At 41.4% G+C, this 280,771-nt stretch overlaps 2 protein-coding genes and 2 long non-coding RNA genes across 11 annotated transcripts; 2 read left to right on the top strand and 2 right to left on the bottom strand.

Annotated features, from left to right (window-relative positions):
• The first annotated feature begins 22,597 nt into the window (after nucleotides 1–22,597).
• Nucleotides 22,598–238,480, top strand: cadpsa (Ca2+-dependent activator protein for secretion a). Of its 7 annotated transcripts, XM_071493187.1 has the most exons (30): nucleotides 22,598–23,269; nucleotides 65,455–65,568; nucleotides 71,240–71,572; nucleotides 100,011–100,091; nucleotides 100,347–100,583; nucleotides 102,487–102,608; nucleotides 122,440–122,551; nucleotides 122,650–122,789; nucleotides 135,440–135,506; nucleotides 147,796–147,904; nucleotides 149,013–149,225; nucleotides 161,762–161,898; nucleotides 164,634–164,883; nucleotides 165,172–165,397; nucleotides 171,567–171,668; nucleotides 171,752–171,815; nucleotides 171,979–172,102; nucleotides 182,641–182,709; nucleotides 186,514–186,620; nucleotides 193,119–193,275; nucleotides 196,860–197,001; nucleotides 198,710–198,829; nucleotides 201,208–201,363; nucleotides 202,116–202,263; nucleotides 203,649–203,723; nucleotides 205,330–205,413; nucleotides 206,038–206,070; nucleotides 212,478–212,585; nucleotides 231,190–231,294; nucleotides 234,999–238,480. In XM_071493187.1, exons 1-30 carry the CDS (start codon nucleotides 22,919–22,921, stop codon nucleotides 235,170–235,172), a joined length of 4,260 nt encoding a protein of 1,419 aa, XP_071349288.1. In that variant the 5' UTR covers nucleotides 22,598–22,918; the 3' UTR covers nucleotides 235,173–238,480. The 7 variants fall into 7 exon arrangements, with proteins under 7 accessions (XP_071349288.1, XP_071349289.1, XP_071349290.1 ...); XM_071493188.1 differs by lacking the exon at nucleotides 165,172–165,397 and having other exon boundaries at nucleotides 22,601–23,269; nucleotides 164,634–164,821; XM_071493189.1 differs by lacking the exons at nucleotides 165,172–165,397; nucleotides 198,710–198,829 and having other exon boundaries at nucleotides 22,603–23,269; nucleotides 164,634–164,821.
• Nucleotides 71,500–77,810, bottom strand: LOC139630088 (uncharacterized). The gene is made up of 3 exons (XR_011693111.1): nucleotides 77,698–77,810; nucleotides 73,349–76,159; nucleotides 71,500–71,586 (listed from the first exon to the last, which is right to left on the bottom strand). It is a non-coding gene; the product is annotated as an uncharacterized lncRNA (long non-coding RNA).
• Nucleotides 144,258–146,313, bottom strand: LOC139630086 (uncharacterized). 2 transcript variants are annotated; one of them, XR_011693108.1, is made up of 3 exons: nucleotides 145,924–146,313; nucleotides 145,312–145,375; nucleotides 144,258–145,141 (listed from the first exon to the last, which is right to left on the bottom strand). It is a non-coding gene; the product is annotated as an uncharacterized lncRNA (long non-coding RNA). The 2 variants fall into 2 exon arrangements; XR_011693107.1 differs by having other exon boundaries at nucleotides 144,266–145,119; nucleotides 145,924–146,026.
• A 15,565-nt stretch (nucleotides 238,481–254,045) lies between the features above and the next one.
• On the top strand, nucleotides 254,046–260,690 carry fezf2 (FEZ family zinc finger 2). The gene is made up of 5 exons (XM_071495082.1): nucleotides 254,046–255,273; nucleotides 255,554–256,403; nucleotides 256,814–256,948; nucleotides 257,061–257,193; nucleotides 258,958–260,690. The coding sequence occupies exons 2-5, from the start codon at nucleotides 255,645–255,647 to the stop codon at nucleotides 259,206–259,208; spliced, it is 1,278 nt and encodes a 425-aa protein (XP_071351183.1). The 5' UTR covers nucleotides 254,046–255,273; nucleotides 255,554–255,644; the 3' UTR covers nucleotides 259,209–260,690.
• The last annotated feature ends 20,081 nt before the right edge of the window (nucleotides 260,691–280,771 follow it).

Genomic DNA, 280,771 nt, shown 5'->3' on the forward strand with positions numbered 1-280,771 from the left:
ACTTGGAAGACTTGGATTTTGGTTACTGAACAACACAACTTAAAACTAACAAAATATCATGGTCAGCTGTAGTCAGTATTCTACGTCACATTAATGTTGGCATTAGACGTTGTCCTGACATTGAATTTTGGTCACCTGATGTCAAAACCTACATCACAAAAACTGTTAATGACGTACCCTAGGTGTTTGTTTGCTCTACTTAATGAAGGCACTAGTGTTAAATTGTAGGTAGACAGCAACAGCTGAGGCTCAGCTCAGGAGCTTGGAGCTATAGGATTATTTGTTTAACCACCACTATATAGGGTATAATAATTGTCACATTAGGACAGCACTACAAAATGGTGAACTCACTGTGTAGTGGAATATATAGGGAGTAGTGAGTGTTCGAACACAGCCATGGAGCAGTCAGTGTAAGAGTGAGGGAGTGATGGAGCCATAGACAGGAAGTCTGGAGAGAGAGACAGCCAATGGGTGTGTGTGAGAGAGAGAGCTATGACATTATCTCTGCTGAGACACTCATACAGTTTTTCTCAGTCGCTTTGATGCACTTCACTCATCAGAAACATCTTTCTCTCAACTCTTAATGCAGTTCTCAGAACAGTTCATGTATTTCTCACAACACTAACTCACCTGTGCAAAGCCACTGATACAATCAAAACTTTGTTCACGTGTTGAAACCTGTAAAGTGAGTCACGTCAACATCACGTCAACATTGTCACCAATGAATAAACCCTCTCACCAGTGCTCCTCAACTTACACATCGTATGGTTTAATATTTTGATAGAAAACTGACTGACTTTGGAAAAAAAGAAGACAACTACAAAAAATATGAGGTAGAGTAAAAAAAGAAATGTTCAGATACAAAGTAAATGACTGACCGTAACAAAGAGAGAGGCTGGAGTCCAACCCAACGTAAGTCAGTTTACATTGGCATCCAAATTCAAACCTTCAGTATTACTCTATGTATTACTGCATTGTATTACATAAATATTTGTAGGTCAATTGCAAATAATTATTTGTGTGCTATACTGCACACACCCATTGTTTTACTGTAATCTTCTACAGAGTTGAAAGGCAAAGACATCATGGAGGATGAGGTCACATGTTTACAGAGGAGAGGTGGTTAAAGTAAATGTGGTTTTTACATATGTGTGGTTTTGTACAAATTTCCATGTGGTACACTGTGGTACACACAACACTATACTACAGTTACAACAGTAAGATTTTGGAAAAATAAATATATTCTGTTTCAAACAAGTTTTTACATTGGTGTTGACAGTGAACATCTCAGCCCCTCTCAGCTGAGGACTGTACTGTACAGTCACTGTGGAACACTGTATGGAGATGTAGATACAAGCCTATGGACCGAAGAGCTTTAGATTTAGAACATGGTGTATCCAGAAAAAGGATTATAATGAAAAAAATGTTTGGCTTTTGATGCAAACATTTGATTTTAAAATGTTTATATTTTCAATGCAGTGTTTTTTAGTTTGTAGCAGATTTTTGTCACTTTGCATTTTGTGTGTGGAATTTTTGGATTGGTGTGTACAATTTGACAAAATGAGACTAAGAGGGAATGGACGCAGATCCTGACAGATAGTTTGAATATTTATTACAACAAAACGAATAAGCTGAAGAAACAAATACAAATATGGGGGTATCAATCAGTAATATCAGTGATGTAAATGTGCATGTGAGCATATGAATTGTGAAGTGTTGTGAAGCAAAAATAAAAACAAAAGAAAAAATGCAGACACTGGCAGAGATGAGTCCAGATGAGAGAGAGAGGGGAGAACGATGTGGGTCTTTGATTCTAAGCCGTGGGAGTGTAGGTGCTCCAAATCTGGCTGCCAAGATCAAATCCCTCTGTTACCTTCAAGAACACACAAGCACAGTAACTTGTCCACAACAACTGCATGGCCAGTTAGGCAAGGACCGTCACAGTAGAAACAATGGCAGTGGCACACCATCATGATGCTAGTTAGTTTCACTCAAGTTATTAACACAATATACATTAATTACATCCATCCAATGTCAGATAAACTTTCAGTGAAAGTTGAAATACTTTTCTTTCAATTCAGTTTGTGTAAAACATTAAAATGCCTGTTAAAATGAGGAATGAGGTATATTTTTACTTTCATTGTAATCTTAGAGGAGGCCAGTAATATTTGCATATACAAATCAATTGACCCTGTGTCAGTTTTCTTCACTGGCATAGACAGATATGAAAAGCCTGCATCAATCAAAGCTCAGCTTAGTGAAGAGATACAAGACCAGATGAGGAGCCATAGAGAAAAAGAAAGAGAGATGGTGATGGAGATGAGAGAGTTGGAGCAGGTTCACAGGAAAAACCTAAATCACACACTGATAAAATATCTTCAATCGAGACAATGACTGCTTGTTTTTTGTCTGTTAATACTAATTAATACTTCCCTTGTTTTTAAGAGCTATGTTTCTGCAGCGTCCAGGTAAGAATTAGCATAATATCTGTGTGCTGTTCAACACAAACTAAAACTAATGGGCCTGATTGCATTCAAACAATGTAGGCCAAATTATTACAGAGATATGTGTTCTTTGGTAATTATGTTCATCATCAGTTTTTTCTTTGATGACCCCTGACTTACAGACTCCTAGGCCCAGCCCACTCAGGTGTGCTGCACCTTGAAGAAGCTCTCAGCTCAACTCTCTGACTACCTGAAACAAAACAGAAGAGATTTTGTGCCTTTATTCAATAGGACAGTGAAGACTGACAGGAAAGGGGCAGAGAGCGGGGAATGACATGCAGGAAAGAGTCGGGCTGGTCAGGAGTTGAACCAGCAGCTCGACTTGTGTTTTCTTTGGTTAATTCAAATTTGATTTACTTGATACATAGAAAGAGGTAAGTGCAGCATGGATAAAATCAATATTGTGATGACACCTGCATTGTTGCCCTTTGTCTCATACTCTCTGATGGTTTCAGAAAAGAGAATTAAATTTGGTCCACTCCTAATATCTGCACTCCTGGACTCATTCACTGAGGGCTAAAGATTGTCTCACAATAAAATGGAAATCTTGAGGGACCAGATGTGCTTTTTGAAAGCCCGTTAAGAAGACTTGCTTGAAGCTGTTCTGCAGATTTAGTTCTCTCTTTAAATTCTGATGGCTTTGCTTGAGGGACTAAACCTCAACTCATGCTCTAATTATTGAATGTAAATGAATGATACTGTGTTTGTGATGACACTTTGCACCTTTATGTTGTCCAATGTGGCACTGTGGGTTTTTTGATGATTCTGAGTCGTGGACATGTACTGTTGTACGCCTAAGTGCTCTTTAGCTTTGATTATTCACTTGCCCTCAGGATGTGAAGATTTGCATCAATTTTCAGCCAGTTGAAGTTGAAGTTGGAAATGTTTAAAAGTTTAAGAAATTACACTGGATAAAATAGTTGAGAGAGATTACCCCACATATTCTAGGTAGACAGAGTGGACTGAACTATCAGTGTTGTAGTTGTTGTTAATCGTGCTGAAGGTTCATGGTTAATATTAATCCAACATAGTTGGTCCCTCATCAAGAAAAAGATGCTTTGATATCCTTATTTTTTCAAATTGATTGACAAAACTATTTCTAAAAAAGTTGTTTTATATTTTCCAATTTTCATTTCAGAATAAGAAAATTAATTGAGACAAAGGTACAGTGAGCATTTGTTTCTTTTGACCAATGTTCCCCCGTCCTTCACTAAATACAGTTTTTTACAACCGCTATGACCCGTTTGTCAGAACCTTAAACACTTTTTCAAAACTGTTAATGCACATCACACCTGAAACACACAATTCCCCAAACAGTTAATTTCATGCTCAAAATCACGCAGTGTAACTAAACACAGACACACACTTCCAAAATACAATAATACACTAACACAGTTCACCAAATCTATCAAAGCACTGACACACGTTGTCTTCCAACAGAAACATTTAGTCAGTCACAGCACAGTGTCATAAAAAACACTGACAACTGATGGAATAACACAAACTGAATCACTTTGCATGTGTCAAATCTACTTTTTTTCCTTTTTCTTTTCCAATCAACAGATTATTGTATTGATCATACATGTAAATTAATGTTTGTGATTATGTTCTTCATTTTTCATTTGTTGGGCATGAATTTTGTTCCTTTTTTTAGTACAACACTCAGTACAAAAAGTGAACGACCCATGTCAGAGCAGCTTTGCAGAATTGAAAGAAGAAGACAGTAAATGACAGGATTTGCAGTAAACACTTTACTGTATTGCAAATGAAAATGACTTGCAGTAGAGTAAAGAGGGAAAAAATCAGCATTTAGCTGTCATTCATTACTGTATTGTAAAATACACAAAAAGAAAAAGGAGCAGAAGAAATCACTGTAAAAGAGGAAGAAAAAAAAGCTAATCTGCTCGGTCGTCAGCATTGGGCCACATATTTTCATTGACATCACACCTGATGGCTTCTCTGGCCAGGCATCTTGGGAAGTATCTTTTTGCATGCCTTATCCAGCCCTGGCAGTTGTCAGCTGTGATGTCCTGGCATGCAGCAGCCATTGCATTCAGGAGGGACATTTGGTCATGTGGCTGGTGATCGAATACTTTCCACCTTCAGGCTGAAAAAAACTCCTCTATTGGGTTGAGGAAAGGGGAGTAAGGGGCAAGGAAAAGGGACATCATCCTGGGATGGGCATCAAACCAAGCTGTGACTGCATGTGCATGGTGGAATGCCACATTGTCCCAGGTGATCACATATGTTAGCAAGTTACCCCCCAACTCACCCTGTCCCCTCTCCCCCTCAGGTACCAGTCTATCATACAGCTCTTCTAAAAACTGGAGAAGGCGTTCGGTGTTGTAGGGGCCAATTTGACTTTTATGCAGGAGCACACCATTGTTAGATATTGCTGCACACATGGTGATGTTGGCTCCTCTCTGGCCTGGCACAGCAACCGTGGCTCTTTTACCAATGATGTTTCTGCCCAAGCCTACGATTTTTGGCCAAGTTGAAGCCAGCCTCATCAATGTATATTATGTTATGTGGGACTTGATTGGTCTCCAACTCCATGACTCTCTGTAAGCAATCAAACAAAATGTATGTAAATGATTTAGAGTACTTTATGTATATAGGGTCATAGTAGTTTACTGCAAAACACACAATTAGTACAGTGTATTTTGGATTTACAGTAATAACCTTACCTGGACATATTGGTGACAGAGTTCCTTGATGCGAACACTGTTCCTTTCAAAAGGGACTTTATAAAGTTGCTTCATCAGGACTCTGTGTTTAGCCGGAGTCCGAGAAATAGATGTAAGGCTGATTGCTCCGATGTTTTCAAAGACAAGGTTGTCTTGTAAAATATTGGGCCCGAATTTCTTTCAGTTTTATTTCATTGTTAGCAATCACCATGTTGACAATGGCAAGCTCCTGTTCTTCATGTAGAAGCCTGCCCCTGCCCCCTGAAGGACGTAAACGTTGAACCCTTAGAGGGACAAGGTTATATATTACTGTAGGGGCCAGAAGAATACAGTTACTGTAATTCATGTTACACTGTTCAGTAGGAAAGGCCCTTATACAATACAGTGAATACTGTAATCTACCTGTTGGTTGCTCGAAAAATCCGGACAATGGATGCCACTGTGCTCCGGCTGAGATTTGGCTGCACACGTTCTCCAGCCTCTCCATGTGACAACCCATGGTTGATGACATGGTCGATGATGGTAGCTCGTATTTCATCTGTCACCCCATCTCTGGCCCTTCTTTGAGCCCCACCACGCATTCTAACTCTCCCTCTACCTCTACCTCTAGGCATTTTTCTCACTTGTTTTTTGCAAGTCCTCCACCTTGTCCCTTGTCTTATCTATTGTTCTTTTCCCTCACAAGATCCGCCTATAAATATAGGTGATGTGATTGGTGATGTGATTGGAAAAAGCCCAGCACCTGAGCTGGGTGAGACGGGAATCAGCTGTGATCAATGTAATCTTCAATCCATTAGTTTTGAACATGAGATTTTCTGTTTTGACAAACCGTGTGAAAGCAATTGAAAATTCACCAGTTAACATCTACTGTTTTGGTCTTGATTGCGCTTGTGTGTAAAAGGAGTTAAAACTAATTTTAAACGTGTAAAATGTGTGTATTTTGTGTCAAAAGAAGAAGAATTGTGTTAATTGTATAGCCCACACAGGCTGATGTTGTGGTAACTGTGTGAAGAGTTTTGAAAAAGCGTTAAAAGTATTGAACAATGGGTCATAGCAGTTGTAAAAAACTGTAGGTAAATCTTATATGTCTGTAGAATTTACTGTTGTGAAGTAAGTAGATTTTATTGTTTTTTTTTTTTGTTTGACACTTTAAATTACTTAGTTGCATTAAGTTACATTATTCAGAATCACAATCAGAATCAGAATCAGTTTTATTTCCAAATATGTTTCCACATACAAGGAATTTGTGCTGGTGGTTGGTGCAAACAGTAACATAAATAGACTTAGGGAAAAATAAGAGTAGAATTTACAAGTTAAAAATTAAAATAAGATTAAAGTAAAATTAAGATAAAAAATTTACAACAAAGATGTGGGATATTTGCAATAATGATAAAGACATGAGGAATGTAGTGCAAAAAGCATAGACAATGTAAAAAATATATAAATATAATCTATATAGATATTTACACTGTGCATGTAACGGGAATGAACAGTAGTTCTATGGGGGGCAGGGGGGATCAGGGGGATTGGGGGGATCAGTGACAGTGGGGCTCTCTAGCCTTGTTGATAAGGCTAATAGCAGACGGGAAGAAGCTGTTTTTGTGGCGAGAGGTTTTGGTCCTGAAGGACCGCAGCCTCCTGCCAGAGGGGAGTGTCTCAAAGAGTTTGTGTCCAGGGTGGGAGGAGTCAGCTACAATCTTCCCCGCACGCCTCAGGGTCCTTGAGGCGTACAGGTCCTGGAGGGACGGAAGATTGCAGCCAATCACCATCTCAGCAGAATGGATGATAGGCTGCAGTCTGTTATTGTCCCTCTCCGTGGCAGCAGCGTACCAGATGGTGATGGAGGAGGTGAGGATGGACTCAATGATGGAGGTGTAGAAGTTCACCATCATAGTCCTTGGCAGGTTGAACTTCTTCAATTGCCTCAGGAAATACATCCTCTGCTGGGCTTTCTTGATGGGGGAGCTGATGTTCAGCTCCCAATTGAGATCCTCTGTGATGGTGGTTCCCAAGAAGCGGAAATGCTCCACGGTAGCCACGGGGGAGTCACACAGGGAGATGGGGGTGGGTGGGGCTGGGTTTTTCCTGAAGTCCACTATCATCTCCACTGTCTTCAGAGTGTTAAGCTCTAGGTTGTTCTGCCTGCACCAGGTCACCAGACGCTCAGTCTCCCACCTGTAGGCAGACTCATCGCCATCAGAGATGAGTCCAATGAGAGTGGTGTCGTCTGCAAACTTCAGGAGCTTGACAGACTGATGGCTGGAGGTGCAGGTGTTGGTGTACAGGGAGAAGAGCAGAGGAGAAAGAACGCAGCCTTGCGGGGATCCAGTGCTGATGGTCTGGGAGTCAGACACATGCTTTCCTAGCTTCACATGCTGCCTCCTGTCAGACAGGAAGTCGGTGATCCACCTGCAGGTGGAGTCAGGCACGCTCAGCTGGGAGAGCTTGTCCTGCAGCAGAGCCGGGATGATGGTGTTGAAGGCAGAGCTGAAGTCCACAAACAGGATCCTGGCATAGGTCCCTGAGGAGTCCAGGTGCTGGAGGATGAAGTGGAGAGCCATGTTGATGGCGTCATCTACAGACCTGTTGGCTCTGTAGGCGAACTGCAGGTGGTCCAGGAGTGGGTCAGTGATGGATTTGAGGTGGGACAGGACAAGGCGCTCAAATGTCTTCATGACCACAGAGGTCAGGGCAATGGGTCTGTAGTCATTTAGTCCTGTGGGACTTGGTTTTTTGGGGACAGGGATGATGGTGGAGGATTTGAAGCAGGCTGGCACGTGGCAGGTCTCCAGTGAGGTGTTGAAGATGTCCGTGAACACCGGAGACAGCTGATCAGCACAGTGCTTCAGGGATGATGGAGAGACAGAGTCAGGACCGGCTGCTTTGTGGGGGTTCTGCTTCTTAAAAAGCCTGTTGACATCTCTCTCCAGGATAGAGAGAGACGTTCCTTTGGTAGGGGAGGAGGGGGGTTCTGATGTGGCTCTGATGTGGAGGTTAGTGTCAGGCTTGTCCCATTGTCTTTCAAAGCGGCAGTAGAACTCATTCAGATCGTTGGCCAGGTGGAAGTCATTAATGGAGTGGGGGGGTTTAGGTTTGTAGTTTGTGATCTTTCTGAGCCCTTTCCAGACAGAAGCAGAGTCATTGGCTGAGAACTGGAGCTGAAGTTTCTCAGAGTACAGTCGTTTAGCTTCTCTCACCGCCTTGCTAAACCTGTACTTGGACTCTTTAAACCTGTCCCTGTCCCCACTCCTGAAAGCTTCCTCCTTTTGCCTCCTGAGCTGACTGAGCTTAGCTGTGAACCAGGGTTTGTCATTGTTATAACTCACCCTTGTATGTGATGGGATACAGCAGTCCTCACAGAAGCTGATGTATGACGTCACAGCCTCTGTGAACTCGTCCAGACTGTTGGAAGCAGTCCTGAATGCTTCCCAGTTAGTGCAGTCCAAACATGCCCGCAGATCCTCTATGGCTTCACTGCTGCACTGCTTCCATGTCCTCACAACAGGTTTACACAGTTTTAGTTTCTGCCTGTATGTGGGAATCAGGTGGACCATGACATGGTCAGAGTGGCCCAGTGCAGCCCGGGGGACGGCGTGATAAGCACCACTGATTGTGGTGTAACAGTGGTCCAGAGTGTTCCCCTCTCTGGTCGGGCAATTAACAAACTGTCTGTATTTGGGCAGTTCGTGGCTGAGGTTACCTTTGTTAAAGTCACCAAGGACAATAACTAAGGAGTCCGGTTGGTCCGCTCCACACACAGTATCTGGTCGGCCTGTGGTGGGATGTAAACACCGACCAGAATGTGTTGAGTTTACTGTCCTTTCTCGTTGCAAGTAAACTTGTGCGTTAGGTTGCAGCTGTGTCAGTTCATGAAGTCTGACTTCCTAACTTCCCCTTGCCGGGTGATTTTATTAGTTACACATAGAAAATAGAGAATGTAGGTTGAGCTCTTCTTCATTGGCTGTTGCCCGTCCTGCCCTCGCACCTTCGCGGTTATCTGACTCCCTTTGACCTCCTTCACTTGTGCCTGAAACAGAGACAAGAAGACAGACAGAGACACAACACCCCCACATCCCCAGGGCTGTCTCCCCTCTATCAGTTCACCGTGCCCTTGCACACTTCTATCCTCGTCTTTACCTACGCAGTCTGGCTGTGGCACGTCCGCACTGCACCTAGAGAAAAACCCCATCCCACATCCTTAACTTCACTATCTGGAACACCCTGCTCCCGGTTGAGACTTCAGCAACTCCCCAGCATATAGTTATCAAAATATATAAGCAAGCATCCTGTCCCAACATGTTCCTCATAGCCTTGCAATACTCACACACACACAATGCTATTGTATAAACATATTCTTCATGACATTGACATTGACATTTGTAGCCTTTTGGTGAAAAACCACAGTTTAATGTGAGTCTTGCAGCCCCGAGTCTTTGTATTTTTTTCTCTCCCGTAGTTTGTGCTTCTCCTCTCTCTCCCTCTCTCTGTCCTCATTCTGCAGGTCTCTCTGCCTCTGGAGCAGCAGGATCCAGATCCACCACTACTCATCATTACTATTAACCACTGTTATCTGTCATCATTATTGATAACACCATTACCTACACAGCTGTTCCTGGTCTTTTTCTCTCTCTTTTCTCCTCTCTCCTCCCCCCACCCCCTCTTTTTTAATCTCCTCCTAAACCCAACCGGTTGAGGCAGACCCCCCCACCCTGAGCCCGGTTCTGTTGGAGGTTTCTTCCTGTTAAAGGGAGTTTTTCCTCCCCCCTGTCACCAAGCGCTGCTCTTTGTGGGAACTGTTGGGTTTTTCTCTGTAACAAAGTAAGGTCTTGACCTGACCCTGTAAAGTGCCTTGAGATAATGTATATTATGATTTGGCGCTATACAAATAAAAGTGAATTGAATTGAATTCTTTGTGTCTGTGAACAGATTAATTTTGTGTCATACACAATGAACTGTTAAGCGAGAACACATGAACATATGTGCAATGGGAGGGTATTCAAACAAACTGAACAAGAACCGTGTGTAAAGAGATGAAGCATGCAGGGGCACTGAAGCTATCTAGTGTGAGGATTTGACCTCTTCATATGTATGCATGGGGCAGTGTGTGTGTGAGAGAAACAGTGGGTCAGTTTGCCTGCAAAAAGTATGAACAAGCACAACAATCATACCTGACTCAGTTTGTCCAGGTACGGCCTCAGTTTGGTCCCCACGACGCCTCCTTTGGCCTTCGTCAGGGTAATAAGTTTTGATGTGTAGTGGTCAAGTTTGAACATGAATGTCTGTTCCAGGGAAACTGTAGTTATTCTCCTGAATTCCCCCTTGACCTGAAATGACAAAAGTTTCACAAATACAACATCAAGAACTGGGCAAAATAGTCTGATACAAAGTGAAGGGAGATTAAATTCTGTATTAGGCATTTAAAACCCTCTAGATATTTATGGTGAAATGAACAAGCTAGCACTTTTTTTAAATCATCAACTCAAAAAGAGGATCACTGATTTGTCTTCCAATTTTAACTTTGAGAGAACTGAGTCTCAAGTGTATTTATGTTCATGTGTTCAATTAGTAACAGCACTAAATAATACATCTTATAAAAGAAATCACTGTTACTGCCCAATGAAGCGGATAATATTTACAAGGGTTTATAGATTCACCTATAAATGAAGAAATACAATTAATGATATGATATTTATTACAACAATGATCTAAAACATTTAGACACACTTTTTGTATTACTTTACAATGATTTATAAATTTCAGTGATGGACAGAAAAAAAATAATATCAGCAATATTGTATCATACATAGATAGATTTCTACTTAGCCCTTGATTTCAACTGCACTAGCTTATGCCACCTGACATGTGATGTCACAACTCACTGATGCACTGCTCTGCTTTCTGTTGAAGGAAACATATGCTTATTATTCTCCTCTGCTCTTCTCCCTGTACACCAACACCTGCACCTCCAGCCATCAGTCTGTCAAGCTCCTGAAGTTTGCAGACGACACCACTCTCATTGGACTCATCTCTGATGGCGATGAGTCTGCCTACAGGTGGGAGACTGACCGTCTGGTGACCTGGTGCAGGCAGAACAACCTAGAGCTAAACGCTCTGAAGACAGTGGAAATGATAGTGGACTTCAGGAAGAGCCCAGCCCCACCCACCCCCATCACCCTGTGCAACTCCCCCGTGGCTACCGTGGAGCATTTCCGCTTCTTGGGAACCACCATCACACAGGATCTCAAATGGGAGCTAAACATCAGCTCCCTCATCAAAAAAGCTCAGCAGAGGATGTATTTCCTGAGGCAGTTGAAGAAGTTCAACCTGCCAAGGACTATGATGGTGAACTTCTACACCTCCATCATTGAGTCCATCCTCACCTCCTCCATCACCATCTGTTACGCTGCTGCCACGGAGAGGGACAATAACAGACTGCAGCGTATCATCCACTCTGCTGAGAAGGTGATTGGCTGCAATCTTCCATCCCTCCAGGACCTGTACGCCTCAAGGACTCTGAGGCGTGCAGGGAAGATTGTAGCTGACTCCTCCCACCCTGGACACAAACTCTTTGTGACACTCCCCTCTGGCAGGAGGCTGCGGTCCTTCAGGACCAAAACCTCTCGCCACAAAAATAGCTTCTTCCCGTCTGCTATTAGCCTTATCAACAAGGCTAGAGAGCCCCACTGTTGCTGATCAATTGCACCAATCACCAGAAAAAATTCCTTGTATGTGAAAACATACTTGGCAATAAAACTGATTCTGATTCTGATTCTGATTCTGATAAGACTTTTACATTTTTAACTAATTTTAACAAATTACAAATAAACTTCATTAACTAACATGTCCATGAAATTACACTTGTTTAAGAGAGAGAACTCTTAAAATGACAACATTGGCCTTGAATGAGAGGCTTATCACTTGCTCAGTATATATACTGATAAAAAGCGTTGAAGGGTTGAGGGTTGAGATCCATGTCACATTTTAACGTTGGGAAGTTTACTTTTTTCATGAGACCTTGGCCATGACCATGGCACTAATCTGAAAATGTAGGAGGAATGACGCAAAAAACATGTCTTGTTTCTACCTGGCAGGCTTGCCCTGTTTAATCAGAGAATAATCACATTTTAGAGAGGGCATTACTAAGTTTCGCCTCATCTCAAGCTTTGTTTATTTCAGCTGTTACAGCAACAGATGCATGTGATATTTGGTGCATGAAAGTAAGCAAGTTATCATGAAGAATTTATTTTTTCTGCCTAAGTTGCGCTCATGAGAAAATAATTTCACATTGTTCACAAGTAAATGCTGATTCTCGTCATGTTCTTTCAATGGTTGAATGATCATCCTACCCACAGTAACGGACTTCTCCTGATTAATCTTGATAGGATTTTGTTAACCCGGTATAGCACTGCAGTCAAGGCAATCGTCTCTCGTTTTTGCTTGGTCAGGCCAGCCTCTACTAAAGTGTGTAGAGGGTGGAAAAAAGAGCCTCTCATTAGTAGGATGTCATACATACACACCTCTTATTTTTTTTATTCTCTTCTTTCTCTTTATTTTCATTTATTTCACTACATCCTAAGTTAGACTCCCATACATGTCTTTTGTTGTCATTCCACTTTGTGACCATAGATGGCACTGTGATACCAGGTTCAGTGAGAGACGCCTGACTTAAGCCCATCCTACTCCTATAGGAGGCAGAATTAAATGGTGCTTGAGACAGTCGCACGCTGCTGAAACCGTGTTTGTGTCTTACTGTTCCACAGGTATGTAAAACGTGGAAAACAACATAAAAATTGGTCGGCATACTGCCTAGACATTGGAAAAACATTTGGTCACGTTCATGAGGTTTAAAAGTGCTCGAAAACTGAGTTTGAACCTAATTCGTGTGTATGTTTATGTTATGTAGCAAGCTAGCTTTTTAGCTATTGTTTTCACTGCAGACAGTGTGAATGGCAGGTATTTGGTTTGGATGTGTTGGACATGATTCTAATATGTTTGTGGTGGTTTGTGGCGCTGTTGTGTAGTAGCCGCCACCACATAATACCGGTTCACATAAATGGATATATTGTTCCAGGGATGAATGAAATAGCTTACATGTACTCATGTTGTGATTTTTGAGGTCACGTTCATGTGTTTAGAATGGTTTGATGATTTTAGTGTATCTATCAATGCAGCCACAGTATACTCTTGTTTTTTTGTGTTATTATTTATATGTATTGAAGAGATACGCAATTATAGTTAAACTCAAACATTTGCCTGATATTAACGCTGGAAATTCACCAGTTGAATGTGAATTGAGATGTTTCACATGTTATATAGGAGGCAGAATAAAATGGTGCTTGAGACAGTCGCACGCTGCTGAAACCGTGTTTGTGTCTTACTGTTCCACAGTCATCCATTGCTGTGTAACAAAATCGTTACTGGCCCGAGTACCCCTAGGCTTGAGGCCGGTAACAAGTGCACCCGTAATTCGACCTTTACGGTAAATGTACAGAAACAGCTCAGGTTGAGCTAACCGTCAGTGAGCGACATTCAAGTGTAATCTTTTCTCAAGTTCAACCATGGATGTATTATAAGACCTGAATGCCGAATCTAAAAATGGCGTCCATTCAGTTCAATACGAGTTACTCGCCTGGTGCATACACCGAAAAAGTTTCTGGCTTCTAGGTTACTTCCATGCCCATAGAGACTGCGCAGTAGTGTCTCTCCCATCATCCCTTTGGGCAATGAGAACAAGCGAAAAACGTTCTCAATCTGGCGCTGCGTGTTCACGAGTGCTCTGCTAGCGGACTTTTTGATGTTTAACAGACTTCTACAGGACCGGCCCGGGGCTTTACACCAGGAATTTATACAAACAGCAACAACATTCAGTTTGAAGCTTTAGAGCCTAAAGTCACATTGGAATCAACATTTAAAAAAATCATAACCAGGCAAAAATATTATGTTTAAATTGTCTTTTAGGCAATTTTAAGATATTGATGCTGCATGTGACAGATAACTACAACTCATCAGATAAAGTTATTACGTTTACTTTCTGTCATTGAGAAGCAGATTTATACGGCATTTCTTCTTTAAAAAAACAAAACAACCAAAACTGTGCAGGGCTGTAGTTGTGCTTTATGTCCCGTCATTGCTTTTCTATTTTTCACTGTTCTGTTTCACAGATATTTGATTTGAAAATGAAAAATATATAAAAATTATTTTTTATAAAGATTTAATTTAAATGATGAATGCCTCTGAACAGTTACTGTATACTGAGCACACACTGAGGACGTGGGGAGTTAGAGAGACGATGATGAGGACGTCCAGGACGGTTCCTCCCCTCAGGGACAGAGAGGGGGAGCGGGCTGCAGCAGCTCAGGCCACCGCTGCTGACCCAGAGGACGCTGCATCCAGGCCGGACTCAGTTATAGTTTAACCCGCTGACACAGTGAAGGTCATTAAATAATCTATGAAATAATAAGGCGGTTGTTGTGAGCGGATGACAGGCTGGTGACCTGCAGTCAGGATGAGACACTGCTGCTCACACATCACAGAAACTATCACATATAAAGTAAATGACTCATAAAATTAAAATACCTGAAGAAAACTTTTATGGAGGTAGTTAAGAAAAATCATATCGGCGTCTTAGTGAATCCAGTTATGCGGCTAATATATCGATTAAAAACAATTACATTCCTGAAAAAAAGTGTAAGAAGTGACGAATAAATGCGACAAAAAAAAAAACACAAAATCAATGAACCTTGATGTGTGTAGAAGAAAACTCGCCTTTGTGCCGTTTATTCACTTTTCACACTAACTTTTTCTCATCGTGACGTCACTAGCAGTAACCTAGCAACCATGCTCGTTCCTGAGACACAGCGTGACCGCGGATAGAGTGCACGTACACAGTGGTGACGTCACTCAGAGAAAAAAGACTTTTCTGGGCTTTGAAAAACTTTTACAAAGATTAAACCCACATGGATTAAAAATGTAGAATAGAAAGATTGATATTTGGCTGAAGTTTTACAGGCCTCTCTTTTACTATTGCGCTCTATGGGAAAAATGCTTCTTGGGCCGCAGGGGGATTTTTCGCTGCAATACCACAAATGGCTACTGGAAAAAGTTGGCTGCAAGGCTGAGCGGCGGCGCAGTGTCCAGGTCTTATAATACATCCATGAGTTCAACAGACAAGCGTTATTGTAAGGAAGTCTGACCTGAATGGAATAAGACTTATTATTGTACACCACGCAAGCAACCCGCATACCGTAAAGTACCAACTGCGTTGGACTTTTAGCACTAGGATACTACAATGTGTTCAAAGTCCGGTTCTCAAAATTAAATGCGGAGTAATAAAATGCAGTGTCGTAAATATAGAAGCGGCTGGCTTGACCACGTAAAAACAAGAGGTGGCTGGCTTGACCACAGTCAAATTTGAAAGCTAGCTAACTTACCCGACAACTGTGCCAATGTGGCTAAACGCAAAGAAAAACCGTTGAAAATGACTCATTGATATTGGTTGTGAGATATAACTTTTAAGAGTATTGTGCCTTTATCCAGAAGAACGGAAGCTCTCCGGACAACAGGACACTCTGGCCTGTAGTCGTTAGGTTAGCTTATATGGCGTTCAAAGTAGCTAACAGTTAACTATGATAGTTTTGCTAACAATAAAGTTATAGCAATTACGAACAGTAAAATAGCCAAGCAATCAAGAATCGAACTCAAAATCAAAATACACACCCACCTATATGTTGTCACAAATGTGAAACAGAAAGATAATAACTACTTACATTTGAGTTGACTCAGCCATGCAGCATCTCCACAAGAGGAAACACCAACCGTCTTCTCTGTTTTTTGGCGGCTCATGCTTCCTCAAACGCCCATGCGCGAAATCTCAGAGGCATTTCAATTAAAATGTACTTAGTATTTCTGGGTCTATGAGCGGCAGCTATAAAACCATTAAATAGTATTTGTAAATCTATAGTAGAACTTACTCATCACATACAGTTCACTGATTACATGAATAAAATGTATATAATTTTTGCATAGTTACTAAAGAAATTCTAGTTCTCACTGAATCTTTACAATATAGAATTTATCAGTTAATTTAATATATTTTACTGCCCCCCAAAGTTCATTTTTTCATTGTACATTACACTTGTAGGGACAAAAAGAATATGATCTATCAAATACAATGAACAGAAAAGAAACATTTCGGCTGCATCTCGCTACCTCACTGAGTCTGGCCACACTATCACATCACCATCACAGGTTTTATCTTCCCTGGCTAGACAGAGAGGGAAGAAGCACTGGGAGTGTCATATATATCCGGGGACAGCACATCACATCCATATCAGCACACTCCACTTCCATTGCCTGCAGAAGAGCCATGGACACACAGGGCTGAGGGTCAAACACCTTCCTCCACCATGCTGAAATAAACTGTTCATTAAGAAATGGAGAGTAGGGTTGGGGTCCTGAACAAGAAATTGTGGGTGGTCAACAGACCAGTTTTGGATCAGGGCTGCATGATGGAAGCTGGCATTGTCCCATACTAACATATAGCTGTGCTGCTCTGCATCATTCATATGGTCCACAGGTATCACAGTGTTGTGTAGTCTTTCCAAAAATGTGAGAATGTGGTCTGTGTTATATGGACCAAGGATGGCACGGCAATGGAGGGCACCATTATTTGTGATAGTGGCACACAATGTAATGTTGCTGACATGTTGACCAGAAACATCTACAATGGCTCTGTTACCATGTGACCAAGAACTGATGGGCACAGTATGATTGGTGGAATACTGAGTTATACAGAGTGAATGGAGTTTTGGTTACATAGCTGTGCTGAAGCCTACTTGTCTGGATGACAGAGGCAACAATAAATCAGCTCATGTTGGGCTGCACCCTCGTTCCAGCCTCTCTCATTGTCAACACACGGTTGATAACATAGTCAAATAATGTTGCCTGGATTTTATCTAAAAGCTGTGCTCATCCTCAACCTCGTCCTCCCCCTTCAGCTCTGTCACTACCTCTCACCTCCCTCCACTTCTCCCCCTCACTGCTGCTTCCAGTGTTTAGTGTTAGTGTCTTTTTGTACTGCTTACATGCCGATTGATGAGTCAACACTGAAGCAGTCAGGTGTTTGGCCTGGTGGCATGCATATTAGTTAACTAGTTATTGGGTGTGCCACTTTGAATATCAGTGTTTCAAAATGGCAAACTACAGACTTTAGGTCAGATTCCTGTGTCTGACATGGAGAACGGTGTGCAGTGTCTTGCAAATAGTGTCATGTTCAATTGCAAATTGGGTGTGTTTGAAAATGAAATTGAAAATGCCTTTAATTGTGCTTTATGTCTCATACAGGCCAAATGAGACAGAACACTTGAAGCTGAGCATGTGTCTATGTCAACATGAAGCTCTGCAATAAAAACCTGACAATCCTTTTGAAATTGTTCAATCATCAAGTAACACAACTCCAATTGGACCTAGACGTTGCCAGGACTGGTCAGCCAACAGCACAAATGGCTGCAGTGCCAAAAGGAGAACCCAAGCTGCAAAGACTTGGAGACTCTGATGACATTGAACATTTTAGTACCACTTTTGTGGCCGTGGCAAGAGTGGGCTGTCTCTCTGATTCCACTGTTGACAGGGAAGGCCAGAAGTGCTTGTGTTGCAATGAAAAGAACTCTGTAAAGAACCCTGTAAAGAACTCTGACTTGCTGAAGGCAGCTTTACTGGAAAAATATTAAATCAACAGAGAAACAAACAAAACTTTGAAACTTTGAAACTTAAAGACTGGGACAAGTGACTTCCATTTTTGCCTTTTGCATCCTGTGAAGTTCCCCAGAGCTCAACTGGAAGAATTGGACGTGATGAGGCAGATGGGAGTGATTGAGCCCTCGGTTAATGAGTGGAGCAGGCCCATAATTGAGGTTCCAAAGACAGACACAAGACTGAGATTTTGTTTGGATTTCAGAAAAGTCAATGGTGTGAGTAGGCTGGACTCATACCCCATGCCCAGGGTGGATGACCTTGTTGGCAGACTGGGCCGTGACAACTTCATCAGTACTCTTGTTGTAAGGGGTACTGGTAGATCACATTCACTGAGGACAGCAAAATTGATTGAAAACATTGATGCAATGCAGGACAGTTTCAAAGTGAGTGAGATATCTGTATCTCTATCTGATGAAGGTATAAACTGTTTTCATTCAGATGAGAAATGCATCAACACAATGGGAAGAGTCTTTATTAGGGAAATATGTGAATACCCAATGGCAGTTTGTGCAAACACAATGAGAAATGCTAATGTGTGTGGGGAAATGATGAAGTGTTCTGAGAACTGCATTAAGAGTTGTGAGAATGATGTACCTGATGAGTGAATTGCATTAAAATGATTGAGAAAAACTGTAAAAGCGTCTTTCCAGCAGAGATAGTTAAAGTCCTCTCTCTCTCTCTCTCTCTGTTTCTCTCTTTCACCATGAGTCCATCATTACTCCTTCACTCTTACCTATGACTTCTCCATATCTTTGTATTTTGTGTCCAGGTTTGGCTACATTTCCTCTGTGGTCTTCTCATCTTTGCCCTGCAGTTGTCCTTAATATTGAGACAAAAATATATAATATACAGTATTTCCAGTATAATAGACAGAAAAACAGTTCAGAGTAAACTACCCAAGCAGGGACCGAACGTGTTTTTCAATTCTACTAATGAGCTCACTGTATAGTCCTCTAGATAGATAGATAGATAGATAGATAAATAGAATATAATCTTTCTTTTCTGCTGTTTTGTTCCATGTGGGTGAGACTGATGTTCATTGTTACCCAGGTCCAGCTGTGAGTCAGGCCTTGAGCAGGCTGTGCTGGTATACACACTACACACTCAGATCAGCAGAGTTAAATGAGATGTGTCACTGTTAGCTATACTTGATTGATCCCAAAATAAATACATGTATTTATGTCCAGTCCTCCAGTCCTCTCTTCATCTTTCTACCATTTTTCAGTTGTTAATAGTGGTTAAACAAATAATCCTATAGTTCCAAGCTCCTGAGCTGAGCCTCAGCTGTTGCTGTCTACCTACAATTTAACACTAGTGCCTTCATTAAGTAGAGCAAACAAACACCTAGGCTATGTCATACGTGTCCACTTTAACTGGACTAACAGTTTTTGTGATCGTTTACACACTTATTGCAGAATTTGGCCCATTGTGTTCAAACTCCACACACAAGCCAGATGAGGCAGAAGCTGAACATCTCACTTCTATGTCAAAATAAAACACTTCTATCAGACCTGACAATCTTTTTCTAAATGATACACACATGCACCATTTGAATTACACTTTCAAAGTGTACAATTAAGCATGGTTTTGAAAACAGGCTCATTTTCTCAAAACTCGTCCAGCTTTTTGTGATTGTTTACACACTAAATGCAGAATTTGGCTCATTGTTTCAAAACTCCACAAACAAACCAAATAAGACAGGACAGTTGGAGCTGAACGTCTCACTTCACATTTGTCATACAGGCTTCACACAACACAAACAGAAACTATTCAGTAATCAGCTCATTCTGCTGTTGCAAGTTCTGAAAGAACAGTAAAATTTACAGAATGCACCTGCATCAAAGTCAAGGACTCTGTAACACAACAAGTTCACACTGAACTGTGAAAATGTGTAAAAAACACAGGATTGCAATCTCTACACTCTCACACAAGGACTGGGCTGGGGGTGGGTTGGGTCAGATATGCAGATGCCCCCACAGACACCACCCTCAGGATGGGGCTACCTGTGCCCTGGTGACATACTGCTTTGTCTGAATGTATGCAAGTCTACTGCCATTACTCTGTTACTCTCCAGTGACAGTCCTGACCAGGCTGCCTGTTTGCTCTGAAATCCCCTTTTGCGGTGAAGCCATGTGGGGTCAGCACTTTAATTGAACAGTCAGTGTGTAATTCCTCGCTCTGTCCCTCTCCAAAGCTGGATGCCACTCAGCACACAGCTCCAAGGGGACTGCTCATGGAAACCATAAACAGCTGATAAGTCAGTCATGGGCCAAAGAAACTGACTTGGATTCTAAAAATCTGTTGGCTATATATAATAAAGCCAAAGCTGCTGTTGTTATAGGGCATGTATGGCATCCTTTGCACCTGCTTTTATGTCAATTCATTTAATTGTAGTTTTACATATTTTACATAATTAATAATAATCAGTCATCACTACTTTAATCATCACCCTGTCTTTTATCCTTTTATGTCACTTTCCCTTTTCCTCCTATAATGAAGTATTTTGAGCCACGTTTTATTTATTAATTGTGATATGTTTTACAAATAAATATATTATCATTATCATTATTGTTAAGTGCTTATTGTGCACACATACATGAACTAGGCCCCCACAATGAACAAGGAACATAACCTCCTAAATAACCTCCTAAATAGCAATGGTATTTTAACCTTTTCAATAACATCTTCTCAGTGCTCTGCCCAACGTCCCTGTGTCAACCCACTGTGACATCACCCACTGGTTTGTGAGCTGCTGTTTTGAAGCCACAGTTTGTCATTTGTCTTTGCCATCTTGGTTTTTTGAAACCAGAAGAAACCATAGTTGGAGGAGAAGGTGGAGCTGAGGAGGAGTGAGGGGTGGATCTGACCTGCTCTGTCCTCTATCCTGATTGTCAGGTACAGTCTGTCAATCACATGGTAACCCCGCCCTAATGCATCCTCCGCTTTATGGTCTATTTTCCTCTAAATGGATCATAATGTAAAAAATGAAGATCATGTTGTATTGAAGAAGACTTGAAACTAGAGACTGAGACCATAAACTCATCAGGAAAACGTTTACTGAGGTGATAAATCAAGTGAGAAGTAGAGACATTTTCACATAGACTTCAATACAATCAGACTTCTGTTTATAACCAGTGGAGTCGTCCCCCGATGGTCATTAGATAGAATGCAGCTTTAAGGCTCTTCAGCATTGGCTTCACTTTTCAGACCCAGAGTGTATGTTTTTATATACAAGCTTTGATCAGGCCATGATTTATGACATATTCCACCAAAGTGGCCCTAATGTCATCTGAAATATATATCTATCTATTGGCAGGTCTTTTTTGTTCTGGTCCTTACCTCCGCCTCCTCTCTGTAAGCTTAGGTCTATGTGTACCACTCAGGCTCAAAGTAAAAAACAGAAAATGCTTTTGTACTTTTGGTTCCTTTGTTTAAGCCATGATTTCAAAAGTTAAAACTTTGATGCTTTGGTCTAAACATTCACCTTAAATGTGTAAGCAATCATAAAAAACTGTCAAAGTTGATCCACACCTTCCATAGGCATCCAGGTGTCATAGTTTTTTATGATCCTGTGGAGGGTTGGTGTCATTAATTAGTTTGCCATCATGGGAGTGATTAGGTATTACACCTTATCTACCTATCAAACCATCACACTAAATTCACATTGTTCTGCATTGATGTATGGGATTCCTCAAAGACTTGAGCCCATGTTAAAAATCTCAGTGTAATCATGGATGTGGATCTTAGTTTCAGTAACCACATCAAAGCTACAACTAAATCTGCATCCTGGCATCGAAAAAACATGTGTAGTTTGCTACGTAACTTTAGGTAAGAAACCATGCGTGTGTCTAACCAAGACTTACAGAAACTTATTCACACCATTATATCCTCCACAGTCAATTATCACAACACTCTCCTCACTGGTTTACCAGATAACATTAAACAGCTACAGCTTATTTGGATGCTGGTGCTCAGGTTCTGACTAAAACTAAGAACAAAGAGCACATTACTCCAGTTCTCAGGTCTTTGCACTGACTTCAGGTCAGATACAGAATTAAATTCTAAGTTTTACTTATTGTTTACAAGTCACTAAATGGCCTGGGCCCTGAATATATCTCTGAAATGTTGTATATGATGTATATGAGCCTAATAGGTCTATGCTGCCCCCTGCTGGAGCCAGTGGATCAGACACACACACACACACACACACACACACACACACACACCAGGATGGAGGAGACCAGATACAGCTATACACTGTTGTATTAAATAATTTCTAGTTGTAATTATATGGATAGAAATTAATAGTAGACCTCAGGTTAAGTCGATGGAAACATCAATAGTCAATAGATCTTGATATTTTTGTGGTTTTTAACATTTTGTCATCATTTGATTATTTGTTTGAAATCAGCCGAAGCTTTTATTGTGAAAGCCAAACCCTTTGATTCCGGTTGGTGCTGTCTGAAGCTGGCCTCTCTTGACTCATCTGGATCATCAGGTGGCCGTTCATCCATTGTGCTCACAGAATGATCAAACTGACTCCAGAGCAGCCGGGAATCGGGTTTCAGCACAGCGGTCAGCCCCGGGCCCTGCCCCCTCCTCCCCCCAGCAGCAGAGCATCAACACATCAGCGTCTGCTCCGGCTCTCTCTCCCTGCGACCCCTCCCCCCTCATATCCACTCTCATGATAAATCCTCCTGTGTACTACTGACCGGCAGAGTTTAAAGGCTTGGAAATCACGCAACTAGATTCCAACAGCTTGGGTCTTGCTGCTGAGACTGACTTGTCTGACGGCCGTTTCTCTCCTGGGAAGCAACGGTGTGAGCCGCTCATCGGTCAGGCTGCGCGTCCGTCTCCACAGCGGCTTCACTTCCCTCTGTGCTTCTCTCTGAGGCTCAGCCGCATCTTTTTTTTCTACTTTTGCAGTTTTACTCTTGCGGCAGGTGTAGTCTCCATCGCCACAGCCTCAGCAGCATGTTGGACCCGTCTTCCAGCGAGGAGGAAGGGGATGAGATACTGGAGGTGGAACGCAAAGAGGTGGCGGCCCCGAAGAGCCTCGGAGGAGCGCGACTGTCACCGGGCCGAGCCGCCGACGGCCACGGTGGCGGAGGGCTTCAGCCCCGGGGCCGCGGGAGCGGCGGTGGCCGACCCTCCAGCCCCAGCCCGTCGGTGGGCAGCGACAAGGAGAAGGAAGACCTGGAGAAGATGCAGAGGGAGGAGGAGGAGAGGAAAAAGAGACTCCAGCTGTATGTGTTTGTGATGCGCTGCATCGCTTATCCGTTCAACGCAAAGCAACCTACTGATATGGCAAGGAGGCAGCAGAAGGTAAGATCAGTGTGGACAAGGAGAAACACCCCAAAAAACCTACACTGTGATTTAACACATCTCTCACTTCCAGAAGGTTTCTCCAAGATACATGACACCAACTGTTGCTTCCGTACTCGCACCATATCGCTGAATGCTTTGTGGTCGAATATTCAACAATGAAACATATAATTCAGTTTATTCACCCTCACAGTCTTCTTCACATAGGTTTCTCCATCTATAGCTCACCACATGGAGATCATCCACACCTGAATACTTTTATTAGAAAAGGTGGATAATTGACCATGATGGATGAGGTACAGCCTGAGATGATAATTACACTGCACATTAAGTGTCTACCAGAAGGATGGCAGCAACTCCACAGGAGCAGATGCCTTTTCAGTGAAAAAAAAATCTTTTGTCCCTTAATTGAACATATGGGAATGATGATGACAAAGCTAAATTGTGTCATAATGGGTGAAAAAGGTTTGAGAAGCAACGAATTGTGTTAATCCAAACTAAACAAAAGGAAAAGGCTGAGAGATGACATGAGAGAGAGAGAGAGAGAGAGAGAGAGAGGATTCATGTTGTTCCTACGCATTGTAGTAGCTTTTGCATATGTGAATTGTCTCTGGCCATAGAAGCATCATTGCTGTTCCTCCTCCTACTAGTCTCAAGCTGAGCACTTATTAGAACAATGCAGTGCATGTGAGAAACAGCCTCTCTACACCACCCTCCAGGGTGACATCTTGCGTCTGGGAGGAATGTTCTTTGTACAGTTCATCAGCAGTGATGTGCTTCTCATGAGGACAGGGGAATATGGTGATATTGTAGACCAATGTACAGCTTCAGTTGTGCTGTCAGACATTACCTTTTAAAGATACACATTGTGACTTTGTTATAACAGTGCTCCTCAACTAGTCTGAAGACCCCTAGTGGTCTGTACTGGAACTGCAGGCAGGATGGTGTTCACTACACATGAAATGAACTAGTTTGTATGTTCTGTTTTCTGATCTCATCAGAGGGGAAAGTGTTGTCTACATTTTGTCTACACCAGGCTTAGGGCAGTGACTGCTTTGTTGTGACATCACAAAGTCCCAGAAGTCCTGACAGCTGGTTTTAAGGCTCAGTTTCTGAATACAGGCTGTGTGCATTTCTCTGTGGACTGAGGCTTTGATACTTTCACAGTATTAATATAGAACCTAGACCTGCTTTATAATCAAAAAACACATGGACATCTACCTTTAGACTGGATGGAGCTTTAACAAGTAGTTCATCTTCAAGCAGAATGAACCTCTGGGGTCTAAGGTTTTGTTAATATTTACTTGAGATTCAAATATGACTGGAAGTGAACTGCTTCTGTCTGTCTGTCTCTTCTGTCCATCTCATTATAAGCAGTAATCTCCTCTAGTGATTCCAGCCTCTAGTGGTCTCAACACTGCACTACACACTGGCTGCCCTTACACGCAGTAAAATGACTAAGCACAGCTTGAGAAGTAACCTGATTGAAGAAATGTCTCATGAAATCAGGCAACACAGTTAACCTCAAAGAGCCTGATTATAATCTCTACACATTTAGCCAGAGGAGACTGCCACCTCTAGTTGTAATACATTTTGTAGATAATGATGGAGCAGCAACATCAGATCTTAAGCTGAGGTCCTGTGCTATTTTGAGATCCTCACAGTGTGAAGTAACCATAGTGTCTGATTGTGATTGTCCATCATTTGCTTATCATCATCCAAAGGGTCTTACAAGATGTGGAAACTGGACTCCAGTATCCGCTTCAGACATCAGACACGCGTTTGTTTAATCTACGTTGGACCCCTGAACAAGAGACATTTGTATGTGTGGTTGTCACTGTAAGCAGACACTAGTCTGCTGTGTCCTTCCATACACTCACTGATAAACCACAGAATTACATCAAATTACCAACACATAAAATTTAACTTTCAGTTTCACCTCCCTGTCTGTCCACATGCATCATCAACAGTGTGCTTTCTATATTTCTTTCTCTCTCCTGCTCCTCCTTCGCTCTCTGAGTCTCTGTGTTTCGGGCAGAGGGGTGACACCCAGTCCTGGTCAGGAGAAATGTGTATGGGACCCCTGACAAAGGTGTGATCTGCATCATGGTGTTGTTCTGAAGGGTATTACATGAAAGACAAAATGAAAACTGCTCACCTGGTACATCGTCAAAAACATTTTCTTGCAGCCTTGTTTGCTTCCTTGTTCTGTGAAAATGTCAGAAAATAATGAAGAAGAGGGGTAATGATTGACAGTTGGAGGTGTCCATGCTGCTGTAACAAACTGGTAGGAAAGCTGACGATCACGCTGTGTCCACGGTTTTATCTTCACATCGCTGTGCATGTGCCAGGCAACCTGCCAGGACTGCAGGAAGTCACTACGACTGGCTGCTGTTTGCCAAGAAACTCCCAGTGCGTAAATGACTTAATTTTTCTGATGGAGAGGTACAGTGTTGTAACTGGCTCAGTTTTAGAGGTGCAGGTTGGTGAATTTTTGGACTTTGGACAGAGCTAAGCTAGCTGTCCCCCCTGCATCCAGTCTTTATGCTAAGCTAAACTAAGCTAAGGTAAAATAAGCTAAGATAAACCAAGCTTATCATCTTCTGGCTCCAGCTCCAACAAACAGAGAAAGTTGCACTGATTGTGGCAGGTAAATAAACAGATTAGTGATAAGTAGCGATAGCTAACTATCAGATGTTAATTACAGTGTATATAGAGATGTGTTCACTGACTGGTTATTGTAGATATAATCCATCCTCAGCCACCATAGACTTCACACTGGACTTGTTTGTATAATGTTCTGCAATTTCTATCAGTGTGAAGTGAAACTGAGCTTTCAGAAGCTTGAACATACCACAGAGAGCTTGTTCAGTGAGTGAGCAGCTCCTATAAATCACACAAACTGGGATGTCAGCTTGACTTGTGATTCTACCATCGATGGAGAGAACAGGCAGCAGCCATGAAGACAGATACCAGTCTGTGACTGACTGTGATTGGACTCTAATAAATGATCATATATGGAGCAGTGGAGGGAACAGTGTCTCAGACTGAAGGAGAAGTGCTCTTCTCATAGGACAGAGCAACCTGTCATCACCTGACTTCAGCTGAAAATAGGAAACACACACTAAATACCAAAAAAAATTAAAGTGTTTGTAACAACAAACACAGTTAGGCTAAGTTGTGTGATGTTGTGTTGAGTACTTGTAGTTGAGGAGGATTTACAGTGCATCTGGAAAGTATTCACAGCGCTTCACTTTTTCCACATTTTGTTATGTTATAGCTTTATTCCAAAGTGGATTAAATTCATTTTTTACCTCAAAATTTTACACACAATACCCCATAATGACGAAGTGTATATAAGGTCCCATAGTTGACAGTGCATGTCAGAGCACAAACCAAGCCATGAAGTCCAAGGAATTGTCTGTAGACCTCCGAGAAAGAATTGTATGGAGGCACAGATCTGGGGAAGGGTACAGAAACATTCCTGCAGCATTGAAGGTCCCAATGAGCACAGTGGCCTCCATCATCCGTAAATGGAAGACGTTTGGAACCACCAGGACTCTTCCTAGAGCTGGCCGCCCGGCCAATCTGAGCGATTGGGGCAGAAGGGCCTTAGTCAGGGAGGTGACTAAGAACCCGATGGTCACTCTGACAGTGCTCCAGAGTTGCTCTGTGGAGAGAGGAGAACCTTCCAGAAGGACAACCATTTCTGCAGCAATCCACCAATCAGGCCTGTTGGTAGAGTGGCCAGACGGAAGCCACTCCTCAGTAAAAGGCACATGACAGCCCACCTGGAGTTTGCCAAAAGGCACCTGAAGGACTCTCAGACCATGAGAAACAAAATTCTCTGGTCTGATGAAACAAAGCTTGAACTCTTTGGCCTGAATGCCAAGCGTCATGTCTGGAGGAAACCAGGCACCGCTCATCACCTGGCCAGTACCATCCCTACAGTGAAGCATGGTGGTGGCAGCATCATGCTGTGGGGATGTTTTTCAGCAGCAGGAACTGGGAGACTAGTCAGGGTGGAGGGAAAGATGAATGCAGCAATGTACAGAGACATCCTTGATGATAACCTGCTCCAGAGCGCTCTGGACCTCGGACTGGGGCGAAGGTCCATCTTCCAACAGGACAACGACCCTCAGCACACAGCCAAGATAACAAAGGGGTGGCTTCGGGACAACTGTGTGAATGTCCTTGAGTGGCCCAGCCAGAGCCCAGACTTGAACCCGATTGAACATCTCTGGAGAGATCTGAAATGGCTGTGCACCGACGCTCCCCATCCAACCTGATGGAGCTCGAGAGGTTCTGCAAAGAAGAATGGGGGAAACTGCCCAAAAATAGGTGTGCCAAGCTTGTAGCATAATACTCAAAAAGACTTGAGGCTGTAATTGCTGCCAAAGGTGCTTCAGCAAAGCATTGAGCAAAGGCTGTGAATACTTATGTACATGTTAGTTTCAAGCAAACTTTTTTCCCTTTGCCATTATGGGGTATTGTGTGCAGAATTTTGAGGTAAAAAATGAATTTAAGCCACTTTGGAATAAGGCTGTAACATAACAAAATGTGGAAAAGTGAAGCGCTGTGAATACTTTCCGGATGCACTGTATAGTTCATGAAGGGCTGTCAATGGGAACTACACATCATATCACATATCACATGGAGATCATGATTAATTGTGTCTCCCCCATCTGTTCTCATGGGCATTTTCAGTTGAAGTGGAAAGACTGTAAATAAAAAAACAAAAAACAAAAAAAAAATGCAAAATATCACAAAACTGTTTTTATGTTTGGCTATTGCGGAAAAGCTGGTTCATCAATAAAAACAAAATGTGACAAAGTGCAGCTGAGTTGTTCATCCCAATGTACCCAGCTCCTGATATTCACATTTTCTTTTTGCTGAAATTGATTGATGATTGATTGATGTCAGGTTTCAGTGGACCTTGAAGAAAGGCTCAGTCATCTGCTCCTCTTCAGTAACACAGTGTAGTCTCTTTATTTGGTAATGAGACAAGGCAAAACTTCCCAGTGTTGTTTTACATCAGCAACACTACATTACGACAGCTGGTAAGTCTTATTGTTTCCACTGAAGGAAATAAATCTATTCAAGAGAAGAAAGGAGTGAAACTAACTGGACGACTGCTGTTAACAACCAGCTAACTTACCCAGCTTCACAGAGCCTGTGCAGTTTTAATGCAAAAGTCAACTTTTACATTGATAAGAGGACTCAAGCGCGTACTTTAGTAGGTATTGTATTATAATCCAGGGTACACAGCTGAAGTGGATTGATTAAAAGTAACAGTTGCTTCAGCTGCACAGAAACAGAACTGATAGAGCAAAGACTTCTATTAGAAATGTTTCCATTTAAACATTGCTTCTTTTCTTACTTTAGAAGTTCAAAACTTTCTTAATGACTCAGTATTTTTATTTTTTGTGAGCCCTCTGCAGTGATGGGGACCTCTGCTGTGCCAAAGTAGAAGCAATGGTCTCACTGAAATGAATACAGGGGTTGCATTTAGTCAGTCAGGCACTACCAAGATGGTGATGGTGGAGCTGCTCACTCTGAGCTTCGAAAATCACCTGTGGATGATGTCACAAAGGCTGCGTCCATCTTTATTTATGATCTATGGATGACTACCAGGTACCAGAGAAGTGGCTAGGCTATGAAGGCCCAATAAAAGCACCAATGGTTGTGACCTGATACCTGAATAGGTTGGGTGCACACCACATGGGCTCAAATGCCCTCATTCCCCTACTGTCTACCTGAATTTCCTGTCTGTCTCTACTGCTCTTATCTAATAAAGGCATGAAATGACCAAAATAACTTTAAAAAAGCAGCTAATGTGAACTCTTGTTAGTTGTCTCAGTTGGTGTCTCTGATGACAGTTAATATACACTCTCACACAAAGCTTGTCCTGCCAACTGTCTTTAAGTCAGAGACAGTTGAGAAAGGAGAAGGCGCACTTACAATAATACCCTGTCTCTGTGTCACATGGGTTTCTCCAACCCCCCCACCCCTTTAGGAGACCAGTGGCAGGTGTGAGTCTCTTCATTCTGATGGGAAAAGTGAACGTGATCACACATTATGATTCTTTCCATTTTTACAAGCCACAGATCTTCAGAGCATTCTGACACTAAAATGTCATTTTTCAGACGACAGATCAGGAGAATATGAACTTTAATCAAGACTCTGTCTAGACAAGATCTCTCTTCTCTCTCGGTCCTTGTCTGGTTCCACTGCTGCAGAACCACAGAAGTTTAGAGGGACTTATATTTGAAACCATGAATTAAAAGTTGAAACTGAAATAAAGCTTGTATTTCTTTGCTTTATAACAGTATTATTGTTATTATCTTGCAACTGTTTTGGAGGGAAAACAGAGAGTATTATTAGACTGATGTGATCTTGTTCTGGGTTGATCAGCTGAAAACAAATGGCAAAATCAGGCGTAAATTCATATTGTATCTAATGTTGTATTGTATTGTATTGTTATGTTCTGACATGAACAATATCTACGCACACTTAGGAGACAGGAAGTGTACTGTACACCATTTCATATCATTGGTGCTGCTTGTAATGTGTAGTAGTCTGGGTTTATAATAATGATAATAATGATAATAATTTAACCCTGAGACCAGGCAGGAGGCTCAGCCAGAGGAAAGAACGACAGAAATGGGGTTAAGTTAAAGAGAAAAGGAAAACAATTAGAGATGATAGATATAGGGAAAAAAGGAATAAAAAAGACGATAAAAAGTCATCCCATGAAAGCAAGTCTATAAAAACGGGTTTAAGAAGTGATCTAAAAGAAGTCACTGATTCTGCTCCTCCTCCTACGTTGTGATGCAGAGGTTGACCAGTCTGTCCCACTGTGTCAACGCTGACACTCAGTGGGAGGTTCAGGAACTGATGGATCACAGCTGCATGTTAGGAGAAAACAGAAAGTGTGTAGGTGAAAGAGACAAAGTGTGGTGGTGAAGAACCCTTTGCTTAACCCTTTGTCTTATCCAATCACATTAAATGTCTGCAGCATATATGTCCTACATTATGTGCAACTATCAGATGCACATAATAGAACAAATATTGATGACAATGATGAAGCTTAAGTTGAATCTACTCCAGGGTGATCTTGCAGAAAGCCTTGCATGTCCCGGGGGACAGTGAGTAGGACCCTCTCCTATTGGATAGACACACAGAGGACCACAAGAGGATTCCTTGGCCGCCATGGCCATGACAATCTGGGGAACGATGCCTCAGGGAGAAGTTCCCCAATGCCATCCTGCATCGCTGACTGCACTGAGACCACCCTGCAGAAACCACATAGTCTTGCCTCCAGAGATGAGTCATACAGCCAATTATATGTCAGCAATACTCTTAAGAGTTTAGCTGCTCTTGCCCCATGAGGGCTTGTTATGTTCAACTGTTTATGGAGGCAAATGTAATGACAAGTTCCTCCTGGACCTCCTGGAATACCTTTGTCCTGGTGATGAAGAGATGGCAGACAGGGGCTTTACCATCAGAGATCTGCTGTTTGAGAGAAGGGTTGATTTGTTTTACCAGCGTTCACTCAGACAAGAGGGCAGTAGTCCGATAAGGATATTGTTATGATGGCACATGGGGGATTGGAAATATGCAAATATAGCAAACACGAGAGTCAGGCAGGCCTCAATCTAGTCTTGGCTGTTTTTCCAGTTGCCATGGCGCCGCGGATGGCTGCCTCGGTGTGTTGGTGCGCACTTTTTGGCCTTATTTTCTTTATAAGTTGAGTTTTCTGCCTTGGTTTCCGGAGCTCTTTCACCAGAGAGGAGCTCATTAACATCAGAGAAACAACTCCAGAAGATTTTTTCCACCTTTCTCGACTCACCTGTGAAATTATTGGACATTTTGGTCAGAGGTGCACTGACCGTTGCTCTCGCAGTGAAACGCCGGAGGAGAGGAAAACGTGCCAGTGCGCTTGCGCGTCTCCGCCGGCGCGGACTCCGCACACCGCTCCCAGGTATCTTTCTCTCCAACGTGCGTTCACTGCCCAACAAACTGGATGAACTTCAGCTACTGGTGCAGAAGAACAGAGACTTTTCTCCATCTTCCGTCCTGTGCTTCACGGAGACGTGGCTGTGTGAATTGATTCCAGACTCTGCGCTGGAGCTGGCCGGCTTCCAGCTCTTCAGAGCGGATCGCGACACAGAACTGTCCGGCAAAACGAAAGGTGGAGGAATCTGTTTGTATGCCAACAGTGGCTGGTGCAAAGACGTGACAGTGATCCTGCAGCACTGTTCTCCTGACCTGGAAACTTTCATCATAAACTGCAGGCCCTTCTACTCCCCCTGTGAGTTCACTTCATTTATCCTGTTCGGTGTTTACATCCCACCACAGGCCACAGCAGATACTGTGTGTGGAGCGGACCAACCCGGACTCCTTAGTTATTGTCCTTGGTGACTTTAACAAAGGGAACCTCAGCCACAAACTGCCCAAATACAGACAGTTTGTTAATTGCCCGACCAGAGAGGGGAACACTCTGGACCACTGTTACACCACAATCAGTGGTGCTTATCACGCCGTCCCCCGGGCTGCACTGGGCCACTCTGACCATGTCATGGTCCACCTGATTCCCACATACAGGCAGAAACTAAAACTGTGTAAACCTGTTGTTTACAAGAACCTCCAATTGCACCAATCACCAAAACAAATTCCTTGTATGTGGAAACATACTTGGCAATAAAACTGATTCTGATTGCGATTCTGATTCTGATATGTGCTTTTAACTATGTTATAACACAAATCCAGAATCTTATTGTGTCTGTTGGGTGTGTAGTATAGGCTACTGGTGGATGACTTGTACAATGGTTCATATCACAAAGATTGACATTAAGGGCATCAGGAGATATTGTTTGAAGCCTCTGTGCTACTTGGTGGATACATTCACAGGCATGGATGGATGTACACAAGAGTGAAGTTCCTGATGTAAGTAATGAGGACATAATGAAACTGAGAGCAGTTCACGTTCTAGTTGCAGTATCTCAATCCAGCTGAACCTAGGCATGCTGAATCTTCTCGAGTCCCAGGTCCTCGTGCAAATCTCTGTCTGACAGCCAACTCAGTCAAGGCTAAAAGGCAGGCATCAATGAATTTATGGATATGACAGGTCAATTCATCAGTTTTAAGGGACTGAGCATTGAAAAGGATGATAGAGGGTAGAGTGATGCGAGAGCGGTGCTGTCTCTTCATCTGCCTAATCTGTAACTTGTAGTGTGGTCTACCTGTAAGCCATTTGTCTGAAATGAGGTCTGAGATTTTAGGTCCACTTGGGGGTCAAGAGCTGTCTACTGTTCTGGATCCAGGTAGGGTGATTGGAAATTGGCTAACTGTAGCCCAAACTCCAGGATAGGTGAAACACAACCCACAAAAGTGGCGGGGTAAAGAGATCCATGGTCACTGCATTTAAAAAATGCTGCTGCTCAACATCTCAGTACATGAGGCCAGTTACTGGAGAACAATTGGTGCTTAAAACACAATAAACTACAAAAAAAAAACAATGATCACAGCAATGGCTCTGAACAGACACTTCATCAGCCTCCAGCATTACCCGCTGCATGGCTGCAGGACGTCCGCTTGGTCGACACGGTGTTGGTAGACACTAACCACAACAGAGCTGTGTTCAGTCAGTCGGACTGAATGAACGAACAAGTTGAGGCCAATTATTTATGCAACATTTTCCTAAAATTCTGCCCAATGTTTGCAGCATTGATAAAACTTGATATAATAAAACATACACTGGTGCTATTAGTATCATTTGGTACAATTTGGAATTAAAATATATTTTCTAGCTTGCTTTATATCAAATGTAGTGAAAAATGGGGTGGTCAAAAATGTAAGCCCCCCCCCCCCCCCCCCCCCCCCGTGAATTTTTGCTTTTAAAACACACCTAATCAATTAATCAGCTCCCTAACAGCACCTGTTCAGTCAATCAGCATAAAAGGACTCCAACAGGGCACTTGAGCACATTATTGTGAGGGACTACTCTTACTCACCATGCCAAAGACAAAGGAAATCAGTCTTGAGCTCAGAAAGAAGATAGTGGAGGCTCATAATAGTGGAGGCTATACTGCCATTTCCAAGCATTTCACAGTGTCTAGAACAGCTGTATGTTGCATCAATGCTAAGTTCAAGGAGACAGACTCTGTAAGAAACAAACCGGGATGTGGTGGAAAGTGCAAGTTTTCAAGAACTCTGGAGAGGAATCTAGTCAGAGATGTCAGCAAGAATCCCCGGACATCTACCAAGATGATTGTTGCTGACCTGGCCTCTTCTGGGGTTGTTTCAAGGAACACAGTTGTGAGGGCTCTTCATCGTGGTGGGCTTCAGGACCATCTTCCCAGAAGAACCCCTTTACTCAAAGAGCGGCATATCAGAGCCAGACTGAGGTTTGCCCGTGAACATTTTAAAGGTAAAGACGACTTTTGGAAGTCTGTGCTTTGGTCTGGTGAGACTAAACTGGAACAGTTTGGGCACATGGATGTTGCTTATGTTTGGCAAAGAAAGGGAGAGGCCTTCAACCCTAAGAACACAGTTCCCACAGTTAAACATGGTGGTGGAAGCATCATGCTGTGGGGCTGTTTTGCAGCCTCAGGCACAGGGAGCCTTGTTTGGATGCATGGGATCATGAAAAAAGAAAATTATGTTGAAATTTTGAGGGATAATATGAAGAAATCTGTTCTTAGTCTAGGTTTAGGTCGTCGCTGGGTCTTCCAACAAGACAGTGACCTAAAGCATACATCAAAATTGGTCCAACAGTTCCTAAAGGACACCAAAATTGAAGTCCTGGAGTGGCCCGCTCAGAGCCCAGATCTCAATCCTATTGAGAATCTGTGGCAAGTGCTCAAGGTGAATGTCCATGCTCGGAAACCACACAATTAGGAGAAGCTGGAACAATTTGCAATGGAAGAAAGGGCCAAAATTCCTCAGGAAACCTGTGCCAACCTGGTAAAGAACTACTCTAAGAGGTTGTTGTCAGTTGTGGCTCAGAAAGGGTACACTATTGACTATTAATGGCCAGCGGGCTAATTGTTTTGGACGTCTCATTTTTGCCGTTTCTTGTTTCAACTCAGTGTATCATTAAAATATCCTAATCAAACTTAGTGGACATTTTTTCTTTGTTATTTGGAGACAAATACACTATAAACACTTGTTCTTTTGTTTAATTTCATACGAGGACCTAATAATTTTGGCTTCAACTGTAGCTAGCTTGCTGGCTAACAAGCTTCATAGGCTATGGACCATGGACTGTAAACCTGCTGCTGAGCTCCTCCTATTTTTTTTATTGTCTTTAAAGTTGTTGTCTCCGCCATGTTTTTGACATGTGCTTCAGCTGCAGCAGATTGAAGGACCTACGCCCTGACTGGGTGAGTGTGAGTCTGTTGAAAAAAAAAAAAAAAGATAGCTTTTTCCCACACAAACATTTGTCTTTGATTTGAAAGTGTTCAATTATGGGATAGATGTTTGGAAAAATATATAGTCACATGAAAATGTCAGAATGACAAAGCTGCCTTCCTGATTCATTCATCACTAACAAGAGAGGAAATTGACTCATTGACTCATCCTGATTTAAGAAGAAAAAAAACATTTTCATTTTCAGTTCAAACAGCTGCTGTGAGAGCAGGGACGAACACTGAAGAGGCTCTTGAATGAAAGCCATTCAAAAACACATCAGCATCACAGTTCAGACACAATGTGAGTATCAGACTGTGTGTTACAAGAGGATATGAAGCAGTAGACGGAGAATGAAAGTCTAATCTGACGTTTTGTGTTTAGTTCACACTCTGGAGCTCATACTTCTTCTCAGACACATTCCCCAGTCAGCTGGGAAGTGGGTGGTACTGCACTGGACTTGAGATGCTGTGGGCTGAAAAGAGATAAAGGCATGGCTGTTTGAGAGGTTTGTGTAACGTTCAGACCTTCTTTATGAAGACTTCACTAAGTGAAGTTTAAGCTCTGGAAACATTTGTTTCAGGTAGAGCTGCTCTGAAGGTGGAAATAATCTCAGTGTTGTTTTAAACTGTAGGTGGGGCCAAAGAACTATGAACACAACACTGACAGATTATCACCTAATAAAGTTCTTATTCTGAATGTATGTGCACATCTAGCAGACACAGAGCAGCCTCTGGAGCTGTGTTTATGTGAGACTGTCCTGTAAAAAATTAGCCCACAGGTTGTCTGTCAAGAAGTTATTATGACCGATAGTTATGTTTTGTTGCTAGGCGACATCTAGTGGTTGTAGTAATGATGACAGGAGCAAAGGGAAAAGTGCAGTGACGTAGTTTATAAAATGGCAGAGTCCACGTCAGGAGACACTGAAAGCTGTGAGACTGAACCCGGGCAGTAAAGCTGTGGGACTAAAACAATGACCTGAACAAGGATAAAACACTCAGGACTGAGGGAGCTGCAGAGTCCAAAGGCGTCTGTTGGTTTGTCACTACGATCAATTGTTTATATGAAAATACAGCTTTAAACTTCATGTATCAGTTTAGTCAGATGGAGCCAGCTCAGATTTTTTGGTTGAAGAACAGAAGAAGAAAATGACTTTTCGTGCGTCTCAGATAAATTGTGCTCTTTCAGTGACCCTTAAAAGCACTTATCAGTTGAACTGCATATGATTTTAATTCTAACTCATCACTGATTTTGAAGAAGAATAAATTTACAAAGCCAAATGCCATCATTTAAAAAAATATGAGTAAATTATGCTTCCAGGAAGAGATCAGGGAAGGGGAGAAATGTGATTACAGCCCTCTTGATTTACAGTAACTAGGTTATAACAGTGGAGGTAAAAAAAAAAAAAAGTATTTTTTTCTTAGGAAGGTCCCTGAACACTCACTGAGTGAAATGGCCCCAAGTATCTGAGCAGCAAGGACAATAAGAGCTGGTCCAGTCTTATCTCATCTAGCTTAGGAAATACTGGACCTTCCTTTATGAAAGGAAAATGTCCAATGTTGCAACATTTAAAGCAATGCACCATTACAGTTTCACCACGGTAAACCCACATAAAAGTAGAAACAACAGGGCACCTCTATGTCACAGACACCTACAGAAATCCTTGTATAATTGGCTGAGCTCTAAATCCATAAATATAGATTTCTTATCTTTCAAATCTGTCCAAATTTCTAGTTAACAATATCATCATGACAAAATACTATATACATAAATGTAATTTCACTAAATCTCCTAACATCGTGTAAACATTGTGCACTAATTGTGTAAACACTGTGCACTAAAAATGTATTTTCTCTGCTCAACAAATGTATAAATGTGTCAAAAGCATCCATGCCAATAAAGTCTACATACTTATGTCTGAATAAAATTTACTCTGACCTCTTGCTCAGTTCCTTATTTTTATTTGATTATTATTTTAATGGCGCAACTTTCTCTTGTTTATTCCTTTCATGTTATCTTATTTCAACATTTCAGTCCTGTTTGTTTTGTGTTTGTGGTTAGGAAAGGAGAATCGATCGTCCATGTATTATTAATAAAGTTGATTTAAAAATAAAAAGCAAAAGCCTAGTGTAAGTGCACTCGGATTCTCTCCGCAGTGCAGCTGTCTTTTCCTAAGTCCTTATGAAGTATCTTTCATATCTTGTCTTGACCTCTTGACGTATTCCATCGAGGTCGAGGACAAGTGGTTAGGAAAGGAGAGTATTTTGACTTTTCGACTGCGGCCTGAATCTCAGAACAGCTTTCTGTCCCATACAGGATCTATTGCCTGTTTGCATTTATCATGCAATTGACTGCCCACCTGCAGAGGCAGCAGGGTATTGTCCCTGCACGCTAGCTTCATCTTCAGCTATTGTGGCTATCGTTTCTGCCAGTATGACTGTGTCAAAGGCTGGAGCTTGTCAAGCGGAGAGAATAGCAGCTCTTTTCTCAGATGGGGCATGTGCACTGAGGATAATCCTGGGATCTTTGACTGGTGATCAGCTACAGCCAAAGTATGCTAGGTAAGCTGTCCTCGACTCAACTTCTACTGTTCTGAGATCAGTTATGCATGTGCAGATGTGTGTGGACGCTTAACTTGCACATTAAGCGTTAAGAGGCAGCTGCAAGTAAATGAACAAATGACAATTATCATCTCTGTGAAAGATCTGCAGTACGTTTGAGCAGTTTGAGGCAGAATATTGTTACAGGAGGAGAGCAGCTCCTTTCAGGAACGGATCAGCACGTAGGTTGTGTGTGTAGCAGGCAAAAGAGAGAGAGAGAGGTGATGCGGACAACCCGCGCAGAGAGTTAGCTACTTAGTTAGTAAATAGTAATATAGCTGTGAACGTACAGTGCGATGCATTGGCACTTGAGGCTGTTTGTGTTACAACTACAGCAACGACTCCACAAGACTGAAGTTCCCGCGTCTCTGAGCTTCAACTACAGACAATGAGCCAGGAAGATTAACAACACTGAGGCTGGAAAATACAGGATTCTACATTGTCAATGGAGTGTTACTGGAGTGTGTCATCGTCCGTTAACGGTAAATATTTTTGATAGAAGTGATTTTTAGGTATTTTTCCTCTATACTACACATTCAGTGTGTTTAGTGTCAGTTCAGAAGATAAATCCTAAAACTTGTTCAGACAGGAAGGAGAAAGGTGTAGATGTCCAGACAGAGAGCAGCAAGATGGAGGAGAGAGACTTTGAGCACAGGAAAGACAAACAGCACAAAACCATGAGACAGGACCTGAGTTTAAGAGAGATTTGCTGCTGCTACTGTCCTGAAAAGGTTTGTTTTAGTCTGGTCTGTATTTCTGATGTTGGTGTAGTAGGGAAAAGTGCGGTGACGTAGTTTATAGAGCGACAAAGTCCAAGTCAGGAGGAGGTTGGGGTGGATGGATGGGTCAACAAAACACAGGAATATGAAACTATTATCCATGATTGTTCGTTGTTATTATTGTTACCATGACAACATCGTCTAATGTTGAGGAAGTACTTATTGTAACCCAAATCATTATCTTTTCCTAAACCTAATCAAAGCCATTTATTATAGTAACCATGGCGATGAAGGTATGCATGCCTTTACAATAAAGTGACAAATAATAAAGAGAAATAGATATTTTTGTAGATCAGTTGTACTGTATACTGTATATGTATTTATTATTCATAGATCAGTTGTTTTGCTGTTCCAGGGTTAACATGCATCTACTCTATTTTTTTTTTTTAAACAGATCGATAGATGTACATGGACTTAAGATTTAAGTAAAGCAAAGGTCATTGACGTGGACTTAATATTTAAGTCCATGTCATGATCCACTGTCTTGGTCTGAGGTGTTGAACAGTCTGCGACAGTGGAGCAGAGGATTTCCTGAACCTCTCAGCTCTGCAGCAGAGAGATGAGACATTGGCTGGTGCTGTAGCTGCTTCTCTGGTCTGAAGGATGTTGTAGAGAGGATGGCTGCATCTTACAGAGCATGTGTCTCTCCACAACAGCCCTGAGTGGGTCCAGACTCCTCCAGTCACAGACTCAGCCTTTTGAAACAGCTGGTCCAGTCTTCTTGTGTTCTGGTCTGACCTGCTGCTGCCCCAGCAGACCACAGCAGAGAAGAGGACCCTCTGCACCACTGACTGATAAAACGTGTAGCATTTCACTGTAGACGTCAAAGGACCTGAGCTTCCTGAGGAAAAAGAGCCGGCTCCGCTCCTTCTTGTAGATGGTATCTGTGTTTGGGGACCAGTCCAGTTTACTGTCCAGGTGCACACCTCAGTATTTATAACTGTGCATCTAAATGGACCTGGACCTGCGAAGGTTGATTACCATCTCCTTGGTCTTGGAGGTTCAGAAGGAAGCAATTCTTGAGGCTCCATTCACAGAGGGCCATCATCAGATCCCTGTTCTCTCCTTCCTGCCCATTCCTGATCCACGTCACAACAGCTGTGTCATCCGAGTATTTCTGGATGTGTTCCGGAGTAGGCTCATGTAAGTTCTGCAGTATTCCTGAAAGTGTCTTTTTTCGTCATTGCAGCTCAGAAAAATATCATGAGCTTTCACACTTGATGACGTGATGACAATTACAAATTAAAATGAAACCCTCCGTTACCTTTTATGAGAAAAATATTCTGCCTACTTGAATATTTCCTGTGATTATAAATGCAGCATTAACTCCTCTCTCCTCACCTCTCGCCTCAAACAAATCTACATTGTGTTGACTTTTTCTGTTTGCAATATTTTATTCATCATCCAGACAAAAAAAGCAAAAATACTCACTCTTTACTAAAGACATAGCCTATCTAATATTTCCTGCACTTATTTATAGCTGTACTTTAATATACTGAAATTATCTCTTGTGCTTGTACAGCTTCCTATTCAGTTGTAGTATAGTATATTCAATTCAATTCAATTCAATTTTATTTGTATAGTGCCAAATCATAATATACATTATCTCAAGGCTCTTTACAGGGTAAGGTCAAGACCTTACTTTGTTACAGAGAAAAACCCAACAGTTCCCACAAAGAGCAAGCGCTTGGCGACAGGGGGGAGGAAAAACTCCCTTTAACAGGAAGAAACCTCCAACAGAACCGGGCTCAGGGTGGGGGGGTCTGCCTGGACCGGTTGGGTTTAGGAGGAGAAAAAGGGGGGGGAGGTGGAGGAGGAGAAACCAGGAGCAGCTGTGTAGGTAATGGTGTTATCAATAATAATGACAGGTAACAGTGGTTAATAGTAAAGATGAGTAGTGGTGGATCTGGATCCTGCTGCTCCAGAGGCAGAGAGACCTGCAGAATGAGGACAGAGAGAGGGAGAGAGAGGAGAAGCACAAACTACGGGAGAGAAAAAAAACACAAAGTTAATGGCATGAAGTCATTGAGAGAGAGAGAGAGAGAAAGAGAGAGAGAGAGAGCGCCCAGTGAATCATGGGAATCCCCCAGCAGTCTAGCTCTATAGCAGCATAACTAAGGGATGGGTCAGGACATACCCGAGCCAGTCCTAACTATAAGCTTTACTAAACAGGACAGTTTTAAGCCTGATCTTAAAGGTAGAGAGGGGGTCTGCCTCCTGAACCCACACTGGGAGCTGGTTCCACAGGAGAGGAGCCTGATAGCTGAAGGCTCTGCCCCCCATTCTACTCTTACAAACTCTGGGAACCACAAGTTGACCTGCATTTAGAGAGCGAAGTGTCCTATTGGGAAAATAGGGAACTATAAGCTCTCCAAGGTACGATGGTGCCTGACCATTAATGGCTTTGTAGGTGAGGAGGAGGATTTTAAATTCTATCCTGGATTTTACAGGGAGCCAATGCAGAGAAGCTAACACAGGAGATAGTATAGTTAGCATAGTTGTAATAGTTCAGTTGTATGTGATTATACTGTTAATACTTCACCTTGTTGAATATCAACCGTTTGATCTCATTTCATACATGGGTTAAACTGGACCTGAAACCCAGAGTTAATTGATAACCATCTTCATGATGCCAGTCATCCAGAATGTCAGTCTCACTCTCAGCAGGTAACCCGCAGACAGCCAGACTAGGTTGGACCCTGTTTATTCCTGCATGTACACATAGTGTCAGGCACTATAAATGTGAAGAATCTGAAGACACATTGTTTGAGTTGTGGCATAACTCCATCAAGTGTCTGTGCAGGGTTTTAGTCATTTCTGTCAGGGTGCAGTCACTGGTGCAGCTGGAGAAGGGATTTAAAACTGATAAATTGAATAATCTTGTACTTGCCAAGTTAATTGCTAACACCTAGGGAACACTGCATTATCTGGAATGGAAAATAAAGGCGAGAAGTAAAATTAGTAAAAAACAAAACTCTAGGCTCTTTTTCATTGTGTTCTCAAATCCCACTAATTATTTTGGTGAGTACGATGTTATTATTACTGAGAAAAATCATTTGTAGCAAAATCTCGACAGCCAATCACCAACATCTGAATATCAGAATCCTTACAATTATTGACATGAATGAGTTAAAACAGTAGATGACATGTGAATATTTCGAGATAACATATGAAATCAGAAGTGATGACTGTTTGGGTAATGATCAACATCTTGCTTGTGTCTGCAGCAGCGCTGACACAGAGTCACGTCATCCTTGTCTGCTGTGTCCTACAGCTACTGATCATTTCTAATTCTGCTTTTATCAAGATCCATTTTCAACCACTGTGAGTGCTTTGCCCCAAACCTTCGTATCTGTGTCTGTGTCTGCAGAGAGCTAAACAACTTAAAACTGCTGATAGATAATCCTGCTGAATCACGACAGACTCGCTCCATACTGATTTCCTGTCCTGTGATCTGACGGGAAGTGATCAGAGAGGAGACTGTATTTCACAGCTTCAGTATATATTTAGACTTAATGAGCTCCACTGGTTTGAAACATTGATCTCTCCTTCGCTGGATTTCACTTGTATCTACAGAGCATTCAGGAAGTGTTCAGTTCCTTCACGTTGTTGTCTTGTGGTCTTATGCTAAAAATCATTTTCCCCTCTTCAATCTACACTGAGTTTTCCCCATAACAACAAAGTGAAGACACAATTTTAGATTTTTTTTGCAAATGTATTACAAAGCAAAAACTGAAATATCACATTTACATAAGTTTTCAGACACTTTACTGTGACTCTGTAAATTTAGCTCAGGTTCCTCTCTGGATCTCTCTGGATCATTTCTGGTTCTGATCATCAGATCAGAGCAGAATCCATGAGGAGGAAGGAGCTGCTGCAGAGCGCAGAAACAGGATTGTGTTGAGGCTCAAAAACATTTCTGCTGCACTGAAGCTTCACAGTGGCTCCATCATTCTGACACAGCTTTTGTACCTTAGTTTATAGTCTTTACTATGTATATTATATCTGGACAGACATGGATGCAAACTTGTATAGTTGACAGAGGCAGACAACCATGATTCTAGTACCACAGGTGACGTGGGGACATAGCGCTGTTTATAGATCCTGTAGATTCATGCCGTGATAATGGTAGCAGGTTTTCCAGTGTAGCATCAGTGAGCAGTGGCAGTGATCTTTGAGGAGTTTTTATTCCTGAGCTCCAGTAGAGCTGTGTCGATGCTCCTGTCTGATGAAACCATCTCCTTAATTAAACATGGCCCCAGTGAGACCTCTGTTTTCACTGTGTAATAAACTACTCCCTGCTCTGCTGATTGTCTTTACCGTACCAATTATATAAGACCTGCAGCATGATTAGACTGAAGATGAGCATAAGTCCTGTGTCCTGCAGACACACTCACACATGACAGAAAGAGATAAATAAAAGATTTAGAGTGGAAGTGATGAATTTCTGAGTGGTTGTGAATGGTGTGAAAATGATTTAAATTTTTTTTAAAATAACTTGCATTTAGATGTTTCTGTCTACAGACATCACACAGCCAGACACCTCACAACACCTATTTTCTCTCTCAGTAATCAGAGCATTAATACGAACTCTTGATTGGACAGCTAATGATCTGTAGAGTAATGCTTTCTTGTTCTCTCTTTCTTATTTACGTCGCTTTTCTCTCCTAATCAGGCTGTGGGGGATTAGTATGCCCAGGTGAGACTCTCCATGCAGTAACACAATCAGACCATCTGTTTGCTTGTTTTCTGCACCACAATGGGGCTGTGATGAGTCCTGTTCTACTCGGCTGCTCTGCTTCCTTCACTTCTCATTCTGGTTCTGTCATTTTTCAGAAAAATATCCAGGGCCTTACAGGGCTAGACAGGTGAGCACTGGCGTTAAAAAGGCTGATTCCATGTTGACAGTGTGACTGCACACGATCCAGAGCTTCATCACATCTAGTCATGTTCAGTGTGGAAGCTGCAGCTCGGAGGTTCTTTTGGTTCCCTTGGTGAAGTGGATTTTGAAAACAATAGCAGGCAGGGGAAGTGGAAAGGAAGGAGACGGCCGCCTGGAATAGGCACCCAGTGGCAGGTTTATAGACTTAATTGAGAAGCCGGTCTAAAGGGATAAAAAGATCACTAGTGTTGTCCAGTTTTATAGAGGACCTCCACATCTCCTACTTCTTCTCAACATATTTTGGTGGTGTCACGTGTCTTTTAATTGAGACAGAGAGTTTCTGTCTAAGGCCGTCCGAAGCTCTCTGAGTCAGACGGGTATTTACAGTGATCCAGACATGATGAAATAAAGGCTTGTAAGACAGTTTCAGCGTCTTTGAATCTGCAGGTCATATCTTCACAACCCCAGCTCTCAGGGTGATAAAAACAAAAGTGAACTAGTGCAGTGACTGGATTTTAATGTGAGACTGAGATTAAAGCCTCATTTGGACAGCATTGATCATATGGGGGAGGGGACATTTCCATTTGATAACTGAAAGGGTTTTCCTCTGCCCATTCTTCTGCCAATCCTAGTTCAATGTAAAAATAAATCCTATGTTCTTCAGTGGTCTGATTTAGACAAATTAACTGATTTCCTTTTTTTTTGTACAAACACCCCTCATGTAAATTTCATCTGAGCTTTAAAAAGCGTTGTGACACATCACTGGGATGTTTTAAGACAGACTTGAAAAAATGTGAACCTTCAGTTCAAATCACTGAGTTGTATAAAGAAATACCTCAATGTTGATGCCTGAACTCTTGCCTCATTCCACTCCAGTGATATATGAGACTAATATCTGCTCTCCAGAGGCAGGAGCACTGCACCACACACTGCTGTTGTGGCTCTTCTTCATCTTCATGTACTGGTGTGTTGAAATACAAATGTTATGTGTAACACAACACAGGAAGTGACAGTATATTTAATACTCTGTGTAGTGCTGTCATTTCTTTTCAGTAGACAGCACTGTCCTCCTTTCACACAGTCAAGAGCATGCTCCATGTGAATGTGAATGTTGCTCAGGTGTTGTACCTTTTCTGTCAGGTGCTTTCTGTGCCTTCAGGAAAAGGCCTCAACACACGGAGGCTCAGACTGTACACAGAGTCAGTCAGCCACAGTCAGGACAGGGACCTCCTCACAGTTTGTGACAGGGCAGAAAAGAAAGTGTGAGCTTTCTACAAAGCTTAGTTTTCAAAAACAAAAACATCATGACATTTTCCAACCAACATCTAAATCAGTGAACCTGTACCTGTCATCCATAAGAGCCCGTAACAGCTGAAGCAGCAGCTGTGCTAGTCAGGAATGTGAGCACCATCCAAGGCTCCGCCACACATTGGAAATCAAGATTTCCTCTCAGATCCCTTGATGATGGCACATAGTTCCTACACACTTTTTTGGTCTGTTCATGTTTCCATTTACAGATGGCTCCACACAAAAGACGTCACACACTGTGTTTGATCTAACACCAAACAGGTCTGAAACGTGTTTCCAGCCCGACCGGAGCTTTCATTGTCTGTGGCTGATCACCAGATTATAAAATACTTTATGTGGCATTCTGAAGTTCAGGTACATGTACCAGAGAGCTTCGACAAACCTCAGTAGGACCTCTGTCTCCCAAAAGGTGCTGCTCCACTCCATACAACTGCAGCAGAGAATAATAAGGTGATATTTAAGATAAGATAAGATAGCCTTTATTAGTCCCACAGTGGGGAAATTCACAATTTTTTGAAATTCACAGATTAACCATGGACAAAAGTCAAATATGAAAAATGCTTAAAGCCTTGACAGTCTACCTGAATACATGACAGCAACAACAGTTCCTGCAGTTACCAAGATGTGCCTTTCACATGTGAATATGCTACATTTCAACAATCGTCCATTTGTCCATCAGCAGGCGTACCAGACCTTCGTCGTCGTGGTAACAATAACAAACACACAATAACAAGGTCACTGTTTGGTTAGCATGATAACGTTAGCTAAGTCGCTGTTACCAATATAATGAATGTGTTCATCAAATGTTGCTATTGCTAGCTGGCTAACTGTTAGTATTGCTGTGGAGCGTATCACTGCAGTGCAAAAAGGGCTAATGGTTGTGTTTTAAAGCAAACAAGATTACACTTTTCTCATCATCTCTGTTAAGTGCTATCATTCACACCCATTTTATGAAAAAATGGCTCAGCTGTGCTGAAAGTGAACTAACTTGGCTTTCAAACAAGGATATTGGTTTGGTTTCACAAACCGTAAAGTCCCTTTTTCTGTTTCTACAAAAATCTAAAAGATGCCACATGTTAGTTAAAGTGGTTGTTGCACTTCTCTTTTAACTTAGCTTTGCTAACACTTTCCCCATGCCTCAAGTTAAGCTAGGCTAACCCTGGACCTATCATGGTCATGTCCTCCTGTAAAAAATGAGCCCACAGGAGCAAAGGGAAAAGTGCAGTGACGTAGTTTATAGAGTGACAAAGTCCACGTCAGGAGGAGGTTGGGTCAACAAAACACAGGAATATGAAACAGGAGAATGGTGTTTGATTCCCATGTGAAAGTAGCAGTTTATGTTCTTCCTATTATCCATGACCGTTTGTTGTTATTATTGTAACCATGACAACAAAGATCGGCTAATGCTGAGGAAATACTTATTTGAACCCAAATCACCATCTTTTCCTAAACCTAACCAAGCAATGATGGTTATTATTGTAACCATGGAGACAAAGGTAGGTACTCCGCTCTGAGTACAGTCTGTGTGTCTGTTATTGTAATCATGACAAACACGGTCCGGTATGCCTACCGCTGTAGGGGCACTATTTCAGGAGACAATGCGATGTTGTTCAGGTTGGAGGACTGGTTTGAATCTCCAGGGTGAGACAGACTCAGGGTAAGACAACACATGAGAATATTATGTATATTATGAGAACTGTCACCTGTGTCAGGTCAGGCAGAAAAGGAGGATGCCATGATGACACATCTGAAACAATAACATGAGCTCAACCTGTGAACAGACTTTATCTCCCAACACTGACAAGTTATCGCTGCTTTCAGCATCATTTTGCCTGGCAACACAAAACCAGGCAGTGGAAGGGGGGGAAACCTTTTTGAATTATGCCACCAAAGGTTCACTGTGTGTGTGTGTGTGTGTGTGTGTGTGTGTGTATTGTAGAAACAGTTCAGTAGTGTCTGCATAATTCATGAGGACAGCATGTAGGCTGCTAATGACGATGAAAGCCTTGTCAGATGACCTGTTGTGTTCATGTACAAACGCACACCCACGCACCCCCACACACACACACGAACACACACCACATGCTTCAGTGTACGGTGGTCCATTGACACATCCACTTATAGAAAGCAATGAGTGTGGTGTAATTAGGTTGGGGTGAGTCATCATCATACCAATCTAATCTATTGAGACTCTAATATCATAGTCATCATCACAGCCTGCAGGGCCATAGGGCAATTAGCATGACAAGTCTGTGGCCTTCACGATTGCCGACAGCAACTTTCTCCACTGCCTCTTCATCACCAGTGAGGTCACATCAAGAACAATGAATGAGATGATTAGCCTACCATTCATTACCTTCAGCATAAATAGGATCTCTCCTGTAAATATTCTGTAATGTCCATGTGATTCATATGCAAGTTGTACATCATTAAAATCAGCAAACTGTTCTCAGGCTCAAATAAATCCCAAGTAAACTGTACTCAAGCTGTTTGGGGTTGAGAATAAACCTAATAATAACACAATGTGTGTTATTTATCCATATGACAACATAGCTCTTTGTTGCATTTGAAACAGCTGTGTTTTGTTTTTTTTTGGGGGGGGGGGGGGGGTCCATACGTTCATACAAAACACAACAGAAGAAGTGTTTGTTGAATATGACAAAAAAGAAAACAGTGTGTGCTCAAGATGCAACCACAGCTCTGAGGAAATCTCCACCAGATGACACACTCAGTAATTCTATCATTAGTTTTAAAGGCAAATTAAAAATTAACTTAAAAGTTTCATGACTCAGTAATCACTAACTCACACACCCTCTGCTCTCATTTTTCATGTGCCTAATATACTTTACATGCTGGTACCTAGATTTAAAGTTCAGTTCATGTTTTAAGCTATGTAAAAATACTCTGCTGTTATTAATATTTTATTTAAAGAATTGATCAGGCTTGTGTCGTGCCCACCACCGCTGCCTTAGCTGGGCTGACTGGTGAAACAGCAGCACCTTTCAGTATTAGTATTCAGAGACTATCAGATGTATCAGAACAGTTAGCGTAGTTTGCATCTTTTATTTGTCTATGTTGTTTGTTAACTTGGCAGCGGCTGACACAGTGTTAGTGGCTGTGCTAATGCAAACTCTTGCTGCCTTGACTGACAAGATTTTGGTGTCCAGGTGAAAGAGCAGAGAGCATCAAGATGATTAGAGGAGGAAACATCAGAAACTCAGCCTCATGTTGGAGCCTCAGTCAGACCCAGACTCACATGAGGAGTCTGTTGAGACCAGAATCAGAGACTAGCAGACAGATCAGAACAGTTAGCATACTTAGCATCTTTTATTTATGTTGTTTGTTAGCTTAACAGTGTTAGTGGTTGTGCTGATGCTAACTCTCACTCTCTGTATTGACAAGGTTGCAGGTGTATTTAGCTTTACCCCCCGTCCCCACAAGTTGACAGTATTGGTTTTCTTAGGTATGACGTATGAATCCCTGGCTGTCTGAATCTGTTTTTATGAGACTGTCATTGGTTCACTGCAGTCCAAGGTGGAAACACTCAGTCATGGTGTTGACCGATTATTTATTATATAAAACCACCATATGGACATGTTAACAAGGTTAAACACTTGATTTTTTTTTTATTCCATCAGTGCAACACCAGAGTCTGTTATACTCACCGCTCTGCTGCTCCAAGTTTGCCTTCTGGCTGGACCACAACATCGAGGCCAGCTGGCCGAGTGTTGGAGTTTCCTAATTGGTTGTTGCTCTTTCAAAATTATATGGCATTAACAAGCAGTATTGACAAACTTGTGTTGTTAGATTTAACAACTTTTCAGACCCTTTTACCAACTTGACATTCGGTGAAAGATGAGATAAAAAAATGCACATCCGTACAGTTAAGTAAAACATATAAATAACGATGCATGGCAGCAACATATAATGTCTATACACAAGTTAAACAGGTTGTGAAAGTTGTAAACAAAGAAACAAGTGGTGGAAGGTGTGGGAGAGAGCAACGAGTGCTGAAACAACTGTGGAGTGGGTAATGAAATAGGTTACTTTATAGCACAAGGTTATGTACAGTATGTGCATGTTTACACGTCAGTGTACAATATAAACAACCTGCTTGTATTTATACTAAACAAGTGACGGATGATACAGACATGTTACTACATAATGTCAGTTTAAACAAATGGGATTTGTAGGTAAGTGGATATTATTGCGTAGGGACAGACATGACCGATTAACTGTTCATCAGAGTGATGGAGCAGGTTGTGTCCTCCTGACTCTGGAGGTGTACAGTTCCTGGATCGTGGGCAGGTTGGCACCAGCGGTCCTTGTTGTCTGTTGTAGTCTGTACTTGTCTTGTTCAGTGGGCGAGCCAAAGCAGACAGTAATGGATGTGCAGAGAACAGACTGGATGATTGCAGTGTAGAACTGGATCAGTAGTTCACAGGAAATACATTCTGGGCCGTTCTAATGATCAAGTTGACGATGGCTGCAGTCTACAGGACAGAACTCTCTCATTCAAGTTTATGAGCCTCCTATTTAATTCAGTCAGTGAACTGCATTATTTCCTCACTGGGAGGCAGGAAAATTAAAGTCTTCCCCTTCGTGGTGGAACAAATTGGCTAACTCAGTTTGGTCAGCAGAGTACCTTTTTGTCTTCAAAAGCTCCTGAAGACCTGTTCGCTTGAAATGCTCTGATTCTCAGTCTTCAATAAGGAAGAGAGAAAACCTTCTCATTTCCTACACAGCTATAACTGTGTAGTACTTGTGTCTGGTAAACTTTGAAACTTGTGTTTGTGACACTTGTTTTTGATGATCCACTTTGTGAGGATTTTACTTCATTTGTTGCTTTGGCAGATTTGACAAAGCTCCACTCACATGACACAGCTGTGTGTCGTCTCTGTGACCAGTAAACAAACGTTGACATGTAAAATAGGTGGTGTGCCCCTTTAAAAGGCTGTCATCTGTTCCCAGAACACTGACAAATGAAATCAGATCGCCTCATAGTCGGAAAAGGCCAGTCCAGGTTGCTCTTCTTGGTTTTGGATCACATTCATGTCATTTATACAGAAACAGATGCCATTAAAGCCAAGATGCTTCATGTCTGTAGAAATGCATCTAATAAAACTGCTTTGTATGAAGCAGGATGGTCAGGAGTCTAGAAAGCAAGAGACTGACTGACAGATTTCCATGTCTGTCACTTTCCTCATTACTCCTTGGACAAATCCCTGATATGTCAGTGCTAGATTAGTGAAAGCTATCTAAATGGAAAGCTGCACACACTGTCTGTGACATCAGCAGCTCAAGAAACTTATTCATTCCCTGAATAGTAGAAGAACATTTATCCTAAGTGAGATGGCTTTGGATAAATGTGGATATTAAGTTTCACACAGAGGTGTAAAAACAGACCTGGGGTTTTGCATGTTTGCTTCATTTTTAATTTGCTTATGGACCAACATTCTGGGCAGGAGGGAAAAGACCCAGGTGTGTGTGTGTGTGTGCGTGTGTGTGTGTGTGTGTGTGTTTGTGTGTGTTTGTGTGTGTGTATGGCAGCCCTAACACTGATGAGCACTTTTTTGATCCTTTCTTGCTCCGCTGCAAAGTATGTAATCTGGGATTATCCGCTGTCTGATGTTATGTCATCACCACGGAGGTCAAGCATGTTCAGGAGGGAGAAAGGGTTAACGTCTGTACTTATGTGTGTGCACTCATGCTTCATTGGAATCTGACTGTGTAGGTTTTTGTTGGTGTTGTGAGTATTTTGCCGGGTGACTTATTAAACCCAGAGCTGATTTGTTTGCTTTCCTGTGATCCAGATGTTAAAACTTTCAATACTGATGAAGTGCTGAGGCTGAAGAGCTGCAGCCTGTGAGGTTTCTTCTTCAGAGCTGGATGCTCCAGTAACAACAGCTGAATGAGCTGTTGTTACTGGAGCTCCAGAGAGAAGCCTTAGAGAAGAGATGTAAAACTACACACAAAAAAACAACACACAACCACCGTAACAATAATAATCAGACCATATGTCTCCCTGTTAATTATTTATCATTTATTAAAACATTTCTTTCATGTCAGCTGCATGGATGAATGAATGACAGAAAGAAAATGTCATGTCTTGTTGTTAATGTCTCATAGATAATTAAAAAAGGCAACAGAATTTGCTGTCTAATCCAATGTCTGAACGGGGCTTTAGGTTAGCAGATGTTAGTAGATGTAAGTAGATGTTAGTCAGAGGTGACAGTCCACAGCTCCATTACTGGAGTCACAGTCCAGATCCTCCAGGTCAAATATGACTCCGATACAAGTGGAAGTTGTTCAGTCAGATCTTCACTTGAGTTAAAGTACTGGAGTACTTGATTTTAAAAATACCTTGAGAATAAACAGACAGTAGAACATGGAGAATAAACAGACAGTAGAACATGGAGAATAAACAGACAGTAGAACATGGAGAATAAACAGACTGTAGAACCTGTAGAATAAACAGACTGTAGAACATGGAGAATAAACAGACAGTAGAACATGGAGAATAAACAGACTGTAGAACCTGTAGAATAAACAGACTGTAGAACCTGTAGAATAAACAGACTGTAGAACATGGAGAATAAACAGACTGTAGAACCTGTAGAATAAACAGACTGTAGAACATGGAGAATAAACAGACAGTAGAACATGGAGAATAAACAGACTGTAGAACCTGTAGAATAAACAGACTGTAGAACATGGAGAATAAACAGACAGTAGAACATGGAGAATAAACAGACTGTAGAACCTGTAGAATAAACAGACTGTAGAACCTGTAGAATAAACAGACTGTAGAACCTGTAGAATAAACAGACAGTAGAACATGGAGAATAAACAGACTGTAGAACCCGGAGAATAAACAGACTGAGCAAACTCAGCCAACATTTCAAACTAAAGAATCTTTCTTTATTTCTAAACCTTCAGACACAGACTTCAGATCAGGTCGTGGTCTCTGATGAAGAATCTTCTGCCTCATCTTCATCAAACTAAGCATCGTTAGGACACTGACAAGCTCAAACAGACTGAGAGTGGGTCTGCTCCTGTGATGAACACAGTGTATAGTTTATGATGGGTTTCCAAAGGGGTGTGACATGAAGCATAATTGTGAATAAAATGAAATGTAATTGAAAAAACCGTGTCGTCTTACACAGGTCTTCATTCAAAACAATGAAGTCAGGGAACTGAGGTGCATCTTGTGAAATGACTAATATTGCACCTCACTGTCGACCTGAGGGAGGATCTTTTATAGTGACAGTAAAAAGTGAATCAGACGGAGGCTGGAAATTCATTCATCCATATTTAATTCAGTCTAGAACAGGAGCCTGGTGCATAAAACTCTGTAGATTTTATGACTGAAACTGTGTGTACACATGGCCAAAACAATGTTGTGAGGTGCCACAGTCTCACCGCACATGTTGTGTGTGTTGTCTTCATAAATACCACTTCAAGTGCGGGAAATGGCGTAAGCATGGTGTTTCGGTGAACACATCATTTATGCATCTGGACCCAGGTTTCTTCCAAAGCCAAAAATAAGATGAATTGATGATGTATTGAGAGGTCGTAATCACAGGGCAGAGGATGAGAGTAAATCTGTGGAGACTGTCCAGCTTTGATTCACATCATGTTGATAATCAATTAATCCATAAAACCCTTTATCCACTATCAGCAGATCTGTTATTTTTTCTCTCATTGATCATGGGTGGGACTTTTTTCTGCTTTTATCAATACAAAAAATTAGTGCAGCCTCTGTTTTGTCCACCAGATACTGTTGTGCTGTGTTATATCCTCTAACCTAACACAAGCTCCAAGGATCTTGGACCAATGTGAAGCAGGTAAAATAAGTTTGTTCTAAATGAAAGGAGGCATTCAAGCAGGAACATCTCAAATGTGTGGGTTCACAAACATTACTTCAAAGGAAGTGAATAAATTGCCAAATATGATGATATCCGACCAAACAATTCTTATAAGATTTGAGTCGATTTAAACAGTTGTGAAAAACAGGTAAACACAGTGATACTTTTCTGCTGTACAGGGGAGTTAAATCAAGCAGTGGAGTGCACATCAGAGGTTATGCAGGGTCTTACACTCAGTTACACTGGGATTCTTATGGTGTGACATACTAACTTGGCATGACATCATCTTTAATACAACTGCTTATTAGAAACAACATTTAAAACAACATACAGTTATTACTTTTATGTAAACCATAACCAAAAATATCATTGATGTGAGTAGGAGCGAGCAAATGAACAAATGCATAACTACAACAGAATAAACAAGATTTTTTCTTTAAACTCTTGTTTTCTAACAAATAATGTTGGCTTCCTTTTTAAACATAATCACAATGTTTCTCTAACCTGTACCAGGACTTTAAATTGTGTAATGGAACAGATATTCCTGGTAAAATAATCATTTGTTGTGAGGTATTACCACCAACAGAACGACAGAAACTGGAGAATCAGAATGGATAGCTGATTAGCATCAGGAAGAGTTGAAAGGAAAGAGATGATGAGTGAAAATGATCAAAATAGTGAATTCGCAAGCGATCTCTGCCTGTCCTCCATATTTTTATCAAGATTTTGGAAAGGTTGGGAACTACGTAATTACACATTACATAAGTCTACATTAGTTGACAACATCATGTAGTATAATGTTCGTATAATACAATTCACGAAGGTAAGAAAGTATTTAAAACAATTAGGAGTGACTACAGGAGACAGCTTGGACTGGGCACTAGCTAACATGTGCCTTGAACCATCTAAACCACCTAAACAATTAACACAGAACTATCTGACTGTAGCTGTACTCAGACAACTGGATGTATGGATGTAACTACTCTCCACTGTGGTGTCTCTGGTCAAAATGGAGCATCTGCTTCTTCTTCTTCAACTTCTTCTTCTTTGGTTGAAATTTGCAGCAGACTACAGGCAGCAAAGACGTACAGTGGCCCTCCACATGTCATTTGAAGGATTCCAGCGAATGTTAAATCCTCATGCAGAGTCCAGTATGATGGAGAAAATGAATAACAGTTTTTGTTACTTCATAGTGTTGAGTGTTGATTTCACTGAATTATCTGCGGCTGAGGCTTCTGTCTAATTGCTAATGGGCGCATTCCCTCAAGGTAGGAGTTACAGTTTCTGCCTCTCCACAGATGCATTTTAAATCTGGGAGCTTAGCAGCCACTGCCAGCCCCTGATTCAGTGATCCACTCTCAGCCGAGTTATTACTCCTGCCAGGTCTTATATTTGACAAGTGTTGGCTGTCTTATCAGCCTCTTCATTCACCTGTACTCTAATGTGCCCAGAAAAAGTGTGCCCCAACTTAGATACCAAGTTTAGCACTGTCATGATATTACGTGGTCTGGCCCCACTTTTCCTGCCTTTCAGTGCCATTAGTGCTGCAGTAGAATCTGAGCACATAATTATGTTTCCTGGTCTAACTTCCACAAGTGCCCACAAACTCTGCAGTGAAGACGCATGATAATGTTCCATCTTGTTTCTGTAGCTGCAGAACGTGTATTCCTAGAACTTCCCATTTTTCCTTAAGATGGTCACGAATTGATGTCATAAGATCACCTGCAGCATCCCTCTTGATTTGGCACAGTATGGAAAAGTCTAAATTGGTTTCTGACAAAAACCTTGTTGGTCAAGTGGCCAGCACACAGCCGGGCCCATAAACAGAGATCTAAAGTCGTTTCCCCTGATACAATTAAAAGAGCATTAATAGGTGTTGTTCTAAAAAGCCTGCCACATATTGCAAGTTAAATGCTCCCCTATCAGCTTCCCAGTCAGGTCCTACCAAACATCGTAAGATATCAATGATTTTCTCACACTTGGCAACTGTACCCTCCATTTCATCACCTCCTCAAACCACACAGGTAGGAATTTGAATGTTTTAACTCTTTCAATGGGCTTGTCCTATATCAAAATTCTGTCTGGGGCCTGTTGGTGGTCGATAACTCCACCATGTTTCCAGACATTCAGGCTGAGTCATGCTTTGATGACATTTCTAAGGTGGACTTTACAGCAGGGTGTGACCTCACTGTACCCTTTTTGGAAGTACAGCCAAACCATGACATATTAAAACAAACTGTGAGACTTATTAGGCAATGGATCCACACATTTTCCATCCGCGTATTTCAAGAATTTACTTAAAAGCAATTGACTCAGACTTGAACTCCCAGTTAGACCTGAAGGAATTGCAGTGGGATTGCTGGCTTCTCGAAAAGCTGATTCTAAACTGCCTCACCGGCTACTAAAAGAATGTGATTTGTGTTTAATTGACGTATTATATATCCTTGTGAACACCTTTACTATACCAGTTTGTGTGTGTGTGTGTGTGTGTGTATGCATGTGGATGCGCATGTCACACAAATTATTCCAAGTCAACATAATGTCTTCTGAAATCTGAAGTCATCTAATCAGCTGATCTGAATCAGCTGTTTGTGTGTTATATTCATTAGCGGCGTGCAGTGAATCTTGGGATAAGCTGGGCCCAACTTGCCCAGGAAAAGAAGGACACATTTCTCAGCTGCATTTGAAGGAGGCTTCGAAATGGGAGAGTCTGGTCTCACCGCTGTGACGCGATCCATCTTTAAAAGCAGCCTCTGAAGGAGCCACCCCTTTCAATCTCAGACTTACCAATCAAAGACCGTTACCTCCTATCACCTAAAGCTTTATAATTAGAGAGGAGACCCTGCTGAATGCAGTGATATAAAGGATTTGTCTGTGGTGTGAAACGTGGTAGGTACAGTGTTTCTAAAAAAGCCTCACTTCCTGTTTTTCACCTGATTTTCTGCTCTCAGTTTACATTAGAGTCAGTGGGGCAGTTGGATTGCACTGCTGCCACTGTGAAGGGCATAGTTCAAATTCTGTGAGTCACTGTGCTTTGGTTGTCTCATTGGGTGAAGAAAGACATATTTACCTATGTTCTGGGAAAAAATGAAATGAAAAAATTTAGGAAATTATGAGACATCTCTGAGAAAAGTAATTGTGCTACTGATTAAAGTTTTGATGTGTGAGTGGAGTTTCTACAACAAACAGTGTTAAACTAGTTAGGTGCCAAAAAAGTGAGCGGAAGAAAAATAATAATAATAATAATAATAATCCCCCTCTCTCTACCCCTTCCTGCCATTTTCTACAGTCCTATCAAATAAAGGCACAAAAAGCCAAAAGAAATATCAAAATAAATAAATAAATAAAGCCCTGATTTTAAATGATAGATAAATATCAGAGTGACAGAGTGAATTTGCTCCTAAAATACCTCCCTGCTTTCAGGCTGTGATCTCAGCTGTGTGAGCACCAGATCCAGCTCCACTCCAGCAGCCACACTGGCTGGAGCAATTACTGGCGGATAGATAGCACCCACTGAGAGAGACATGTAACACACACACACACACACACACACACACACACACACAGAGTCATACTCAGCAGTGTTATCTAGGTTCTGTAGCACCCACATGGCAGCCGTAGCGACTGGTCATCCTCCACTCACACCAGACTCTCCGCTGACACACTGCTCTGCTGTCTGTTTGGAAAATTTGAATTGTAGATTTTCAGACATCTCCTGAAGGCATAACAGAGGATGGCTCTCAGCAGATGATGTAAAAGAGCTTACACAGGTTGTCTCTGATATGTTAAATAACCACGTTAAAATGCTTTTTTCAAATACTTTTAGAGCACTAGTCGATATATAAGTAACTCCTCTGTTGCGCTCTCAGACACAAAGATGCTGCTCTTTATTTTTGCATCCAAGAAAAGTTTGTAACCAGAAATAGCTGAAATTGGGACATCACCTCTGGGATAAATAAAAAAAAAAAGTAAATTAATTTGAAGGAGCAGATAATGATAATACAAAAATCAGTTTTTGACAAGATAAGAATCTGCTGCTTGTAATTTGAACATTTTGTTATAAACAACAATTAATTTGTAATCACAATTTATTTATGATTTATTAATAATAATAATATTTTTTCCTGACAACAGATGCCTCTTGTGTCTGGAAATGAGGTTTATGAGAGTTGTGAGGTTGAACAGTTGTGGGGGTTTGTCACTACAAGTCACAACACTCACATTACAAAAACTTATTTGATTCCTATAAAATATTGAAAAGTGCAGCTTTAAAAGTGTTAAAATGTCTAAAACATCTATGAAACAACGTTCAGATTTCACAGTGGGTTTTCAGCTCGTCTGTCAAGATGCTGACGTTAAACGTGCTGTAGTCCTGGGCTTCTGGGAAATTGAGTTTTTTTTATAGGCCACTGAAGACAGATACTGTACATTAGATAAACTGTCTTGCATTGTGTTTTGAAAAACATATGATCCCACTATTGACATTGACATTGATATTCACATGACACTGGTAATTGAGGTTATGTTGTAGGGCTGTTTTTTAACTAAATTATATTAGATGCATATTGTAGTCAGAGGGGCCACTTTGGCCCTTTCAGTGTTTCTCTCTCTCTTCACCCTCCATTAACCAGAGATTGCTTGTCTCTTCTCTCCCACCTCCACCCCTTCCTCTCTGGAGTGGCAGGGCTAACAAAGCGCCACATTAGAACAGATGCCTCTTAACATGCACGACTGGAGTGGAACGATATTTTCGGAGAGCAGCATTTAAGGCCCCAGAGGGGCTGCTCTCAGAGAAACATGCTTCTCGTCTATGTGTCATTACACCATTAGACATACACTCACAACCTGTATAAAACATGTAACATTCAGTCAGTCTGTAGATTGGAAGGCAGGAAAACACATTTGGCTCCTGTCAGGAAGGTTTATGTTTCAAAAATAGGGCTGCCCTGATTAATCGGCTGCCAATCATGATTGGAGGATTTTGTGGAGTATGTGATTGGTAGATTGGAATTAAATCAGCTCATCATTAAATTAATCAGCTGTGGTTAATAGTGTGGCGTCTGCGGCTGAGAGAAGCGCTGTGTGCTGTGTAGTGTAGTCCTGCCCCCCGTGTGACAGGCTGCCTTTTGAGAGTTCCTTGGGCACTCTCAAAAAAAAAAGTTATATTTTAGCGAACCGTTTTCTGTCGCTCATTTGCACATCACATCAATGACGTCATGTCACTGTGTGGGTCACAGTGGGGACTCTTTCTAGTTTGTGCAGCTTCTGCTGCTGAGAAGGTCTCCTCTCTCGCTCTCGGTAGTTTGACCACAGGTCCCCCACTGGAGCAGGGAAATCAGCATTTGTTATAAGTCATGTTTCCAGCCACCCAAACGAATGTAATGAGTCTGTTTTTTAGCTCTGTTTTGGTCTCCACTAACTCACAAGCTGCTCTCTGTGTGTGTCTGCTGTTGAGCAGCCAGGTCACAGTCTCTTCAGGGTTATTGTTGAAAAGTGCTGTCAACCAGGTTGATGGGAAATGTTAGAGTTGAACCAAATCGGTAAAGTTGTTGGGTGTTAAATCGAAAAAATGAGCTAAAATGCTCTGTAGAATGGACAGGAAGTGGAAATACTACAAGCAATCTTTCACATTACACTTATAATATAATAATATAGAATATTGATTTGAGCAGCTGTAAGCAACATCTGAAGCCCTACCACTAGCCCAAAGAGGCAAATGCAAGCCACACAGGGGACGAACACATACGCAGCGGGTTGACAGTTTTGTTGTTTTAAAAGCCTCAACAGTTTACCTGGAGACAGAGTTGGTACACTAAGGACAAATTTCTGCCCATGAATGGAAAGGCCAGTCTGAGCCTTAGTAATGTCAAAAAATATTGATAGAGCAGTGTATTAATATCAATGGATTTTGTTTGAATCCTATCATTATTTTTTGTCTTATTTTAGTCTAATTTAAGTCTTAATCATGGTCTAAACTCCAGTAATGCTTCAGGTATGTAAACAGGAAGTGCAACGTTGCCATGGATTCCGTGAGTTACATCTTTGTCCAATATTTCTTAGCTTACATTTGTTTATATTTTACATTTGATTCAGAAAGGCATTAGCAGTTCCAGTTTGGAGTGCAGTCATGGATGTGCAGACAACTATCACGGCGTTGCTATGACACTGAAGAAAACTCACAGTGTGTTGATGCTGCCTGGGTGCTTCTATAGTAAATCAACAAAACTCGACCAAATTGTACGCATGTTGTATCATGACAGTAGCAGAAATTACTAATACCAATCAAAATTCAAAACAATTACTCACAATAACAACACTAAAGGCTGTGTAGAATCAGGAATCAGGTCTGCAGGCTATCAAGCCAACAGGCTGAATCTCATACATGGATGAATCTGACGAGCCTCCTGTGGTAGTTGGTGAGTGGGTTGAACTGAATTAAAGTCTTTGAAAACATCTCCACTGCACTAAACCTGTGGGCAGGTGGACCTTGTCATTCTTGTGCTGCTACCAGGGAAAATTAAACTCTTAAAGTGTTTAGTGGAAAACAAATTCAGAATCTGCAGCTTGGTGACACGGCCACTGCTGAGTGTCAGATGTTTAACTCTGTAGTCCTCTGAGGGATGATTGTAAAAACGGAGTCAGGGCTTTAATCAGCTTCTCTTGCACTTGCCAAACAGAACAAGTGTTTTACAAAGCAAAATCACACCAGCAGGAGAAAAGAGCTTGTTTCAGGCATCTGCTGATTTTCATAATCACTGTACAGTACAGGGAGGGAATTATATTAACCTGACGATTATGTTTGTGACAAGGTTCAAGCAATCAAGGTTTCTGAAATCGGAGCTTGCAGCTTCCAACATTAGTTTTTCTTCAGTGTTACAAAAGCAGCAGGGGGTTTTATCTTACGTCCAGTGAAACATGTTTTACAGGTTCTCATTAAATGAAACAACAGTCAAGCTGCTCAGCACTGAGGAGCTTTAAATGTGTGTTTACGTCATATGGCGTCCTGTCAGAGCACTGGAGTCTCCACTGACACGTTCTCAGAAACCATGTGTGATTAGATGGAGACGGCTGAATGGTGTCCTAGGCATGAGTATATTAAAAAGCCCACAATGAGCTTAATGTAAATCTCAGATATTCACTGACATCGGTTTATTTACCTCATGGTCACAGGCTGGTGTCAGGGGGATGAGAAGTATGGAGGAGGCTCATGAATCATGACATATACAGTGTTTTACTGTCTCATGATCATGTGAGGCCATTATCCATTAAGGTGAAACCCAGGTTTACGCTGTTGTGTGGTCTTTAATGGATATTATTATATATGAAAAGGAGCTTGTTATTCTCAATTATAATGGGGACCCTTGAAGGACCCTTGAAGGACTCTTAAGACCTTCACTCTGAGATCCCGGGCTCAGTTTCACAACCAGATATGAATAAACAGTTGTACTTGTCTGTGGAGATAATGTACAAAGGACTCTCTCTCTCTCTCTAAAAAATAAGTATAGTACAATAAAATAAGGTCAAGTAGAAGGACAATGAAATTAGACAATAGAAAGAGAGTAGATGATTAAATGAAAATAAAAATCAGTAGAACCAGTAAGGATCGTAAAGTATGAGAGAATTGATTTAAAGCCAAGTTAAATAAATAGGTTTTCAGCTGGTGTTTAAAAATGTTCACAGCACATGTCCTAAAACTCTTGGCAGGTTTTTCCATGATTTTGGAGCACAGATAAAAAAATAGCTGCACTGCCTGTTTTCATGTGTGTAAAACTGTGTGTATTTAAAAGTCTGGCAGTGGAAGATCTAAGAGCTGGTGAAGGGTTATAAAAGGACAGAGTGTCTGCAATGTAAGCCGGTCCCACACTGTTAAGGACCTTAAATCTATTCTGAAAGATACTGGGAGCCAGTGGAATGAAGCTACAACGCAAGAGCAGTGCAATAATTGAATCTATTTGAGATAAAAACATGAATACTTTTTTTAAGCATCTTTATGGGACAGGAACGGCCGTACTTTGGCAACATTTCTGAAGTGATAAAAAGCTGTTCTGGTCACCTTCTTTATGTGTGAAGTCTAAAATATAATGTTTTCACAACAGGCAGCTTCTTGACGTTCTGTGACTAATTATTCTTTTCCAGAAACAAAGGCTAGAGGAGTGTGACAGTGTCGTTGTAGAGCAGCAGAACCTTGTGGGGAGGAGGTGAGGACGATGATTGAGTGAACAAAGTTTTACACGTTAACACATCCTGTCTCACCACCGTCTCTCCTGAGCTTAACCCTGGAGGTGGCAGATCAGAAAATGCTCATATGAATTGTTTATTTTTAATTATCTAATAGGGACGATGCAGTTTGATACACTTCCATGCAGATCATGAAACTGATGTTGCACAATTTATAGCTATTGGTAATTTTCAAGTCTTTACAGTGTAATTAAAATACACACACAATAGACACACTACAGATATGAAAGTAATATAATAGTAATATACTGAAATTATTGAAATGCATTGAGACAACAACAACAACAACAACAACAAAACAGTCAGACAAACAAATGATAATATCAAACAATTAGTTAAAAATGTTCAGATGTGCAGATGTAGTCACAAAGAGTCAACAACAGCAAAACAAGCAGATCATCACACAAAACAATTAACAATACGTTACAATTAGCTAGACATGGCTACAGCTCTGTTTCGCTTTTAGCAGCAATTAACTTTCGATATCAAGGAATTCATATCTGGAGTTTAAGCTGGTTGTGTGTTCAGAAGTGTCTGAGCAGATCATATGGGTAACTGCTTATTTTATTATTACGGTCACAGGTTAACCTCCGGTAATGACTCAGTGATCTCAGACATTAGTGAACATATGAACACATGAACAAAGAGATAAGAGATGTAACCTGGTGCTTAGATTAGGTCACTTTATTTGTACCTGTCAGTAAATTTGTAGTTAAAAGTCATAAATTTTACACATTTCACATACACCGCAGACAACACCACGGGCAATAAGTAAATAAAATAAACATGGCTTCAGTGCAGTGTTACTTCAATTTACTCACATGGAACAAAGCTCCCTTTTGTGGAAGAAGCTGAAATTCACTGTTCAAAGGGTGAGAGTTGATGTTTTAAATCGAGCCAGCTGTCTGGTGAACAGGGACACTGGGTTAAGCTGTGACTCACCAATCAGCTGCTGAACCATTAAACATTTTGATTCAGATAATTCCTGCTCTTTAAAGGCAGATTTCCAAACTGTGACGCCAGAGAAAAAGATCAAATCAATTAATCGATAAGATCATTATGGTCTGGTCGCCAAGTGTTTGGTGACTGGGTCTCTGCTAAAGCCATGAGTACCAAATCAATAATGCCGAAAGATACAAGAGTTAAATAAAGGAAATCATGGTGACATGTTCGGCACCACCATCTGTGCCAATACAATGCTTCGCTGTTTGCACTGTACCTTTGCGCCACAGTATGTTGGCTTGTCTGTACCAACTAAAGTCTAAAGCAGGGGTCGGCAGGTAGGTTTGGCTTCGGGCCAATTTTTTATTCTAATCCATTAACGTTGGACCAGAACATACTCAAAGGCTAATTTAAGAAACTGAAAATGTCTCTAAACCTCCAGTGTCTCCACGTGCAGCTGCTCAAATGGTTAAAACATGGTCAGATTCAGCCCAGACATAGAGACTGTGGTGGAAGGTGTCAGTTTTGTGTAGCTGTAGTTGTGTGTTGTCTGTTTTTGCTGCAAGATGTGTGCATCATGTGTGAAAAATAGGTGAGACGCTGAATCTCTAGATCATGCCATGCAGTTGCGTGTCTCATGTGGGCCAGATATTATTGCTTGTGGGCCAGTCCTGGTCCACAGACCACCAGTTGCCGACCACCGGTCTAAAGGCTTTCAGTTAAAGCAGGGAGACCACGCACGGACCTACAGTTTACTCTCCAGCTGCACACGTTCCCATCAGTCATGTGCAGATTTAGTCGTGCAAATGTATCATGGGTAAACAGCAGCACACAGCTGTCTCTGCTGTATATCATCTGAACTCTGAACTTTGACCCCATTAATGAAGGTGTAATCTCATACTGCTTTCTCCTGCAGTGGCCTTGGTAACAGTTACCAGGGCTACGGACCAGGACTGGCCAATGGACGTGGAATCTTCTGGCACGGAGGGAGACTCTCATTGGTGACAAAGGATGATTCTTGTAATCACATGTAATTGGGTAACTTAGTGTATCACAGGATGGACATGTCTGAGTCTCACTGTGTCTGTGGTTAGAGTATAACCGGGAGACCATCACACAGTGGGATCCAGACCTCTATCTGTACCTTTAATTACCAGCGAGGACTAGAGACACAGAGACACCATCTGGAAGATTTCAGTCCTGGCTGATTTGGTGACACCTGTAGTTACTGGTGGTGACAGCAGATGTGGTGTAATCAAAACAAACTGTTACTATTTGAATAAAGAAGTCAGGCAGTGATTGATCTTTTTCATCATGTCTGATTTTCTGCACACAACCTGAGTGAGAGCAGCAGCAGAGTGAGAGGAGCTGGTCACCCGGCTGAGAGGGTGCAGGTGAGGTGTGCAGCCTGTCCCCTGCAGCTCTTCATCTAACTGCTCACTGTGGCTGCTCCTGACTCTTCATCACTCCCTGACATATTTCTAACTGATGACCCCGGTCTTGTTTGGTAGACATATTTTGGATGAGTGCCATTTCCTGTGATACTTAAAAACAAAAGTCAACTCATGTTTTGCCAGTTAAATGCTTTTAATGTGAAGATGCAGCAGTGGGAAATGCTTAGCTTGCATTAGTGGCCACAAAGACCCAGTTCACAATCCTGAAAAATATATAAATATTGCAGCACTTTCTGAACCTGTGAGCTTTACACTCACACTGTAGGAAGGTGAGTTCTGACTCTGAACATAACCACACACATTGGTTGCTTTTGTCATTTGACAAAGTCATATAAAGTTTATACAAGGCTTGTTTAATACTTTCAGTTGGTCTTACAGAGAAAGAAAGCTCACTGAAACTCAACAGTAGTTTAACCTCATTATTCTTAAGACAAGATTCAACAAAATTCTGGACTGGTCCAGACCTCCTCCTGGTTTCAGGTTATTGGTTCAATCAGTTATTAAATCCAGGGTTCACTGACCGTTTCCCCTGCACTGTGAATGTTTAATGGCTGTGTTTGATCCAGTAAAGACTGAAGACTGTAACTGTGTGATGTGAGTGAGACTGGTTGTTTGTCTCTATATGTCAGCCCTGTGATAGACTATAGGTGTATGGCGCCCTCGCCCAATGTCAGCTGGGATTGGCTCCAGCCCCCCTGAGACCCAGTTTTGGATAAGCGGTATAGAAAATGGATGGATGGATTCTGTTTCTTTAGGTATACGTGTCTAAAATATAAAAATTAAAAGTTGTTGGTGGGCAACCAATCAGGGTGAAGATTGGACAGTAACTGTCAGTCATCATGGCAGTTAATGTAAATGTAATGTAAACTAGAAGGGCGCACACCTCCGCCGAGGCCAGTGCCAAACAACATACACCAGACTTCAGAGTAAAAATTTAGATTCATAGTAAATGATCCAACTCTGTGTAGTCCTGCTGATAAATTAACCTCCTGGTGGAGGCAATAATACAGCTGCTGTCAAACTACAGGAGAAAGGGAGAGCTCTCTGCAGACACCTGCCATGAGAAGAGAACTGTCCTCCCCTTAATGACTTCTTTTTCTGACACATTTGCTTTAACAGGACAGTTTGACACCCTTTTTTGACACCCTGCTGCACAGTTGCACCTCTATATCCGAAATCCTCCTCCTGCCTCACTGTTGTGGGTCTTAGAGCATCACCAGTGTGTCAGGAGGGAAACTGGGGATGTTAGCTGCTGTTAGCTGCTGCTATTCATGCACATTTTTATATGGAATAATGCACCACACTTTTTGAGGAAAAAAGTATATGAGTCAGTTTGTTCTGCAGAAGTGTTTCCAGTGGACACCAAAAAGTGATGGGGGGGGGGTGCCCTAGTGGCTCACCTGGTAGAGGGCCTACCATGAAGGAGTAGTCCTAACAGCAGCGGCCCAGGTTCGAGTCCAAACCATGGCTTTTTGCTGCACGTCATCCTCTCTCTCTCTCTCTCTCTCTCTCTCTCTCTCTCTCTCTCTCTCCCTGTCCTCTCTCTCTCACTGTTGCTGTCAGAGTAAGGACAAAACTAACTTTAAAAAAACAGTGATGAACCTGACAGGGATGCATTTGCATAGATGTATTATAATACACGTAATACATATAATACATGTGCACTTGTTCAATGCTTTTACCTTCAAAAGTCACAAAGCATTGAACAGGTTCATCACTTTTTATAGTCCCCTGGAAAAATTTCTGTTGTGTTGTCAGTATTTGCAGCACTTGTGTTGTCAGATTGATGAAGATGTTGATGCTGAATTTGTGTGTGTTTATCTATTTGCGTGTTTTCTTAAGTTGCAGTGTGTTGAGCCCTCAGAGCCAAATAAAGAAATGAAATATTAGTCATTTATAGAAAATGAGTCTGTATCTTTAAACCAGTATTACTCTCCTCAGTCCTGTGGGGCTTCTCATTGAACAGATGCTGTCAGCAGTGGTGACTGTCACCACAGCAGCTTTGTTGAAGTGTGATGCCACAGGCTGTTTCCCGTTCCTGCTACCTCTGGTTATCTTCTGTGCATCTGTGTACCCAGTGCCTTTAGAGGAATCTCTTTTTGTTTGAGATAAATGTGGATCCAATCTGCTGCTTGCCATCATCAGAATATACAGTATACCAATCACAACATATACTGGATGGTTTCAGTATGAAGGCAACACCTTGTCTTACCTTACTTAAACATGTGTTTCTTTCTCACCAGGGTCTGTGCTAAATTATTCACTGGCTCATTATAATCGAGGATTATCAGATCACTAGACCTAAACATTTCAACCAAAATCAATCTGTGTAATTAAAGACACATAAACTACTTCTCATGTTGGTCTTCCAGTTCTTGGTCTTCAGACTAATCCTACATACTGCTGCCTTGTTTGGTGACCAGTGTTTTGGTAGTTCTGGTATCAAAAGTGGACTCTCTGTGCACCAGTCACTGTAGCACTGGACAGCACTTCTAGACTGTATGCTGATTTTTTCTGAGAATAAAGAATAAATACATTTATCAGTGTCTCTATCATTGTTTTACATCTAATTTTAAAATGTACATTTTTGCTGAGTTGAAATTATTATCTATCATCTTTGAGAAATGGATGTTGTCTCCTTTTTAAGATTTTCCTTCACTCTAAAGATGCCTCTTTCTCCGGTCTGTCCTTATCCTCCTCAGATCAGCAAGCAGCAGCTGCAGACGGTCAAAGAGCGCTTCCAGGCCTTTCTCAACGGAGACACTCAGATCGTGGCTGATGAGGCCTTCATCAACGCTGTCCAGAGCTACTATGAGGTCAGTTTGTATAACCTGTTACACCTGTACACTCACAGAAGCTGTACTTGATGTAGTAATTGTCCAACTCTGGTATGAATCACTCAGATTTTTTGTATGTTTATTTATAAATCTAAAAAGCTGTTAACCCTGCCTCTTATAGCTGACCTCTGACCTCCCTGACAGTTCCTTTGTAGAATCAATAAAATACTAAATGCTAATTCTTTATCATTATCTATACATAGGAAATGTCTGCCACCTGTGTCATTTCATAAATCTAAACTACCTGTTGAAAGCTCCAGATGTCCCTTTGTGAAGCCTCCTCTTGTTTAAACTGAATCTGCCCAAGCAAGAAAACTAATAATGGGGAGAAATGTATCCAAACCTCAGCGGAGCTGACTGCTCTAGGCTCTGATGAATGATGCAGCGTGTGAGCTCAGCTCCTTGGGGCGGTGTTAATAATGTTCTCCCACGCGGCTGGGATTCAGTCAGCTTGATCCATCCAGAACAGAGGGAAATAAAATGTGATGAAAGAAGAGCTGGAGTCCTCTCTGCATCTCGGTCCGTATTACACTGTTCATTTACAACTGAACATCTGACGTTCACCACATGGAGCGACTCACAGTCAGTGGAATAAGCACAGATTGTCTCAGTAGGTGATTCATTAACATCAGACAGTTTATAAAAGCTGTTTGTTGAACTCCTTCTTCCATCATAACTTTTCATAAACAGCTCAGGTTTCGTTCTGTTTTCACTTTCTCATTACGGGCACTAAGTGTAGATTGATGTGAAAAGCTCTGCACATTCTGCACAAAGAAAATTAATATAAAACGTATAATTTCTAAATAAAATAAGACTGGTAAGAAAAACTCTCAAACTCAGTTGCCACTTTATTAGGTACACCAGCTAAAACTAATACACTAATCAGGTCAACAGGTTTTTAATGTTTTTACTGAAACTGTTGTTTGTTGTGTCCTAAAAGTAATGTTTCTGCTGTATTTTAATCAGTACAATAAGAAAATAAAGAATTTCTGTAAAATGCTATCTGCACGTCTGCAGTAGAGTCACTGCCAACCTGTTTTTATTTGTTTCTCTACAATGTCTACTTCATCTGAGGCAGCTGATTGGTTGATGAGGTTGTTGGTCAAGTGACAAGAGACCTGTGTTTACTTTCTCTATAATAAACCAAACCTTTCCCTAACTGTAACCAAGCGTTTTTGTAGCCTAAACTTAATGCAGGACATTGTGATTTGCAGCTGATGGGTAACAGGAGGGTAAAATAATATATAATGTATGAAGATACAGTGCATCTGGAAAGTATTCACAGCGCTTCACTTTTTCCACATTTTGTTATGTTACAGCCTTATTCCAAAGTGGATTAAATTCATTTTTACCTCAAAATTCTACACACAATACCCCATAATGACAAAGTGAAAAAAGTTTGCTTGAGATTTTTGCAAATAAAAAAAAAAAAAATCACATGTACATAAGTATTCACAGTCTCTGCCATGACACTCAAAATTGAGCTCAGGTGCATCCTGTTTCCACTGATCATCCTTCAGATGTTTCTACAACTTGATTTGAGTCAAACTGGAGTAAATTCAGTTGATTGGACCTGATTTGTGAAGGCACACACCTGTCTATATAAGGTCCCATAGTTGACAGTGCATGTCAGAGCACAAACCAAGCCGTGAAGTCCAAGGAATTGTCTGTAGACCTCCGGGACAGGATTGTATGGAGGCACAGATCTGGGGAAGGGTACAGAAACATTCCTGCAGCATTGAAGGTCTCAGTGAGCACAGTGGCCTCCATCATCCGTAAATGGAAGACGTTTGGAACCACCAGGACTCTTCCAGGAGCTGGCCGCCCGGCCAATCTGAGCGATCGGGGCAGAAGGGCCTTAGTCAGGGAGGTGACCAAGAACCCGATGGTCACTCTGACAGTGCTCCAGCGTTGCTCTGTGGAGAGAGGAGAACCTTCCAGAAGGACAACCATTTCTGCAGCACTCCACCAATCAGGCCTGTATGGTAGAGTGGCCAGACGGAAGCCACTCCTCAGTAAAAGGCACATGACAGCCCACCTGGAGTTTGCCAAAAGGCACCTGAAGGACTCTCAGACCATGAGAAACAAAATTCTCTGGTCTGGTGAAACAAAGCTTGAACTCTTTGGCCTGAATGCCAAGTGTCATGTCTGGAGGAAACCAGGCACCGCTCATCACCTGGCCAGTACCATCCCTACAGTGAAGCATGGTGGTGGCAGCATCATGCTGTGGGGATGTTTTTCAGCAGCAGGAACTGGGAGACTAGTCAGGGTGGAGGGAAAGATGAATGCAGCAATGTACAGAGACATCCTTGATGATAACCTGCTCCAGAGCGCTCTGGACCTCGGACTGGGGCGAAGGTCCATCTTCCAACAGGACAACGACCCTCAGCACACAGCCAAGATAACAAAGAAGTGGCTTCGGGACAACTGTGTGAATGTCCTTGAGTGGCCCAGCCAGAGCCCAGACTTGAACCCGATTGAACATCTCTGGAGAGATCTGAAAACGGCTGTGCACCGACGCTCCCCATCCAACCTGATGGAGCTTGAGAGGTTCTGCAAAGAAGAATGGGAGAAACAGCCCAAAAATAGGTGTGCCAAGCTTGTAGCATCATACTCAAAAAGACTTGAGCCTGTAATTGCTGCCAAAGGTGCTTCAACAAAGCATTGAGCAAAGGCTGTGAATACTTATGTACATGATATATTTTTGTTTTTTATTTTTAATAAATTTGCAGAAGTTTCAAGCAAACTTTTTTCACTTTGTCATTATGGGGTATTGTGTGTAGAATTTTGAGGTAAGAAATGAATTTAATCCACTTTGGAATAAGGCTGTAACATAACAAAATGTGGAAAAGTGAAGCGCTGTGAATACTTTCCATATGCATTGTATATGAATGATGTTGTACAAAGTGTAAAAATATTAAGTTTATTTTTTATCAGGCACAAATTAGACTACTGAACTTGTTTTTTTTTTTTTAATCTATTTTGGGAGGTGTCCAAAAGTTGTCATGAGCTTCTAAACTGTTTGTGTTGAGGAAGAAGCAGAGACATTCAGAACTGTAGTTTGAATAACAGAGAAATACTGTCTACAGAGCAGGTTTTTGTTGGTCGCTTCCCACTGTCTCAAGATGGTAGCATGCCTGATTAGACTACTCCTCATCTTAAGACCAACACACGAATGGACGCTAAGATAGCAACTGTATTTACTATTTAAACAATGTAGGAGCTGGACAGGGAAATGACAACTGTGTGGGTCTGAAACTCTGTGTCTGACAGGGTGTCAGAGAGTTTCTTCTACAGATAAACAGTCAAGGCCGTGCTCACTCTCCAGACTTGTGACTTCCTGTCTGATAGTTGAAGTTTCTCTGACTGGACATGAATTTCATTGTCTCAGTGGTACATGAACAACACATCCATATGTGAATGCATACACAGTTGTGTGTACTCTGTACACATAGACATGTTGTATTTATTTGGCTGTTTTAACCTGGTTTTAAAAGCATAACCAGGGACAGAGCTGCAAAGTAGCTTCAGGTAGATGCTCTATATACGTTACATCTGTTGCACTGCTTATCTTTATGTCACCATGTTAACTGTATGTTAAATAAATGAAGACTAAACTTTTGATGTGCGGCTTCCCATAGATTCCCATGTGCACAGCAGAGCTGTCAGGTCCATTACTATTACTGTAATTGAAGTTGTAAATGAACCTCACATGCAATCTCTCATGAATATATCATTGTATCATTTCTGTTGCACTGTACATGTGTGAGCTAACAGTTGCTGGAGATGTCTGGAGATTTAAGAGCGGTGTGTGGTGCAAGAACAGAACAGGGGGGTGTATCTGTGTTGGGTTGGTGGTGCTGACACATTGACTGGCTCTTCCTTATCAGTTAATGTGGCAGCACAAAGAAACCAAATGAGAACGGTCTGATATTTAACAGAAGAAGCTGGTGGCACAGGTTATCAATTTTATCATCAATTAAAACCCAAAGAGCTTAGCTTGGCTTTACCCCCAGGCTTAAACTGATGGAGGCAGAGAGAGAGAGAGAGAGAGAGAGAGAGAGAGAGAGAGAGAGAGAGAGAGAGAGAGAGAGAGAGAGAGATGGGGGGGATAGACAGAAATAGAAAGATAAAGAAAAACAGAGACAGAAGGTCAGAAAGAACTTGGCAGGAATTTACCTCTCATCAAATAACAAGCTCATTCACGGTCTCTCAGATATCCGTCAGCTATCATTAAGGCATGGTTTGTTGTTTAAATTCTTCCTCATTATTCCTAACTGGAGAAAGTTCAACACATCTGTCTCTGAGATTTCTCTATACAGAGGTGATTTTAATTTCACTGGTGCTTTTCACACCTTTGAAAAATAACATATACAAAAAAATAAAAAAAGTCAGTAGTGATGATTATTATCCTTTGGTTGATCAGTGTTAATGGTTTTCATTGGAACCACTTTCTCCTGCAGAAATAGTTCCTCTGTGTATTTTGAACAGGATCCAGAGTAACAGCAAGCACAGTTTCAGGAAACATGTTGAATTTTTCAAATGTAATTTTTCAATGCTGTGAGCACCTCAAATGAAACTCCATTCACCTCCGTCATACAGAGGTGGAAGTAGAAATCTCAGAAATGGATATGTCAAGATTAGGACAAAAAAACAAACAAACAAAAAAAAAAAAGAAAAAAAAAGAAAAAACAAGACTAGGTCAAAACCTAGTATGTGTCTGAACCTATGGTCAAATCCTGATTTTATAACCACAATGTCATCTGACAAAATCACCAAACACATAAATTAATTATTGTCTGGATCCACAACAGTTTAGTCACAGACTTTTGTTAGAAGCAGCTCTTTATGTCCAACTTTCTCTGTTTGATCTGTAGAATTGATCACAGATGGATTTTAGAACAAAGCCTTGTTTTCAGTCGCTTCTGTTTTCTGTGTTCAAGTCACTGCATTATGTGTTAATTCAAATTCAACACTTCCTGTAATAATTTCAAATTAATAGCTGTCTAACATTTCAGTGGACAGAAACCCTTTATTTCTTCACATGGCTTTTATTGCCGTGCTGTGGAAGCATATTGTCTCAGTTCCTGTTGCTGGTGTTTCTGTTAATGAAAGTAGTTCATTTGCTGTACGTATTATATATATCTCAGATTCCTTTGCATCGATAATTAAATCTCAGTAACAGATATAAACTGGTTTTGTCAAAGTGTAAAAATATGACCATGACCTGTGAACAGACACACTGTATACACAGCAGTACATGGACATATCTCCTGACAGACGATAGCTACTGATCAGCTTTTCTTTATTACATAAGGTAAAAGATTGGAATTATACATGTTACACTCAATGTATTCTGTGGTATATACATATTGTATATAATGAAATAATAGAAGTGTAGGAAAAGATAATTACATAGAATATAGAGAGATACAAGTGAGGATGCAATTGCAATGCAATGTACAAACTGAAGAGTTGCATCAAACGTCAGACAGGACGTGTGAGTTTAAGAGTAGGAATACAGAGTTTTAGGTTCAGACAATAATTCTTGTCAGCGAGAGGAGTTTTACAGATGGAACTCATTCAGTGGTGACCCCTGGTGCCCCTAAATGTAAAAAACCAAACTGATCAATCAATCCACTGATTGCAGGTCTTCCTGAAGAGTGACCGTGTGTGCCGGATGGTGCAGAGCGGCGGCTGCTCAGCCAGTGACTCTCGGGAGGTTTTTAAGAAGCACATCGAGAAGCGGGTGCGCAGCCTGCCTGAGATCGACGGCCTCAGCAAAGAGACGGTGCTCAGCTCCTGGATCGCCAAGTTTGACACCATCTACCGCGGCGAAGAGGACCCGAGGAAGCACCAGCAGAGGATGACTGCCAGCGCCGCCTCTGAGCTCATCCTCAGCAAAGACCAGCTCTACGAGATGTTCCAGCAGATCCTTGGCATCAAGAAGTTCGAGCACCAGCTCCTTTATAACGCCTGTCAGGTTAGTAAGGTCCTCTACATGAAAAAAACAATAGAAAAATTATTTCTTTGCATTTTTTGTTTACTTGGGTTAATAATAACAACAATCAATTGTTTTTATTTAAACAGACCCCACAGTTATTTAGATATAGGCCTCTACCAAACGGTTGAGAAGTCCTTTCATGGTAAAAGTATAAATGCATTTATAAATACCAAAGATATTCAGAAAAGGTCAAATAGAATGCTAACTTTTTCAAGAAATTAATTGAACTTGCTCATCTCTGGGGCAGTACAACAGCACACATTTTTTTTTGCCTGGTCATGCAACAGCACAAATGGTTTTTGGCTGGTGGTGCAACAGCACTTGCAGTAATTTTTTCTTGGCCATTTAATCTACTCTATTTCTGAGGGTATGCTACAAAGCATTCCTGCTTTGCATTCAAACATAGGAAAATATTCAATTTCTGGCATTTCCATCTTGATGCACCCTTTGTACAGAGGTTGCACCACCCTCGCTTGTCAGAGTAAAGTGGCAAATATTTGCAGTTGTCACAATGCATCTGGTTGTGGTTGTGTGGGTCTTGGGGTGTAGCATTTATTCTGAGACAACATCTGTGGTGGCGACTAGGATGATGGTTGGCCAATTTTGGATGCTGGCGTGTTGACTTGCCCCCAAACTGTGGCCAACTCCCAACCTGAACCTCATTAAAAGCACTGGTGTTTCATTCAGTAGGCCATAGTCCCTTCTGTAGACCAGCCAGGCATTTGAGATCCACAGGTCAATAATGTATCCACACAGGGGAAAGTACCACTGACTTGACTTGTTGGGGTCTTGTACCTGTTTACCAGCATGTCAGAAAGATCACTGCCTCCCATATGCTATTTGTAGGCAGAGATGAGTGATGGGCACGGGACAGCATTCTTGTGTATTGGTCTCTTTGTTCCACCATTATATTAGTACAAAAACATGTTAATTTGTTGCCATGCAATTAATAGTATTACCAGTATTAGTATTATTTCCACATATTTATTATAGATATTTGCCATATTTGCAGTACTTTGAAAACATCTCAGAAATGGTGAAAAATCATATTGATTTTTTTTTTACCCCTTTTTCATCAAATCTATAATTGAATCACATTAAATATATGATGTTAATAACAGTGGATGTTCATAATTTTTTAAAAATTGATTAATTTATTATTTAAAAATGTAAATTTCTTTTCTTAGCATCACTACCTTTATTGTTCAATAGTGAAGCATGTTTTTAGCCATTAAAAATCACTCACTTATAAAATTATTTCAACATGCATATAATGGAATATCATTAAATGTGTCATTTTAACAACAATGAGTGACCAGAAGTTATTTATTCCATAGTAAATAGTCAATTTTAATTACATTAGCTAACTTCTCTACCTTTACCATAAAATGACAATTCAACCGTTTGGTAGAGCATGTTTTTAAAAAATGTTTTGACCCTTATTAGACTTCTTTTTGTTGCATCAAGTTACATAATTCTGTTAAGTAAGATCTTAGAAGCTAGAATATGTCAAAAAAAATTTGCTTGCCTTAGAAAATTTCACCAAAATTTATCAATATGTCTCCTGTCAATTTTCTCTTATTACTTCCTGGTTTGGAGGCAAACTGAAAAGGCACATGACTTAAAGACACAGTGACATCTAATGGATTTCTTTAGCAAAACATAACTAAACCAAGTGGAAGAGATGGCTCAATCAGGTTGAGTTAAGTTCAATACAGTTTTATAGGAGATATAGTGAATCAAAATGTGCGTTACCAAATGGTTGTGCAGAACATTACATGACTCTTTGTCTGGTCATCGCTCCTCTTCAGTTGGTCTGGGACATTAGACCCAATTACTATTAATGTTATTGTTATCTAGAACCAGGCTGCTCCAAACCCAGATCATTCCTGTTCTGTAGAGACATGGAACAAGTTATACTCACTTCTGTGCACTCATGGTTAAATAACTGTGCTGTACAGGCAGCTAGAAAACAGACCAGTTTGTCCTGGATCACGTCCTGTTTGACTCTGTATCCTCTTCCGGCCTCATTGTACTGGTTTGCTGTTTTCTGAAACATTGCCTCATAGCTTTTTCATAGTTTGCAGCAGCTTCTCCAAATTTCGAATCATCTTAAACTAATGCAGCTCTCTCTCCTTCACTGTAAATCACTTTGGTGTTGATGTGACGAGTGATGCACAACTACAACTGAAGCATTCAGTCTCTTCAAACCACATGAATTCAGCCCCTGCTCTCAGAAGCAGCTGTTCATCGTTTCGACTCATCGGCTCTTCTATGCGACCTATGAGGATTTATTTATTGATTCACTGATTTTATTCCCCTGCCAGGGAGAAACCAGTAAAGTCAAAGCTTCACTGACGGTCTGGGTCCATCCCTACATCCCTAGAGAGAAGCCACAGCAGATCACCAGTGGGGAGTTTGTGTGATTTACACAGCTTTCTGTGGAGATGCTGCTTTAATAAACCTGCCAAAGAACAACGCATCAGTGCGTTTAAAAAAAGGCGATTAACTCCTCTCACACTGAGAGGACACAGACACACAACTGCTGGGAGCAACGTCAACACACACACACATACACACACACACACACATTGAAGCAGTGAGCTGTTACCCGCCGTGCAGACTGGTAAAATGGATCTGTTGTGTCTCGTCCCCCATGTTGTTGCCTCTGTCAGTGTCAGAGCCTCCATGTGAGACACTTCGATCAGGCATTGTGTGTTTTTTTTTCGGGGCTGCAGCTCAACCTCAGTGGAAAGTGTAGCCGCGTTGCTTCTGGTGTGTTTACAGTTTTCGGGCTCTGAAAGACATCACAGCTCAGGGAAGGGGTGAACCTTAGCGTGATCACCTGGGTGTTGTGTTTACATCACATCGGAGTTGGGGCTGGCAAATACCTGTATTTACTTCAGTGTCATGTGACCCGAGAGTGAACGCTGATTGTACACGGTTTGGAGGCTAACAAACTGCCTGTGGTTGAGGTGATATGACCCGGAACGATACTAAAAAGCTTTTTACTATCAAATCAATAATGTATGAATTCTGATTATTATTATTATTATTATCATATTTTAAACACATAAACACTGACCTGGAGTTTACATTGTGTGTTTCAGGGCCACATTCTGTCTCTGTTGTGCCAACTGTCTGAGAAAAATTAATTTCATATGAATGTTTCTCCATGCTACCAGAAGATCATCGTACCATCTTTACAATAATGACTTGTACGACTGTTTGTTGGTTTGGTAATGGTCTGGGCCACACCACTTCCACCTTGTTGAGGTTGCTTGTCAGAAAAATAAAAACATGGGCCTGGGTTTTTAAGTTTCTGAACAAAACCCCCCAGCTGTCATTTTCCTGTTGTGAATGGTTCCAGAAAGCAGCCTGAGCAATATAAACCATGAAAAAGAGGGTGATGTTGATGAGGCACATACAGACTCCAAAGCATAAGAAGAACAATCCAGTGTGTGTGGAAACGCAGCATAGGGAAGGAACAATGAGACGGGCTTCTATACATAGATGATCCACTATTAAATTGCCAGGTATCTCATCCATAGAAGAATCTGCTGCTGGATGGAAAATTAGTTATTAATATATGCAGAGTGTAATGGTAATAACAGGGCAGAGAGCTGGGCTGTAAAGGCAGATTGATGTGGTAATAATGGTGTCCAGTCGTCGGCAGCTGGTGGCTGGCCCACAGGGACTCAGACTCTTTTGTCCGTGCTCCATCCATCACTGGCGGGTAAGTCCTGCTCACTGTCAGGGCTCCTTTTGTAACAACCAGAAATCCACAAGGCCTGGACTCAAAAGTACGACTCAGAGGCAAAACCTGAGAGTCTTCACTGGAAAAATAGGTCAGTACCCAGGTGGTCAAACAGGAGCAAGCTGACAAATCAAAGGGCCAGGCGACAGCTGGAAGAGTAACACCAAGAGTAAATGTTCACTTTAAGTTGGAAACAGAAGACCTTTGTATTATTTAAGCAGCTCAGAGTGGACCTAGATCTGCTGTCTCAGTAGCGGGGTTAGGTCTAAACACTGAGTCACCTGACTCCACACGCCACGTTTCACAGCTCAAGATCTAAAAGCTTTGAAAGACAACATTATTGTCATTAATTGTTAATGTAAATGTAATGCCCACCACCAGAGCTCTGAAAACAATTTGAAGTTAGTTTGAAATGTTAATTATATTCGACAGACAGACCGAAGCCTCAAAGATGTTTGAAATAGATGATGAGGCAGAAAGGTGAGAGTGTTTAGTGGTTTATCAACACTGTCAATAATTTCCAGTCCAGATCTACTGATGATGATGATGATTGCTGATTTGAGAATAGAGTATAAAGGTTACAGCTAGACCTTGCTGGCTCAGCTGTTGTCCTGAGATGTTGGGATCTGTAACAGGGGGAAAATAATCTTTGTAGTGAATTAAAATCATATTTAGTCAAAAAGATCATTTCTGAAACATCAACATTTTTTTAAACCAACATATACTTACACATACTAGCTTCACCAGTCAAGTTTGCAGTAGAATGAATGTGACAGAATGAACTGGGAATGTTTGGTCGTCATAAAAGTCTGTGGGAGGAAAAACAAAGAAACACTTGAAATCTGGCAGGAGAATCCAAGGTTTAAATAAATGTTGTTGTGTTACACTCCAAATCCCAGAATTCATTTTCTTTAAGTGTTTCTTGCTTCTGTGTATACGTGATAATTCATAAAGGGATGTGTTACAACACTGATCAGTGGCTTCTCTCATGGATAATCACATGAATACTGATGCAAAGCTCTGATCAGCTTTATTAGATTTGTTTGGATAAAAAAATATAAAAAAATCACAGTTTTGAATTAAAAATCATTAAATGAATTTATGCAAGTAATGAGTCAGTGGAAAATTATTCACACCTTCACATTCCAACTTTGCCATATATTCTACCGTTTACAAAACCTGTTGGCAAAACTTCCAATGAGGTGTTAATTCAACGGTATGTGTATTATGAAGGTTGTAGTGAGTGGTAGTATGGGACTGGACTACATTATATGGAAAAGTAAACGGGGTAGAAAGACTTAGGCTTAGGCGATATGGAAAATTGAATATCCTGACACATTAGGTCTACACAATATGAAGAAAATGTGCGATAACATTGTTGAATTGCAATGATGATATGACTCACGATAAATACAGAATGTGCATATACAGTTCCTATGTCTCCCTCTACTATCATTCTTGTTAACCTCACAGTCACCACCAAACTGAAACTATGGCCCAGGTATCCAGGCTCCACCTGACAAGTCAAGTGTTCACAGGCTGAGTGAGTGTTCCTGGAGCTTATGTAATATAATGTCATGTTTATCTCATCTCATCAATACAGCACAGCTGCTTCCGCTCCTTTATTGATACTCATGAGAATAAAATTAAGAACAGGATTAGAAATAACAAAATTAGTTCCCTAGAACAGCAGCAGTGATATTTACAGCAGGGTCAGTCTATACAAACTTAGAAGTGTCTCTCTGGAAACTCATTTTAATTTGTCACTAAACTGAATAATATTCCTGACATGAAAACACAGAGTGAAGCTGAATAAAAAATGCAGACATCGGTCACTGTCAGTCATCTCCTTCGTCCTCCTCCCTCTGCTGCTGATGTCTCCAGCTACAGAGGCGTGGCTGCTGTCTCAGCCTGTATGAAGCTGCACTTCTCACTGGTCTCCACTGCTGCCTCTGTGCTGTCCATTGTGTGTCTGTGTGTGTGCATGTGTGTGTGTCTGAGATAAGAGAGGAGAGGCTGCAGTCCGACTGAAACGTGGTGCTGAAAGCTTTTCTGATTCATTTGCATGAAAGCTGCAGAAAAAGTCAACCATGAGTCGAGTTGTTTCGTCCTGAGCTCTGATCCGCAACTTTTAAGCAGAGGATGAAATCATAATAACTACTGAAACTTGCATATCAATAGATCAATTTCCATGGCAACAGCAAGCTTCCTCCACTCAGACCCTGTGTTATGACTGAAAGCTTTGGAAAAACCAAACTTAACTCAGCCTGACCCACAGCCAGATCTGGACCCAGATCCTGGGTCAACACACAAACCATTTTTCGTTTTTTTAAGAAAAGCTGCCTACCTCCAACAGATGGTGTTTTCTGGTGTATCATGACGTATCCTGACTGAAGCATAGGTGGATTTTTTTTCTAGTCCCGTCATGTCATGGACAGTTGGTGTTTCTGGAGTAACCACTCTGAATTAATGAGCTGTAAACTGAGAAATCTGCTGCTGTCTCTAACAGTACAGCTCTGAGAGGGGACGTGGGGGAGGGGACGGTAGGAGGCCTTTTACTCTGCTTGTGTGATGCTGCTTTACAGTGTGTGCTGTTTTCATTGTTCTTATCAGTCATGTGAGTCAGATCTGAGGGGAAGTTTGCTCTCAGTGGCGTGTGGAGCACTTCACCTGGCTTTTATTTCTTTTGATACAATTTTAGTAAGAAACCTTGTTTTTGTTGCCACTTGCTACACCTTCAAACTGTCTGTCAGACATTTTGAATTAAAGTGAGAAACAATTTTACTACAGATATTGTAACACTTTCAAATTACACTATAAATATGGAGCTGCCTTAATGAACAGTTCTCCTTTTTTCACCCAGTATAGATATACAAGTCAAATCATTAAAAGAGATGTTTATTCAATTATTTTTTGAAAAGATAAATAATTCTCTATTGAACTAACTACAACTCAGGTAAAATCAGTCATTTGTGGAGGTGAAATCAAGCAGTTTTTCCTGTGTATAAAGGTTCATGAAGCCCCTCTCTGTGCCAAAACGGAGAGAATAGAAAAGAGACAGAGGAGGGAGAAATGACAGGCTGTGGGAAGGAGGGGGTGTAAAATGGAAAGAGAGGAGGATGAGAGAGTTGAACTGTTTAAAGAGGGATGGTGATTAGAAGGAGGCAGACAGGAAGGGAGGCCCGGGCATTACAAGAAACAAAGAAATTTCCACTGAATGAGCTGTGTGTTTTCCACTGATCAGCGCTGAGAGTAAATATTGGCTTCTTGGTGCAGGAGCTGCACTTGGTGGCTAATAACTGCCAATTAAAATCCAACAGCACCAAGTCACAGTTAAATAACTAATCTCACACAAGGCATATGGTTACACTAAAACAGAGCTTTCAGAGGGAGTGGAGATGGCATGGTTTTTGAGGCTTCAGTTGAACAAGTGCTGCTCTTCCTCAACTCAAAACGAAATAGTTCCACAGTGTGTGAAGCCTCCTGAAAGTGCTAACAGATGGCTCAGTTAAAAGATAACATGACGCTAAGTAACTTCCATAAAAATATTCTTGACGTGCATCTCACACTTTCACATCATTTGAACAAGCGTCAAATCCAAAGCCACAGCATCCTGCAGGAGGTAATCCTTTAATCCACATTGTGAGCTTGGAAATCCCTGCACTAACTGAGATGCCAAAACATCCCTTTGTCACACAAGCTTATGTCTGTGGTGCTACGCAGCCGGCTAAGTGTGTGCGTACCCTGGAGATGACCCTGTTGGGAACCAGTTGAGAACAGATGTAGGTGAAAGCAGCTGGAGTGGGATTTGTCCGCTCCTGTCATCTTTGGACACCTGTGGCTCAGGTCGGATGCTTCTGAAGAAGAGCCAGACAGAGACCCTCCCCTCCCGTCTTTCAAAACAACATGGTGCTGCCCTCATTAGTGGACTGACTGCTGTCTGGCCCACGCACAATGAGCCTAATGCTGAATGTCTCTATAGCTTAACCCAGGAGACATTCAGAAATGGCCCATTAAAGTTTACTTTCCTACAGGCACATGAAAAAGTCTTAACGAGTCCCTGATTGTGTTACTGAGTCCTGTTGTTGTTTCAGGTTCACAAGGTTTCCACTTAAATCTTTCAACAAGTTTTAAGCAAATCTCTGAAATGAAACAGGGCTCAGTCTAGTCTAGTATGACCAGACCTCTGTTCTACATGTTGTTGAGTTGTGTTCTTACATCATCACTGTTTCCAGAGAAATCTGTGACTCTTATCATGGTAACGCTCCGTCTCATTGGTCGCCTGTCAGTGACGTCATATCCTCTCTGCTCATGTGTCTGTGTTGTGTTTGTCGGACAGAAGCTCAAACTGACTTTGATGCAGTTTGAAGTCTCATGTTTCAGATCCTCTTTCTCCACCTTGGTGCTTTTCAGCTCTGTGTTTGAACCAGATGAAGGATTTTAGTCGTCGGACGTCTGGATCTGAAGTTATCAGAGAAACGAACTGAGGAAATGTTAGACAGCTCAGCTCCAGCCAATCAGAGACGTCCTCTGTCACTGAAGAGCGTCGACCAATCAGTGACTTTAAATGTGAAACAGTTTGATTCAGTGTTTTTACTGGTTCTGATCAGCTGCTCTGTTTGTTGTGGAGAGGAGGAGACTGTGGAGAATTCAGCTCCAGGTCAAAACCTCCTGAACCACTGACACTGAAGGAGCCAGACCAGACCACAACTCCCATCATCCCACACTGCTTCATGACGTCACCACACACTGTCTTTTGTTCTTGTTTTGATTGAGAGACCCCTGGAGGCAGAAGTACAGACTGTGTGTTTAAGGTTAACAGGTGTTTCCAAAGCTGAAGACAAAAACAGGTGGATGGAAACAAAGTCACTGACATTGAGACATGAAACCATAAAGTAACCATAACAGCAGCTTGGAGCCGCAGGTGAAAATGAAAACCAGGTTTATTCTAATGACTGACAGCAAATTGCTCTGCTGTTTCCTCTGTGTGGCTTGGTGATCACTGGCAGCTCAGACAGACATGGTTGTTTATCAGCATGACACAGTAGCTGGTCTTCATTTGTCATGAGAATACATTTATTTATTTAGTAGCAATAACATAAAAAAATAACATTAAAAAATGTATTTGTACATAAAACACATACATGTGTCTGTGTGTGGAAAACCTGCTGTGCATGCTGCAGCCATGTTGGTTGTAGCATTAACAGGCCAGTGAACGCTTCGGAGCAGAAAATGAGAGGATTGTTCCATAACAAACTGCACACATCATATAAAGAGCAGCGGGGTCAAAAAGTGAGGCACATCTCCTTTGATGAATGTGCCTTTGGCAGTAATGATGGCTGGAGCTGGGAGACAAATTGAATTGTAGGCCAACGCAGCGGATGTGTAGTGAGAGAAGAACAGAGAGGCTTCTTTGCTTTTATCAGATGGGTTTTAGTCATTAGGGCTGCGGTGGTGGCAGCATCCACTGAAAGCATCCAACTGGTCACAGCAGACAGGAGACAACACACTGACGCAGGGTGAGTGCTGAAACAATCAGTACAGGAATCGATAGGAAAAGAATCAATGACTATTACTGTAATCAATTTAAGGGTCAGTTCACACAAATTACAGATTATTTCAACAGCAGCATGTCTTATCAGACACAGTCACTCTGTAATGATCCACAGTAAAACCCTCACAGGGACTATGGCTCTATGAATGCCATATTTCAATGAACTGTGTTGTTTGTCATGTGCCAAGTGTCTAGTATCACGTCATTGCAAACCCTGGGCTTTCTAGGAATGTGAATGTAGGTGGGTTCACCACTTTAGTCAGACAGTCATGTTTACTTTGGCAATCCTCTGACTCCCAGTGAGGTTGTTTTTCAGTGGGTTACCATTAGATACACATTCAGGCTTCCCTCAGGATAAATTCTAATAACTTCAGTGAACCTTGGACGTTTCATGTAACATCATCATCAGGTCAAAACTGCAATTTGTCCAATACTTTCAGTTATAGCCAAGTAGCAGCAGAACCAATGACGTTTCCCTCAGATACCTTGGGGTTGGCGCCCCTAGAAGGAAGCGGGCGTCACAGAGACGTCAGTACCCCAAACGGCCCAGCTCCACAGCCTCAGCGGTCAGGTTTTGCTGTCCAACTGTTGGAGCAGCTCTATCTGTCTGTCCTGGCTCTAGGCAATCTGTGCAAGGTCTCCTGTTCTGCCCCTGCCCAGCCCTTTGGCTGTTCACCTGAGACCTCATTCTCTGTTCTTTGGCTCCCTGCCCACTTGGTGGACGCCTGAAATACATCCTTTATCTGTACTGTTACAGGACCTGGATCTGGACCTTCTTGCCTTTGTGTCTTTGACACCTGTTTCTCATTAGCCAATTAATCTCTGTGTAAATAGACCTGTCCTTCCCTTTCACCCTCTCTGTTTCTGCTGCACTTAAGAAGAAGGGAACATTTTGGAATGAACAACTTTTCCAGCTTGCAATCATGTACTGTGTACACACCTGTGTACAAACTACAGCAACATTATGCATGTGCAAAACCGCTTCTGTGGTGCTATAAAGTTAACATTGCCTCAGGCTCATTGCTCTGGCTCAATGGAAAATAGCTGGAGTATCAGATATGAAACAAATGAGATGGACTTACTTTCTATAAATGACCTCTCTTCCCTTCTTAGAAATGGGATCTGTGCAATCTAGAGCTGAAACAAGTGGTTGAATAACTGATTAGAAGAGCAACAACAATTTTAACAATTAACTCTTCAATTTTCCAAACAAAAATGACAGGCTCAGCTTTTCCAATTTCTAAATCTACCATGTCAGTGTTCTTGAGTGGCAGCTCTAGTTCAGACACTAGAAATGATGTATTTTTTTAAACTGGGTTGAGACAGTTTGTCTTGCAGGGCCTGTGCAGCCACATCATTCACACACTCACACTGAACTGCAACAGTTGTGAGTCAGGGACAGAACTTTTGCTAAATTAAATTTAGAGTTGCGATACAGTTATGAAGGTATTGCCCTTCTGTCTTCAGTTTTTCCAAAAGCATTTCCAATTTATCTGAGAAGATGCATTTGCAAACATGTGAGCCTGCTTTTATCTGCAGTGTACTACAGCTTTCTCCACTTTGTAAGCTCAATTTTTTTTTTCTCTCCCGGCTTGCTGTTCATGAAAGGTAAATAAGATGGGGTAGGGTGCGTGCTGTGGTGGATAATCCAGTTCAAGCGCACAGTATTGCTGTGAAACACTTGAATTGTCTGTGCATATTTGTTCTGATAACACTAATGGCAGCAGAGAGACCAAACAACCCACAACTTCATCAAAGAACAACCGCTGTCCCGATGAACCGTGATCAGAGCTCGGAGTTTAACCTCAGCACGGTCGGTGTGTGTTTGTGAATGAGGAAGAAATGTAAACTGTGTACTGACGATGACCTTAAACTCTTTCCTGAAACATTTAAACAGTTGTGTGCCAGACAGATACACACACACAAACATGTGCAAACACTCCCCAGTGCCCTTTATCCTCTCGTATGTGGTTGCCATGGCACCTGTACACAGAGGCTACTGTTCATCCCCCTCCCCCTCCCCTTGTGATACCAGCCATTGTCCCCCTATCTGAATTGAGGGCGAGTGATTGCTTTTCTTTTAATCACTATCAGGGTTTGGGCCTTTAATCCATCCAGAGGAGATAAGTACTAGTTTAAATCAATTTAGAGAGGAAAACAGAGGAGGAAAGGATTAAGATGGATGAGGAAGGAATGAGGTTATTAATATAATCACATGTTGATGCTGATGATGGAGATCTGTCAGTATCCTTGGTTAAATTTGTATGGACCAGGTTAGAGTACAGTATAGTTTGATGAACACACCTTTAAACCGACCAAACCAGCCAGAAGACTAGTTTACAGTAATTTACAGTTAACTCATTTTTTAGATACTTGGGAATCATCACCACTCACAGGTGTACTGTCACATTGCCTTCTCATCCCTTACCCTAACCAAGGTCGCAAGACACCTGGTTTCATGTTTGATGACCAGCTCTCCTTCTCTGAACATCTTGCATCCGTCTCTTGGTCGTGCCGCCTTGCTCTATACAACATCAGAGAAATCAGCCTTACCTGACTCAGTACGTCACCCAGCTCTTGGTCCAGGCCATGGTTATCTCTTGCCTTGAGTACTACACAGTGCACAGTGAAACCTTACAGATGGTCCAGAATGCAGCAGCTTGTCTGGTCTTCAAACAGCCTACATTGGCTACCACCCTGATCATATCACCCTAATTCATGTCACTAATGCTGCCTTCAGAGTGACATCTGGTTCCGTACCCATCCATACTCCTTATGCTCCTTCCCAGCAAATGCGTTCCTTTAAGGAATGTCATCTGGCATTGTCACCCCTGCACACAAGAAGATCTGAGTCCAGACTGTTCTGGTCTGTGGTTCCCTGATGGTTGAACAAGCTACTGATGTCTAACTAGCTGTGACTATGCACTTTGGGTGCACTCCTTTACCTGATCTCCTCACACTTATTAAGTGATGTCCCTCACTTGTAAGTCGCTTTGGATAAGTGTAAATGTAAACCTTATTTATACACCTAGAAACAGTAAAGTTGTTGTGTACATCATAAACCACATGTTAAATCCCATTACGGATTTTTTGAGGACATTATATGGTGTATTATTTTCACACAAATGTCAGAAAATAGTGAAAGTAGAAAGCATACATGGAGTGACTCCAGACCTGTCTGTCTGTGATGTTTCATAGGGTAACAGATGGGTAATACCTAACCTTCTGTGAATTTAACTATGGGTTGCTTTTCAGTGTGTGGTTCAAGTCGCTGTTGCCAGTTGAATGTATTGTGTTAATGGTTTCTGTTGGAAGTTTCACAGCAGGCAGGAGGTTTTTGACCAGGGTTTCGGGACAGCCCATTGGGTTTTCAGATTCTAGAAAAAAATCAACTGTCGCATTATTGGTTTGGATGTCAAGGTCAGTCTTTTTCAGCATTTCAACTGTAGTTGCTGTGATCTCATTATGAAGCATCCAATTTTTTATTCAGTGACTCCAGAGCACTGACTTCTGTTGATGGTCATCAGGTCGTCAGTGTCGGTGGATGAGTCTGTTTTTTTCTTTTGTCTGGGCTGTCAGTTGTTGACAACTTCCTCCACAGCATTGTGTTAATTAAGTTAATTATGTGTTATATCCTTTAGTCTCCAGAGCCTTTTTAAATTAGATATAAGGCTGGGGTTGTAGAACAGTGGGGTTTAGCAATCTGGGCTAGCAGCTTGATGCAGCCATCTTGAATCTCAAATCTCACCCCTGTGGTCACAGCATGCTCACCCTTGTGATTTCCTTTGATGACATTTCTGGTCTTAACACTTCCATGGCTTTTGTATTGAGTATGTTGACTAACTGGCTGTTTACTGGGGCGCTCAAAAGGATTCAGTGAGTTGATGTCCTCTGGTTGTAGGTACAGCCCAAAGACATGCAGGTCAACAGGTGACTCTAAATTGACCATAAGTGTGAATCTGAGTGTAAATGGTTGTTTGATATGTCTCTACTTGGCAACCATGTCCTTGCTCAGTGTCAGCTGGGATTGGCTCCAGCCCCCCATCCATTAGCGGTATAGCTAATGGATGAATGGATGGGTTTAGCACTCATAAAAACATTGGATGCTGAGTATGTTTGAATAATGGATTCATGTTAACAACTGCAATTCAAGATAAATGTAGTAAACCAGAGTAAAGACTGCAGTAATCAATACCTTTATATTGACAATGGATCAGAAGAGAGTACATGTGGTGTTGAAGGTAAGAACCTGAGGAAGATTAAGACCTGACTTTTCAAGCATTTTAACCTTTAACCTCTTTTAGCTCTTTGTTTTGGTTTTCCAGCTCATACACTCCACTCTCATTTCAGCTGCAGCAGCAGCCAGAGAGCAGCAGTTACCTGGTAAACATGGTTCACAACTGTGTCCTAACCTGTTCACCACATCATCTTTATAAGGTGATAATGTGTCAGTGTTGTGTTGCTTGTTCACCACAAGTGGACTACTTAAAAAAGAATAAAACAAAATAAAAAGTCAATGAATGCATATTGAAATACAGTGGTGAGCTGGCCACTAATTAGGTAGTGACATACAGTGTAATCAGCACTATTTAAAATAGAGGTAAAAATCACTGCAGAACTTACTGCATGTTAAAGCACAGCTCACGCAAGAGACCCACCAAAGCTCCAGGAGATTTGAGGTGTCAGGTAGTTATTATTTAGATTTTTACATTCCGTCATTTCTGTCTTTTACCCCATTGACTACAAAGTGTCAGAGCCTGAAAAACAGTCATCAGACACCCCATGGTCTCTGTCAAGTAAGTGACTGTCTACAGTCTGAGGGGAAGGGATGAGTTAGGCATCAAAACAGAAGAGATCAAGATAGCAGGGTTGACAGACAGCAGAGGCTGCAACAGCAGAGACATGCAAAGACACTGCTGAAGGAGAGAGGCAGGTAACAGTCAGAGGTGTGGGCTGAAACCAGGATGCACAAACAAGAGGCTGACCTGAATTGTGTCAGAGAGAGTACTGTTGGTGCTCATTGGTGCAGGAATGATTCCCTGTTAGTGCAATTAAGTTAAAAAAAAGATGCCTTTTTCCTGTAGCTACTAGTGTGAACAAACCTTTGACACCATCGGAAAACAAATTGGCAGGATACATATGCTGTATATACTGTGTAATTAACAAATGCTGCCCTGAAATACTTGCAAAACTTCCAGAATCTTCACATCTGTTGACCTGTGTTCAAAAATACAGAATAATGAGAAAAAAAAAATTTTCTCTGGTTTCTTGAGAGGGCAGAGGGGCAGTAGGGGGAAACACTGATGTCACAGCTCTTGTTTTGCTCTCTGCTGGCCAGCTTTGGCTGCTGGGTGCACACATGCTGCTTTATTCAGCTTTTGGACTGAGATATGTGCAGCTAATATGATTTTCACTGGTAAACACTTAGTTGTCATTGGCATGATAACAGATTGCTTCACTTATGTTAATTTATGCTCTTATATTAATAATTTGACAGTATAAATTATGAGTTTGACAGAATGTAGGGCTAACTATTGAGCACTAATTGTCAAAAAATACAGTCATATTTGTATGTGTGCATCAGAAATGACGGTTAATCCATCAGCCGGACCAGTAGTCATGACAACAGGTCCAGGCTGTCTGTGGTTTACTGAAGCAGAAAGTCTCACTGAACTGGGCTCACTGACCCAAACACTCACCTGTGCCTGTCATTGCCTCCGGGTTCAGTGGCCTCACCTGCTCGTCAGACAAAGACCAAGGTAACTCCAATTAAACGTAAACTTCCATATTATTAAAGGACCATTCCACTAAATTCTTTGTGCTTACAGTTTAATCCCAATAGCCGTTTTACATTAATACCACAACATTATGAATTGGATTTTGCTTCCTTCTACAGGCTCATTACTTTCAGTTCACTTCTATGAATCTTGCTCATAATAGCCAATGCATCATAATAAAGCACATGCATTGATTTTTGTTGAAGTTACTGAATTTAAAAGTTTTAGTAGTGTTAAAGTCACAGACTGATGTGTAAATCCATCACAGTGGTGCATTCATGTGCTGAAGTGAAGCTCTGACAAGAGAGCTTCGTTCAGATGCCAAATAGCATCACAGTGAGAAGCTGTGATGTGAGGAAACTCAACACTTTCCACACAGAGTGACATGAAAACTTCATACCTGTCATAATTCTGAGAGCTGATCGTACTGAATGGTGCATGACTGTTGGAGATAGAGATTTTGTTGACTTCAGAGTGGAGGACAGTTTTATGTACATGATAGCACATAAACGCACCATTCCTCTGATGTTAAACTGTGCTCTTAACTAGCTAGTAAACAAACAGCTGCTAGAGAAGAACTAACCCTGCAAAGTAGTGACGTTTCTTTAAAGAACATGTCCTGCAACAAATATGATGAGGACCTCATATTTTAAGGCGGATGCATCACCTGAAGATTTTATTTTACAGGTTTTGGCTGCATGTTTGGCGTTGACAGAAGTGTGTGAGCAATTACCAATGGGAATGCTTTGAATGTTTTCTGCATAGATCAAATCATCTTTTCACTCAGTGGTTCACATGAAAAGTAGATGAGACAAGTTCAAACTTTCTGTACTTTCACACCCCCACACACCGGGCCAGTCAGTGTGTAGTGTTGGTGTGACTGTCAGATTGTCTCTCAGAAAGTTGCAGAGATGTTAGACACAGCCTGAAGCCCACAGAGGCCTGAGGAGGTGAACATACCTGTCTCCTGTGTGAGGCTGTCAGGAGTCATCAGCTCTGCCTTCGTTCACCAGAGTGTCCTCATTCGATTTAACTAAAGAAAACTGGAGAACGAATTTTCCAGTATAACAACTGAACACAGTGTTTGTCTTTGTCCTCCACAGCAGCACATGTAAGTGATTTAACAGGGGAACAATTACAATGCTCTGGTTAAGGTTTGGTTAGTTGAAGGGTGTTAAGGTGAGACAACCTTTGTTGTATTGCAACAATACGGGTGTTGAGTGAGTGAACAGTTGTGGTTGTGGTTACAAGAAGTCAGTGTTGACTCTCAGTTCTAATAACACATTATCTCCTCTTCTGCTTAAGTTCCTGACATTATTGATCCAAATTGTAGTTTTTAAGCTGGATAGTTGTAAAATGTGAGCCTCCTGCTGCCTGTGTAACCAAGCTCCTTGTTTGAGAACACAATGTACAGCAGGTTTTAGCCTTGTGTTGCCCTTTGATCAATACAAAGATAGTCCCACAAAGTATCACAGGAATGTCCTTCACAGCACTGCTCTGTGTTTCCACCATGTTAGAAGCCCAGTGTGGATTAGGTTTGATAGGTTTGTCAAATAATAATGGTAATAATAATAATAAAAAAAACAAAAACTTGAGGCCATTTTTTTTTGCTATTGTGAGGTCACCATCTTGTTCACAGGTGTGCAATGCACCTGTTTAAGACCCTTTACTGTAGCATGAATAGAACCATGTGGATGTCCACTCGCTTAACTCTCTCTCCCTCAGTGCAGCTGTACTAAGTGACGTAGCAACCAACGCAAACATGAGCACTGCAGAGAATGTTTGTCAGAACACATGACCCAGCTGGAGGCACTGCTACAGGGAGCAGGACTTGTGCTAACAGTAGATTAAGTGAGAGAACACAACAGAAAAGCATGAAACACTTTCATCACTTCTTAGGTTATTTCAGGTGAAGGACAGTGTGAGCAAAGTCCAGTGTTCAGTGGAGGCTGAGAAAGGACGTCAGTGACAGTGAAACTCAGTATTTTTTAACTCTGTAACTTTCATTTGGGAACAAAAAAAAAAGAAAGAAAGCCAAGTTTGCTTCAATCTGACACATCACGCTCACTGTCTCCTCTGCTGCTTTCTCTCTAGATATCAGAGGGAGAGAATAACAACATGGGAGCTACAGCTCTGCACATTTTTTGATAAATTCTGTTGTGCATATCATGGTGTGTGAATGAGTGTGTGAGTGAGTGTGAGTGTGTGTGTGTGTGTGTGTGTGTGTGTGTGTGTGTGTGTGTGTGTTGTGCATGCCAGGGAGACAGCAGTAAAACGTGATCCTCAGTCAGTGATAACAGCAGGGGTGGATGTTCTGGCAAGACGTTAATGCAGCCAGTGGGAGAAAATCAATGGCAGGGACAGATGGGTGACGGAGAGAGAGAGTGGGAGAGAGAGAGAAAGGGAGTGAGAGAGCGAGAGAGAGAGAGAGAGAGAGTACAATCCCAGCAGACTTGTGTACCTGCCCATTTTTTTTCCCCATTTACATATCTGTCACTACACTGCAGCTCAGCAGCTACTACACTTAAAAATGAATTTTACACTTGTTGAAAGTTGGGGCATCACCTTCAACTGAAGGAAAATAAACAAATCAGATGAATTAGTCAGGATCTCTGTCTCTTTGAAGGAATACACAGGACCATGGCAATAAATGAGGATTTATAAGTAAATGTTTCAAAGCAACTTATTAAATGAAGAACAATGAACACATAACAAAAAGCTGTTTTAGTGGTAACTATTAGTGGCACCAGATCTTTTGGGATGAAGTGCAGAGGGGCTAATGTACATTCTTGGCCTCAGTGAATACCCCACTAAAAGGACAGCTTGTAATGAGAGTGCCATGACAGTAAATATCCATCATGGTGTCTTCTCATCATGCCTGGCAGTGGTGAGCTTCACTTGAAGGAAATCATGCATGGATGGATCCAGTTGTTACCTTTAAGACCAAGTCCCAGTTGGTTGGTACATTCATGTGGCCACAAGGGATTGAGAAATCTGGAGGCCATGAGCCATTTTGACAGATTACAGCAGATTTAGACGGCAGGTTCTGTGACATCACGCTCGTGTCTACCTGAGCAAGCGGGTGTTTTTTGTGTTTTCTGCACAGACTAAAATGTGGATGTAACTAAATTCCCCTCAGGGCAACACGTCTTACTGTCCTGACAGTGTGTCACTGACAGAAGGGGGGTAGCTGCACCTCTGGTGCAGAAGGGGCACATGCTGCGCGATATCATGGGAGTCTGCGGATTTCATGTCACACAAGTTTTGACTGTGAAGATGGTACATTTAAAGAGTATTGACACAGGTAGTGACGTCACAAGGACTGAATACTTCGGTACCAAGTTGATACCAAAATTCAGAAAATTTTGACACCTATCCATCATTTAGACAGAAGGAGTGAGAAAGTGAAACATAACCTCTGTTTATATGTATATGTATATGTATATGTATGCATGATTCACTCGTGCTATATGGCCAAGACTAAATTTGTACCTGAACATATCATGTCCAGACACCTTCTCTCTGGCACAGCCACATGTGTCGACCTGGCCACTTTCAGCATGAGATGTGGTTTGGTTTGTCTCTCATTTGTTGCCTGTTGCAGTCTGTGATCTTTATTCCTCAAATGTTAAATAAATCTCAACTTTTTATCACCTCACATTCTGCAACAAAGATGTGATGTTGCTCATACATGCTCATACATGCATGAACACACAAACACATACATGCGCATACACATGCAATGCAGGCTGTTTATGACAGCTCTCACGCCACTGCTGCTGTGCTATACGATCTGCATGCCTGTGTTGAAACAGATGAAGTTCAAATGATTTTCTCCTGAGTGTCACGTCTGTGTGTGAACAGACCATTGTGGAGCCACAGGCACACATGACATCTGGGCTGGTGTATATCAGACAGCATGTGGGAGGGGTTTCCTGGTCTGATGAAGCCAAACATGGGCTTATTGCCCATGATAATAAATAAAGCAGGTGGTGGCAGCTTCATGCTGTAGGGAGGCTCCTCAAAGGGTTGAGAAGGTAGACAGTGACATGAAAACCTGCTCAGCCTGATGGAGAACAGAACTTCAGGGAGAACATACGGCAAGACTTCAAATGTCCTGGAGCGATTACAGTTTTTTACAACCGCTATGACCCATTTGTCAGAACCTTAAACACTTTTTCAAAACTGTTAACACACATCACACCTGAAACACACAATTCCCCAAACAGTTAATTTCATGCTCAAAATCACGCAGTGTAACTAAACACAGACACACACTTCCAAAATACAATAATACACTAACACAGTTCACCAAATCCATCAAAGCACTGACACACGTTGTCTTCCAACATAAACATTTAGTCAGTCACAGCACAGTGTCATAAAAAACACTGACAACTGATGCAATAACACAAACTGAATCACTTTGCATGTGTCAAATCTACTTTTTTTCCTTTTTCTTTTACAATCAACAGATTATTGTATTCAGAATCAGAATCGCCTTTATTTTCATTATACATAGTACAACGAAATTTGAGCGCTGCTCCCTTGGTGCAAACAATGGTAATTAAATAAAATAAATAAAAACCTAAAGAGAACACAAAATTAAAAATAAAGGAGGTATTGATCATACATGTAAATTAATGTTTGTGATTATGTTCTTCATTTTTCATTTGTTGGGCATGAATTTTGTTCCTTTTTTTAGTACAACACTCAGTACAAAAAGTGAACGACCCATGTCAGAGCAGCTTTGCAGAATTGAAAGAAGAAGACAGTAAATGACAGGATTTGCAGTAAACACTTTACTGTATTGCAAATGAAAATGACTTGCAGTAGAGTAAAGAGGGAAAAAATCAGCATTTAGCTGTCATTCATTACTGTATTGTCAAATACACAAAAAGAAAAAGAAGCAGAAGAAATCACTGTAAAAGAGGAAGAAAAAAAAGCTAATCTGCTCGGTCGTCAGCATTGGGCCACATATTTTCATTGACATCACACCTGATGGCTTCTCTGGCCAGGCATCTTGGGAAGTATCTTTTTGCATGCCTTATCCAGCCCTGGCAGTTGTCAGCTGTGATGTCCTGGCATGCAGCAGCCACTGGATCCAGGAGGGACATTTGGTCATGTGGATGGTGATCGAATACTTTCCACCTCCAGGCTGAAAAAAACTCCTCTATTGGGTTGAGGAAAGGGGAGTAAGGGGCAAGGAAAAGGGACATCATCCTGGGATGGGCATCAAACCAAGCTGTGACTGCATGTGCATGGTGGAATGCCACATTGTCCCAGGTGATCACATATGTTAGCAAGTTACCCCCCAACTCACCCTGTCCCCTCTCCCCCTCAGGTACCAGTCTATCATACAGCTCTTCTAAAAACTGGAGAAGGCGTTCGGTGTTGTAGGGGCCAATTTGACTTTTATGCAGGAGCACACCATTGTTAGATATTGCTGCACACATGGTGATGTTGGCTCCTCTCTGGCCTGGCACAGCAACCGTGGCTCTTTTACCAATGATGTTTCTGCCCCGCCTACGTTTTTTGGCCAAGTTGAAGCCAGCCTCATCAATGTATATTATGTTATGTGGGACTTGATTGGTCTCCAACTCCATGACTCTCTGTAAGCAATCAAACAAAATGTATGTAAATGATTTAGAGTACTTTACGTATATAGGGTGATAGTAGTTTACTGCAAAACACACAATTAGTACAGTGTATTTTGGATTTACAGTAATAACCTTACCTGGACATATTGGTGACGGAGTTCCTTGATGCGAACACTGTTCCTTTCAAAAGGGACTTTATAACGTTGCTTCATCAGGACTCTGTGTTTAGCCGGAGTCCGAGAAATAGATGTAAGGCTGATTGCTCCGATGTTTTCAAAGACAAGGTTGTCTTGTAAAATATTGGGCCCGAATTTCTTTCAGTTTTATTTCATTGTTAGCAATCACCATGTTGACAATGGCAAGCTCCTGTTCTTCATGTAGAAGCCTGCCCCTGCCCCCTGAAGGACGTAAACGTTGAACCCTTAGAGGGACAAGGTTATATATTACTGTAGGGGCCAGAAGAATACAGTTACTGTAATTCATGTTACACTGTTCAGTAGGAAAGGCCCTTATACAATACAGTGAATACTGTAATCTACCTGTTGGTTGCTCGAAAAATCCGGACAATGGATGCCACTGTGCTCCGGCTGAGATTTGGCTGCACACGTTCTCCAGCCTCTCTATGTGACAACCCATGGTTGATGACATGGTCGATGATGGTAGCTCGTATTTCATCTGTCACCCTATCTCTGGCCCTTCTTTGAGCCCCACCACGCATTCTAACTCTCCCTCTACCTCTACCTCTAGGCATTTTTCTCACTTGTTTTTTGCAAGTCCTCCACCTTGTCCCTTGTCTTATTTATTGTTCTTTTCCCTCACAAGATCCGCCTATAAATATAGGTGATGTGATTGGTGATGTGATTGGAAAAAGCCCAGCACCTGAGCTGGGTGAGACGGGAATCAGCTGTGATCAATGTAATCTTCAATCCATTAGTTTTGAACATGAGGTTTTCTGCTTTGACAAACCGTGTGAAAGCAATTGAAAATTCACCAGTTAACATCTACTTTTTTGGTCTTGATTGAGCTTGTGTGTAAAAGGAGTTAAAACTAATTTTAAACGTGTAAAATGTGTGTATTTTGTGTCAAAAGAAGAAGAATTGTGTTAATTGTATAGCCCACACAGGCTGATGTTGTGGTAATTGTGTGAAGAGTTTTGAAAAAGCGTTACAGGTATTGAACAACGGGTCATAGCAGTTGTAAAAAACTGTAAGTGACACTGGCAGTGGTGCAAATACTTATTACTGTCATTATTATTCAGTTTTTAACTTTATATTACTTTACACTTTATTTTATCATTTAAATAGAGATTTGTTTTCAGAATTGCTTTAGATGCTTTAACTGTCATAAAATAATAAAACAGTAAAATCTGGACATCACCATCACGGTATTAATTGTATTGGACTGTTCTGGACTGGATTTTTCCATTTATCTATTTTTTTTTTGTTCTGTGTGAACAAGCGCATTATAATACCTAGACACACACACACGCATGTGTTGGTCTTTCAGTAGCTGTGAGGACACATTCATTGACATATTCCCTCACCCCTTCACCATTACAACCAACTTACTACCCCCAACCCTGAATCATTTCAGTACCAATACTTAAAATTGTTTTTGAGTATCTATTTATGATATGGATCATTGTTAATCTCTAAATTCAAACAGAGTCTGTTACACAGGTTGAGAATTTATTTTGAAAAACTGGATCCACAGGATGACTTCTGTTAAGGAGTCATTTTTCCAGTGTAAATGCACATGACTGCAGCATGAACTTTCAGCTGCACGTCCACAGAGACCTCTGACAGGCAGATAAACAGAGGTGGACCAGCTCGTGCTGAAGTGGCAGTCCTGACCTGCTGATGGCACTAGAGGAAAAGCTAGAGGAGCACTGAAGTCATTAGAACACATCCTTGGGTCACACTGGATATCTGGACCAAAATTCATCTCAAGATATTTCACTAAAAATGAAAAATGTCAAAGTGAAGCTACAAAGATCATCATCCGATCACCAGAGTCAGTGGGCTTCATCCTCTGTGGACCACAGCTCTCTGTACAAAAGTTAATAGTAATCCATTGAGTACTTGTTGTAATTTCAGTCTGGACCAACAGGGCTGTTTTGTGCTGCTAACAGTCCATATTGAGAGTTTGATGTCAGCAAGTTCATTTTTTTCACTTTTCTTAGAAGCATCTTACATGTGATATATTTACATTATTACACTAATGTCTTCACCAACTCCTCTGAAAGTGTGTGACTTTAGCTGATCAATGTTCTATGTGCTGGGCAGGTATCATGCAGTGGGTTTACTACAGCTCACCCTCTAAGAAGCACAAGAGCAGTGAGCTTGAACCCAACAGTAAAACCAACAGGTGGGGGAACCTGCAGAGTCACTGTGGGTTCATCACTGTGGGTTCATCACTGCAACCCCTCTCACATGACACATGTTGACCGACACATTATTAACATATAAAACAGTGAATTTGCAGATTTAATAATGGTTGTTCTGTGCTTTGCTTTATTATGTTGTCAAACAACCTGTTTTAGGTCTGCATCAAAAAAAAATCATGCATTTTATTGATTTTCCTCCTCAAACTGTTGATGCTCCACACAAATGAAATGTGCTCTCTGTGCTGTGGAGAACTGTGGCACAATGCTGATGGAAACCTTGTGGAAGAAAAACAAACACTGTTGTGACACAACATCAATAAATTAGATGAAATTATAATCATTACATGATGTAGGTGAAACTGTAAATCATGTTGTTTGGAATATTTTTCCCAGTTACATGTGGTCATGAGTTTGTCTTTTGGCATATTGTTTGTGGTTGGTCGTCCCTCAGTTAAAACGGCCCCTGGCTTCGCCCTGCAGCAGGCTTTTCATCTCCCAGCTCCAAACGGCTCTGTCTGCCCACGCTTACTCTACCATCTGCCCCCCTGTGAAGACGAGAGGCAACCATCCAACAGCTTATTAGGAAGTAGGGGGGAGGCAGCAGCCTATAACATAAGCGATAAGCTTAGTAACAGTCCAGTTTAGTATAAGTCAGTATATTTTTGATTGGCTTTCTTTCAGGAGCTGGAGCAGCATCCTGATGCACATAATAAAATGAAAATGCTAACTGGTTTTATTAAAACAGGAAAATAGAAGCAGGTTATCAAACCCTCATTTTGTTCTTAAATTAGCCCTCAGAAAAAAACAGTTTGTTCAGCCTATAGTATATATATAGCCTATAACATCCCGTAGTTATGTTTTCCTGATGACCAACCTCTTGTGGTTGTGTCAGTAATGACTGCAGACGTGTCCAGCTTGCAGACATCTGTTGGTTCCCTTCCTCCACCAGCAGCTGTTTTTTACAGTTAAACCATGTTTGCACAATTAGAAAAACATGTTTGAAATTTACAGTCATATATGACAGAAAGGAAACAAATCTAAACAGCCAAGAAGCTAGAACGACAGGATGTTGCTAGAAAAAGAATCAGGCAGTGAATTAATTATAAAAATAGTTGACACTTGATTTTCTGTCAATCATCAGCTCTTTTTTAGCAGACAGACTGTATTCCCATCAACCTCATCTCCAGCAGCAGCAGCAAAGTCTACAGTTTCTTCATGAGCTGGTGGAGACTAAAACAAGGGTTAAAAGCAGGGCTCACTTTTTTCCCAAGAAGCACTTGAGCTCTTAAGTTGAAAAATGTATGAGTACATAAATAACCTTTGTGGCCCAATGAACTTTGTTTGTTAATATCAAAGGACATTATTTACTTCTGTATGTATTTGATAATGATGTCATTATGACTAAATATTCTGTATTTATGTGATAATGATGTCATTATGACAGTCATCATGATGTAGATACTGAACAAATACTGAATGTCATGGTTCACATATAGTCTGTGAGCTGATACTGCTCACAGACATTGATATGATATCAGTGACAGTTCAGCTGGGAGCATGCCCCCCCAACAGTGACTTGATGCGATCCACTAGAAAGAAGATGTCTCACTCTGTGGGATTTGTTGGAACTAAAGAAACACTCAGTTCATTTGCGGTTGTACAGTGGTGTCACAGAGTAGAGCTTCTTCTCTCACAAACTATCTTTGAAGTAGAGCGCAACAAAGCCAAGCGTAATTTAGTCCCCACATCAAGTTACTGACTGAATTAACTTGACTGATGGTGTACCACTGGGATGGTATGGAAAGCTGATTTGACCAAGCAGGTCACCTGGTCTGCTTTGAGCAGGGCCAAGGGTCAACAGGATTCCACAGTAGGACCACATTGATGAGTGGATCACATGAGTTTTCAACAGACAGCGCAGTGACTGTGTCATCGTCGTTGTTGATGTTTGATGTCTGCTGCTTCTTCAGGAGGATGTCAGGTTGGATGGTTGAATGTACAGTGTCCGACTCTGACAGAGACTTCTGCTCCATCCCTTCCTCCACCAACAGCTACTGATTCAATTGAACCATGTCCTGAATTTTTTCCTGCCTCAAAGCTGCACTCATCAGTATTCACTCACTAATTATAAATACTATAAGGGTGTAGTGATAATCCCACAGAGTCACTGAAGGACTCCTTTATCCTCCCTTCATGTACAAAAATACAGCCGTCCATTTCAAATGATGTAACCATCACTGCCCACATACATTCATTTGTCAATCACTTGGGCTGAATGATGCAGTACTTTTTATTCTCACACAGTGCTCCTAAATACATTTTAATGTTTGCACACATCTATTTTCAGTCGCAAATGTGAGTGAGACGTTGAGCCCTGGTTAAAAGGAGAGTGAATACCAGACTTACATTCATCACGACTGAGTTCTAGGAAACAAAATTAATGCTAATACTGCTGCTGATGCTGCTCTGTGTCTCCTGGATGTGTCCATAGGCAACTTTGAACTTACAGGTTAACCACAACATAGGTTGGTAACAAGTCAGTGTTGTGTTTACAGCTTGTTCTGCTGCCCCCAAGCGGCCAAAAAGAAGTATCTTTATTTATCTTTATTTATTTTTTACAATGACTTCAATATTTTGCTAAGCTTAAAGCTGGAGTACATGGCTTTTATATATAAATGAACTTCCATTACAAAACATAAGTTCACCCAGTGCTGATCCATCAGCTCCAGGTAAAACTCTTCTCACATTTCATGCATTTTTCTGTGTCAACCAGTAATGTTTGGTTTGCCAGAGCAGAAGAAAGGAGCAACTGTTGCAATGGAGATGGAGAAGGCTTAAACCACTAGGAGTATGGTGGAGGCTATGATGGAAAAATGTAGGGAAGCATCCAAGAAAAGTGATTGATGTTCCACATAAAGAAAAGCCACTGGTGTAGCTGTTCCTTGTTTGAGTTGCCATTTATGTAATGACTCTCACTGCCAGCAGGGCATTTCAGGTAGGAGTTTCAAGTGCTTTTTTGGTTTAAACTTAACCAAACCTAAAAAATTGGGAAAATCTTCAGTTTCAGAAAGATTGCGCGCTGACCTCACACCACTGGCCATTAATGGCACCGTTCTGGACAGTGTCACTGGCACAAAGGTCCTCAGAATGCAGATAACAGGAGACATCTCCTGGGCCACAACGCTCTACAAAGAAAACACAGTAATGTCTCTACTTCCTGCATCTCAGCATCTCCCTGTCTGGTGTGGAAGTTCAGTCAACACAGCAGAAAGAATCATCTGTATCTCTCCATACAACGTATCCATGAAGCATGGTGCACCTGCAAGGCCTCACCACCTGCCCACATTATCACACTCTTTTATGGTTCTGTTTACACTTGGTTAAAGATTAGGGAAATATCGTGGCCTGGTTTAATAAAGAAAAAGTAAAGACACATTTAACCAAAATGATGATCTTTACCTAGCCATAAGCAAAGTGCTTTTGTTGCCTTAACCTAACCACACACAATTGTGTGCCTTGTTAATCTGCCTTCCCCCCAAACCACCTCAGTGGAGTTGCTGCTGTTCATAAATGCAGTTCTTTATTTGTTGAAAAAAAAAAAGGTTACCTCTTAACAACACCCAGCCAGCAGTTACAGATTACATTACCACCTCAGTGTAATTGGGAAAACAGTATAGTGGTGTATGAGGGTAATTACGTTACCATTAACCTGCTCCAGCTCCTTCCTAATCAGCAGGCAGGGCTACAGAGTATTGATCCTGCAGCCGCTGATGAATTCCTCAAGGTTATCAGACTGATTCCTGCTCTCAGGATCACTGGCCTCTGTAAGCAGCAAGGCTTCACCTGGCCAATTGGAAAAGACTGATGGTAGACTGGTGGTAGAAATAACAAGCCAGAGGGCATTTTACACAGTGATTATGGGAGCGAGCAGGCTTGTAGGACATTGTCTTTTGAGGAGAAAAATCATAAATTAACACTGAGTAAACTAAATTCCTCCTGTCTGTACAAAAATTAAATTCAGTCAGGAGAGACTAATAAGAGAGTAAGAAAAGAGTGAAAGAAATTTGAAGTAATGTAGAATTTATTGTGAACAGATGGGATCGACTTTGGTGCTCATGGGACGCGGCCCATAGGTTTAAGGTCCTTCCAGTGGACCTCGAGGCTGGGAACGTCTTCATGAGAGGGAGCTCTGATTGGATGGTTTGATTGAAGATGGTCAGGCACCAGGTTGAGGTGGTGAAGGGGTGGAGGTGGGTCATGAAATGTTCACAGTGCTGAAGTGACAGCTGACTGACAGCAAAGAGCGAGTACATTTTTAAAGTTTGACAGCTTACAAGTGATTGGCTGAAGGCCAGTGTGTCAGGTGGTGATTGGATGAAGACAAGAATGAGCTACTGGAGCTTAGAGATAGTGGGAAGCATTGCTTGAGACTTAGAGAGCACGCACAAGGAGCAAGTCTTCCTGACTGAACTTTCCCTAAACTTCATTCTGATATTAGTGAGAAAAATTATCTGCAAACAGGAAGTGACAAATGGTGACACACAAACTCTTACTCTTGTTTCATTTTTCACTTGTTTAGGAGAAGGCCAAAGCAAAAAAACAAACAGAAACAAACAAGCTGTGTTCTCTTACACGGATCCAAACTTCTGTGATGAAACTTTCCAGCCAACTCCTGAAAATGCTGAAAACAAAGCACATCCAACAAACTGAATGTCCGGCACACTGAAAGATATTATCAGGGTCTTTTACAATCTGTTGTCAAATTCATTTTTGTCTCATTTCCCTGTAAGATTTAGCCACCAAAGCTCTCTGTTGAGTTTGCACAGGAACAGTCTCCAGACTGTTTAAGTATACAGCTGCTTTTTTCAACACCCCCTTTAAGTTTGTGCCCCTTTGTGCCAACAGCACACTAACACACTTAAAATGTGCACAATATAACTGGGACCCACTCGACAAAAACAAATGTTGATAAAGACAACATATAACTTAGAAAAAAAGGTGTAGTTGGTTTTAAAGGTTAGTAGAGAGGGTACTCACAGCAGCAGCTGATGGATGGATGATGATGGAGTCTGTTGCTTATTCTTATTGTGATATGAGGACATTTTTGCACAGTTTACATGTTGCGTTGAAATGGTTACCAATACTCCAACACAAGACCGAAAGGCTGATTCAGCACTGTAACCCTGTTTTATTTAACTGCTCTTGGTTACAGGTGTTGAAGTAAAGTTTTCCTTTTTTCAGTGATATAATGTTTCATTATTGTTGTTATCCCAACTATTATAATATATTATAATATATGTTGTTGTGGTTCCATTTCTGAAGTACATTTTGTGTGTTTCCCAGCTGGACAATCCTGATGAGCAGGCAGCGCAGATCAGAAGAGAGCTGGATGGACGACTGCAAATGGCGGATCAGATTGCTCGGGTAAGGAGTGATGGATGGATGGATGGATGGACGGTGTGATGGACGGATGGATGGAGTGATGGATGGATGGATGGATGATATAGTTCCCATGCTCCAATTGTTAATGTATTTCAGTCTAACTTTGAACATGTTAAAGAATTCAAGGAATATTATTTCAGATTAGTTTATTTTTTTTAGTTTAGAGTTCAGCAATATGCTTACCTTAGTAGGTGGCTGGTTGTTTTGATTGATTGCCCTTCTATCTGTTTTGATCAGCATGGTGGAAGGTTTCCAAGGTTCTCCTCCAGGGAGATGGAGGCTATGTTCATTGAGGAGCTGCGATCTTCTGTCAACCTGCTTATGGCCAACCTGGAGAGTATGCCGGTGTCCAAGGGAGGAGAGTTCAAGCTGCAGAAGCTGAAACGAGGCCACAACACGTCTATCATGGACATGGGCCAGGAGGACGAGAACACACTGTCCAAATCTGATGTGGTTCTGTCCTTCACCCTGGAGGTTGGTGGAAGCTTGTTGTTCTTATTAATGATGTTTGGCTTTGTTATTGTCTGAGTAGACACTGGTTTGTGTTGCAACAGATAACATTAGATGACATGAACAATCATCAAGTGAACTTTCAGAGCAAAGCAAAGTAAAGTTTGTCCTGAGCGTGCTAAGGGTGTTGAGGGCACTAAAGAAAAGGACACGGGCTCTTTGATCCTGATGGGAGTTATTGTCAGTTTAGTGTTATGTATCAAGCTTTTTTTCTGATGTTGAAATCTGCCTAGCCACAGTGTTTTTCCTTAATAAACCATGGATGGCTTTTCTGGATCAGCGTCTGGAGTTGATAATTAGATGAGATGTCTCTAGGATTTGCACTGACTGACAGACTTTTAGAACCCCACCTTAATTGGCTGACAGGCAGGTACATTTTTATGTTTTTACGGCAAAATGAGACTGAGCGCAGTAATCTCCAGTCAAATGATAAATTTCCTGTCCAGTACCTGTGCCCAGTCTCTGGGTGTTTATCCTCCACTAAGATCAAATCAAGCTTATCGGTTCAGCAGCACCATGATCATCTTACCTCCTCCCTGTTAATGGTTTTTGGCATCTCAGAGAGAAAAAAGGCACTTTTCCATCTCTTCCACAAAAAAATGCAATGTGGGTGAGGTGGGAGAAATTCTCCTCTTTTGTACAATGAATGTTTTCTGTAGCCTGGCAGCACCTTCTCACAGTTTGTGCTTCTCTCTGAAAAAGGCTCAGTAGACATCGACAGAAACCTTTCCCACAGGCAATGGGGCAAACTATACAGAAGCTTATTGATGACAAGTTCAAGCTTTAATCATTCTGCAAGATTGACCAGGGTGAGATTAACAAAAGTGAATACAGAATATTGACGTGTTTCATATGTCACCTTGAAAGGTACATATTTTTACAGTGGCTTTTACTCTGTTCTCATCTTCCAAAACAAAAATTAAGCAGCAAACAAAACTCTTCTACGGAAATGGTTACTCTCAAAACATCAACTCAATACTGTCTTTGCTTGCTCTTCACAGTTGTTCTGTAATTGCATAAACGCTGGACCATCTGTTTTCAAATAATAGATACATGGTGGCTTTTGTGGAAATTTTTAAATCCCAGAATCCTTCCCCATTTTACATCTACAAAACCATAGTTTAAATAGTTTCTTGGTAAGGCTCGGTTGAAAGTGACAACAACAGATATGTAACAAATGTAAAACTCAAGTCATTTAAGGTATTTCTATGATGTATAGCTTTGTTAGTTCATGGAAGATAATCAGGAGTGTAAGCAAATGAAGATAAATCTTTGTGTATTATATCAAGTCCATGATACTGGATTAAAACCACAGTTTTATTCTGCCCAGAAAGGTGTTTTCATTTAATTTGATATAATCCCAAACCATGAATGAAAGAAAAAACAAAAACAAAAAAAACTGAAATGTGGTTGAATCACTTCTTCATCCTGTTTCATTTGGCAAAAAAAAAACAAACAAAAAAAACAAGTGCAACAGTGCTACCATGTGGTAAATACCTTGAATAAACTGGTGTCAAGCTCCAGTCTGTCCATTTCTACTTGCTCCCTGGTAGATTATTTCAGTTCAGCCAGTTCAGCCATTTCAGTTCAGTTCAGCCACTGCTACCTGTTAACCACAGGTAGCAGTAATTTCTTGGCACTGATCCACAAATAAAACCAACACTTAAGTAATTGTCTGACAGCATAAAGACACAGTTATAGTTTGTCACTGACAACAGCTACAACTGTTGTTTGAGCAGCTGTATTGTCATTCAGATGATGTTGGCTTTATTTTCTTCTTTCGTTCTAAGTTGCTGTTCAGACTTGTAATGTTGGGCTGTTTAAACCTTTCTCGTCTCTGCTGTTGTTTTTAAACTGTGTGTTGCAGGTGGTGATTATGGAGGTTCAGGGTCTGAAGTCTTTGGCTCCAAACAGGATTGTTTACTGCACCATGGAGGTGGAGGGAGGACACAAGCTGCAAACAGACCAGGCAGAGGCCTCGAAGCCCACGTATGTACACACACACATTAGTCTTTCAATCTCCTGTTCTCCTGTTCAGGTCTGGAGACTGGGGGGGGGTGAACTGTGGCCATAAAGGGATGAACATGGTCAGCAACAATACTCAGACAGACTGAGACATTCAGACCAGGACTGATTGGTATTAAGGCCCAAAGGGATTCAAGAAAACTTCCCCCACACCATCACACCTCCACCAGCAGCCTAGACTGTTCACACAAGGCCGGTTGGATCCATGGATTCAGAATATACATCAGTGGTTTCCCTCCCTCTACTTACAGCTTCTCTTTATGCATTATCCTGATTGGATAATCCTGATTGGATAATGCATGAATAAGCAGGCGTACATGTGTTCCTAATAAAGTGCTCCGAATGCGTAATGTCTAATCCCGATCCTTACTAAAACAAAGTTTCAAATCCCAAACAGCCCTTTCAAACAAAATTTGTCCACACATCCATAGAAAGACACACAAACACACACACAGAGACTCACAAGGTAAAAACAGTACCAGCCTGTTTGTTGTGGCAGGTAAATATGAATACACGGAGTAGTGTGCTGTGGATGTGGAGCTTTTGCAGGATTTTTCCCTCTGAGCTGGGGTATCCTACTTTCATGTCTCCAATGCTGATTTCTCATACATTTAAATTTAAAGGAGCTATTTCTAGTTCAGAAATGGACAGCTGTCTTACGAGGTGGAAAGCAACCCTCTTATTTTGCCTCTATTTCTGTCACCTCTTCTCTTGTACTGAAGTTAGCATGCTAACCAGCTAGCTACAACCCAGTCGGACTGTCTCGTCACTTTCTGACACAGAATCACTGTAGTCTCCAGTCTGGCCTGAAGAAGTAGCTGCTCAGAGGACGTATCATAACCGCTTGTCTTGTTAATGCAACGATGGCTAAGCTCTTGACAAGACTGATCAGTAAACAGCTGTTAAGTATTGTGGCTGTTGTTGTTCAGGCAGGTGTAACAGTCATCTCATGGTCACTTCTTCCATAAACTGTCCATTCATATACATCCACATCCATCTCAAGCAGCATTGCAATATAATTCTATATGATCAGCATTAGCATTGAAATGTGGTTTCAGGAGACTTCATCTTCAGTCGGGTGTTGTATGTCTCAGGCTGTGTCTGGGGGGTTTGTGAGCTCAGGGACAGACTTCATCACACCTGCTCATGGAGAATTGCTGCAGCAGAGGCTCTATTTTATGGGATGTGTTGGAATCGTATGAAAGTGTGATTCAGGTAAAAGTGTTTGGGTAACCTGGAGGAGGAGTAAGAGAATCTGTTCTGAACAGTGTTTAGCCTCAGGGGGTGAACATTTAATTTCATGATTCACCAAAGTAACAAACAGGTTTGTCTTTTTATCATTTACACCATTATTTCCATAATTAAGTAGCAGGGACAATAAAACAGACAATGCTTCAGTGATGTAACACCACGTTTCCATGGTAGCCATTCATTCATTGTGTCATCTATTACTCTTTGTGTTTCTCTGTCTGTCTCTTCAACCTGTTTTATTTGTGCAGTGGTAGGAAAAACGCTGACATGGGAGACCAGATCCTGGCTGATCTCTTAAAAACTGGAAACCTATGTAATTACTGCAGAAGTTTAACAAAAATCTGGCCTTACTGGCTTTGGGTTCTGGCAGACAAGAGGACCAGGTGACTGCAGTGGTGGGCCTTCTCTGCTGGCCTAAACACAAGTCAAAATCACTGACTTATGTTTTATTTTATTGTTTTTTATTTAAAATAATTATTGTTTATTCTCTTCATTTCACAGCGTTTCTCTTGGTTGCGCTGCATCCAGTAGTGTATGTTTATGTTAGAGCTTTTATCCAATCATATTTCAGCCATCATGTGTTACCAGGGTAAAAGAAGTCTGCCTTGAGCCTTCAGAATCAACGCGGGCGCCTGTAGCTTAAAAAAATGGCAATGAAACTGTTGCATTAACCAATCAGATTCCCAGTTGGGGAAACCGGGGCCATCCAGCAGGCATATGATAACGTCGGCGTTTTCACTCCTGTGATTGGATGGTCAGAGAGCGAACTGGCGAAGGCTAGCAAACTGCAGCTTTAGCAACCTGCTTATACGAAAACATGTTCGTGTAGATTTAAGATTTTGTTTTTTCAACCCACAATGGCTGACAGAGGAGAGGGAATTTGTTTGGTCGCAGATATACTTACAAAGCCATTTTCAAGACGGACTTTTCATGAAAAGTTGGACATCGTGAGAAAAGGTCGGCCATCCCCGAAGCTAGCAGACCTGTCCCAGCCGGGGAAGGGGTTTGTCCGCCACTGTCAATCCAGTAACCACGAGCGGTACCCCTGGCTCACAGCCTCCGAGGAGCACTGCAAATTGTATTGCTGGGAATGCCTGTTATTTTCAACAGATCGACTTGGTGTTTGGAGCCACACTGGATTTGCAAACCTGAGTTGTCTAACCAATGCAGCATCGAGAAACCAAAGCACAACCAGACACTTACAGGCAACGCTACTTTTGCGGAAACCGGGGGGATCTATACTTTCAGCATTAGCCTCCATGGCGATCGAAAAGGACTTATTGTTGGAACTGAAACGCACAGATAACCTGTACAACACAGTGATTGGACTGTTCTTGAGGATTTTGTGTACACATAATCAGTATTTTTGGTGAGTAAAATGCATTTTGTTTATACTTTTGATATTTTATTCATTTTATTAGGTTGATATTGATGCTTCTGCTAGAGATGGTGTATGTGGTGCATCTGTGGCTGCAGTGAAAGGAGACTTGTTGAATTGTGTTAATTGGGTTTCTTGCTTTAGTAATGGTTGTCATTCTCGCTACATGAAGTACCTGTCTGTGATCCAACGCCCTGTTATACTGCGTTTCTGAATAATATTGATGGTTTCTATAGCCATGGCATCGTAATTATGGTATTAAGAGGTGGATTAATTCAGGAGGGATGCCACTGAAGGCGTAGGTGTGAAATGCATGGCCTGCCACTGGGTGACTGTAAGACTAAATGGATGTTCCTAAAACCCACTGCAGCATCGTGGGAGCTGGGGTTCTTTAATTTAAAGAAACAGGTCATCAAAGCTGAACTGTGGTGACGACAAAATATTTCACAATGGGAAATGGTTCAAACAAGCTGATCTGCAGCTGAGAAGATGTAGTGGAGGGAGGGAAACCACTAATGTATATTTTGAACATGGGTACAGAATTTATATTATAGTAATATATTTGGTGTGAATATAATATTATTGTTTTATTTTTCAGCAGAGCAGTGAACAGCACCAGCTCTGGGGCTGGTTCAGCTTAAAAACTGTTTGACAGGAGGTTTCCTGTTGTCCCAGGACAAAGAGCAATCAAATAACATAAGACAAGGCAAACTGAGAACAATAACAGTAACAGGTTAGACGGCTGAAATAAACATCATGGTTTGCTATAAGAGAACCTGTAGGAGCTACTAATCCTGGTGAGATTACTATTTCCTCCTCTTGATGATATTGCTTGGTGACAGGGTGGTCAGAGCATTGTCGGGAACCCTTCTGCATCTTCAGCAGGTATCTCAGTCATAAGCGATTTGCCCCTTGACTTGTGCACCTCACCTGAGTGGGGGAGCGAATACTGATGAGTCTTCTCCTGCAGCAGGGTTCCAACTACAGGTTCTCATTAGCCACAACTATCTTGAGCTGGTCTCAGCTGCTGTTACAATTTCCCCAGTGGCTTTCCTCAGTTGTTTGGGGTCCAAACCAATTGTTTACAAGAAATAACACAGTGATGTTGCTGGGAAACCGCAGCAGCTGACTTTGATGGGGAATACAGCTGCTTGCCATCCTTTGACAAGAGCCTCATTGATCAAATCCTAGGACTTGGCTTTCATCAGTTAGTGAACGATGGATATCCTGCCTTCCCTGGGCACTGTGAGTTTGACTGGGCTTCTGGATAAAAGAACCACGTCTGGCCCAAGTGACAACCCACTGTGACGTCACCCACTGGTTTGTGAGCTGCTGTTTTGAAGCCACAATTTGTAATTTGTCTTTGCCATCTTGGTTTTTTGAAACCAGAAGAAACCATATTTGGAGGAGAAGGTGGACCTGAGGAGGAGTGAGGGGTGGATCTGACCTGCTCTGTGCTCTATCCTGATTGTCTGGCAGGTTGCTGTGTGCAGTACAGTCTGTCAATCACATGGTAGCCCTGCCCTAATGCATCCCCTGCTTCATGCTCTATTTTCCTCTAAATGGATCATATTTTAAAAAATGAAGATCATGTTGTATTGAAGAAGACTTGAAACTAGAGACTGAGACCATAAACTCATCAGGAAAACCTTTACTCAAGTGAGAAGTAGAGACATTTTCACATAGACTTCAATACAATCAGAATTCTGTTTATAACCAGTGGAGTCATCCCCCGATGGTCATTAGATAGAATGCAGCTTTAAGTCTGATGCTCGATGCAAAATGGAGCGAGGGATCTTTAAGGTTGTTTTTGCCTGAGGATCTCTTTGAGTGGTGATGCCCAGTGTTTGTTGGCTCTGACCCTCTGTTGGTCCATCCATTTGGCAGTTACAGTAAGGACCTTGTCATGCCTCCGTCTGTATCTGCTTTCACCCAGTAGACAACCGGTTCAAGATGTCATACAAGGTGCATACAGTATAGCCAGTGGCTGACTGGTAGTTTGAAAACTGCTGCCTTCTTACTGTGAAGCTATATTGCTGATCGCTGTCATCACTCTGCTGCCATTTATATTTGTCAAAGTAATAGTTTTTCGTCAGGGGAAGTACACTTATTTACAGATGGACTATTCAGCCAAGAAACTGTCTGGCACATAGCCCATTGTAAAATAATTTTTGTTCAGTATAACCAAATGAGACACAGTGGGGTCCAAAAGTCTCAGACTACTTATGAATGGACCAAATGATGTATTAGATGAAATGATAGATAAAAAGATGTGTAATCAAAGGGTAATGTAGGATTTTGAGAGAGTAAAGACACAAACCTGAATATGTGTTACAGTGTAAGATTTCACCTGTTCTGTGAGGTGGGTGTTGACATAAATACCAAGATATTTCAAATTCTTAATGGTCAAAACTTCTCAGAAGTCCTGCATATGTGTCCACTGGGCCTTGTTAAAGACTCAAGACTTAAATGTCATTAAAAATGATATTAAATTAAATTAAATTTTATTTGTATAGCGTCAAATCATAATAGAGATAATGTATTCTCAAGGCACTTTATAGGGTAAGGTCAAGACCTTACTTTGTTATAGCGAAAAACCCAACAGTTCCCACAAAGAGCAAGTGCTTGGCGACAGGGGGGAGGAAAAACTCCCTTTAACAGGAAGAAACCTCCAACAGAACCGGGCTCAGGGTGGGTGGCTGTCTGCCTCGACCGGTTGGGTTTAGGAGGAGAAAAAGGGGGGGGAGGTGGGAGGAGAGAGGAGAAAAGAGAGAGAGAGAGACCAGGAACAGCTGTATAGGTAATGGTGCTGCTCCAGAGGCAGAGATACCTGCAGAATGAGGACAGAGAGAGGGAGAGAGAGGAGAAGCACAAACTACGGGAGAGAAAAAAAATACAAAGTTAATGGCATAAAGTAGTCGAGAGAGAGAGAGAGAGAGAGAGAGAGAGAGAGAGAGAGAGAGAGATCCCAGTGCATCATGGGAATCCCCCAGCAGTCTAGCTCTATAGCAGCATAACTAAGGGATGGGTCAGGACATACCCGAGCCAGCCCTAACTATAAGCTTTACTAAACAGGACAGTTTTAAGCCTGATCTTAAAGGTAGAGAGGGTGTCTGCCTCCCGAACCCACACTGGGAGCTGGTTCCACAGGAGAGGAGCCTAATAGCTGAAGGCTCTGCCCCCCATTCTAATCTTACAAACTCTGGGAACCACAAGTTGACCTGCATTTAGAGAGCGAGGTGTCCTATTGGGAAAATAGGGAACTATAAGCTCTCCAAGGTACGATGGTGCCTGACCATGAATGGCTTTGTAGGTGAGGAGGAGGATTTTAAATTCTATCCTGGATTTTACAGGGAGCCAATGCAGACAAGCTAACACAGGAGAGATGTGATCTCGTTTCCTAGTTCCTGTCAGTACTCGTGCTGCTGCATTCTGGATCAATTGGAGGCTTTTTACTGCATTTTTGGGACATCCTGACAATAAAGAGTTACAGTAGTCCAGTCTTGAGGTAACAAATGCATGAACTAGCTTTTCAGCATCCTTTAGACACAGAATGGGTCTGATTTTAGCAATGTTGCGCAGGTGGAAGAAGGCTGTCCTAGAGACTTTCTTTATATGTGAAGTAAAGGACAAGCAGGGGACGGCACGTGACCTGCAGACAAGATGGCTGCGTAACGCGATTGCTCTTGCCCTCTCTCTCCTTACTTTTACATATTATCCATCTATGTTGCATCATTAACTTAACAACTTCTTGCCCGGAGCCTCAGCAACTCCTGTGTGTACGATGGCTGACGGTTTGAGAAGCAAAACCGGCTCGGATCCTCTGAAGGACGACGAAAAGCTTGTGACATATAAGCTCGCTGTATCGTCCATGCTAACTTCCGCAATGAAAGAGCCCTAACTCTAACCCAATGAAACTTTTATTGAGAGACAATTTGCAAAATTTGAAGAACAGCTGGACAACATAAAAACAGAGGTAATGAAGAACTCATTTGATATAAAGAAGCTGAAAGCAGATCACAGTGGGCTCTGCACACAGATGGCTAAATCCGAGCAGTCTCTCCAAACCACATGCCGTAAACTTGAAGCAAACCTGGCGGAGCTAGAGGACAGGTCCCGCCGGGACAATGTTCGCATTAACAACCTGCCAGAAAAAACTGAAAACGGCGACGCAGCGGAATTTGTCTCATCCTCGCTCACTAAATGGTTCCCCGCTCTCACCGGTAGAAAGATGGAGGTGATGCGGGCTCATCGTATAGGACCTGAACGCAACACCGGATCCCGCACCCTGATCTGCAAGATGCTACGTTACACAGACCGGGACCGCATCCTGAAGGCAGCCAGAGGCCCTCGGATCGAGGTCAACGGCAAAGAGATCCGCTTTGCAGTGGACTACAGTAACTACACCATCACCCGGCGCCGCTCATTTTCCCGAGCGATGGAGACAGCGAGGAAACTCGGTTTCATTCCGTTTCTGATTTACCCGGCCAAACTAAAGCTGTCCCGCGGATCAGAAGTGCACCTCTTCGAGACCCAGGCAGAGGCTGAAAAATTTCTCTGCGCTCAGACCCGGACGGCGGACTGACGAATGAACCTGATGTTACGGGTACTTTATTTAAGTTTACACGGAATCTCTAGATAAGTAAAATATTATCTCATACAGCCATAATAACTCACGTCAGTGCATACGTGAAGTTACTCTGACTAAAGCTTCCTGCTAAAATGAGGGATGCTGTTTTTTGTTGGTTTATTATAATGCTCACTTTATTTGATTAGTGAGTGACTTATGTTTCTTCAAACAATATGGATAAATAACTAGAGTTTTGCAGAAGAGTTTGTTATTTTTTTTGTTCTGGCTGATATTTAAAAAAACAAAAACAAACTAAAAAAACAAAAACAAACAAACAAAAAAAATTAATAACAACTCTTAACTTTGATGGATAACTTTCATTTGTAGTATGTCCAATCTGTGCGTTTTTTCTTTTTACAACATTTGACTGGTTATACAGAATATTGTATGGGGGTGGAGGGGCGGGCTTTTGTGTTGGCAGGATAGCCAGCTTTCTCAGTCCAGGTGCCCATATAGTGGGTGTTATGTTTGTGGCTACTGCCACCCTGTTATATGTTATTAGTGTTAGATGCCAGTTTGTATTTTCTTTCTTTTTTTTTTTTTTTGGCGACATCGGGTTTTATACTTGGATCTCCACATTTCTGACTATAACTCATATACAGGAACTCAAAACCTTGCTCAGCTCTATCCGTAACTATGTCTATGTTACATATTGCTAGATGGAATATAAATGGTTTAAATTCCCCCATTAAGCGCTCAATGTGTCTTGATTGGCTTAAAAGACACAAGATAGACATGGCCTTCATTCAAGAGTCACATCTTAAACATTCTGATAAACAACGCTTGTCGAACCGTTATTACTATGCGACAGCTGCGTCTACTTTCAACTCTAAGAGCTGTGGTGCCCTGGTGGTATTGAGATGTAGCCTATCTTTAACAATAATTGGAAGCTTTGAAAGTGAGGATGGCCGAATTGCTTACATTAAAACAAACATATATGGTCAGAGAATAGCATTTCTATGTATATTTGCCACAAATCACTATAATCCAGAGTTCTTTGGCATAATCAGCAAAACTCTGTGTGACCTGCAGGACTTTTCAGTTATTATAGGTACTGACATGAACGCTGTCCTCGATCCCTTACTTGATAGATCTAGTGCACCATCTCAACATATCCCCTCTTCAACAACAGCCTTCCAAGGATTAGTTGACGATTTTAGTCTCACAGATCTTTACAGAGCTATAAACCCTTCTTTAAGACAATATAGTTTCCATTCGCACAGACACAAGACCTACTCAAGGATAGATTATTTACTGGTTTCTGCAACTTTATGCACTGAAATTCATACAGCTGTGATGCATCCTAACTCTTTATCTGACCACTGTGTTATCACAGCACAGCTCACACTTGCCAAGACTCCAACTAAGGCCACAAGATGGCGTTTTAATACTACATTGCTTAAAAATAATGATTATTGTGACCATTTCAAAAATAATTTCAAAACATTTATTTCAGAGAATGCTAACTCAGTAGATGACCCTCGAGTCTTATGGGGCGCAATTAAAGGGTTTGTAAGAAATACTACTGTCTCCTTTGCATCTTATCTCAATCGAACAAGACTGGGCGAAATTAAATCGCTTGAAAATGAATTACAAAGGCTTGAACACATTCAGCAGTGAGATGGTGCTACAGAGGACAATAAAAAGAAAATCGACGAAGTCAGAACGAAGCTAAACAACATTTTGAGATTACGAGCTGAATTTCAAATTCATAGGACTAGAAGGAACTATTATTTTAATGGCTCGAGGCCAAGCCACCTGCTCTCTCTTAGTCTGCAAAAATGTGAAAAATATTCCAACATTGCAGCTATCAGCTCAAACCAAAAATTGTTGACAGCCCCCAAAGAAATTAATACTGCTTTCCAAAAGTTTTATGCAGAGCTATATAAATCTGAGATTTCATTAGATAAAACTAAATGTGAAACCTTTTTACTAGATTAAGAGCTTCCCACACTTGAGCAAGAAGATGCACGGCGCCTGGGGGAACCAATTACTCTGACTGAGCTGAGAGATGCTATAGTTGGTATGAAAACAGGCAAGTCTCCGGGATGGGATGGGATACCTCCAGAGTTTTATCTCACCTTTTGGGAAGAGTTGGGTCAATACTTTTTAGCCATGATTCATAAAGCTGTAGAAGTTGGTTCCTTTTTCAATGACATGAATGCTGCCTTGATAGCTGTACTGCCCAAACCAAATAAGGACACCACAAAATGTGGTAACTATAGACCATTGTCTATCCTCAATGCAGAAATAAAGATCTTTGCCCGCATACTGGCCTCTCGAATAGAACCCCATATAGCCACATTAATTAATAGTGACCAGACAGGCTTTGTGAAATCAAGACTTGCTTCTGACAATGTACGCCGTCTGCTTCATGTAATTCATGCTGCCAAGGATACTCCCTCTCCTTGTGCAATATTGAGCCTGGACGCAGAAAAAGCCTTTGATAGGCTGGAATGGGAATATTTGTGGATGGTTTTACAGCGCTTTAAATTGGGTTCATCTTTTATTAAGTTCACTAAACTACTATACAATAACCCGTCTGGACACTTTTCATGAATTTAGCTCTCTATCCGGTTACAAGATCAATTGGACAAAATCTGCACTTCTCCCCTTAAACTCGGAATTGAACCTGAGTTCATTACCTCAGCACATCCCAGTTGTTAAACAATTCAAATACTTGGGGGTGGATATTTTTCCTTCACTATCTAATATTGCCAATAAGAACTTTCAGGGCATCTATAACAAAATCGAGGCAGATCTTAATAGATGGTCTCACTTGCCAAAATCTTTACAAGCCCGTGTCTCAATTATTAAGATGGATATTTTACCACGCATAAATTTCTTTTCTTCGATGTTACCCTTACCACCCCCAATTGATTACTGGAAAAAAGTACATTCTTTGGTCTCTAAGTTTATTTGGGGAGGGAAACGGCCACGTGTTAAGTTAACTACTCTACAATGAGATAAAACAGAGGGTGGTCTCTCCGTGCCTAACTTAAAATACTATTTTTGGTCATTTGTATTGAGACCACTCACAGATTGGCTTAACCCCAACTCTGATCCATGTTGGAAATCTATAGAAAAGAATCTAGCATCCCCACACAGACTAGAGGATCTGATTTACTCCACTGTCCCTTTGAAACGAGCTAAGCTGCGACTTGGTCCCATAATGAGTTTCCTCTTATTAACATGGGCTAGTGCTGAGAAGGAATCTAAGAATACATGCAAATGGCATATGAATAGTCCACTCTTTAATAACTATTCCCTACTCACTGGAGGGGTCCCATTCTCATTTCCGGACTGGAGCTCTAGGGGTATCCATGTTTTGGCTGATGTATATAATGAGAATGGGCTTCGTGATTTCAATGACTTGAGACTGTCTTACCAATTACCTGGTACATCTGTATTTCTGTACTTTCAACTACGATCATCTATGAAAGCATATGGAGTTCCATGGAATTCTCCTCTTTCTGCTCACCCTTTGCATTCCACTCTGTATAATGGAGGACGAAAAAGAGGTTTGGTTTCCCGAATTTATTCACTTATCCGGGATGCCTCTTATAAAACCCTTCCTATTGTACATGTTTGGTCTAGTGAATTGGAGCATTATATCGGAGGTGATTCATTGAACTGGGAAAAGATTTGGTCTTCGATAGTCTTGGCTTCTAAAAACCCAAACCATCAACAGATACATTTCAACTATATCCACAGGACTTACCTCACTCCAAGGAGAAACTTTCTCATGAAACGTTTATCATCTCCAATTTGCACCCTGTGCTCAGATGAACTTATAGGCTCATATATACATATGTATTGGGAATGTAAGGATTTGAAGTCTTTTTGGGGTGAGGTTTGTTCTACTTTATCTAATGTACTTGAAGTTGTTGTACCATGTTCTCCCATTGTGTTACTCCTGAATGATACCACCTCGTTAAAATTGACTTGCTGGAAGAGACGTACTCTCCTGACGGGCATCACTGCTGCTAAAAAGATACTGGCTTTATGCTGGAAACCTCCACATACAGTTACCGAACCCCATTGGATTAACACTTACATTGACATAATAAATATGGAGCTTTCAGTGGCAAGAATGCACAGTGCTGGAGCTGATACTATTCTAGCATGGCAAACAATGGCAGAAAATATCAGGGAATGGCTGTAAGCATTATTTCTACTTGCATTTCTTGTTAAACATGGTCTCTCATGTCCTGTAAGAGTTTTTTTTTTTTTTTTCTTTATAGAGATCCAAGTTGGGGGGGTGGGGGGTAGGGGTCGCCGCCTGTTTTTGTTTTGTTTGTTTGCCTGTTTGTTTGTTTGTTTGTTTGTTTTTCTATGTTGGTGTTTATTAGATTACAATGTACCTTTCACTTTTATCGGTCTGATGTATTTGTTTCTCCTTAAAAACAATAAAAAAATTAAGTCACAAAAAATGAAGTAAAGGACAAGTCCTGGTCAAAAATGACACCAAGGTTTCTGACTGTAGCACTGGAGGCCAAGGTGATGTCATCCAGAGTCAGTATATTATCACATAGTGTATCTCTGAGGTGTTTTGGGCCAATTACAATAACTTCAGTTTTGTCTGAGTTTAAGAGTAAGAAATTACTGGTCATCCAGGTTTTTATGTCCTTAAGACACACCTGAAGCTTGGCTACCTGGTTAGTCTCACCTGGCTTCATGGTACAGCTGGGTGTCATCTGCATAACAATGGAAATTTATCTGGTGCCTCCTAATAATGTTTCCTAGAGGAAGCATATAGTTTCCGTAGGTGAACCTGCGGAAGGATCATAACCATTTGAATATAAATGTTTGTAACTGAAGAAAATAAGTTCAGTTCAATTCTTTTATTTCTATAGCACTGAATAGTAACAGAAGATATCTTTGGTCACTTTGTGTAGAGCAGATCTAGACTGGACTCTTTATGATGTTATTTACAGAGATCTCACCACGAGCAAGAGCACAGAAGTGACATAAACAAAATTCAAAAAACATAAATCAATAAAACAAAGTGTCTACTGACAATTTGCAGACATATTAAACATCAGCACCAACACTGGTGTGGTGTTCCAGGCAATTTATTCAGTCATTAATATTAATATTACATTACATTTGTATTACATACAAAAAAAACCCAAAACACTTACTACATAAATGTGCATGTCAGAGATTGAGCAAAACAAACAGTCCAAATATTCTCATTACCATTAGATGACAATCATCCTGATGACTCTCAGTGTAGTGACTGTACTCTGTCTAACTGAAGGTCTCTGGGAGAACTGCAGTTTATCAGGAATGTTGTAGATTTGTTTGTGTTTGAATATTGTTTGTGAAATTTCCTGCAGTTCATGTGTTATTATCAGTCCTGTAGGAACATTACAGGGACAGTAACAGTAACACAGCACACTGCAGTTTAATAACTGTTATATGCTCATGTCCAATGTCGCTGACAACATAATTGACCAAGGCTGCTTTATGTCTGCTAATTATAACCAATTACCTCATTAGAGTCTGTGATGATCAGGAAAAGACAATGAGTGATTTTATCCCATGTTCAGTAGAAAACAGTTTGTGTATAACAGAGCTTGTAATGTTGGGGTCAGTTGGGTTGGAAATTTAGACTTTCTAGAAGAAATATAAAGAGGTTGGGGATTATGTAATGATCACGAGATAGCTAAATAAATCCAGCCCATATTTGGACCACATGCTTGTTTTCTTCTGGGCCAGCTTACACAGGTTCCACCGCCTGAATCTGGCCCATAAACAGAATGAGTGGCAGATTCTACTTTCATCTCTGGACCAATCAGCCAATACTGGAGGATAACAGCTGGGATCTGCTCAGATGTGGAAGTATATAGGCAGGACTTGAGCCGAGGTCCCAGGCATATGTTGGGCCACAAGTTTCATTTTGTAAATGTTGAGATGACAGAACAGACAGAGGTGGACTTCTTCATCCTTGATACAGAAGTTAAGATAAGTCTCCTTTTTTCCGTAGCTTTCCAGGCTTCTCCTGTTCTCTTGCCTCTGGTTGATGAACACCACCCCTCATCTTCTACCCTCGCTGACAGTACAGCCCGTCCCCTCTTGATTTGATTATTATTTGGTGACTGCAACAAGATTGAATTCATTGACTGAACTCATTGGTTAGATTTTCCATGCTCTCTCTCCAACTTCTTTATATCACTATCTTTTTAGAGTGACAGGATGTGGATTGTGTTTATTCTCATGTCTGTTGCCAAACACCATTTAGAATATCAGGAATAGACCTACACTACACAATAATCAATAATCAATTTAAAAAGATTAAAATTAAGTTTTATGGACTTCCGGTTGTGACATGTAGGGAGAGGACGCACACGCGAAGGCTCCCGGTTCACTTTTTCTTAATCCCCCTCTATAACGAGTTTTCTGTATAGATTTCGACATAATTCTATCTGTTTAAGTCAGTTTAACTAACGTCGTAGAAATGAGCATGCCTAAACACGCAAAATCAGTTAACGTACAAACTCCGGCCACACGTGCTGCAGGCAAGCTAGCAACCTTTGCAGCTAGCAATACTCCGACAACAGCAAAAAGAACCAGTCGCTGCTGGATCGGTGCGATGACCTCGAGAACCGCTCACGGAGATCTAATCTCCGTATATTGAACATTCCCGAAGGCAGTGAAAATGGCAAAGACCCCCTAAAGTTCATGTCAGATGTTTTAATGGAAACGATGGGCCCCGAAGTTTTTTCTACACCGCCTGAACTGGAGAGAGCCCACCGTACCCCGACCTCCAGGGCCAGCCAGAGATCATCCCCCCGCACGTTCCTGGTCTGCTTCTCCAGATTCCAACAGAAAGAAGCTGCACTGCGCTGGGCCAGGAATCACAAGCTCGAATACCGAAGTGCCACTATAAGGGTCTATCAGGATGTCAGCACAACACTCGCCAAAAAGAGAGCCGCGTTTAACGGCATCAAGCAAGCCTTGTATCAGAAGAACATCAGGTTCCGCCTGCTCTACCCGGCCCGGCTACGAGTGATGCACGGAGACGACGTGTTCACTTTCGACTCGCCTGATGAAGCCCAGAAGTTTTTCGACCGGAGCTCCGGCAAAGAATAGGATGTGCCGCAGTTTGGACTGTACAGCCTGGTAATGATTAATCATCTGAGCCCGGCAATGTGTAAGTTCACCTTTTCAGCATACGATATCAATCTGTGGTCTGCGGACCCGAGGTATGGACATTCAATGATGTTACTGCTGGACTAATCAATATTATGCTGAGTTATATTTTAAATTCTTCCTAATTTGTTACCCTGGAATATTGAGGTTATGTTCTCATATGTGTGTACCTACTTGCTTGATAGTAATTGTGCTGCTCAACCATCTCTTTTTTTTGTTTTGTTTTGTTTTTTTTGTTTCTATCTTGGTGTTGAGAGTTTTCAATATATCTTATCACAGGAACTGGGAGCCTTCCTGGGCAGAAGTATTGAGAAAATGTGCTACCAGAAGTTTTTTGAAATAGTGTTTAGCCTGCAGCTTGCCTCAGAGAGAGCGACAAGTATAGGCTTAGTTCTAGTTTTGTTTTTGTTTTTTGACAAGGTTAGGGAAAGGGACACCACCATATTTTTGCAACATATACTCGCCTTTATTCACATAAGAGTAGAAATGAACCAAACTGTGCACTTTAACATGAGCATTGCGTTACCTTTTTATTACTTACTTCTCTCTTTTCATTTTATTTTCTTTAGTTAAACATGGTGAATGGTATTGATGCGAGGATGGCCACTATATGATTTATTAGTTGGAATGTGAAGGGTTTAAATGGGCCTGTTAAAAGAGCCAGGATATTTAATCATCTTAAGTACTTAAAATGTGATGTTGCATTTCTCCAAGAAACTCACCTGCTGGTAAAAGATCAAGTCAGACTTAAAAAAAGATGGGTGGGGAATGTGTTCCACTCCAATCTTAATTCTAAAACATGTGGAACAGCCATACTGATTCATAAAAAAATTCAGTTTAATGCAACCACTGTTATTTCAGATCCGCAAGGACGATTCGTGATGGTTTCAGGGCTCCTCTACCACAAGCCTGTGGTTCTGTTAAATATATATGCCCCAAATTGGGATGATGATAAGTTTATTGCCAAAGTTATGTCATTAATTCCAGATCTGAATACACAACAATTGATTTTTGGTGGAGATTTAAACTGCGTGATGAATCCTGCACTTGACTGTTCCAACTCTAAATCAACAAATCTTTCCAAAAAAGCCAAGCTTTTATCAGTTTTTATGGATCAGATAGGAAGTGTTGACCCCTGGCAGTTTTTATTTCCACAGAGTAAGTCCTTCTCTTTTTTTTCTAATGTACACCACGCATATAGTAGAATAGACTATTTTTTTTATTGACCAGAACCTTCTCCCCTTTGTCAAAAAAGTTGAATATTCATCTATTATAGAGTCAGATCATGCCCCTGTACTTCTGGATCTTGCGTTTCCTCTCTATCAATTAGAACACCCCTCCTGGAAATTAGACAGAAATCTCCTGGCAGATGAGAGCTTTTGTGAAATGATATCTCAAAAAATTGATGACTTTATAAATTCCAACCAAAAAGATGACATTTCCCCGTCTCTCCTGTGGGAAACACTAAAGGCTGTAATCAGGGGTGAAATTATATCTTATTCAGCTGAAATAAATAAAATGAAAAGAATTAAACAAGAGGAGCTAATTAAAGCTATATCTATGGTGGATGCTCGGTACTCTGTTTCCCCCTCCCCTGAGCTCTACAAAAGGAAGCTGGACCTCCAAACACAATATAATTTATCATCAACTGAAAAAACAGAACATCTCCTATTAAAATCACGGGGGTATATCTATGAGCATGGCGACAAAGCAGGACGTTTATTAGCACACCAATGCCGCTCAGCCTCTCAACAAATCCCACAAATACGAAAAGATGATGGTGAACTAACTATTGACCCAGAAGAAATTAAAGAAACATTCACCACTTTTTATTAAAATCTGTATACATCAGAGATGACAAATGATTGCTCTGACATGGAACATTTCTTCAATAACCTCCAGGCTCCTTCTGTAACAACAGTTCATAGGACTGAAACTGAGCTTCCGCTAAATCGTATAGAAATCATTACTGCAATAAAGGCAATGCAAAATGGCAAGACACCAGGCCCTGATGGGTATCCCATAGAGTTCTATAAAAAGTTCTCTGACAAACTAATAAAAATTTTACTTGATATGTTTAATGACTCTTTGCTTCATGGGTCACTTCCACAGACATTGACTGAAGCATCAATTACCCTCCTGTTGAAGCCAGGTAAAGACAGCACAGAATGTGGCTCGTATCGTCCCATCTCCCTCCTAAACTGTGACGTGAAGATCTTGGCCAAAGCCCTTGCCCTACGCCTAGAAACCACAATGCACAACGTGATATCTGCTGACCAAACTGGTTTTATTTTAGGCCGTCATTCTTTTACAAATATCCGTCGACTCCTAAATGTTATCCACTCTCCCGCGTCCAGCGCGGTGCCTGAGGTGGTTATCGCGCTGGACGCAGAAAAAGCATTTGATAGGGTAGAATGGGGATATTTATTTGCTTGTTTAAAGAAATTCGGATATGGCCCTAATTTTATTTCATGGATTAAACTTTTGTATACCTCACCCAAAGCCTCTGTTACCACGAATGATAAACGCTCACTATATTTTCAGCTGTCAAGGGGCACCCGTCAGGGCTGCCCAATTAGTCCATTGTTATTCGCCTTGGCCATAGAGCCCTTGTCTATTACACTCAAAACATTACCATCAATTGTTGGGATTCATGGGGGGGGGGGGGGGGGGGGGGGGCACAGAGTATCTCTTTACGCAGATGATTTGTTAATGTATGTATCTGACCCTGTTTCATGTGCTCCCCATATTATCCACGCCCTGAGGAGTTTTGGCTCTTTTTCTGGATACAAACTGAACTTCAGTAAAAGCGAATGTTACCCTGTTAACGATTTGGCTCTCCAAATACAGGATGGTGCTCTACCATTCAAAATCTCTAAAAATGGCTTTAAATATTTAGGCATTAATATCACAAGGGACTTGCAAAGCCTTCACCAAGAAAACTTCTATCCGCTATTTGAGAAACTCAGATTAGACCTAAAGAAATGGAAACAACTTCATCTGTCCTTAGCAGGGAAAGTGAATTGTATAAAAATGAATGTGCTCCCCAAGTTTCTTTACCTGTTTCAATGTATCCCACTTTATCTTCCTAAATCTTTCTTTAAATCTATTGATAAGGCTTTAATTTCATTTATATGGGACGGGAAAAAGCCTAGAATTCAGTTGGAACTGTTACAGAGGCCTAAAAACCAAGGTGGCTTAGCTCTTCTGAATTTTTGCCATTATTATTGGGCCTCAAATGTTCAAAAAATCATGTATTGGCTCCATACCCCTGATGCAGACTGGTGTCAATTTGAAGCTGCATCTTGCATCTCCACCTCTCTTAGAGCCCTGGTCACCTCTAGCCTACCCCTCTCGTTCCTACAATACACTAACAATCCTATTGTCATAAACACCCTCAAAATATGGGCTCAACTTAGACGGAACTTTAGGTTTAAAAACCTTCTCCATCTAAGTCCCATACACAATAATCACCTTTTTCCCCCAGCCAGGTTAGACTCTGAATTTATTCTCTGGCAGAGACGAGGCATTCATAATTTTAAGGATATGTACATAGACTCTATTTTTGCAAGCTTTGATGACTTATTGCATAAATTTGGCCTCCCTTGGTCTAGCTTATTTCGATATTTCCAAGTCCACCACTTCCTTCAACATCATGATCCCAACTTTCCATACATAGCATCACCTTCTGGTTTAGATGATCTGTTAAAATCCACATTCAAGACTAAAGGACTTATCTCAAGAATTAGTGATTGTATAACCTCTTTTAAAAACACGACTCTGGTAAAGATTAGAGCAGATTGGGTGGACGAGCTGGGGGAAGACTTGGAAGAGGAGATATGGGAGAGCGCTCTTCTAAGAGTAAACAACAGTACCTCTTGTGCCAAATTAAGCATCATACAATTCAAGATTCTACATCACATCCACTACTCCAAATTAATATAATTAATATACCCAAACACAGATGCAAGCTGCGACAGGTGCCGAAACACTCCTGCTGATCTAACACATATGTTTTGGGTCATGTCCAGCCCTGGCAACTTACTGGTCTACCATTTTTAAAACGTTGTCAGAAGCATTGAATATTGATCTTCAACCCAACGCAGCTTTGACCATATTTGGTACCACAGATAGGAGACATACAACATTAAGGAAAAGTTACAAAAACATAATTGCTTTTACGACGCTGCTAGCACGTAGAAGAATATTATTACATTGGAAATCAAAAAATCCACCCAAAGTATCTGTGTGGTTTAGTGACCTGACACAATTCATACAATTAGAGAAGATAAAATATACTCTTAGGGGGTCTAGGGACAAATTCTTTTCTGTCTGGGATCCGGTGTTGAAGCATTTAGGTAAACTTAAAACTGTGCCCACTTAATGACCACTTAGCGTCCATCCTGTATTTATGATTGTGATCAAATCCATGTGAACCTTGTCTTCTTGCTTTGTGCACAGCCTCAGGGTTGGCGAACTCATGTATGTGCTTTCTTTTTTTTTTTTTTCTTTTTTTTTTTTCTCTTTTTTGGACTGGTGTCCCAACATGTTCGTGGGGGGGTTATTATATTATATAAATAGGAGCATTGTGATCCTTCTGTATGTTTATCTATGTACAATATTGTTGATGCTCAATAAAAAGAAAATGAAAAAAAAAAAAAATTAAGTTTTATTTCAAATACCATGGAAAGCCAGACAACAAGCTTTTTCATAGCAGACTATTTGACTTGTCTTAGCAGGAAAAGAACAAGTGTGCTTCATAATATTAAAGTAGCTATTTGTAAGTTTTGCTATGCTACATAGTCAGCGTTAGCATTAACAGCTGTTTACTTACTTGCCAGTTTTGCAGAGAGTTTCCGCCAACGTTATGTTTACAAGGGAAGAGGTTATGATAAGTTCTCTGAGCAGCTACTTTTTCAGGACAGACTGGACCATACAGTGACTTGGTATCGGAAAGTGACGAAACAGTCCGACCAGGTTTTAGCTAGCTGGTTAGCATGCTAACTGCAGTCCAAGACAAGAAGCAATAGAAATAGAAGCAAAACAAGAGTTAACATTGGTGTTTGTCTCCAGACAGATATTGGTGAGTAAAGCATGAAGTTTGATGCAGAACTCACAATGTTAGCAAGAGCAAAACTTACAAATGGCTCCTTTAATGATGGCCCAGTTCTGTTAACTAAACCAGTGAATCAGGACCTCCTTTAATACAGATATACACCTGTGCTTTGCTATCAGATATCAAAACATCTGTGACAAAAGGTCATAAAATCAGGCAGCTTAGCTCCAGTCACACAGCCCCAGTGACATCATCATCTCTAACACAGTGCTCTCTCTCTCTCTCTCTCTCGCTCTCTCTCTCGCTCTCTGTGTGTATATAGTTGGGGTACCCAGGGTGACTTCACCACCACCCAGCCGCTACCTGCTGTCAAAGTGAAGCTGTTCACTGAGAGCACCGGGGTGTTGGCGCTGGAAGATAAGGAGCTTGGGAGGGTAAGATGTGACTGATACAATTTTGCTTCATTTAACTCACTTCACTTTTGTGCGTCTTGTGTAGCTCACATATGTTATTGTCATGTTGTTACTCCCAGGTTGTGCTCCACCCGACTCCCAACAGTCCCAAGCAGTCTGAGCTCCATAAAATGACAGTGTCTAAAGGGTGTCCAGACAGTGACCTCAAGATCAAGCTGGCCATTCGCATGGACAAACCACAAAACATGAAGCATTGTGGGTAAGTGACAGTAAAACTCTTCATGCTGTAAATTAGATATTTATTCTGATTTATCAGGTTTTTAAAGTGCAAGATCTGAGGTTTAACCAAAAGAGGGATCAAGGTCTCTCAGAAACCTGGTCAAATGTTAAAGGTCATCTACTGTATTCTAGCCAGAGTCCAAAATAAAATTGAGGAATTTAAAACTAGATAAATATTCTTATATCATCGCATTAAAGCGTAATAATGCTCTTGTTTAGGTGGGGCACTGTTCAAGCTAATGTGCAGATAAGATGTGGGAATTAGATCTGTATTTAGTCTTGATCAAAAGAGATGAAGACATGAGAGAGGAGGAGAACATGAGTCTTGGGTTAATGTCCAATCTTTGTGTCATTCATTCAAATACTGACTGCTGGTCAAATGTAGACATTCGTTTCTTTCTGTCTGGAAAAGAACCAAAGCTGTTATCATGATGGACTGTTTCACTGTGTTAAGCAACAAGAGTTGTCATCCCTTCTGGGGAGAGTGGTACAGGTGGTTATCAGTTCACAAATCCATCTTGGTTTATTTCAATTAAAATGCTTTTCGTGTTTGCTGGGTTCAGGAGGTTATTAAAAACAAAGAAAATCAAGTCAAACAGTGTGTCACTGAGGGGGCTTTGCACTAAAGATAATGTTTTGCTTCCCTCTTGTGGTGATCAATTGTTACTACATATAGGTGACTTTCTTTTCTACCACAGTAAAAGCTGTGACGTGTTCCTTTGTTTTTTTGCTTCTGTGATGACCCACAGCAGACCATGAGGCCATGGCACCTGCATGATAAGATTTGCAGTTTTGTAACTGTCTACAGTTTAGATTGGGAGGCAGTAAGGGCGATAATGAAATACGATACTGATGTACTCATTCTTGTGAAGTCAAGGGCCCTTCTCTGTGTACAAGTCCACTCCTGTTTGTTTTACTGCACGTGTGTGGACTGGACACCTCAGAAGACAGTTTGTCATTGACAGAGAAACATTAATGACGACTCTCTTCCATTTCAATGCTCCAGGAGTAGGGATGCACCGAAATGAAAATTCTTGGCTGAAACAAAAAACGAAAAATGAGGAAACCAAGGCCGAAAACCGAAAACGAAACACCGAAAGAAATGATTATGTCAATTATATTTTCAGGTGATAAATTAAACCCGACGTGAAGAAACTCTTTGCAGATGCACCCCTCTTGAAATTTCAGCATTGCATGTTTTGCAAATCGCTATTTGTGGGTCTTTCTCTGAGATAGTGAAATAAGTCCACACCGCAGACATGCTGGCTCTTATCATGTTTCCTGCGTGCTGGACGCGCTGTCTGCCGCGTGATCACAAGTTTTGTCCGTGTTGTTTCGGTGATTTAGGTCTTTCGGCCGAAAACCGAAAATGCACTTTCGGGTAATTTTCGGCCGAAAATTTTCGGTGGCCGAATTTTCGGTGCATCCCTATCCAGGAGGTAATAAGGTTATTCATTAGGTCAGATGTAACATGTCCAACAGCCGTGAGAAAGGTCTGTTAGATCAGGTCACTGAACCTCACATAATCCCCCAGCCCAGTTGTGATGGTTAAAGTTGGGGTAAGATTTTTTTTTTTTTATTGCCAAGTATGTTTTCACATACAAGGAATTTTTTCTGGTGATTGGTGCAACTGATCAGCAACAGTGGGGCTCTCGAGCCTCGTTGATGAGGCTAATAGCAGATGGGAAGAAGCTATTTTTGTGGCGAGAGGTTTTGGTCCTGAAGGACCGCAGCCTCCTGCCAGAGGGGAGTGTCACAAAGAGTTTGTGTCCAGGGTGGGAGGAGTCAGCTACAATCTTCCCTGCACGCCTCAGAGTCCTTGAGGTGTACAGGTCCTGGAGGGACGGAAGATTGCAGCCAATCACCTTCTCCGCAGAGTGGATGATACGCTGCAGTCTGTTATTGTCCCTCTCCGTGGCAGCAGCGTACCAGATGGTGATGGAGGAGGTGAGGATGGACTCAATGATGGAGGTGTAGAAGTTCACCATCATAGTCCTTGGCAGGTTGAACTTCTTCAATTGCCTCAGGAAATACATCCTCTGCTGAGCTTTTTTGATGAGGGAGCTGATGTTTAGCTCCCATTTGAGATCCTGTGTGATGGTGGTTCCCAAGAAGCGAAAATGCTCCACGGTAGCCACGGGGGAGTCACACAGGGAGATGGGGGTGGGTGGGGCTGGGCTCTTCCTGAAGTCCACTATCATTTCCACTGTCTTCAGAGTGTTTAGCTCTAGGTTGTTCTGCCTGCACCAGGTCACCAGATGGTCAGTCTCCCACCTGTAGGCAGACTCATCGCCATCAGAGATGAGTCCAATGAGAGTGGTGTCATCTGCAAACTTCAGGAGCTTGACAGACTGATGGCTGGAGGTGCAGGTGTTGGTGTACAGGGAGAAGAGCAGAGGAGAAAGAACACAGCCTTGTGGGGATCCAGTGCTGATGGTCTGGGAGTCAGACACGTGCTTTCCTAGCTTCACATGCTGCCTCCTGTCAGACAGGAAGTCGGTGATCCACCTGCAGGTGGAGTCAGGCACGCTCAGCTGGGAGAGCTTGTCCTGCAGCAGAGCCGGGATGATGGTGTTGAAGGCAGAGCTGAAGTCCACAAACAGGATCCTGGCATAGGTCCCTGAGGAGTCCAGGTGCTGGAGGATGAAGTGGAGAGCCATGTTGACGGCGTCATCTACAGACCTGTTGGCTCTGTAGGCGAACTGCAGGGGGTCCAGGAGTGGGTCAGTGATGGATTTGAGATGGGACAGGACAAGGCGCTCCAATGATTTCATGACCACAGAGGTCAGGGCAATGGGTTTGTAGTCATTTAGTCCTGTGGGCCTTGGTTTTTTGGGGACAGGGATGATGGTGGAGGATTTGAAGCAGGCTGGCACGTGGCAGGTCTCCAGTGAGGTGTTGAAGATGTCCGTGAACACCGGAGACAGCTGATCAGCACAGTGCTTCAGGGATGATGGAGAGACAGAGTCAGGACCGGCTGCTTTGCGGGGGTTCTGCTTCTTAAAAAGCCTGTTGACATCTCTCTCCAGGATAGAGAGAGAGGGTTCTGATGTGGCTCTGATGTGGAGGTTAGTGTCAGGCTTGTCCCATTGTCTTTCAAAGCGGCAGTAGAACTCATTCAGATCGTTGGCCAGACGGAAGTCGTTAATGGAGTGGGGGGGTTTAGGTTTGTAGTTTGTGATCTTTCTGAGCCCTTTCCAGACAGAAGCAGAGTCATTGGCTGAGAACTGGAGCTGAAGTTTCTCAGAGTACAGTCGTTTAGCTTCTCTCACCGCTTTGCTAAACCTGTACTTGGACTCTTTAAACTTGTCCCTGTCCCCACTCCTGAAAGCTTCCTCCTTTTGCCTCCTGAGCTGACTGAGCTTAGCTGTGAACCAGGGTTTGTCATTGTTATAACTCACCCTGGTGCATGATGGGATACAGCAGTCCTCACAGAAGCTGATGTATGACGTCACAGCCTCTGTGAACTCATCCAGACTGTTGGAAGCAGTCCTGAACACCTCCCAGTCAGTGCAGTCCAAACATGCCCGCAGATCCTCTATGGCTTCACTGCTCCACTGCTTCAATGTCCTCACAACAGGTTTACACAGTTTTAGTTTCTGCCCGTATGTGGGAATCAGGTGGACCATGACATGGTCAGAGTGGCCCAGTGCAGCCCGGGGGACGGCGTGATAAGCACCACTGATTGTGGTGTAACAGTGGTCCAGAGTGTTCCCCTCTCTGGTCGGGCAATTAACAAACTGTCTGTATTTGGGCAGTTTGTGGTTGAGGTTACCTTTGTTAAAGTCACCAAGGACAATAACTAAGGAGTCCGGGTTGGTCCGCTCCACACACAGTATCTGCTGTGGCCTGTGGTGGGATGTAAACACCGACCAGGATGAATGAGGTGAACTCACGGGGGGAGTAGAAGGGCCTGCAGTTTATGATGAAAGTCTCCAGGTCAGGAGAACAGTGCTGCAGGATCACTGTCACGTCTCTGCACCAGCCACTGTTTGCATAAAAACAGATTCCTCCACCTTTCGTTTTGCTGGACAGCTCTGTGTCGCGATCCGCTCTGAAGAGCTGGAAGCCGGCCAGCTCCAGCGCAGAGTTCGGAATCGATCCACACAGCCACGTCTCCGTGAAGCACAAGACGGCAGATGAAGAAAAGTCTCTGTTCTTCTGCACCAGTAGCTGAAGTTCATCCAGCTTGTTGGGCAGTGAACGCACCTTGGAGAGAAAGATACCTGGGAGCGGTGTGCGGAGTCCGCGCCGGCGGAGACGCGCAAGCGCACCGGCACGTTTTCCTCTCCTCCGGCGTTTCACTGCGAGAGCAACGGTCAGTGACCTCTGACCAAAATGTCCAATAATTCCACAGGTGAGTCGAGAAAAGTAGGAAAAAAATCCACTGGAGTTGTTTCTCTGATATTAATTATGTAACTTGAGAGCAATAGCGCCTTCATTATTGGAAATTTCATAATGCCCAACATGATAACACTACTGTTAATACTACTGTTAATACTACTGCTAATCACTGGCATCACTTGCATGCAATGAATCTTGGGATAGGTTGGGCCACAAAGGACCCACCTGTTGGAAATTGAAGGACGCATTTCCCGGCCGCATTTGAAGGAGCCTTCAAAAAGATACTGTTAATACTACTGCCAATACTACTGTTAATACTAACACCACTGCTACTGCTAATACTACTGTTAATGCTACTGTTAATACTACTGAAAATACTACTGCTAACACTACTGTTAATACTACTGCTAATACTACTGTTAATACTACTGAAAATACTATTGCTAATACTACTGTTAATACTACTGCTACAGGGTGTCTGTGGGGTTTTAAAAAGTATTAAAAGGTAGTCAATAAAATTAGCAAAAAATTAAGGCCATTAAAAGGTATTAAAATGTATTAAATTTTAGATTTTTTTTTCTCAAACTGTGAGTTGTGCATTTGTGTTTAAAAGTTTATCTGCTAAAGTTTGCGTAAGTTTATTTAAATGCCAGATAAGGCTCATTCATTCTAGTTAGGTGATATCTACGTTCTATTTTTTTCCTTTTATTGAACATTTTATATAATCTATTATTTTTTTATTCAAGAAGTTAAAAAAATGCAAGATGTGTTCAAAATCACTGAGTCTCTAAATCTATTCTGTTGACCCATGTTCCCTATTTAAATTCTGTTGTATTGGCCCAGAGTGTGTAGTTTTATAAATCTCAAAATTAGTGTAAGAGTTAGAAAAGTTGCCAATTAAAACAGTTGCCACTCAATGTCGTGTTGGTTTTAAAAAATATTGAGAAGGTATTAAAAAAGCTATTAAAAGATAATAAATTTAACTTCAGGATTTCTGTATATACCCTGTGCTAATACTACTGTTAATCCTACTGTAAATTAGGGATGCACCGAAATGAAAATTCTTGGCCGAAACCGAAAACGAAAAATGAGGAAACAAAGGCCGAAAACCGAAAACAGAAACACCGAAAGAAATGATTATGTCAATTATTAGAACCATAGCATTTTTGGCTACGATGTGTACTAACCTCACTAAAATCAAGGCATTGCAATAAATCAATTACAAAAGTATGAAAATATTTATTTAGCACTGACATTACAACAATGCACAATATAAATTAAAATTCAAAATAAAATGTTTAACTTGACCCCACTCATGTGTACATTACATAGTAATGTACAGGCTTATAACTGACTGGCCTGCTGAAAGGCTGTAAAAATTAAATATGTTCTCTCATAAAAACACAAAGTGCATAAGTCAAGTGCCTTTTAAATTTTTCTCTGTAGGACTACTAAACATGGGAAATGTGATAAGAGCCAGCATGTCTGCGGTGTGGACTTATTTCACTATCTCAGAGAAAGACCCACGAATAACGATTTGCAAAACATGCAATGCTGAAATTTCAAGAGGGGGTGCATCTGCAAAGAGTTTCTCCACGTCGGGTTTAATTTATCACCTGAAATCCAAACATCCCCATCACCATTCTGAATATGAGAAGAATGCTGCTGGCTGTGCTGTTTGCTTGCGATCACGTTTCCCGCGTGGTGGACGCACTGTCTGCCGCGTGATCACAAGTTTCGGCCGTGTTGTTTTGGTGATTTAGGTCTCTAAATACTACTGCTAATACTACTGTTAATACTACTGCTAGTACTACTGCTAATACTACTGCTAATACTACTGTTAATACTACTGCTAATGCTACTGTTGATACTACTGCTAATACTACTGTTGATACTACTGTTAATACTACTATTAATACTACTGTTAATAGTACTGTTAATACTACTATTAATACTACCACCACTGCTACTGCTGATACTACTATTAATACTACTATTAATACTACTGCTAATGCTACTGCTAATACGACTGCTAATGGTATCACTGGCATCACTTGCATGCAATGAATCTTGGGATAGTTTGGGCCACAAAGGACCCACCTGTTGGAAATTGAAGGACGCACTTCTCGGCCGCATTTGAAGGAGCCTTCAAAAAGATACTGTTAATACTACTTCTAATACTACTACCAATACTAAAACTGATAATACTATCACTACCTCCCAGCAACCTTATTTTATTGCTCTCTTCCTGTCCCTCTTTCATCCAGGAAATGTGAAGAGCAGTGATTTTTGAGGATTTGGTTTGGGACAGGAAGCATGGAGGCAAGCAAGAGGTGGAAGAAAATATTGTACTATTGTATCTGTTGTTGTATTTGGGAGTCGGGGACTGGGGGCTAGTAAGTGAATTAGTAGAACAGGAAGAAGAGAAGATTTTGTCAAACGTGGTTCCTAATGGAGATGAGTCACTTTTCCATTAAGAGATTTTTCAACTGAACCATGTTTGTGCTGGTTTTTAATCTTTGTTTTGTATTAGTTTTAGTTGTGAGGTGTCACCTGTGGAGAAGAGGAGGATGTGGCAATGCATCAATCAATCAATCAATCAATCAATCAATCAATCAATCAATCAGACTTTATTTGTATAGCACTTTTCATACAAAGAATGTAACACAAAGTGCTTCACACAATAAAAGCAATTAAAACAGGAGTGATAAGAGTGATAAAGATAGAACAATGAGTTACCAAAACAGAGATGTATTGAAGTGAGTAAAACCAGAAATAAAAGGTAGGTTTTAAAAACCAAATTAATATGGAGGCAAAAAGTAAAGCTAACATAGTAAAATGCTAAAAGAGGGAAGATGTTTGGAACCAGAAATTAGAGTGGACATAAAATAATCTGAAATAAAAGTAGGGTATTAAAAGGAAAACAATCCAGAAAATACCAGTAAGAAAGCTTATAATGTATCAATAAACAGATGCATAAGTATAATTCAATTCAAAGCCAGACTTCTTCCTGCTGCCCTCAGGTCTATGCAGCCTACGAAAGCAATTTCCTATTTATCTTCGACAACTGTTTTATTTAAGGAGTCCACCATATTTTCTATTTGAGAAGTGATTCATCACTGGCATGCAGTGAATCTTGGGATAGGTTGGAAATTCAATTGGAAATTGAAGGACACACTTCTCGGCCGCATTTGAAGGAGCTTTCAAAAAGATACTGTTAATACTACTGTTAATACTACTGCTAATACTACTGAAAATACTACTGTTAATACTACTGCAAATACTACTGAAAATACTATTGTTAATACTACTGAAAATACTACTGTTAATACTACTGTTAATACTACCACCACTGCTACTACTAATACTACTATTAATACTATTGTTAATACTACTCTTAAGACTACTGCTAATACTACTGTTAATACTACTATTAATACTACTGTTTATACTACTGCTGATAGTACTGTTAATACTACTGTTAATACTACCACCACCACTGCTTCTGTTAATACTACTGTTAATACTACTGCTAATACTATCACCACTACCACTGCTAATACCACCACTACTAATGTTAATACTACTACTACTACTGAATAGTGAAGTACATAGAGGAAGACATGAATTGGGATAATTAAGGTGTTCTGTTGTGTAAATATCCAAAACATAAGAGTGTTAATGAGTGTAAGCCCCCAGTTGAGGTCTGCAGAGCTGTGGACTGGAGGAGAGACAGTTCACATACACTTCCTGCTTCACAGCATCTAGCTGAGCACAGAGACAAGAGGACTGTATGAACAGCAGAAAACAAGATGAATGACAGACAAATGAAGCTTCATTTAGATGCATTTTATTAACGTAGACAACAAAAAGGCAAGTCAGCGAATGTTCAATATAAATAAAACATTCACTACACACATGTCTAACAGTGTTTGATGTCTTTATATTAATGTGTTTATACCAAGCATAATGGCAAGTAACAGTGATATAAGGGTTAATATAATTACATTGAATAATTTAAGTGATATAAGTGCAGACAACCCAATCGCAGGTCAGAACATCACTAAATCTGACTGAATTGTTAAAGAAAAGTGGCTCTTATTGCTGAGCTGAGCCAAATGATTTGGTTCAGCTGTCAGGAGCTATATGTCCATCTTCCTGCTGCCCTCCCCTCCATATGCTTTCTTTTGGAGCCTTGGAGGAGGCTTCTGGGCTGCCCTGTGAGAGGCCCACACTGCCTCCCTGTACCATGTGACTGGTTCCACCCTCTGCACAGCGCACAGGCAGGGCCCTCGTGTCGCCTCATGAATGCTTTTTTATATAGGACGACAGGCAGAGGCAGCTCTGGGAGGGACTGTGGGGAAAGGCAAACTGAGGCGGACTGAGGCGGCCACACCAGAGAAGACCCTCAGCTAAGCTGGGAGCAGCAGAGACCGATCAAACTGAGGTCCTCACCCTCAGATGTTCTTTTACCATAAAAGCCCTCTCCCCATCCGCCTCCCTCTGCAGCGTGTTTTCATGTCAAAGTCTAAAAGAAAACTCAGTACAACAAGCCTGAGGACTCAAAGAGCACATGGATTTTTTTGTGTATTTTTTGTAGTAGTGTGAATAACAGGTCATATATAGCATGCTAACTAAAACACTGTGCTGTATTTCCAAATGAGATAATGATGTAGTTTCTTATATTTGCTAGAATTCTTATGCATTAGTTTATTTTCAAATGTTAGTCTTTTACTTCATTTTTAATTTACTGAATTTCTTTTTTTTTTTTACTGAATTGTGTGCCTCTAAATTGTAGTTGTGACCTTTATTTTAGATGATAGTCAAGAGGTTTCCAGAGATACCAAATATGAAAAATTATGTAGAATATTCCACCTGATGCACAATGATACCCCATTAAAAAAATCTTTTTTGGATCAGAATGACCTACATACCTGCAGCAGACTTTGTGACTGAAGCTCAAAGTCACAGAGCATTAGGGCTGGGCGATATGGACCAAAATTCATATCTCGATATTTTTTAGCTGAATGGCGATATACTATATATATCTCGACATTTTTTTCCGTGTAATAACAAAGCAGACAGTCCTAGTTTGAAGCCACATGGACCAGCCACTTTTAATAACATTCAGCAGCTGCACAGGATTAACATGCACATTAAATGGTGCAGAAAAAAAACAGCATATGTTAAATTAAGAAACTTCTTGAATAAAATAAAAAAAAACGCGTCTTTCTGTTCCACATCTGCCACTTTAAATCCAAACCACCTCCAAATTACCGAGCCAGTTGTTTTTCTTTTGCTAACCAGTTCTTCGTCGTCCCCTGCGTCCGTTTTGCTCTTCTCCGTCTCCATCTCGTTTACGCCGCCATCCGTCCACTCAGTGTGCGGGGGGTGGGGGTGGGGCCATGTAGGTAGTGAAGAGGTGAGGGGTCGTGGCATGTGTTGTGAGGGGTGGGGCGTCATGGCATGCGCATAGAGAGGCCGGGAGAAGCTGAGTTTGACAGTGATGAACTTACGTCTTGCTTTATGGCATAATAAGCGCTGTATCGATATAAACGATATGACATCATTCTCTATCGCGCATGAAAAAATATCGATATAAATTAAAAACTCGACATATCGCCCAGCCCTACAGAGCATGATGTGATGTTAACTGCTTAATTATAGCATGCAGTGTATCTGTGTAGGTGCCAGGTGATCAGCAGTGCCTGGTATTCAGATATATGTCTATGGAGCTCTGCTCAGACAATTCAGTTATTGTCTCAACAAACCAGAGAATCTTTTTCCTGATGCTCTCCTTTAAATACCGTCTGGCAAACTGAGGTCTTTCATGAAGAGTCCTGTTTCCAGACTTCTTTTATTTCAAAATGATTGTTCCCACTGTTCTCCTGGGAACATTCTGAGCTTTAGTAGTAGTAGTATTTATTCAGTCACCACCATCCCTCCATTACCTATACTGCTCATCCGCACTGGGTCGCGGGGGACTTGAGCCAATCCCAGCTGACACTGGGCAAGGGCGGGGTCTATCACAGGGCTGACACATAGAGACAAACAACCATTCACACTCACATTCGCACCTACGGGCAATTTTAGGATCACCAATCAACCTAGCATGCATGTCTTTGGACTGTTGGAGGATGCAGAAGTACTGGAGGGACCCTTAGAGAACATGCAAACTCCACACAGAAAGGCCCCAGGCCCAGGGTTTGAAACAACAACCTTCTTGCTGTGAGGCGCCAGCTAACCACTGCACCACCGTGCAGCCCGATTCAGTCATCACACATAATACGAACAAAACTAGGGCTGTCAAAATTAATGCATTAATCATTGCAATTCATTTTAAAATACTTAACGTGTTAAAATAAATTAATGCAATTAATGCCACTCCAATTTTGTTGACTTCCTGTGTGGGTGCTGACCTATGACACGGAAGCCGTGAGACTTATCCCTGCAGCCAGAGACGAGCTGAAGATGGAGACGAGCGGTGAGGGAGTTTTAGGCAGAAAATTTCAATTTAAAGGCTGCTCGACGGAGCTATTTTGAAAACAAAAGTAATATGCACAATTGTCAAAGCCGAATTTAGTTTTCACAGGAGCAATTTGTCATTACAATATCACCTTAATGTAACACATCTGATGGAAACCTGGTCAGTTTTTGTTTCTGTAGACATTTTCCCAGGCACAACATAGATCATACATTTATCTCGGCGCAAACTAACTAAGTTGAGCTTTGATTTTGAAATCAAGTTGCACTTTATGAGCCTTTGTTTTCTCTTTGAAACTACATAGTTCTGTGTGGTTTTGTGTTAAGATGCTATTAAACAGTGGAGTTTGAAATATACACCCTTTGTGATTATTCATTAATTTGGTGATTTAGTTTACATTTAAATATGCCCTAGAAGAAGCTTTAGTCTTTAGAGGAGAAATTGAATTTTGATCACAATTGATTACAATTAATTCATTTCAAAGTGTGCAATTAATTAGTTAATTTTTTAATTGATTGACAGCCCTACAAAAAACAAATAAGCGAAGTCAATAGTTTAAGTTGTAACTGAATAGGCTCAGGCTGAAGCAAAATGCTTATATATGCCTGCCTACATTCCCATCATTTGTTTGTTTGTTTTTTTTTGTTCATACTTGTAAACCTCAGAAATAACTCTGGAAACCACTCTTAACGAAAACCAAAATGAAATTACACATTTTTAAATTTAGATTGTCATTATTCTGTAACTGAAGAAAAGAAAATCATTCACATTTGTTTCCCTCAAAAATAACAAAAAACAAAACAAAGCAAATAACACACTGTTAAATTTATATTAGCATTATTCCATAATTTAACCTCTACAATAGAAAGACATCTCATCTTAATCCCTTTTTTTTAAAGCTTTTTTTGTACAGTGACCTCATGAGTACATCTCAGGTCATATTTACTCTCCTGTACTGTTTGTATTCAGTCAGGGAGTGACTTTGATGTAGCTCTGAACTTTATTTGCATTACTTTATAATATACTGTATAATTACAATTCATAGCATGAGTATGTAGAAACAACGGACGTGTGGTCGTGATAACCAGCCTTGTTGATAATATGTATGCCTCATTTCTGTAGTAAGACTATTGAATTTACACATTGAATTACATACAGAGCCTCGTAATTTCGTATATCCCCAGATTTATACAATATTGCTATTGACTTGGATATTTTTTCTTTAATATAATCAATATGTTGTTTCCAGGTTAGTTTATGATCAATCACAACTCCAAGGAATTTAGTCTCAAAAACTCTTTCAACTTCAGTGTCACAGATTTGTAATAGAATGTCCATATCCTATTTCTTTTCAATTTCCAAAAACTGGGAAATGCTGACATATTAGAAGTGGTTTTATAGCCTCGTTCTGACCTTTGACTTATCCCAGTTTAATTGTGGAAGTCTACAGAGAGTTCACTGGACTTCATGTCTTAGTTAGACCTGTGCTTTTCCTTCTCCAAGAAAGGTCTGTCATCATGCAACGACACTAAATAAAGAACAGGACAGTGTGATGTACTGTGATGCTCAGGGATTAAAGCAGTAATGTGACTGGCCGCAGTAAGAACATGTTACCAGGAGGTGTCAGTAGATGCTCAACACTAACACTTCAAATATAAGCCTGGTGCACCAGACCACAGTTATATCAGTGATGGCAAAGCAGGAAGAAGAGAAAACACTTGATCCAGTTCAGAACAGCTGCATGAAGGTCACGCTGAGAACATTTCTTTTGTCTAAAGTCATGCTTTTATTGTATCCCTCAGGTACCTTTGGGCCATTGGCAAAAATGTGTGGAAAAGATGGAAGAAAAGATTCTTTGTGCTGGTTCAGGTAAGCACAGATTCTGCAGTCATGTTTGCACTGGGTTTGTTGTATTTTGGTTCCTACAAGATACAGATACACACATTGTCTTGGACGGTAAAACACAAATAGGTACAAAGGTGTTTAACATCTAAAATCTCCTGGCTGCCACTTCTCCCAGGCGGGAAAGGAAATATATGTCTAATGAACTCACCGTTGCTGAGGCTGTGATGGCTGCAAGTCCTAGTGCACTCCGTTCTCAGTCTGAGGGTCTGGATCCAGATGGAGTCACCAAAGTTTTACAGGACTGATATTTCCATATGCCTAATACAGTTTCATAGAAATAAATGAAACAGTTTGCCACCACATGTGACACAAATACAACCTCCCATCCTCACTGTGGGCCTTACATATATGTTTGGTTACATATACATTTATATGAGACAATCAATCAATTTGCCAGTTGGCTGAAAAATGATCTGCAGCTATTTTGGTAATCAATCATCTTTGGGCTTGGACTTTTGGTTGGACAACAAGAAGTATTTGAATGTATGAATTTGCTCTAAGAAATTGTGATGGGCATATTCACTATTTTATACATCCAAAGAAAAGATGACATTTTTAAACACAAGATGTCGGCAGACTAATCAAAATAGAAAGTAACTGTTAGTTGCAGCCTTTTATAGACCAAGGTGTAAGTTCAAGAAAAGTTATTATGAACTTGGAGCGAGTAGGAATTGTTCTTTTTATTAGCTTAGAACGAGCCCTTCATATCTACACAGGCAGCGGGTCCTCTTCCACAGAGCCCACCATGTGGTACTGCATGTTTCTACAGTAGCCCAGAGGGAGGGGCTATCGTGGTTTTACTTTACCTGGAGGCCACTGTAGCTTCTCCAACGCGCTTAGAAACAGGGGTGGAGTATTCAGTTGTTTGCAGGCTGCAACCTCACCACTAGATGCTGCTAAATCCCTCACACTGGTGCTTTAAGGGGCATGGGTGTTTAACAGAAGTCTATCTACTACTGCAGGGTTGAAGTTCTTAAGTTCTCATTAAGGTAGACCGGAGATGTATCTTATATTTTCTTATTTTATTTTATTTTATTTTATTTTTTTATTATTCCACTGTTGAGCAGTTTACCCAGTGTGACCAAGTAAAACAGATTGTTTAACCAGGTTCAGGGTCTCAGGGTTGGATGTTTCATCACACAACTTGTTAAAGTCATTTTTTTCCTCACCAGTTATGATCCCTGTTGTTAAACCAGCCCCTGTCAATGTTTCCATGTTCAGAGATCTACAACAGGTTAAGGTGATAAACTCAAATTCAGAATGTCATTAATTATCAGTTCAGAGAGAGAGAGCGTCCAATAATGTCATGTTTTCTTTACCCTCACTCTCTATCATAATTTATATCTAATTCATAAGGATCAGGTTTTGACTGGAGAGAGCTCCATAACCTGATCACACCACACACACAACCACGAGCCGCTGTCAACATGAGTTCCGCTTCCTGGCTATAATATTTTCATTGGCCACATGTTGTGTGTGCAGCGAGAAAGAGAGATGCAGCCAAGCTGTCCTCCCTTGGCTGTCATAGGAATGATGGAGAGGCCAAGCAGGCTTTTGTCAGGAGATGGGGGTGGGGTGTGTGTGTTTGTGTATGTCTGTGTGTGTCTGTGTGTGTGTTGAGGGGTAGTGGAAGCGGCCATTTCCTGGTGGCTCTGCATTAGGAAGTGGGCAGCAGTGGGGAGGGGGGCCTGTCTCTTGTGCAGTGGAGAGGATATGTCTCAGAGCTACAAGTTGACAGGGGATTGACAAAGTCGAGTGAACACTAGCTGGCCTAACACTCGCAGCTAGAAAAGCCTGAGCGCCGCCAACTTGAAGCCTCTCATTTGCTCCGAGCTAAATATATAGCAAGTGACAAACACTGGTCAATCGACTGCATGTGTGTGTGTGTGTGTGTGTGTGAGACTCTGCATGTGTGTGGGCTTGTTTTTCTGTATTTGTGAGGTCAGAAATCAGGGAGCCCACTCTATTTGTGGGATCCTACAGCTTTGTGGGGACCAAAATGCTGGACCCCATAAGTGTAAAAATCTGTTTGAGGGATCAGACCTGGTCTCAGGGTCAGGGTCAGGTCTTGAGTTGTGATGGTTAAAGTTAATGGGCGAGGGAATCCAGTATGTCTGTGATGGGTTCCCACAAATATAGTAAAAGAAGAATGTGTGTGTGTTTGTGGTGGTGGTGGGGGGGGTTGTTTGTATGTCTGTGTCTGTATCTGTGTGTGTGTGTGTGTGTGTGTGTGTGTGTGTGTGTTTTGAGGAGCAGACTCACTCTCTGGTTGTTGCTGTGTGTTTAAGTGCTCATGTAGTTGCTGTTGCTGTTTTAGATGTTGCAACGCAGAGACTGTGCAGTGTCATTTTCCCCTTCACTCACAGTCGGTTTTTTTTGTTAAAGGCCGTGAGTGAATTCTGACTGTTGTCATCCTGTTTCCCATGTCTGTCTTCATTCATTTCCCTTAAATGGGTCAAAAATATGAATTAAGTTTGGCTCAGTCTTGTAACTCATGTATCACTGTGTTACATTGTGTTCCCAAAATAATTTTACTTTTAACAATGACTTTTTTACAACAATTGAAAAGTGTTTCTGTGCGCTCCCTTGCAAATATTTGTGATTGGGCCCATCAGTGGGAAGGTTTGTCAAAATCTCTTTGACTTTAACACACTGTCGGGATGACTGTTTTATATTCTGTTCAACATACAAACAAATGTTGCTGCACTGTTCACTTTTAATTTCATTGACTTAAAAATTATATGAATTGTGGCCTGTGCAGAAGTTTCAGCTAATGATTCTTAATGACAGTTCTTGACCTGTTTTACAAGTTCTGTCTAATTAATAAAGTACTAACGAGTTACAATAGTTGTGAGTGTTGCACAGATAGAAGGGTTCCCAATTACCACATTGCCACAATTACTGCTTAGTTTTTTTCTATTTTTTGAGTTCATGAAATAAAAAGTTTGTGAGGGTGGACGCTGAGATTGGGCCGATGTCTGCTCAGAGATAGACGAGGCTCTGCTCTGCGTCCTGTAATAAAATGTGCCTGACTTCATTACTGTAGAAGTACTGCAGCCTCAGAGCATCTCAGGCTGTTCATTGCTTCATCCACCTGTAGCAGAGGCCACATCTGGACAAGATCCTCCAGGCTGCACGGCCTGCTGCAGGTCACGACCCACTGCTATAAGATTGTGAATTAATATGTAGAAAATAATCTCTGCCTGTCTCTCTCTCTCTCTCTCTCTGACAATTCATGAACAGAAATAATATGTAAACAAGGACCTCCCCTTCCTCACAAAACCCAGTTTAACCCATTTCAACTCCTGACTGCGTCATGTGGAGGTGAAAATGCTTCTCTCAGTGTGATGGCTACAACACACTCCTGTATTTTAGTTCAAACAGACCCTGGTTGGTTTGATCAGCGCGGTATTGAATGAATCAGAAGTTCATATGATGCCACACGTCTTTTTCCCTCCCTCTGTCTCTTCTCAGTCCTCCCCCTCTCTGTCCATTCTCCTCCACATCTTCTACTTCCGCTTTATTTTCCCATCCTCCTCCTCTCTCTCTCCTCCCCCTGTTGTCTAGAACTTGCCTGTCATCTCTTCTCTCAGTTGTTCCTAATCAGTCCAGTGGTTGTGGCCTGAGTTGACCCTCTTCACAGCATCTGGGCAGATTATAGGCCTCTAGTTGTGTCCATGGTGGACTGGGTGTAATCGCACATCTGTCCACATCTGTCTTTCAGTTTGTGTCAGTTCAGTTCATTTTAATTCAGCTCAGTTCACTTCACTTTATTTCACTTCACTTCAGTTCTGTTCATTTTATTGAGCAATCGAGTATTTAATTCACCTCAGTGTTTCCCACAGACCAGGTAGCAATTTGTGGCGCTCCACTGACACCGTTGGGGGAATACACCAGTGATGCGCTGGTTGATTTTCCCACGCACCACTGGCATATGAGCGCTTGTCTGTGTGTGTGTGCGTGTGTGTGCGCGTGTGCGTGTGCCTGTGTGTGTCCGCGTGTGTCCGAGAATGACAGAGAAAGAGATGAATGAACGGAACGATATTACGTTGAGAGCACAGACGAAAGGGAAAACGACAATAACGGGAGAAAAAAAAAAAACAGAATCATTCTGTGGCGGTTGGTCTCCATTCTGTGGCAGTGCGCCACAGAATGGTCTATGTATGGGAAACACTGCACCTCATTTTATCTCAGGTCACTTGAATTTAATTAATCTCAGTTTAGTTCAGGTCAGATATTTAACTTTATTCATCTTCAGTTAAATTCAACTCATCTCAATTCTTTACGTTTAACTTTGATTCCCTTCAGTTCCTGTCAAAAAAATGTATTCACTTCCAGTCATTTCAATAAATTTACCTCAACTAGAGGAATAACATTTGAATTGAATTTAAATAGAGAATAAAAAATAAAAAATAAACTTCAGCTCCACTGACAGCAGGAGTTCTTAGTGGTTTTGGAGCTTATTGAAGATGCCACCTGTCTGTCTCATGTCAGGGTTTGGATGGAAAGTTTTGCTTTTGGCCTCTGAAGTTTGTTTGTGAACACATGTGCCACATCAAGCAAATCATCTCCAGTGCTCATATCCATGTGTTTGCCGTAATGATGTGAACACAAACGACTGCAGCAATCCCCCTCGCTCTCTGCTCCTTCCTCATTCTTCATCACTGTCTCTCCATCGCTCCTCTCTGCTGACTGACAGCTGAAAGAGAGAGAGAGACACCGGGAGAGAGGAAGCTGGTGTTTTGGGGAATGGGTGGGGGGAGGGAGGGTCGATACTTTAGACTCTGATTTGCCTTTGTGGTGTCCTGGAGGCCAGAGAGCTGCTGGAGAGTCAGTCTGTTTCCCTCCATCCTTTGCTTGGCCTCAGGTCTCATCAGTGCTGTCGTGAGGAATCTCATTTGTCACACACATGGAGGGAATTCTAACACACACACACACACACACACACACACAGAATGCAGCTGCAGCTAAAGTGAGAGCTGCCACTTACAACGGCAGAGGTGGTGACAGTGCCGGATTGGCCAGGCCTGGTGATTTGTGACAACAGGCCTGTATGACTGGCAGCTACAGTAGCAGCAGGCCGGCTACAGCTAACAACACAGTGTCACTACACTTCCTCTCACCAGCACAGGGAGCAGTGTCAACAACACAACTACTTACCTAAACCAGGGTTACACTGATACATGGGTCATAGTGGCCTTTTATGAGCAGGACTGACAGTGTAAGGCCTGGCCGTTACACTACACCGCTCTGTTTGTTCTGTGGAAGGCACTGAAGGAAAACACACATTCAGGTCAAAAGTCTATCCTCTGGGAGCATGAATGCATTTAGCAGATTACATTCTTTTTTTTTGCAATTGTTTCCACATTTATTACAGAATTTGCCTCATTTAGTCTAAACTTTACACAAGCCAAATGAGACTAAAGCCTCCATGTCAACATGAAACTCTGCAATCAGAACATGACAGTCCTTTTTCAAAACCATACACACAAATCTAGAAATTGCACACACAAAATGCAAAGTGCCACAAATCTGCTGCAAAATGAAGCACTGCATTGAAAATATCATAAACACGCCTCAGAATCACATATTTGCATCTAATTCCAGACATTGTTTTCATTACAGTTCTTTTTTGGATATACCAAGTTCTAAATCTAAAGCTTTTCTGTCTTAGATATTTATTTTTCCAAAATGTTACTGTTGTAACTGAAATAGAGTGTTGTCATATAGTATATGGGAATCTGTCCAAATCTATGTAAAAAACATATTTACAGTAGCCACATCCTGTTCCTCTGTGAGCATGTGACCACGTCCTCTATGATGTCTCTGCCTTTTCACTCTGTAGAATATTACAGTAATAATGTTCTAATTTATTATTATTATTATATAATATTATTATGTAAATGTATGTGTGTGTGTGTGTGTGTGCAGTACACATATAGTACACCTAGTACACAACTTTTTTTTTTTTTTGGAGGTGGCTGTATTTTAGTACAGTATGATCCATCCATTCCTGCAATGCAGTAGAGTAAATACATGGCTACAGTAAGACCTGTAATGTGTATGTAATACAATACAGTGACATACATTCACAGTAATGCTGAAATAGCCATTAAACAGGTGTCCAGCCTCTCTCATAGTTCACCCCGTAGCCCTAGTCTCACCAGACAGGTCTTCAAATTACTTCCTGTTAGATTTATGTGTGTTATGTAGAGAATTGTGCGCAGTGTTTTGTGAAAGTGTTTTATAACAGAAAACTGAGTCAAAAGCTGAGAGTTAACTCAGAGTTTCACAGATGTGGTGTGAGGTTTTAAATTCACTTAAATTACTTTTTAACAAAATTAGTGTGTGTCCATCTCTCTCTCTCTCTCTCTCTCTGTGTGTGTGTGTGTGTGTGTGTGTGTGTGTGTGTGTGTGTGTGTGTGTGTGTGTGTGTGTGCGTGTGCGTGTGCGTCTGTGTATGTGTATGTGTATGTGTAATGTTTTTACAGCAAATCCAGACTCTTGTTGTTCCAACTAATTCAGACTCTTGTAGCCATGAACTAGCTTAGCTTATAGCTAACAGCTAAAACATTAGCACTGACAACTAGCATGAAAGATCTTTACACAGATAAACAAGAAACTATAAGTTTGAAGAGTTGAACTGCAAAGCAGACAATTATGTCCCAAAAAGAAATGAAGCAAAAAAACAAAGCAAAAAAACCTTGAGTTTTTTCTTCTAAACTTGTTTGTGTCAGCAACGGTGAGCTACTTCTTCACATGTTGATCATGTGTTGAGTGAATCAGGTGATTCGTAACTTGTTCCTGATTGGAGAAACTGGAAGTGTTACAACTGACCTGTGTTACAACCATAGACTGTATATAAAAATGGACGTCCATGCCGGCTCCGGAAAATGAAGCCAATGCGGAAGTGCCTTTAAACCTGCATTCTATCCAATGACCATCAGGGAGCGACACCACTGGTTGCAAAAAGAAGTCCGATTGTATGGAAGTCTATGAGAAAATGACCCTACTTCTCACTTGGTTTATGACCCCAGTAAATGTTTTCATAACGAGTTTATGGTCTCAATCGCTAGTTTCAAGTCTTCTTCAATACTTCATTTTTAAAATTATAGTCCCATTTAATTTAAAATAGACGATAAAGTAGGGTATGCGTTGGGGCGTGGCTAACGTATGATTGACACATGCCACTTGTCAGTCAAGAGCAGTCCCTTCTCACAGAACCGACGATGTTGAATTCGCCGTGAACTTGTTTTTGGGTGAAGTGTTTTCGTCCTGGAGTTTTCCACATACAGTTACACAGACCTTCCATCGTGTTTTCAGTGCGTGAAAATTAGTTTTAACCTTTTGTTCACCTAAAATGTCGGCGTTGTTCAGCGTCTGGTTGAACCAAGAGACACTCTAAGGGATCGGCTGTTCAGATTATACGGTAAGTACATTTTATTTTTAGCTTAAGCGTGTTTTCGCTAGCCAAAATTAGCATCCCAATTTCCAATTGATATCGTAGTGTAGATAAATTACAAATGCACCTTGCTAACCCAGCTGGCTAGCTAGCGCTAGCTGATTACCAAGCGTTTTCTATGCTAACAGGACCGGGCTCCACCTGTGTTTACTCTAGAGGTGTTAATACATGTTTGAATATGATGTTAAAAGCCCAACTAAAATGTGCATATAACTGATGTTAAGGTACCGACGTTATTATTGTGTTTCTGGAACACTGGAACCAGTCGAAGTGAACTGTGTTAGTGTGTTGGGCTCATATTGAGCTCCATTAATGCAAGTTCTTAAAATGTTAGTTTGGATGTTGTGAAAGTTCAGGTTAACTTAACCTTAACGTAATTTAAATGTAGTTAACATGTAGACTGTAAATGATGCTGACTGGAACAACAGAAGCCAATACTACATCTTCTGATCAGGTCCTCAGTTCACAAGCGGCAGATAGTAACAAAAGCATTTACCGGATCTGTCCTTTTTATTTGACCCAGATAATCTTATTACTGGACAATCAGATATGCTCATAATTTGAAGGACCCTAGAGATTATGTCGCCCTGAAGTCAAGTGTTAATTGTGGTGTGTTGATGTGTTGTGCACAAAAGACACACGTTAGAGTCTCTATGTAGAAGTTCTGTTCATTCACTCCCATCATCACAATACAGTCAGAAGTTACGTATAATACATAATGTAGAAAATAACATTAGGACATAACATGTAGCAGTTCATTCATCTAATACTGAACTTCAACTGAAGTAGACATTCATGCAGTATGTGATGAACTGATCCATCATGTCTGAACTAAAGTCTTTTACTGTGATTTGAAAGGTATCCATGCTGAAAGCTGAAGGAGACAGAAGGAGGACCTCATGTATGGAGCACAGTATTTGTTTCCATTCATCTGGTTGTGGAGAAAGGAGGCTGCATGGACAACATCCTTAGTTCTCAAATGGATGGTGATGATGCTAGAAAACCACTTCCAGTTCAGGTGCCTCTGATGGAAAGACAGACCAGTTCTGTAGAAGTTTAATATTCTTTGTCCTTGGTGTTACTCTAGTCTTACTCTAGTCACCACTTTCACAGAAGAAAGTATTTCCCAATTTGACATTTAAAGGATCTTCACTGGACAACAGCTGGCACTGTCAAACCAGAAGTGCAACCAGGAGCAGAATGTGACTCCTGTAACAGATGTGTGCTGCTGTTACCACTTCAGAAATATTAGCCCTCCAAAATCTTTGGTGTGTACTGCAGATTTGACAGTGAGATTTTAAAAGTCTAGTTAAGTAAGCAGTAAAGAAACTGATATTTTATGTCCTTTTATGGTTTTTCTTTTGTATAGTGAAGTACAGCTTATGCGCATTAGTTTTACTCATATCTGCTGTTACTGTCATTGAAATGCGTTTAATGTGCTTTTCTAATTTGTGATTGTAGTTTTGTTTATGGAATCTTAAATAAACCTACTGTGATTAAAGTGTACTGAGAGCATTTTCTATGAACTACAGAACTATTGCCTGGGTTTTCCAGATTTACCATACACCTTGTTATAAATTTAACAGTACAGTTTGGTGAATGAGTGTTCAGTGTCATTGAAGTTGATAATTCATAGTACATAAAGTACATAAAACACATGGAAAGCACAAACTAAAATATCTGGCTTTTGATCCTCCATTGTCAATGTTCTAGGATTGTCAAAATTTATACCATAAAACCATCAACAAACTTAGACCAAGAGATTCATAAATACTTTTATTGCACCTTTTAAAAATCATCAATTTCAACAAAATCATTCACCATCGCCAATACTGGAAAGGTATGTAAAAAGTTTTTACTAAATTCAGTAACTTTTATAAAATTAAAATACTTTTGTGGCTCAAGGTAAAGGTGAACTGTCACAAGTTTGCATAATAAATTGTTCAATCCCCCATCTTTAGTAACAAGTAGTAGAGGTGTTAGACAGCTCCTCCCCTTCAGACCTCCCCAGCCAAACCAGTGGACGGAGACACCATCATCACCAAGGTTGATCCCCGTGGTCTCTGTAGCTCTTTGGGCTCCACGATGGACGTAGCTGTCCCCAGTGATCCAGACCTTGGCCAGATGGAAAGAAACACTGTAATATTGAGATATGTGTGATATTCTAGCAGGAAAAAGGTAAAATAAGAAGCACTCTTATTAGATTAACTCCGCACAGTTATCTGAAAACACAGTACTCCCTCCAGCTAGTTGTAAAAACTGCTGTACTGTTTTACAATAAATAATATAACAGAAACTAATACTCACTTCAGTGGCATTGAGTGGGTGCAGATGCAATAATCAGTCCAAGCAGACAGTGATGTTACTTATTCTGAAAGAGAGAGAATAATTCCAACAGATGTTTTGATGCCTGTTTTTAACAATGAAATTAACGAAAAACTAAAAACAGTGAACCACACTTAATATCAACGCGCACTTACGTGATGATCGATTGCACTGCGAGAATCAACATTAATCAATAACACTGATCTGCTGGGTCTGCAGGTCTCCAGCACAGTTCACTGTAATAACGTTATCGTTTTGTAACTTAACGACACCGACAACCTGCTGTCATCGTTAACACTCATGAAGTCAGACAATAACCTTTGATTCACAGAACCAGTTTTAAAACACAACAGTAAAGTGTTTCACCATTTACAGTCTATGGTTTTACCACAAGATGTTACACTGCTGCTACTCTACAGTTAGCTCACATACAGTTAGCTTACTCTGTGTGTAAGCTAGCACACGGTAACTTCAGTTACAATAACATTTCATTATCTGTGTGTACATTACATTCCTATGTGTAATATTTTCCACATGTGGACATGCATGTAGTTAGCTATTAACAGTAAGTTATCACTTAGTACTAAAGTTTACCTTGACTTATGGAGAATGACTGATTTCGGATTCACACGGAGTAGCCTCTCACGGTCCGTCAGATAGCCGGTGTAGGTGGGCGGGCACTCTTAGGTCAGCTCCACCCCTCACTCCTCCTCAGCTCCACCCTCTTCTCCAAATATGTTTTCTTCTGATTTCAAAATATCAAGATGGCGGCGGCCAAATTGCAAACTCGAGGCTTCAAAACGGCAAACCAATGGGTGACGTCACGGTGGGTTGCCACTTGGTTACAACCATCTCCAGTCTCCCCGACAGTATATGTAGTGCATAAAGCGCACAAAACAAGCATTCACTTTACCTTCCTGGCACACGTACAGTCAGCACTTCAGTTCAATTCGAGCCCTTACTTTGTTATGGAGAAAAACCCAACAGTTCCCACAAAGAGCAAGCGATTGGCGACAGGGGGGAGGAAAAACTCTCTTTTAACAGGAAGAAACCTCCAACAGAACCGGGCTCAGGGTGGGGGGGTCTGCCTCAACCGGTTGGGTTTAGGAGGAGAAAGGGGGGTGGTGGGGGGAGGAGAGAGGAGAAAAGAGAGAGAAACCAAGAGCAGCTGTAAAGGTAATGGTGTTATCAACAATAATGATAGATAACAGTGGTAAACATGTGGACAGAAGGACGCAGACGACAGTAAGACACAGTGGGCAGAAGGACATGGGACAGAAGGACACAGAGGAGAGTAGGACACAGGACAGTAGTATACAGTGGACTGAAGGACACAGTGGACAGTAGGACACTTGCAGTGTAGCGCCCACACAGTGACAAGTTTGGACCTTCACAGACTTTTTAAAGTCACACAGCCCTTCACAGCCACACTGGGCTTTTGATGCACAGGTGAATAAAGTAAAGGAGACTGGGGTCAGAATCATTGTAGCTTTATTGTGGAAAAGATGAAAAAACCTTTATTAACATTACGACATGTAGAGAATTAACTGTACACTGGTCTTCCACCTCTATATGGTTCACCTAAAATGAGGCCTGGCTCTTCAGAAACATCCTTACCGCACCACACTTAATATTCCTCACATTTATTCCCCAGCAGCACAACTACACATATTTTTCACAGTTAGATTTCACTGACACATCCCACAGGTATTACACACGACAAACATGTTTCCTAGTAGGCAGCTTTTACACAGTGTTTAACACTGTTAGATTAAAAGTGGAAATAAAAAACGTTGAGGATCACTAAGTGCAACGTCTAAACTAAAATGTGCAGCAGATAATTCATCTATTCTGCACCACTTAATTCCTGTCTGGTATTAATTATTATCATTAATATGGTTTAGTCCCATGATGTGTTTAGATACGTAGGAAAAACAAATGGAAATACAATGGCAGCTTTTAGTGCACCAGCCTGAACATTTTTGAAAACATGTTCACGATGAACCCTCCAGGTGAAGTGTGATGTAATTAAATTTAAACATCTCCAGAATTTGCTGCAACGTTTTTGTGTGTTTTGCTCTTGGAATCCGAGTCAGTTCTTCCTTTTGGTCCTGCCATGTTTTATCTGCCTCCTGGAGGGAGGTTGAAGAGATGAGCCCTGACAGCATCTTCCTCTGTGATACTGGACAATGTTACAGAAAGGAAGAGTTATATTATTCGTCTTAAAATATTTAAACAATTATTTTAATATCTATCTCTAAAGTGTTTGTCACATGTTATTTTATTTGTAAGATATTGTAAATAAAAAGTGTTGAAGTGGCAAAATGTCTATAACATATTGAAGGTAGATGTAGCTGGAGACGTGTGGTGTGTTAATGATGGAGGAGGGAGAGGGATACAGTATGCAGTATAGTTAACAGCTGACTGGCTGCTGAGTCAACATGTCGTCACTGTGTATTGGTGCAGGTGAGTCAGTACACCTTCGCCATGTGCAGCTACAGAGAGAAGAAGGCAGAGCCTGTGGAGCTGCTCCAGCTGGACGGCTACACTGTGGACTACACCGATCCCCAGCCAGGTAACAGAGTGTGCACATTTTATTTGTTGAGCTGTTTACCACTGGCCTTTGCACCAAGGTTTTTGCACTGGACTTGAGCTGCTGATATTTTAATAAAACTGAACCAGAAGTTTGGCTCCACAGAGTTTCAACCTGACTGGAACTCCAGTCAAACCCACTGGAAGATTTTCTGTCTTTTCTTTGTCTCACAGAAGTGAATCAGCTCTTAATTTGAGATTACTGAATTCTGACCTTAAAATAAGGAGCAAACGAGAGAGAAATGAATCCTATCCAGTTTGAACATAACAGGAGAAACACAGGAAAAGGAGGAGATGTTATTTTTGTATTTTCCTTTCCTATGGGAAGTCATTAAAACACTTAGGCAGGTGTTACATCTGCTATGTAACAACACACTGAGACAAATCAACATGACAAATGATAATGCTGATGAAATGGTTAGTGTGCAAACAAAACCGATTTTAAACAAAGATATCAGTTTGTCAGTCACAGGCAGTGCTGCTCAGTCTGCAGTAGAAAGTGGGGATGAGGGTTTGTATCTCTTCACCAGCCTGGGAGGATGTGGAGAGTAATGACCTGTACTAAAGACTAAAACGTATGTTTTGACCATTGGACCACTGTTTTTTTTTATCTTCTCTTATGTGTCCAAACTGCAGTGCAAAGACACTGTTAAATTTACTATTTATAATATCTTTAAAAATTGTTTTAATTTATATTTTTACACTAAGCATAAAATAGTGATCTGATCTGCTAAGAAGTTATAAACATGCTGAAAGTTAGAGGTGACAAAAAGTGAACCTCTTCATTCTTACTGTCACACACTTCCTGTCTGCACTAAAACACACAGTCACATATTGTCAGTGTGGACAGATGAGGAGAAAGATGCATTTACAGACTCTGGTTTTTGATTCTTCACCCAGTGAGCTGGAGGTTTGAAGTACGAGCCTTCATCTCTCCATCTCATCAGGAGCTGATAAGTCCTCATCAGAGATATTTGATCCATGTAGATGAACTGATGGTCCCACTGGACATTTATAAAGGCTGTTAAAGTGTTGTTTACATGGAGGAATCTGGGATACATGAAGAACTTCCTCCTCTCTCTGTCTCTCAGGTCTGGACGGTGGCCGGACGTTCTTCAACGCCGTGAAAGAGGGCGACACTGTGATCTTTGCCAGTGATGATGAGCAGGACCGGATCCTGTGGGTGCAGGCCATGTACCGAGCCACCGGCCAGTCACACAAGCCGGTTCCTCCCACCCAGGTCCAGAAACTCAACTCGAGGGGGGGCACAGCACCACAGCTGGATGCACCCATATCTCAGTTCTGTAAGTTTTCATCTGTGATGCTAAGGCTGCGGCCATCTAACTGTGTGTAGTGTTTTATTTGCTAACTTGATGATGTGGCATCTGGTGCAGTTGTTGTAATCACAGTTTTGGAGGGAAATATTTCAGCCTGCTTTTATAAGATATGTGATATTAAGTTTTCAGCAGTGACAGGACAGCAGTTAATGTGATAGAGACCGATTCACTCATCATAGGAAAATGAGTGGCTCCTTTTAATGTTGTGTGTCCTTAGTTTGTCTCTTCCTGGTCTTGTACTCTACATGTTACTGTTATTCTTTCTCTGTGTGCTGCTTTGCTCTTCATTGTAGGACTGCTGTAGTGTTAAAGTGTCGGTGGCTTTTCTGTGTGTCTTTATGTTTCTCTGTTTGTTCCTTTTCTAAACCCTGACCCTGCTTTCTTGTAGCTGGATTAAAGGGTAAGTGCTTTCCTCCCCTTCCTTTCTCTGTCCTCCTGCTGTTGTCCATCGCTCTTCCTCATTTAATAACTTTGTGTTTGTTGTTTCTGTCAGAGGACAGAAATACTGTAATCTGCACGAAGACGTGGTTTGCTTTGGCTGTGCTTCTGTCTGCATATCACCGTCTGTACAGCAGAGGTTGACAACACAGAGGCGCTGTATTGAAGGTCGAGGTTGTATCTTCTGGTCATTCGATTTTCCTTTTGGAAACAGGAATTAAAAAACAAAACATGAGTGGTGTGTTTTTCATTTTAAAACGCAAAAATTAAACCTGAAATATAAGTTTTATCTTTTCATGATAAAAAAGAGAACAGTGAAACAGTAACAAAAAAAAAGGTTTTTTAATATTCTGAGGCAGGAGATGCTGAATAGAAAATCCATCGACCAAAAGACACACGGACCAAGGTTAAGTTTTGTAGTTGTTTCCTTCTTCTCATGAGGACTTAATGTTTGCCACAGCATGTTTCTCAACAAGGTCTGTGATGGCTGCTGTGTCGCCACCATCAGAAAAATGATTCTTGTCTCATTTATGACAAGACTGAATCATTCAGCAGACCTGGTGTGTTTCTTTTCATGGAAAAGATGCTTGTGATTATATACAAACTGTGATTTGGAGAAGAAGCCTTTAGAAAATCACAGAGGATTGTTCTTGTTCTTCTTCTGCTTCTTCTTCTGCTTCTTCTTCTTTGTCTTTTCTGCTTCCTCTTCTGCTTCTTCCTCTGCTGCTTCTGCTTCTTCTTCTTTTTCTTTTTCTGCTGCTCCCTTTTCTTGTTTCTTCTTCTCCCTCTTCTAGCAGTAGTAATAGTAGTAGCAGTATTTCCCTGGCAAGTTCAGTTTTCTTTTTACGCATAAATTCATTTCCAACACACAGTTTGGACAGAGTGTACTAACCCTTACATCAGCTAAGAATGCTTCTGTCTCTAAGCTCCTTCTGCTCAGGGAGGATTCAGAACATAAACATCTGGATTCAGCTGCATTCATCTGTTACTCCAACTAGATGAACAGATGAATGTGTTTAAATGCTTACCGGGGACCATTTGTTAATGACACAAAAACAAAAATTTCTGTAGAGCACAAAATGCACAGTTGCCTCAAAGAGAAATGCATGCAGATCAACACGACTAGAAAATGAAAAAAATGCTTCCTGTGTGCGTTTGTGTAAATGAATTTAGTGAGTGAGTTGTTTTTGACACAACCAGTGGAATCCCACTGAGTCCCAGCAGCTGGTAATTACCAAGTTAAAAGTGCCAGGCCATGAATAATACAGTGTGGTTGCTGCACAATTAAATCAGGCAGCAATCAGTCAATGTTACCAAATAACTACTTGCTGGTTCACACCTGGCTCAGTGCAATGAATAATATAACATCATGTCGCCCCCACCCTCACCTTCACCTCCTGATCCAAATCAAAATAGACTACATTAAAACACTGTAACAACAAAGGCAGGATGAAGGGAAATTATTTCATGGCACTAAAAAAAACTTCAGTTTTATTTTAGTGCCATAAAACATGATTACATGTAGTGAATGAGTGAAATTGTAAAGTTTGAGAAATGTTTTGAATTTATTTCTTCCTCTTTCTTCGAGCAAGGGTGAACATCACTGTGATGACAATCGAGCAAAGCCCTTAACCCCAGCTGCTCAGTGGCCAGCAGGATGCAAATTAGTCTCTTATGGCAGCATGTAGGAGGACGCAGGGTTAAAAATCCTCAAGTCCTCCAGGAGTCTCCAGATTCCTGAAGCTTTTTCCCCAGTTTATGCAGAGAAGTACTGTGGGTGTGAGTCTAAGAGCATTTCACCTGATAGTCTGCTGTATTTGAGCTGAGACATGAGATCTTACCTGTGTGAGTGGTAATTAATATGTGTTGGCTGTGATCATCAGACTTTAGTGTTCTCACTTCTCAGAAAGCAAATGCAGATATCTGCTGTTGGGGCCATCCAGAAAGAATCAAACCGCATGAAATGACTGTCACACATCAACATTGTATGAGGCATGTAAACACTGTAAATATGTCATGTCAACATTACAATATGAGGGAAGTCCCTAAAACTTTAGGTTAAATCAAAGAGTGAAGTAATTAGATCATTCTGATTTGCCCTCCCACAGGCTACAGGCGGCCTCCATGCATGCTAGCATTTGATTGGCTGAAAGGGTGTAGACTGTCTCACGTCATGTGCAAATAATGAACAGACACGAAGGAGTCAGCGGTCGGTTATCAGTGTCAGTCCACACCTCAAGCGTGGGTGAATATTTATTTCAGATGAATCCTGTCCTCTGTCCTCTGCACTGCAGCTCACTAACGTCATGTTCTCAACACGCTCGGTACTTTCAACATTCCACCAGAAAACACCAGAGAGCTTTTTTACCACCAGAGCATCAGTAATAGGTAGTAAACTAACCAGCCTGACATCACCAGCCTTTCATTATTAGGTTGTTAATGCTGATGCATCACTGGATTGGCAGCATTTTACTGTTGTAGCAGGGGAAGGTGGAGCCAGTTTTAAATGTGAAATCAAGGGGAAAAGGGAAACTGCAGCACTGGTAGGACACTGAATATAAACATGTAATTTCCTAAAGTTTGCTTTCTTTTAATCTGACTGTATAATATTTTTTATAAATGCGAAATGTAAACACAGGTAAATACATCTTAATGTAAATGCAGATCATATGTTGATAAACCATTGAGCTGATAACATTAACAGTTCCTCTTTGTTTTGGAGGGGCTGTTGTGTCCCCACCAATGTTGGGACCAAACCTCAGTTTTCTTGTACAACCTCGTCTTTAGCTGAGTTTGATTTATTCAGATGTTGAATTGCTGTGGTTCTTTGAACTTAAACATCCAGTTCAACAGAGCCAATGTGGCCTGTTGTGTAAAGTTTGTCTTTGTTCATTTTCTCCGTCTGAACAGGTAGTTCTTAATTTACAGCAGCTCCAGAAAGTTCAGGTTTTGCACATTTTCCTGTGTTGTAGATTTAATTTACACACGGTACAGTAGTTTTCCCCAAACAGCAACCAGACATTATTATTGTTTTGTTTAAGTCTGAACATTTTTTTCTTTATCTTTTCTTTTTTCTTTTTGAGTGTACGGAAGATAAATCTTCCTCCTTGGGCTGAAAGGCATTGATCCTGTTACCACTGACTCAGAGACTGTGTGAGAAGCCAGTGAGAAAAGAGAAACAGCTCAGTGCAACATAACTGTTACTCCACACTGCTATTATGCTTAATTATTATAGTAACAACTCGCTAACAACAAATCCAACACAGTTCACAGCTGAATTTGGAAACAGGGGAAAACCCCACAAAAATCACACAAATGTCTCAACTGATGTTTTAAACTGAGAGCAGCTGTGAGGTTGAAATTATCAGTGGTTGGAAGCTGTGACACAATCAGGGACTGTATATGTGCAGTGGTGAAGAGTTAGTGTCGGGGAATCAGTGGGAATCCTCTCCAGGGTCGTGACAGGGAGCTCTGGATGTGTTTGTGTGTGTTTCATGGTCAGTCCACCACAACAAAAGTGAGCCATGTGCTCAATAGCCCCGAATGCTTCTGACCATCAGACCCAGGACCGGCGGTGCGTCCGCTGCCTCCCGGTTCTTCTCCTCTGGATCTATAAATGAATAGCAGCCATCAATCACTGTCAGGGCAGTCCCTCCCCAGCCCAGACGGATGGGGGTGACTAATGTCACTGCATGTTACTGTCCAGCCCTCCCGCCTCCACTCCTGCTCACTCGCATCAAACAGACCTGACAAGCCACCAGCTACAGACCAAAGGGGCACCACAATGTCACCTTTTTAGATTTTTTTGGGGGCAGGGTGGAACTTGTTGAGGGGACACAACCAGCTCCCAGCGTCCCACTCTTTGTTTTGTTTGTTGATTGACAGCTGGGGTGCCTTCACTGGGCAGTGAAGAGGATGTTGGCTGACAAATCTCTTGATTGCTGTGTAGCTGGGTATAACCTTCATTCATATCTGTCCCAAGTTTGTCCTGGGTGACGGGATGGACTGTGTCCACGTTCGTCTGTTCACCAGCAAAGTCACACTGAGTCCACCATGAGCTGTGCAGTTATTGCACAATAAGACCTGGTGGAGTCTGTGAAGTTATTTTTCATAACAGCCGTGGCCATAATGAAATATACTATTTACACCACATGCTTCCAGCAACAGACCCATATTTATATTTCAGGAAACAGACTCTGTTGGTTGTTGCTGCTATAAGAGGTCAGAGGTTAATCAGAAAAAAGGAGAGGTGAGAAAACGTAAGGTTCTCAATACAACACAACACTGCCAGTCTGGGCGTGTTCTGTGTTCTTCATTCCGTTGAGAACCTGTATCTGTGTTTCCGCTGAGCATATTAAATGTTACCACTTTTCTCCTATTAGCACAAAACACTTGGAAAGCCTTTTTGACTGGTTTCCAGTAAGAGGTGGACCAGTAGCTTTCATGAGGATGTGGCTATCAGAAAATAATCAGTGAGTATTATCTGTGATTGTGGACACATTTCACTCACCTCATGTTTTGTGGTAATTCAATTACTTACACATTTGTATGGGAATTTGCACCTCTGAAATACAGCATCAGATGGGACCTGCATTATTACATAATCTTGTGGCCTCATCCTGTATTTCAGATTGTGATTACGTGGTGCATAACCCTAAATAAAGATGTTCTTAATCAACGTACCACTCATAAAAAGCTGTGCTGGGGACAGATGATAAGGTACAGCCTGGTGTCTGCAGGTGTCTCAGAGTATCTGTACTGCACTGTGGGCACCAGACTCGAAGAGATCTTGGACCTTGGTCTGAAAATAGGTTGACCTGTTAGTGTAAGGTACAGATGATGCTAAGTGCTTTTGTTGCACATTAAATGCATGTTATTGGTCAGTGCGGCAGACAGGACGGGCAGGATTCAGGGCAACAAAAGCTCAGAGAAACCACATCACTAAAGTACATGTGCAGATCAGTTTATGTTGTAACTCTTCTACTAAGGTAGACTTTCATTCAGCCCTGTTACTCCCATGGAGATGGGTTTCTGTTGTATTTGGACATTGTACAAGAGTCTAATATATCAGTGTTGATAATTCTCAGAAAGAGCAGTCAGGTGAAAGTTAATATGATGCTGGTGTCTGACAAACAGGTAGTGGGTTGTTGTCAGATTGTTGTTGTTGTTGTGACATATCAAACAGCCACATCTTTAGTGAACCTCTGCTCCTCTGCAGTTTGAGTTGTGGGGCAGGAGTGATAAGATGCAACACTGGCACAGCACATTAACATATCATAAAGGATTCGTTAACGTAATGGCATGTAAATCCCAAAAAACAGAGCTGGTCACCCTCCCCTTTGTGGCAGCCAGCAGATTTGTGTGGATTTTCACCCCCACCACCCCATCCTTGTTATTGTCCACTCCCTCCTGTTGCCCCCTGATGGAAGTGTAACACCACAAGCAAAGCAAGTGAATATGTGTTGTCAAATGTTATTAAAGCCTCCTGTTTAGTGTGGGGCTGCTGTGTCCTCAGCTTGTTCCCAACCCATGAGATTTCTAGGAGAGTGACTAATAAGGGGCCACACCAGGGGGCTGGGGCCACCGACATTGCAGTGAAGTGGTTTTAGAAATGGAAGGGGCGGGGGTTTATGGCAACTGGAGGATTATGTTGTGGGTAAAGCAGCTCTGGACCTTAGTTATCTTAAACTGCAGGGTTAAGGTGTTTGGCTTAACATATACCTGGTTAGAGGTCAATGCAGGATCCTGTTCACAGGGCAGTGATAGCAGTCTTCTTGTAAAAGCTGTTAGCTTCCCCTTTACTGTCAGTCACAGGATTGTCAGTGCATTTTTCTAACTCAGTTAATCTCTCACTACAGATTTTTTTTAAAGGTTGTCTCTGCTATAACAGAACATGAATACATTGTGCTGTTGAAGTAAGATTTACAACGTTAATCCACAAATTCTGTTGATTTCTGGTGATTGTGATGTCTTTCTTTCTCTTTATGCCATAAGCTGATTTCTATTCAATTTCTACTCAACTAAAGTTACATGATTTTGCACCAGCATTTTGAACAGCTGTGGCTTCAGCCTATAATGCAAAAGTGGGAGAATTGAGTTCTCTTTTTAACAATCTTTATTTAGTTTTCAGTGTTGTCAACACAGCACACAGCAATCTCCACAATAGTACAAAGTGAAAAAAAACACAAAAAAAACAACAAACAAAAAGAACAGAGCCTGTGTGAAATTATGTTAGTAAGTGTTGCTGCCATCTGATTAATCATGTCTTCCTTTATATGTCAACCATTTGCCACAACTTTTTATAAAAACATCTTTCATTTTCAACTGTGTGTACTGTATGTGACTGTATGTGAACTGTATGTGAAATGTTCCATCACAAGTATATCGTCTATAATTGACATCCACTGTTTGTAACTTGGAGTATCAGACTTAAGCCAGTTCTTAGTAATGGTCTTCTTCCCAGCCATCAGAAGAATCCTGACCAAATATTGGTCTCCTATATGCACTGCACCCTCCAAATGACCAAGGTACAACACAAGACAGAATTTAGGAATCTCATATCCCAAAACATCACAGAGAACTGAGTGAACATTCTCCCAGAGGGGTTGTATTTTCGTGCAGTTCCAAAAAATGTGTGTGTGGTCTGGATCCATGTGGTTACATAATCTCCGACATGGCTGCTGAGCATTTATCTGTTGACTTTTGATTTTAGGTTTAATAAAGTACCAAATTAGATTCTTCCAACTGAATTCCCTCCATTTCAGAGATTGTGTTGTAATTTGGTGTGTTTTCCACATATCATACCATATCCCCTCTGGAATCTCTTCACCCAGCCCCCTTTCCCATTTGGCTTTAACATATAATGTTGAATCTGTTCTAGAAGCCATCAAACAGCCATACAGAACCGCCACAGCCTTTGGAATATCTTGGCTATAAGCTTGTACAAGTAACTTTATGATGGGATGTATTTTATCTTCAGTTGTTTTAATACTTTTGATATAATAGTCCCTCATTTGTAGATATTCCTGATTCATTAGATCATGTGTATTCTTTAGTTCTTGAAAGCTTTTCATTTCACCCCTTTTAATAGTTGTACATATGGCTATAATTCCTTTTTCTGCCCAATATTTAAATCTAACATCATATTTTCCTGGTGCAAATTTATCATCAAATGCAATCCATTTTAATAGTCCAATTTCCTTTCCTGTTTTTAATTGTTTCACTGTGGAATACCATATATCTGAAGTCAAGGATATCACTGGGTTAAAATTATGCTCATCTTTGATATAAGTGGGGATCTCCATTTCACCAATACTTATTTGAATTGGGTATTTTAGTGTAGACATTTCAATATCTTTCCATCTAGCTACATATCCCTCATCACACCAGTAGATTAACTGACGCAGTTGTGCAGCAAGAAAATATTCTTTTAGATTTGGGAGTGCCATTCCCCCTCTGTCTTTAGATAGTTGCAGTGCGGCTTAGTGTATTCTGGGCCTTTTATTGAACTGTCTTGTCTGATCATCTGGGCTAATGGCTCGATGTATAGGGCAAACAGTGTGGGGCTGAGGCAGCAGCCCTGTCTGGTTTCTCTCTCCAAAACAAATCTTTCTGACAGAGAGCCATTGACCTTTACTCTAGCTGTAGGCTTGTTATAGATAGACCTGATGCACTGAATTTACTTCGTGTTGAATCCAAATTTTCCCAAAGTTATATATAAAAATTCCCAATTGACTCTATCAAAAGCTTTTTCCGCATCTAAGCTGGTCAAAGCTGCTTGTATGCTGTCTTTATGTAATTTATGTATAATATGCAATGTTCTTCTAATATTATCTTGCGTTTGTCTATTCCTAACAAACCCACTTTGATCCTTTTCTATTAAGTCTGGTACAAATGATTGGAGTCTAGTTGATATAATTGAGTTGTACATTTTGTAGTTGACATTTAGTACTGAAATTGGTCTATAATTTTGGCAATACTCCTCGTCTTTAAAGGGTTTGGGGAGTACTGTAATAATTGCTTCAGTCCGGGGGGTGGGGGGTTCTGTCATTAGTCATAATCCAATTCAAAGTAGTGTGGAGCAGTGGTGTTAGTTCTTCACTAAATTTCTTGTACCACTCGGAGGGAAATTCCTTTCCCTTTCCCTTATGTTTCTGTTCCAAATATCTCAATTCTGCTATATAGATTTTATACTGCTTTATTCTTTCTCTTTTGAGATTACTTGTAATTGCGATCAATTTTCCTCGTATCACTGCTTTTAAAGCGTCAATCTAGCAGTCTTTTATTTTATCTCTGTTTTCTTTCTGCATCAACAAAATAGTCAATTCTGGAGTACACCGAGTGTGTTGTTGAGTAATGACTAAAATCTCTCTGCAGTGGATGTAGATCTCTCCAAACATCAAAAAAGCCCATCTCCTCCCATGTATTCCTGACCAGTTTTGTGACCGAGTTCTTATTTCTCTTAAAACTAGATGTATCCATGTCATAATCCATTAACACATTAAGGTCTCCCCTAGGGTTGTCACAAGAACCGATACTTCCGGTACCAATTCGATACCAGCACGCAAAAAATACATTGATACCTGCTTTTTCTGGTCGTGTCGATTCTAGACACGGCCCGCTGACACAAACAAGCCGACATGCAAACAGTGGCTGGTGTTAGAGGTTTTAGTTATGTGAGATCAGGCTCCACACCACTGTAGTTTAGTTATTTATCTGCATATTTATAAGAAGAAGAATGTTGTTTGTTTTATATACTTGAAGGCTCCATGCCACTGCTGTTCTTTTTTGAGTGTAAATAGTTGAATATTGTTGTTATTTATTACAATAAAGCACAGTATTGCTTGTTTTTATAGTGGTGTTAAATATTTGACAGTTTAAATTCAAATTCAAAGTTTTAATCGTGGTATCAAATTAGTATTGAGAATCGTGGAAAATCACAGGTATTGGTATCGACTACTGAAATTCTGGTATCATGACAACCCCAGTCTCCCCCACATATACATATGCCCTCTGCTTCCAATGCAATAGTGTCAAATAGAGACTTAAAAAATTCCTTGTTACTCTCAGGTGGGGCATATATGTTCACCAACGTTATCATGTTTGGCCCATCATCCCTTTTACAATAATATAATTTCCCTCTTTGTCTTTTATTTCCTTTTGGCACTCAAATTTGGTTGCATTAGTCATCAGTATTGCTACTCCTCTTTTCCGACCACTGGAGTGTGAGCTATGAAAAGTGTCTTTGAATCCAAATTTCTTTAATTTCTCATGCTCTGCTTTTGATAAATGAGTTTCTTGTAGGAAAGTTATCTGTGTCTTTTCTTTTTTAAGTTTGGTCATTATTTTAGCTCTTTTGACTGGGTTTCCTAAGCTGTTGACATTCAAAGAGAGCACTTTAATTTCTTCTTGTTTGGTATTCATAAACCATCTTAGTTGTGCTAACTTTGTAAAGATTCATCCACAGGCTTACAGTTAAACGTTCAGAAACAAGTAACGCTTTCCAAAACTGTTTAGTGCTTATTTGAACTATATACAAAAAAAATGACCTCCATAAAGAGATGTCAACAACCCTCCACTTCTGCTGACTCTCTTTTTGTTTTGAGGGGGAAAGCCTCACACAAAGAAAGGGCCCCCATCCAGTAATGAGATTCAATCCACGTAGGATTAATATACTCATACCAGTCCCTGCAGCTGCGTTTCAGTCCTTCTTAAGCCAACAGTCCATTTATCTATAACCCATCAAAGCAAACTACATCCTACTATACTTTAAATTCACCTACCCTTAACAAGTTATATCATTTTCTTGTTCATTTTAACTCAGATTTAGTGAGATAGATACTCATCCAGTGTTGTTTCCCCTCAGATGAAACTCATGCAGTCTTTCACGCGTGCGTCCGCTGGCCTCCCCGGTGCGCCCACTCCCGGTGTGTTTCCATGTCGCGGTTCCGGTCGATTGGAGCCTCTCAACGATTGCGGTTCCTCCGGTGTTGGTCCCCATGTTATCAACATCGTATCCTCTCTCCCGCAGGTCTCTAGTTGCCTCCTCTGCACTGCCGTAGGTTTTCCCGCCGCTGGACCAGTGGATGCGCATCTTGTTGAGAGGTGTCTGAAAGCGGATGCCTTCTCTCTTTAAGATCTTCTTGATGTTAGAGTTACGCTTTGCGTTGTTGCAGTGTCCTCTCTGAGTAATCGTGATCAAAATAAATCCTGTTTTCTTCTCCCATGCTTTTTTCAATATCATCTCCTTTACAGTAAACTGATGGAAGTTGATGACAATTGATCTGGGAGGCTGGCCTGTTTTTGGCTTTGGAGCCAAGGCTCGGTGAGCTCGCTGAATCTGAAGGTCCAAGTTTATGGAAAATTCCTCTCAAAGCCATTTATCCATGAACTGTGCGACCAAGTCACTTTTGGACTCTGCCTCCTCTTGTATGCCATACACCTGTAAATTATTCCGACGGGACCTCGATTCTAAGTTGTCTAGTTTGTCCATTATCATTTTCTGCTCTTGCATTATGTCCTGCAATGCACCGTTTGCTTCATAACTCCACGACTCGAGTTCTTCTGTATGTGTCAGAGCAGCGCTTATCTTCTCATCATGTTCAAAAATATCCGTGATCATTTTTGCGAACTTTTGATCAATGTCTCCCTTAAGTTCTGTCAATTCGTTTCTCATTTGCATTGTAATTTCGTCTGTGAATGTTTTTAGGTCCGTCTTCATGTCATTTTTCAGGGCTTGAATTTGCTTGCTGATGCCGTTCAGGCTGCTTTGAAACAAGGCCATGCTAGCTTCAGGTGTTAGCTTGCTCTCGTTAATCGATCGATTTGTTTCTTTACCTTGGGTGTCCGGGTTCTTTTTATTCTTTGTTCTTGTTGGCACTACTCTCATATTCTCAGTTTCAAAGTTTGTTGTCGTTTATCTTGAGTTCTGGCGGAGTTTAATATGTTGGCATACGGGAGCTCCTGTCTTACACATCCATGCTGCTCTACCGTCCCACTGGAAGCCAGAATTGAGTTCTCTTAATTCTTAATTCTTCACAATCTGTTGAAGTGTTCTTGAGTCAGGCAACTACTTCTTATGTTCATGACTGTGCGACTCTGCAGCAGTAAAACACTGTAGTCGAGCTGCCAGAAGCCAGTGTTTGTGACCAACCTTTTCTCCACAGCTGCTGACAGGATCTACCACACTGGATTCCTGTGAATCAGAATCAGAATCAGAATCAGTTTTATTACCAAGTATGTTTCCACATACAAGGAATTTGTGCTGGTGGTTGGTGCAAACAGTAACATAAATAGACTTAGGGTAAAATAAGAGGTAAAATTTACAAGTTAAAAATTCAAATAAGATTAAAATAAAATTAAGATAAACAATATACAACAAAGATGTGGGATATTTGCAATAATGATAAAGACATGGGGAATGTAGTGCAAAAAATATAGACAATGTAAAAAATATATAAATTTTGCCAGTGCAGCTGCCCAGCACAAATACAAGTCGGAGGAAAATAGACTTGATCCTGAAAAGATGTTTCGAGCATATAGACATGAGACATGAACATGCATGAAGGGCCCATAATGGACTCATTCTCTGAACACATGACCTAATGACTGACTGGCACATTTCTTATATGTGACTTCACATGTTGGTTTCTATAGTTTATGATAAGGCTGCATTTCATAGGACACCAACATCATCTGTGGGTTTAATATTCAGTAGAACTGTAGTTTATCATTTGTGCAGATGGCAGAGAGCTGTTCCACCAAAATTGATGCCTGAGAACAAGTTTGCAAAACTTTTATCTAATAATTATTTAATGTCTTTTTACTTTTTGTAGAATCTAATGTGTTCAATTGCAGTAGTCAAGTTAAAATTGTATCTAACCTCAACCCTGTTACAACATTGTGAATAGCATTGCTTTATTGTGGGCACAGTTAGATTTTTGTTACCCTAACCCTAACCCTAACCTTTATTGTTATTTTCTGACATACTCTGATATCTGTGTGTCTCTGTTTGTCTCTGTCTGTCTGTCTGTCTCCTGATTGGACGGGTAAATGGTTTCATACAGATGCTGATCGAGCCCAGAAACACGGCATGGATGAGTTTATTTCAGCCAACCCCTGTAACTTTGACCACGCCTCTCTCTTTGAGCTGGTACAGCGCCTCACCCTGGACCACAGACTCAACGACTCCTACTCCTGCCTGGTGAGGAAAGGATTTACATCCATCTGTCATCCTATTGTGTTCGTCTATACGAAAAATTAAGAAATAAGGGTCAAACTGCCTACTCTGTCCCCCATCACACAAAACCAGTCGCTGTGTACAGTGGACATTAACGTTAACGCTGATCAAAGGCTCTACTTTCTGGACACATAGAGGAGAGCAGGCTGGAGGAAATTCACATCAGTACACAGCTAATGTCTGTACACCGGCTATATGCAGATTACACATAAAAACAATCCAGTGGTGAAATACAGCATGGCAACAATTCACTTTGTGTTGTGAATACACACTGAGACACACTCAGGTCACATTCAGAGGCAGTCAGAGAACCACTTGTCCACCTAATCTACAGTGGGGCAAAAAAGTATTTAGTCAGCCACCAATTGTGCAAGTTCTCCCACTTAAAAAGATGAGAGAGGCCTGTAATTTTCATCATAGGTATACCTCAACTATGAGAGACAAAATGAGAAAAAAAATCCAGAAAATCACATTGTCTGATTTTTAAAGAATTTATTTGCAAATTATGGTGGAAAATAAGTATTTGGTCAATAACAAAAGTTCATCTCAATACTTTGTTATATACCCTTTGTTGGCAATGACAGAGGTCAAACGTTTTCTGTAAGTCTTCACAAGGTTTTCACACACTGTTGCTGGTATTTTGGCCCATTCCTCCATGCAGATCTCCTCTAGAGCAGTGATGTTTTGGGGCTGTCGCTGGGCAACACGGACTTTCAACTCCCTCCAAAGATTTTCTATGGGGTTGAGATCTGGAGACTGGCTAGGCCACTCCAGGACCTTGAAATGCTTCTTACGAAGCCACTCCTTCGTTGCCCAGGCGGTGTGTTTGGGATCATTGTCATGCTGAAAGACCCAGCCACGTTTCATCTTCAATGCCCTTGCTGATGGAAGGAGGTTTTCACTCAAAATCTCACGATACATGGCCCCATTCATTCTTTCCTTTACACAGATCAGTCCCTTTGCAGAAAAACAGCCCCAAAGCATGATGTTTCCACCCCCATGCTACACAGTAGGTATGGTGTTCTTTGGATGCAACTCAGCATTCTTTCTCCTCCAAACACGACAAGTTGAGTTTCTATCAAAAAGTTCTATTTTGGTTTCATCTGACCATATGACATTCTCCCAATCCTCTTCTGGATCATCCAAATGCTCTCTAGCAAACTTCAGACGGGCCTGGACATGTACTGGCTTAAGCAGAGGGACACGTCTGGCACTACAGGATTTGAGTCCCTGGCGGCGTAGTGTGTTACTGATGGTAGCCTTTGTTACTTTGGTGCCAGCTCTCTGCAGGTCATTCACTAGGGATTTTTGCTCACCGTTCTTGTGATCATTTTGACCCCACGGGGTGAGATCTTGCGTGGAGCCCCAGATCGAGGGAGATTATCAGTGGTCTTGTATGTCTTCCATTTCCTAATAATTGCTCCCACAGTTGATTTCTTCACACCAAGCTGCTTACCTATTGCAGATTCAGTCTTCCCAGCCTGGTGCAGGTCTACAATTTTGTTTCTGGTGTCCTTTGACAGCTCTTTGGTCTTGGTCATAGTGGAGTTTGGAGTGTGACTGTTTGAGGTTGTGGACAGGTGTCTTTCATACTGGAGGACAGAGGAGCCTCTTAAAGAAGAAGTTACAGGTCTGTGAAAGCCAGAAATCTTGCTTGTTTGTAGGTGACCAAATACTTATTTTACCGAGGAATTTATCAATTAATGCATTAAAAATCAGACAATGTGATTTCCTGGATTCTTTCCCCCCATTCTGTCTCTTATAGTTGAAGTGTACCTATGATGAAAATTGCAGGCCTCTCTCACCTTTTTAACTGGGAGAACTTGCACAATTGGTGGCTGACTAAATACTTTTTTGCCCCACTGTATGTTGTATCTATGGGTTATGGGATGTTTGAGTCAAAATTTCAGCTTGTGTTTGTTGAAGTAGATCATGGTGGATTTTGAAGTCTGCTTTGGATTGTTGTCCTGTTGTAGAAGTTTCACTTTCTTGATTGACTCTTGGTGAAAACTGGGGTCCCACCTTGTATTGAGTGAAAATAAAGAAAGCATAATCAGCCTACAGGAAGATATTCTGGATCCCATCGCTGTCATCAACAGTTTACAGATGGTTTGGATGGACAGGAGTAAATCTGAGAGAGGAAAGAAAAGGTGCTGGGCTTGGTGTTTTTACTAACAGGTAGTTCCACTTTGGTCACTGAATATTACAAGATGGAAGTGCTTTGGTATGTTTTCATAGTCTCGGTTAACTACATTTTCAGATTTTCCTTTTCCAGGGTCAGTTGCTTAAAGGAGGTGGTTAATGAGGTTAACGAGATTTACCAGAAAGTCTGGGATGTCAGAGAATTTATCAGCAACTTATGTCAGCTCTATTCTTTATTCTATTCTGATTCCTACTGACAATTCTTCACCTACCTTATAAGCCCTAACAAGTCAGTTATGGCCGAAGAAATAATAAATTAAAGAAGTTCTGTTTTGCAATACAAGGCTGCCCAGACTGTGGCGCATTGTACAATTACTGTTTAATTTAGAATAGTTCTTGAATTAAAAGATAGCACTGCATTACCATTTGAAAGAGTCTCATTTTTAATCCTGTTTGCTGCAGGTGTGTATTTACTTCTTTACACTTAATACCCAGAATGTGTAACTATGCCCAGTGATGACTAAGCTTTGCAAACCACTTTATGTTCATGTCCACAGGGCTGGTTCAGTCCTGGTCAGGTGTTTGTCTTGGACGAGTACTGTGCTCGCTATGGTGTCCGAGGCTGCCATCGCCACTTGTGTTACCTAAGCGATCTGCTTGAGAGGGCAGAGAATGGAGCCATGATCGACCCCACCCTGCTGCACTACAGCTTTGCTTTCTGTGCCTCCCATGTCCATGGAAACAGGTACAAATCAAACTGCTGGTTATTCCTGGTCTCACCTTCCCCACAGGTACAAGCTGGATTTTAAAATGATAAAAACAAAAAATATTATTTTAACTTGGAGTCTGAAAATGATGATATATTTATGACAAAATGGTCAGTCAACATGTACAGGTACATACAGTTTATGATGCAATATATGTCCCACCCTCAGCCCCCACTGTTGTTGTTAATGCCTTCAGATTTATGATTTAAGTTGTTTCTTCTTGCATGTTGATTCGTTTTCACTTTGCATGTTGTTGCACGCTCACTTTTCCTCTTTCTTGTCCTTTTTCCCTTCTTCTTTTAACCTTATTTCCTTGATCACTTTCACAACATGACTTTTCCTCTGTTGCCCCAAATCCTGCCCCTCCACACAAGTGCATATAGTCAGCGCGTGTGTGAGTTGTTAAACTGGCCAGTATCTCAGGCCGAACTTGAACAAGCCCTGTTCTCCTCTGCCCCTGAGCTCCCTGCCCAAACTGCTAAGAGAGAACTCAAAATCATTGAGTTCATGAAGAAAAAGGACTTCAAGTCCCCATTACTCTCAGGCACCAGAAGGTAAGTGATCTCTTGATCAACACGAGTGGTCAGACAATCAGGTTTAACCTGGTTATCAAAACCAGTGGACATTAAGCCAATGTAAAATTGAGTTTAAAAATCAAAACTCAAACTAAATCTCACTGTTTTTGTTGATTAATGAAGAAGAAGAATATAATAAAGTTCTTAAAGTCTTTGAATGACTGTGCTAGATGTTTCTCTTCCTGCACACCTGAAGCTTCCCTCCTGGACTGCAGGCCTGCACCAAGCTATACATTTTAACACTGCAGCTTTTGGAGCTCAGGCAACATGGGGTCAAGGGTAGGGTTGCACATCTCTCTGTGATAAACGATTCGATATGCATCTAGATACACAGGTTACGATTCGATTCAAAAATGATATCCTTTGATTACAGACCGATTCGATACAATACGAATCGATTCCATACAGTGTAAGAACGACACGATTCGATTCTATGGTTAATATTTGTTGTAGATATTTTATATAATAAAGAAGCCAAGTCTATGAAAGTGACAGTACAATAGTTTCTTTTTAAATATGTAAAAGACTGGCACTGGCAAAAAAAAGAACAGAACAACAAAATCACATGTCAATGTATTTATTTTTAGACATGGACCAAAAAAAAGTCTGGCTGAATCGTTGGATGGGAACTCCAGAGGTAAAAGTAGCACAGAGTAGTAACAACAAACTTTGTTTGAGCTTCCCTTCCTTCTTATAAAACCCAAAAACGTTGCGTTGGAAATCTTTCTCGGTGCATTATCACCTTCGGTCAGGCTGACGCTTTAGTTCTCCACCTCCTCCATTTTCCGTGTCGTCCCTTGTTTATCACTCATGCTAATACCAGCTAGGCAGCTACGGCGTTTCGCGGGCAGCCTCAGCTCTTGTGTTGTTTTAGAGACCTGGCGCGTGTGTAATGCCGCCAACCGATTCAAAGTCTCGCGATACCTGATCCATGACTCTATAACCAATTCATCTAGGAATTCATTGATAATTCGTATCGATTGAGGAGGCTGCCACCGATGCAGCCGTATCTCTCACTTGTTGAACCGAATATCCGGTCGCATCGGTTTATCGTTCACAACCCTAGTCAAGGGAAAAGAATAGCACGGTCTCAGGGGGGCTTGATTAAAAAAAAAATGGGTTGACATCTGGACCCATTGCTAATATAACACTGCAGAAAGAAAAGGTATTGTTGGGTGTGAAGCCCTGTGACTACAAAGTGGCCGGGTAGAACACCACAAACCTTCCACCTCAAGGTGCGTCACTCAGAAACTGAGGCAACGTTGAGATGTTAAAGCCATATAAAGCCTAAAGGCACTGGTGTAATGTTACTTATTAGCATCTCACAGCAACAGGATGTTGCCAGCAAATGGTCCTCATGAAAAGGCTAACCAGGGTAGGCTAACCTTTTGCTTAAGACAAGTTTGTTTATTTTGGAGTGGAATGGCTACTTGCAACTTATTTGCCAAACACATCTGATAGTCAAGTGCCAAGTAGACCTCCAGTGGAGGGTGTCCAAGAGGCATCCCAACCAGATTCCAAACACCTGAAGTGGCTCCTTTCAGTGCAAAGATGGAGCAGCTCTGTCCCAGCCACCCTGTGAAGGAAACACATTTCAGCCAATTGTATCCACAATCTCATTCTCCTGGTCACAACCCAAGGCTCATGGCCATAGATGAGGGTCATAACATAGATTCACTGCTAAAACAAAAGCTCTGCCTTCCTGTTCAGCTCCCTTTTCATCACATCAATCTGGAACGTCTGCTTTACTGCTGATGCTGCACCAATCAGCCTGTCAATCTCCCGCTCCATTGTACCTTCACTCATGTACAAGATCCTGAGATACTTAAACTCCTTCTCTTGGAGCAGAAACCTTGTCCCAACCTCGATGGAGCAATCCACTGTTTTCCGGCAGAGAACCGTAGCCTCAGACTCTGGCCTTGCTGACTCTCATCCCAGCCGCTTCACGCTCGGCCACAAACCACCTCTATGCATGCTTGAAGGTCACAGTCTGATGAGGCCAGCAGAACCCCAACATCTGCAAAGAACAGAGAAGCAATTCTGAGGTTCCATGAAGGTCACAAACCGAATTGTTGACAAGGTACAACCCTGGCCGAGTTCAACATCCACCGAGAATGTGTTTGACTTCCTGCTGAGAATACAGACACAGCTCTCTCTCTGGTTATATAGGTACCAAATAACTCGTACTAATGGCCCCTGAACCCCGTAGTCCTCTCCCCCCCCCCATAAACTAATCTTCTGGCGAGTAAATATCAATCCATCAATATCAAATCAATGCTAGCCCCCAGGTATAAAACTAAATCAGGCACATAAGCTTATTCTTAAACTTGGTTTTAGAGATGCAGTTTTCAGTCAGAGATCAAATAGCGTCATGTCCTGAGGGTTCGGTGGTTTGTGCCACAGGAGTCCTCTGGCCTGTGTTCCAGTATGTACCCTGCTATCGAAGTTGCAGCATTTACCTCTTGTCTAATCTGCTGTGATGTGCTCGGACATCAAATCTGTCAACATAACAGTTGGCCATCTGCAGATGAAGTGTAACAAAGATAGATGAGGGCCACTCCAGCGCTGAGGGCAAAGGTCAGGGAGGGTTGTCTGACAGTGCCTCCCCTCCACCTCCCCCCATCCCTCCAGCTCCCCTCCATCCTCCATCCATCCATCCATCCATCCCTCTGTCCTGCTGACAAACAGTGACTGAGGACAGAGGCCTTTTCTGATCAGCATGGACAGATGGACAACAGTTGCTCCGAGAGAAAGAAAAAAAATAGAAAGAAGAACAAATTAAGGGCAAATATTAAAAAAAGGAATTTGACTGAAATCTGTGGAGCAAGACATATGGAGGGTTATCATAATCTTTTAAAAAAGGATGGTATGCAAGTAGAGGTGTTATCACACTCGGGCATTAAAAAGTTGTTTAAAAGTTTATTAAATATATATGTAGATATATGAAATAAATACATCAGCATGTAAATTCACATCTTGATTTGGATTTTTTTTTTCATAAAATCCAAAAATAATGAGCCCTACATATCTGCACATCCACATCCACACACATCAAACAGAGACCTGCTCTGTCAGTCCAGCCATTGTGCCTGGAGGTGGAGGCATGACAGGTTGACAGGTTGTCATGTGTGATGGGCCGAATGTCTCCACTGCTGACACTGGTGCAGTTGCCCCTGTGCACACACCTCTCCCACCCACCCTCCACCCAAACCCCCTCCTAATACCCTGCTGGCCTGGAGGTGCACCAAGTTGGACTCGGCTTCCCAGTCACCAGCTTAAGTGTCAGGATTTAAGCTCTGTCCAGCTGAATGTTGACTCCATGTGGACTGACTGGTATGAAATAAATAAATATATTTGAATTCAAGCTCTTAGTTACTGATATATTTTACATGGCTTCTAATTATGATTGGTTTCAATTCTACTTCTCATTCTGGTCTCTTCTTATCATTCCCTCTTTCATTTTACATTGCACCTTTCTGAATGAAATACAGACAAAAAAAAAAAAATCAATGAATTAATTAACTCTTCAAAACCTGTTAAGATATATATATTTTTTTCGATTCTGCACTTTGGGGGTCAAATTTAAAATTAGGGAAATTATTAAATATTTAATATTACATTATTACATACAATCATAACTAGTTAAAATGGCAATCTATAAAGATGGATTCAAGTTTCGTGGATGCAACATTTATATTTTTTACTTATAGATAGTAAACCATACACACAAGCAGGGATGTGCAGTGGTTATGGAAGTTATATTTCAAAATATTTTAGATTTCTGATACAGAATAATCAGAAAACTTATTTAATAGGTCAATTTAAAGGATGTGCTTTTGAAATTCTACATTTAAAAAAATAAATATAGATTCTATATTTATTTTCAGATAAAATCAGATAATTTTTTTCCCAATACATTTATCACTCATTTGGTCCATAAAATGTCACAAAAACGTCTGTCACAGGTTCTGCATTGATGTTGTCAACCAACAGTTATGCACATCTGAGAATTTGGAACCAGAGAATATTTGCTCAGAAAAGGACTTAAATAATTAATCAATTATTAATAAAATAGTTTTCTGTCAGCCAAGTAATTGCTTAATCTACTAATTAATTCAACTCTAGAATGATTAACTCCTGAAATGAAAGTGTAGAGAGAAAGGACGACAGCAGTATTCTTCACATGACTGAGTATTTTTAAAATTGAAACTGCAGGAGATTTCCTGTTATATGGTTTTCTACCTTAAGGCCTTGATGCGGATGTCCACTGCACAGAAAGGGAGATGTGAAAGTGTTGCTGGCTTTGCCGTCTGTCTGTCACTGATGGCTCATTTGCTTGTTGTCGTCATTGGAGCTGTGAGGTCATCTGGTCAAGCAAACATGAGGAAGCTGCCAAGGAACGACAGGAAGAAGAAAAAAAAAAACAAAGAGCCCTGCAGGAGTTAATTAGTGTGAAATGTTTCTTAGTTCATTTTCTGTCACCATTTGAGAGGTGAGATGGCTTTTTATTGTGAATTTTTGTAATGACACTTCCTCTCCAGTTTTTGTGTTTGCTCGCATTTTCTAATATGATCATCAGCAAAGGAATGGCAAAAACAATCAAAAGGAGTGGCAGCAAGAAAAAGTCACCACTGGGACCTGGTTCCTTTTCATTTGACTAATACAATACTGCTATCATTTTCAAAACTTAAAAGAGGTACCTCTTGTTACCATTTTACACCTCCTGTAACTTCTGTACCATTCTGTTTGTTCTGTGTTTACCAAAAAATAAATGTGACGATGAATAAATCTTTCCCGTTAAACTGCTGATGAGGTCAAGGCAACCAGTCTGAAAAACTTGAGCTTCATGCATCATCTCTTCCTCAGCGTCATGGTTTGCAGCAGCAGAGGCCTACAGGTGGCGGTGACACACTGACAGTGTCTGTTCAAATGTCCATGAAAACTGAGGGGAGTCTGGATGAGATGATCACTGCTGATGTTGAGCAAACTGGTACCCTCCGAAATCAAACACAGCACTCATGCACACATGGAGTGCAGGAAGTGAACCACCACACACACACACACACACACACACACACACACACACACACACACACACACACACACACACACATAGTGTTTCACTGTCTGCTGAAATGACATGTCAAAGGGAGGGGAGTCGGGGGCGTGGGGGTGGGGGGATTGAGAGAGAGATGGAGAGTGTTGTGTCTCCTGCTTCTCGTCATGCTGTCATAGCCACCAGTCCAGCGCCTCTTCTGTCACATGCACTCTGCTCACACTCCACCCTGACCCAACCATGTCACAAACAATAAAAACACATGTGATACACATATACACACACCTGCCTGTAGAGCTGTAACTGCTATCTGCTTATTGAAATGATAAGAATATGATGATATGATGCAATGATGCCATGAACCTCATGATTTGTTGTTAAGAATGTCCACACTACATGCAACAATAACAATAAAAAACTAAAATGAGCACAGCTAATGTAATTAGTTTTAATTTCCTGATGATGCAGAGAATAAACTGTGTGATTATTCATAACTTTTAGTGAATGTGCACTACAATATCCTTCTGTATGGAAACATCAATGAGACAGTTGATAGTTGCTAGTAATGATATTAGAATATGCCCCATATCTTGTGGGGCTATGGACTGAGTTCTGTGGATCTGGTCCCACAGGTTTCGTGTGGGTGGACTCAGGTCAAATGTCTTGATCCAAACCTAAGTTTAGGAGAAGAGTTCATATCACATAATTTTAAGGTGAACCGCTCCCAGAGTTGAACTGAACTGACAATGTGAAAGCACCTTGAGAGAAATAAAATGCTAAATACTGCCTCAGGACGCACATTCTGCAGGATAAAGTTGGGTCTGGGGCCCAGACTAACATCAGTCCCATGGTGCTGACATCTGGCTGTCGAGCTCTGACTCACACTCATGCGCTCTTGTTTTCTCAGAACCTGAGGAGATTCAGAGAGACATCAAGAGACTGTGACATCTGTGAACATGACTATGAAACACAGATATCCAACAACAACCAGCAATTTCAATTTAGGCTTGGTTATGTATGTTAGTGGTCTACTCAGTTCCTAAGTGCCTGCACACAGACCTTTCATTGGTTGTCAATGCTGCTGTCTTTCAGGCCTGACGGTATTGGCACAGTGACTGTGGAAGAGAAGGAGCGCTTTGAGGAGATCAAGGAGAGGCTACGGGTGCTTCTGGAAAACCAGATTACACACTTCAGGTAGAAACCATGGACAGTAACAACTATGTGCCAAACTGGACTGGTTGGGGTTCAAATGAAAATCCACTCTGTTGCCTCCACAGGTACTGCTTTCCATTTGGACGACCAGAGGGGGCACTGAAAGCAACTCTGTCCTTACTTGAAAGGGTAAGTCATTCAAGAGTAGACCAATTCAGATATGCCATTACAGCCAATGCTTTGATCCGTGGTTATATTTATGACATCTACAAATTCCTTCTGATGCAAAAGAAATAGTTTTTCAACCAATGTCAAGCAGATTCATTTCATTAATTGATACATTATTTTTTAGGTTCTGATGAAAGATATTGTTACTCCGGTTCCACAAGAGGAGGTCAAAGCTGTGATCCACAAGTGTCTGGAGCAGGCAGCTCTGGTCAACTACCAACGCCTGTCGGAGTACGCCAAACTGGAAGGTAAGTCCCTGCTCCATCACTGCTCCTTTCTGTTTAGCAGAGCTTGTAAAATCTGGTGATGTTGTGTGGTTATTATTGGAAAGCTTATAGATCATTGTGGGATAGTCAGTCAAAATTAGTGCAAATGTTCACCAAATTTGACCAAGCAAGGATATTATTAATTAAATAACACTGTCAAACACTGATGGGTCACAGAAGGAAGTACAGTTTTTGTTTTGTTTTTTTATAGTCAAGGGGTGTAGACATTGTTTTCCATTGGGTGTGGTAATACTCGAGTCCAGAACTCTGACTCAGGTCTTGATTAAAAGGACTTGTGACTCAACTTGGACGTGAGCACTGATGACTTTGACTTGGACTCAGATTTGAGCATTGACTGCATTCGGACTCAGAAGTTGGAGACGAAGACACTGATTGTTGTTTTCAGGGTGAGTGTACAAGAGCATTGGAATTTTGTAACTTGACACAGACACGAACTCAGGTAATAGGGACTCAACTCGGACTGTTCTTTGGTGACTTGGACTTGGACTCAGACTTGAACACTGGAGACACAAGACTTAACTCAACCTCAAGGTTTAGTTACTTGACTACACCACTGTTTCCAACTGTTGGAATGAATGTTTGAAATTAAGCTAATTAAGTCATGTAACATTTAATCAGGCTTAAGTTGGACTTTCATGTCAAATTATGATAATTTCAGACATGACATTACACATTTTGGAAAAAGCAACATTTTCACAAAGCTGACATTAAAACAAAGGATATTCAGTCTCTGATTTCCTGCTTTCCGATTGACTTTGGTAAGCTAAAACTACATAACACTAGTTGCAACAGATGTTCCGTTTAAGAAGGATCCTTAGAATGAAGTAGCTATGCAGTATTATAGTATATTTTATTGCAATGCAAATATGAATTTGAAAAAAGTCTAACTTAAATTTTTCTTCACAGCTGCAGAAAGAGCCTCTCCTATTTTTTATATTGTACTTAAAGGAGCTATTTGTAAGTTTTGCAATTGCTACATAGCCACCGTTAGCATTAACAGCTGTTAACTTACCAGTCTTGAAGAAACAGTGTTCGGCATCAAACTTCATTCCTTTACTCACCAAGAGCTGTCTCCAGATGTGGAAAAATCAACACTTTCACTTTGCTTTCTATGGATGTTTTTTTTCCTTTGGCTGAAGTTGACGTTGGCTCTGTATCATTGGGAAATCTTACAAACATCTGCTTTAATGGCATGATAGTTGTTTTAAGTGACAGATGCTATGTTTATTTTGCCTCATCTTCAGCCTATTTTAGTAGAAAATGTACAGTAAGTAAAAATGCATTCAATTCAATCTTTATGCTGACTTCGTCCACCATGCCTAAGCTCCTCTTTCAGAGTCCTACACTGCCTCTGTCTCCTACTTTGGCCTTCCTAGTAGCTGAAGTGTTGCCTCTTCTTTTTCTCTTTTCTCTGACTTCCTCTTCCTCGCTAACTGATGACTTCCATACTCACTCTTTTCCCTGTCTATTGGCTTTTGCTGCTTCTCATTAGCTGCTGTTTGAAAACAGGAAGGCCAATAAACAAGACATGATGGGACTGCCCCTTGTGGAAGTTCAGTGGGGTTTTTTTTCTGTTGCATGGTCCAGGTTTTCTTTAGTAGGCATCACAAACATTTTTCAGAGCTCAGAAGCCTTTCTCAAACCGAGTAAGTACACTGATTTGGTACCTACTTTAGGGGAGAATTTTTATTTTTACATAAATGAGGTTTTCAAATTTAATTTTCACTTATGCTGCTTTTTATGTGACTATAAATTTCTACAGGAACATTTGGGAAATTTGCTGTCTCAGCCAGAGTGAATTAAAAAGGTTGATGTCCCTGTGTGCCCAGTACAGAGATGGGTCCTGTTGTGTCTACCCTATCTTAGACACAAAGTTGAGTTGAAAGTGTAAAATACACCTGTCAGCGCCTCCAAAGCTGGCAAACCTATCTAGTTAATTTGCAAGCTAGTCACCAATCCATTCAAGAGACCTCTAAATGTATCAGGTATGTTGAGTATTGGGTGTTGCACACCTTTCAGCCGACAGGACTGCAGGGCACTAACATGATATGTCCTTGTAGAGTGTAAGTATAACAATATGTTTCATTATCCTCCCAAAATATTAAGCTGCAGGCTGAGTAAAACTCATGAATTATGAAATCACAAAGTGTTTTACTTCACTTACTGTGATAATCAATGCTATGTGTGTACAAGAAATAAACAAAACTCTACCACTTAGTATGTCGTATCATATTAGCAGAAGTAGAAGCATCTGTGATCAGATGCCTCCCTCTTCTGGCAGAATGGAGTAGAGCCCAAGGGAATGCCGCTGCACAAGTAATCTTCATTTACTATGAATGCACTGTTTTGAGACAGTTACCATCCTGCTTTGAATGCACCTGGGCTCGAGACCTAGGCTGTTTAGCCAGATCTCCAGGGGCGCAGGAAAAGAAACCCCAGAGGAATGATTGCCATTGCCACTGGCAATTTGCCCTTTAACGGGAGGAATAGGATGTATGTTAGCCTCCTTCCTCTCTGAAAACAGGAGATGAGGTTGTGGAATGTCCTCTACCAGCCTTGGTATGTGAAAAGGAAGAACCTTCAAGAACTGGTTCAGCCACCTGAGATCTACGCCACCCCTCATAGGAACCAGCAAGTAAGTTAGAAGAACCTGCTGACTTGAATAGAATTGTCTATAGGCCAAAGACCTCAGGTGACCCTTCACAGCAGTCTTTCTGACTCCACTGAACCTTGGGGGCTGGTGCCTGAACTGTACCCTTGGAGAGAGTTCTCAAAACATAAGGGGTCAAAACCAAGGTCTCACACTGTCTGAGATGTCGCAGAGAGAAAAGCCCAATGTTTGGACCACTTTCTGTGGTTTGCAGGGTTGGTGGGTGGATGCATCATGTTGTATCCTCTAGTGCCCTATAAGTAGGCTGAAAAGGGACCCAACGGGGGAGGCCATGTTGCACAGACAAGCATCAAGCATTTGAGGGACTTAGCTTGATAAGAGGTGGTTGCCACAAATCAGCAAACTCACTTGAGCACTGCATTCCAGGGGTTTTTAGGCTGCAGGCTCCCTGGCCTGGGATGACAAGCAGCATATGATGACTGTGACTGAGTAAGCCACACTTGGAGGTAGACATCAGTCTGCCAAGCTCTCTTGTCATGAAGGCAAATGCTCGAATCGAAACATCCCTCAGTGCAGTGCTTGGACATCAAGTCCAGCAGTTTGAACTGTCTTGGGAAAGGAATTTCCCAACATTTCCCATCTGAGCTGCTATATGATATATCCTGGTATGTTCGTCATCAGCTATTCTGGACTGAGGATGTGGACAGCAAGCATCTGACCTAAGGGCATCATTTGGAGATACTATCAGAGATGCAATAGAGGGGTCAATGGCCATCATTTGGTCTAGGCCATCATCCTGGATAGCAGCCAAAGCCCTGCAGGCACTCAGTTACGGTAGATTGGCCTGTGTTCAAACCTGTCAAAATGACAGACAGCCTTCAGATTTTTCTTGGTAGAATACATTTGGTTGAAGCGAACCATGATCCATGATTAGATTGTAGATTAACACTTTGTGTTAATGTTAGAGAGCCAGGCTAACTGTTTCCCACTGCTAAGCTAGGCTAAACATATACATGACCAATCTCTGTCTAATATTGCTATTCTCTGTGTAATACACAGACACGCTCTAGTTTGGTTGCATTCATATGTCTCAGGTTAATCCCTGAACATTATAGAAATACAAAGACTAACTTGTCCATCTAGGCAGTCTGTCCTTTTTTTTTCTCTGAACTATTTCACCTACTAGTTTGACCTATATTAGGCCAGATCATAGCAAGGTTACCTAGCTAAGTCAGATAATACAAACTGAAAGGAAAACAGCAAATAAGCAGATTTCCCAAAATGTTGTTCAGTTAACACTAAACTACTTCAAATGTACAATTTAAGACGATGTCTATAAAGAAACGAATACCTCTCTGAAGATACTAAGGATGATGAACCTCAGTGTTTCCCACAGAATTAGATTCTATGTGTGGTGGTAGCTGATGGGGGTGGGGATGGGGGAGCTGTATATATGATAAATAATACCGTGTATAAGGTGCTCCACCGCAAATATTTGAATTGCTTTCTACTTTGTGACAGATACATAACTGAACAATATATATCACTGTGTTTGCTGTCAATATCACCTGCTGCTTCAGCCCTAGATGGCTCTCCCACAGCAGCCTGTTGGCGACTGTCCTCCTCCTCCCTACATCTCTCTTCATTAGCCACAGCTATCCCTTTCTGACCCTGTCTTGCTGATTCAGCTGCCACAGCAGCACTGGTTGAAGCCTTGCAATATTAGAAACAAATTATGTTCTTTACTACATGTCTTCTTAAGTTTCAAGGTACTCTGTTGGCTAATACCTCTAGTCCAGATCTGGATTGAAAGAGCAAACATTCAGCATCAGAGTTAAAGAATTAACATTAACATTTAACCACTTAAACAAACAGTCGATATTGACTAGCAGCTATGCTAGCTGTCTTTGCTAGGAAAAGCAAAAAACAGTCCTTTCTCTCGTGCATGATTATGTCTTTATTCAGAGTGTGCATGGAGAAGAGAGGGGCTAGTATCTGTGTCTGAGCTCAGCAAAACTGGCTTGTTATTTTAGTCCATTAACTAGCTAATTAGCCAGCAAATAAATTAGGCTTGGGTCAGCCTTCTAGAAAGGTGCGCCGACACCAAGCTGTTGTAATGATGCTAATTGGAGCGTATGCTTGCCACAATTATTAAACCAGCATCACGCAGCGAAGTCTTGGCTCCACACACGCCCCACCTCTTTGGCCATTTTTGGATAAGCCAGGAGTTAGGCAGATTCAGACATTCCCAAGATGCTGATTTTAGGAACAACCCATTCTGAGCTATAAAATCCACTCCATAAACTTGTGGCTGACGTTATAGAGGCTACATCCATCTTCATTTAGAGTCTATGATTGGGACACATCAAATGTGTGAAAAGTGAGAGAAGGAGAGAGGGGGAATGGGAGGGCTGAGCAAATTAATATGCTACACATATGTAGCTCTACAGTTGAATACGATTTTACCCATTTGAAATTCTTTAAAAAAAACAAACAATAGAAAATCAATATGTGGTGGTCAGTGTTGATATTGTGGTGGGCCACCACACATAAATCAATATATGAAAAACACTGAACCTTAGTATCTTAGTTGTGATTGTTGATTATCCCCAAAATCCCTTTCCTTCATACTGGTGGGCTTCTTAGCCTATGGGAGAAAAGTGATATTCCAGATTTGACCTCTGCTTGGCAGAACGAATGGTTGATCCAATATAGACAGCCCATAATTTTTGAACCCCAGACACACATGCATGGATACAGCCTGCTTGTACTCTGGTATCTGTCTCTCACAGTAACGTGGGCAATACCATCTTTCTCACTCTGATGACTTGCAAAGTCTCAGATACCTGTCCCTACCCAGCTAAAAACATAACCTGGAAACTGTACACTCTAAGGACAGACTGATATGTTGTTTTTCTGACTTTGGCCAATCAGTGAAAATCATGGAGGTGGACAGTCACCATCATCCTATTCAGATTTGATGCAGTTCAATGACATATTTTAAGAGTGTAAATGTGCTTTATGTATCATTTTAATTGATTAATTAGGCTACTTGCCATAATATTGCTTAATTAATTTTGATACATCAGTATTATTACAGTAAACAAACTTATTATAGTGTAGTAACTTCTGTCAGTTTGGAATAACAACCATAACATACTTTTTTATTAAAATGCATGTTTTATTTTTAAGTATTTACAATAATGTATTTATCATTCTAATACATTAAAATTAAGCTACCAGACTTGGAACTAAGCGAACATTTCCAAAGATGTTTGAATTGAAAGAAAGTCAAGAGGAAATAACTGCATTTATGTTAATGGTGAGAATTTATGGAACTGAAAATTAGAATTTAAAAAGTTTAATAGATATTAACAAATATAAAAAACATCTAATCAGAATGATTAGTTGATGTTAGTATAGCAGGAATGTGTAACATTTGTCTGATATTACTTTTGACATCAAATAGGTGAGGTAAATTGTACCTTCAGTCAGCATATTTTATCTCCATAAAAATCTTTGTGCTAAGTTGCAATGTTTTCTACTGTTCTGTTCATTTTCTTTATGTTTTTACTTTTTGAATCCCAAATTGTTTGTCTAATTATTTACAGACTGAAGTAGATTTCAACTCACTGTGATGTTTGATCACATGATCACAAAAGAAAGAAAATGCAGATAACTATAATAAAAAAGCAAACATATGTTTATATACATTATATTTAATTATATATGTCAGATCACAGAAGGAGAAAAAAAACTTCCCCCTCAGTAAAGCTTGAGAAATAATAAACTTAATATCAAATAGCGTGCCATATTTAAGTCAAATCACAACACTGAGAACAAGTGAATAGGTATACTACATTTCAACAGTAAAACCTGCCAAAACTAAACACAAAGCACTAGCATTAGTTGTCATGAGCCAGTGCAAGAGAGCGTTTTCTTTGTTTAGATGGAGTGGCACAGTTCACACTGTGCAATCACAGCCTTTCACATTAAAACAGTTTCCTGTGGGCCAGTCACCTGGAGTGATACTAAACTGATGGATTGTGCTGCAGGAGGCTTTACAAACAGACACTAAGAGGGATCTTCTTGGTTGAATTCTGGGTAATTTTTTTAGGAAGCTAGCATTAGCTAATAGCTGGGTTGATGGAGGAGAAGCTAATGATGTCAACAAGTTAGATAAAAAGCAGAGATAGTATGTGAGACTACAGGATGGATGAATGTTGCGTAACATCATTTGATGAAAGCAGAAAGTCCAGCAGGCTAACATTTAGCCAGTGAAAGAAATATGTCACAGTAGGTCTCTCCTAACTGTGATTTTTTTCTCTTTGTGTGTCAGTTACCCAAAGACTTCTCAGTATCACACACAGCTCTGTAAACTTAAAGGTTTGTGGTTTGCTTCTTCATGAAGAGGTCATTTGTATCAGACTGTCAGTGCTGTCATTAGTGCAAACATGCAGAAATTATATTCATATAATTCAATGTCAGAATCCAGAATGAAACATCATTTTAAATACTGACAAAAAGAAAAAAAATAAATATTGTTAAAATGTCATTAGTCCAAGGCAATATTACAGTCTGAAATGAGTTTCTCAGTTTCTTATATTTGCCTCTCCAGGAAAGACACATCAATTACAAATAAGACACTCAGGAGAAAAGGTAAACATGATGAAACAAAAAGATTGGTAATGTTTTCCTGGTGACACAGTATGTAAATCTGTGTACCCAATTTTCTGAAATGAAATGACATCAATAATCCTACAAAACAAAGCAGTTAACAGCTAGATTATGTTGTCAGCCATATAATTAGGATGATATGGAAGCGTGTATCATTTCTTTTAATTCACTGATGTTTGAATGAAACTTATTAGAGTAATTGTTTCAGAGCCGACCCTGTTCCAGCCGCAGGCACAACAGAGGACAAGTAGGAGGCCTCCAGTTTTGACAGTACACGTCCTTTATGAGTGCAAACTGTGTCAGTCTTTGAAACAAATAGCCACATAGACATCGACAAAAGTCTGAACATTGATAGAAAAATAATCAACAGTCTTTTTATTCTTACCACCAGTCATTTCCTATAGTCTGACATTCTGTTGTAGGTATCTACCTTACAGCCATCTCTTGCTCCTCCTTAAACCAACTGTTACTGTAAACTAACACTAGCTTGCTAACACTTGCTGAGAACTCAGCCAAGCAGGTTCCTCTAAGTGTCTGTTTGTATTGCCTTAAAGTGCAGACAGTCAGTCACAAATGTAACTGAATGCACAGTCAATAGTAACCATGATAGAAAGATGATGGAAGCCTTTTTTGGCAGGGCTTTATCTGGTTGATACAGAGGAATACTTTCATGCCGCCTCAGTCAAGCTTTTTGTCATGAATTTTCATGACAAAAAGTCAGGCTTTGATTGGTGCAGGCGCCACTTTGCTGTGGGCAGGATTTTCAAGCTTTTGAGCAAGAGCAATAATGTGTGTTTTTGGTATCATCATAGCGGTCTGTGACTCTCAACAATCTAGATTGGGGGGTGGTTCCAACCCAGAAAAATAAATGTGTCACTGTTCTTGGCCAAGGTTCACCTCAGCACTCAGTGGTGCACCTTCTGTATCAGCAGCCAGCTTCCTTCTCAGACACTCACTTTCTGTGTCTTTGCTCAACCACTTGTTCACTACCATCTCTGTGGGAATCCTTTCACCAAGAACAATAGTTGAACTGGGAGCTACAGGACTGTGCAACAGGGACTGAACATAGTCACAGTCAAACCCCACCAGCCCACTACTCTGTGCATAGTCATCTGCCCTGTTGCATGTTTCCAATACACAGGACACTTGGTGGTTAATACCCCAGGTGCAGTTTTGGACATGATTGCAGTGCACAGGAAAACAGCAAAAACACCCCTTTTTTATTGCTACACAGTGATTCATTTTCACTATCATCTTTCAGAAGATTACATGTTACATGTTTTATTTTATTTTTTTAACTCCGGCCACCATCTGAGCTGTTGCCAGAGCCACTATATTTCCTGGAGACATAGTTGTGGCATTTATTATATCCTCATTATATCCTAAAAGAAAGACAGAAAAGTGATTTAAAAGTTTCTAGTAGCAAATAAAATCCTTTTTTGTTAATATATAATTTGAACATAATCATGTCACAATAATATTTTTTATATACATAAAAAACTAAAAGATAACTTCTCTCACCTGAACTCTGTGAGCTATATTCTCTGTTTCTGTGTCAACATCGGCAAGCAGCCGACATAAATGTCATCACATCTTGGGCACAGTCTCCTCTGTGACCAGCCCACAACAATATTTTGAAGTTCTACTTCCTTCAGGTTTGTCTGTCACATTCGTGCTGTATTGGATATACTTGCACGTCACCATTTCGCCCCCAAAGCGATTGATTGTTATTCATTTTGGCATTGATGATGCGTGATCCTCTTGAAAAGAAAAAGCCTTCTCACTTCCTCATGCAAATTAGCATAAATCCAGCATAAATTATTTTGCACAGTAAAGAGCTTGTCAAGCTGTCCTTGATTCAGCTTCTACCTTTACCAGTTATGATATTGCAGCATTTTACGCATGCGCAGACGTGTGTGGAAACTACACGCATGAAATGTTAAGAGGCAGCAGTAGCAAGTAAACGATCAAATTACACTGATTTATCATCTCTGTGAAAGATCTGCAGTAAGTTTGAGCAATTTGAGGCAGAATATTGTTACAGGAGGAGAGCAGCTCCTTTCAGGAATATATCAGCAATGTTCCCTCTAAGTTGCGCGCTTGCGCAATCGCGCACTGCTCACACATTCTCAGCGCACAAGAAAATCTATACAGCGCATAAAATAAAATTCAACATAAACTGTAAATTAATTAGAGCAATAACATTTTTTTCTGTAACTTTTTGCAGTGTAACACAGTGAGTGACAGATGTCCAGCCAATGATATGATACAGTTCACTTACTCTACGCAGCCAATCACAGCATTGACATTGCTTGCGTAGGTGCCCTTCCCATATGCGCCGCGGTGCCATGCAAGTTAGCTAGCTAACAACAGTGCATTTCATTTTAAGTGGGCCAAATCACTTATATTAAAAGTAAACAAATGGAAATGCTGTAATTTGATTCTTTTAATAAGCCATGTAACTTGCTATGATCCCAGGTGTTGATCAGGTGTGATACTGGTGTGTGGCCACAGCGTGCACATCTGATGTTGCTCACCATGGTCCTCAGTGTGCTCAGGGAGCTTGTGTGTGCCCAGACACATGAAAAATTAGAGGGAACATTGTATATCAGTACGTAGGTTGTGTGCATAGCGGGTGAGAGAGAGAGAGAGAGAGAGAGAGAGAGAGAGAGAGAGAGAGAGAGAGAGAGAGAGAGAGAGAGAAAGAGTGGTGATGCTGGCAACCGAAGTAGACACTGCTGCACTGAAACTTTTAAAGCATCCTTGATATTTTCACAGTAGCATGGGCATAAAGGCCCTGGTGGCCAGAGAGCGTACATGAAATTCTGACCCTGATCATGACACACTAAATGCATACATAAAAAGCTAACAGAAATAACAGTGAGTATTTCACTATATGTCTTTGATTTGTTTTCATTAAGGCATTTAAAATCTTTCATAATACCACATGATTAAATTGCTAATAATACGTTAAGATTTCAAAATGATACATATTGCACATTTGATACAGTACATTTGAGATTTTAATTCTCTGAATACTGACACACCCATATATCTTTTGGCATGAAATTAGTTAGACTGTAACATTTTAAACAAGTGCAGTTGTGGGCCTTTAAAACCTCATATCAGTCAAACCGTCGTGAACCTCTGTGCTCATCCACTCTGACCCTGGCCTCTCGCATGCCTCGGTATCCTCCCTCTTTCTCTATAGGGAAAAAGAGAGAGATGTATGAGCATCCTGTCTTCTGCTTGGCGTCTCAAGTGATGGATTTAACCATTCGTGAGTACCTTCCTCATTCCCCAGCCTCACCCCTCCACCCCTGCACTCTTATTTTTCTCTTACAACCAGTATGAACATCCAACCACGACCAGCGACCTCACATATCTGTCGTTCTTCGGTTTGTTTGTATCTGTTGCATAAGTCTGTAAAGTCTACTTGTTATAGTTTCTTGATATGTTTCAAGCTCAGTTTGCCTCTTTGCCACTCAAGCACATTCTGTTGTCTGTGACGCCAACACCACCTGTTCTTTGTCTGTCTGTGACTTGAATGCATTTTTACTTTGCCTGTGTGTAAAACCTCTTAAGTGTGTAAGATCATGGTACATTCAAACAGGGCACCCACATCCTGCAGGAACTTAAAGGGTTATTCACGTCTCAGTCCTTTGAGTGAAACATCTTTGGACCCAGATCAGACAGGTCACACACTCCCATTGTGAACGTGCCTCTGTCTTTCAATGAAACTGCCATTAAATGCTGGTATTGATATATTCCAAGTTTTTTTTGTCTGTTTTTTTTTTTGTTTGTTTTTTTTAATATACACTTTTTCATGCTTTTTTCAGATTTTTCCACATTGGAGTTAGGTCAAAGTGAAGATGCCCTGTTTTTTGTGGCTTTCCAACTCAGAGGCTGCTCATATATGCTGAATGCATTTATACTGAAGAGTCAATCTAACCTTTACCTTTATTTCTGACTTCTTTTTTCTGTACCTCTGCTTATAATACCTGTACTGAATGATCTCTTCTCTCACACCCTCTACCTGAAACTTTCCCACCTCTCTCTACCTTATGTCCATCCTTGCAACCCGTTCCTTTTTCTTTAAATTTAACTCTTACTCAGAGGAAAAATCTCAGAAAAAACTGAAGGATCCAGGTGACGTTGTACTGTATGTCTAACCTCTGCTGTTCCTGACCAGAAAGCACCCAGTCTACCTTAAACCATACCACCATAAATCCTGTCACCACCTTCCTGATGCATTGGCACATAACCTTTACAGGACATGTGTCAGGAATGTTGTGACAGCATTAGTGTTTTCCCCCCATGTGGTGTTTTTCATGGCTCTGAATCAAAGAATGGAGATGGAAAGCTGCAGGAATTGGAAAAATAACTTAACACAAATTCAGTCAAGTGTCACGAGCATCCAAGCATGGAAGAAAACACTGTTTGCATGCAGGTGGCATTTAAAGAATTTCTACTTCCTGTGTGTTTATATCCACTATAGATAGCATGTGTGTTCTTATAGAATATTATTCCCGATGAAAAATTAAATTCTGTCCCTGTTTATCGCTGCGTGCTCAGTTTGTTTGTTCTTTAATGCTGTTACTATGCCATAAAGTGCCAAAATTTTCAGTGCAGTGCTTTTTGATAATCACCATCAAACCCTGAGCTGTCTTATGGGCACCTCACTGATGTTTTAAGAAAGACTGAGTCCATGAGTCCATTATCCACGATTAAAGGTTATATATAATATGACTGTAGAAAACAACCCTTCCTTCATTTCCAGAACCACTCTGACAAAATATAACAGCTCTGACTTGACATACATTACTAGACCCCAGCAGTCCCTCTTTGAACCTGAACAAAGTTCCATTCTGTGGAGGCTTTCAGCCATGTTAGTATCTCCCGTCATCCTGCTGAGCTGCCCACAACATCAGCGGGCCACAAGAGCTCTGCCAGTAGGTGGACTGGACACAGCCAAGACCCATTTGACAGACCTGTCATGGCCTGTCAAACTGGTTCAACTACTTCAGCTATTTAGCATGCTGATTAAATTAACATTCTAAAGTAAGTAAGCTTATTTATATAATAGTTACATATAATAATTTTCAAATGAATAGTTAAAATGGATAATGAGAGCAAAAACAGACAAGATTTTTTATTTTTTTTTTAACATTTACACACAAACTCAGTTCATGATTTTTTTAAAATGGCAATAAAAAAACATCATTATAAGACACTGTTAAAAATGACACCTCTTAGGTTCCACCAGGTATTCTGTTAAAAGCTCATCTAAAATTGAAATATTACAGAAGGTTAGTGAAAGGCTGAAATTGGTGCAACATGTGATCACTAGAGTTCAGGAAGAGTTGGTGCTGAGCCTGTCTACATTCATACAGTATAATTTATACACTGAATGAGTTTGGGCACAAATTAGTGTCTCTGGTGAATGGAGCCTCACCAATCTTTGTTTTAATCCTTGGAACGTAAAGCAAGTTAGTGTCAGAGGATCTTCAAGGTCAGGCAGGCTCATGTTGTGAAAGCAGGTCAGTGACATGCAGACAAGCTGCTTTGGTTGGTGAAATGCACAGCGACAGGACCTAATCCTACTTTCATGGCAAATGCACAAGTGAGGCAAAGTGCAAAGGTCAATGCTGAACTTTCAGGTCTCAAAGTTTAACAAAATGGAAAAAGGAAGTTGTGTTCATCTAATTTCTCCAATCCAACAAGTCCTCCATCCTAAACAAGCATACTTGTTGTTTGTCCCTACTCTTGCATATGTCCCATAGAAGTGTACCAGCAACAGGCGTACTGGGCCTTTGTTGTCATAGTGATAATGAACACGTGATTGAGGTTGTGGAATGACCACAGTTTGTTTCCCACAATGTCACCTAACAATAAAACATAACTGCACCAGAGTGACTGAATTGATCTAAAACTGATTTAAAATCTCAAAGTGAATTGATTCAGAGTGCTGAATTCATCCACCCACCTCTATAAAGCTCAACCTCTAACTTCACCCTGCCACTAGTGACACTACAGCTGAACCTGAAGCTCCCTGATTGGATGGCTCTCGCTACAATGCTCTCAGGGACTCAGTTCTTGTTTATGTAAAATGTCTTGTACCTTTGAGCACAAGATGAATTTCAGGCTCTTTCAAATGTAGGACATGTTTGACTCTTTGAACCAGTTTAACCCTGCTAACTTCCCTGCTACTATTGTTAGTGATAAAGCACAATGTGGTGTCCTGGTACTTTAGAATGATGGATGAAGTGGAGGTGTTTCTAAGAGTGCATTATCATGCTAATACCATGGTCAAAAATAAAGCTAGGTAATAAAGCTAAGTTAAAACTGCCCATGTCAGCACAACATAACCACCACATTACTGCATGATGAGTGTTCATTGTATATGCTGTTTACATCCCTCCTCATGCCCATGTCTCCTCTGGATGACGTCATCCCTGTTCTGTCACAGCGACGGAGACGTGACTCATTCTCCACATACCACAGGCGATCGCTGCCTCCAGCCACCAATTTAGCACTCATGGGGATAGTGGTAGAGCTGGGATTACACTATAACTAGGGCTGGGGAAAACCTGCAGTGTGTTTAATGTTGCTCATGAATGTTGCCTCAAGAAAATATGGCAGACAATTGACACAATTATGATTTAAATCAGGCAAAATCTGACCCCAATTGAAACTTTTCAGTGTTACAGTTAAGTTTTTAGTCCATGTATTATGGTCTGATACCCAGTCCTAATTATAACAAGTTGATACTGTGTGTTTGTAATATGACCATGAGATTGTCCCAATGATTTAGGCTGAGGCTATACACTGGACATGTGAGGCAACAGCTACAGTCTATCCAAACTTTGTGAGTGACCTAATCCTTTAGCTCCAGTGTTTGGGAGAAGGCGGGATGACATGCATGTTGTTTACTATCTAAATGCTGCATCACCTTTATATCTGAGTCCAGGTATGTTTGTATACACTTTAGGCTGCATGCACACAGTATCAGTTTAGGAAAGAACAGGGAGTACTGATCAGGCTTGGAGGCTGCCCACGCTAACCTTTTCCCTTTGTGTTCCAGAGAATGTAGGCCGGTTAGTCACTCCTGCCAAAAAGCTGGAGGACACCATCCGCCTGGCCGAGCTGGTGATTGAGGTGCTTCAGCAGAATGAGGAGCACCATGCTGAGGTCAGTGTGCATCTCTCTCTCTCTCTCTCCCTCTCTCACACACACACACACACAGGCCTGTAGGTTCACGGCTGGTGGTGGCTGGCTGAAAGAGCGGTGACTGTGTGTGTGTGAGTGTGAAAGGGTTGTCTCTCTACTGTCTCAGCTACTGATATCTTACTGAGATCCACCAGCCTCAACACAGACACATCACATTTATCTGATTCATCTAAAGAAAAAATCGAAATCATCTAAAAATCAATTATTGATCTTAAACAAAATCAAATTAGTGTTCAGTTTCCTGTATGCAGCAGTTTGCCCTGTGGCAGGTAGTGCACTACATTACTGAACAGGACTGCAGGTAGGAAACACTGAAGCACTGAAACATTTTTTTAAAAAGCTGTACCACTAATTCACTTATTGTAGCATTTCCAGCTATATCTGATATTCTAATGAGCATTTACATAACTATTCATATTGTCATTAATCCAGAACATCTACATAATATATACTTGTGATTTTATCCACATTTATCTGTCAACAGTGAGTTTGTGATATTTTTCACACATGAAATCAATATAATATTATACAGTCTGTGTAACCTGTCAGAATCACCACACCCAGTATCATCAGCCATTAGTGTCAGTTTGCCACTGTGAAACTGGAGAAGACTGTTTAGTCCAAGCAGAGTTTGAAACTTTTCTGGACATAAAATGGCCTCTACAAGATTCGTTGTTCCACTGACAAGATGCCAGCCAACAAGTGTCAATGCCAATGTCAATGTCAAAGTGTTGAAATAATCACACTAATTTGTATATAACTTTTTCAGACTTGGCTGACAGTGTACTTAGAGTACAAATCTGTTTCTTCAGTAGCCTCTAAGGTAGATGAATGGTCTTGCGAGGGAGAAGAAAACTGAAAAAAAAGAAAAGTAAACAGGCTTAAAATGTAGATCTAGTTCAATTCCATGACATTAAACTGAAAACTGTGGGCTACAGCCATTCTTGTGACATGTGACCTGTAGGAGAGACATTAAATCCAAAAAAGAAAATCCTTGTGCACTGCACTGAGAGACTCACGCTGCACTTTAGCTTTGCCAAATTACATTTAGTGTGGAGTATACAGGTGTTATTCAGGTGTTTGGGGTAATGACTGACTTCAGAAATCCCATTTGTCATCTTCCCATTGAATATGTTTATGGAGTCACAAGAGTGCCATTAAAAAGAACAAATTTATTGAAAGAATAAGAAAATAATGTGGCTATATAAAGAGAAATAAGTAAATGAGTTTCCCTGATAGCTTTTGCTATTCTTTGGAAGGTCAACTTGTCAGTCTCTCATGCCCAGGCTGAGTAGTCAGTTTCTTTGGTTGTAGGAAGTAGATGTAGACTAATGCGGACACAGACTACTACTAAGAGCAAAAGCAACAAGGTAAAAGCATTTTATTAAATTCTTTTATTCATTTCTCTTTATTTTTCCAAATTTTTATTTACAAATGTATCCTTTGATTTATCCCTGTTTACATTTCCATATTTATTTTCTTATTCTTTTTTTATTCTCGGGCTTATTCTTTTTTTTTTTTTACACTCCTATGACTCCATCTGTTTACCTTTGTGTCCAGTACAGTTTTTAAAATCATTCAAATATCTACAGGGGATCTCAGGATCTCAGGATTGGTTTCAGCAGTTTTTGTGGGGGTTGTTTCATGTACATTCAGATTTGAAATGGTAAATAAATAGTCTCCACAACTGACCACCTGCTACTCTGATCATACAGCATCTTACCTGCACAGTGGTCCATACCTGACACAAGGTACACCCTCTGAAGTCTTTGTAGTAGCACTGGAGAATTTAAATCTGCTCTCTGCTTGTGTTGGAGGAGAGCAGCGTCTCTGTTCATGTGGTAAACACAAAAGATATTGAAGGATAAGAATGAAGATCAAAGGAAAAAGAAAGCATGTTGAGTCTGTTTCCTTAACCTGTTCATACTTTCTGCCCTTTAACTGTGAATCACATTATTCTGTCACTTCGTTATTCAACTAAAACCAAATTGACTTATTCCTTCTGTGCTTCTTATTTCACTGATTTATTTGGTTTGCGGGGAAATGTTTGAACAGGGAAAAGAGGTATGTGATTGTCTTAGTGCCATATGCCCCGCCTCCTACCCTATCCTCACCGTAAGTCCTGTGCATGCACTTAACGACACAGCTATTGTTGTAGAGGACCATTAATGTTTCCCTTCTCAACAGTGACCCAAAACCCCTTTCAGCTTGTAATCACTGCTATTTAAGTGCTTGTGGCAGTGCCTGTTAGCTTGTAAGCTAGCAGCAGTTTTTCCTTTGGTGATGAGGAACAGAGACAAGCACTTAGGCAACGTGTTTTATTTGTTGAACTCATTAACTTCCGCTCTGAGAAAACAAAAGTGCAGAGTTGTGTAACTTTGAGAGAGTACAGCTCTGTGCCCTGTTTTCTACGAGTTTGCCCGAATCATCCCTGAGTATGCTAACCTGTTACCTGTGTTTAGCCATGTGTCATTTATTCTACAGTCCAGTGAGAAAGCTTGGGCCAGGTCTTCTGTCACCTTAAACAAACCCATTTCTCTCCATTGGATCCTTCAGCACACACAATGGAGAAAATGTGAGGCATGCTTCTTGTGATCAGAGGTCACATTGTCATTCCCCTTCAGTTCAATGAGCTGCATTACGCTGCTGAAAATAATGATGTGAGCATATTAGTAAACTAACCAGTGTCAGAATCCAGCGCTGGCAAATATTTGTGTTAGTTCCATTCAGACTTTGACCTTTATATAAATCATGAAAATAGCTTTTATTAATGGTCACTTATGTGGCTCTAATTCTGGTTATTGCTCATCCTACTTACCAGCCCTGTTTTGTGCCTCTCATGTAATCACCAATTTGAACCTAAAGACTGATTTATGCTCATAAATACATTCAGCTTATAGAAATGATCCGCAGTTTACTGGTTACCTGCTTACAGCAGGTTGTTTAACAAAGACTTTGAGACTCTTCTGTGATGCCATTATGACAAAATATTCCTTTAATTCGGGTCATCTCTCAGCAAAATGAAACCAGGAGCAGAGTGCACCAGCTGGGCGTATGCTTGGGTGCAACGTTATGCCCAACTTTGAACTGAAAGTTACGACCAATTTAAAGTTATGACTAGTACTCCACTTAGATTTAAGCCCTGTATATGTTGCGCCAGTGTGGAGCAGTGTGTAAGTTGAAAGTCAGACTTGTATCCATGGTAACAATAACAGGGAAAATATTGATCACACAACCAGGAGGAAAAACAAAGATGGCAGTGCATCTTGTTCACAAATAAAAAATAAAAAGGTGTTAAGATGAGGAAGGGTCATCAGTGGTTGGAAAAACCCAAGCTCTGTTTCAGCTCATCAGGGAGCTCTCCCCTACTAGCACAGAAATGCAGCGCTGCCCCCCGCCCTGCAGGTGCTGGTGATATGATCAATGTACATCAGACAGCATGTTGGGCTGTTGGCTCTCCAGTGCTGACTTAGGCGTGATAGCCACCTTCCCACCCAACGCACACAACTCGTTTTCTATTTCCATTACAGTAAATTCATTTCTTTAGTTTTTTTGTTTTTTTTATTCACATCTTCCAGCTAAAGATGGAAACAAGTAGCTTGTTTAAAGGGAAAAGTTAGAGTGAAGTGTGTTGCTTAGCAACAGTGACCAGTTAGCGAGTATTCACATGAATGCACATCATAAGACCAGGCGCAGGTACAACTGTGTTCAGTCAGGTTTGGTGTCAATTCAAATCACAATGTTGGGCGTAGCTAAGAGTTAAGAGCTACTTTTTTACGCCCAGCTGGTGCACTGTGCTCCAGGACAGTAAGAATAGCCGAAACAAAAATGGCAGCTGGACAAGTGAGCAGCAGGGCTGTATTATGACATCTGGAAAGATGGTGCCCTGATCATTCCACTAAAAGATGAGAGTATATGGCAAAAAAAAAAGTTCCTCAGACTTCCAGTCTTGACCCAGGATACATTTGACAGCATTTGAGTCTCAAAGCAGGCTGACAACCCACACATAAATGACACTGAAATAAAATGCTGATGTTGAATAAAACCTTGGCTCTAGGAGCCTTTGAAATACAGAGTTAAGGGGGATTAATGGTTAGAACGGTCAGAATTGAACCCAAATTTAGCTGCTAGATCTTAAGTGAGCAGGTAAATCCTCATGTCTCTGCTGCTTCTTGGTGGGAAAAGTTCTCAAGTTGGCAAAGCAACATTATGAATTTGTCACTTACCTCATCCAGTCACCACCACGGGCAGATGCTCTAGTGGCCCTGAATAACTTTAAGATACCAACGACATTATAATCCTGCCTCAAACACACTGCTGGCTCATGAAACTCATCAACCACCAAGTTTGTGTCTGACTTCATGTGTAGTGTTTCTGTGCAGAATTTAAAAACAGAAATCTTTCTCATTTTTGTTGCAGCTTTAGTTTGGCAGGTGCTAACAAGCTGTACAGCCCAATAATTTCATGGAGGTGTGATAAGCAAGTTATTGTTTCTGGCTACCATCTCTGTTTGGGTTAGTAAATGGTGACACAACTTAGGAAACAAGTTCAAATTCTAAATCTGTTAACACTGCAGGGAGTAGGTTTATCTCGACAGGAGATGGTTGAAAGAAGAGATGATTTTTAAAGGTTCTGTAAACGATCATCACTGCCACTAGATGTCACATTACACCACGGCGCCTCAGACCAAACAAACGCTTCATCAGCCACACCTCCGGCCTCCGTTTACATTCTCAGACGTTAAGGTCAGTGACAGTGTCCACTAAACACACAACAAGCACAACTGAATAAAGTTACACTGTGGACACGAGAGTCAACAAAAAACAATCTAACCACAACCATTAGCCCACGCTGTCATTGTCGTGATATGCTCCACAGCAATGCTGACAGTTAGCAAGCTAGCGATAGCAAGATTTGTTGAACACATTCATGTGGTTTCTTCAGTGGAGGAAATTCTGGATGGTAGCTTTCACACTGGGTACTGCACAAGCTGCAGCCTGCAAGGCTGAAAAATGAAGCCAACATTGAAGTGCCAAACCTGCAGTTCCTCCAACAGTGAGTCAGTCCCCATAGACTAGTTAAGACAAGTTCAAATGTCCAACTTTACAGCAGGAATAAACATGTTTACAGCCTGGTACAAAAACTGTTCTGGTCTCTAGAGCTAATTTCCTCCTTCATGACAACTGTACAGGCTGAATTTTATAGAACTCACCTGTTTACATTTTATTAAGGACTAAAGGTGGAGAATTGAGGGAGTGGCCTCTTTGAGTGACATGCACTGAAATCTCAGCTCCACCTCTTCGCCCATTTTTGGATTAGCCTGGAGTTAGAGGTGGAGTCAGGCACTGCCAAGATGGCGATGGTGGAGCATCTCACTCTGAGCTTCAAAGTGGTCCCTGTGTGTTTGTAAAGATGGGAGGGGGCCCATGGTTTAACAAGAGGAGTTCACATGCACTAACATGCACGCACGACCAGTAGACACTAAAAGAATCAACAGAGAAGCCGAGATTACAGCACACACTGAGGAGGTGTTTGTTCTCTGCTCAGGACGCCACTACTCCACTTTATCTTAACAAAAAATAAAAAATAACTATTTGCTGCTATGTTATTGTTTAAAATCTTGTTAACAGAACCTTTAAATAGTTGGTAAAGTTTAAGAAAAATCTTGATGCTATTTTCTAAGTTTTACTTCTATTTATTTTTTTATTTCTTTGACTCAAGTATCAACACAAATGATGATTACATGAGCGGCACCGACTAGATGCGCCTTCTTGCCACACAAACTATCCAATGCAAAGAGCTCCCATGGCAAGTGCATGACCCCCCCCAACCCCCAACCCCCTTCCCCACCCTCTCCACCACCACCAACATGTAAGCCCATGGGTACATTCACATTACAGTATTGACAGCTTGATGTGAATGAGCAAACACCATGGATCCTCAGGGGTCTCTCTTAAGAGGCCCGGCAATAGTGGGGGTGCATGGAGGGAAGCAAGTGTTTCTGATGTGCATGAGAGCAGCTCGGTCCCTAACAGTCACTTCACTGCGTCTATTTGATGGGGAGGTAGAAGCGTGGCGCAGCTTGCTAGCTCCTTCCTTCTGATTGACTCACTGTCAAGGAGCTGCTGCTGTTTCCTCTGTGGGCCAGTAGAAAAGCGTGTGATTTTTCGTGCCCACGCGCTGTTTCCTCTGCTCCGAGTTGTGAAGAATCCTTCCCCTGAGATCACGCAGTGAAGTCGTTGAGACAACAACTTGATTTCATACGGTGGAAAAGTGAGAGAGACAGTCAGTCAAGTTACATCTTCCGCCTTTATGGTAAATGAGACTCAAACCATGAACTTACCCACTGGGGAGTGCTTTGTCTAATTTGTCTCCTCTCTTTCACTCTCAACCTCTCAATTTTCTTCCGCTCCCTGCACTCTGTCTCCCTCTCTTCTCTTTCCCTCTCTCCATCTAAAGGCCTTTGCATGGTGGTCGGACCTGATGGTGGAGCACGCCGAGACCTTCCTGTGTCTTTACTCAGCCGACATGGATGCCGCTCTTGAGGTTCAACCGCCCGACAGCTGGGACAGTTTCCCTCTCTTCCAACTGCTCAACGACTTCCTGAGGATGGACTGTGAGTGCAGAACTATTAAAAGAAAACACATTCAGCAGTCATTGTGGGGACTGAAGTGGCTGAACGTGCCTGATCAGTGAGGAAGGGATCAGACTCCAGGGTCTGGGGGCTTGATGAGGGGTGAAATGAGATGGAAAGTCATATTATCCACTTGTCCACAAGTTCAAGTTCACATAAATGGTGCCATAATCTCATAGTGACAAAAAAACTGTATGTATGCGATAAACTGAGCTATATTCACCATTAAAAATGAAAAAGTTGAGGATAATTGCTGGTTGTTTCAGAGTCCATTCATAGCTACGAACACACACTAACCTCTTTAGAATGAATTTGCACTTGTTAACATCAAGCAGCTTCGTTCTATCGTCTGCAGGTTTGTGTGCAGTTGTCCCGACTTTAATTCCAAACTAAAACCTTTTTGCATTAATTTTAATTAACAAGCTCATAATGTGTGAAAATGAGTCTTTATCCTTGAAGAGTTTAAAGATTCAAAATTCCTCTGTAGTAGAATCAGAACCAAGAATTGAGCTACAAACAGTAAATCTAGTTTAATTTATCATACCAAAATTTTATTTATTGAGTAGGTTACAAACCTTGGCAAAAGTATGACTGACATTCTGGTTTGTTGCAGGAGTGGTTCTCTCTGGACCTGGGTCGAATTGCTGACTTTGATACCCAGTGGCAGTGCACTAGATGATGAAACTAAACCACTGATTCTCTTTACAAAATACTTCAGTATGACTCTTCTTTGTATCTTTGTATGATTTTTATAATTTACCACTAAAACCATACCATTTCTACTGTTCTAGGTTTACAGCTTGCTGTCGATTGCACGCTCCAGTCTCCCTGAAACATCCCTCAAATGTCAACATGAGATTTGACTTGGAGCAGTTTGCATACCAGACTCTGTGTGTGTGTGTGTGTGTGTGTGTGTGTGTGAACAGGGACAGCAGTGTCTGTCTGAAGATAATGGTCAGTCCTTGTTGCTGGTTGCTGCAGGCCAGTCATCTCTTTAATGAACTGCACGTCGTCGCCTGCAGGAACACTGTGGAGCTGTCCGTGGTCCTGTAAAGGATACACTCCACTGTTCACAATGCAGACTCAATCTGCAGGGTGCTAATTGTCCCTGGGGAATGCTTCCCCTTTTCAGTTTGTCAGTCGGGAGTCAAGGAGAAGGCAGAGTGCGGTCCACTCATTCAGCTGTACGGAGATGACTGCAAATAGCTTGTTATGCTCACTTGTTAGTGTCGTCAAATTTGCCACCATCTCATTTGCTGCATATTGTCTGTTGTGTGAAAACGGCAATTGAAGTGCATAGCAATGGACGTAACTACACCAGCTAGCAGTTAACAGGGACGGAAATTGCACGATGCTGGCAATAACACAGTGACTATAAAAAACAGACCCCTACTGATAAATCATTCAGCTGTAATCTATGACATGTGCAAAGGATCTTTTCCTATCACAGCAGTGTGTTCAAAATAAAACAAAACAAAACCCTGTAGTACTGGTTAGACTCCTCTGTTCTTCAGCAGAAGAAAACAACTGTGTAATCAGGACTTACTTGTGGACAACCTGGAAGCAAATTAAAAACTTGTCAGCATGAGCTTGATCGTTTTTACTAACCAGCCCTCTTCCTTAAAACCCATATCGATTCTAGGAAATGAGACTTATTCTCTGTTTTTCTTATTGTCAACAAATTCACCACTGTGTGAGTCAGTCTCACGGCCTGGACCCTGGACAATGTAGTTCCTAACAAACACCACTCAAACGAGAGAAAATGGTGCATTGGATGAGGCTGTGTATTAATCCACATTTGTAAATATTTCTGGTATCAGGACGGTGCATGTGAATGTGACAGTTTACAGTATGTGCTCCATAAAAGATTAAATCCAGTGTTCCTAAAATTATTATTTTTATGTATTAGGCTATATATATTATGTATTATTATGTATTTTTTAAATCTATTAAAAAAAAGTCAATATGAGTCAACCTGGCTTGTTAAGATGGAGATTTTTTGCAGTGTGTAACTGCATGAAGTAGAAATGGTAAAATCAGATATAACTGAAAGAATAAAACTGAGTTAATGATACAGAAAATATAGATTTTTTTATAATTTCAGTTATTTTTAGTTTAGAATTTTTTTTTTAGTTTCACCAGTGATTTTCTATTAGACTGAATTTGGGAACTTTGGAATCAAATCAAAGCAGAAGAGACTGTGATATCTCGAGCTTGACCCCTACTATTTAGTCCATTGCAGGGGTCAAGCTCAAAAATCACTGGATCCTACACTTCCCATAATGCACCAATAGAATTGTTTGTTAGACCCTCACTTTCTAGTAAATACCCATGTATTTCTACCCCCCACCCCCTCCCTGCAGTTTGTAACGCAGACTTTCTGTTTGTCTCCAGGCAAAAACCTAAATTGCCCTGATGACATCACTATGACATCATCAGGGTTATTTCCTCAGGCTTCACAGAAGACATTAGACAGCTGTTTTCTCATGTTGAGCAGTAATCCCCATGATTAGTAACCCAAGCTTTATGTGTAAAATCAGTGGGGTGTCTCTCTAATTTAATTGCAGTAAATGGAAGAGCCACCAGAGCAGTGTACCATCCTTCCTCCTCTGAATGACTCTCATCAAACACAGCCTCAGCCCACAGTGTTATTGTGTAACAAGACAAACCATCATCAATTCCAACTGAAGACCCAGCAGAGCCCCCCACTGCCCACACAGCGTAACAGGCGCACACTTTAGCAAAGCGTATCATCACGGGGACGTCTTTTACTCAGAAGGTCATCTGCGTTGTTGCCCCTCAGCGGTGCACTTATGTAGCAGTAAATAGCCCAGGCACTAGACAGGCGCCAAATTCGGGCTGCCATTCGAGGAGTTAATGATGTCTAAAGCAGTGGTAGCTGGGCCGCAGCGAGCCCCGAGAACACACTCCTGGACACAACACATCGAAGTGGACAGCAGCCGCTCAAGTGGCTAATTGGGAGAGTGGCAATCAGGAAGCACAACAAACATTGCACCTACTGCGTATCATCGACCTTGACTCCAGTGCCAGCACACACAAACACAAATACACACATGCTCAGAGGGGGAGAGAAAAACAAAGAGGGAGAGGGAGAGGAAAAGCAGACACACTGCGTGGAGCCGTGAGGCATCGCATTAGCACACACTGGCCTCCATTTTATCTCCTGTGGTCTTCGTCAGTGTTGCCTTTTTACCAGTTGGGAGCCGGCTGAGACTGGGGGGAGAGTGTGTGACGAGTTGGATTTAGAAATACCCCAGGACTCCAACCTTTTGTTTAGAGAGATTGAAAACTGGATATGCTGTGTCATACCTGCTAATGAAGAGCCAGTGTTAGCCACCAGCACCAGCCTCCTCTGTCAGGAGGCCGGAGCTCTTCTGTCCCTCACCTGGCTGCCCTTCACATTCATCTTGTAACCCAACATGAGCATGTAGAAGCACAGATATCTACAGTGGTTATCTGTACTGATATCTACTCTACCTCAGCCTCACCTGCCATGTGCTCAGGTGTGCTGTGTCACTTCATGTCTGCTGTTTTCCCTCCCTCAGATAACCTGTGCAATGGGAAGTTCCACAAACACCTGCAGGACCTGTACGCCCCGCTGGTGGTGCGGTATGTGGACCTGATGGAGTCCTCCATTGCTCAGTCCATTCACAGAGGCTTTGAGAGGGAATCCTGGGAACCTGTCAAGTAAGGATGCCTCAATTTACTTTACCATTACGCTTACTTTCTTGGCCTACAGCTAGGGAGTGGTGAGGAGGTTTAAAACATTTTCACTCTGTGTACAGATTTTGATTGGGTTTTGACTCCTCATTGACCATTTCATTCAGTACACCTGTGATGGACAGGTTGGGACCCTCTTTTGATTCAAAAGTTGCTTAAATTCTCTTGACCTGGTACTAGGATAAAAACAGTGGTGGACATGTCTGTATATATACACAGACTCACAATACTTTTATGGCACTCCAGAACAAATCTCATATTTTGTTGAATGTTGAAGTGAAAAGACGTAACAGACCCCTGCAGCAAAGACACATTAAAAATGAGCCTTTCCCCAAACAGTAAACAGTATGAGGAATGAGTAGCTGTGGTGTGTGCAAAAGGTTGACTTCTCCTTGTTGAGTCTTAGAACATCAGTGACTCGGAGTTGTAAGGTTCAGGAACTGTCTGCCAATAACAAAAGTTCCCACGCTGTGTGTGACACTGAGGTAACAAGTATAAAATTTGAAGCCAAGATGTTCAGTTACCTCTATCTCTGCCGTAGGTTTGAAAGGTGTGGTAGTTTTCAAGATGGACAAAATATACATATATATTGTCCATCATGAAAACTACCACTATATATATATATATATATATATATATATATATATATATATATATATATATATATATATATATATATATATATATATATATGAAATAAACCTTGGCTGTCATTGCTCAGTAGTGTCTACAATCCATTTTTGTTCCATATATGGGAAATTAAGCTATAAGAAGATCTGATCAGATCCTCTTCTTCGTCTCTTTGTTTATGTCTCAGACTCCTTCTGACTGGAATAAATCCTCTGTAAATATTCTCTCTATCACTTCATTTCTCTAATCTTTAAACAGATGTTTTCAGGAATGACATCACTGCTCCTTTATTTCCTTTATTTATAGACTTTTTTTTCTTCTCTTTGTGTGTTTACACTCTTAAATTGTATCTCTTTTTTGTTATTTTTGTCATTGTTGTGTAGTGAAAGTCAGTGATCCTGTGTGTGAGTCTGTCTCTGTCTGAGTGTTGTATTTGTGTTTTGTTTTCACTCATAGCATTAAAGTGTCATTTATCATATATTCAAAGTCAATGAGCTTGTTTCAGCAGTGCTGCTCCACTCTTGTGTTATGATTCCCCTCCAGGACAAACAATATTGTCAAAGATAAATTTCACTTTTGTTTAGTACAACATCTTGTATTTTATTCATCACAATTGTTTTTAAATATTTTAAATATTTTCCTAATTTACCAAAGATACAGACTTTTTGCATTGTAGTCAATCATACACCCAAAAATCTCCCAGCTCACTGTGAAGTTATTACAAAACACCAGTACAACAGTAACATCTCCACTGGACCAGCTTTAAGATTAGTCATAGACTCTGGTGTTTCTGTCTAAACAGCCAACAAAAGATTATAACAGAATTTCAATTTAGTAATATAAAGTTAACCCTGAACAGTTTGTATGAAGGATTGGAAGAAATAAAGATTTGATACTAGGGTTTAGGATTCTGGGTGCTGCTGGGTGCACAGCAAAGTCAGTGCATGTTTAACTAAATTGTGTCATTTTATCTTCACTTTGTTATTTTTCTCTCATTTGCTTCAGCTTTGACATCTGTCTCCTGTTACTCTGTCTCTCTCCACAGAAGTGTAACAAGCTCTCTGCCCAATGTCAACTTCCAAATGCACAGTGTACCAAATCTAACAGTGCCACAAATGCCCAGCTTTTCTCCACCCAACTGGATGGCAGCTAATCATGACTCAGAGTGTGTATCTGCATCGTGCAGCCTGAGTCTGCACATATGTCCTTAGCATGAGCATGGTGGCAAAGTCATATGACCCCAAACACACTGCACTCTACACATTAACAGCACGTTTGTGCTTTAAATCAATTCGTTTTCAATCTATAATGTCTGTTGCAGCTGTTCTTAGATTGAAATGTGTCAGTCTCATAACAATATAAATTCATAAATAAGGCACTTTAATTGACTGGATGAGTGCTATCGTTAAAAGCACTCTGCATATCCTAATATACATCTGACACATCATCTGCAGCACTTACTAAAAACTTAAGCGAAACGTTGTCTGCACCATCGACAGGGATCAAAGGTGTAAAAGCTGCTTCCTACGCCGCAGCACCCCACAGAGTGTGACGCTGTCACTGCAGCACATCCATCCCTATTCCCTCTGCTGGGATCCTGTGGATACACTGTCAAAAATACCAGCCACAAAGTTTTCATTGTAAGAAAAAAAGGATGACAGCTGCATTTTAAGTGTCGCTTGATATGATAGACTAATAGTCTGTTGTTGGGGTTGTATACTGGCGAAAAGCCATGTTCATACCAATGTCACGGTGTGTGTGTGTGTGTGTGTGTGTGGACTGAAAAGATGCAAACCACAAGGAGGCAAGAAATACAACCCAGAGCAACTATAATGAGAAAAGCATACAGGGTGTTAACACTGAGGACACACTGACAAGTGACAAGGAGGACAAACCAACATTAAGTGTCTCAGTAAGGTGTTGTTCCACCACGTGTCACTTTGCTGTTTTGATGATGGTGGGAAACCAAAACGTCCCACAGGTGTTCTCCTGGACTGAGATCAGGTGACTGTGAAGGTCACAGCAGTGATCCTCAGAAAAATGACCACGCATTTAAGATCTGTTCTAAATCTGCTCAGTGTAGAAAAACCAGACAGTGGTGCTCACAGTGACAGCATCTGCGAATTAAATGAGGCTGGTGGGAATATTGTTGATTTTTGAGGCTATTTGATCATAAACCAGACAAATGCACGAGTTAAAAATTTGATCTGATGATCTCAATTTTAATTGTATATTACTGCTTGCAGAACTGGGTATTCTTCACGATGCTCGGAAAAACCCACCAGCCTCACTGCAGCTAATGTTAAGTCCTTTCTCATTCTCCTGTGTCTCTCCTTCTCCTCTTTCAACAACCAACACTGTTGCTGTTATTAATACTGGTGAATGAATTTGTCAGTAAACACCTCTGTGTTATGTGTATGGTTATGAGCAGTTTTCTAAATCATCCGCTCCTGTAAATGTTAAAAACTAGAGATGTGACCTCAGTGGTAGCTTCAGTCCTGGTCATGACATGAATTTGCATCTTTTCATATCTTTCTATTCCAAAGCCTTTCCCCAGTCACCTGATGTTGTAAAACCCTGGCCCTGGCTTCTCTCTCCTCTCCTGGGGTGGATGGTTGGGGGGGGGGGGGTCAAAGGTCAACTTCACTGTGACATCATAATGTTCACACTTTTTTTTTATCAAATTCTGTCAGAGTCTTCAATACTAATATGAGATGTGTGTGGACAGACCAGACCTGGAGGGAAACTGAAACAGTCTGCTGGGACTGGGTTGAGTTAGAGCTGCTGGAGGACGTAACAGTCTGAATAATGTTGTCAGTGATGATAAGACACCAACAACTGCAGTGACATGAGGGTTCCCACACATCCTGGAAAATCTGTTGTTTTAATACTGCGAAGAGTCTTAGAAGTGAGAAACTGTCCTGAAAATATCTCCAAAAAGGATTTCTTGAAATGTGTTGGAACCCAGAATTTTTCCAGTGAAGAAAAAGCTGAAACATTTATCATTTGTCTTTCCTCTTGTTCCTGTAAATGAAATACACACTGCAGTCTTTATTTTTCTGAGCACACACTCTTTGCTTTGTCTCGCCTGTTCTGTGTCAGTACAACACACACATACAGCACAAAGATGTGTATCCTGCACCTACGCATTCACACAGTCTAACCCAATGATATTGCTTGGTGACAGGATGGGATGTGCATAAATTTTCACCTTTACTCACTCAGTGTTGTGCATAGAGCAGTATTAGCCTGGCTCGTGCTTCCCCTCAGTGCTGACAGTCTACACACTGTGCAAAGGTCCACCTGAGAAGTTTATTTAGAAAAAAGCTTTAATAACATGTTTATCAATGAAGTAAACACAAAGAAATGAAACTAAGCTGGTCCAAGGATCATAGGCGAAGACAGTGTGACCTGACTTGTACATGAACCCAAAGTAGCCGCTCAAACATTAGATCCACAACCTAAAGCAGAGTAGAACTACTGTTTTCCCCTTTTCAAAGTTCTCATCTTCACCCTGTTAAACTGTGACCTGCTGTCCTGCAGTAATGGTTCAGGGACGTCAGAGGACCTCTTCTGGAAGCTGGACGCTCTGCAGACCTTCATCAGAGACCTCCACTGGCCCGAGGAGGAGTTTGGCAAACACCTGGAGACCCGACTGAAGCTGATGTCCAGTGACATGATCGAATCCTGTGTGAAACGGTAAGACAGTGTTTAAATATGTGGGCAAATAGCAGTGAGTAATTTGTATATGTTTGAGTAGTAATGTGAATTTGTGTAAAAAGAGGGAAGGTAAACAAGGACGAACAATAGACTGTAAATAAAGATGGATGCAGCCTTCGTGCTGTCACCCACAGGTTTCTGAGGAGCGGTTTTGAAGCTCAGAGTGAGCTGCCCTGCTGTTGCCATCTCGACAGTGCCTAACTTCACCCCGAACTTCCAATCCAAAAATATACAAAGAGGTGGGGCGTGTGTGGGGCTGACATTTTGGTGCATGTTGGTTTGTGGTAAGCATACGCTCACCCATCTGTCAATCAATTATGCATAACTTTAGTCCTCAATAAAATGTAACCAGGTGAGTTCTATAAAATTCAGCCGTACAGGTGTCATGAAGGAGGAAATAAGCTCTAGGGACCAGAACAGTTTTTGTACCAGGCTGTCTACATTTCTGCTGTAAAGTTGGACATTTGAACATGGGAGTCTATGGGGACTGACTCACTGCTGGAGCCAGACTCTAGTGGTCATTAGAGGAACTGCAGATTTTTGACTGGAATCTTGGAAATGTGTGGCAGTTTTTAGCTCTCTGCACTGGCTGCCCTGCCGATCGATGGCCTGGCTTCATTCATCAGAGGGCTGTGTTTTTTCTCACTGTGAAGCTAAGGGGGTGTTGGGGGACTAGGACTCATGACCTCAGTATTTCTAAAATCTTTGCTACATTTCCTTCCTTCTCTAAGGACGCGGGCTGCGTTCGAGACCAAGCTTCAGAGGAGCAGCCGGGCCATTGACTTCCGTGTGCCTCAGTCCATCTGCACCATGTTCAACGTCATGGTGGATGCCAAGGCCCAGTCAGCCAAGCTGTGTGCCATGGACCTAGGGCAGGAGGTAGGCCACACTGACTCATTTCCTGAACAGAGGGATGTTTTTAATCTTACCTTCCAGTGGAATCTGCCACCGCTTCCTCCTGCACCTCATACAGTTTAAATCTCAGAGGTCACTCTGTTTTGGGGGTGAATGAAATGTAATCGATGAGTTTCTGTGTCATAGGACTGTTATTTTTTGTCTCTTGCTTGCATATAGTTTTCTTTCTTTGTCTTTGACTTCCTTTGCGGTAATCACATAACTTGACATGTTCCATGTCACCTCTATCTTTCCCCTTTTCTGCTGCTTTTTTTCTCCTCTGTCTTGTGAAAGTTTGTTAGAGACTGGGTAAGTGTGGCTACAAATTCAATTGAAATCTCACCCTTCAGTTCCCAAATGTATAATTAGTCATCAGTTTTCCCTGTCTGTCTTCCTCCACTTGAATTGTTTGGATTTCATTAGCATATGTGTAGATAGCATTGAATATACATGAGGTAGAAGTGAGAGATTTCATTTCACAGACTCCCAAGACTGATACCAATTACTGACGATGAATTAATTATTGCTAAGTCCGTCGCTGTTCTGTTGGTGCTACAAGACGAAACAAAAGGATTCCTCACAGCGATGTGGCGTCTGAGTTTCCATGACTGCAGCACTTCAGCAGGACTAATTCTGCTGAAGTCCTTCACTGGGCTCTGACCCACCGGAGAACCGCAGGGTCTTCAAAAGGTTTAGAAAGTGCTGCTTTATGTACACGCAACTAAATAATAAGGACTTTTTTTTGTTTGTTTTATACAAAAAAGGATAAAATAAATAACAAAGACCTGAAACAATAAATAATCAGATTATAATGTAAAAAATATTATTGTTTAAAAGAAAAACAGAAATTAAAGATGGATTCATTCTTTAATCAGGATTTTTTCCTCTGGATGTTTCAGTATCGACGAGCAGAAATCACATTGCGTCCCTAGTTAAAGTTGTTATGTACTGTTTATTATTGTTAATAATCTGCAAAATGTCAAATTAATTACAAAACTATCTAATAAACAAGTGTTTGTTTAGTGCTGTACATGGTTCAGGTTCTGTCCTGGTCACACAGTGTAATACATTCACATTCTCCTCAGCACTGCTCTTTAAGGATATATATATATATGTATATGTATATATATATATATATATATATATATATATATATAAATATTGCTAAGAGGCAATGACTGTCCTATGTGTTATTAAATATAAATAACAAGGAGCCATAACCATTTCCAAATAAAGGGCCCTTCTAACGCTCAGCCATCTAACAATTACAAGTAGGGATGTCTGATCCCTTCAATGTCCACTGTGTCTTCAGGGTGGGTCACTAAGTGAAGTGATGAGTGGACTAACATGTTTTCTTTCTTCCTCTGTAGAGACAATACCATTCCCAAATTGACAATCTAATTGAGGAGACGGTGAAGGAGATGATAACTCTGCTGGTAGCTAAGGTACAAAATAGTACAATATATATGTAAACCACGGATGGGTGACTATTAACTTTTCATGTTGGAAAGTGACGCAAACAACAGCAGTCTGATGCAAAAAGAGACACTGAACAACTAGAAAGACACACAACGACCAGAAAGAGACAAAACTACTGACAAGAGACTCAGTGAGACACAAAATGACCATAGAGACTTAAAATGTGTCCATGGAAGTCAGCTAATTTACTCAACAGTACTTGTTTATTTGGGCAGACTGTTACTAAACTATAAATAAGTGAAAAATATTTTCTCTTTAATCCATCACGCTCATAAGTTGACAACATATTACTGTTGGGTAAAAAGGTTAATTCTCCAAAATGTGAACTCACCAGGAACAGCAACCTTTTCCAGAATCTTTGAACAGCGTGTTGAGTCCAGATGACTCCACACAGATATTACTCTCTAAAAGAGGAGCCAGGAATCATTCATTGGAGCTGAAAGCATGAGAACTGCCAAAACTGGATATAGAGTGGCTTCAGGAAGTGTTAGGACCCCTTCACGTTTGGTAGGGAGAGCAGGGACAGATGAAACACTAAGATAACGTTACAGGAGAAACTGCTTTTCATTTTCATCAACAACTCCTGTGTCCTCTGTCGATACCAGGTGTTATTTTGCACAAATGTGGAGCAGTTTTGGTATAATTTGTGGTGGGACAGTATAAACTTAAATTGTTTATGCTATTCTTGTTTTAATTCAAATTGTCTGACATAGTTCTTCTTAATAAGTAGTTGCAAACATATTTTGCATACATATTTTAATAATTAATAATTAACTAACTAACAATTTGGATTTTTTTCCTGTAATGTTCTCAACCTGACTCTCTTTTGGTAAAATGTGACGTACACACGTTTTAATAAATGCTGTGACACACAGTGTGAGTGCATCAGCGGCAGGAGGACAGAAACGCTCACTAAAACAACTGTTTCTCCAAAGAAATATGACGCATCCACGCAATATGTGGCCGGTCTGGTGAGCAGTGCGTGCTGACACAGTTTGTCATTTCCAGCTGGTATGGGCTCAGAGAATATCGCTGTGCTCCATTCATCCCTGCGTTTCATTCGTCCCGGATCTCCTCTACTTTCCCAGCAGGAAAACAGCTGGACACCAACGTCGTTACATGGTGATATTTGGTTCTAATGTCAGAACAACGTCTCATGCCAACGTTATATTGACACAGGAAACCAACATTCTAGTTGTGAGGTGTAGTGACCAACAACCAACATCTGCTAAACATCTGCAAAACATCACATGTCAATTAGTCAAACCTGGATATTGAACCGGATTTTCTTTTCCAATCAAAACTGAGTACAAAGTCTTTCTTACACTGACTTCTGGTGCCAGCTGGGTTGTGTTGTCGATTTTTGCCCATCAATCTACATTCAATAATCCATAATGACGAGGCCATAATGATGATGGCATTTTCATCCATTTCTAATTTAATCAGATGATAAAGTGAAGGGGTCTGAAAACTTCCTGGTGGTTTTAAGCTGACATGGGCAACATGACGTATTGCTGTAGTTTTAGCTGCCCTGTAGGCTTACATTAATGACTCTCATCTTCTCTCCTTCAGTTCGTGGTCATTCTAGAGAGTGTGTTAGCCAAGCTCTCCAGATATGATGAGGGAACACTCTTCTCCTCCTTCCTATCTTTCACAGTAAGTGTCACATGTATATAGTTTCAACACGGTCTCTCTTTTCTTCCTGAAACACCTTCGAGCAGATTCCTCAGCAGCCTCACTTTCCAGTGCAGCAGACTGGAAAGTGAGGGGTGATCCTGAGCGATCGGTCCACAGTGTAACCCTGATATGTACATTGCGTATTTGGAAGCGAAAACAATGCAACATTAGAATATGCATCTGTTGTAAACATTAGATTTAGCAGAGTTTAACTAAACTTAAGTGAAAAATTATCAGTGACATTTTGTTTTCAGCTCTGGGTTTATTTTATGAATAAATGTATATATATACAGTGACGATATGAATTTTCTGGGGTTTATTTTTTTTTCTTTCTGTTAATCTTTCATGCTAACACACTTCGACCTTTTTGAAGCCTTCCTCAGCACCAAATAGCTTAACAACTCAGCTGGTTTTCCACAGTATTACAAAAGCCAGGTTATTGAATTTGTGAGTGCACTTTTGCAGCTGAAATCACCACAAGTCATTGTTGCCTCGAAACTACAGGCTGCACGGTGTCAGTGTGGCAGCCTTTGTTCTGTAAAGTGGTGCCACAGCCGGAGTCCTGACTGTTTTCTCACACACTTCTCTCTCCTTTATGTCAAGGTGAAAGCTGCTTCAAAGTATGTGGACGTACCTGTAAGTGACATGTATTCATTTTTCTGACTCTCTGATTATGTATGTTCACTATGAGACAAATGATCTTTAACCTTGTTAAAGTTTAAATACCTCAATTATCTCATTAATCGACCTTGTTTACCACAAAATACATTTATCTACAGCTTTGTTTTGACAAATATGTTCTCTGCTTTGCTAAGATATTTAAGCCTCTATGCTTTAAATTGTCATGCTTTAATCATGCTTAAGTTGCCAGGAGTGAGTATTGAAAATAAATGAAATAAAAGTGGATAGTTTGTCGGACAGGGAATGAAAATCGTGGCCCTTCACTGTTCATCAAACTGATTTTGAATCATGAATCAATTCTGAATCGAGTTGTGACAAAACAAAGTGAAATTTAATAGTTTTCTACATGTGACCACATTCTAAATTTAAAATGTGTTAATTGTTACCACCATCAGTTAATGATTCAGATCAGATATTAAAGGTACCCTGTGTGGTTTTTGACCCCTGGTAATGTTCTGCGAGCAGGTCCCTGTTTTGTTAGTATCGCTGTATGATCAATGGGAACTACTTTACATTGGCAGGACCTGTGGCCTGATCACTGCTGGATTTTTAAAGGTTCTGTAAATGATTGTCGCTGCCACTAGGTGTCGCACTAGACCACCAGCATCTCTCCCTTCATTCAGAGTCAGTGTGACGGTTACGGAGCCAAGTGAAAGTGGTCACAAAACACACAACAAGAAGCACAACTGAATAAAGTTACTCCGTGGACACGAGAGACAAAAAAACAATCTAATCACATCCCTTAGCCCATTAGCTAGGGCTGCTGGCATGATATGCTCCACAGAAATACTGACAGTTAGCCAGCTAATGATAGATAACATTTGCCGAACAAATTTGTAATATTGGTAACAGCAAGTTAGTTCACTTTATCATGCTACTGTTGCTGTAAAAAGAGACTGCCCTCCTGTAAAGCCCATAGGCTGTGAGTGCAGCAGATTATTATGACCTATAGTTAGGCTTGTTGCTAGGCAACATCTAGTGGTCGTAGTAATGATAACAGGAGCAAAGGGAAAAGTGTGGCGGCGTAGTTTATAGAGCGATGATGGGTCAACAAAACACAGGAATATGGCATTGGAGACAAGTGTTCAGTTCTCATGTGAAACCAGAAGTTCTACAACCATAACCACATTCTTATCATTGTAACCAAGACAACAAAGAGTCTTATCTTAAAGAAGTACTTGTTTTAACCCAAACAATCTTTTCCCAAACCTAACCAAGCGTTGAGTGTTCAATCAGCTTATCTGTATGTTTGTTATCATAACCATGGCAGCAAAGGTCTGGTACACCGCTGTCGGCACACCCTGCGTGTTTATTACTGTAACCATGACAACCTCCTATCAGTCATATCACAGGGTTGAAACAAACAACCTGTATTCAGGTTGGAGGAACTTGTTTAAATAGCCTGAACCTTTTTATTTTCTGTAGTGCAGGTTCTTCAGTTACTTCCCTGACACACTGAATACGCTGATCCCAATATACACTATATTGCCAAAAGTATTCGCTCACCTGCCTTGACTCGCATATGAACTTAAGTGACATCCCATTCTTAATCCATAGGGTTTAATATGACGTCGGTCCACCCTTTGCGGCTATAACAGCTTCAACTCTTCTGGGAAGGCTGTCCGCAAGGTTCAGGAGTGTGTTTATGGGAATTTGTGACCATTCTTCCACACACAATGATGTTGGACGAGAAAGCCTGGTTCTCAGTCTCCGCTCTAATTCAAGGTGTTCTATCGGGTTGATGTCAGGACTCTGTGCAGGCCAGTCAAGTTCATTCATACCAAACTCGCTCATCCATGTCTTTATGGACCTTGCTTTTTGCACTGGTGCACAGTCATGTTGGAAGAGGAAGAGGCCATCTCCAAACTGTTCCCACAAAGTTGGGAGCATCATTGTCCAAAATCTCTTGGTATGCTGAAGCATTCAGGGTTCCTTTCACTGGAGGTAAGGGGCCAAGCCCAGCTCCTGAAAAACAACCCCACACCATAACCCCACCTCCACCAAACTTTACACTTGGCACAATGCAGTCAGACAAGTACCTTTCTCCTGGCAACCGCCAAACCCAGACTCGTTCATCAGATTGCCAGATGGAGAAGCGCGATTCATCACTCCAGAGAACGCGTCTCCACTGCTCTAGAGTCCAGTGGCGGCGTGCTTTACACCACTGCATCCGACGCTTTGCATTGCACTTGATGTATGGCTTGGATGCAGCTGCTCGGCCATGGAACCCATTCCATGAAGCTCTCTACACACTGTTCTTGAGCTAATCTGAAGGTCTGAAGTTTGGAGGTCTGTAGAGATTGACTCTGCAGAATATTGGCGACCTGTGCACACTATGTGCCTCAGCATCCGCTGACCCCGCTCCGTCAGTTTACGTGGCCTACCACTTTGTGGCTGAGTTGCTGTCGTTCCCAATTGCTTCCACTTTGTTATAATACCACTGACAGTTGACTGTGGAATATTTAGGAGTGAGGAAATTCCAGGACTGGACTTGTTGCACAGGTGGCATCCTATCACAGTACCACGCTGGAATTCACTGAGCTCCTGAGAGCGACCCATTCTTTCACAAATGTTTGTAGAAACAGTCTGCATGCCTAGGTGCTTGATTTGATACACCTGTGGCCATGGAGGGGATTGGAACACCCAATTTCTATTAATTGGATGGGTGAGTGAATACTTTTGGCAATATAGTGTATCTGCAACAAATATAGTGGCAAATATATGGCACATCTGGTTTGACCTCAAAGATACACACAATATATTTTGTGGCAAAACATTAAATGTAAACATCATTGTGCGTGTTCACAAGACAACTTCACATGGTACATTAATATGGGACTTTAAATGGGGCATAATTGTAGATACACAGAGTATTTTGTGTTGGCAGTGAAGTTCAAAGTTCATGTCTATCATCTTTCTTTCTATGCTGATGAAATAAATAAGTAAATATAATTCAGATTCACTCAGCTTAAACCTCTTAATAAACAACATTCACGACTGATCGTAGGTCTCTGAAGAATTAGATGTTAGTGTTTGATTTTAACCTTCGAAGGAAAAGGTGGTTTTCAGGATTAAAATTAAGGCATTTTGTTCCCTAGTGATGTCTGTGTGTGTGTGTGTGTGTGTGTGTGTGTGTGTGTGTGTGTGTGTGTGTGTGTGTGTGTGTGTGTGTGTGTGTGTGTGTACTTGTGCTTCATACATAGTAAGGACCAAAAAAAGTATTTTTTACTAACAGAGTGAGGACATTTTGGGAAAGTGAGGACATTTTGGCCGGTCCTCACTTTTTGAGACTTGGTTTTAGAGTTATGGTTAGAATTAGGTTTAGGTTAACGTCAGGGTCATGGTTAGGGTTAGGCACTTAGTTGTGATGGTTAAGGTTAGGGTAAGGGGTTAGGGAATGCATTATGTCAATGAGTGTCCTCACAAAGATAGAAGTACAAGTGTGTGTGTGTGTGTTCTTTGTGCATGTACAAATATTTGACCATGTTTTCACATGTAGAATCATAATCCAGATGGTACTGGTTGTCGTATTTCCACATCGAATGTCCCTGTTTCCTTCCCCCAAATGTCCATTTATATGCATGTGGCCAGACACAGACAGCCGTGCCTCGTGCCTCGCTCTCTGTGCAGTATACATTGTGAGTCCATGTTGGACAACACATGCCCATTCTACTGTCAGGGTGGTGTGGTGGTGGGGGTGGTGTGTGTGTGTGCGTGCATGAGCTCTGTATTAGCTGCCAACACTTCAGCAGTATCAACATGCCAAATTTCAAATTAATGCCTTGTCAGTGAATGTGACGAGGCACTGTGTACACTGGCAGGGGTCGCAGATTCCAGCCCAGCACGCTAATTATGTCCTTAATGTCCAAAATTAGAGTTTCACTGGAGAAAAAGACACTCATTTGCACATTGTAAGCACCACTGCAGATGTGTTAACTAAGTTTAGTAGCAGCGAGTGAGGAGTTCTTTGCATAACTTTTGGGATCCGTGTGAGCAAATGGAGGTTAAAAGAGTGTGTTGTCTTGAGAATGGTAAGACATGTTGATGGAAGAAAGACAGCTCAGGTGCCGTTTACAAACGCATTGTCCTCAGTGAATATTTTAGATGTCAGAGTGGGAGGCCTCCTAACAATCTGCTCTCCCCATTAAACCCATCTCACTTTGCACATGCCCAGGCTGTGAGGGCTGGTTCGCAGCCAAGCTCCACTCACTGACAGGAGCTGACTGAGGAACAGAACTGCCCTGAAGCCTCCAGTCTGTATCCTTGTAAATGAAACACTTCTTTGGAGATGCAAACTTTCTTTTGCCCCAAATGATAACTGAACCACCTCATTGTTATTGTTAAATTGGCTTCCATTTAAATTATATTTAACATATTTGTCACCGTATCTATTGTGTAGACGAGTGCAAGTCTATAGGTTGCTAGCAGCTCTAGGAGGCTGTACTTATGCTGCACTAACATCATACTGGAGTTGCTGTTGTGGTAAATTTCCTTCATGTCAACATCCAAGATGTAATTACAACAGAGGAATTTTTCTGAAAGCTCCAACAAATCTGACTTGATGCTAAAAAGTAGAGGTGTGCAAAAAAATCAGTTCACATTAGAATCACGATTCTATCTCCACTTATTGAAAATCGATGCATAAATTCAAAATAATCGATTCATATTTTTCAGCCTTGTAACAGCACTGGTTTACATTTTTCCTGACATGAGTTTAGCTCACCAGTCATATAGATGGCGCCATGTCAGTTTCTGCCCAGATACTCCTCCTTGGACTGAGCAAGAAAAAAAGTGCAATGTAAACCATAGGCGCTGCTAGGGGCCGGCTTATGGGGCTGCAGCCCCAAATGTTTTCTCAAAAGCCCCGGATCTATTTAAAATCAATCAATAAATAAAATGAATAAAAATTGCACTCTCTTTAACACTTCATCAAAGGCAAAATCATATAGGCTACAATATACACAGGGCACACGCAGTTATCTGATTTTAAAATAACGTCCAACTTTGTGTCATTCTGTCTGAATGGACGGTGTTTTTTCTGTGTGTCGTTGTTATGCAGTACTACTCCTGACAATGAGGGGCAGCACTACACCAGCGGGCATCAAGCCTGCCGGTCCTACCGAAAAGTAAAAGAAGAAGTGGAACATTTGTTTTATTTATTCTGTGAGCAACCTGGTGTGGTTAATAACAAGATGCACATAAAAGAACATTTTTCATAAAGAGTGAACTGTGGGCAGGTGTTACACGGCTGTGAATCTCAGCAAGCTAACTATAGCTTAAGTTATTCAAGATTCTTTATTGTTACATCCAGGGCGTGATATGAGAACCTGCCCACCTGCCAAATGAGGGTGGAATTCGGCAGTACAGTCGGGTAGCACAGTCACTCTTACTAACCACTTTGGTGGGTGGCATGTTCTGTGTGTGTGTGTGTGTGGGTGTGTGTGTGTGTGTATACTCAAAAGACAACTGAACTAATAAACCCAATGCACCCATGACATTACAATACTACAAATATAAAAATAGTACAAAAAAATAAATCACTACTACTACTGCTAACGTTTGCAGTAATCATACATTGCAGTAAAACTGAATTCTGTGCATGTGAACCATCCAAACAAAATCGGCCCTGGCTCTGGGTGCTCTGGGCTTAGCCCCGGATCTTGTCAACTTTAAGATCAGCCCCTGGTGTAAACGTTCCACCTTAAAAGTGTGTGGTAGCTAGGGTGGCCAGATGGCGGAGTGGTTAGGGCGCATACCACATGAGCGGATGCTCTTAGCAGCTGAGCGCCGGTTCAACTCCCGACTGGCCCGACTCTTTCCCATGTGTCACTCCCTCTCTCTCCGCCCCTTTCCTGTCACTCTCTGCTGTCCTGTAAAATAAAGGAAAACGATGTTACACTGGGACAGAGCTAACTTAGCCTAGCCTGTTAGCTTAGCTACGTTTTCATCAACTAGCCAGTTAGCTTAGCTACATTTTCATAGCTTTACATTGAAAATAGTTGTTTACTGTCATATTATTGTATAAAATCTCATTTACAGAACCTTTAACATCCAGTTAAGTCGTTTTAATGATGTAATAAAACTTGTCTGACAGTATCACACCTGTTCTTCATCAGCTCATTTTAGCTCTTCGTTGAGGCTACAGCGTTTTAACCCTGCATGAACTATTCAAACCGTATTCTCTGTGGTTTCCATTCAATGGAAATATTCCTCATGTTATACTCTGCAAAATTCCACCCGACATATTTGTTGTCTTTGGGGGTCTTCAGTACTTTTCAAAATAAAGTTTGAACAATGACTGTGTTCTAACACGTCACCAGTTGGCTTAACAACCTTCCTCTCTCTTCCCCCATCTCTTGCAGAAGCCAGGGATGGATGTGGCTGACGGTTATGTAACGTTTGTTCGTCACTCCCAGGACATGCTGCGAGAGAAGGTCAATGAGGAGGTGTACATAGAGAGATTATTTGATGTAAGTAAACCATAGCACCTCCTCCTCCTCCACTGGGGGGGGGGGCTACTATTATGAGGTTTCATTCACTCCCCCTGTGATCCTTTGTAGAAGGAAATTAAAAAGTTGTTTTTGTCAGTGGAGTAAAGCAAAGTCACATGATTACATTGAAGTGCTATGTTCCTGAAATCTATTCAGTACATCAGTGAACATTGTGAGCTTTAATCTGAGTGCAACACAGTCAGAGGTTTTTGTGCACAGTTAAAGAAACTGTTGTAATATTTTGATTTACATGAATTTATGATTTATTTTTTCACTGCTTCAAAATAATAGATCTTCCAAAATGCAGGTAACATGATTGATGATATCAGATTTAACTATATTTTCCCAGTCATCTACTACAACTGTGGGCACATTTATTTGTATCACACCTTTCAAAAAGACAATTCAAAGACAACACATAACAAAATAAAATAGAATTTAAACAATTAAAACAATGTAAAATAGAAAATAAAATTCCGGCAGAAACGAGTTGTGAGGCCCTTCCAGTTAGTTTTGAAGTTCAGTCATCTAAAGACAAGACTTGTTTTATAGTTTACAGCCACACTGCTACCCCTGCATTGCTCTGTGTACTATGAGGCAGCTAAAAACTAGACTTGGAGTTTTCAGCTGGTGCAGTCCCTGAGAGTCACTACTGATGCTTTCACTCATTCACTGCAACCCTGCACTTGAGACATAACCTGGCGGAGCTGTATGTGAGAACACAAATGTCCAAATCAGTTGCAGCGCACATTGAACAGCCGGTCCTTAGTACAAAGTGTGTGTAATGTTGAATTGAGCTGATGTGTGAATAGAACAGAACAGGTCATTGTGCCTTGAGAATTCACAGTGAGCAAGTGAGAGTCTTGTTTTTTTATGATGTGCAATTTCAGCGTACGTTTTGCATCATGTCCTGACACAGACAATCTCCTGTTGTGTGCTACATGTGTGAAAGGGCAACTCCAGACAATATCTAGACATGACACTTCAGACGCTGTCTAGGATTCATATAAGAAAACAACTTGTGAAATCATCTTGTAACCTGTTGGATCCTGACTTTTAACTCAGCTTTGTCATGTTTGCTTCTGTTTGCCACGACCACAGTCTCAATATGGATCATTTTGGGGGGCATTTTTGTTGTATAGGCTGGAGGACTTTGCCATTTCCAGCACTTAATATATTGTAGCTTACATAACAGTTGTAGTCATATAAATCAAATGGTCTCCATTATGTGAGATGAGGTCAAGTAACAAAACAATCAGTCCGTCTTTAAGCCTCACTGCTGAGTCAAACTGGATGTTTTCTCCCCAAAACGCACTGAAACAGTCCCTGCAGCAGGATGAGCTGGATCCACCTCTGCTTCTCTTCAGAGTCAGACTCTTGTGTTTGTATGCAGCCGTCCTCTACACTGCTCTGCGTTTGCCTTTGTCTCGTGGCGTTTCTGTGCAGTGTCTGCTGATCTTGAGGAGGGATTATCCTTAGTAGTGGTCCCTCTGTCTGAGTCAGCAAACAACAGTTAATCAACTGAAAAAAAGGCACAAAAGATCATTTTGTGAAATGGCTCCATGTTTAAAGGCAGCCACCAACCCACCACAGATTCTGTCCACATTTTTCTTCTTCAGGACACACAAACAGCTCATCTCATCAGATACTGTTAAAAAGCACTAAATCTGAGGTTAGTGAGTCTGTGAATAGAAAGAGCTGGCACATTTAAAGGTCCATCCAGTCTAAAGGTAGATGTCAATGTGTTTTTGTAAAATTTTTATAAAGCAGGTCTAGGTTCTATAGCAATACTGTGAAAGTATCAAAGCCTCAGTCCACAGAGAAATGCACCCAGCCTGTATTCAGACACTGAGCCTTAAAACCAGCTGTCAAGACTTCTGGAACTTTGTGATGTCACAACAAAGCAGTCACCACCCTCAGCCAAGCCCCAATCCCCGCCCACCTGGACCCACCATCCAAACTTGCAACCTGAAATCTGCTATATTTTTATTGGATCACTCACAGGACAGGAGCCCACCTGTGGTGAATCAGCTGATTGGACACACACCTGTCTATATCAGGTGTCACAGCTGACGATGCAGATCAGAGCAGAAACCATGAGGAGGAAGGAGCTGCTGCAGAGCTCAGAGACAGGAGTGTGTCGAGGCTCAAAAACAAAAACATTTGTGTTACACTGAAGGTTCAAGATTTACAGTGGCTCCATAATTCTGACATGAAGAAGTCTGGAACAACCAGCCACAGGAGCGGCTCAGGGACATCTCTGTGAATGAGCCCTGACTTGAACTCAATGGAAAATCCCTGGAGAGACCTGAAAATATATGTATACTGAGGTTCCCCACCCAAACCTGACAGGCCCTGAGAGGAGCTGCAGAGAAGAATGGCGTGCAGAAAAATGTCTAAAATTCAGTTTCCCTTGATTGATGAGGGAAGAAATGAATTGACACAATTTCAGTAAACTTAGTGATTTGAAAAAGCTGTAAGGAGTAAGGATGCTGTCTGTGCAGTAATCTGGATTAAAAGATTACTGGAGAAAGTCTTTGAAGACAATCGCACAAACATATTTTCTACATCTCTGAATCTTTCCAAACTTGACAGATCCTGAAGAAGTCATGCTGGTCTTGTGGACTTCATCCAGAGCCCACACAGACGGCGGCCTCCTCCCTTCAGCTAATCCAAAATACTTGTCAATTGTTGAGCCTTGTTTTCCTTAATTTGTTCTTCATGTGCTTCTATTTTAATTTGTTTTACTTAAAATCCCTCATATGATGGTTGAAAAATGAATCTTAATTAAATCTTAATTAATTGTAATAATTGAGCATAATTAGCAGCAGCTTTAATCGTTTATGTTTAAATGAGGGTTGAAGGCTGATGAGCTGAAACTACTAGGTTGTGTGATCCTCTATAACTGGTCAGACTGTCACGCCTTCATCCTGACTGTGTGCGTGGTCACTGTGGAGTCTCTGCAGAATGAACAGTCTATATACAGCTGCATCTATCTGTTCATGCCTTTGTGTTGAGTCGAGGCCTTGAGGTGCGATCCGTCTCCTGTCCTCTCCCTCCATGCTCGTCCTGACAGAGGGTGACAGAGAGGTGTCCGGTGCTGCATGTTTGCTGTTTGTTGCTGCGTCTTGACCCGCTGCCTTGCCGTGTATCCTCTTCTCCTCCACAAGAGCATTTCTGCCGGGATTCATCTCACCCTGGCTTCTCTTCGATGTCATTCTCTATCAGTTCTCCCCACGGCAACACAGAGGCCGATGAAGGTGTCTCTGACTGCTCTCTGCAGCTCTGATGTGCTTTTCTTGTCACTCCACAATATTTTTTAAAATCTATTTCCCTCTGTCTCTTCATCCCTTGTCTTTTTATCTGGTTTAGGATGCTAACACATGAAATGCTGCATTAGTGCTTAACTTCAGTCTTAGAGCCAGAGTTGTTTTTTTTCAATCAGTGCATTCAGTGTCTCTCACTTCCATTCTATCAACACAGACTGTAGTGGATATACTATGTGCTAATGTTGCCATTGTACTACTATAGCTTAGGATACAATAAGGCCAACAGCAACAAAATAAAACTAGCTTCTCTCCTGTTTGTGAATATGGTTTAAGAAATTGGTCCAGTAAAAAAACACATTCACAAAACACTGTTCGTCTTGGTGCAGCAGGAGCAGCTCTTTATACCCTGACCTATTGTCTTAATAAACCAACTGCCTGCTGCTTTCACATCTCATCTTCCAAATATGTGAGATGGAAATAACTTGAGCATTTCGTAAATTACATTTAAAATGAATGAAGCTGTAGCATGCAGGTTTTTAAATTGTTGTGATGTCAAAGACAAAAACAAAGTCGGCATTGTATCTGTTGTTGATACACAAACTTTTCTTGATGACGATATTTTCATATCCAAATGTCTTTGACGCAGATGTGTCACCTCAGACTTGAAAAAGAATATGCTGCACACTTCTCTTGCTCAGCATCACAGTTTATCGATCATCCTGACATTTGGTCAGTGTGCGAACTACATCATGGAGTTCAGGAGAGCTCACTTTTTTTGGGAATAGCAGCCCATACCTCAGAGGCCTAGGCTCAGCTGCCTTTGCCATTTGTGCAGAAGTACAAACAGTTAAAGAAATGCACAGACTCATGCGACTCTAGGCAGTTGATTTTTGATCAGTCAGTTGATCTTTGAGCTAAGGGTGAAGTTTGTTTTGTGACACAGCACCGCCACACTTTGATGGTAATGTCAAGAATAGCATGCATCTTTATTAAAGTGTAATAATAATAAATCGCCATCATGCATGAATGATACATTAGCATAGCCTAATTTTAGACATGATCCATGTCTTCTTAGAGCATGACGTGATGTTTGTCCAACATAGGATAACCCACAGTGACATTTTATCATGTAAATTACATGTGAAGTCCAACATGTGATGACCTCTTTTTCCCAGTATGAGGATGAGTAAAATAATTACCTTTGATTATAGTATTGAATTTAGCACATGGTGTGTATTTATAACAGAGGTTTGAACAGGGCCTGTGTACTTGTTTGTCTGAGATTACCCCCTCTTCCATAGACTATTAATGGTGGTTCTTTCAAATCTAGATTTTGGTTTATCTGATGATAATATGGACCAAGATTTTTGATTATTGAGCCCAGTATATGACAGGTAGGGGTGTACATAGTGTTAAATATGATGGGGTATGTCTTCTGCTTTTCTTCATGACTCACTAAATTGAGAAAAATCTTACCTTGCTAAAGCTTCTCTGTGTGTAAGAAGCATTTTAAGATACCATGAGACAGTCAGTGGAACCCTTTAAAAACTCATCAAGGAGGGAAAGTTTATTGCAGATGTTTGATTTTTACCTGTTTCTCTGTTTCATTCTGTTTTTTAATCATTCATTACTATGGCAGCGTAGAAGAAGGGAGTGGAGTAAACACAGTTAAAAACAGATGTTCATGAACACAACAAAAATTTTAGTGCTACAGGCCACCAAAGCAGATACCCCAGTGTGTGTGTGTTGGGTGTGGGGGTGCTCTTAAAATAAGGTCAGGGAGGACTCCTCTTAATCTTTGCTTTGTTGGGCAGCCCCTCCCCTCCCTGACTTCATTTATTGTATCTGTTTCCCTGGTGAGGATTACAACCTGTGACCCACACACGCTCACAATAAGGTGCCTCGTTACACAGAAATATGACCGTGGCCTGTTGGTTTTGCTCGGGTCTTTTAATAAAATCTGGTTCCCCTATAATTTGTTGTAGACATAATAGTAAGGTTCCTATTGTCTCCATTTTATCAAGGAACTTTGTCTAATGTTTATTCTAAATAAAATTTGTCATCGGGGTGAGGTGAACTCCTTCACCTGCTTTCAATGTAAATCAATTAATTTCAAAAAATTTTATGGATTCATTTAAAAATGTAAAAAGAAAACTGAAAAAGGTTTACAGGAAACAGCAAAAATAAACAGCTTCAAAGCCAACAAAGTGCTTGGAAAACAATTTTCACCCGGCTTTATGTAATCCATTTTCCTTTGTCAAGACTAAAAAGACATTTTATGATGTTTTAGTGACTGACCAGGACACATTCTTTATTCTGGTTGACAGGATTACTTCAAATCTTTCAATGGGCCATAACGTAGAATGAAAGAATTCCATCAAGTATCCCAGCGCGATGATAGTTGACCGTGAAGAGATTACACTTCAAATCACATCAACACATCAAGTCCTTTAAGAGTGTTTTGTATCACACATCCCTGCCAAGTGTGTGTGGTAGGAGAGAGGTAGGAGCTGGGACACAGGCTTCACATGTGCCTCAAAGTAATTTAGGTTTCTTAAACATGTTTGGCTGTGATTCCTCCCAGACAATAAGCCTATGGTTATGTGTCATTTTAATTGGTGTTATGACATGCATTTATTTCAAGATGACTTCAAATATCAGCCACAGTAAGCAGATTATTTCACTGTGGCGTCTCAATTTCTAAATATGTGTCAACAGTCGCAATTTGATGTCTAGAGAGGCAGCAGATAGCCCATATGTGGTCTAATACCGATAATGTTAAACAAACACAGCATCTCAAGAAATGAATCATAATCTGAGACATATTAACAAAGAGCTAATACCCATGTTGTGACATAGATTCGTGGGTAGTGGGGCTCGTCAGAGCAGGACATTTTTAATTGATGTTTGACCCACTTCTCTGACTAATTGTTCTGGGAAAAAGGTTTCCACTTGTTATTTGTGCACCTTCATAACTTACTTTTTGGTGTTCAAATCAGATTTACTTTATGCCATTTGAATAACCACAATCCTGACCAGCAATCCAATCATGAAATTGTTTTAATATTACATTTTCTGCTGTTGTGAAAATTACTTGAAGGCAGGTGTCTGTGGCATTGTGATTAAACTAGCATGGAAATCCCCTGCAGAGGGGTGGCTGTTGTGAAGTTACTTTTATTTTCTGACCTGTGGCCCGGCGAAGATCATGTTCATATTAAGTAGATACAATTGAAAACCTTTAGCATCCAAACAAATATGGCGTTCTCCCCAACTGAAAAAAAACGCTCTCTCTGTGCATGTTAAAATGCTACTTTTGCATTGAGCAAACAATGTTTGGTGGATTCCAAACATACATTTTCTCTGCTGCTGAATGTGGTTATAGAGGTTGTGGTTGATTTTATAGTAAACACTCACTATCAGAACGTGCAATTTTATTCATAGATACCTTTCAAGGCACTCAAGGACACCTTACACCAAACAGTCAAAGATAAAATGAATGAATGAATTGAGCTTTTTTTAAGCATTAACAATCTTCCCAAGATCTTCAGCCATCATTGCGTTTACAATACAAAAGGTTAGAATTCGTCCACTGAGCATTACTGCTTCTGGAGGGCAGCTTGTACACCACAGTGACTCGGTGTTGGAAAGTGATGAGACAGGACCCAGGCTAGCTAGTTAGCATGCTATCTTCAATAGAAGAAAAGAATTGAAAGAAATAGAAGCAATAGAGGAGGGTTGCTTTGCACGAGTGGAGACAGCTCTTGGTGAGTAAAAGAATTAAGTTGATGCTGAACTCACGGCGTTTCTTCTAGACTGGTAAGTAAACAGATGCTAATGCTAATGTTAGCTATGTAGCAATAGCAAAACTTACCAATAGCTCCTTTAAAAAGGGGGTAGATGCCATGTGCTCTCATTATCTGAGTCTGATGTTTTTGTGATGAGACAAAAAACAGTGGTTTGCTTTCTTTAGGTTGGGATTGAATTACTGCCCCAAGTGAAGGAATTCCAATATCTTTGTGTCTTGTGAAGGTAAGGTGGAGCACAAGATATCAGACAGGTTGGTGCCACATCAGCAGTCATACAAGTCCAGCGCTGGTCTGTTGTGGTCTTGAGTTACTGGTCGGCCCACAGTAACTGAAATGATTGTTTTGCTGGGTGACAGACACAGGCAAGATCTTTGAATGAACCTCTGAAAATTCACTTTGAAAAAGCAGCCAGACTGATGTGGTTGTTGTTGGATTTGTAACATCTCCCTTTGGAGGCAATCTCGTCTCATCCAACTGTGTGGAAACACTGCAGCAGACACAGGACACACTGGAGACACGATATCTCCCATCTGATCTGGGAATGCCTTAGGATCACCCAGGAAGAGCTTGTTTGCTTGGGTTTACGTTCCATCAGCATCACAAACTTCTCCTGTAATTTGACATTTTGTTAAGGATGATGATGATGATGATGATGATATGTGTGCGTGTGTGTGTGTGTTCAGGGTATAGGGAGAAATTAATTTGGTCCCCTACACCCTTCCTCCCTCCCCTCCCTGGTTTAGTTCTTGAAAGAGTGGCTGAAGAGGCCTGGATTAAAACAGATGTGCTTAAATGATACTGGAGGGGGGGACTTAACACGGCACAGCCCCGGGATCATTGATTAAAAAAAGCCATGTCTTTAGCCTGAGCCAAATCCAGCCCTGCACTGATACACCACAAAGAGAGCAGGAAGAGGAAGACAGAGTTTGTGCTGAACCCCCCCGCCCACACACACACACCCACACACACACACACACAAACACAAACACCCCCCTCCCACCTACTCCCACAGGACTAGAGTCGCTGGAGATATTGGGATTACGCAGGTCAATTATACACTTAATCTGCCTCTGCCCAGAGGGATTAGAAGCGCGGCTCATTGATTGATTTGAAGTATTTCCGTTGACCTTGAATAGTTATCAGATTCACAAGCGTGGCAAAATTGCACTTCTGTGTGACCAAAGTTAAAGCGCTTTGTAATCGCTGCTGCTTCGCCCGTCTACCAACTGCTGGATGACTGTGACAGAGCGGAGGGAGGGCAGGGGTCAGATTCAGCTGCTGATTGGGGGATTTGAGATTGTTGTCTTCGCCATCGCTGTACTTCGGTCATGGCGGCTGGGTGTGGTGGTGGTGGTGGGGGGTTGTAGTGGCGCCAGAGAATGCCAGCAGACTAGCGGGTGATGGAGCTGCCGTCATACCACTTGGCTGTCCGGGGACACTTCACCACTTTGCCGGCTCCGGTCACGAGCTGCCGACCCCCCAGCCACAGCAAGTGAACAGTTTAATCAACGCTGAGCTCAGTCAACACGCAAACTTAACTCCCTCAGCCTGCTAGACGCCTCACTCTGCTCAAGTGACTCCTACATGGGAATAATAAAGAGGATGAGTTTAAAATACCAAACTTTTGAGTAAAATTTGAGCAAACTGGGAGCATGGACTCATAATGGACTCAACTTCATGACTTAAGGTTATAAATAAAAGTATGAGAATTGAAAGTGTACAAATACATTTAGCCTTATTTTAGTTGAGTTTATGATGATTTTTTTTAGGTGGTATAGTTGAAATCAGTATGAGGATATTTCTAAAAATCTGATACTGATCTAGATCAGGGCTCAAATGATTAGTTCATTTATTGATTGACAGGCAAATAACAAGATAGCAAATGCACAACTGCCTGTAACATTCCTGAGCTGTAAAAGTTTGATTCCAGAATTTGCTTTGAAAGAGAAAAGTCCAATGATATATTCATGGACAGTAACAGGGTCTATTGATACCCTATAAAGAAACTAAGTCATTATATGATCAGATCACGTTCTGAAAGACCCTGACCAAACATCCGTTTCCCTTCATCTTCAACAATATGACTGCGACACTGTGTTGACGTCCTCTTGTTGTTTTTCATGCCAGTAATCTCTTTTAAGTTGAACAACAGGATTACACAACCAACAGGAAAGAAAATATAGTCATAGGTCGCAATAATTAAAAAAAGGCCAGCCAAGCAGGATAGGTTAGATTGACTGTGTGACTGTTCAAAACACGCTCTGAAAAGGTTTCACTTCCGTTTAATGAAGTCTATAAGCAGCTTAGAGTCCTTGATAATTACTGAGAGGGAGCATTTTGTTTCGTTTCTTTCGGGTCTTAAATCCTCTGCGAGCATTCCCAGCGCCTTGTTGCGGGGAGGAAGCAGCTAAGGACACTAAAGCCATGATCATCCCGAAAGGAGGGAAATACAAGTTTAATGGAGATTTCTCCTTTGTTGGGTCCCGCTGGTTTATTGATGAGGGTCGGCAGGGTGAATTGATCGAGGACACACATGTCATCTCTGAGGTCTCTATCACCCTTTTACAGCCCCCTTCCATCCCTGTTTCCCTCCTCCTTGTTAAAAAGGGAGGTACGGTGGCATTTGTTTGATTAACTTGTCTGACAAAAGTGACAGCTGCTCACGGGCGTATCTGGATGAGTGGCCCAGTGCCGCTCCCTCTTTGTACATCTGTCAGAGCCGGAGCAGGGCGAGCGGGGTGAAAAGAGACAAATTGGACCCAAAAAGAAGGCCATTCACCTTCTCCAGACCCCCCTCTGGCACTCCACCCCTTTATCCCATTCAGGTGCTCGGCGGGACCCTCAAGTGCTTGCTGGCTTATTCCATTTTCACTCCCCCTATAGAGTTCCCTGAGCCCACAAGTGTTTTAGCCCTCTTTTTCCTTCCCTCAATCCACCCCTAAGCGGCTCTTTGTAAGTAGAATGGCTCACTTTTCTCAGGGCCTGAAGCTGGCGGCTTTTTTTCTTTTTTTATTGTCCACCACAGAGCCTTTCTGTCGCTCATTGTATGTTTACTCAATGACTGGTCGCTGACCGTAATTCCAACTGTTTAGTTCCTCACAACATGAGCCCCCAACCCCCTGCACCCACCGCCCCAAATATACACCCATCCCTTCTCCAAACCACTGTGTTTTTATAAAGTTGCTCCTTATTTAGTCTCTCTTGTTCATTGAACTGACACTTACTGGTAGAAGGAGTTGGCTGTTTCATAAGAGACCTAGATTGCCGTCCTGAAAGGAAACCCAGACCTGAGATAAACATTTACCTTTCTCCTGTGATGCTGCGCTGGGGGTTGACTGCCATCCTGTTCCTCGGTTTCCTTAACCAGCTGTCTGGCTGAAATGCCCACTGAGCGTGTTTTGTTGCTGTCCCAGCTGTGCCCAGACTGTGGTCAATGGTCAGCTGCAGTTCGCCTTTTGTGCCACCAACACAATCAAAACAGTTTGAGAGCTGCAAGCTCGTTGAGCCCAAAACTTTACTGTAGGCCTACTTTCAGAGCCTCTGCACTCCTTCCTTCTCCTCTGACATACCCACTTCCTCGAATGAAAAGAGAGAGAGACAGTCAGAGGAGGACAGTATCCAGCACAAGATGCAGAGCCCCATTCAGCGTCTGTGAAAAGCCCCCTTTTCTTGAGGTAGATACATGTGAAAACATGTTGATGTGCCAAACGGGTTCTCTATACATCATCTACTGCCATGACCAAACAACAAGAGCATTAAAGGACAGGGCATGATTATCCACCACATAATACGCACTCAAAAAGTAGTTATTCTCCTCCTCCCCATGATAGCTATAACATGATACCTTCTTGTGTTTGTTGAAATGTCTAACATCTGAACTCTCCCGCCTTTGTTTTGTAATTTTCTGAAAGGGTAGTATCAGACATTTAAGGCCAGCTGTGCAGAGGTGTGAGACAGGAGTGTTTCATCCTGCCTGTAAGTTTAACACTGATGTATATATTGTTGATGTATATCCTAATACTTTACATAAAGAAGAAGGAATCAGAGGGGGCTATGACAAATAACAGAGGCTCCCATCCACAATCAAAATGTGGATGCTGCAGTTATGTGACATGCACTGTCACCACATGTAATTCTTTACATGAATTTGATGGCAATTTTACTTGTCAGTAGTTGTATGGAGAAAATATTTCCTGAAGTCTGCATTAAATGTCATCACGCTGATTTAAAGGCTGAGGCAGCACAAAGTTTGAGTCATTTATGGGCAATTTTGACTTTATGAGATACGAGCCAGAGGAAAACTGATAGGAAATGTTAAATACACATTAAGAGTTTCATTCTTTCTTATTTTTCTCCTCTTGGTTCACAGCAAAAGAGAAAAAAAGACTAATCAGTTTCCATCTTTTAGTCATGTTAACGACTCACAGGATGAATATCCAGTAACTGCTGTGACACTGGCAGAAGAACTCCTCTGTATATCAAGTGTAATATATGACGACACTGATAAGAAAGTGGGGGTGTGAGTTACTATGGTAATTGAGTGTTGTCATCAATGGGCCTCTCTGTGGAGCTGCTGAGCAGGACTAGAATAGGCCAGCAGTGGACTCAGGTAGGATTAGACAAACCCTTTGTCCAAACTGCATAATGTCTTGCAGTCAGATTTAGAGCCCCCCCACCCCTTCCAAACCCCACTAACCTTTTCCTTATTTGTTTCCTCGTCTGTGTGAGTGTGCATATGTGGCTCATGCGTGTCCACCAGGGTAAGCATGTGTGTTTGAAAGAAGAAGTAATGTTGCTTTATGGCGCTCAGCAGCCTCCTTCTCCTTCACAAGGAAGCCTGTCACTTGGCATTAGTGTTGCCGCACCAGCAATCATCATTCCTTGCCTCCTGCTAATTGCAGACACAGCTGGGTCTCAGCAGGACATGCTCTCTCTCTCTCTCTCTCTCTCTCTCTCTCTCTCTCTCTCTCTCTCTCTCTCTCTCTCTCTCTCTCTCTCTCTCTCTCTCTCACACTCACACACACACACACACACACACACTCTCAGCTTGCATACATGGACTTGCAGCAATGACAATACAGACTCTAAATCCCTTGTGTAGAGTGGAGGGGTAGAGGGTCAGATATCCACACCGAGTGGTCAGCTGAGGGGGAGCCCATCGATAGTCATTACTGCAGATTATCTGTTAGTAATTAACAGTGATGAAAGTGTGATTGTGATCAAGAATTTATTTGAAACATGGGCTGTACCTTTTTGTTTTTTTTGTTTTTTTTTGATGCTGTGAATCCTCATCACTCTTTGGTCCTTGGAGTGAGGTGTTCTGGAGAGTTCCTTCTTCTCTCAACTGTTCAGCTGCAATGGTGACAGTGATTGTTGCCTATGGGGTGGCTCCAGGCCAAGCACCGGCTGCATCCCACAGGTGGGATACCTGTGCATTGTGCTACTTCTTCTTCACTCGATGGATCTTCAGTGGTGTCTTATAAAGTTACTTTTTAATGTCAGTGTAGGCCATGGTACAATGAAGGCCCTTTAATTATCTTTAATTACGTTTCTGCTGCCAAATAACCTCAGGAGTGATTGGATTGATTTGATCAGTAGCAGGAACCATTTGTAGCAGTGAAATCACTGTTGCTCATCAACACTACACCCATTCATCCACACTCATCAGGTGGAGGCTGTAATGTTTCACAGTTTACTGATTTAGATTAAGCAGGAGGAACAAGAAGAGTCCCAGATGTTTTTGTATTAAATGTCATGTGGTGGGCTGCTAATTATTTAAAAAATGAATGAAGTAAAATAAGGACCGAATAAACAAGCCTAAGAATCTGAGTGTTTAATACCAACACTCAGTATGTTTGATACCTGATACATGAACACATTTCAATTTGGATGTTCAATACCCAGTGGAGTGAGCAGCTGTTGATCACTGTGATCACTGAGGGCGTGAATCTTCCTCCACTCTCAGTGAAGTGAGGGATTAGTGAGGTCGACTGTACATCCACAGTCATTAGCATATCAGCAGGGTAGCTCATTAGCCGCAGCTACTCTCTGCTACATGATCAGGGAATAAACAATCACATCTGCGTATCTTAACGTGTGACGACTTTCAATTTTCTCGTATTCACCTATAGTAACGCTTTCAACTACACGCTACACACCACAACCATGTACCTCATCTTTAACCACAGAGAAGTATTTCAATTAGTCAGACAGATGTTTCCCTTATAAAAAGGGTTTGGTGCCAATATGATACAGCACTAGACAGTAAGATGATGCTCTACCATCAAATAAAATACAAACAAAATTATAATTCAAATTTATCAAAGCACAAACAAGAGAAAGTGTTCAGTCACAAATTTCAGTACTTGACAGTTATACACTCTCCTGTCAGTACTCAACAGCTATTATGGTTTCTTACTCAGCCCTGAATGCGCGCGCACACACACACACACACACACACACACACACACACACACACACACACAGGAGCAGCAGAGGCAGAAAGAGGCAGAGTCCCAGGTTGCTTGTAATCCCTGTGTACCCCCTGTGGTGAGGCCCCTCCTCAGCTCCAACATTCCTGGCTCTCAGCAGCACAAAAGCTCCTGAGCGGCCCCACAAAAGAGGGGCCTCTGACCTAACAAATCGGTTGGCTTTCTAGGGGTTATTTTGTGTGTGTGTGTGTGTGTGTGTGTGTGTGTGTGTGTGTGTGTGTGTGTGTGTGTGTGTGTGTGTGTGTGTGTGTGTGTGTTGTGTGCCTTATTCTCCCCTTTCACTCACATGCACTTTCGCTGCATCTTTAACCTGCCTTTAATTTAAGAGCACGTTCTTATCATTTCACAGTTTGCAGATGGTTATTAAACTCACATTTTGACAAATTTCTCGATGGCTGGTGTTTAAAAAAAAAAAAAAAAAAGTTCATCCTATATATCTCTAGTTTACTAATGTTGACAGTGAGGCTGTGTACCAGGGGTAAGTAAGGACAGTTGACCATAACACAAGACTAACCTTGGGTTTAGATAAAGACTTTAAAGAAACACTGGAAACACTTGAGTACCTAATGAAGAAATTAACTTCAGGTTCTGATCTGGTTGTTTTCTGATCAGCTGCTCTGTTTGTTGTGGAGAGGAGGAGACTGTGGAGAATTCAGCTCCAGGTCAAAACCTCCGGAACCACTGACACTGAAGGAGCCAGACCAGGAGGGGACTCCAACTCCCATCATCCCACGCTACTTCATGATGTCACCAAACTGTGTTATAGTTTAGATTGAGAGAGCCAGAAGTTACAGACTGTGTGTTTAAGTTCCGGTGGCTCCTTGTTACGTGGAAGTGTTTGTGTGTGTTGAACACACACATCTCTGCTCACACAGACTCACTGCAGCTCCAGGGGAACTTGAAGCAACAAGCTTCATGTGCTGTTCGCCCTCAAATCTGAAAATGCCTCTCAGAAACTACACAGCAAATATATGCAAAAGGGTCATGAAAGAGGTGAGTAGGTGGATGAGGAGGTGAGGGGGGGGAGAGGTGTGCCATTTCTTTGCTTCAAATCCTGCTGGTGGCAGGCCCCCCTGCCAAGCGGCATGTGAAGACTTGGGTGTGAATGCTGTCTTCAAGGCGCGGTTTGTGTGTGTGTGTCTGTGTGTCTGTGTGTGTGGCAGTGGGAGGGGGTTTTCAGTGGGTTGGGTGGGTTCGTGTCAGATGGGGGCAGGAGGTCTCCAGCTCTCACTTGAAGGGGGATGGACCGGCAGATGTATATGTGTATGTGGGAGTGTGTGTGTGTGTGTGTGTGTGTGTGTGTGTGTGTGTGTGTGTGTGTGTGTGTGTGTGTGTGTTGTGCGGGGCGTGCATGTCGCCTGTGTATAGGTAGGGGTTCATCAGCGTGTCATGAGGTGACAAAATACACACAAATGCACACACAATGATAACGGGGTTGAAGGAGCAGCGGCCCTTCCTTCAGATGGAACTCGTTAGAGTGTCACAGATTTGATCCCTGTCGGGTTATGGCATTATGAATTCAGAGCCATGTTACGCTTGTTTTGGCTGTCAGCGAGTGCCAGCCCCCCTGCTGATCCCCATGCAGCCTAAAAAAGAGAGCTGGGGTGTATTCCTCTGTTCTGATCATTTTCTTTTGTTGGGTCCTGCCAAGAGGAACAAAGCACGAGGGGCTGACGCTGTTCACTTTACAAGCTGAGCAAGTGTCACAGTGGCTTTTAACTTTATCAACACGCAGATGCTGCAGCGTCTTAGTCCTGACCTGAAGCACCATCACCTCCTCTCAGGGTCTGAGGGGAGACTGTGGCTGTTTTGAAGAAGACAGAGTCAGTTTGAGGAGCTGCAGAGATGGTGTAAAGAGGAGAAGAGGGATGAAGTCAGGGTGAAGTCTTCAGGCCTTCACTATTTTCATATTCTGCTATGTTGCAGTTTTATGCCAAAATGAAAAAATAATAGTTTTTACCTCATCAGTCTGCCTTCAGTGCTCCATAACGACAAAGCAGAAACAGAATTTTACACGTTTTCAGGGTATTCAGACACTTTTAACACAGGTTCCTCCATCTCTCTGGAAGATAAAATCTTAGAATTTTTTTCAAATTTATTAAAAAAGGAAAAACTGGAATATCACCCTGACATAAATTTATAGACACTTTACTATAACTCTGTAAATTTAGCTGAGGTTCCTCCTTTTCTCTGGATCATCTCTAAGATGTTTCTACAGCTGGACTGGAGTTCACCTGTGGTGAATCAGCTGATTGGACACACACCTGTCTATATCAGGTGTCACAGCTTCATCATATATGTTGTGATGAGGATGAGGAAATTTTAGTCAATTTTATTAATAAACTCCAAAACCACAAATCACAAATTTGCATATTATCTTTTTACTCTGTGCAGCACATGAGCTCCTGTATCCTCAGACGGGAGAAGAAAGCTCTGACTTAAATACAGTTTAATGTTTCACAGCCTGGTGGGAATGTGAAGCAGTCATGCAGATATCTTCTGATGGATCTCAAAAATTATTTTTATTTAGAATGGAACTGGTTCTACATTCAGACTGGACTTCAAAAGATCTTAAAGTTGGTGAGTTGGCATCAAGTTGGTACACAAGATGTCCCTGACAGACCTCCAAAATGCCAGTCGTAGCTGCAAGAAGACTTGTGACATAACTGTCATTCCGCTTTTTTATATAAAATGAAGAGGAGTAAAGCAGAACAGGACACAAAATGGCTGCTGCAAAAAAATGGCTGCAGATGGGAGCTGTGTGGCGTGGTGCAACGCTAAAGAATTAGGGAGAAGCAAAGGATGAGTGGATGATGGTAGAGAGGGAGAGCAGCCAGTCAGCGGATCAGTCACTCCAGGCCTGGCCTCTCGGCAGGGGGTTGTGCTCGGGGCGAGATCACAGGCCTGCTGCCACGCCGGAGCCTTCACAGGCACACAGCGAAAGATAGGAAACTGCTGGCACTGGGGCTCCTCACTGATTCACCCCAGCACAGCCATGTCCCCCGTACTGATCCTCACCCACATGTAGATCAGTTCTCCTCCGATTCTCATGGCTTCTGCAGGTCTGACATAGATTCATCAATTATTTTTGTTGATGATTAATTGTTAGTCCAGATGTCGCAATATATGGTACTGACAGTGACCAATGAAATACTAATCTGGTGTGAATGCACTCATTTGCCAAAAAAAGACAGAACACACAGTGTTAACAAAGTTAAAGATGAATCTGACTGACAGCATTATCGTTTTTGTTGTTTTCTATAGATATCGTGATAATATTGTCATGGTGACGTCTTTTGGCTGAGATAATGTGAAAATGAAAGTCTGATACGACAGCCCTACTCCTGATACACAAACTAATTCATCTACAGCATGACTCCATCTGATCTTTTTAATGTCTTTTAATGTAAGATGTTTGAATAAAAGCAACAATTCAGACAATAGAGCTCCTAAGTTCTTTACTTTTATGGATAAAAATCAATTACCACTTGACACACATACACACCCCCCCTTTCATTTCTTTTCCCATCTTTCTCCAGCCCTGCATGCACACTGCTGTGACCCTGACTGTTGAAAGTCAGTCGGCTTCTATTAGTATCAGCCCGCGCTCATCATTACCCATCAATTAGACTGGCAACAGCCAGGGCCCACAGAGAAACATCTGCAGCCTCTCGGCTCAGTTTGTGCGTGGCTGCTGTGCTCTGAGCTCGCTGTGCCTCGCAGAGGTCGACGTTTACAGGAGGCCTGTCTAAACAGAGCGCCGCATTTCAAGGTTGAAGCCTGGAACACCTGTGTACATCATATTAACAGTGCTGGGCTGGCTGAAAGCCTGACTGCACTGTACTGAACTCTTTGTTTAGTGTAGTTCCTCACACCACAGCCACCAGGCTACCATGGTTAATGTTGGGACTTCAGTGTGATACTGCTGTGTAGATAAAGTACACACATAAAGGTTTAACTACTTTTTTTGAAAAGTTCTTTGCAGAGCAGCTTGTGTCTAGACAACATCTAACATTTGAAAATGTTCTTGGATTAAATAAGAATTGTATTTTACAGGAAAAAAAATCATCAGAGCAAGATTCTGGGATCAGTACTGAAAGTCAAGCATTGTGTCGTCTAGTACTCAATCCCTGACTTTAAATTGTAAATATTATTGTTCAGAATTGACAGTGCATGTCATACAGATTAATAACATAATACCTCTAGACTTCTAGCAAAAAGATAAAAAGCTCATTAGCTATAAGACACAAAGGAGAGGTCAATATTGAACGGAATAGACCACTCAGAGGTGCACAGTCATTACCACTGCCTCATTCAGCTACAGAATCACTTACCTCTTTGTTATTAGACACATGTTCATCATTAAAGTCACAGTCTGGAACATATTGCTAAGCTGACAACTAAAAGATTCATTTCATGCACTTTGACAAGTCACTGGCAGAACATGTAGCTGTATGCCAAGAGCATATCAAGCCTTACTCTTCATTAGCATCCCAATCAACTGACGGCTCATCGGCTGCTGGATCTTCCCAGGGTCCACACTCCAGACTTAAATAGATCCTAAGCCTGTAGGACTACAACTGACAGAGACCCACATGGCAAGAGTAGAAACTGTTTCCTAAGTCTGGGTCCCAGGCAACACTGTGTGGGCATCAGAGATCTCCAGCAGAACAGCCCTCTGCTGCAGAGAAGGCTGCTCTGTGCTGATGAGGCCGTGTGAGCGACACAACATGAACATCTTCAGATTAGAGACGTCTTTCTGCTTCGGCCCTCAGGGCTCGCCCTCACATCCACAGGGAAGCTCTGTGTCATGATGATATGCTGATGACATCACATGCTTTTTCTGCCAAATACACAATGAGCATGTCAGTGGATTACAGATGCTAACTTCTAGGGTTGTGCCGTTGTTGCTCTGACCATTAAAATGCTTTGTTTTGATGTGTGAGTTCTGAAGGTGACAAGCCTTGAGTGCATCAGATAATAAATTCTGGTTTTTGTGTGTGTGTGTGTGTTACAGCAATGGTACACCAGCACTATGAACCTTATAGGAACATGGCTGACCGACCGCATGGACCTTCAGCTCCACGTTTATCAGCTGAAGATTCTCATCAGGATCGTCAAGGTGGGAACAGCTCCTCCCAAGTTTCTAATCCACAGATCCATATGCAGACAGAACATTTCCATAAGATACTGTCATATAAATATTTCCCTAAGAAACAACAGCTCTAAAGGAAAGTTATAAAATTAAGTGACTCTATTATAACTCTGGTACATTGTAACAGTTCCCTGCTGCCTCACACAAAATTTGAGATTTATTATTGTTAAAATATCTTGATGTTTTTGTCAGTCACACTTCTTCTACTTTTTTTCTTTTTTTCTTTGTAAGTAGAGTGAAGTTTTTGGGGTTTTTTTTTAAATTATAAAACAACTAGGATAAACGTGTAAGCAGGTTTTGCAGCGTCACTGTCTTTTGTTTGCTTATTGAATGTTTGAGATGGAAAAACACCTTCTTCTACTACTGTTGTACTTTTTACTCCACCATATTAATTTGACAGCTATAGTCACTTGTTGCATTGCACATTTTACATGTAAAACATAAAATCATATTACAAAATATACATTGGATTAGATTAGCTGTCACCTCAACCCAACAATTCCTCAAACATAAAGGGCCACATACTGTAGGTCATGTGTCTCTACCCTCTCATGCGACCAAAAGGACGTGTGGAACCCTGAATCAGTTCCTGTACCACAGCAGGAGACATGCTGCCACATGCATGGGGGGTGACAGGACTGTCCCCTTCTTTAAATGTGGCTGAGAAATGTGTCCTTTGTTTCCTGGGCAACAAGGGGTTGGACGGATCCGACAGGTGGATCCTTCGCAACCTTTCCCAAGATTTAGTGTGTGCCAATAGAAAAGAGAATAGGAAATCCTCCAAAGACCAGAGCATCTCATTTTGTTTTGACCTTTGTGGTCTATGTAGTCTCTCCAAGGCCACGCCTTTGTAGACCACGTCCTCTGAGGTCAGTCTCCATAGACTCCCATGTTAAACTGTCCAACTTTACAGCAGAAATAAACATGTTTACAGCCTGGTACAAAAACTGTTCTGGTCTCTAGAGATCATTTCCTCCTTAAATTTCTGTTTACATTTAATTAAGGCTTAAAGTTATGTACAATTGAGGGTGTGGCCTCTTTGAGTGACAGGTGGGTGAGCTAATGCTTGGCACAATGAACCAAAGTCTCAGCTGGAAGTTAGGGGCGGAGCCAGGCAGTGCCAAGATGGAAACAGTGGAGCAGCTCACTCTGAGCTTCGAACCCGCTCTTCAGAAAGCTGTGGCTGACGTCACAGAGGCTGCGTCCATCTTCATTTGCAGTCTATGATTGGAACACAGTTGCTGTCTTACACTACCATTAAATGTCACTTAATAAAATGTAACTACGAGTCACAATAAGCTGCTGGCACAAACAAACTGTGGATGGTTTTTGTTATGGGAGGACAGTTTCCCTGGACAACTGAAACCTTAAAATACTTGGTATATTTAATGCCTCAGTAATAACAACCCAATGTAAGGTAATGTATTATGATGAGGCACTGAGAGGTTCAAGTTATTATTCTTATATCCCATCCTCCTTCCTGAAGGTGCCCTGAAGTTAGAGTGTGGCTGCCCTGTGGTCGACTATCTTTACTGACTCATAATAAAAAAGTAAAATCTTCCATCATTCACATTATTTCAACTGAAAACCTCAAGGAAACAGGAGACGTGACCCATTTTATTTCAGTTGGATGTGTACAGTCGGTGATGCAAATCGAGGTGATGATATTTAGACATGATGATGACACAGTTGGAATCATCTCAATTTACTGTCACACATATTTTACTGATGTCCCCATAAAGGTTCCTGCCAAGTGAGAAATGAGAGCTGACAACCACATCTTCAAGACAACATGATCCATCTCACCAAAACTGTATCTGTGGAAGTTGTGTGGAGGGACAGCACTAGTTCACAGTTTTGTCTCAAAGCTGGAGGCAGGTTCTTCCTCCTTCTGTCCCATTGTGCCCCCTGTGATGAGTTGTTGAGCCTGTCCTGTTCTGAATCTGTCTCAAAATCACTGGTGAACATTTCTGAGATCAGAGACAGGATCTCATAATGAAACTGTGGTGAAGTGTCTGAGTCGGAGGTTCAGGTTTAGCCACAGGTGCAGGGAAAACATCCTTTCAGTGAGAGTTACTGTCACCATTCAGAGGTTTGTGGCTGGTGTGAACAGGTCCAGAGCCGCGGTCTATAGACTGTGATGGATGTTTACGAAGGACAGACCAGATAATAGTTTCACCATCCTTAAATCTGACCACTCTGCCCTGCTTTTAGCAATCTCCCCACAGGTATTGAACTGTGAATATAGCCCCATGTAAAACAGCAGGACTGGTATTATATTGAACTGCTTTGCAGCCACTGTGGCACCTGTTTGTTGACACTTCAGGTGTCTTTTCTATTAAGAAGGGGCTTTTCACATGAGCCTAAGCTCTTTATCATTTCTACTTTATACTTCTGGTTTCCACAGCAGTGTGCAGAGTGTTGTGTTTTAACCCATGACAATAAATTACTCTCAACAAGTCAAACACTGAACATGTGCTTTCATTATCTACTGTCCAAAACAGGATTTGTGTAGAAAAGTGGAAATAGATTGGTAACCTGCACTTCCTTCCCTTTTAACCATACTACTGTCTATCTTGCATATTTACTTGTTATGTAGCAGGCTTTTATTTTTCTTTCAATGTGGACTACTCACATTTTCAAATTTTTCTTATCAAAATCATTCATACACTCAGCTCCCCATAAAAAGTTTCTAAGTGAAAACACAATTTTAGACATTTTTGTAAATTTATTAAGAAGGAAAAACTGAAATATCACAGTGACTGAACTATTCAGACACTTTGCTGTGTATTTAGCTGAAGCATGATGTTGCTTCACCGTTGGGATGGTGTTGGTCAGGTGATCAGCGGTGCCTGGTTTCCTCCAAACATGAGACTTAGAATTGAGGCCCAACAGTTGATTCTGGGTTTTATCAGTCTCAGTCTCAGAGTCGTTCAGCTGCTTTTTTGCAAACTTTCTCTGAGAAGAGTCTTCGTCTGGACACTCAGATCAGTGGAGAGCAGCAGTGGTTGTTCTTCTGGAAGTTTCTCCATCTCCACTCAGGATCTCCGGAGCTCAGCTAGAGCGACCATCAGATTCTTGGGTCCTCCTCATGGTTTCTGCTCTGATCTGCATCGTCAGCTGTGACACCTGATATAAACAGGTGTGTGTCCAATCAGCTGATTCACCACAGGTGGACTCCAGTTCAGCTGTAGAAACATCTCAGAGATGATCCAGAGAGATGGAAGAACGTGAGCTAAATTTTCAGAGTCACAGTAAAGTGTCTGTGAACTTATGTCAGTGTGATATTTCAGTTTTTCCTTTTTAATAAATTTGAAAAAAAGATTTTATCTTCACTTAGTCATTATCTTCACTGAGTGAAGACTGATGAGGAACTGAGAAACGATTTGAATGATTTCAGCATAAAACTGCAACAAAACAACATATCATGGAAAAAGTGAAGAGGTGTGAAGACTTTCTGAAGGCACTGTAAATCCACCAGACTCAAGTAGCTTCATTTTAGACTGATAATACTGTGTTGATATTTCAAAAACACACCACCAAGGACCAAGGAAGGCGTTCTTTACAGTCCTAGATTTTTGGGAATGTGAGTTTGAGATCCTGTTGAAAAAAGGCATCACCATCATTTTCACAAAAACTCTAATTGCCTCTGATTCTTCTGTTTGTGACAGAAAAAGTACCGTGACTTCCGCCTTCAAGGGGTGCTGGACTCCACATTAAACAGTAAGATGTATGAGACCGTGAGAAACCGGCTGACCCTGGAAGAAGCCACTGCCTCAGTGCGGGAGGGAGGGATGCAGGGCATTTCCATGAAGGACAGTGATGAAGAGGACAACGACAACTAGATCCAAGGGCCTGAAAGTGACGAGGATATGGCTTTTCAGAGGGTGAGTGGTGTACTGCCGGAGAACCCATACAGCCTTTCCATGAGGTCCAAACAGACTGACCCAACATCCAACTTGATCCCTCCATTGTTTGCTTTGTCAGTTTTTCATGCTGGTAATAGTTCCACGTCTCTGTCAGAATTGAAACCAGAAGAAAAAGCATTTTGTGTCTGTAAACACCTGTAACACCTGAGTCTGTCCTCTCTGTGCTCATCCAGCTTCACACTAAAAGTCATAACAGCCAAGCACTAAAGGATCAGATCATAAATCAATCAATCACTGATTGATTTTTAGAAAAGAGGCCAAAACATATCAGTAGCACAAATGTGACCGGGAGCACTCACCATGCAAAAAGCCTTTTAAAGAAGATGATAACAAGGCAGGTGCATCTCTATGGAGTCAGTCTTTAGACCTTTGTACCTTCGTGTCTGTCCACACTCTCTGTTCTGGAGCTTTGCTGTTGCTTGTCGCTGAGATTTCCACTCTACTGTGGCTCCAAGTGAACATGTGAAACTGAATTCTTTTTTGTAAGCCTGCTAACAAATGCATGATCATCTTATCAATGAAGTCCTATTGTTATTGATCCAAATGGAACTGATGGTTTAAGATCAGACTGACCATCCAAAAAAACCAAAAAAAAAAAACATTCAAAATATATTTCCAAATTTCCTCAAGCAATACAGATGACCCTGTTCCCAAGTCTATGAACAAGTCTATGAATGTGTCTTTGCGTTATGCTAGAAATGTTGCATTGTTTTAATAGGTGTAGAATTGGTCTCATATTACTTTCTTTGTAATAGATCTGCATCATTTCTCAACCATGAAATCTAGATTTTTTTAAAATGGTGTGCTGATTTCTGTTTTCTACGGTGGCCCTGAGAGTTCAACACACTGCAGCTTCAGATCCAAGTCTCCCTCTGAAACCTCAGCGCAGTTTGAAACAGCCTCCTCAAACCTGAGGGTTCTCTGAAAAATGTATTGTAACTTATTGTAAATCATTGGCGTGGCCTTGGACATTTTATATGGCTGGAAAAACAAGCGCATTTCTCAACATTTTCAGTTCAGTTCAACCTTTTTAAGGTTTATTGATTTTTTTTGTTGATGAACATTAGGATGAAGATGATGATTTATAATAAAAGGTTTACTAAATGGTTTTCATTTCATGTTTATATCTGCTTCAGAGGCTGAGAAATAAAGGTTTGAGTTACAGCGTTGCATTTTTTACCTCTAGCTAGCAGTGATACTGGCTCCTCCTCCTCTCTCACCCCAAGCCTTGACTAGCTGGTTAGCAGCTTAACAGGTTGAAGTCAGTGTCTCAATCTTCAAAGTCGTTGTTTCAGTTGTTTTCATCTAGGTAACTGCTGTAATCTGCCTCAGTATCGTTCCCCTCGCTCAGATCATCGGCCATTGTCTGAACCAAGATTTGAAAACATTTTTTGCAGCTAAAACTCCCGAAAAACAAACAGAATACATTACTCATACTGCACTTTGCCTTCCTGAAATGAATTTCAGTGAATCACAATGCATTTTTTGGTTACATGTCTTCAAAACGACATAATCATATACTACATGCATTTGTCTCATCCAGTCTTAAAGGGAAATATAGTACATGTATTATAACATGTCCATGCAAGTGCGCATGTGATGAAGATGTTTTCTGATTTTGCATATGTTTTCTTTAGCTGCAGTGTATTGAGCTCTCAAGGCCACCATAGTTCTCAGCCAGATTCTCTAAAAAGGCTGAAATCCTAAAGAAATTCAGAGCATCATTAACAACAATAAAAACTGAAAAGGTGACAAAAACATTCAGTCTTCAAATGTTTACGTCTCCTGTCATCGTCCCACTGTAAGACCTCAATGAGACCATCATCAGTTTCATGTTTGTTGAGGGATGTTGGAGCCGAGGTGCAGATGGTCACTCTGGTTAATTAGCCCGATACAATCTAAACAGGTATTAGCATGTACAGGGCATCAGTTTGAAAGTGCAACTTTCACCCAGAATGCTTTAGCAGTTGTGCTAGTAATGCTAGTCGGGTTAGCCAGGACCAGGGAGTGTTTCAGTCTGGCAAAGACAAATAAAAAAATAACTGGAAGAGTCTCCTCTTTCTTTGGGAATTTTACAGTTTCTCAGCAAGCTGCAGCAACACTGGATGAAAAGTGGTGGACAGGATGAAGACTGATCTTTTTTAACCTGGCTCTGGTACATTTCTGGAAACACATGCAGAGTGTCTCTCTTACTGGAACCAGGTAAAACTGGACCAGGAAGCACCACAGAACTCCAGCAGCCTCTCACTGTGGACTCAAACTTCACCAAAGTCAAAAGATGCTGTTGTGTATTTGCAAAACATATTCCAACTGTACAGACATCGTATGGACACTACACAGTACACAGGTGGTGCATCCCTTCAGTCTGTGTACTGACACTGGTAGACAACAGTTTGTGCAAATACAGTATTTCAGTTAACAACACTTACAATCACAGTCCTAGTAGCAGCTACCATGTTAATTATGTCCTGTAAAGAGGCAGACACAGCAAACAACCTGTAGTAGTCTAAACATATTAAATGTGTCCTGAGCTGGTGAAGAAAAGTGATGTCATCAAAGTGTTTTATTTTACCACCAGCTCGGGTGAATGCCACCAGTTCTTCCGTCTGCATTTATTCTTTACAAAGAAAGTGATGGTGTCACTAATTTTAGAGTCAAACTGCCTCCAGGTGAATCAGTGACAATACGAGCTCTGTTGTGTTGTTGTTGAAAAAGACACTAGCTGCCTGTGGTCTTACGTCAAACATCTGATCTCCACATCAACGCCTCTCACATTTTAACTTTATTTTGGTGGGTAGACATGTAAGCAAGGCAATACACATATAGTTTGGTTTTATCACACTGCTAAACCTGTTTGCATTTTGGTTTTTTTTTGCACATCTTCAGTTGAACGTTGAAATGTCATTGAGTTTGTTTGAGATTATTACACCTGTTCTTGTTCTGTTTGTGCCCTTTACTTCATTTCAGGATGTGTGATGGAGCTAATTTTTACAACATTTTTATTATGGATGATGGGAAGTGAAGTCTGCCTGTACTTTCCCTCTGTCAGCTGTTCTATACTGTACCTCTAGAGCCACGTGTCGTCCTGTATGCAAGTGCTGCATGTAACCAGTATTCACCCCCCCCAAAGTATTTTTGCTCCATGTTTGAAGTTATCATGCTTCTGCCTTCTAGAAGATCCCACTGAGGCCAAGAGCATTTAAATAAAGGTGAATGTGGAAAGAGCTCGTCGCCTCGTTCTTTGTTGTTGAAATCAGCTGACAGGGATGTTGTGTCAGCAGGCTGCAAAAAATACATATTTATTAATCCGTGGTCTGACTCCCCACCCCTCTCGCCCCCCCTCTACCCCCTCCCCCTTTCTTAAGAAAGAGAGTATGAGATTAATGCAGTGGATTAAAGCATCAGGCATCTTGAGAGTTGATATTACTATCCAGAAGGAGATTGAAAGAATCAAATCAGCAACAACCAAAATCAAATCAAGAGCCCAAGATGGAAGCTAAGACTAAAGTCGAGAGGATTACATATAATATAGTCCCAAATTAAAAGAAGACAGGATATCATTTAATTATTTTATAGAAGGAGGGGGAACAAATCCTTCTTAGAAGAACAGAGGAAAACTAGGTTTTGGATGAGAGCAGTGGAAACGAGGTAAACTTTCTCCCTGGTTGATGCTAATGCTAGTGCTAATGACTATGTAAAATCAATTTTATTGTAATATTTAACTTAATGATAACACGAGCAGCCAGGAGAATCCACTGATGTGATTGAGATATTGTGTATACTTCATTGTCTGCTATATATTGTTTATAATCTGTTCTTTACAGACTGGAAATTTACAGGTAAAGTGTAAAATTCATGCAAATATAGATTTCATTAGTTTCCATCGCAGTTTTTACAGAAAAGTCAACAAAATTAAAATTGTGCTTTAAACAGGTTCATGAAAATGCAGCTAATAACAGACTCAGGTCTGTCTAAAATGATGTTGCTGTGGTTCAGGCTAAAAAACACTTTCAAACACATTCTTGTTTAGCAGAGATCATTACATTTTTAATTATTTCATTCACATATTTTTATTTGAAAACGTTGATTAAAATACTTGAAACGACACTTATATTTGAAAGATTGGGTCTTCCATTTTCCTTTGGTTATTATTCAGCTTGTTCCCGTTTAACTTTTCATTCATTGTCATATTTCTCACATCCTGTTATTCAGGCTGTAGAAAATAAAAGAGAGAGAGCTGTTTGAGTTGATGCAGCAGACAGTCCACATGCTCTTTACCCTAATTGTCTCTCCAGAGGCTGTTCCTTCATATCCTATACATATCAAAAGTCAAAGTCAGCTTTATTGTCAATTATGCTACACATACAGGACATACAGCACAATTGAAATTTCAGTCCTCTCGGACCCACGGTGCAGATAAAAAAAATATAAAGATATAAATATAAAATATAAAATATAAATGTAATGTTATGTACATATGAGAATAATCAACAGCAAACACACTAAGCAGCCCACCTATTTTAAAATCCAATCTGCCGTCTTGGTGAGGTGCCTCGGAGTATCATTCATTTAATTTCCCCATGAATATCCAGACACAATTGGGCAGTTCTGTGCAAGAGGCGACACCAGGACGGATTAATGGGCCTGGAGTTTTATGCCGGCACGATCTGAGCTGCTTTGGCTTTTAAGCTCCAATCAGGTTTCCCATCGGGGAAATAGGAAATGATAACTGTATGAAAATAAAAAGAATCTCCAACTGACCATCACAGCGAGGACTGGCCCTGAGTCTTAGCACTGACGGGCCACTGCTGTACTGCAGGGAGTCCTGCAGTAATATGGATGTGAGCACAAGCCGTTCCGACACATTGAGTCCATCAAGCCATCTCCGATATGATACGTGTGGATAATGACAACAGGGAAATGAAAAGATGAAGATGGAAATCAGCCTGTGTTTCGACGTTCAAGCTGCCAGATAAATTGCTGTGTGATTTGTTGTGAAGAGGCATTTCATTTACCATGCTCTCCACAGTGTCTTTAAGGTAAACAGCATCAGGACAGAGCAGGCCCACGGCCTGGGAGACGTGGATATTTTTGTACGGTTGCTTTGCGTGCCAGAAGTGTCAAAATTGCCTGCCATTTGAGAGGGCAGGTAGATGTCAGATCTGTTTAATAAAAGCTGCCCCCAAAGCCTCTTATGTTTCCCTCCCCATGCACCAAAACCTTCTTATTGTGGCCTTAAGAGGGGACAACAAGCCCGCTGATTAATTTTAGATCTTTTCCATGAAAAGAATGGCTTACAGTTTAAAGCAATTTCAAACAGTGTTCAGGGAAGACACGGGGCAGATTGTGTTATACCTCAGGGATGAATATTACACAGGACTGTGTGTCCTGTTTCATGGCTGTATACAGTAAAAGCCCATATGGGGATCAACAGTATCACAGTCTTAAAGTGGGACTGCTGAGGCCACTGTTATTATTAGATGGATCCCAGGAGTTAACCCCCCATCTTATTTAAGATGATGAAGACTTGCACTCGTGTTGAGGCTCTACTGATCAGACATGATCCTGCTGTTTCCTTTCAGTTCAACACCCGGCCAAAAATATGTTGATCAATTCATTTCTTGATTGACAGAAAGTAATGATGAATTAATGATTCTTTATACAAAAATGACAAGCGTTCCTTGATGAAGCCTCTTCTTTTTCTTTGTACGATAGTAAACTGAATGTCATGAGGGTGATAGATTAAACAATTAATAGAGAAAATAATTATCTGACTAAAATAATTATCAGTAATGGAAATAACCATAATTGTAGCCCTATATTCAGTCCTTCAGACCTGCAGGGTGATTATCATTAGAGCAAAGTACAGCTTGAATGTATACAATATGTACAACATACATATATACAACTGTTTAGTGTTGCAGTGGATGAAATGTGACAGTTTACTTAGAACACTGCATCTACATCAAAAGCATGTTCTATATCATCTCACCTCTTTACCAATAAAGTTAGGCTTAATAATAAGGGAGGGGGGGGTGCCTCAGTGGCTCACCTGGTAGAGTGCATAACATTAAGGCTTAGTCCTACCTGCAGCGGCCCTCGGTTCGAATCCAACCCGTGGCCCTTTGCTGCATGTCATCCCCCCTCTCTCCCTGACTTTCCTGTCACTCTCTCACTGACCTATCCAATAAAGGCACTAAAAAAGGCCAAAAAAATAACTTTAAAAAATAAATAATAAGGGAGGGAATGATGTTCAGCTTGTCAGATTCTTCCTGAATATTTAAGTGATAGTTGTGTAAAACCCATCAGCAGACACAGTCATATAGGCTACAGCCTGTGTCACACTGTATGAGAAGCAGAGGATGAATTGACGATGATTTGTAGAACAATACATATTTTAATTTCAGTATTTTCTCTCCCTCATTGGATCTTTCTGTAATGAAGATCTGAGCTGACTTTGAGACTTTAATTAGTGTGTTAGACTTTCTGATGAAACAACAGCAGAGAACGAAGCTGTACAACAATATCCTGCTAAATAAACTCGGACTGGTCCTTATTGCCTTCTGTTTACCGCTTATTCTGTAGAACTGGACTCACTCTGCTGTTCTGTTCCTCTGGTGCAGAGCGGGACTGAACTGAAAGCAGTATGTAGTATTCAAGGGAGGCAGACATGAGGGAGAGGACGGCTGCACAGAACCACAGTGGTGTTCTGTTCTACTGGGCCCATCGCCACAGCACAGCACTATCCATCTCCCTCCCTCCCTTGGCCCTCAAACCAGTCCAACCCACCAGAAATTTGCCCATGCTTCCCGAATAGCAACTTCATGCCCAACACTCACCAGACTTCATAGAAGAAGTGTCAAAGTCACAACAAATGATCCAGATCTGCCCCAAAATTTAACAGGCTCTTCCCTGGTCCATGACCCATCACTCCATCAGGTTCGGTGTAAATCCGTTCAGGAATTCTTATGTAATCCTGCTAACAAATCAACAAACACACATGAGAGTAAAATGAAGATTGTTCACAAGTTCAAAATCTTGAGTCTGAGTCAAAGTCTCATGTCACTTAGACTTGATTCCAAGTCGCAAACTCAAGTCTCCATCTCTGGCATACAGGGTACATGGTAACCTGGTGTCATGTCCCATCATACTAGAATTCACTGTTGCATTGAACCATGAACTGTGTTACCACGATTAGTCAATATTCCTCCTGCATTCTTCAACCTGAACATGAAAGATAACCAACTAAAAGGTAATGTTAATGTTACATTCATGTAACTGTGACTGCACAACAATATCTTTGTTATCTTCCAATAGAAACTTTACACTTTCGGGGTTCTGAAAAGGCCTGAGCCAGATCTGTCAATGGACTTCAGATTTTGAGAGATCTGAATGAACCTGGACAAGCGTGAATCACCTGCATATTGTCTGCCAAATACAATTAGATCCTGATTTCTGCATCACTTAGTTCTTTTCAGCCTTTGGACTCAAATCCCCCAGAATTTAAAACCTCTGAGGAGGCTAGTCTTTACCTGACTCACTGCAGAGCCACAGGCTGCACTCACACACACACTTTTGTTGATCTATTATAATCGTACGGAGCAAAATAATTCAGTCCTCCACTGCTGCAGAAAAATGTGTCACAGTCATAAACGTTCTTTGGGCAAACAGTCTCATTTGTATTGATCAGAGGGATCATTATGACAAAATGAGATCCCAGTTAACATGAGTCATCAGGAGAATTACAGCAGCACACATACTTCATGTGTGTCGTACTGTTCATTGCAGTATAAAGGTGTGTCCACTCACATCTATAAAAGGTATGGTTACTTGAACTTGAACTAGGAGGTGGCTGTGAAATGTGAATCCTTGTGGATTGATGGTTCAATAATCAGATGGCTCATGTCCCAATATCTCAGCATTTAAGCTCCAGGTAGAAAGATTCTTCCATCTAGTAAAATGTTGATGATGACTAAAACAGCAAAAATCCAATTATTTCCATAACTAAAGCTGTGGAACAGCACCAACAATGAGAAACAGAGACTGTTGGTTAACATGTAGTTATGATGGGCTGTTTCAGTCACTCTTTCAAACTTAGCTAATACCTACAGCTAATTTCCTCCTTCATGATGATAAATTATAGGCACTTCAGTGTTGGCTTCACATTTCAACCCTCGAGGTTGATACTTGATTCAATTGTATTAAAATACTGTATATGTGAGCACAGAGAGGAGGAGACAATTAAACAGATTAGAGTTGAAACCAGCTGATACCAGACTGAAACCAGCTGATACTAGACTGAATTCAGATAAGATGTGATGATGTCTGTTGTTTACAGCGTTCCCACAACAGTTTTCATCTACATCCTCAGTTTCACACATTGACCATTTGTACTCTGTCCTGCTTTATGGTCTATTTTCCTCTAAATTGAGCATAATTTAAAAAATGAACATCATGTTGTATTGAAGAAGACTAGAAACTAGAGACTGAGACCATATACTCCTCAGGAAAACCTTTACTGAGGTAATAAATCAGTGAGAAGTAGAGACATTTTCACATAGACTTCAATACAGCAGCAGCAGCAGCAGCAGCACACAGGCTCCTCAAAGATATAGGAAGACAGACAAACGTGTGTGTGTGTGTGTGTGTGTGTATGTGTGTGTGGTGGCAGAGGTGAGGCAGTGTGACAGGCTACATGGCAGCTGAGGGGTAGGGGGTGAGTAGTTGATGGGGGTTGGGGGGGGTTGGTCTTCAGGAGACCAGGTGACGACATGACAGGCTGAAAAAACCTCCACAGTGCTTCAGGATGGAAACCCAGGCTGCCAAAAAGACTCACGCAGGAAAACAGTCAAACAGTCAGTTCTGCTGTTCCCAGCACAAACACGCCACATCGCCTTGACACTCCAGGTTTTCCTCTTTGTTGGCACCCGTCACCAAAAACTTTTCCTCTTCTTTCAGAACAGAATGAGGAAGTAAGCACACGCAGCCTGCTGGACACGAAGTCAGCACTTAACAGTTTGTACTGCCACAAACCAAAACTAACCCACCAATAAAGTTTAATAACTAAAACTCTGAAAAGACACCAGCGTGATAACTAAAAGTAATCAATTCATTGTTTATTTGTACAATCAGTCACACTTAATTAGTCTTAGTGACAGGAAACAGAAATAGAGGCTGTGTACATTTCATCAGATATTTATTTTTACAGACGACTGACCAGTTATCACCTCTGTCATTACTTTAGTTTCCTACCACATCACTAAATGTCTAAGTTCTAAAAAAAGATTAACCAAACAATAATGGAACTGCACTTTAAAGAATGACAGAACAGATACCGGCATTATGCATTCATGTGCATATAGACCAAAAATATATCTAATCAGAAGTTCACTTGGAAATAATGTCAGATGTAGAACTTAGTTCACTACAGACCACAGTTTTGTTACTTTATAGAGTGACAGTTTTAAAGAAAGGTCCCATAATGTATTTTTGATTATAAATCAGGTCTAGGTTCTATATTAATACTGTGAAAGTATCAAAGCCTCAGTCCACAGAGAAATGCACACAGTCTGTATTCAGAAACTGAACCTTAAAATTAGCCATCAGGACTTCTGTGACGTTGTGATGTCACAACAAGCAGTCGCTTACCTTAGCCACGCCCTGAGCCCAGCCAACTTGGACCCAAGTCTCTGTCTGTTTTGCATGACTTGAAACAGCATGCATGCTCCCCTGCCTCTCACACTTTCGCTTTCCACAATGAAACTTTTCAGACATGCTCAGGAATTTCCAGATGAACCTCTCACTTCTGTTGCCATGGCGCCGCGGATGGCTGCCTCGGTGTTTTGGTGCGCATTTTTTTGCCTTATTTTCTTTATAAATCCAGTTTTCTGCTTTGGTTTCCGGAGCTCTTTCACCAGAGAAGAGCTCATTAATATCAGAGAAACAACTCCAGTGGATTTTTTTCCTACTTTTCTCGACTCATCTGTGGGATTATTGGACATTTTGGTCAAAGGTGCACTGACCGTTGCTCTCGCAGTGAAACGCCAGAGGAGAGGAAAACGTGCTGGTGCGCTTGCGCGTCTCCGCCGGCGCACACTCCGCACACCTCTCCCAGGTATCTTTCTCTCCAACGTGCGTTCACTGCCCAACAAACTGGATGAACTTCAGCTACTGGTGCAGAAGAACAGAGACTTTTCCTCATCTTCCGTCCTGTGCTTCACGGAGACGCAGCTGTGTGGATCGATTCCGAACTCTGTGCTGGAGCTGGCCGGCTTCCAGCTCTTCAGAGCGGATCGCGACACAGAGCTGTCCGGCAAAACCAAAGGTGGAGGAATCTGCTTTTATGCAAACAGTGGCTGGTGCAGAGACGTGACAGTGATCCTGCAGCACTGTTCTCCTGACCTGGAGACTTTCATCATAAACTGCAGGCCCTTCTACTCCCCCCGTGAGTTCACCTCAATCATCCTGGTCGGTGTTTACATCCCACCACAGGCCAACGTGCAGGAGGCACAGCGGGCGCTCGCAGACCAGATACTGTGTGTGGAGCAGACCAACCCGGACTCCTTAGTTATTGTACTTGGTGACTTTAACAAAGGGAACCTCAGTCATGAACTGCCCAAATACAGACAGTTTGTTAATTGCCCGACCAGAGAGGGGAACACTCTGGACCACTGTTACACCACAATCAGTGGTGCTTATCACGCCGTCCCCCGGGCTGCACTGGGCCACTCTGACCATGTCATGGTCCACCTGATTCCCACATACAGGCAGAAACTAAAACTGTGTAAACCTGTTGCGAGGACATCGAAGCAGTGGAGCAGTGAAGCCATAGAGGATCTGTGGGCATGTTTGGACTGCACTGACTGGGAGGTGTTCAGGACTGCTTCCAACAGTCTGGATGAGTTCACAGAGGCTGTGACGTCATACATCAGCTTCTGTGAGGACTGCTGTATCCCATCACGCACCAGGGTGAGTTATAACAATGACAAACCCTGGTTCACAGCTAAGCTCAGTCAGCTCAGGAGGCAAAAGGAGGAAGCTTTCAGGAGTGGGGACAGGGACAAGTTTAAAGAGTCCAAGTACAGGTTTAGCAAGGCGGTGAGAGAAGCTAAACGACTGTACTCTGAGAAACTTCAGCTCCAGTTCTCAGCCAATGACTCTGCTTCTGTCTGGAAAGGGCTCAGACAGATCACAAACTACAAACCTAAACCCCCCCACTCCATTAATGACTTCCATCTGGCCAACGATCTGAATGAGTTCTACTGCCGCTTTGAAAGACAGTGGGACAAGCCTGACACTAACCTCCACATCAGAGCCACATCAGAACCCCCCTCCTCCCCTACCAAAGGAACGTCTCTCTCTATCCTGGAGAGAGATGTCAACAGGCTTTTTAAGAAGCAGAACCCCCGCAAAGCAGCCGGTCCTGACTCTGTCTCTCCATCATCCCTGAAGCACTGTGCTGATCAGCTGTCTCCAGTGTTCACGGACATCTTCAACACCTCACTGGAGACCTGCCACGTGCCAGCCTGCTTCAAATCCTCCACCATCATCCCTGTCCCCAAAAAACCAAGGCCCACAGGACTAAATGACTACAGACCCATTGCCCTGACCTCTGTGGTCATGAAATCATTTGAGCGCCTTGTCCTGTCCCATCTCAAATCCATCACTGACCCACTCCTGGACCCCCTGCAGTTCGCCTACAGAGCCAACAGGTCTGTAGACGACGCCGTCAACATGGCTCTCCACTTCATCCTCCAGCACCTGGACTCCTCAGGGACCTATGCCAGGATCCTGTTTGTGGACTTCAGCTCTGCCTTCAACACCATCATCCCGGCTCTGCTGCAGGACAAGCTCTCCCAGCTGAGCGTGCCTGACTCCACCTGCAGGTGGATCACCGACTTCCTGTCTGACAGGAGGCAGCACGTGAAGCTAGGAAAGCATGTGTCTGACTCCCAGACCATCAGCACTGGATCCCCGCAAGGCTGCGTTCTTTCTCCTCTGCTCTTCTCCCTGTACACCAACACCTGCACCTCCAGCCATCAGTCTGTCAAGCTCCTGAAGTTTGCAGACGACACCACTCTCATTGGACTCATCTCTGATGGCGATGAGTCTGCCTACAGGTGGGAGACTGAGCGTCTGGTGACCTGGTGCAGGCAGAACAACCTAGAGCTAAACGCTCTGAAGACAGTGGAAATGATAGTGGACTTCAGGAAGAGCCCAGCCCCACCCACCCCCATCTCCCTGTGTGACTCCCCCGTGGCTACCGTGGAGCATTTTCGCTTCTTGGGAACCACCATCACACAGGATCTCAAATGGGAGCTAAACATCAGCTCCCTCATCAAAAAAGCTCAGCAGAGGATGTATTTCCTGAGGCAATTGAAGAAGTTCAACCTGCCAAGGACTATGATGGTGAACTTCTACACCTCCATCATTGAGTCCATCCTCACCTCCTCCATCACCATCTGGTACGCTGCTGCCACGGAGAGGGACAATAACAGACTGCAGCGTATCATCCACTCTGCTGAGAAGGTGATTGGCTGCAATCTTCCATCCCTCCAGGACCTGTACGCCTCAAGGACTCTGAGGCGTGCAGGGAAGATTGTAGCTGACTCCTCCCACCCTGGACACAAACTCTTTGTGACACTCCCCTCTGGCAGGAGGCTGCGGTCCTTCAGGACCAAAACCTCTCGCCACAAAAATAGCTTCTTCCCATCTGCTATTAGCCTCATCAACAAGGCTAGAGAGCCCCACTGTTGCTGATCAATTGCACCAATCACCAGAAAAAATTCCTTGTATGTGAAAACATACTTGGCAATAAAACTGATTCTGATTCTGATTCTGATTCAGCTTTTAATAAAATGCCAAAAATCAACTGAGAAGGAACTACCAGTTGCCAACCTGGAGGCTCACGTTTTGATCTGATAATACAATTAACCACTGCAGGTGAACTTTCTTTGTCACCTTTTGGGTTGTGAATCTGAGATGAGGTGAAAGCACTCTTGGAACAAAACAGAGACTGATATTTTGTTCAACAAACTGAACTGTATTTTACAAAGAGATACACTATATTGCCAAAAGTATTCACTCACCCATCCAAATAATAGAAATTGGGTGTTTCAATCCCCTCCATGGCCACAGGTGTATCAAATCAAGCACCTAGGCATGCAGACTGTTTCTACAAACATTTGTGAAAGAATGGGTCGCTCTCAGGAGCTCAGTGAATTCCAGCGTGGTACTGTGATAGGATGCCACCTGTGCAACAAGTCCAGTCCTGGAATTTCCTCGCTCCTAAATATTCCACAGTCAACTGTCAGTGGTATTATAACAAAGTGGAAGCGATTGGGAACGACAGCAACTCAGCCACAAAGTGGTAGGCCACGTAAACTGACGGAGCGGGGTCAGCGGATGCTGAGATGCATAGTGTGCAGAGGTTGCCAACTTTCTGCAGAGTCAATCGCTATAGACCTCCAAACTTCATGTGGCCTTCAGATTAGCTCAAGAACAGTGCGTAGAGAGCTTCAAGGAATGGGTTCCATGGCCGAGCAGCTGCATCCAAGCCAAAGCGTCAGATGCAGTGATGTAAAGCTAGCCGCCACTGGACTCTAGAGCAGTGGAGACGCGTTCTCTGGAGTGATGAATCGCGCTTCTCCATCTGGCAATCTGATGGACGAGTCTGGGTTGGGCGGTTGCCAGGAGAACGGTACATGTCTGACTGCATTGTGCCAAGTGTAAAGTTTGGTAGAGGTGGGGTTATGGTGTGGGGTTGTTTTTCAGGAGCTGGGCTTGGCCCCTTACTTCCAATGAAAAGAACTCTGCATGCTTCAGCATACCAAGAGATTTTGGACAATTCCATGCTCCCAACTTTGTGGGAACTGTTTGGAAATGGCCCCTTCCTCTTCCAACATGACTGTGCACCAGTGCAAAAAGCAAGGTCCATAAAGACATGGATGAGTGAGTTTGGTATGAATGAACTTGACTGGCCTGCACAGAGTCCTGACATCAACCTGATAGAGGGTTGATAGGGATGAATTAGAGCGGAGACTGAGAACCAGGCTTTCTCGTCCAACATCAGTGTGTGACCTCACAAATGCGCTTCTGGAAGAATGGTCACAAATTCCCATAAACACACTCCTGAACCTTGTGGACAGCCTTCCCAGAAGAGTTGAAGCTGTTATAGCTGCAGAGGGTGGACCGACGTCATATTAAACCCTATGGATTAAGAATGGGATGTCACTTAAGTTCATATGCGAGTCAAGGCAGGTGAGCGAATACTTTTGGCAATATAGTGTATCTCTCTCTGTCTGTATTACACACACATAAACACAAATATTGTCATAGGTCACTTCTGGGGTGATTACATGGACTTACATTCATCTCCTGTTGACTTAGAGGAGCAGGATTTGGCCAGAATCTTAGTTTAAAATGTTTAAAAAATGAACAAACACCAACAGTGTGTGAAGGAGCCACAGAGATGATGTCATGACCAAGATCTCCATCTATTGTATTTCAGAGATATGTGCTGAAGTTAGCATGCCAATCAGTTAGCTCCGGCCCAACCTGTCTTGTAATACCACTTTGTGACACTAGATGCTATCTGAGTCAGTGTAGTATCTTGTCTGCCCTCAGTCCTACTTAAGAGGACGAAGAAGAAGAATGTCCAGAGCTAACCTACAGCATCTGACTAGTGTTGAGGCTTTCCACTGCTGGAGACAGCTCTTGGTGAGTAACGAAATGCACTTTGATGTCGAGCTTGCAATTTAGGCAGGATTGATCAGGGGAGGAGGGGGACGAAGAGGTGAAATGCTGCCACCTATGGATGTGGAGCAAGTAGTATGCTCTTACACATTATACTTTTAACTAAGGCTGTCAAAGTTAACGCATTATTAACGCGTTAACGTAACATGCCTTTAACGGGAGTAATTTTTTTAACGTAATTAACGCTTGTGACATTTGAACCTTGGGCCACTCCGTAGCTCGGGAAATCAGGAAGCAATGACCGAGGTCGATGCCGTCGTGAGCAGTAATGGATAAAAAAGATATTTTGAATGGCATTTCAGCATCTTGTTTTACAATGCAGTTACTTGAACTGAGAGTATTTCTCATTGTAGCAATAAATAAACATGATTTTTTTGCATAAAGCAAGCATTTGTCTATTCTCATGTTGAAAAGAGTATTACAATTTGAAAAAAATCAGTTTAAGGTACATTTAGAACACATTAAAAATATGCGATTAATCATGATTAACTATGATCACTCATGCGAATAATCGTGATTAAATATTTTAATCGATTGACAGCCCTACTTTTAACCTAACCCTGGCCTTTACCACTGACCCAAAAATTGTGAATTGCTTGGCAAGTAGGGGACAAAAACAGTGTTCATTATAAAAATCTCCTTTATTCTGTTGCTTATAGAAAATTAACTACAGTGTAATAGATATCCTCATTTATTGCCAAGTCTTGTGTTTTCCCTCCAAGCAGAAGCAAAGATCCCTGAATCAAGAATGTATTACTTATTATTATTATTATTAGACTAATTCATTTGGTTTATATATTTCCCTTAAATAGAAGGTGGTTTCCTAATTTATAGCTAATATAAACTATAGTGTAGTAACCTAGTTCTGCCACACTTATAGCTGATGCTGAGCCTTGGTTTCCTGTCTTGATTATTATTATGAAGTTTTGTTTTCAGGCTGCCACATGCTCATACCAAAAGTCTTCAAATGGTTCAGATGCTGCAGCTATGATTTTAAGTAAAACTAGAAAGTTTGACCTGTCTGACCTCCCAAAAACTTATATTCTACCCCATGCTTCTCTTAGGATACAAGATTTGTCTCCTGAGTTAAGTAAGCAAGCTGCGGGACCTTTTCCTGTTGCGGCCCCCTCCTCCTCCCTCTATTGAGGCCTCTAACTCCTAACTTAAAACTTCTCTTTTCACATTAACTTTAAGTTAATTGTTATTCTTTGATTACTTCTGGCCTTTTATTTGTTATTGTGCTCCCCCCGACAGGTCAGTCTTAGACTCACTGCCTCCATTAAACCTAGTAGGTTCATTAGAGTCCATGTTGTCCTGCTGACAAGATTACCATAAAGTTTCTGATAACCACTGCAGCTCTCTAACTCTCCATTTGTTTGCTGTCCCTCAAACACATGAGCACCCAAGTGCTCACTCCTTCCAGATGTTTTGCATCAGGAATTTCATTTAGTTTGGAGAGACTTACCCACGAAGATTGGAAGCTGTAACTCTGCTGAAGGAACTTCTACAAAGAACTGAATTAAGGGTCTGAATACTTCTGGAAAACAAGGGACTTCAGCTTTTGTCTTACCCTTGTCACTCCCTATGTTAGGTCCCCTCACAAAACTAAAATAAATTAATAGTAACACAATAGTTCTAGCTTTTTGAAAAGGAGCTCCAGTCTGTACAACAGCCTGTTTGTTAGTGAACCCCTACAAAAGATAAATACCAAGATACAGTTGTGTTTCCCATTCACATGAAAAATTGTGGAATTAACATTAACAACAGTCATTTACACGACAACTGGACAACTCCAGGAAGAAGAAGGCCAAGAGATGTGGTTGAAAGCTTCGGAGTGTAATTGCATCTTCTGTTGAGATGTTTTGTCAAGTTGAGATTATGAGACAGGATCCATTAAATCTCACACAAGGATAACATAATAAATTCAGGACTTACTTCCACTTGACACAATGCAGACACTACACCTGTAATTTACATTATGACCAAAATGTGTCAGTTTAGTGCTAATTATATGTGGAGTCTTTAATATGTCAGGTTTTTAACAGGAAGACCAACTATTTTTATCCTCTTCTCTGATGCTCTCCATAAGCCTGTATACTTTTATACTTAATAGATAAATCAATAAATAACAGTGCAGTATTTTATTATCTGGTTAAAATCATAAATATTAATAGGTATACCTGTAATTTCTATATTGATTGGACCTTTCTATGACACTGATTATAAAAACTGAAGGATGGATAAAAGGATGAGCCCTGCGTGATAGACTGTGGACGAATCAATGAAGTCTTGACTCAGATTGTAAGCTTATAACAAAGTTGAGTCATTGGCTCCAAAGACAATATCTAAACATGTTACTCTATAAATGTTTGGGAAAAAAATCACTGAATAAGTAAAAATCATAACAGTGGAGGGAAAAGCTTTGCCACATCCAGCCAGTATTTATGACCCTCAAATGCCTGCAGGCACGAAGCAAGAGTCTTGCAAATCAATGCTTGAGCTAATTGCTGTTGGAGCTAAATAGAGGGGCCTGGGTTACAGCAATAGGATCAATGTTTATTGTGTGGATGAGCCGGCAATTGTGCCTGAATAAACTCAAATTAGAGTATTTTTGCCCTATTTACATATGAGTAGCACCAAGACAACAGGCAGTAATCTGTCCATGCTGAGATGCAGGTGTAAAACAAAACAGACTAAGGACGTTTTTAAGGTTATTAACAGGAAAACTAGTGTTATAGGATGGTAACATGCTGTGCTGAGTCTATAGGGCTGGAGGTAAATCATCACCTTCCTCCACCTCCAGCCATTAGAAAAAAACAACTTTTGGGTTTCCAGGTTGTGAAAAAAAAACCTCTCTACATTGAAATGAGAAACCCATGAGCATTTATTCCAACATTAATGACTGAATTATTACCAAACAGGAAGAATCCACACCTGCCAAACAGATTTCTCACCATAATTTTCTCCTATTAATGGCTTCAAACGAAACTATAAAACTTTAAAACTATAGTTAATTATTTATTGACCATTAATAATGCTGCTATTCACTATTTACACAACACAGACCTTCAGTGATTAAACAGAGGATGAATTCAGTGGAGCAGCAACACAAAACCTGAGCTTCAGGAGAAAAACTACACTTTTTTTTCAATAACTCTCTTTATTAGATGCACAAAATATTCTACAGTAAGCTTCTGCAAGATATGATAAGTGCATTAGAGATGTAGTGTTTCACAATTAATGCATCACTGTTTATAGTATAAAGACAAACAGCTGTAAAATAACTTTTCAGAATAAAATTGACAGAATCATTACTTAAATCAATGACTTCATATAATCTCTTTAAACTACAGATGTGTGGATGTTTACACAAACATTTAAGACATTACTTAAAATTTTTGTGGCCACTGTAAAGTCCAGCTATGTCCAGCTGAATTATGGGTAGTGCTTACGGTAAAATATTTACATTTGTCTAGGATTTGAATTATTGACTCAAAAGTGTGATAAAGCTTTCGTTTTTAATAACTTAAATCTCTAATGAAGTATTATGTCTTCACATGTAAAGTGTGCAGATGCTCAAACAAGAGGAAACCTTGTGCCAGAAAGATCAAGTCACAGTGCTACATACATACTGTATGTCTCATATGTTAGAAAGTTCCTTCTGATTTTAAATCAAAACAACATGAAACATTCACTGAACCTGAAAAAAAACAGTTCCCAGAACCTCCCTGTGCTTTTGTTGAGTGAATTTTTAGTACAGCATTTTTTTAGTATGACATCTTAAATGGTTATAAATAGTGAATAGCAGCATTATTAATGGTCAATAAATAATTAACTATAGTTTTAAAGTTTTATAGTTTAGTTTGAAGCCATTAATAGGAGAAAATTATGGTGAGAAATCTGTTTGGCAGGTGTGGATCCTTCCTGTTTGGTAATAATTCAGTCATTAATGTTGGAATAAATGCTCATGGGGTTCTCATTTCAATGTAGAGAGGTTTTTTTCACAACCTGGAAACCCAAAAGTTGTTTTTTTCTAATGGCTCATAAATGCTTTATAAAACATGAGTAAATGATTTTAGTCATGAGTTAGATCCTTCATAAAGGATGTTCTTTTGAAGAAAGTGTTCACGACTTATATTGTCCAGCTGTTTAGTTGCTGCCTTTTTAAACCCCTAGTAGCCACAGGCGGTATATGATGGCTCAGAGTTCGGCTCATGTGATCTGATGATAAATATCTCACATGGAAATATTAAAATTATCCTGTCACAGTCTGACTCCTGAAATCCTGAAAGTCTTTAAAATGTCGTTTTACCTGTAGACAGTAGTTACATTGAATCATTCTTGAATGTGAAGTGAATTACCAGATGATTAGTTTTGCCTCCCACCCTCCCTCAGCCTGGACGTGTTGCATGAATCCTGCTCTGCCTCTCTGCCTTGTTGGGAGGACCTCAGGTAAAATGGCCTGCAAACACATGAATTCAACGCGGCCCTTGTGGCGAATAGAGGAGAGGCTGCTGCTCATTGTAGCCGCCACACAACACGGCGGATTCCAGCAAACTTCTTGTATGGCTCTTTAGAGAGAAAGCCTCTCTTTTCATGTGGCCTTGTGTACCTCTGACCAAGCTAAGTCTTTTCTTTTTTCCCTCTCTCCCTCTTTAATCCGTCCCTCTATTTCAGGAAGAGAAAAAAACACAAAACCAGGTTCACGCAGTGCTTTAGTGGCTAAAAGTGAAAGAGCTTGTGTTTTTTCTGCCCTTCTCCCTCCCTGCGCTGAGCTGAGCCTTCAATCGCTTTGGAAAATTGCTTCTTTTGAATAGAGGGAAGGAAGAACAACGTTTAATAGGATCCAAAGGGAGTCTCTGCTCTTAAACAGGTGGAAATTGGACGTCCTTGAATTTATACCAACAGTAAGTAAGTATATAAGCCGGCGTGGAAAAGGAGGACTCCCATCTCCGAGGATTAGCAGCTTTCTCCTGAAAAAAAAAACTGTAAGCAGGAGACGCACAGAGCCACAGGTCCTCAAATGCGCCCTTAATGATGAAAACGCAATATGACCATAGCATTTCTAGCCATGCTCTTCAGTTTCAGATGACATTTGTGGCCTGTGAAGCTGCTGCCACCCCCTCTCTCCTGTCACTCAGGGAAGAGTCTGGGTGCCCGCTGATGTCAGGAGACAGTGATCCGCTGAGGAGGGGTGGCCGCCGCCAGCGTGTGACAGAGAGCAGTCGGCTGCTCTCTCCACACCCATCTGACCATTAAAGAGGTAACCTCCAAAACCGCCTCAACTTTCTGCTCTCTCGTCCTCCAGCAGCGGCAGCATCTTTTCCTCCTCCTCCTCTTGTTCTGCTTCGTCTTCTTCTCCCTAACGAGCTCCGTAATGTCCTGTTAATTTTGTGTGCACTAGTTAATGAGCATTAATCCATCACCCGTGGATGCTATTGTTGCGGGGGGGGATGGCCATTTGAATGCAAATGCGTGACACTGTGACAGCAAGGTGCTTATTAAACTGATGTGTCCTCCTGTCTTTTCTGCTGGGAGCTCAGGAGAGTGAAAAGACGCGGGTCGGACTGCACCGGGTGTTGCTCACACCAAGTTCTGCTCTGCTGCAAACAGAACACCAACAGCAACAACAAAATGGCAAGTTCTGCCTCGCTGGAGACGGTGATGTCGTGCGGGAGGACCGGGCCGTCCGCGGCCCCCAAGACCCTGGCCTTCTCCATAGACCGGATCATGTCCAAGAGCTCGGAGCCGAAGGGGAGCACGGAGGAACGGGCGGAGGGGAAGAGGCTGCTGGGACTCTGCTCCCCGATCCCCTGCATGATCCCGCTGCAGCCCTTCAGCTATGACCTCCAAGCCAAGGCGCTGATGAACTACTCCGAGCTGTGGAGGGCCAGTTTGAGGGGGACTTTTTGCGGTTCCGCAGCCGCTCCGTGCAAAGGGAACTGCGGCTTGTGCGGCAAAGCTGAGCCGAGCGTGAAGCAGCCGCTGCTGACGTCGGGGAGCAGGGTGGTGAAGCCGCAGGTCATCCACCAGGCCGTGGCCGTGCCCAGCGGCGGCTCGCTCTACTATCTCAACTACCTGGACTCTGCCTACCAGCAGTCGGAGCTGCTGGCCGGACACTGGGTCTCCAGTCCGCAAGCCCAGGCGTCTCTGTCGGCGCACCACAGACTTTTGCTGCTGGAGAACGCCAAGCTGACAGGGGTCGGAACCGAGAAGCTGCCCACACCGCAGTACCCGCACAAGGAACATCTGCCGGGGCAGCTGGACCAGATAGTGAAGGAGACCCACGGCCTGAGCGCCGAGAAGACCGGCGTCAAGGCGAACAGCAAACTGAGCGGCGGCGGCGCCGCGGACGGGAAACCCAAGAACTTCACTTGTGAAGTGTGTGGAAAGGTAAAGTTTGTGGCTCCACTTTATCTGGACGGTCCAGCTTCACAGGGTTTACACAGGATTTATAACATTTCATTAATATTTGTTGGACATTAGAATGCTGCAAATATTAAACCAACATTTAGGCCTAGTCACCATTTAATTCTTAGGATTAGCAAACACAAAAGTGTTATCAAGTTATTACGTTACTGTTTTATTTTTTCTTTAACTAAAACCTTCTTTTTTATATTTAGATTCAGTGGTTTTAAGTTAATAATAATAATAATAAGAAGAATAATACCAATGTTCTCAATTAAACCAAATATTTCCGGAAAGAAAACATCCAGCTTTGTCTAAATGAGACGACTGTCCTCACAGATTTCTGACTCTGAAATAACAGCAATAACATCCACCGTGCTTCTGTTTCCCCGCAGGTTTTCAACGCGCATTACAACCTGACCAGGCACATGCCGGTGCACACCGGGGCCCGGCCCTTCGTGTGCAAAGTGTGCGGCAAAGGCTTCCGACAGGCCAGCACTCTGTGCCGGCACAAGATCATCCACACACAGGTGAGGCGCGGCGCCCGACACGTCGCTCTTAAAACCCCGCCTTTGATTTGATTCCATTTGAACATTTTTTTCTCTTTGATTTGATTTGATTTGATTTGATTTTTTTGTGAAGGAAAAGCCTCATAAATGTAACCAGTGTGGAAAAGCGTTCAACAGGAGCTCGACGCTCAACACACACGTTCGGATCCACGCCGGGTACAAACCGTTCGTGTGTGAGTTCTGCGGGAAAGGTTTCCACCAGAAAGGTAAATAATAACCGTGCCTGCTGTCACCTGAGCATTCATTTTTTAACTCTGCTTTTGGCTTTTTTAGCATTAAAATAATACAGCCTAATATTCAGAAAATATGTCAGTGGCTCAGTCTCTGCTTAATACTATATATATATATATATATATATATATATATATATATATATAGTTTCCTTTGTCCTGTAATTTATTCTCAAATGAAGAAAAAAAATCTCCAGTTTTCTTGAGATTTTTTCATCTATTTTTAATATTGAACATTTTTTCGAAAATCAAATGTCCTTTCTCTTAACATCTATTTTTAATATTTCTGTTTGAGGACAAACAGGATAAATAATCTGTCTGTATTTGATTCTTCTTTCTCCATTAAATAAAATAATATTTTCCTACATTTAGGACTTTCTGCACTGAGCCTCTGGTCTAATGTTACATGCTCCTATAATGTTGCTGTTGGATTGTGTTTGGTTGTGTTGCTGCATAATTGGACTTGAGGCATTGAGGAAATAAATGGGTTATTATGCAGTATTTTTATTGCATTTAATTTGGCACGAGGAACAATGACAGCTAGTTCTCTTGGTTTAGATGAAACTCTGTGAAGCTGTGTGTCTCTTGTGAAGGAATCCTCAGTCTGGAATGTGTCCTCTATTGAAATAAATAGGAGCAGGGGTAAAACAGGACCATATGCTGCTGCTATGAGTTATCTGTGAGAGAAATGAAGGGAGAAATAATTGCAGGCCCACCGATGAGTGTGAAGCGATCAGTGGAAATAGGACATGTCACTTTCCACGGACTAATTCTCCCTTCAAGACGGCAGCATTTGCTCTGGGTCAGCTGCGAGACCCCGACAAAGTTGGGAATAGGGGCTTTTTCGTTAAGTTGTCACCGCGCTTGATTCTGACAAAGTTTGACAACTTCTTGACTTTGGCACAAAAAACCCCTCTGATTAATGAAGGCGAGGCAGAGCGGAGGGACAGAGGGAGCTCTAACTTCACAGTGAACTGGTGACCTTGATGGGGAAAAGAAAAGAGGCCTCTTCCACTTTCTCATAAGATTCTCACTCTCACCTCCTTTTCTTTTGTAATTATTTCAGTTGTGGAAAAATCTTAAACTCGTTTTGTGCAGCCTGGTGTTATTTCCTTTATTTTGCTTTTTAAAAAAGTCACAATACAGGTGCAATTAACCTGAAATCATCTAAAATTCCAGGAAAAATAAGATTCCTCTCATGCTGCATTTTGGCTTCATCGTTCCTCTGATCATCTCTAAGGACTCATGTGTTTCAGTGCAAAATTTTTATTCATTCACACAAAGACGTGTTATTCAGTTTTGACTCCACACTTTATTTTCCAGAGAGAGGTTGTGTTGAGTCAACTAACCTTCAGGCTGTTTTCACACTTTTTCACACAAGATAATGTAAATGTTATGGTGAGCAATTTTCACTCAAAGTCACGGGAGTTGTTATGTGATGTTTTTCACACTTGTGCAATAAAGTTTATCTTACATTTAGTTTTGATAAATGGCTGTAAAAACAGTTGCTTCTAATTTCCCAAATCTGAGGAGTTAATCTTTTTCAGTTTTTAATTCCTGCTCAGAATAAATGTGAAGAGCAGGACTTTAGGTTCAGGGAGATTAAACAATCAAAATATAATCTGTAAATCCTTAATAAAAAAAAAGAGTTATCTATAAAGGCTATAACTTGCATTTGTCCATGTTATGTGTCTATTTAATCGTCCACTCCTCTCATCTGCGTGTTCATTATTTCTCCAGGAAATTACAAGAACCACAAGCTGACGCACAGTGGAGAGAAGCAGTACAAGTGCTCCATCTGCAACAAGGCCTTCCACCAGATCTACAACCTGACCTTCCACATGCACACGCACAATGACAAGAAGCCCTTCACCTGCACCACCTGCGGCAAGGGCTTCTGCCGCAACTTCGACCTGAAGAAACACATCAGGAAGCTGCACGAAAACAGCTTCTCTGCGGCCACGGAGGCCTCCAGACCACTGCAGAGCTGAGCCACACACTGCTGGTTGTGTTGGACTGTGAGGCCTCAGAGACTGGATGAGGTCCTGCACTCGTGACCATGTTGAACTGTTTTTTAAGGTCCACAGAGAAGGTGGGATGGTTCAATAAAACTGGACATGAGCCCTTAACGAAAACTGGTAATGTGATGAGTTTTAGGATTGTGCCCAAGTGCACCAGCAGTGACACTGTAAACACCAGAGAAGAAGATGCAACACCACACACTTAACACTGGTCCCACTCTGTAGGAACATTTCTGTTTGTTTTTTTTCTGTCCAGGTAGAGTTTCTTCCTGCTTTGTTTCAAGCATCAAACAGGGTGAATCATGTGTCTCCCTGCTGGGACTGTAAATAATAGGCTATGGAAATAAAAAATGTTATTTAAAACGTGAATCGTCTGGGGACCGCGTTGCCATGTTGTGTATTTCACAGAAAAAAAATGTTATTGTGAATGAGTTAAGTTATAACTTATAATGAAACCTGAATGTTTGAGCCATGTTGTTTCCATTTTTAGGAGCATTTGAAAATAAAACTGAATAACGCGATGAAAGTTGTTTAGTTTCAGGCGACTGCTGCAAAACATGACGACAGTTTAGGATACACATTAATATTAAAATAAAAATAAGAGCATAAACATATCAGGAAAGAGCTCAGAAATCAACACAACATTAAGATTTGTTTTGTTTGTTGTGTGTTGTCTTCAGTCAGTGAGTGAACCTCACAAAGATGAGCTTAAAGCCTCAAGATGAGCATTAATATTTTTTTTTAAAGAAATGTATATTTGTTAGATGAATGAATGCGACAATATTAAGTCACATAGCATAATATTTAAGCAGTGGCTGTTTTATTTTGAAGTTTCGTCAGAAACCCACATATAGACACAGTCTGGCTCTAGAGTCTGCTCTGCAGCCACTTTGCTTCACCATTTATTGACAGACACGATCTTAATACTGCAGCATTTACACTTGACTCCGGCGTAATGATCAGAGATAACATGAACCCTTGAAAGCGAATTACATTAAGCAGCTAAACGGCCTCGGGAGGCTGGATTGTGGAGTGGCGGCGGGGCTGTCGCATCCGGAGCCGCTCATCAGAACAGAAGATAATGGAGCACTCAGGCCGCAGCTCCTCATCTGGGCCTCTGCGTTAATAGAGCACAAGTTATTCTCCGCACGGCTCCTGGAACAATATTATCCCTGCACACATTCTGTCGAGAGGCAGGTCCGTGCATCCAAATGGCGCTCTTTCTATTAACAGCCAATTAGCGCTCAGCCGGGCCGGCCGGGCCTATGGAAGCCTGGCAGGGCTAATATTGCCAGATGAATGTCTTGCTCACCTATTTTATCAGGCTGCATCAGAGACACAGACGCAGACAATTTGCAGAAAAAAACCTGCCAAACTGTCAACTTTAAGAACACTGACTGAAGAGCTTGTGGACATTGGGTTTGAATAAAGAAAATATGTTTGGTTCTGTGACTTCTCTGGTGATATCAGCACATGTCAGTGCAGCTCCAGTTACACTCAGATTAAACCCATATTTTCTTCATGGTCTAATAAAAAAAAAAAAAAAAAAAAGGAAATTCAGATGTTACATTAAGGCTGTTAAATTCCACAATTTGGGGACACACGTATGGAAGTGATAATGAATGGATGAAGACATGAGATGTGATGGCTATAGTTATTCTATACATGAAATCATTTTTATATTACAGTTAACATGTCATGCATCCTGTCTCCATGTGTCAGCATCAAATGCCATGAAATGAAATGCAAAATGCCAAAACACAACATGTTGCAGGCTATTTGTATATTGTTTAACAGTCTCCATGAATATAACTGTGGGGGGAGCCTAAAAATAATGACCCCCAAAAATGTCTGAATTCACATGTAAAAGCTAATTCAGCCTCAGGTCGTTACAACCTCCACATGCACGGAGAGAATGCCTGAGAAACGAGCTCAGCCCTCCTCATCCTCACTGTCCTCTGCAGAGCTCTGCACCTTCACTGATGAAGCGCGGCCTGTGTTCTGCAGCAGCAGCCGCAGACGCACGCTTCTTTTTACCTTTATCTAAAGCAACACACACACACACACACACACACACACACACACACACACACAGCAGCCGTGTTTGTGTTTGTGCGTGTGCGCGCACACGAGTGCAGAGCTGCAGGCTGCGGGACATGAGCAGTAAAGAACGTAAAGGCGAGCAGGTTGCCCTCCCCTCTGCACCGCGCCAGCATCCACAGACAAGGCGCGCCCCCGCGAAGATTAGAGGCGGGGAGGGCGGGAGCGGGAGCGCGCGCTAATCAGCTGTCAACAACATGAGGACATCTTTCTCTGTGCCCCCCCCCCCACCCCCCCGCCCCCCGCCACCGGGGATCACCGGGGACTCAGGCAATTTACGGGCCACAAAAGGAGCTCGTTTGAGACAGGAAGAGAAGAAAAGCGGGAGGCGGGCTTTTTGTCTGGCGGCCTGAACTGATTGTAAATGGGAGATTAGCGGGGAAGCTTCAGCAGCAGCCGTAAGTGCCCGATGGAGGAGGGGGGACAGAAAAGGACCAATTAAGTCTACCAAATGTTAACTTACATCAGTTTCCCCTCAGTTTAGCCCACATGAAATTCCAATTAAAATGTCCCCGTGTTAGCAGCTTTCTCTCCACAGAGGAGGGTGGAGGGGTGACGGGTGGTGTCACAGCCACAGCCGGGCCGACGACGTTCCCACAACATGTGATAACCTCAGCCACTGCAGGCTACAGGCATTTGGTCTAAAACCCTGCACAGATAATGTGAGTGTGAAGTGACGGCCCATAGGTCAGTCTGGATTTACAACACATCACACAAGCTCAAACCTTATTGCAAAATGAAATATCAATAAATGGAAAAATAGACAAGGAAAAGTATTCACACAAACATCAACTGGTTAAACTACAAACTACATGTGAATGTTATGTCTGTGCACCTGCAGCTGCATGAAATAAAAAGAATAAAAAAAGAACAATTCAGTGGGTGAACAGAGAATTTGGAACCTTTAAAAAACAATAATAGTTAGGCCTATGCATTTCATATCTTTGTTTTACGTCTTTGAGTATGATAGCCCCCCTCCTCCATTATGGGAAGAACTGGCCATTTAGTACAATAAGCCTCCAGGATTCATTGTAAAGTGCTGAGGGGTTAATGAGCAGTGGCTTCTCTTCATTCTTTGGCTCCATTCCTGCTTTAAATGAATGGATGGAGGGATGAGCAGGCAACAATGGAGAAGAGAAATGTTGAGATGTTCTGTTTAAAAACACATTTAGGTTACATTTGTTGTAAAGAGCACGTTGGACATTATGCTTATTGAAGGAAATTCTGCCAGGAGCTTTAAAAATATGAGCAGAGTGCCCTGAGTGTGTCGGGCCGGGCACTTAAGAACCCGGGGTGTGATGCATGGAAATGAGTCACTCAAGAAGCTGCTTAGATTAAAATGGAACAGCCACAGCATTCACTCGCACCTCATTGAGATTCTTTTACAAAGTCAACCCCGAGCCTTTCAGCACCAAAAAACCTCATCAGAATGTCTTAGAGACAGCAGCGAGCGGCTTGTCCCTGGGATGTGCCTGCCCGCCTGCCTTGGCATGTCAAGGGCATGACGGGCCAGGAGAAGGTGCTTTGTGGCTGGGAGGGGAAGTGGTGGGGCTGCTGGGAATTGAGCAGAGAGGGAGATCTCATCGCTGATCTATTGTCAGACTCCACTCTCCGACCTCCATCCGTCCGTCCGTCTGTCCACTCCTCCATCTATCGGGTCTGTAGCTTGAGGGTGGCAGCTGTGAGGGGAGCCTCCATCTCTTTTAGGTGGAGGAGGAGGAGGTGGCCTGACCCCACCAACCAGTTTTGATTTATTAGTTTTTTAGCTTTTATTTTTGAGAAGTCATTTACAGCTGTGTTTTCTACTTCTACATACTGTATATAACACATTTATGTAACAGTCTGAGAAATATCCCAGTTCAAATTTGGATGGTTGATGGAATTCAGTGTCAATGAAAACACATGAAATGACCTTTGTCACTAACCAGAGAGCATGTGCTATTAAAATCCCTTAATTTCAGCTAATAATCTGTCCCTTTAGTTAACAGCAGGTCAGTCTTTTCCTTTCTGTTTTACTTTCTTTTATAACTTGTTCTTATCGCCTTTACGTGTTTTCATTTGTGTTTAGCTGTAACACTTGTCTGCTTTGACGCAGTAGCTACAATAAGGAGTGAACTGAGCCGAGGAGACAAGCTTGAGAGGAAGACACAAAACACTGGAACTGAACTGAACATGTTGACATTACACTCAAGTACGAAAGACACACAAACATCTCCAAATCACACTCGAGCACATGGAGATGGAGAAGCTTCGCTCCGACCAGAGGTGGGTGTGTGTGTGTGTGTGTGTGTGAACAAATCTTTAATAGGAAAACCCTGGTGATGTGTTCACTTACTCCTGCAGCACATTTTAACAGTGATGTGATCACTTAGGTTAGATAAATTCTGATGTAATGTAGCTCTGATCAAACTGTAGAGATGAGTCAGTTTTCACAAGCTTGTGATCGAGAGCCTGTTTTCAGAGCAAACACAGAAACTGTGTATGGTCTTTTTTATTTAACTGTAGACAGATGTTGAAAAAAAAATAGATGTGGTAGGATTTTAAACTTGGCTGCAAAGTAACAATGACCTAAAAACACATCATATGATTGATGACACTGGCTGTGGCAGCCATTGTGGGATTGGGGGACAGTATTTATTGGTTAAAAAAAAACAAAAACAAACAGAAAACTTGCATCTATCTATTTTCTGCTGATTATACCTCTCCCCTTCACTTGGAAATGCACCCCAACAGGAAGGCGCCCAGGAGTGATCCTGATCAGATACCTATACCGCCTCAGCTGGCTCCCTTCACGCAGTGACTGTACACCAAGCTCTTTCTGAGCTCCTCAGCCTGTCTCTGAGGAGGATGAGTACAGCCACCCAGAGGAAACTCATTCTTTCAGTCATTACCTCATGAGCACAGGTAAGTATTTGAGCGAAGATCGACAGGTAAATGGAAAGCTATGCCCTCTGCCTCAGGTCACTCCTCACCACCATCATTGTTTGATGAAGCCAACAGAACCACAGTCTGCACAGAGCAGACCCCCCCCCCCCCCCCCCCCCTCCCACACACACACACACAAATTTCATGTGGGGGCGGCATGAAACTCCCTGCAGTCAGAAACCTTCACCAAGTCTCCTGGATCTGAAGCTGTACTCTCCAGCACCCTGCCATTACCTTTGCCAGGCTGAGCAGTGACATACCTGATGATTTGGACGTATCCTTCATGTCCCTTTCTGACAGTGGGAACTTTTAAAATGATTCCCACATTGTTACAGACAAGACAAATTAACACACACACACATAACAGAAGTCTATTCAAATATGTAAATCTTTGTCCAGCTAATTAATGTGATCCTCTGATGCTGCAAACCAGTGAGCCATTTTCTCCATCACACTCTAGCTGCACTCAGCCCTTTTCTAGTGGTATTAAAGCAGCGAGCCATTGTTGGGTGGGATCAGTTCATTTGGGGATGTCCGTTGCTTCGCTTAATCCATTTGACCTGACCTGACCCTGCTGGGAAACGTCCTCTCCTCCTTCACTTTAGGCCACCTTGTCGATGATGAACCACTCTGCTGGCTCACACAATGACACTGAACTGAAAACTCAACATGCTGCTACACACCAAGCTGAGGAACCTCAAGGATAAGAAGTCGTAACAGATACAGATCATTTCCTTCAGGCTAAGTTAATGCTGGATGCTAAAGCATGACTGAAGTCGCAAGAATAATTTGTTAGAAGTTAAGACAATTGTGGATCCAAATTTTTTAATCTAGGTGTGATTTTGAGCTGTTGTAGATATGCATTGTCATGGTTTCAATAATAAAGACACAGACTGTGCTGATAGCAGCATACCAGACCTTGGTCGCCATGGTTACAATGATGAATGGTCATGGCTGGGTTCAGGTAAGGAACAAAAACTGCTGCAGAAGAAGAAGTAATCTCACTAACAGTTTAGGTGCTTATGTTAGCTGCTAGCTGATGGGATTTTATTCACTGGTGAGAGTGCCTGGCGAGCATTATGCTCCGCAGACGTCTTGACCCTGCAGTGAACCGTCTCGTCAGGGCTCTGCCCGAGCTGCAGGATTTCAAACAATAGTAAAACACCTGTCAGGACCAGATAAAAAAAAAAAAACCAACACAAACTGATGAAATAAAAAAGTTCCTCAAGATAATTTATATTATGATTTGGCGCTATACAAATAAAATTGAATTGAATTGAACAATTATGTAAGCAGGGTGGACAGTAACAAACTTGAGTACTGGACTGAGGTATATTTATCCAGTACCTATGCTTACTTGAGTAGATTTTTTTTGGAAGCTTATGACTTTTCTCCGTTACACTTAAAAACAAGAAGTAAAGACTTTAGACTCCGCTACATTTCTTTGAAGAACTTGTTACTTTGAAGCAGAGCCTTTAGTGAATTTATTTTATTTTATTTTATTTTGAAAATGTGAGGCCATACACTGTGTTCATCACAGGAGATAGAACAATCACAACATCCCACATTCACCAATCACACATTTTTATACAGTTTCATCCTTATCTCATACAGACATACAGACATACGTCTTACACAGATTTTATGGGACAACTGGTCACACATGCATGTTCTCTCACCTTACTTACCTATTTAGATCACTAATACACTTAAATATAAGCTTGTGCCCAAACTGTATCTTCTTCAATTTAATATGGTAAATAAGGAAGTGTGTATTAGACCAAGCAGCACAAGTGTGAGAAAAAGTGATAAGAAGAAGTGAGAAGATTTTTTTTAATGCTGCACTGAAGCAGGAAAGCCTAAACAGAAGGAGAGTGATTACCCGTGTGCTGCTTTTTCTTAATTAAGAAACCAATTTAAGTGTTTGCTTTGACTGGTGTGTGTGACAGTAAACTCATTAGAGCGTGATAAAGGACTTAATTAAGATTGAAACACAACACGCTGGTGCCATGTGTGGATGCATGCCAAGGCAGAATCAATATCAACAAAAGGCGCAAGTGCACAAACACAAAATTCATACGTGTCCTTTCAGCTGCCCACTTAATCCGTCAGTTGATATGAATGGCACCGCACTCCCTGACTTTACCGGGCGACATCCATGGAAGCACAATCAATACAGCGCTTGAAGTGGAATTCAGCGAGCACAGATCCCCCCACCGGGCTTCTCTAAAAGCAATAATGCAGTTCAAATATATTCAAGTTCAGCCAGGGAAGGATTTTCACATTAGCTCCAGAAAGATGGTTCGGTTTAAGTGCATGAAATCTGAAGAGGGGGAAAAAAAGCATTTTCTTTTATAAGGAGCTATAGGAGAGCTGGGAGGTATGTGATTACAGTTAGGGGCTGTTAAAGAGAAAATGTTACACTGAGCCTGTGCAGTCAATGAGGAGCTGTGCCAGGCTTAAGGCCAGTGTTGCTTCCTCTTAGTGTACGACATGAAGACTTCTCTTTAATGTGAGACAACATGACAACAGTCAAGGCCTCTGTGAAGGGAAAGACAAAGAGCTGGCAGCCCGGGCTCTTAAGTAGAGGTGACATGCCATGATCAAAGGAGAGACTCGGGACTTCCAGGCTCGCACAGGGTCAGAGGGAAGCCTCGAACAGTGCCATTGGGGATAGCGCTCAGCCGCTGCTCCCGACTGTGAGATGTGAATTCAAACATTGAGTGAGAAAATGAAAAAAAAAATGTGACTCCTCAACAATAAAATTATGTCATTTGCAATTTAAATTGCATCAGCAGTTGATACGAACCTGTGATCCAAACAAATGCAGCAGACTCAAAGTGTGAAATAACAGGCTGCAAAAACGCAGCATGCCAAAATATTTTCCCTCCTCCATTCTTTCCCTCCCCTCACTTGCCCCTGTTACACCCACAGCATATCACTGAATGAAATGCAGCGTGCAATTACCCATTATCCAATCAACTGGAGTCGACACTTAACCATTTGCACGGCTTTGGGTTCAGCCAATTATCTGTCAGGGCTCTCAGTGGGCTCTCAATAGCCGAACCGCGTTGCATAATCTTATGGCTCCGGATTCACGCCATGCCACCGGAGACTGAGGAGGGCTGGAGGAGAGCCGGGCTGCCGTCTGAGGGGTCATTGTCGTTATTGGTGGCTGGCAGAGCGAATCGAGGTCTGGTCACTGACAACAGTGGTGATTCAGGCTGTGGCGCCCTGGGGCCTCGGCCATTAGAATACATAATGCAGGGCTAGTCATTTGGAAGGGCTCCAGATCGTGCTCTTCAAAACCCTTTTAGATAATTCGCTACATTGCATCTTCATCACTCCCCTCAACCCCCCACCCACCCCAATCTTGTCACCCATGATTGGACACACAGGCCTAATGCTTCCCCCACTCCTTTCTTCCTTAAATCCTACCCTTGACCTCACAGCCCTTGCCCCCCCATCCTACTCCTTCACCAAAACAGCACCCGCCACCCAACCCATATTAGTCCAGACTGACCCAGTCAGTCAGTGGTGGCCGGTGGCTAGTTGACCCCCCGAGGGCCTTCACCACTGTGGCCCCAGCTGAGGAGCCTGGGCAGCTGCCAACCACCAACCACTTCAACCCTGGCTGTCCGGATGACTGCGTTTGTCAAGCCGCCACTCCGTGTCAGCCCTGCACGAGTCTGATCACCAACAATTAGGGGTTAAAGTGAGGGGGTGCTATCTCTAGTGGTGTAGAGAGAGAGGAGGTAAAAGTGAGGGGGTGGGTGTCTTCATCCACAAGACCCCCACTCTGGTCTTGGGTGGCAGTTGGTGTGCTGTTCCTGTCATTAATCTACTGTCACTGCAGCCGAAATCTCTGCTCTGTACATCACAGCTGCAGACCTGTATCACTGCTGACATCTATTGTTTGCTTAGATATCATATAACTTAAATATTTAATGTATGTGTCAGTGCAATAATGGGCCTTGATTGACAAGTCATTTTAAAATGTTGACATTTTATAACTGTGAGATTATTTCAGTGTTAAAATCTCTTTTTAGAAGAAATACAGTAACTTGAACATGATGCCAGTCACTAAGAGACAAAGGCATATTGTGATCTATAAATCATGAATATTAATAATTGACTGTGACCAACAGACTGTGTGGACATTTTATTAAGCAAAGATTTGGATTTTCACATGGAAAAGATAAACCTATGGCTCCCTCCAGTGGTTTTATCACAACATTGCAAACAGACTCAAGGATTCAGAAAGTCAGTCAGTAAAAGATGCAGGAGGGCCCTGTTACCTTCAGGATGGACATAGAATCATGTCATTCTGCATAATCACCTGTTACTCTCTTCGCTATGGAACACCAAATGGCTCAAAATTCACCAGGTGTTCATTTAACTTTGGAAGACCAACTTAATCTCTCAGATGTTGAGGATGCTGTCAATGATAATAACATTTTTTTAGTAAAACAATGAATGTGATCATTGTAAGGAAATTATAACCTCAGATATCCAGCAGGGTGCTCTCTCACCAGACATATGACATAGTGGTTGAAAACTAGAAAACACACTTTGCTGATAACATTAACTCAGTGACTAAATGTTGGGTTTTTCACTCAGTCTGTTAATGTTAATTATGTGTTTATCAATTTTTAAATCAATTTACTTCAGAAAAATGGCAATTCTCTCTTTCTCTCTCCCTCTCTCTCGACTACTTTATGCCATTAATTTTTTGTGCTTCTTCTCTCTCTCTCTCTCTCTCTCTCTCTCTCTCTGTCCATATTCTGCAGGTGTCTCTGTTTCTGGAGCAGCGGGATCCAGATCTACCACTACTACTCTAACACCATTACTTATACATCTGTTCCTGGTCTCTCTCTCTCTCTTTTCTAGTCTCTCATCCCCCCACCACGTCTTTCTCCTCTTAAACCCAACTGGTCGATGCAGACGGCCACCAACCCTGAGCCCAGTTCTGTTGGAAGTTGCTGCCTGTTAAAAGGGAGTTTTTCCTTCCCCTTGTCACCAAGTGCTGCTCTTTGTGGAAACTATTGGGTTTTTCTCTATAACAAAGTAATAGTTATTCATCAATGTCTGGATTTAAGTTATCAGAGAAAACAGCCAGGCAGCTCAGATCCCATCCACTTATGGATGTCCATGCATCAACTCCAAGATGCCCTGTGTCCACAGAAGAGCTTTAGTGAATCACCAATTTATAAAGTGAAACTGTTTAATTTGTTGTTTGTTTTAACCCCCGGTCAGTTTGTTACGGAGAGGAGGGCACCTCTGCTGATGGACTGCTGGTAAAAACCAGTAAAGAGTGACTGAAGGGGAATGACATGCAGTAAAGAGTCCCGGCCAACAGTATGTTCCTGCTTGGTGGATTAGTGGCTGCATGTGTAGTGGATAAGAAATTTCAAGAAAATGAGAATATGCACTGAGAATGTAAGGAGTAGAAATAAGTAGTGCAAGGTTTTGTCTAGGTGATCGATTGGTAACGCCTTAGGGTTCCAGTAGTGGGAACCGCGCTCCTTTTCCCTCACTCAGTACACACGAGTGAAGGCGAGAGCAGCGTGCTGGTTCTCTTTATTCATCTCCCCTCACTATTTCCCTTATTTAAGGTAATTTCCATACATAAGGCACTATAAACTTAGCTTCATAGTTTGTTCTTGGTTGTTACTTTGTAATAACAGTTCATTGTGAGAAAAAGAGCTGAGTTTTGAACTTTTGCATTGTTCGAGTTTTAGGCGAACTCCGTCGCTATGTAAGCTAGCTGCTGCTATTGTGTAATGATACCGCCAGACGTTTGTTCCGCCATTGTTTGCTTTTTTGAATCTGTCATTAAGGAGTTTCTGTACAGTATTTGAGACATTATTTTAAAACTGTATAAAAGTGAAACTCAATACACATGAGTGAAGGCGAGAGCAGCGTGCTGGTTTTCTTTATTCATCTCCACTCACTATTTCCCTTATTTAAGGGCACAACACGTGGTGTGCCTGTGAAAACATCCTGACCGTCTGGTTGATAAGTTATGAAAGAAACAAAGGTAAGCAGTCTCAGTTTCCAGCCATTCCAAGACGTGGTGTTTGCCAAGAAGTGTTTAGTAGAAGAAGGTTAATTTAGTAACCTTAGTTCCCTGATAACTTGTTAAAGGGTCATAGCAAAGTTTTATTAGTTTGAATTGTTATTCTTTAGAATTTTAGATTACAAAGTGTCCTTGACAAGACATAGTGTAATGGAATCTGTTACCGTGTTTCCACCGAGTGGTACAGTTCCGTACAGTACGTTACGGAATTATTTGCGTTTCCATTTGTGAATAGTACTGTAATTGTCATGAGAGTCAGATTTCATTGGAGTATTGATTTATGTGGGTTCTGGTGTAAATTCATGATGATGAGTTCATACGGTCATTAAGATTAAAATACAATAAATTAAATGTTAAAAAGGTTATAAGTATTCCAGTTAAAATACTTGGTTAGATCTCCTTTATGCAAGGTTTCATTTTATTTTGAAAGGTAATGAGTCATGTGACAATAGTTTAGTAGAGGTCATGACCATGGAATTGTGGGTCAGAACAAGCGGTCAAATTCAGCTCAGTTGCCGAAGAAAGAGATGCGGTTCCAGTATAATATTCTGCACAGGTACCAAAACCACCAACCCGTCCCGTACTATTTTGCTTGGTACCCCAACAGAAGGGTGCCAAAAAATGGTACAGTACCTAAAGGGTGGAGCTAGACCAAGCTAGACCCACTGCATGCAAGTGGGTGACAGAGAATCATCACTTCCATCCAACAACGCACCATTCTGAAATATCCTGTGTTGCATTTGCTGTCGTCACACCTTTATGATGTCACGCTACTCGTCTCGCTGACGTGGCTAGCGCCATCCGGCACACAACCCGCCTACCAAGTAAGGGTTCTGTTGTGAAGAATATTTTTAGCATTGTGCAATAGCATTGTGTGTGTGAGTATTGCAAGGTTATGATGCTTGCTTTTGATAACTATATGTTGGGGAGTTGCTGAAGTCTCAACCGGGAGCAGGGTGTTACAGATAGTGAAGTCAAGGATGTGTGAAGGGGTTGTTCTCCAGATGTGGGGTTGACGTGCCACGGATAGACTGCATAGGTAAAGACGAGGACAGAAGTGTGCAAGAGCACGGTTAACTGATAGAGGGGAGACAGCCCTGAGGATGTGGGAGTGTTGTGTCTCTCTCTGTCTTCTTTTCTCTGTTTCACACAGGAAAAATCAGCTGTTCCCAGGCACGAGTGATGGAGGTCAAATGGAGTCAGATAACCGCGAAGGAGGTGCCTGGGCGAAGGCCGGACGGGCAACAGCCAGTGAAGAAGAGCTCAACCTACATTCTTTGCTTCCTTTGTGTAACAGTAATAAAAAGACCGGGCTAGGGGGAAGTTAGTGTGTCAAACTTTGTGAACTGGCACAGCTGCATTTTGTTGTCAGGGAAAGATAGTTTGGACCCAGAGCTCTGTAACGATCCTCTTTTAATTTTGTGAAAGCTTGTTTAATAAATTAGTGAAAAGAATTCTGAATTCGCCTCCTGCATTAACTTCATCAAACGAACGCCCAAGTTTACTTGGAATGAGAAAGGATGGTAAACAGTTGGTAGTCAGAACGCAAACCAGGTCAGGGTGAACTGTACCATACTGTACCGTACTGAACCAGTACACTCACTGGAAACATGCCATATATGTGTGTTTGCTAAGGCCCCTTTCCAAAAGGGAGACTTTGTGGTGGAGTACAGAGAGGAATTAATAAATTCTGAAGAATCTCATAGAGAGAAGGATATATCATGGTCAATGTGCTGTCTTCATGTTTGACTTCTACTGGCAAGAAAGAACATGGTGGTAAGACTTGGATTGGATTTTATTTTTTTGAACAGTTTAGTTTTTGTCATATCTCAAACAAATGTGTGATATTAATTCATCAGTCACCCAATTAGCCAATTTAATCATCAATAAAGTAGCCTGTGTTGCACAGATTAACTTGAAATCGGGTTTAAAAAAAAAAAATCTATGAAAATCTGTCTACTAATGGTAGCTTCACCATTGTAAGCTCTTTTCAGATTATTGTATCTGAAGTTTACTTTTTAAGGGCCGATGACAGATGGTATATAATTGACAATCAATGATGTCACTTTCTGAAACCTAATTAGTGTTTTATTTTATTTATTTTTTGATGCATCTCGAGAAGATGGCAGTCTAGGAAGACTAGTGAATGATGACCACAACCATTCAAACTGCAAGATGAAGAAGGTCATATCAGAAGGCAAGCCGCATCTCTTTGCTCAAAGGGACATCAATCCTGGAAAAGAAATAACATTCGATTATGGAGGAACTGATTGGCCTTGGAGGAAACAGGTTTGCCAACACTGAGTTGTTGAATGTCATTGTGAAAGTATTGTTCAGTTAAAGAAAGACTGTACACATTGGCCTATATGTGAAAATCAGAATAATGGTGAATTTCTTTCTTTTCTCAGAATTAACCCAATACTGGTGTTTTCCCATTGATTATTTTTAGTTTTGCAGAGTTCAGGACAGCTTTGCACTCTGTTGTAAACACAGAGCCTTGGACAACGTTTTGATTATACTTAAGGAAAGATTGTACATTTAAGTACAGTGTAAGTAATTACAGTTTTTGACATTTGAAAACTTTATCACATGTATTAAATCTGATAAAATACATTTGTATATTAGACTTGCCCTTAAGTGACTTAAAGCTGAGGTAAGTAGAAATCTTGGAAAGGCAACGAGCAGACAACCATGGGAATATGCACTCGCTTCATATATGCAACACAAGCAACAGAGCCACAGCCATGAGCCTTTGACTACGGTTAGCAGGAGGCTAAACTATTAGCATTATTCAACATAGCCAATCATCCCTGCTTTCATGCAAAAACTAACTACACAACCTAAATGACCATAACAACAGACTTAGATATTACATGAAAATTAAGTTAGCAGCCTGCTCTCTGCATCTCTGAATCACTTTACTGATATTGGTACATATCCATCTGAAGGGACATGCACATGCATCTTGGATTGTAGAACAGCTAACAGGACCACTCACACTATCTGAAAATACCTGTGATTGGCTCCCAACACAGGTTAGATTTTCTAAAGCCTGAACACAAAGCCAAGAGGAACACAGTAGTCTAGTTTGCTCTCAAACCACTTGAATTAAAAAATGCTGAAAAAATTAGTGCCTAGCCCAACTTTTTTTAAAAACTGCTACTGGCTATTAATGTTACTGCTGATCAACTACTCAATAATGATGTTGAACTCTTCAGGATGGAGGACAATCTGCTGTCACTGACTCTTCTGAGACTGAAATCTCCAGACCCACAGAGCACAAACCTCAGGGACCTTCATTCTTCCAGAACCAGGTAATACTTTTTGTTTGAATTTCTCTCCTGGACCTTGATTAGTTCATACTTTAGTTTTTACACATTTCCACATTGATTAACATTTGAAGAGTTTGCGATTGAAGGTATGTTTTGGATTTTTTTTTTAGATAAATGTAACTCTGAAGTCATAAGCATGCTGCCAATTACATTCTGGTTTTTGTGATTTAATGGGGTCCAGTCACACACACACCTGTCAGGTCTCGTGTTTTTGTGGGGTCCACGGTTACTGAATGATGACAGTACACATTTAATTACATTTATTTTCTTTCCTGTCTATAAACCTAAAAAACACCATGTAAAAACAAGTGTCATTGAACTTGAGCTCAGTTTGCTCATTTTACTCTCCCTTATGGCATAGATTCCACAACAAGTTGGAAACATTCCTTTGAGATTCTGCTCCATGTTCACATGATTCCAACACATAAATTCTGAAGATTTCTGTCAGCTGCACATTCATGCTGCCAATCCCTCATTGTGCCACATCCTACAGGCTTTCCACTGGGTTCAGATCTGGTACTAGGGAGGCAGCTGTAGTACACTGAACTCATGGTTAATTTATTGAAACCAGTCTGAGATAACTTTTGCTTTGTGACCTGCTGCATTATCATGCTGGCAGAACCCTTTAGAAGGCGGTAGATTATGTTCATAAAGGTGTGCATATGGTCAGCAGCAATAATCAGGTAGGCCCTGGCACTCAAATATTGATTAATTGGTATTACGGGGCCCAAAGTGTGCCAAGAAAAAATTCCCAAACCCATTATACCACCACCTCCAGCCCAGAGTGATGACACAAGGCACTTTTGCCATATTCTAACCCCACCATGTGCGTGCCTCACCCTGAATCCAGATTCATTCACTGACCAGGCCACATTTTTCCAATTTTAAACTGTCCAACGTGTCCCAATGTGTTGCACATTCTGAGATGCTTTTCTGCTCACCACAGCTGTAGAGAGTGGTTATCTTATGGAAGCACTGTAGCCTTTCTACCAGCTCCATCCAGTCTGATTGTTGTAAGAAATGATTTTCTGGCTGTCTGTAGAAGTTAACTTCAAGCAATGTCCATGCATGTGTACTACTGTAGTAAGGTAGTGCCTTGCTACAGTACAGTGCCTTTACTCACTCTGTGAGTGAGTAAAAAAAAAAATTTAGTTGTATGCGTATTTTTTTATTGAAACAGTTTTAACTTTTACATGTCATTTTTATGTATTTTTTCATTTTCATATAAAATTTTCTCCAGTGTGGAGGCACTCTAAAACTCTTTCGACAGTGGTGAATCTTTAAATCATATGAGAACCTAAAAACTCTTCCCACAGTGTTCACAGACATAATGTTATTCTTCAGTGTGGATACGCTGATGAGTCTTCAATTCGTATGACACCCTAAAAGTCTTCCCACAGTGTTCACAGCGATGTGTCTAATTGATTCTAATTGACTGTTGTTTTTCTGACCAGGAACACCAGATCAATTTGGATCACTTATGTAACTGGAAAATTAATTCAATTATTTACACTTACATGAACACTTAAGGAAAACAGAGCTGCATCAGAAATCACTCTCTAGATATGCCACACATTTTTTCCAATACCATAACATTTTTTCTCCAATAGTGTTAGAAATGCCAAAGCTTTCTGTTTAGTTCAGGGTGATGTCATAGGTGAGTTTATTATCCCTTTAAAACCGAGTGTGTCGTCGACGACACATTTGCGCAGGCGCACTTTGGATTATCATAACATTGTCACGGTTTGAGCGATCGGAAAAATTCCAACGGTTTCTGAAAGCTAAGACCTTGCGCTTTAGGCATACAGGTGTCATTACGGTAATTTCACTCCCGCCTCTACCGGAAGACCGGGAAAGTGCCCTTTCGTTACCGGCGAGTACAGAGACAGCAGAGTGGAGAAACACAGCAAATTATTGATTGAAAATGTCAGCAAAACGCCCTCCCGTGTAATAAAACCTCCGTGGACGGTCACAGATGGGTTTGAGGACGAAGGAGCAACTTCTGGCGAAGAAAGGTAACGTTAGACGAGTTGAATTTCCAAGTTGAGTTTCTGAATGAATGAAGCTCTCTAACTTTTCTCTATCTAGTTTTTACTTTCTTTACGTTATTGTATGTGTAAATCGACGCTTGTATTGCGTGGTGACTTTTTTAGAACAGTGTACCAAGTCTGTAAGTTTGTGCTATGAGTGTATTTGTACTTTTTATGGATAAATGTGCGCTTCATGCACTACGAAATATGGCGCATGCGTTGTTTGTTTGGTGCCTTTTTTAGAATCGTGCAACGTTATGTTACCAAGTCTTGTTTGTGTAACAAGTTATTCTGTGTGTGTTATTACATGCACGTGTCCACCGCATTTTTATGTTTTGATGAGCCATTAGATAATTGAATTTCTCTTCAGGGATGAATAAAGTTATATCTATCTATCTATCTATCTATCTATCTATCTATCTATCTATCTATCTATCAGAGGTCACATTCAGGGCCGTAGAGGGAGAAGCCGTGGGGATGCTGGAGGCTCCGGTGATGGTGTTAGGGACCGTAGCCGCTCACCACATCATCAAAGGTGGAAGACTGAGGCAGAGCCTGATGATGGAGTCCCTCAGCCACCGAGGTTCAACCCCAAACGCACCCCAGGTGTCAGATTTAGGATGGAAAACCTGTTATTCATGTACAGTTTCAGTGTTTTTTCTTTATTAAAACTCTAAAATCAAATTCCCTCTTTGTGTTGTCCCTTCATTTAAACTCTTATTGCAGTGTTAGACCATGCAGTAAATTGAAAATAACTGCCAGATATTGAAAGTTCCAAGTATTCTGGAGACATGGACAAAAGCACTTACTCACAGGACATTTTCTGACCTTTTTATAGTCAAAATAAGCAAGGGACTCCGGGCAGCCATTTTTAGGCTCAGGTGTTAAAGGGTTATCTGAAGCATACATTAGGATCAGTTGAACATAATCCTATAGATTGGCTTTACAGAAAACACAGATTATGTTATTGCTGCTGCTTTAATGTGGGGATCATCCCTTTAACAGTTAGTAGATAGTTAGTTTCAGTGAATAGCTGGCCAGGAAACTAAAAGCAGTTGAGAGACTTTTGTGCCCCAAATTCAGCCAGTTCACATGCTGGTTCCTGCTAAACAAGAGCTGGTTGCAAAAGCTGTACATATACTACTTGTTAAATGAAGATTTATGTTTATCTAAATAAAAAAACACAAAACGCAATATGACAAGAACCATTAAATTACATTTCACAAAACAGATTATGCAAAAAGTACTGAACCCATTAAATTTTGTTGTGGATGAAGTTAAAGATGGGGGTCCAAGAATTTTTTGATCACTTTCCATCACAATACAAGATGGGGAATTTTCAACATTTTCATTCATTTCTCAGGAAACATTGTTTGGATCTTTGTGTAAAAAAATCAGACATATAAATGACTTCGTGTAGGATTGTTTGGCCTTGGCAGAGGTACGCACTTATGAGTGCCATTCTAGTTTCAGTAACTGCAGGTTAAAATGAACTACATTGGGAAATAAGTGTAGCTAAATCCGTGTATCATTCGTTCATTTATTTTTCAAAATAAAACCAAAAATAAGAAAACGAAAAAACAACTCTTTCCCCCAGTATTCGTTTTGATTTTATGCTCAAATGAATAATGGAAAAAACGGATAACGAGCATTTCCCGTTTCATCCAATTTTGATCTGAAGCAAGTTCAGTGAGTCGGAAATGACCGTGACCCGGAAGTGGCCGGCATGCGTTTTACCCCTTTTTTTTCCCTCTTTTTTTTCAATAAAACTTTATTGATATTGATATTCAATACAAAGGCAGATATTATTAATGTATCTTCTAAATTTAGCTAAATTTAGCTTTGTGTATGTGATATTTCCCTAATATTATTATCAAGTTTATGACATACAGTTCTTTCTGTTTCTTACTTTTGACATCATGGACACCAAAAAGTATACTGTTCCAGTCTAAAGAAAAATCAGAGTCAATCTTCACTGTGATGTAACGCATTACTTCTTTCCAGAGGGTGGCAGGAGAGTGACAGCTCCAAAACAGGTGTATCACAGTTTCAGGCTCAGAGTCACACAGAGAACAGTTCACACATAAATCTTTCTTAAATTTCAACAAATAATGTTTGGCAGGGTAATATCTATGAATTAGTTTGTAAGACACTTCTCTCACTTTATTTGTAATTAAGTATTTGTAAGGGAGGTTCCACATATGGATCCAGTTCAGATCATTAACAATATTTGTAAAGTATTGCTGGGTGTGTGAAGGGACTGGTGAGTTGTTGGTTTAAAACAAGGCCACAAACACAGAGGATCCAGTTCATCTCATTTATTGTTTAGCTGGTTGATTCTGATGAAAAGGAAGACGAAAGAACAGCAAATATTAGTCCACACAACTCAGATATATTCAAATCAATTAACAATTAATCAAAGTGTACTTAATTTTGGTAATCATAATGCAAACTTAATAAAGAGTAGAAGGTAGCGATAATATTCTTCAATTCAATTAACTATAAAATAAATTAAGAGTGTGTGGAACTTAAATGAATAACTCACATCAACTACTCAGCTCAACAATCAGGAATTGGGGAGGATGAGGATTAGGCAGAAAGGCCTGCCCCAGGTGAGCTACCTGCCTAAATGAACTTCTCAGCTCCGCCCTCCAGTGACGTGAGGAGAAGGAGGAGGGGTAGAAGGAGTTGAGGTGAAGAAGGGATGTGGAAGGAGGTGGGGATTTTCTACAATATTAGACCAGTACTGAACAGCAGATGGGGCAGAAGTGATATCAGTTTGAAACAGAGATCTGATGAGATAATTTCTTTTTTTAGTTTTAGCAAAGAAACACATATGCCCCACTGGTGTTAATATAGGATCTAAAGGAGGACAGACTGGTTTTCCAGCACCTCTTAATAGAGTTAGGATACCAGAAGGAACAGCGTCCATTACAGCTGCAAAGTCTTTTGGGGTGACAGGAATACCATATGTTAGAAGGAATTCAGTGTAATTTAACAAATCTCCATTATCATTGAGTAGTTGGGTAACTAAAATTATGTTATTATCAAACCATGAATTAAAAAATAAAGATTTGTTTTTATATTTGATGTGTTGATTGTTCCAAATAAAGCATCTATGTGGAGAGAAGTTGTGTTTATAGATTAAGGACCATGCCAACAGCATTTGTTTATGAAAGTCTGAAAGAATTAGAGGAAGTTTTTCAATTCAATTCAATTCAATTCAATTCAATTTTATTTGTGTAGCGCCAAATCATAATATACATTATCTCAAGGCTCTTTACAGGGTCAGGTCAAGACCTTACTCTGTTATAGAGAAAAACCCAACAGTTCCCACAAAGAGCAGCGCTTGGCGACAGGGGGGAGGAAAAACTCCCTTTAACAGGAAGAAACCTCCAACAGAACCGGGCTCAGGGTGGGGGGCCGTCTGCCTCGACCGGTTGGGTTTAGGAGAAGATAGAAAGAGGGGGAGGGGGAGGGGGGATATTTTATAATCACATAATAATACATATTCAAGGCCACCAAAGGTAGAAAAAATAAATTTAGGTGTAAAGTTCCAAGTGGAAGTAGGGTTATGTAAGAACTGCTTTATCCAGTTAATTTTAAAGGTATTGTTGAGGGTAGTAGGCATGTGTTTTACCCATGGATGTATTATAAGAACTGGATGACGGATCTAAAAATGGCGTCCATTCAGTTCAATACGAGTTGCTCGCCTGGCGCATACGCTGAAAAAGTTTCTGGCTTCCGGGTTACTTCTGCGTTATGTGGCCCATAGAGACTGCGCAGTAGTGTCTCTCCCATCATCCCTTTGGGCAATGAGAGCGAGAAAAATGTTCTCGATCTGACGAGTGCTCTGCTAGTGGACTGATGTTTAACAGACTAATACAGGACCGGCCCGGGGCTTTACACCACGGATTATACAAACAGCAACAACATTCAGTTTGAAGCTTTAGAGCCTAAAGTCACATTGGAATCAACATTTTAAAAAATCATAACCAGGCAAAAATATTACGTTTAAATTGTCTTTTAGGCAATTTTAAGATATTGATGCTGCATGTGACAGATAACTACAACTCATCAGATAAAGTTACTACGTTTACTTTCTCTCATTGAGAAGCAGATTTATACGGCATTTCTTCTTTAAAAAAACAAAACAACCAAAACTGTGCAGGGCTGTAGTGAAGCTTTATGTCCCGTCATTGCTCTTTCTATTTTTCACTGTTCTGTTTCACAGATATTTGATTTGAAAATGAAAAATATATCAAAATTATTTTTTATAAAGATTTAATTTAAATGATGAATGCCTCTGAACGTTTACTGTATACTGAGCACACACTGAGGACGTGGGGAGTTAGAGAGACGATGATGAGGACGTCCAGGACGGTTCCTCCCCTCAGGGACAGAGAGGGGCAGCGGGCTGCAGCGGCTCAGGCCACCGCTGCTGACCCAGAGGACGCTGCATCCAGGCCGGACTCAGTTATAGTTTAACCCGCTGACACAGTGAAGGTCATTAAATAATCTATGAAATAATGAGGCGGTTGTTGTGAGCGGATGGCAGGCTGGTGACCTGCAGTCAGGATGAGACACTGCTGCTCACACATCACAGAAACTATCAGAATCAGAATCAGAATCAGAATCAGTTTTATTGCCAAGTATGTTTTCACATACAAGGAATTTTTTCTGGTGATTGGTGCAATTGATCAGCAACAGCAGGGCTCTCTAGCCTTGTTGATAAGGCTAATAGCAAGGTTATCACATATAAGGTAAATGTCTCACAAAATTAAAATACCTGAAGAAAACTGTTACGGAGGAAGTTGTGAAAAATCATATCGGCGTCTTAGTGAATCCAGTTATGCGGCGAATATATCGATTAAAAACAATTACATTCCTGAAAAAAAGTGTAAGAAGTGACGAATAAATGCGACAAAAAAACCCCCCACAAAATCAATGAACCTTGATGTGTGTAGAAGAAAACTTGCCTTTGTGCCGTTTATTCACTTTTCACACTAACTTGTTCTCGTCCTGACGACACTAGCAGTAACCTAGCAACCATGCTCGTTCCTGAGA

This window comes from Trachinotus anak, unplaced genomic scaffold, assembly GCF_046630095.1.
Source record: "Trachinotus anak isolate AG129_WGS33_773 ecotype Australia unplaced genomic scaffold, CSIRO_AGI_Tana_v1 ptg000013l, whole genome shotgun sequence".
NCBI lineage: Eukaryota > Metazoa > Chordata > Actinopteri > Carangiformes > Carangidae > Trachinotus > Trachinotus anak.

Coding starts and splice junctions, on each gene's coding strand:
- cadpsa (XM_071493187.1), top strand. CDS start 22,919: ATGTTGGACCCGTCTTCCAGCGAGGAGGAAGGGGATGAGATACTGGAG. Junction 65,569..71,239: donor CTGTCCAGAGCTACTATGAG/GTCAGTTTGTAT, acceptor CACTGATTGCAG/GTCTTCCTGAAGAGTGACCG. Junction 102,609..122,439: donor GCAGAGGCCTCGAAGCCCAC/GTATGTACACAC, acceptor GTGTGTATATAG/TTGGGGTACCCAGGGTGACT.
- fezf2 (XM_071495082.1), top strand. CDS start 255,645: ATGGCAAGTTCTGCCTCGCTGGAGACGGTGATGTCGTGCGGGAGGACC. Junction 256,949..257,060: donor ACAAGATCATCCACACACAG/GTGAGGCGCGGC, acceptor TTTTTTGTGAAG/GAAAAGCCTCATAAATGTAA. Junction 257,194..258,957: donor GAAAGGTTTCCACCAGAAAG/GTAAATAATAAC, acceptor TTATTTCTCCAG/GAAATTACAAGAACCACAAG.